Source organism: Coregonus clupeaformis, chromosome 14, assembly GCF_020615455.1.
Source record: "Coregonus clupeaformis isolate EN_2021a chromosome 14, ASM2061545v1, whole genome shotgun sequence".
NCBI classification, from domain to species: domain Eukaryota; kingdom Metazoa; phylum Chordata; class Actinopteri; order Salmoniformes; family Salmonidae; genus Coregonus; species Coregonus clupeaformis.
In genome coordinates this window covers 17,803,098-18,084,099 of record NC_059205.1, presented here as the reverse complement: position 1 = coordinate 18,084,099, position 281,002 = coordinate 17,803,098, and the positions used below count along the sequence as shown (strand labels likewise).

At 43.1% G+C, this 281,002-nt stretch overlaps 8 protein-coding genes and 1 pseudogene across 23 annotated transcripts; 5 read left to right on the top strand and 4 right to left on the bottom strand.

The window, feature by feature from the left end:
* Positions 1 to 3,827: 3,827 nt before the first annotated feature.
* LOC121581225 (G-protein-signaling modulator 2) lies at positions 3,828 to 28,203 on the bottom strand. 5 transcript variants are annotated; one of them, XM_041896700.2, is made up of 15 exons: positions 23,984 to 24,142; positions 23,036 to 23,074; positions 18,856 to 19,029; positions 18,667 to 18,766; positions 14,812 to 15,033; positions 13,021 to 13,156; positions 12,755 to 12,894; positions 9,224 to 9,347; positions 8,674 to 8,789; positions 8,088 to 8,352; positions 7,748 to 7,960; positions 7,376 to 7,555; positions 5,347 to 5,488; positions 5,066 to 5,274; positions 3,828 to 4,896 (listed from the first exon to the last, which is right to left on the bottom strand). In XM_041896700.2, exons 4-15 carry the CDS (start codon positions 18,729 to 18,731, stop codon positions 4,726 to 4,728), a joined length of 1,983 nt encoding a protein of 660 aa, XP_041752634.2. In that variant the 5' UTR covers positions 18,732 to 18,766; positions 18,856 to 19,029; positions 23,036 to 23,074; positions 23,984 to 24,142; the 3' UTR covers positions 3,828 to 4,725. The 5 variants fall into 5 exon arrangements, with proteins under 5 accessions (XP_041752634.2, XP_041752635.2, XP_041752632.2 ...); XM_041896701.2 differs by lacking the exon at positions 23,984 to 24,142 and adding an exon at positions 28,177 to 28,203 and having other exon boundaries at positions 18,667 to 19,029; XM_041896698.2 differs by having other exon boundaries at positions 18,667 to 19,029.
* Positions 24,283 to 38,817, top strand: LOC121581224 (microtubule organization protein AKNA). Of its 2 annotated transcripts, none has more exons than XM_041896697.2 (21): positions 24,283 to 24,806; positions 25,700 to 26,089; positions 26,466 to 27,844; positions 27,932 to 28,006; positions 28,154 to 28,271; positions 28,601 to 28,743; positions 28,835 to 28,894; positions 29,062 to 29,195; positions 29,536 to 29,719; positions 30,396 to 30,568; positions 31,062 to 31,247; positions 31,598 to 31,730; positions 33,546 to 33,640; positions 33,735 to 34,048; positions 34,162 to 34,288; positions 34,434 to 34,687; positions 35,284 to 35,427; positions 35,714 to 35,812; positions 35,954 to 36,071; positions 36,255 to 36,417; positions 38,369 to 38,817. In XM_041896697.2, the coding sequence occupies exons 2-21, from the start codon at positions 25,870 to 25,872 to the stop codon at positions 38,537 to 38,539; spliced, it is 4,290 nt and encodes a 1,429-aa protein (XP_041752631.2). In that variant the 5' UTR covers positions 24,283 to 24,806; positions 25,700 to 25,869; the 3' UTR covers positions 38,540 to 38,817. The 2 variants fall into 2 exon arrangements, with proteins under 2 accessions (XP_041752631.2, XP_041752630.2); XM_041896696.2 differs by having other exon boundaries at positions 24,283 to 24,965.
* A 47,240-nt stretch (positions 38,818 to 86,057) lies between these two features.
* LOC121581223 (pre-mRNA-splicing factor 38B) lies at positions 86,058 to 100,556 on the bottom strand. Of its 5 annotated transcripts, XM_041896688.2 has the most exons (6): positions 100,044 to 100,556; positions 99,275 to 99,343; positions 94,356 to 94,507; positions 90,225 to 90,285; positions 87,344 to 87,579; positions 86,058 to 87,228 (listed from the first exon to the last, which is right to left on the bottom strand). In XM_041896688.2, the coding sequence occupies exons 1-6, from the start codon at positions 100,266 to 100,268 to the stop codon at positions 86,475 to 86,477; spliced, it is 1,497 nt and encodes a 498-aa protein (XP_041752622.1). In that variant the 5' UTR covers positions 100,269 to 100,556; the 3' UTR covers positions 86,058 to 86,474. The 5 variants fall into 5 exon arrangements, with proteins under 5 accessions (XP_041752622.1, XP_041752624.1, XP_041752627.1 ...); XM_041896690.2 differs by lacking the exon at positions 100,044 to 100,556 and having other exon boundaries at positions 99,263 to 99,344; XM_041896693.2 differs by lacking the exons at positions 99,275 to 99,343; positions 100,044 to 100,556 and having other exon boundaries at positions 90,211 to 90,285; positions 94,356 to 94,393.
* A 7,633-nt stretch (positions 100,557 to 108,189) lies between these two features.
* On the bottom strand, positions 108,190 to 130,500 carry LOC121581222 (protein FAM102B). The gene is made up of 11 exons (XM_041896687.2): positions 130,224 to 130,500; positions 124,001 to 124,121; positions 123,735 to 123,764; positions 118,378 to 118,494; positions 117,543 to 117,589; positions 115,627 to 115,733; positions 115,354 to 115,449; positions 114,907 to 115,153; positions 114,585 to 114,721; positions 110,369 to 110,432; positions 108,190 to 110,151 (listed from the first exon to the last, which is right to left on the bottom strand). The coding sequence occupies exons 1-11, from the start codon at positions 130,367 to 130,369 to the stop codon at positions 110,109 to 110,111; spliced, it is 1,155 nt and encodes a 384-aa protein (XP_041752621.1). The 5' UTR covers positions 130,370 to 130,500; the 3' UTR covers positions 108,190 to 110,108.
* A 3,157-nt stretch (positions 130,501 to 133,657) lies between these two features.
* Positions 133,658 to 145,084, top strand: LOC121581221 (calcium-binding mitochondrial carrier protein SCaMC-1-like). The gene is made up of 10 exons (XM_041896686.1): positions 133,658 to 134,139; positions 135,634 to 135,760; positions 136,526 to 136,613; positions 136,838 to 136,949; positions 137,589 to 137,747; positions 137,940 to 138,092; positions 142,080 to 142,187; positions 143,242 to 143,409; positions 143,726 to 143,876; positions 144,181 to 145,084. The coding sequence occupies exons 1-10, from the start codon at positions 133,957 to 133,959 to the stop codon at positions 144,360 to 144,362; spliced, it is 1,431 nt and encodes a 476-aa protein (XP_041752620.1). The 5' UTR covers positions 133,658 to 133,956; the 3' UTR covers positions 144,363 to 145,084.
* A 1,350-nt stretch (positions 145,085 to 146,434) lies between these two features.
* Positions 146,435 to 149,394, top strand: LOC121581577. The gene is made up of 6 exons (XM_041897078.1): positions 146,435 to 147,128; positions 147,365 to 147,469; positions 147,698 to 147,760; positions 148,009 to 148,227; positions 148,588 to 148,914; positions 149,193 to 149,394. Exons 1-6 carry the CDS (start codon positions 147,126 to 147,128, stop codon positions 149,307 to 149,309), a joined length of 834 nt encoding a protein of 277 aa, XP_041753012.1. The 5' UTR covers positions 146,435 to 147,125; the 3' UTR covers positions 149,310 to 149,394.
* A 7,683-nt stretch (positions 149,395 to 157,077) lies between these two features.
* On the top strand, positions 157,078 to 168,071 carry LOC121581220 (5'-AMP-activated protein kinase subunit beta-2). 2 transcript variants are annotated; one of them, XM_041896684.2, is made up of 9 exons: positions 157,078 to 157,192; positions 158,228 to 158,342; positions 161,879 to 162,068; positions 162,365 to 162,516; positions 162,662 to 162,755; positions 164,923 to 165,037; positions 165,739 to 165,872; positions 166,028 to 166,096; positions 166,257 to 168,071. In XM_041896684.2, exons 3-9 carry the CDS (start codon positions 161,910 to 161,912, stop codon positions 166,332 to 166,334), a joined length of 801 nt encoding a protein of 266 aa, XP_041752618.1. In that variant the 5' UTR covers positions 157,078 to 157,192; positions 158,228 to 158,342; positions 161,879 to 161,909; the 3' UTR covers positions 166,335 to 168,071. The 2 variants fall into 2 exon arrangements, with proteins under 2 accessions (XP_041752618.1, XP_041752619.1); XM_041896685.2 differs by lacking the exons at positions 157,078 to 157,192; positions 158,228 to 158,342 and adding an exon at positions 161,732 to 161,798.
* A 1,867-nt stretch (positions 168,072 to 169,938) lies between these two features.
* LOC121581219 (myomegalin) lies at positions 169,939 to 258,871 on the bottom strand. 6 transcript variants are annotated; one of them, XM_041896683.2, is made up of 46 exons: positions 258,658 to 258,871; positions 248,517 to 248,575; positions 248,048 to 248,115; positions 244,761 to 244,871; positions 235,840 to 235,916; positions 231,815 to 231,938; positions 231,533 to 231,684; positions 229,675 to 229,831; positions 224,627 to 224,680; positions 210,609 to 210,746; positions 210,320 to 210,439; positions 210,105 to 210,197; positions 209,481 to 209,705; positions 209,190 to 209,348; positions 209,010 to 209,111; positions 208,766 to 208,903; positions 206,831 to 207,010; positions 206,285 to 206,479; positions 205,839 to 206,021; positions 205,507 to 205,749; positions 205,104 to 205,210; positions 204,780 to 204,922; positions 199,472 to 199,590; positions 198,899 to 199,080; positions 198,149 to 198,446; positions 196,907 to 197,111; positions 196,605 to 196,721; positions 196,064 to 196,329; positions 195,688 to 195,905; positions 195,416 to 195,533; positions 195,165 to 195,282; positions 194,963 to 195,017; positions 186,856 to 187,106; positions 186,650 to 186,742; positions 185,224 to 185,475; positions 179,533 to 179,781; positions 179,212 to 179,401; positions 178,988 to 179,109; positions 178,413 to 178,700; positions 177,978 to 178,082; positions 175,550 to 175,752; positions 175,218 to 175,364; positions 174,849 to 174,987; positions 174,721 to 174,767; positions 174,456 to 174,510; positions 169,939 to 172,091 (listed from the first exon to the last, which is right to left on the bottom strand). In XM_041896683.2, the coding sequence occupies exons 1-46, from the start codon at positions 258,702 to 258,704 to the stop codon at positions 171,952 to 171,954; spliced, it is 6,852 nt and encodes a 2,283-aa protein (XP_041752617.1). In that variant the 5' UTR covers positions 258,705 to 258,871; the 3' UTR covers positions 169,939 to 171,951. The 6 variants fall into 6 exon arrangements, with proteins under 6 accessions (XP_041752617.1, XP_041752611.2, XP_041752612.2 ...); XM_041896677.2 differs by lacking the exons at positions 224,627 to 224,680; positions 229,675 to 229,831; positions 231,533 to 231,684; ... (4 more) ...; positions 248,517 to 248,575; positions 258,658 to 258,871 and adding an exon at positions 215,561 to 218,059; XM_041896678.2 differs by lacking the exons at positions 224,627 to 224,680; positions 229,675 to 229,831; positions 231,533 to 231,684; ... (4 more) ...; positions 248,517 to 248,575; positions 258,658 to 258,871 and adding an exon at positions 215,561 to 218,059 and having other exon boundaries at positions 204,780 to 204,919.
* Positions 258,872 to 280,924: 22,053 nt separating this feature from the next.
* Positions 280,925 to 281,002, top strand: part of LOC121581354 — a 9,211-nt pseudogene continuing 9,133 nt past the window's right edge.

Sequence of the window (281,002 nt, the reverse complement as noted above, 5' to 3'; positions counted from 1 at the left end):
AACCCACAACCCTGGCGTTGCAAACGCCATGCTCAACCAACTGAGCTACATCCCTGCCGGCCATTCCCTCCCCTACCCTAGACGACGCTGGGCCAATTGTGCGCCGCCCCATGGGTCTCCCGGTCGCGGCCGGCTACGACAGAGCCTGGATTCGAACCAGGATCTCTAGTGGCACAGCTAGCACTGCGATGCAGTGCCTTAGACCACTGCGCCACTCGGGAGACGTATAATATATATATATATACACATACATACAGTGAGGGAAAAAAAGTATTTGATCCCCTGCTGATTTTGTACGTTTGCCCACTGACAAAGAAATGATCAGTCTATAATTTTAATGGTAGGTTTATTTGAACAGTGAGAGACAGAATAACAACAAAAAAATCCAGAAAAACGCATTTAAAAAATGTTATAAATTGATTTGCATTTTAATGAGGGAAATAAGTATTTGACCCCATCTCAATCAGAAAGATTTCTGGCTCCCAGGTGTCTTTTATACAGATAACGAGCTGAGATTAGGAGCACACTCTTAAAGGGAGTGCTCCTAATCTCAGTTTGTTACCTGTATAAAAGACACCTGTCCACAGAAGCAATCAATCAGATTCCAAACTCTCCACCATGGCCAAGAACAAAGAGCTCTCCAAGGATGTCTGGGTCAAGATTGTAGACCTACACAAGGCTGGAATGGGCTACAAGACCATTGCCAAGCAGCTTGGTGAGAAGGTGACAACAGTTGGTGCGATTATTCGCAAATGGAAGAAACACTAAATAACTGTCAATCTTCCTCGGCCTGGGGCTCCATGCAAGATCTCACCTTGTGGAGTTGCAATGATCATGAGAACGGTGAGGAATCAGCCCAGAACTACAGGGGAGGATCTTGTCAATGATCTCAAGGCAGCTGGGACCATAGTCACCCAGAAAACAATTGGTAACACACTACGCTGTGAAGGACTAAAATCCTGCAGCGCCCGCAAGGTCCCCCTGCTCAAGAAAGCACATATACAGGGCCGTCTGAAGTTTGCCAATGAACATCTGAATGATTCAGAGGAGAACTGGGTGAAAGTGTTGTGGTCAGATGAGACCAAAATCGAGCTCTTTGGCATCAACTCAACTCACCGTGTTTGGAGGAGGAGTAATGCTGCCTATGACCCCAAGAACACCATCCCCACCGTCAAACATGGAGGTGGAAACATTATGCTTTGGGGGTGTTTTTCTGCTAAGGGGACAGGACAACTTCACCGCATCAAAGGGACGATGGACGGGGCCATGTACCGTCAAATCTTGGGGGAGAACCTCCCAGTCTCCCAGTCCCTGCCGCTAAAAAACATCACCGCAGCATGATGCTGCCACCACCATGCTTCACCGTAGGGATGGTGCCAGGTTTCCTCCAGACGTGACGCTTGGCATTCAGGCCAAAGAGTTCAATCTTGGTTTCATCAGACCAGAGAATCTTGTTTCTCATGGTCTGAGAGCCCTTTAGGTACCTGTTGGCAAACTCCAACGGGCGGTCATGTGCCTTTTACTGAGGAGTGGCTTCCGTCTGGCCACTCTACCATAAAGGCATGATTGGTGGGTGCTGCAGAGATGGTTGTCCTTCTGGAAGGTTCTCCTATCTCCACAGAGGAACTCTAGAGCTCTGTCAGAATGACCATCTCCCCCGATTGCTCAGTTTGGCCGGGTGGCCAGCTCTAGGAAGAGTCTTGGTGGTTCCAAACTTCTTTCATTTTAGAATGATGTTCTTGGGGACCTTCAATGCTGCAGACATTTTGCGGTACCCTTCCCCAGATCTGTGCCTCGACACAATCCTGCCTCAGAGATCTATGGACAATTCCTACGACCTCATGGCTTGGTTTTTGCTCTGACATGCACTGTCAACTGTGGGACCTTATATAGACAGGTGTGTGCCTTTCCTAATCATGTCCAATCAATTGAATTTACCACAGGTGGGCTCCAATCAAGTTGTAGAAACATCTCAAGAATGATGAATGGAAACAGGATGCACCTGAGCTCAATTTCAAGTCTCATAGCAAAGGATTTGAATACTTATGTAAATGAGTAAATTTGCAAAAATTTCTAAAAACCTGTTTTCGCTTCGTCATTATGGGGTATTGTGTGTAGATTGCTGAGCATTAAAAACAAAAATAACATTTTAGAATAAGGCTGTAACGTAACAAAATGTGGAAAAAGTCAAGGGGTCTGAATACTTTCCGAAGGCACTGTAGGTTCAGAACCTTTGTGAAATAGCACAGTTAGAAATATATGGCAAATAGAAATCAAACTGGATGGTCTTCAGAGATAGCTGAGAGGGGTTGAGGGTAGCTGAAGGATTGGATTAAAAACAAACTAAAGATAACTATTGTAAAATACATTGTGTCTGTAAAATGTATATCGTATGTATAACATGGAAGTAGATTACTCCAATTAGGAGAGGGGTGGTAGGGTTCGGAAAAATAATAAAGGAAAATAATAAAATATATATATTATATATATATTTACAAAAAAATATGGGGGATCGGATATGATGTAGACAATTATATTGATGGAAGCTACAATCTATCTGCAATATTAAAGCTGATCTACCCCCTAAAATATGCAATGGCATAGGACTAGTGAAAGTGTGTACTAAGTTCTGAAGTTTGAAATGTATTATTCAAGAACTGACGCTTACATCTGTTTGTTATAGTTCAATAACACACCACTGTGCTTCTAGCATGTTACTGTACGTTAGGCGATTGTGTAAAACTGTACTTATTGCCCTCTGCTCCAGCCTTCAACCTAATGTGTGTTTGTGTATACGGTCAGGTCAATAATTATTGGCAGCCTTGATAAAGATGAGCAAAAAAGCCTGTATAAAATAAATACAAATACTGAGCTCTGTTGTATGCTAAAAAAATATATTATTTTATTCTCTTTCAGAGAAAGAGACGCTTACATCTGAAAGATTGGTCAAATTTATTGCCACCCGTTTTCAATACTCGAGCACCCTCCCCTTGTGAGGATAACAACACAGGGCCTTTTTATAAAATGTTTTATGAGTTGGAGAACACAGTGGGAGGGAGCTTGGGCCATTCCTCCATACAGAATCTTCCCAGATCCTTGATATCATTCGTTTGCTCTTATGGACTGCCCTCTTCAATTCAAACTACAGGTTTTCAATGGGGTTCATGTCCAGAGACTGAGATGGCCATTGCAAAATGTGGATTTTGTGGTCAATTAACAATTTCTTTGTGGATTTTGATTAGTGCTTGGGGTTATTGTCTTGCTGGAAGATCCACTTGCGGCCAAGTGTCAGCTTCCTGGCAGAGGCAACCAGGTTTTTGCCTAAAATGTCCTGGTACTTGGTAAAGTTCATGATGCCGTTGACCTATTTTGCTTCCAGGACCAGTGAAAGCAAAATACCCCCATAACATCAAAGATCCACCACCATATTTCACTGTAGATATGAGGTAATTTTCTGCATATGGTTGTTTTTCAAGACAAAACCCATCACTGTGTGCGTAGCCAGGAAGCTCTATTTTCATGTCATCTGACCATAGCAAAGCCTGGAGTTCGATAAACAGCATCTCATAAGGACTAATAAGGTATTTTGTATCATACTTAAGCCCATCACTCCATGAGGAGCATAGGCCATCAACAACACCTCACCATCGAACTCTACTTTGGGCAGTCATTCTTCATTTAATTCCAGTAGCCGATCCTTCTATGCTTTGATTTGGTGTGCCATCTCCATGTGTCAAGCTGTACTGAATATAAAGAAAGCACTCTTGCTTCATGCTGTTTTGCAGATGAGAACAGTGGAATAAGAAAACACACTACAAGAGTTTTTGAATAATGATTTATATACTAAATAAATGAGGCTTTATTCCTCTGATCTCATAAAAAATATAGGAAGTACAAAAGAGCATCAGGGACTGTACACACTTATTGGTGAATTCATTCTTTTATCAAAGATGGTTTAGGCTGAAAGAGCTTTTTTTTGTTTACCTAAATGAGGTATCCCCACCCACCCTCCATTCATAACCACAACTTCTAATATACACATATAGACAATTCAAAAACACATGAAATATAGTGCTGTACCCGTCTTTAAGTCTAGTCTACATCAGAAAAATCTGGTGTAAAATCAAACCAACCACATCAAGCCACAAGGGGAAGTGAAACGGCAGTATGCAAGAGCTAAATAAAACAAAATCATTCTGAAAAAAAAGGTACAATAAATACAAACAAAACTGCAGTCATGACGCATGTATCTAAAGATATATTCTATAGAGTACATAATTATACAAAAATTTACAATTATTAAAAACAGTAGTGCCCTGAACCTACTCGTCTGATATGTTAGTTCATGTTCGTTTGTGCAGTTTTACATGTCTAGTACAGTTCCAGAAAGAAGAGTACAAGGTAGAATCTTAGTCATTAGGAAAAATGGAGACAGCTGGTTCCATAGTCTAGAACCATCAGTGGGTTCCTTTAGAATTTTTGAATGTTGCATTGTTCCCTATAGGCTACTACATTCATGCTGGCAGTGCTTTCAACTGGGAAATTGGGCTTCTGAATCCCACCAACAACCATGTATAGTATATGTAAAATAGCCCCATCCACTGTTGAGTACAGTATCAATGTCTTCATCTCCACAAGCGGACGAAACTTCCACACTGTTTTCCTCCAGAAGCCCCGTCTCCTGGGTTTTCACCCCGCTGTTGGGGTCCTCTCCCTGGGCAAGGCTCAGTTGGAGCAGGGGCGTGCTGCAGAGCCTGCTGCGGAGGGCAGGGTGACCCGCTGCTCATCCATGCGTTTGGCCTGGGACCTCATGATGAGGCTGAAGAAGTCCTCGTCTGGGACGGTGGGGCCACGGGCCGGGGGAGGGGCGCAGCGCTGGTCATCCAGACGGGAACCCTGAGGGAGGAGGGAATAGGAGGTAAAAAGTGGAACAGTTACCAATATGAAAAGGAAGATTTTTACCCCCTTTCAATATAAAGCACTGAGATCTAGCACAACTTTTTGCTACGTTGTGCCCTACTGAACACCACCCTAGTGAAAAGTTGAGTCTATTTACTCCTCACACCTGGCATTTGACGAGCATGTCAAAGAAGTCGTCGTCAGGCTCAGTGTTGTCTGCGTTAGCCATCAGGTGGCTGAGGACAGCCTGGCTGCTGTGCTGGTTGAGCCGAAGGCCGGGCAAACTACCCCTAGCACCTCCACCTTCCTCCAACCGGCAACCCTGGGCACCAGACCCAGAGCCCAGGCCTGCTTCTGCGGCCGCCTCTGACATTGCTGGAGGAGAGGGAGAGAGGTCAGAGCGAGAGATCATGGAGGTCACAGAGAAATGTTGGTGTGTGTACTCACATTTCCTCATGGCTCTGGGTGGAGAGTCAGAGCTGGTACTGACTGACAGTATGGAACAGCGCTGGTCGTCCATCCGGTTACTCTGGAAACGACTCAGCAGGTCAAAGAAGCCCTCGTCCCCGAGCATGTCTGGACTGGCCCTCTGAGTGAGTGAGAGAGAGAGACATATTTGAATCAGTGGAGGCTCCTCAGAGGAGGAAGGGGAGGACCATCCTACTCAGTGAATTTCATAAAAATGTAAATAGGGAAACATGAAACAATTAATTTTTTTAGATAAACTATACTAAATATATTCACGCCACCAAATAACTGATTAAACACACTGTTTTGCAATGAAGGTCTACAGTAGCCTCAACAGCACCCTCTAGGATAACACCATGGTGTAGCCTGAGGACAGCTATTTTCCGTCCTCTGGCTACATTGACTTCAATACAAAACCTAGGAGGCTCATGGTTCTCACCCCCTTCCATACACTTACACAGTAATTATGACTGTGTAGGTTGTCCTCCAACCTATCAGAGCTCTTGCAGTATGAACTGACATGTTGTCCATTCAATCAAAGGATCAGAGAATTAATCTAGTACTGAAAGTATAAGCTACAGCTAGCTAGCACTGCAGTGCATTAAATGTGGTGAGTAGTTGAATTAAAGAGAGAAAGACAATAGCTGAACGGTTTTTAACAAATTAATTTCTTCAAAAATTAAGGAGAAGCAGCAGAGCTAGCTATATTTCATTGTATTATTTTTTTTCTTAGTTTACCTTTCACTTACTTAGCTAATGGAGCTAATTTAGCCACCTCAACAACCTGACTTAAACAGAGAGAAATGCTATTTATGTTAGCTAGCTGGCTAAGGCTATCCAACACAGCAACTCTTCCAAGTCAATGTAAGCTTTTGATTTGATTAATTTATTGCCACCAGGGCCCCAGTGTAACTACTAAACTGCTTGCTTTACACTGTACTGCGTGACTGTACACATGGATTGGATTGTGGGTTTACTAAAGTGTTAGTTCTAGTTTGTTGACTATAACATTAATATGGTGACAACGATGTAGGCTGTGTAGCGGTTAGCAGTTATGGTATGAAGGTTTGGCTTGGAGAGGTTATTGCACCTGGTCACAGACCTGTGGAGGCTGCTGAGGGGAGGATGGCTCATAATAATGGCTGGAACAGAGTAATAGATTTGGCATCAAACACATGCAAACCATGGGTCTGATGTATTTGATACCATTCCACTCCAGCCATTACCACGAGCCCGTCCTCCCCAATAAAGGTGAGACCAACCTCCTGTGTCACAGATTTTTTTTTTGTGCACTGAAGTCCACAATCGAAGGGAAAAGGTGAGAGGAGGAGAGCGCGTAGATGCGAGAAGGAATCATACAATAAGCAAAGTGATGATGCTGTATGTGGCTGCTATGAAAAATAACTGTGTGTGCAGGTGATCAGGGGTGTATTCATTCCGCAAATTCTGTTGCAAAATGTTTCCTAAACAGAAGAAAACGGAACGAAACAGGGAGAGACCTCAATTTTTCCAATAGAAACTTGTTTTTGGACTAATGATTACACCCGAGATCTGCTAGATGTAGGCAAGAGTGTGCAAGGCTATATTGAATGTGTCACTGTCTGTCACCTTGATTCCTCCAATTTGTCTCTTGACTTGTGCACCTACGTTATAAACTTTCATTTGTAGGCTAGGTTGTAGCAACGTCATGATGGGTATAGGGCCAATTAGAGTATCATGTAGTAGCCTAAACCCATTGCTGTTACACTGAGCTGGGTGAATGGAATACGAATGACAGTAGTCCAATATGATGTAATAGAAATAAGGCCCATAAAAAAAAACATTGTCCTCCCTGATCTTAAACGGCACCAACCACCACTGATTTGAATACTTTATTCCAATCCACAATGAAATAAGTACAAGAGGTCACGTCAATCTCACGCTCTCCCTCTCATGCATACACAGACACACAAAACACATACAAAAGCACACGCTAGGTGGATATCTGAAATGCAGGTTTCCCTCTAACCTTCTGTGGTCCCTGTGCATGGGTCTGGCGGGTGTTACTGGTGTCCTGCAGGACTTTACTGGAGCCCCCAGCCCTGTGCTTCTTCCCCCGCAGACGGCTGACGAAGAACAGCTTGGAGGAGCTCTTAGCCAGGGTGGGTTTAGACTGCTTGGTCAGGATGTTACTGATCCACTTCTGAGCCTGGAGACAAGAGGGAGAGGACACACACACGTCAAACCAATCTTTGGTTATGTTTTAAAGACAAAACAATACATTTTAAAGGTGCAATGTGTAATTAATCTCACTAATTTCAGGTCAATAGTGCACTTTGAATTGCCACTAGGCCTAGGGAAGAGAAAGTTCCAGATTGCACCGTTAAACCCAGTCATTTACATTGATCTTGTCTGGGGTGAGTTTCATGAGCTCCAGGTTTTCCATGCTGTGTCTCCGTCCCATCCTGGGCCTGGCTCCGTGCAGGTTGTAGTCTATGTCCTTGATGGGGTTCTCAGACAGGGTGGAGTTGTTGGTGCTGTAGCTCAGCCCCAGCACCATCTGCAGGTCTGACACGTTCATACGGGCCGTCAGCTCCCCGCTCCGGTCACCAGTCTGGAACATGCACACAAAACTGGGATTGACCATGCTGCATTTACAGATCAACTCCTCTTTATAATGGACAGGCTCTTGAAGGCTGTGTACTGAACTGTATATCTATAGGGGATAGGGGATGTGGTACCTCTTTGGAGATCTCCAGGTGTTTCTCAGCAAAGTGCATGGCCTGGTCATGGTTCCCCAGGGCGGTGTGAGCGTTCCCTAAACTCCAGCAAGCCCGGCCCTCACCAATCCTGTCGTTGAGGTCCTGTGCTATGATCAGGTGTTTGAGGTGGTAGTCTATGGCCCTCTCGTAGTCCTGGAGGAGTGTGTAGGTGTTGCCCAGACTGTAACAGGCCTGAGCCTCCACAGCCCGGTCCTTCAGCTGTCTGGCCAGCTGCAGAGTCCTCCTGACAACCACATTACAACCACATTAGATCACTGGCTCTCATTCATAGTGACACACAAAGGCTACTCTGGTCCTGAAATTAAGTTTAGTTTATGAATGCACACACACACACTAAATCAGTTTGCTAGCCCTCTTGACATTATAGTCCTTTGAGGCATAGCGCCTGCCATCTCTCTCCTGAAAATCCCTACAGCCTCTTAACTGTGTTAAACCCTCCAGAGTCCAGACAGAAAGAAGTGTTGTTTTCTCAGATGGACTCCAAGACAGAGGCAGTGAACTTCATTAAGAGAAGAAGAACGGCTGGGCTGGGGGTTTGGCTCACTTGTAATGCTCGGCTGCCACTTCAAATTCCCCCAGGAATATATACGCGTTCCCCAGGTTGCAGTAGGCCCTTCTCTCTGCTGAGCGGTCGCCAAACTCCTTGGCAATCTGGAGGCGCTGGGAAAGGAAAACAAATGGACGAACATACAAATTTCAACAGCTTGGTCTCGGTACAGCCAGCCAGTGACTCTAGTCTTCCATTATGTCGTGTTTATCTATAGTCTTTCTGTGGACTGTAATGAGCAGTACAGGACATTATAATTAACTACAGAGAACCATTGAAAAAGGAAATCTAGCTGACAAAAGACTAACTGGCTGGATTTAATCAAACTTGCCTCAGCAATGTTTATGCAGTTTCTTTGTGTACAAGCTAATATTAATCTTCCAGTGAAGTGAGTCTAACTGGTATTTCTACTATAGTACGAAAACCACTATGCTATTCCATTTGGTCATAGGATAAAAATGGTGCGTTTTACATGCTACAGCAGTGCAGTTTTTATTGAATCAAGCACTAAATGTCATGTTATAAACTTTGATAAGATTTTCATTACCTGTTCATGTGATGCCACTGCATTCCGGAAGTTTCCTAACAGGTAGTGTGTGTTGCCAAGGTTACCATATGTTCGGCCCTGGGCGGCCCGGTCTGCAAGCTCCTTCACTATGGATAAGTTTGCTCTGAATATAGACAAAACATTGAAAAAGTGTTTTTTGTTTAAAAAAAATTAAAATAAATAAATATATATATATATATATATATATACAGTACCAGTCAAAGGTTTGGACACACCTACTCATTCAAGGGTTTTTCTATATTTTTACAATTTTCTACATTGTAGAATATTAGTGAAGACATCAAAACTATGAAATAACATACAGTGGGGAGAACAAGTATTTGATACACTGCCGATTTTGCAGGTTTTCCTACTTACAAAGCATGTAGAGGTCTGTAATTTTTATCATAGGTACACTTCAACTGTGAGAGACGGAATATAAAACAAAAATCCAGAAAATCACATTGTATGATTTTTAAGTAATTAATTTGCATTTTATTGCATGACATAAGTATTTGATCACCTACCAACCAGTAAGAATTCCGGCTCTCACAGACCTGTTAGTTTTTCTTTAAGAAGCCCTCCTGTTCTCCACTCATTACCTGTATTAACTGCACCTGTTTGAACTCGTTACCTGTATAAAAGACACCTGTCCACACACTCAATCAAACAGACTCCAACCTCTCCACAATGGCCAAGACCAGAGAGCTGTGTAAGGACATCAGGGATAAAATTGTAGACCTGCACAAGGCTGGGATGGGCTACAGGACAATAGGCAAGCAGCTTGGTAAGAAGGAAACAACTGTTGGCGCAATTATTAGAAAATGGAAGAAGTTCAAGATGACGGTCAATCACCCTCGGTCTGGGGCTCCATGCAAGATCTCACCTCGTGGGGCATCAATGATCATGAGGAAGGTGAGGGATCAGCCCAGAACTACTCGGCAGGACCTGGTCAATGACCTGAAGAGAGCTGGGACCACAGTCTCAAAGAAAACCATTAGTAACACACTATGCCGTCATGGATTAAAATCCTGCAGCGCACGCAAGGTCCCCCTGCTCAAGCCAGCGCATGTCCAGGCCCATCTGAAGTTTGCCAATGACCATCTGGATGATCCAGAGGAGGAATGGGAGAAGGTAATGTGGTCTGATGAGACAAAAAAATAGCTTTTTGGTCTAAACTCCACTCGCCGTGTTTGGAGGAAGAAGAAGGATGAGTACAACCCCAAGAACACCATCCCAACCGTGAAGCATGGAGGTGGAAACATCATTCTTTGGGGATGCTTTTCTGCAAAGGGGACAGGACGACTGCACCATATTGAGGGGAGGATGGATGGGGCCATGTATCGCGAGATCTTGGCCAACAACCTCCTTCCCTCAGTAAGAGCATTGAAGATGGGTCATGGCTGGGTCTTCCAGCATGACAACGACCCGAAACACACAGCCAGGGCAACTAAGGAGTGGCTCCGTAAGAAGCATCTCAAGGTCCTGGAGTGGGCTAGCCAGTCTCCAGACCTGAACCCAATAGAAAATCTTTGGAGGGAGCTGAAAGTCTGTATTGCCCAGCGACAGCCCCGAAACCTGAAGGATCTGGAGAAGGTCTGTGTGGAGGAGTGGGCCAAAATCCCTGCTGCAGTGTGTGCAAACCTGGTCAAGACCTACAGGAAACGTATGATCTCTGTAATTGCAAACAAATGTTTCTGTACCAAATATTAAGTTCTGCTTTTCTGATGTATCAAATACTTATGTCATGCAATAAAATGCAAATTAATTACTTAAAAATCATACAATGTGATTTTCTGGATTTTTGTTTTAGATTCCGTCTCTCACAGTTGAAGTGTACCTATGATAAAAATGACAGACCTCTACATGCTTTGTAAGTAGGAAAACCTGCAAAATCGGCAGTGTATCAAATACTTGTTCTCCCCACTGTATATGGAATCATGTAGTAACCAAAAAAGTGTTAAACAAATCAAAATATATTTTATATTTGAGATTCTTCAAATAGCCACCATTTCCCATGATGACAGCTTTGCACACTCTTGGCATTCTCTCAACCAGCTTCATGATGTAGTCACCTGGAATGCATTTCAATTAACAGGTGTGCCTTCTTAAAAGTTAATTTGTGGAATTTCTTTCCTTCTTAATGCGTTTGAGCCAGTCAGTTGTGTTGTGACAAGGTAGGGGGGGTATACAGAAGATAGCCCTATTTGGTAAAAGACCAAGTCCATATTATGGCAAGAACAGCTCAGATAAGCAAAGAGAAATGACAGTCCATCATTACTTTAAGACATGAAGGTCAGTCAATACAGAACATTTTAAGAACTTTGAAAGTTTCTTAAAGTGCAGTCGCAAAAACCATCAAGCGCTATGATGAAACTGGCTCTCATGAGGACCGCGACAGGAATGGAAGACCCAGAGTTAACTCTGCTGCAGAGGATAAGTTCATTAGAGTTACCAGCCTCAGATATTGCAGCCCAAATAAATGCTTCACAGAGTTCAAGTAACAGACACATCTCAACATCAACTGTTCAGAGGGGACTGTGTGAATCAGGCCTTCATGGTCGAATTGCTGTAAAGAAACCAACTACAAACTACTAAAGGACACCAATAAGAAGAAGTGACCTGCTTGGGCCAAGAAACACGAGCAATGGACATTAGACTGGTGGAAATGTGTCCTTTGGTCTGGAGTCCAAATTGGAGATTTTTGGTTCCAACCGCCATCTCTTTGTGAGACGCGGTGTGGGTGAACGGATGATCTCCGCATGTGTATTTCCCACCGTAAAGCATGGAGGAGGAGGTGTTATGGTGTGGGGGTGATTTGCTGGTGACACGGTCTGTGATTTATTTAGAATTCAAGGCACACTTAACCAGCATGGCTACCACAGCATTCTACAGCGATACGCCATCCCATCTGGTTTGGGCTTATTGGGACTATCATTTGTTTTTCAACAGGACAATGACCCAACACATCTCCAGGCTGTATAAGGGCTATTTTACCAAGAAGGAGAGTGATGGAGTGCTGCATCAGATGACCTGGCCTCCACAATCCCCCGACCTCAACCCGATTGAGATGGTTTGGGATGAGTCGGACTGCAGAGTGAAGGAAAATCCGCCAACAACTGCTCAGCATATGTGAGAACTCCTTCAAGACTGTTGGAAAAGCATTCCAGATAAAGCTGGTTGAGAGAATGCCAAGAGTGTGCAAAGCTGTCATCAAGGCAAAGGGTGGCTATTTGAAGATTCTCAAATATAAAATATATTTTGATTTGTTGAAAAAAAAAAAATGTACTACATGATTCCATGTGTTATTTCATAGTTTTGATGTCTTCACTATTGTTTTACAATGTAAAAAGTAGTACAAATAAAGAAAAACTCTTGAATGAGTAGGTGTGCCCAAACTTTTGACTGGTAGTGTATATATAGTATTACAGTATGTACTTTTATGTCTACTCTATGGTATCTGACTTACAAGGTGCGACACGTACCAAACACACATGAACGAAATGCTTGCACACAAACACATTAACTTACTCATAGTATTCCGCTGCTTTCCTAAGTGCAGTCGTGACCTCCTCGGGGAACTCTCCTGGCTCCGCCCCGCTCCAGCAGATGCTCTTGCCTTTTGCATGATACACGTTCCCAATGTTATACAGTGCCCTCGCCTGCCCCACCTAACAGAGACAAAAAAACAGGGAAAATGTCAACTCCGAAACATTGAAAAAAGCATTTAAACACCAGAATAAACAGCAAATGAGTTGCAGGAGGCCCAATAACCATAATGAATTAATCAATCTCACCTTGTCGTGCAGGTCCATGGCAATGTCGATGTGCCTCTGACAGCAGACCACAGCCTCATCAAACCTACCCAACACCTTCAATGTGTTGCCTAGGTTACCGCTGGATTTAGCCTCTCCCAGCTGGTCCCCGATGGTCCTGAGAATGGGACCATAAAACATAATTAAATGGGATTGAATGTTCACCTAACTTAAAACTGCAAAATGCTTCCGTCCAGACAAAGTGTTTTCCCAAAGTACATAGAGTAGCCAGCCAGGCCTCCCCGGGTCGAGACGGTAATTTGCAGAACAAGCTCTATTTTGGTGGCCTCTGGTACGTTCTAGTGTCTTGATTCCATCCGAAACACTGAGTGAAATTATTGAATACTTTAAGTGGAGAACATTAAACCTTTTTTTAACATTAAACCTGCCTTCGAAATTAAAGTCTAATTTACAGTTTTACTGCAAGATATGAATTGGCACAATGATGTTTGTTCTTCAAATTATGTTTATTTTTTATTACAACAGAAAAATGAAGTAAATAGCCCACATGATCTTGAACAACAAATAAAAAGGTTAAATTGAAAAAATTAAAAGGGTTATATCAGTCTTAAGTATTATATATTTCTGATTTGACAGAAATGTATTTAAAATGATCATTATCATATTTGGACCAGAATGAGTCTCTCTCTCAACTACCTATTGTTCCTGCAGTGAGGATTCACCATCTTCATCGTATATTTTCATAATTTATCTGCAGATAATCGGCAAAAAGCCTACCAATATGCAAATTAGGGAGCCAAATGAACAGCTCTCACCAATGCGATTCGGTTGGCTACACCGACGAGTCACTCACTGAAACGTCACTGTCGGTTAAGTCCCGAAATGGGCTTCATATCCTAGGAAAATACAAACGAGATCTTTGGTTTACTTGTCCCGGTGCGATACCATGGACTTCTAACTACGGTGTACGGTTTATAAATGGCAAAGGGATATAGGAAATCGACTTTATTCAGTTCATTTGACACCTTCTATAACTAATCAACACATGCTGTTATATTGTCAATCAAAGCACAGTAAATAGCCTATGCGCCTTGGCTCTGTGGCTGGCTATAGGAAACACGCAAAAAGAAAATAAATGAATGTGCCAGAAAACAATAAAAAGGCTAAGTGGATTTTGACTCATCGTTACCACTTACATTACATGGGATGTGCAGATTCACTCATAGAGACGACTGAAGGAGCATCATGCGCTCTCCCTCCGTGTAAAGACATTTGACTGCAACCAACAACAGCGCACACAAATCCCACAGGTACGGCAGGTGGGACAGACAGCATACTGTCAAACCAGCAGTGTTTTTCTGTCATCGCTCGCTGTATGACTGACATGCGCCTGTCCTATCGATAGATCGCTAGAAGATTCATATCGTTCATTCTAGCGGAAGAGGGCTAGACTGACTTTTCTGACTATCAAATTGAAACTTTTAAGTTAAAAGTAGCCGTTCATTTTTCCAAGTGGTCAAAATATATTTTAGTGGGACAAATATAAAAAGAGAGGAAGTAGCAATCAAACATTGATACATAACCATAACAGCGGCTAGTTGACGTAAAAAAATATATACTAAGATGTTTATCTAAGCGTTTCGCAAAAATCGGGGGCGTATTTATAAATATATGAATGAAGGCCGGCGCATAGGGAAAACACTACAGACAGCTTAGTTGTGTGGTGAGGTCATGCTGATAAGAGGGGACAATGGTACTACTCGGAGAAACATTATGAATATGAGCCCTGGTCATAGGTGTGTTCCTTCCTACCTGGTCAAGGTGAGGTCGTGGTGGTGGAACTCCAACGCCTTGGCGTAGTCGTGCAGATGGAAGTATGTGTTGCCCAGCTGGCTGTAGATGGCACTCAACACCTGCAGGTCCTCTGTGCCAACCTGGATGGCTGCCTCGAAGAAGGACACCCCGGCGTGGTAGTCGCCCACCTTACAGAGCCGCTCCCCCTCCAGGGCCAGCTCCAGGCAGGACGCCTCCATCCTACAGGGGGCAGCAGAAGCGGTTTAGGTAGAAGATAGGTTAGAGAGGTCTCCTCTTGTTGATCCAAGATGCTCAGTAGGCACAGACAGGAAAAAAAATTCTGGTCCAAAACAACCTCTTGCCCCTTCCACTAACACTCAAATAACTACAAGTTTATTTAGTCTTAACATTCCAAAGTGGCCACAGTTTAAATAAACTAGAAACCAAAACCACACATTAACCTAAGTGTTCAAGTTATAGAAGCTGAAGAAAAACGGAACATCTTCTACTATGTTTTGCCCCGTCTGCAAACCCAGGACTAGCATCCCTCTCACTCCATCTGACTGTGAATGTGGAGTTTGTTTGGCTACTTCCTTCCACCTCCTGAGAAATATAGCCTTGGTTTATTAGGGTTTGTTTGTTATGGTAGGGCTGACTTCCTATCGCCGTGGTCTCTACAGTACAATACACAGATCTCTCTGACTGCTCTTCTGAGGACTAGGCTATTCAGTGGGCTTCAATGTTTACAGAACATTCAGACAGAAATGTATTGTCTTCAGACATAATTGTCTGCTGTGTAGAATTGGGATTGTGCAAGCTGTAGACGATTACATTTCTATCTGAAACGTTCTGGATGTTTCACCCTGAACATAGCCTACCCCTGGTCACTTTAACCCCAGATAGGGTCAAAGAGGAGTATCCACAGGGGAGTATTTACAGGGACGGGTGTGTTAACAGTCATATTCATGCAGCCTGGCTTTGATTGTTACGCCCTCTTTTACATCTTTTTGTGTCCTACAGCAAAAATGCACAGAAAGCTCTCAAATAATATTGGCATTAGACATAGCCTACTAAAATCATGTTATGCATTATGAAACTTTATATACACTGAACAAAAATATAAATGCAACATGTAAAGTGTTGGTCACATTTTTCATGAGCTAAAATAAAAGATCCCAGAAATGTTCCATACGCACAAAAAGCTTATTTCTCTCAAATGTTGTCTACAAATTTGTTTAATCTCTGTGAGAATTTCTTCTTTGCCAAGATAATCCATCCACCTGACAGGTGTGGCATATCAAGAAGCTGATTAAACAGCATGATCATTACACAGGTGCACCTTGTGCTGGGGACAATAAAAGGCCACTCTAAAACGTGCAGTTTTGTCACACAACACAATGCCACAGATGTCTCAAGTTGAGGGAGCGTGCAATTGGCATGCTGACTGCAGGGATGCCCAACAGAGCTGTTGCCAGAAAAGTGGATGTTCATTTCTCAACCATAAGCCACCTCCAACGTCGTTTTAGAGAATTTGGCAGTACATCCCAACCGGTCTCACAACCGCAGACCACGTGTAACCACGCCAGCCCAGGACCTCCACAGCCGGCTTCTTCACCTGCGGGATCGTCTGAGGAGGGGGAGGGGGGGTGCTGAGGAGTATTTCTGTCCTTAATAAAGCCCAGTGGATGGGCCTACGCACTCACAGTCCCACCCATGGCTGCGCCCCTGCCCAGTTATGTGAAATCCATATATTAGGGCCTAATTTATTTATTTCAATTGACTGATTTCCATCTATGAACTGTAACTCAGTAAAATCTTTGAAATTGTTGCATGTTACGTTTATATTTTTGTTCAGTATAGATAAAAAGGGTTAGAACATTGATATTCAGCAAAACAATCAACAGTTACATTACCAGTCAAAAGTTTGGACACACCTACTCATTCAAGGGTTTTTCTTTATTTTTGCTATTTTCTACATTGTAGAAAAGTAGTGAAGACATCAAAACTATGAAATAACACATATATGGAATCATGTAGTAACCAAAAAAGTGTTAAACAAATCAAAATATATTTTGGATTTTGGATTCTTCAAAGTAGGCTCCCTTTGCCTTGATGACAGCTTTGCACACTCTTGGCATTCTCTCAACCAGCTTCACCTGGAATGCTTTCCAACAGTCTTGAAGGAGTTCCCACATATATTGATCACTTGTTGGCTGCTTTTCCTTCACTCTGCGGTCCGACTCTTCCCAAACCATCTCAATTGGGTTGAGGGGGATTGTGGAGGCCAGGTCATCTGATGCAGCACTCCATCACTCTCCTTCTTGGTAAAATGGCCCTTACACTGCCTGGAGGTGTGTTGGGTCATTGTCCTGTTGAAAAACAAATGATAGCCCCACTAAGCCCAAACCAGATGGGATGGCGTATCGCTGTAGAATGCTGTGGTAGCCATGCTGGTTAAGTGTGCCTTGAATTCTAAATAAATCACAGACAGTGTCACCAGCAAAACACCCCCACACCATAACACCTCCTCCATGCTTTACGGTGGGAAATACACATGCGGAGATCATCCGTTCACCCACACCAAAAATCTCAAATTTGGACATAATGTCCATTGCTTGTGTTTCTTGGCCCAAGCAGGTCTCTTCTTATTATTGGTGTCCTTTAGTAGTGGTTTATTTGCAGCAATTCGACCATGAAGGCATGATTCACACAGGCCCCTCTGAACAGTTGATGTTGAGATGTGTCTGTGACTTGAACTCTGTGAAGCATTTATTTGGTATGCAATTTCTGAGGCTGGTAACTCTGATGAACATATCCTCTGCAGCAGAGTTAACTCTGGGTCTTCCATTCCTGTCGCAGTCCTCATGAGAGCCAGTTTCATCATAACACTTGATGGTTTTTGCGACTGCAGCTGAAGAAACTTTCAAAGTTCATGAAATGTTCTGTATTGACTGACCTTCATGTCTTAAAGTAATGATAGACTGTCGTTTCTCTTTGCTTATTTGAGCTGTTCTTGCCATAATATGGACTTGGTCTTTTACCAAATAGGGCTATCTTCTGTATACCCCCCCTACCTTGTCACAACACAACTGACTGGCTCAAACGCATTAAGAAGGAAAGAAATTCCACAAATTAACTTTTAAGAAGGCACACCTGTTAATTGAAATGCATTCCAAGTGACTACCTCATGAAGCTGGTTGAGAGAATGCCAAGAGTGTGCAAAGCTGTCATCAAGGCAAAGGGTGGCTATTTGTAGAATATAAAATATAAAATATATTTTGATTTGTTTAAAAAAATTTTTTTGGTTACTACATGATTCCATATGTATTATTTCATAGTTGTGATGTAATAATTTTGGGGATGGTTAAACATTTTGAGTGTAAACTTAAAAACGACTAAAGCCAGCTATAAAGTATTAGCTTTAAAATTGAAAATTCTCAGAGCCTCATGGGAAAATGTGTAGAATTGCAGGAAAAAAATATTCTGCGGCCAAGAGAGCCTCTAAAAACCGTTCCATTGGCCATACCCACTACCACCCATCCCATTTAACAACTTCTGTTAAATGGAAGTGGGAAATCTAGCTTACAAATTCACACCTGAAAGCTACATGGAAAAGCTGATCTCATCCCATGCGACAGACTTATGGAGACACCAGTATGAGATCTAGGCTACTTTGTCTACTGTGTACATGTGTAAAATCCTACACATCAGTTCTGTTAAATTCTTGTTCCATCTGTTGAAACACCTTTTTTCACTAGTATGAAGGAAAGTTTAAAGCACCCGTTCTAGGTTGTACATGAAACGAAATATGTTGACCAAAGATTGAGACAGTGACAGTATAGTGCATGGGGGTATGAGTAGGTTCATGCCTACCTGTAGCGGACATGATAGGACTGGTCCTCATCTCGAATGCTAACCAAAGAGCCAATGGAATCCATTGAAGATTTATAAGTGGGACGATCCCAGTTTAAATCTGAAAAATTGTGACGATGAAAAACAAAAAGTGAAAAACATCTGATGGTCCAGGAGAAATAGTCTTGAGAACAAAATCCTAAAATTCACCTTTACAGTAAAATTGTGCTCGCCTTTGACTGATTGACCTTCGACTGCTCTAAAGCCGACACATAGCCCCAGGAATGACAGAGAGAGATCCTCAGACAGTGTTGTCCGTCAGTCCGTGAGGCTACAGTTTGAGCTTGGCTTGGCAGCGCCAGCACGGCTCTCCTCAGCAGCCCTCTGGGAAGAGAACACAAGTTGCTGTGTGTAAAGCCTCATTCTGACCACACGATGCCATGGCAACACCCACTAAACAGCATGCACAAGCAGCGCAGGTAGGGGGTGTAAGAGAGGAGTGAATAGGCGATGGATGGATTGGTTCAGTGGCAGCCACACCACATGCAAGCTGTCAATCAATGACTCAACCATGAGTGCTCGGAGGTGTGCTAGGATCTACCGAAGGGTGCGTGTGAGGATACAGCTAGCCTAGGCAAGCAGAGAAGCAGGGAAGGATTTTCACCAATCACAACAGATACATTTAATACTGTATGCAAATCGTAAGAGAACATGTATCCACCACAGCAAAGATAATTAAACCTACTAGTAGATCGATTGAACTTGTTATTATTTAGTGAGAAGTAGGGAAAGTAGCCTGGCTGCAGACTTGAAACAAGTCCTGTACAGCGAAGACCTGTGTGGAAATTCCATTGGAAGTACAGTGATAAGCAAGTCTAGTAGGTAAGGTACAGCACCAGAGCAAGACCAACCGCCACCTCGTTCCCACATGCGGTCAAGTAGGCCCCCTCTTTACCTACGCACACGTTTTAGTAGTAAAGAGAGTAGTAAACAGGTTTTCCCAAACACCAATTTAAGCTACTACTAAGCATCAAGAGCATAATCATTACAAATGTAAAGGACAGACAGTAACCGGTATTCAAATGTATAATGCAGGTGCATATTAATTGATGAATTGTAAATCGGTCATTTATCGGTGGATAATAGAGAGGAATATTCTGATAGTAGATTAGCAAAAATAGTATCACAACAACTTGTAACCAAATGATATTCATAAAGATTATTGAAAGACTTGTGAGTCAATCATCACTTTCCTAATCCAGGAGTAATCTACTTTCAACCTGGTTGGGGATGGTCCACCATAAACCTCCTCTTTGTTGATCTGCTCGTTGGGTTGTGGATACAGCTTAATAAAACCAATGCATCATCTCACTTTGAAGCTAAATTGAAAGACTCAGTGGTTACATGAAGATCAGAGGTCACAGAGAGCAGCAGGGCATTGAATTCACTCCAGAAAACAGAAAACCACCATCCTCAATTTAACCCCTCACCACTAGAACCCCGGCGGGCAGCAGAGCAGACATGAGAAAGACTTTACTGTGATCAGTAAAAACCTCTAACACACATTAGGCTACTTCTTCTGGTGCACACAAATCTCATGTAATTAGATGGAATTATATAGCGCCAATCCTTCCCTTTCATTAGGGATTGAGGCTTGAACAGATGCCTCCTGGTGTATGCAGAATTTACGCAAGTTATGTCGGGATAGAAATGAGTTTGGCAGCTTGACTTTAGATCACTTTTGATTACAGTGAGTAACATAACTTGGGGTACTTCTGAGCCCTCTTTAACAGTGATAGATCCAATGGAACATTTGCAGTTAGGGCCTAGCCTACATGATGACCTGCGGAAAGTGTGTTTGTGAGCTCTCTTTGTTGACAACCTAAATTCAGGGACCGGCCGGAGGCCATCCATCCACACCACGGAGCAGAACTGTAACCAAACAGCGCTGGTTATCACATCAGGGTGAGGCCAGAATCTTACAGCCACGCCAAGATGGCGGTTATTTCAGCAGTTTTATATTTCACTCCACAATCCCATATTGTAGCCACAATGAGTATACAGAAAACCTAATTTTGGGAACATTGTAGACTGCTTATCTTTGGAGCAACTATTTGTAGCAAGCTTACAGTGGCTTGCGAAAGTATTCACCCCCCTTGGCATTTTTCCTATTTTGTTGCCTTACAACCTGGAATTCAAATGGATTTTGGGGGGGTTTGTATCATTTGAATTACACTACATGCCTACCACTTTGAAGATGCAAAATATTTTTTGGGGTGAAACAAACAAGATGTAAGACAAAAAAACAGGAAACTTGAGCGTCCATAACTATTCACCCCACCAAAGTCAATACTTTGTAGAGCCACCTTTTGCAGCAATTACAGCTGCAAGTCTCTTGGGGTATGTCTCTATAAGCTTGGCACATCTAGCCACTGGGATTTTTGCCCATTCTTCAAGGCAAAACTGCTCCAGCTCCTTCAAGTTGGATGGGTTCCGCTGGTATACAACAATTTCTAAGTCATACCACAGATTCTCAATTGGATTGAGGTCTGGGCTTTGACTAGGCCATTCCAAGACATTTAAATGTTTCCCCTTAAACCACTCGAGTGTTGCTTTAGCAGTATGCTTAGGGTCATTGTCCTGCTGGAAGGTGAACCTCCGTCCCAGTCTCAAATCTCTGGAAGACTGAAACTGATTTCCCTCCAGAATTTCCCTTTATTTAGCACCATCCATCATTCCTTCAATTCTGACCAGTTTCCCAGTCCCTGCTGATGAAAAACATCCCCACAGCATGATGCTGCCACCACCATGCTTCACTGTGGGGATGGTGTTTCCGGGGTGATGAGAGGTGTTGGGTTTACGCCAGACATAGTGTTTTCCTTGATTGCCAAAAAGCTCAATTTTAGTCTCATCGGACCAGAGTACCTTCTTCCATATGTTTGTGGAGTCTCCCACATGACTTTTGGCGAACACCAAACGTGTTTGCTTATTTTTTTCTGTAAGCAATGGCTTTTTTCTGGCCACTCTTCTGTAAAGCCCAGCTCTGTGGAGTGTACGGCTTAAAGTGGTCCTATGGACAGATACTCCAATCTCCGCTGTGGAGCTTTGCAGCTCCTTCAGGGTTATCTTTGGTCTCTTTGTTGCCTCTCTGATTAATGCCCTCCTTGCCTGGTCCGTGAGTTTTGGTGGGCAGCCCTCTCTTGGTAGGTTTGTTGTGGTGCCATATCCTTTCCAATTTTTAATAATGGATTTAATGGTGCTCCGTGGGATGTTCAAAGTTTCAGATATTGTTTTATAACCGAACCCTGATCTGTACTTCTCCACAACTTTGTCCCTGAGCTGTTTGGAGAGCTCCTTGGTCTTCATGGTGCCGCTTGCTTGGTGGTGCCCCTTGCTTAGTGGTGTTGCAGACTCTGGGGCCTTTCAGAACAGGTGTATATATACTGAGATCATGTAACAGATCATGTGACACTTAGATTGCACACAGGTGGACTTTATTTAACTAATTATTTGACTTTTGAAGGTAATTGGTTGCACCAGGTCCTATTTAGGGGCTTCATAGCAAAGGGGGTGAATACATATGCACGCACCACTTTTCCGTTATTTATTTTTTAGAATTCTTTGAAGCAAGTAATTTTTTTCATTTCACTTCACCAATTTGGACTATTTTGTGTATGTCCATTATATGAAATCCAAATAAAAATCCATTTAAATTACAGGTTGTAATGCAAAAAAATTGGAAAAACACCAAGGGGGCTTAATACTTTTGCAAGACACTGTATCATTGCATCTATTTGGGGGAGTTGCATAAATCATTGATCCCCAAATCTTGGAGAACAAAGCTATGAGAACTAGGTGAGCTCTGCTCTGCTGTTTAGCGGCCAGGTGAATGTGAACTATTTGAATCCAAAGTGGAACCTGCTTGTGCTTGGGGAGTCTGTGCCGTACTACGTACAGTACATGCCCGTACATATGCATATAATTAGCAATCAATGGCTGCCAGTGTGTGTGAGGCCTTTTCCAGTAGTGTGCGCCAAATGGGTGTGTATTGTATGTTTATTGTATGTGTGTGTGTCAGAGCTGGTGACAAAGCTGCACTCTGTATGAAGTAGTGCTTAAAAGGCCAAGTGATCTACTAATACAGCGCAGCTGTGGCAACAAAAGCAGTAATTTGAAAGGCCAGCTTCACAGGAGGCTCCCACATCACACACTGGACTGTCACCATGACCTCATCTTTAATGTACTCACAGGGTGATCTATTCTCTTTGTGTCCACATCCTCTTATTAGCCAAGCAAACATGGAAACACCAAAGAAGCATAATGCATGATAGCAGGGGGAAATCACCATCAAAACAAAAGGGACAGATCTAGAAAGAGAAACACTCCTCACCTGAAATTATTCAGTGCAGGGATTGGGACTCTGAGAAACCTGGTTAAAAAAAATTATATAGCTAGATTAATTTCAATAGTTGAATGTTCTTCTAGTTCTACTATGTCATTTTAGTCATATCTAGCTAGCCTAGTGTCCTCATTCGTTTCCAATATGAAATTAAGTCATACCATGATTTCCCAGAAATATATATTATTGTAGTTCGACAAAAAATAGAAATTTTACTTTTACAGTAACTAACTTAGTAAACTGTAGACATTTTGTACACGAGACATATGGGCAATTCCACGATAACAGAATGATGCTGAGAATGATTTAAAACGAATGTCAAACAAAAATCAATGATTGCAAAGTTAAACATACCATACTCTATGCACGAGGACTACTTTTAACAATTTCCACTGATAATTTTACAAAAACGAATTTCCTTGAACAGTGCAGATCGCTTTTTTATGCAAAGTTTGGTAACAGAATAACGGTTTGTGCTGTTTGTTCTGTCATTCTGTTAACAAACTTTGCCTAAAATACAAAAAATCACATTAAGTGAAAAATCTGAGCCTCAGCATCTCTCTCACTGTTACCGTGGATTTCCTCATATATAACGTTCTCATTCTCTTTGATTAACAAATAATGACATAGACAATATTTATTTTGACGAACATAAGGCGTTCCCCAAATGGTGAACTCAAGTTATTTTTAAAACTTCAGTCATCATCTGACAGATTTGATCAGCAAATCAAGTGAGAAAACTAACTAACGTTAACAGTTAGGTAGCTAACAAGCCAGTTCTAACAATCTTACAAGCTACAACCAAAACCATAGCTATATTTTGTATTTCTATTATAACTAAAGTGCTACGCTATGGGTACACAACCAGAGAACCTTTACAACCTGTTAGCAAGCTAGCTACTGTAATTAGCTAACTGGGTAGGCTTGCAGTCCACTTACGTTAGGCGGTCCAGTTCGAACAATGGTTTTACTCCCCTTTTCGATACATCGACGGTAAATAAAAGTCCAGTTTTATTCTACAACTTTATATTTATTAGCTATAAATTCGGCACTTTGCTAACCTAGCTAGCAATAAACTTTTGGCTAGCTAACTTCGATGAGTGCATTGTTAGTCCAATAGCCAATCAGCGGAGCAGATTCAAAGATAGCCACGCCCAAAATAACCGTCTCTGGACCGTAGTCATTGCGCTGGACCAATGACATTTGAAAAATGAATGTTTTAACTGTACGATGAGTCATTCATGTCATCTTCATGCAGCTGCGAAATGTCAAATGGATCTGCAAAAATGATGCTATCATCAGCAAACTAAAACAAAGATAAGTTGTGATAGTCGTTTTTTACTGTAACGGCATTTTCTAATGCAAACATCTCAGTTTTGAGGTTGGAAATTAGTAAGTAAGCTAACCAGCATCGACTGCCTGAAAAAATATTACTGAGCCTCTTTAGCTAACGTTAGTTGCACTATTGAAGAAAGTTAACCAGTAACGTTAGCTGGCTTATAATGTTGAGGCTAGCTGCTAGCAAACTAACAAGCTAAGTTAGTATTGTTTGCATAAATTGAGAGGTGGTCAAAACACACAAGTGTTTTCAAAAGCTCTGCGTTTGTCAGCAGCAGGGGGGAGAAGAGGAGTGAAGTGAGCTCGCTGCTCCGCCATGCTTTTTTATAGAAGGTTTCAGGAGTTACCGAAGCAACCAAACTCCTCCCCTCGCGCCAAGTCCAGACGTTCAGCAATACAATGTACATTATTGATGAAGCCACAGGTATTAGCCTAATTGAAATAATGTCACATACGAAATTGTAACTGGTGTGTTATGTCAGAACTTAAAGATCACATAAGAAGCAATTCTGTGTAGGATAGAACACATTCTAAACAGATGAGATTGTCAAAGCTGAAGTTGGACTGCTAAGGGCCAGGTCAGGTGAGTTTCAGTAGGTACAGGACAGGCATATGCTGATAACTTACATTTAGCAGCAGGGGTAGAGGTAGTACGCCAAATTCATGATATTAGCCTAGTAATAAACATTTACATTTGGATATTGTCTTTTTTATTCATTACATAAATAAAAAAAGGCTATATCCAAATGTGAACGTTTACTATTAACATCCTGAATTTGGCATACTATTTATAGGGTAGAGGTTGTTTTAAGAGGTTGCACCGACTATGAGACGTGAGAGAGAGATTAGTTATCCTAATAGAATTCTACTTATACCGACTGCATATGGCTTAGTCTGTGCTTTTGAACTTATGGCACTGCACCTTCACACACTTGTTATGTTGAAGAGCAAGTTTATATAGTCTCTCACATCACTCATACACGCACACACACACACACATAATGTAGGTTAGGCTACTCTCTCACTCATATGCACAGATACTCTCATACTCACACACAAACCTACCCTCAAACACACACACGCATAATGTAGGTTAGGCTACTCTCTCACTCATATGCACAGATACTCTCATACTCACACACAAACCTACCCTCAAACACACACACACATCACTCACGCCTACACAATGCATACAGATGCTTGAATAATTGAGATTAACACATCTTGATCCATTGTTGTCGGTTCACCTGTCTGCATTGCTAAGGAATGAACAGGGCCATTGTCCTCCTCTTCCCTATTCCCTCTCTCTATCTGCAGACCGAGGCAGACGGGACCCGGGCGACTAGAGTCAAGGCATCGGTGGAAAACTGGGTCAGAGAAGGGGCTCCTTTTAAGGAGGGGACAGTTTTGAGGGAGGAGGTAAACATTGGGGAAGTTTTGAAGCCGTGGGCTAGCACAGCACCAGGATAGATCTGAGTGAGGAGCACATGGAAGGGGATCCCCAAGATCAAGAGGAGGATTCTGAAGCCCAGAGGAGAGCCTCTTCCCCTCAGTCCTCTGTGCTGTGGGAGAAGTGTATCCGGCAGAGTATCTTTGTGGACCTGAGTGAGAATGAGAGTCTCCACTTCAGTGACCTGGAGGGCTCCTTCACGGTGCATCTCTCTCAGGCAGAGTCGGCTGGCTCAGGGAACAGCATCCATCTCAGTGGTAAGACTTACGCTGTTAACTTGCTCTCATACCTGTCTAGTAACCTGTATATAGCCTCGCTATTGTTATTTTTACTGCTGCTCTTTAATTATTTGTTACTTTTTTTTTGGTATTCTTTCTTAAAACTGCATTGTTGGTTAAGGGCTTGTAAGTAAGCAACACCTGTTGCATTCGGCGCATGTGACAAATAACATTTGATTTGATTTAACTCTGTAATTACTCTAGCAACACCATTGTTATACTTTAGCAATTGCATTGTAAAAAATATTATAACAGCCGTAGGCTATGTAACAACATCATGCCAATCCATAAAATGACTGTAGCAAATATTGTTCCTATGAATACTTCACAACTTCTTACTCTCTGTCATTCATAGAGAATGTAGAGCTGTCAGTGTCTGACTCTGGGGAGTCCTCCACCGAGAGCAGTAGCTGTGTCAGTGGCCAGAGTGAGAGAGTGGTGGAGGGTAAGACCAAGAGCAGTGTGAAGCGGGTGTCTGCCCAGAGACCCAACACTGAGCAGGAGCAGACCATCTGGGAGGATGAGAACCCAGGAGACACCTCCGATGAAGAACAGGAGGACCTTCCGTATGACGGGGACCTGGGAAGCCAGTACATTAACCCCACAACCAATGACAGTCACAAGTCTAAGGAGAATTGCAAAATAGCTGATGTTCTGTCAAAAGACCAAGCTGGAGCATTGCATTCAAGACACAATGTTAGAGATAATTTTGATTTGCCAGCAATGGTTGGGGAGGTCAATATCATACAAGGTCACATGCAAATAGAAGTCAACACTATGAACCATGTATCTATAACTCCACCTGAGGGAGAGGGTAAAGGAGCTTTTATTGACTCTACAAAACCAGGGGCTGTCCCCACATGCAGTAGTCCTGTCCGTGAAGCCCCACACCCAGACATCACCCAGCTGCTGCTCCGTCACTTCTCCCAGGACGAGCTGTTCTGCTCAGGCAGTCTGATCGAGGCAGAGACCCTGCCGGAGGTGTCCCTTCTGGAGAGCATGGACGAGACAGTGCTGAGCAGGGGCCCCTTACGCAGTAGCACAGGGAGACCCAATAATAATAATAGTGGAGCAGCCCCACGACGCAGCAGCGCAGGGGGAGCCAGCAGCGAGAGTGAGAGGAGTCAGAGCCTACAGGAAGAAGATGAAGGGAAGAGTGTTCAAATGAGTCCAAGAAAAAACCTAGAGGAGAAAAATGGAAAAAGGAGTGGTGATAGTCCAACTGCGTCAGAGGGAAAGAACACACAGAGTGCTGATGAGTCTTACAACAGTGACGTCAACTCTCCTCAAAATAGTGACATATCAAACAGTAAAAGTGAAGTCCCTGAACAGGACAGTAATGGTAGCAATGGTTCAGACCTAACCAAAGAGGAAGATGAGAATGATGAAGATGAGGAGGAAGACCAAATCTGTGGAGTTCCCCTGGTCAGAACCAGGTCTTTCAGCGAATTAAAGTATGGACAGGGCCAAGTCCACTACCCACTCCCTGACTTCTCCAAGGTGGCTCCTAAAGTGAAAATCCCGAAGAGTACCAGTGTTACGGTGAGACCTTTTAGCCAGTCTCCCACCTTCCTCAGAGCTCAGTCCTCACCAGGCATGCTGGGTAAGTCCTCTGCTTTGGAGGTGATCAACAGAGTGATGGAGGACTCTATTCAGCCCTCAGAGAGACCCTATGTGTTCAGAGACCAGGACAAACAGACAGAAACCTCCCCAGGATTGGTGCATCATCTTCAGGTGGGTCATCATGTTCAGTAGTATAGCTCGCACACCTCTATACAAATGCATCATACATCCTTCATGCATAAGGCATCTCTCTTTCAGGCTGAATATGATAAACTGCTCACTAAATATGCAGAGGCTGAGAACCTCATTGATCAGATGAGACTGGGAACAAAAGTAAGTCTTTAGAACGTTTTCTCTTTTTAAACACTTCTTTCTCTATGGTCTTTCTGTTATTTCATCTCATTAAATATAGCCTTTAGACAGCCTTTTTATTCTTGTCAATTTGGACTGAATTTATCTCAAAATGTGTCAACAAATTAGAATCAAGCGCCCTCTGACCTTACCCTGGAGTTTGACTGTGGTGACCAACAAGGCCTTCCGGGTCCTGGTGGAAGCCATTTTGGATCTACGCTCTTCCCCAACGCCCCATCTCCATCAGGCAAGATACTGTCTCTGACATCTGATATTATGACGGGTCTTCTCTCTGTTACAAATTACCTGGCCAAGAGCCACCGGTTTCCTTAGTGACAAATGGGGTCGGATGACATAAGATTCCGGTTACACTCAAAGTCACAACTAGCCTGTCATAAAAAAAAGATGACACAAATGTATTACACAACCAGTTTACATGAGATGATGCAACTCAATCAATGACATTAGTAAAAATCACACAATTACAAATAAGATACTTTCCATTTTCAATGCTGTAGAATTTAGGCCATAACATATGTTGGATCTGCATCGTCTCAGCTTTTGTTGTGTTTGCAGGACAATTTATTGAGGATCCAAACCAACAAAACCACTCTAAACAGCCTAGCACTTCTCCAACCCAGACTGACCAACAGAGTCAGAGTGAAGGGGAAAGGATGACCAGGGAGTTGAGGGATATTATCAGTCAGTTTTTGCAGAAGGTAACCTGGAAAACATACCAAAGCTCTATAGTGGTGCATTATCACCCATCATTTCAATGATACTGAATTATAAACACTTATTTTTTTACAGGTGGATGAATTCAAAACGTGTCTGACCACCATGTCAATTACTATTGAAGAGCAAGAAATGGTAAATGGATCTTCATTGCTTAAAAAGTATTTTTCTGTTCAGGACTGTGATGTGATTATAAAGCAGTTGTAACAATTGTAACTTATAATAACAGTTGATTCTCATTTCCTTTATTCTATAAGCAGAGTGTGTTGTTATGTAATTCATAACGTTGTGTTGTTTTCCAGGTGTTTAAGAGTATGATGGATTCCCAGGACCAGCTGGAGAGGAGGTACATCAGTAAGAAGGAGGAGCACAGAACTCTGGAGATGCAGAACTACTTGGGCCTGGCCAGGAACACAGGCCAGTTCGACCCCGAAAGGTTAGAGGTCAACTGATATATCTTACTGTGTGTGAGGAGTTTGAGTTATACAGTATATCTGCCTGACTCACACTATAGGGCCACCCAGAACTGTACTGTGCTGGCTCGGCTATTTTCTTTTCACATAGACCATTCCAGCACGGTTCCAGCAACAATGGTAGATGCGTAACTAGGTCAGCTCAGTAGCCTACAGCTTGGCTTGGCACAGTTTGGCCCTAAAGTGTGTGTGAACCACTTTAAAACCAGAAACAGACTGACACCCAGGCTAGGTTTGTGTAGAATTCAGCATGATGTGAGGGGTATTTAATGCACATTATTGGTTATTTTTGTGTGTGTGAAGGCAGGTGGAGGGGGAGATATTCAGGATAGGGATGCATCTAGAGGACATTAAAGAGCTGATTGACAGGAATGTGTGTGAGCAGCAGCTCTCCCCACCTCACTCATCCTCCACACTCCTGTCAATGTGTGGGGGTCCCAGTCTCCCTGGTCTGCTCACCCCCTCACTTCCACCACCCCTGCATGAGGTAACACACTCACTTACTCCTAGCATAGCTGTTCATTCGCTGCTTTGCTATTTATTTGCTTGCTCACTCTTTCACTCGCTCGCTCTCTCACTTACTCACTCACTCAAATACCTTAATGATTACTGCATAAATGTATGTACTTACAAGCCTTTTACCGAGTAGTTATATAGATTATTGCACTGTTAGTTACACTGGTATAAGCCTCTGTAATGTTAGGTGTGATCAACTAAGCCTTAAGAGACTAATTGCACCATCTACGTTTCCTTCATCTTACATGCATGCATGTGAGAGGTGTTTGTGTGAGCAACATGAGCTGTGGATGTTGACCGCAACACGTGTTCTGTGCAGCAGTAGTCCTGATGAACAGGGCTACATTTAATTCCCAAAAGTTGCGTCCTTGCCTCTGCCCCCGTTCATTCCCCCTCACAGATCTGAAAGGACTGAGTAGTTGAAAGTGATATGGTGTAGGAGGAACTATACATTATCGCCATAGATCTGGGGAGGGGACAACTTCTTAGAATGAAATGCAGCCCAGGTCCTTGTTTTGTAAGTGGAGGCGTGTCCAGCGCTCTCATTGAGTGACAATAATTTCCAACGTCGCTCATGTTTCACAGTGAGGACACATTAGCTACTCAAAATGTGTGTGTTCTCCTCTTGTCAACCTCTCTGTGGACAGGGTCTCACATTACAGGTTCCAGGCCCCTGTTTTTCCACTGGGGGTTATGAGACAGTGGAGAGGGAGGAAAAGGAGTATGAGGAAGAGGCCAGTGAGGTCCCTGGACATGATGGTTTAGACCAGAGCTGTGACTCCCTACTGAACAGCACAGGACACAGCAGTGTCAGTCTACGGTACACATCACACATCTCTGAGCTGCTCCATAGGCCTGTAAATTCATGGGTTTCTTCAATGTGTACCATCTACATTCCTGCAATACTAGACTGTGTACCATTTACATACAGTACTTGTGTTTTTATGCCTTATGACCCCAAGTAGAAATCCTATCTTGGGGAGTGATATTATCTGTATTTTCCATGACATTGACATCAATGGCAAGTTACTGTACCTGTGGTGCATGAATGCCTTTAGATTCAGATATTCAGATAATCATGTAGACTGTTGATGGATGCTGTAAGTGGATAGTATGTGCGTGCGTGCATGCTTGTATGCCCCTATCCATGCGCGTGTGTGTGTGTGCACATGTTCATGTGTGCTGATAGCAGTCACGCTTCCGGCCCTCCCATGGGGGATAATGTTACAGCCAGGCACAGAGGTGGTGTTGGATTCCATTAGGAGTAGGAACAGTTTGTTTTAGTCTCTGTGTTTTTGTCTGTTCCCCCGGAGGCTCTCACAGGACTCCCTGGAGACACTGGACATCACCAACACAGAGGAAGAGGAGGAGGAAGAAGAAGGTGAGGAGAGGAGCTCGACCTGCTCGGGCCTATTTGAGGGGATAGCTCATGATAGGGTTCTGGAGTATTTGGCTCTCCAGAACCCGGGATTGCGAGACAGACTGTGGACACCTGAAAGGTTAGTGTTTTGGCATTTGAGTGTACTGTACTAGCTAAGTAAACAAGCTAACCAATTCAATATTCACCTCAACACTTCCCTCTTTTCTCTATAATGTATCACATCTGCATAATGTATGGACCACACAACTAATCCCCACTCTATAGTGTAATTGATACAGTTGTGGTTATTTGATGTGGTGATTTCAGAAATAAAATAGATGACTAAAATGTAAATGTATGTAAATGTGTACTGTCTCATCATGCAAAACTGACATGCCAAACATTCATGAAAGGTATGTGGGACAAGTATTTACCAATGAAACTTCATCTTTTTATTTTGACCATGTATTGTTGTTGTTGTTACTGTAGCCTGCAGCAGAGTCCCCTGAGCCCAGACTGTGACCTGGGTGGGAGTGCGAGTCTGGCTGGAGAGGTTTCCTGCTCCTATGATCTGAAGACCCAGTCCCAGAGCATCACAGACCACACTCTCACCACTTCCCAGGTAACGTCATCTTCTATTGGCTGAAATAGTACTCACACACAACTACTTCATGTTTCTAAATGATTTCTCTATTCAGACGAAGGGTACTGCTATGGGATCCCCTATGGCTCCTAACTATGCTAATTTGTATGTGGGTTACATTGAGAAACAGTCAATTTTCAATCCTCTCAAAAATGTTTTCTTGCCTAACATTATTATTTGGAAACGGTACATTGATGATATTTTTGTTCTATGGAGGGGTGATTTAAATCAGCTCCAGGCATTCCATGCTTTTCTTAACTCTTGTTCTGAGCACCTGAGATTTACTATGCAATTTGACACACGTCAAATCAGTTTCCTTGATCTTCTGATTTTGTATTGAGGATAATGTTCTATACACTGATCTTTATAGGAAACCTATCGTAACAGTTTGTTGAGTGCTGATAGTTGTCACCTGCTTCCCTTGAAAAACAGTTTGCCCTACAGCCAATTCTGTCTAATCAAAATAATTTGTAAAAAACAATCAGATTTCAACCGAAATATGGCTGCAACGCAAAGAAAATTCAAGGAGAGTGGGTACAAAAATGGTCAAATTAATACTGCCATTGAGAAAATTCAAAACAAATCGAGACTTGACCTCTTTCAGGGACAGTCTCGCAAAAAGAAACATTATTGCGTTCTAACTACACGCTATTCAAAGTGTTCTGAACAAATTAAGGGAATCGTTCACAAACATTGGCACATTCTAAGGTCCGATGACAGTATTGGTAATGTGTTTTCGGACCCTCCCTTGGTTTTATTCTCGCGGGGCAGAAACCTCAGAGATCAATTGGTAAACTCTGATTTACGACCCCTAAATATCCCTGCACAACGTCTATTTGCGCCTCTACCGGATGGAAACTACAAGTGTAATGGCTGCGCTCAATGCAATGGCACTTACAAATGTAGATCCTTTAAACACCCCCAAACAGGGAAACAGATCCCAATTAAAGGTGTTATTACGTGCTCCACTAAGGCAGTTATTTATCTTATAACTTGTCCTTGTGGTAAACATTATGTGGGTAAAACAAAGCGTGAATTAAAAGTACGAATCTCGGAGCATCGTAGCACCATTAGGTGCAAAAACTCGACATACCCAGTCGCTGCCCACTCGATTTCGTCCCTACGTTATATCGGCATCGAACATGTCACCCTCCCTAGGAGAGGGGGTGACCTCGACAACTTATTGTTAAAACGAGAGGCTGCCTGGATCCTTAATTTAAAGACCCTTGCTCCCTTCGGTCTCAACGTTGACTTTGATTTGAAGCCATTCTTGTGATTATTGTGATTTTGCTATTCATTGTAAATGTTTGTGGGCCTATGTAGCCAAGTTGTATCTATGATCGTATGCTATCCATGTTTTTTGTATGTTCTGTATATCTGTGAATTAACCAATGCTATTAGGCCACACCCGGCCATGATTACAGACACCCGCGTGTGTCCTTTGACACTATATAAACTAGTGACCCGCAGTGTTTGTCATTATACCCTGATGAAGACAGCTTGTCTGTCGAAGCGTTGGTTATTAGGATATTAAATGATTGCATCTGAGCTCCTAGAGTGTGCGGCTCTCCTTTTCTTTTTCTAAGTGTTCTACTCCGTTAGCCAGCACCTCGCCTAAATCTGTGTGCGTTTCTTTCGCCTCTATATTAACGTTATCTTCTATGACTTATATTAGCTGTCCCATGTTTATTTCTTTATTTCTGTATTTACTCTAACTCCCTAGCCACTACCACAGATTATTGTAATATTGTACAGTAGAAGCGTAGCTACATGGATATATTTTTGTTGTTGCAGAGAATAGTGAGTCCAGAGACAGACAGTGGGTTTGGGAGCTCTGACTTGAGTCTCCCAGCCACAGGACTATCTCAACCAAAACTCCACACAGAAAGGTACAGGCACACACATCCATACAACTGCTTACAGGCTAACTGAAAAAGTCAATGTTTCATGTATGTTTATTACATTGTTACGACCCAACCTCAGGCCCCAGTTCCAGCCTGATGGGAACTCCAGTCCTATCAGTATGAGTGACAGTGAAGGCTCCAGCGCCAACCTGCAGACCACCATGCATCACCCTGTACAGTTGGGAGAGAGGAGACCCAACCCGCAGATAAATGTCCATTCGGCTGGGCTGACAGGAAAAAGGACACCTAGCCTGCAGTCTACTGTCCATCTGACTGGGGATATTGGAGAGAGGAGACCCAGCCTACAGACACCTGCTCAGCTGCAGCTTTGCAGCGCTGCAGTGGACCACTGGGTGACCAGCACTTCTCAGAGTGCACCTGCCGGACTGCATGGTGAGTGATGAGGAATCACAGTGCCTGCTGTGGTCGTAGTGAAAGTATAGACGTTATTCAGTAGACAGTACAGCAGGGCAAACACTGAACTAAATGCTCTTATGTACACACAGAGGGTGAATCCCACACTCCCAGTCAGCTCAGTCATCACGGCCCTGACCGCCAATTAAAAACCTCCCATAGCATCACCATGGATATGCCACAGAGAGACTGCCACTCCCACACCTGTTCCTGTCACAGGTTAGTCTAAAAGCACAGACTATTCAACTCAAGAGTAAACTTTATCATATGAAATTGGTAACCAGGTCAGGCTGCCAGGTAATACCTCATAGTGGCCAAAACCTATTGTTTTTGAGTTGGCCAACCCCTCTCTCTCTCTCTCCAGTGAGGCCATCCAGTCCCTGCAGTCGGAGGTGTGCCAGCTGAAGAGAGACCTGGAGGAGGGTCTGGTCAAGCTGCCACAACTCTCCCAGAGGATGGATTACCTGACCTCCAGATGCAGGCAGAACAGAGACAGAAGGCCCAAGACCCGGTCCAGGACACACCACAAACCAGCAGGGAGCAGACAGAGTCTGACCAACACCAACTCCAAGATAGAAGACTGGATCTCCTCAGATATGGACCCCAGCAAGAGCAAAGGTACATTACTACCCGGGGTAATATATTGGGAGTGTAATCAAAACCAAGTTGTTAACAACGACGTTATTTTGCTTCAGGGTTGATGCCTGCAATGTCTAATGCAGTAGTACAGGGTTCCCAAATAGGCAGCAGATTTGATTTGCCCCCTCCAAGTTTTCTGAACATGAACAAAAAATAGAGATACATATTTTTAAATAAGACTGTAAAATCACCGGGAAATCAGTTCCAAGTGATTTTAACTTAGGAAATCTGTTCCCAAGTATTCCCACACATAAATAGAGAGGCATATGTGATCGTATCCCAATGTAATCAAGGTTTGAAATTTGGAGTGTACTACTTATTTATAACTATTTTCAGGCCCCCCGACCATCGGCTCAAGGAAAAATCGGCCCATGGCTGAATGTAATTGGGGACCCCTGCAGTAGTAGATAGCAGTTAGTATTGTCAGTTGTAATATTGATGATAATAGTATGTATATATGTAAGTCATTGTATATGTATAATGTGCTTTCCATGTTATACATATAATGTGCTTTTAATGTCGTACACTACTTGTGTAAAACGTACAATCCCTCTGTATGTGGTCGTTTTCTCTAGGTACAGACAGTGTGGAGTCGGACCGGTCTGGGATCATGCTACCATTCCACAGGACACCACTAGGTGGCAGGAGAGGGAGCAGCAAGCCCTACTCCTGCTCAGATGGACCAGGGAAACCCCAGAGCAAACAACACTTGAATACAGGTTGGTGGTGCTGGTATTGACTTTCTGCTTATGGGTGTAAAATAAAAGGAACAATTGGAAAAACAAGAGTGATTTTTACATTATATTTAACAAAATATTAAATTAGTTGCTGAGTTAGAATTTGCCTTAAAGTTATCTTTGGTGGTCATAAAGGTAGTTGTGTGTGTTTCTACATGTAATTGTCTGTTGGTGTTATGTATTATGTAATGTTTTATGTGGACCCCAGGAAGAGTGCTGTAGCTAATGGGGATCCTAATAAAATACTAAATACTAAATTCCCTCTTAGCATCAGAGGAGAACCGTTCTCTGGAAACCTCCAATCTCACCCATCCCAGTCCTCCAGCACTCTGGCACTCATACAAGAACTCCAGCTACAGATCTCCACGTAAGGACCAGCAACCAGCCCACTCCTACCCCTGTGACACTGCCATGACTGTGTACCATTATGACTACTCTACCCATTTCATTATAACACTGAACAGATTCATTGGGGTTGTGATGTTGATTCTGTCTTTTTTCATTGTAGCACCACCAGGTGACATGGAGAATGTCTACTCTAAGGGCAGGTATCCTCTCCCCTCTCAGCCTCTACAGAAGCTTCTGTTGCAAGTCAACTATGGATCCTCCTGCAGTTTACCTGCTGGGTAAGATATAGTTTCATCATTTATTGCCATAATCTATTTGCCTTATTTGAATCCATATTTATCCTCCATATTGCTTGAACCTTAATCAGTGAAGGTGAAAGAGAAGACCTGAGATGCTTCCCAGGGTTGCCTACTCCTACACTACTGTACTCATGCTCTCTCTCTTCTCCGTGGTCTCAACAGTTTCAAAGTGCAAGAGCAGCAGTCTGTCTCCCACCACCGGAGGCGCTCTACCCAGTCAGACTCAGCTCTACTGCCCAGCAACGTGTACTTTCAGCGGACCTTTCAACCAGCTCTCAGCCCCCCAAGGACCGGGGGCAGAGCCAGCAGGCACAAAGCCAGCAAGGTGAGGCTGGCCACATGGAGAACATTCTTTGATATCAATGGGTGCCAGTCATTTTGTACTTGTATTTACTGAGAAATTGTGATGTAACAAGTGGTACTGTTAACTTGTAAGAATTTAACACAGCTGGTACTTGTGCTGTACTGATTTTTTTGTTAGATTTTCTTTTACAAAGAATTGTAATCCTAAAGGAACCAAGGAGCTTTTTGTAGGTTATTATATTTTCATGTCATAACCGTTTTCTATGCCTTTTGTAAGTAAATAAAAGGTAAGTAGCGGACTGTGAGATACAGTTGAAGTCAGAAGTTTACATACACTTAGGTTAGAGTCATTAAAACCCGTTTTTCAACCACTCCACAAATCTCTTGTTAACAAACTATAGTTTTGGCAAGTCGGTTAGGACATCTACTTTGTGAATGACACAAGTAATTTTTCTAACAATTGTTTACATACAGATTATTTCACTTATAATTCACTGTATCACAATTCCAGTGGGTCAGAAGTTTACATACACTAAGTTGACTATGCTTTTAAACAGCTTGGACAATTCCAAAAAATTATGTCATGGCTTTAGAAGCTTCTGATAGGCTAATTGACATAATTTGAGTCAATTGGAGGTGTAACTGTGGATGTATTTCAAGGCCTACCTTCAAACTCAGTGCCTCTTTGCTTGACATCATGGGAAAATCAAAATAAATCAGCCAAGACCTCAGAAAAACAATTGTAGACCTCCACAAGTCTGGTTCATCCTTGGGAGCAATTTCCAAACGCCTGAAGGTACCACGTTCATCTGTCAAACAATAGTACGCAAGTATAAACACCATGGGACCACGCAGCCGTTATAACGCTCAGGAAGGAGACGTATTCTGTCTCCTAGAGATGAACGTACTTTGGTGCAAAAAGTGCAAATCAATCCCAGAACAACAGCAAAGGACCTTGTGAAGATGCTGGAGGAAACAGGTACAAAAGTATCTATATCCACAGTAAAACGAGTCCTATATATCGACATAACCTGAAAGGCCGCTCAGCAAGGAAGAAGCCACTGCTCCAAAACCGCCATAAAAAAGCCAGACTACGGTTTGCAACTGCACATGGGGACAAAGATTGTACTTTTTTGCAAAATGTCCTCTGGTCTGATGAAACAAAAATAGAATTGTTTGGCCATAATGACCATCGTTATGTTTGGAGGAAAAAGGAGGTTGCTTGCAAGCCGAAGAACACCATCCCAACCGTGAAGCACGGGGGTGGCAGCATCATGCTGTGGGTATGCTTTGCTGCAGGAGGGACTGGTGCACTTCACAAAATAGATGGCATCATGAGGAAGGAAAATTATGTGGATATATTGAAGCAACATCTCAAGACATCAGTCAGGAAGTTAAAGCTTGGTCGCAAATGGGTCTTCCAAATGGACAATGACCCCAAGCATACTTCCAAAGTTGTGGCAAAATGGCTTAAGGACAACAAAGTCAAGGTATTGGAGTGGCCATCACAAAGTCCTGACCTCAATCCTATAGAAAATGTGTGGGCAGAACTGAAAAAGCGTGTGCGAGCAAGGAGGCCTACAAACCTGACTCAGTTACACCAGCTCTGTCAGGAGGAATGGGACAAAATTCACCCAACTTATTGTGGGAAGCTTGTGTAAGGCTACCCGAAACGTTGACCCAAGTTAAACAATTTAAAGGCAATGCTACCAAATACTAATTGAGTGTATGTAAACTTCTGACCCACTTGGAATGTGATGAAATAAATAAATAATTATCTCTACTATTATTCTGACATTTCACATTCTTAAAATAAAGTGGTGATCCTAACTGACCTAAGACAGGGAATTTTTACAAGGATTAAATGTCAGGAATTGTGAAAAACTGAGTTTAAATGTATTTGGCTAAGGTGTATGTAAACTTCTGACTTCAACTGTACAAGCGTAACCCTAAACTGTTGTTGTTTGTGTTAGGATGAGGACATCAACAGGACATTGGACAGGGCTATCGAGGCTGCCCGCAGTATGAAGAGGACCACTGATAGGATGGCCAAGAGCTTGTCAGCTGACCTTGCCAAGGTTGAACTGTACAGGAAGTTACACGGCCTTCACCCACTGACAGGGAGTAGCAATACTGGCTCATAACACCCTAATTGACATACTGGAGATACTGCTGCTACTATAGGGCTGGTCCAGGATTAGCTAACCAGTGAATTTAGCAGGGATTTTTCATATATTTCTTAATAATACTATAATACTAACTCATGGATAAGCGCTGAGGCAACTTCCAACCCAAAGCTAAACATCATTAAACCTTCAGTTTACAATTAGAAAAACCTTTGAATGTGTTTTTGGAAAATGGATGTATTTGAGAAATTTGACTGAATCTGATAATTTATTTTGAATTACATTATTTATAACCATTTGGTCCCATTAGTTATTTTGTCAATTTCATATGTTTGAAATGATAACATCGTTATGTTGCAAAATGTCCCCCCTTATTCGAGAGGCCTGTGTGTGTTAAGATGAACAGGCTTGTGCCTGTTTGAGCTTGCCAGGCTTAATAAACCAATAGAAAAGTCATACAACTGCAAACCCAGCCCATCTGGCATTACAGGCAGACTCAAGCAAACACTCAAAAGTATTTGAAATGATTTTTCAAGTATTTCAACCAAGGTCTGATCCAGCTCAGCCCCTAATTCATAAAACATAACCTTCACAGCTATCACACTGATACTGTCCATGTGTTCTCACAGAGGTATGAAACTGCCCTGTGGCCTTGAGGTGTCTTTTACCTCATTGGTTCCGTCAGTTGGAACTTCTTTAGCGGAGCCGGTGTGAGCCACCGTATCCACCCTATGTATTGGTAAGGTGACAGGACACCATTATGTTAACTGCTCCCTCCCTGCGTGGTGTGTGTACTGAAGCCTGATCTGGTTTCTGTTCTGGGGGAAACTATGGTCCAAGACATCCACTAGTGCAAGTGGAAGTCTTAAGTGCTGTACCCCCACAGTGTCAAACCTGATCTCTACACACATACAGTGAGGGAAAAAAGTATTTGATCCCCTGCTGATTTTGTACGTTTGCCCACTGATAAAGAAATGATCAGTCTATAATTTTAATGGTAGGTTTATTTGAACAGTGAGAGACAGAATAACAACAACAAAAATCCAGAAAAACGCATGTCAAAAATGTTATAAATTGATTTGCATTTTAATGAGGGAAGTAAGTATTTGACCACTCTGCAAAACATGACTTAGTACTTGGTGGCAAAACCCTTGTTGTCAATCACAGAGGTCAGACGTTTCTTGTAGTTGGCCACCAGGTTTGCACACATCTCAGGAGGGATTTTGTCCCACTCCTCTTTGCAGATCTTCTCCCAGTCATTAAAGGTTTCGAGGCTGATGTTTGGCAACTCGAACCTTCAGCTCCCTCCACAGATTTTCTATGGGATTAAGGTCTGGAGACTGGCTAGGCCACTCCAGGACCTTAATGTGCTTCTTCTTGAGCCACTCCTTTGTTGCCTTGGCCGTGTGTTTTGGGTCATTGTCATGCTGTAATACCCATTCACGACCCATTTTCAATGCCCTGGCTGAGGGAAGGAGGTTCTCACCCAAGATTTGACGGTACATGGCCCCGTCCATCGTCCCTTTGATGCGGTGAAGTTGTCCTGTCCCCTTAGCAGAAAAACACCCCCAAAGCATAATGTTTCCACTTCCATGTTTGACGGTGGGGATGGTGTTCTTGGGGTCATAGGCAGCATTCCTCCTCCTCTTTGATGCCAAAGAGCTCCATTTTGGTCTAATCTGACCACAACACTTTCACCAGTTCTCCTCTGAATCATTCAGATGTTCATTGGCAAACTTCAGACGGCCCTGTATATGTGCTTTCTTGAGCAGGGGGACCTTGCGGGCGCTGCAGGATTTCAGTCCTTCACGGCGTAGTGTGTTACCAATTGTTTTCTTGGTGACTATGGTCCCAGCTGCCTTGAGATCATTGACAAGATCCTCCCGTGTAGTTCTGGGCTGATTCCTCACCGTTCTCATGATCATTGCAACTCCACGAGGTGAGATCTTGCATGGAGCCCCAGGCCGAGGGAGATTGACAGTTATTTTGTTTTTCTTCCATTTGCAAATAATCGCCCCAACTGTTTTCATCTTCTAACCAAGCTGCTTGGCGATGGTCTTGTAGCCCATTCCAGCCTTGTGTAGGTCTACAATCTTGTCCCTGACATCCTTGGAGAGCTCTTTGGTCATGGCCATGGTGGAGAGTTTGGAATCTGATTGATTGCTTTTGTGGACAGGTGTCTTTTATACAGGTAACAAGCTGAGATTAGGAGCACTCCCTTTAAGAGTGTGCTCCTAATCTCAGCTCGTTACCTGTATAAAAGACACCTGGGAGCCAGAAATCTTTCTGATTGAGAGGGGGTCAAATACTTATTTCCCTCATTAAAATGCAAATCAATTTATAACATTTTTGACATGTGTTTTTCTGGATGTTTTTGTTGTTATTCTGTCTTTCACTGTTCAAATAAACCTACCATTAAAATTATAGACTGATCATTTCTTTGTCAGTGGGCAAACGTACAAAATCAGCAGGGGATCAAATACTTTTTTCCCTCACTGTACACACTTAAGGACATATTGTGCCTCCACACTCAAATCTGAACTAAGAGCATGGACCACCACCATTTTCAGTTGCCTGCGTCTAGCCAGTGCTTTGTATTGGAATAGCAATAGCACTTACACACTTGGATTGTTTGAAATAGCATTAGTATTTGCTCACAATAGCACACTGTACATGTTTTATTTCCAGAACTACACATGAAGTGGCTCACAATCACACCTGACAATAACCCTCCAGACTGCATGTGAATGAACTCTCATGGTTGAGTGCTCCAACTCCTTTCTGCCTCGAATTAGTCCTTTTGGACGTTTTTCTTGGTAAGCCCTTTTGTTGTACTCCAATGGGGCAAAAGGAGATCTCCACCTAAGATACCCAAACATTAACAATCCCTAATAGCGAGTAGCTGTGTGCACCAATCCAATGTTACTGATAGAATAATGTATCTGTCTGATATAATGGGAGGTTGAGGCACGCACATAAATCTAATCGCCCTTATCTTACCCTGGTGTTAATCTTTTATCTATCTATCTGAAAGAAAAGTAACTGAATAACATACATTTGTTTTCTTCTTTTGGTGGCCATTTTGAATGAGGTGGTCAGCAACATAGAATTACATGTACGATCTCTGTGGTCTCCAACATGTCCAATACACACAGGTTCACAGGTTTGTTCCTAGAACTTCACGGTCCAGGTCAACTTCAAGGTTGGTTCCTGGAACACACAGGTTCCTGACAATAGAAAAGCATCAGGAATCCGGAACTTCATGCTCTCGCTTTGTACACTCTTAGAAAAGAAGGTGCTATCTAGAACCTAAAAGGGTTCTGTCCCCATAGAAGAACCCTTTGAAGAACCCTAATTGGTTCCAGGTAGAACCCTTTTGGGTGGACAGGGTTCCAAAAGGGTTCTACCTGGAACCAAAAAGGGTTCTCCTATGGGGACAGCCAAATAACCCTTTTTCTAAGAGTGTATAGTGGAAAATAGTTTGGCTGAAACAATGGTTTTGGCAGGCCATGTTCTAGCCTGTAACAGGAAAAATGATCCCATATTAAGCCCCTATTTATCCTCCTGAGACCCAGCAAAAAAAATATTTTGGAACTTCACATAGGTGGACAAAAACATGTTACAAATAAATATTTGTATTTTATACATGTTTTATTGTATGTGCACTGTAGTGGGCATTAGGATTCGGTTGGTATTAAACATGCTAAATGTTACATTTAAGTAAATGTGTACAGTAGACGCATCCTGATGTCCACTACAGAGGACACTTATAAACAAGCTTTATTTAGCTCTTATTTAATGTAAAAATATTACACTGCTCTTAAAACTCACCAAACTATTCCTGAGATATTTATTTACTAGAAACAATTTGAATATCAAACTCACAAAAATTATAATTACACAATTACACACATTTCAATTAATACATTCATTTATAAAGCCCTTTTTACATCAGCAGAGTTGCAACATTCTTATACAGAAACCCAGACTAAAACCCCAAAGAGCAAGCAATGCAGATCTAGAAGCACGGTGGCTAGGAAAAAGGCAGGAACCTAGGAAGAAACCTAGAGAGGAACCAGGCTCTGAGGGGTGGCCCGTCCTCCTCTTCTGGCTGTCCCATGGAGATTATAAGAGTACATGGCCATTAAGGCTAGATTGTTCTTCAAGATGTTCATAGATGACCAACAGGTCAGGGGGACACTGTGGCCCTGTCCGACGAGACCCCCGGACAGGGTCAACCAGGCAGGATATAACCCCAATCAGCATTGAGCTCAACTGAGTGAGCTCAACTGTGAATGGTCCTGGCACATTCAAAAAAGAAATCAGTTTGGATTTGGCTTCACTCCTATCGCATCGCATCAAGAGAAATACGTCATTGACAGAAACAACTTGAATTGTTGCATGTCGTTGTGTTGTTGTCCTCCGGTGGCTAGCTAGCTAGCTAAAATTGGTCCTTTCCTAAATTAGCCATGGATGGAGATAGGGATTTGGACTTGTGGTTTTATTTAATTCTCCGTACTGGCCAATGATAATGGAGATTCTAATCCAACCATAAATTCATACATTGTGCCCCTGGACTGAGAGGATGGAAGTTCAATATGTAGCTAGATGTAGAAGGCTAATGTTAACTAGCTAACATTGCCCATGAAAGGAAGTTAGGCTAGCGAGCAAGCATTTTAGCCAGGTATCCTAGGACAACAAAAAATAAAAGCGTGTACTGTATGACAGAGCCATAGACCGTTTCATCAACATGAAAGAGAGGAGGATGACATTGGCGTTTCTCTACAAGTAGGGTGAGTCAACATGTTTTTCTACTTGCACAAACGCAAGTACACACACACACACACACACAAATCAGAACCATGAACAGTCACATCATATTTAGCTTAGTTTTTTTGGTGTCTTTTAGTTGTCACTGTATTAGACTAAGCATAGGTGATTTGATGATGTTGAAGTTGAAATGGTGCTGGAATAGTGGAGGCAGCTCCTGTTTACTTTGCGACTTGCGGTAACTCGCCGTGGTTATAAATCAATAGTTGTTAAGTAGTCCGAAAATGTCGGAAACATTAACTTGCTTGGAAACATTAACTTGCTTGACCATGCTATAGGTCATGTAACTGTTTGTTACAGGTGATATGCTTTGTGGACTTCAACGGACAGAGGTTGCTCTCCGGTTTTGTGATGAAACAAAGGTGTGGTTGAATTTATTCTGCCATTGTCTTCTTATTGTCTCAGCCTACAATAGATTTCACAGTCGCAAGGCATATGAAGTAACAGGTTATACAGGAACAACGCAATTATCACAACACATAGGTTGTAATATGTATTTTTTTTCTGGCTTGGCTTCCCCAGTGATTTTACCCACGCACTGCTACTGGTACGGCAGGACCAAATCGGAGAGATAGGTAGGAGCAAGTCCATGTATTGATTTGTAGGTTAGCAGTAAAACCTTGAAATCAGCTCTAGCCTTCACAGGAAGCCAGAGGCTAGCACTGGAGTAATATGATCACATTTTTGGGTTCTAGTCAAGATTCTAGCTGCCATATTTAGCACTAGCTGAAGTTTATTTAGTGCTTTATCCAGGTAGCCAGATAGTAGAGCATTGCAGTAGTCTAAACTTGAAGTGACAAAAGCATGGTTTAGTTTTTCTGCATACTTTTTCGACAAGAAGTTTCTGATTTTTGCAATGTTACGAAGGTGGAAAAAAGCTGCTCTTGAAATATTTGTTATATGTTTGTCAAAAGAGAGATCAGAGTCGAGAGTAATGCCGAGGTCCTTCACAGTTTTATTTGAGACGACTGTACAACCATTGAGATTAAATGTCAGATCAAACAGCAGATCTCTTTGTTTCTTGGGACCTAGAACTAGCATCTCTGTTTTATCCGAGTTTAAAAGTAAAACATTTGCCGCCATCCACTTCCTTATGTCTGAAACACAGGCTTCCAGAGTAGGCAATTTTGGGGCTTCTCCATATTTTATCGAAATGTACAGCTGTGTGTTGTCTGCATAGCAGTGAAAGTTGACATTGTGTTTCCAAATGACATCACCAAGAAGTACCATATATAGTGAAAACAATAGTGGTCCTAAAATGGAACCTTGAGGAACACCGAAACGTACCACTTATTTGTCAGAGGACAAACCATCCACAGAGACAAACTGATATCTGTCTGACAGATAAGATCTAAACCAGGCAAGAACTTGTCCACGTAGACCAATTTGGGTTTCCAATCTCTCCAAAAGAATGTGGTGATCGATTGGTGTCAAAAGCAGCACTAAGGTCTAGGAGCACAAGGACTGACGCATAGCCTTGGTCTGACACCATTAAAAGGTAATTTACCAACTTCACGAGTGCGGTCTCAATAAAATCAGACTGGAGCGTTTCATATACATCATTTTTGTCTTCAGGAGGGCAGTGAGTTGCTGAGCAACAGCTTTTTTTCAAACTGAGTTTTGGAGAAATACACATTCAAAGAGTAATTTTCTTTCTAATGATCATGATCTTTTCGTCGAAGAAGTTCATGAATTCATCACTGCTGAAGTGAAGGTCATCCTCACTTGGGGAACGCTGCTTTTTTAGTTAGCTTTGCAACAGTATAAAAAATAAATTTTGGATTGCTTTTATTCTCCTCAATCAGGTTGGAAAAGTAGGCTGATCGGGTAGCAGAGAGGGCTTTTTCGATATTGCACGGTACTGTCTGTAAGGTCTTAGTCAACCTTGTGTTATTGAATGTAGCCCTGTTTCTTTGTGTTCTTGAACGTAGCCCTGTCATTTTTGTTCATTGATTTCACCTGTGTTAGTTACTCACCTGGTCTCATTAGCTCCTTATTTAGTTCAGTTCATTCTGTTTGTGCCTTGTGAGGTATTGTTCGTTTTGACTCTACTAAGCCTTTTCCTAGCTTGTTTGTGAGAACCAGTTATAGCCTTCAGTCCTAGTTTTTGATTCTCCTGCCTGTTTGCCTACCTGTGTATGACCATTGCCTACCTTTGACCACGATTCCTGCCTTCTGCGAAGGCGAAATAAACACCTGCCGCACTCTGCGCGTGAATCTACACCTTTTTCTCCCTGAGTATTCATTACAGAATACCTCACCCAAAAAACGGAATGGATTCAGCGGAGCTACAGCGGCACCTAACCCAGCAAGAGGAGTGTATGGAGGAAATCTGCCATCTTCTCCGCCAGCCTATCCCTACTCCTCCAATGCCAGGTATCGTAACCCATATCCCTCCTTCATTCATATCCATGCCTGGAAAATATGACGGTTCACCTGGGAAATGTCAGGGATTTCTGATGCAATGCAGCAAATACATTGAGCACAACCCCACTAACTTCGCCACCGACAAGAGCAGGGTGGATTTTGTTGTGTCTCTACTCCCAGGCAAAGCCCTGGATTGGGCCACCGCCATATGGACTCCCAACAGCACAGAACTCGGATCCGAGACCCATTTCCACACCCTCTTCAAAGAGGTATTCGATCACTCTCCTTCCGGTCATCCTATAGGAGACCTCATCATAGACCTTCAACAAGGACGCAATTCAGCTGCTAAGTATGCCCTCGAGTTCCGCACCATGGCTGCAGGGAGTGGATGGAGTGAGACTGCTTTACTTACCGTCTACCGAAGAGGGCTCAACAGGGAATTGCAAGCGGAGCTGGCCTGTAGAGGTGACCTTCAGGATTTAAATCAATACATTCGTATGTCCATCTCCATCGACCACCTCATCGCCGACCATCGAAGAACTCTGCCACCCAGGAACCTGAAACCTTCTCTTTCCATGATTCCGTTATCCCGTCCGAGTCTTCCAGAGCCCATGCATTTGGGCCATGCTCCTCTCCCGTGTATCGAACGTCAAAGGCGATTCAAGAAGGGCTCTGCCTATACTGTGGAGGGAATGATCATCTACTCAGCCATTGCCCTGTTCGCCCCCCACGGAGAGATGAGAAGGGTCCCTCCGCTGCCATGCAGGTAGGCGTGTCCTTATTTCTAAATATCTCCCAGAAGCAATTCTCCATCCCAGTATTGATAACCGCGAAGGTGGTTACTAAGTACGTAGAGGGCTTGATAGATTCAGGAGCAGCAGGTAATTTTATCAATCACCAGCTAGTACAAGAGCTTGACATTGATCTAACACCTGTCACCCCTCCCTTAAAGATTAACGCCCTGGACAGGCAGCCATTGGGCACAGGCTTCATTACGCACCTGACACAGAGCGTCACCCTCCAAATTGGAGTCTTCCACACCGAAACCATTCAACTCATGGAACTCTCATCCCCCAAACAGCCACTCATCCTCGGACACCCCTGGCTTTGTCGTCACGACCCTGCCATCTTGTGGCGACAAGGTGAACTACTGTCCTGGTCTTCTACCTGCTTCACCAGTTGTCTCAGCCTACCCTGCAGAGCCACCACCATTGAGGACTCTGCCTCTGCAGTGCCACCCACCATACCATCTGAATACGCCCAGTACAGCAATGTTTTCAGCAAAATCAAGGCCTCCACTCTGCCACCACATCGCCCAGGGGACTGTGCTATTGACTTACTCCCTGGAGTGTCCTCACCGAAGGGCCGTGTTTACCCCCTATCTATCCCGGAAAATGAGGCAATGGAGAACTACATTGATGAAGCACTCAAACGGTTTCATTCGTCCTTCTTCTTCCCCGGCTGCGTCCAGCTTCTTCTTCGTTGGAAAAAAGGACATTGGTCTCTGTCCATGTATTGATTACCGTTCCCTGATGACATCACAGTCAAGAACCGTTTCCCTCTTCCTCTGATCCCAGCGACCCTTGAACAAGTGGGCCGTGCCAACATCTATACAAAACTCGACCTGCAAAGTGCATATAACCTTGTCCGCATACGTGAGGACGACGAATGGGAGACGGCCTTTATCATCGCACGAGGGCATTACGAATACCTGGTCATGCCCTACGGCATTACTAACGCCCCCGCCATCTTCCAATCCTTTATGAACAAGGTTTTCCAGGATATGATCAACCGCTTTCTCATCGTCTACATTGATGACGTCCTGATTTACTCCCACTCCCTGAAGGAACACATACAGCATGTACAAAAGGTTCTTCAACGGCTTCTTGACCATAACCTTTACGTGAAGACTGAAAAAAGCACCTTCCCTGTAACTTCGGTAAACTTCCTCGGTTTCTTACTGACTCCTGGAGGGGTCAGCATGGATGAGAACAAAGTCACCACCGTTAAGGAACTCCAACGTTCTATTGGGTTCTCCAACTTCTATCGCCGGTTCATTCGGAACTTCAGTTCTACTGCTGCTCCCCTCACTACCCTTAACAGCCAAAAGACCCAGACCCTTCAATGGACTGATACCGCCCCTGACTGCTTTCAACAACTTGAAACGCCTCTTCACCTCAGCTCCTGTCCTTAGCCAACCTGATCCGATCCTTCCTTTCACCCTGGAGGTGGATGCCTCCGAAGTAGGAGTAGGAGCCATACTCTCTCAGCGGGTGGGAACACCTCCAAAATCACATCTCTGTGCCTTCTTCTCCAGGAAGTTATCCGACGCTGAGAGGAATTACGATGTGGGAAATAGAGAACTTCTCGCCATCAAGCTGGCCTCGAGGAGTGGCGCCACTGGTTGGAGGGCGCACAACATCCCTTTCTCGTCCTAACAGATCATCGTAATCTGGAATATATCAGCGAGCCAAGAGGTTAAACTCCAGACAAGCCCGCTGGGCTCTCTTCTTCACACACTTCCATTTTCATGTTACTTACATCCCTGGAAAGAAAAACGTAAAAGCTGATGCTCTCTCCCACCAGTTTGACCTTCCGACCAGTAACTCAGACCCTACACCCATTCTTCCTTCCTCTTGCATTATTACTGTAAGGTTCTGTATTTATTTTCTTAGTCAACCTTGTGTTCTTGAACGTAGCCCTGTCTTTCATTTCTGTTCATTGATTTCACCTGCGAAGGCAAAATAAACACCTGCTGCGCTCAGCGCGTGAATCTACACCTTTTTCTCCCTGAGTATTCATTACTGTCACGCCCTGGCTCGGGGGACTCTCGTATGTTGAGCCAGGGTGTTAGTTTCTATGTTTTGTTGTGGTTTCTTGTTAATTTCGGTTTGTGTGAAACTGTAGACGTCACGTTATCGTTTATTGTTTTGATCGTGTGATCAGAAATAAAAAGATATGTTCACCTTCAACGCTGCGCCTTGGTCCACTCTGTTAGACGATCGTGACAGAAGAAACCACCAAGATGGGACCAAGCAGCGTGTCCAGGAGCCATTGCCAGGGAGATCCCTCACAGATCTCCTTCGCCTCCTGGACTGGGTCAAGCCGAGGGAGGAAGACAAGGGCTTGACATTATGGCAGAAGGGCGAGAGGCTGGCGAGGGATATGGAGACCTGGTCCACGGGTAGGAGAGACGCCCCGAAAATTTTTAGGGGGGGGCTCACGACGTCGGACCAGCAGGAGGCCGCGATAGAGCGGTCCAGTGGGTTGCCGGAGAAGGCCGCCGGGTTACGGGGGCCACTGGTAGAAGAGGGGATGGAAGGTATAGAGGCACGGCGAGAGGTACTGGCGTGTGTTGCCAGTCCGGTCCGGCCCGTTCCAGATCCCGTGTAGAGCCAGTGGTGTGTGTCCCCAGTACGGTCTGGTCTATTCCTGCTCCCCGCACCGAACCTGCGGTGCGCGTCGCCAGCCCAGTCCGGCCCATTCCTGCTCCCCGCATCAAGTCTGTGGTGCGTCTCGTCAGCCCGGCTCTGCCCGTTCCTGCTCCCCGCACCAGGTCTGTGGTGCGCGTCGCCAGCCCAGTCCGGCCCATTCCTGCTCCCCGCATCAAGTCTGTGGTGCGTCTCGTCAGCCCGGCTCTGCCCGTTCCTGCTCCCCCGCACCAGGTCTGTGGTGCGCGTCGCCAGCCCAGTCCGGCCCATTCCTGCTCCCCGCATCAAGTCTGTGGTGCGTCTCGTCAGCCCGGCTCTGCCCGTTCCTGCTCTCCGCACCAGGTCTGTGGTGCGCGTCGCCAGCCCGGTCCGGCCCATTCCTGCTCCCAGCACCAAGTCTGTGGGGCGTTTCGTCAGCCCTGTCCGGCCCGCTCCTGCTCCCCACACCAAGCCAGTGGTGTGCGTCGTCAGTGCAGCACGGCCCGTGCCTGTTCCCCACACCAAGCCAGTGGTGTGCGTCGTCGGTCCGGCACGGCACGTGCCTGTTCCACTGGAGCCGGATCCGCCGCCTAGGCGGAGTGCCCACCCGGTCCCTCCCCTGTTGTGTTTCGTTGGCGCGGTCGGAGTCCGCGCCTTTAGGGGGGGGTACTGTCACGCCCTGGCTCAGGGGACTCTCGTATGTTGAGCCAGGGTGTTAGTTTCTATGTTTTGTTGTGGTTTCTTGTTCATTTCGGTTTGTGTGAAACTGTAGACGTCACGTTATCGTTTATTGTTTTGATCGTGTGATCAGAAATAAAAAGATATGTTCACCTTCAACGCTGCGCCTTGGTCCACTCTGTTAGACGATCGTGACAATTACACTGTCTTTCCAAGCTAGTCGGAAGACTTCCAATTTGGTGGAGCACCATTTCCGTTCCAATTTTCTGGAATCTTGTTTCAGGGCTCTGGTATTTTCTGTATACCAGGGCGCTAGTTTCTTGTGTTTTTTCTGCATCTAGGGTATTACGCAAAGTTAAGATCCTCGATTAGGTGGTTAACTGATTTTTGTACTCCGACATCCTTGGGTAGGTGGAGGGAGTCTGGAAGGGCATCTAGGAATATTTTCTTGTCTGAGAATTCATAGCGCGGCTCTTGATAATCCTTGGTTGGGGTCTGAGCAAATAATTTGTTGCGATAGCAAACATAATAAAATGGTGGTCTGGTAGTCCAGGATTATGAGAAAAAACATTTAGATCCACAATATCTGTTAGGCTATGGTTCAACCCAGCACCCAGAGAAACAAACACGACTAAGGAAGTGGAGGAAACAAAAATTATTTTAATAAAAGTTCAATTTGTCTTAGTCCAAAAACAACTGAAGAAAAGGAACAGAAGGGCTAGTCGGCTCCGGAGGAAGGAGAGGCTGAGGCAGGCAGGCAGGCAGGCCGGCAGGCAGGAAGGCAGGCAGGCAGGTTGGGAGGTATGTCTGAACTGAAGACAAAACAAACGACAGGTTAAGGAGAGTAAAGAGCCAGGCTGAAGACAAAGACAATTTAACTCTACTGGTGAGCCAAGTTACCGCTCTAGTAAGAACAACGATCTGGCGCCGGTGGAGAGCCATGCCCAGGAATTAGTAGTGCAGGTTGATGAGAGAATAGGATGCAGCTGCGTAGGCAGGAATCACTGGAAACAACCCGCAGCTGCACAGGAGAGGCAGATCCTGAGCACGCCCCCCGATCCACTCCAGACACACCCACATAATGGGGACAAACACACATACAGATACAACAGACAAAGAGGGGACAAAACAAGGAGGAAGGGAAACAGAAAAGGGAGAGACAAGCTGCCCACATAACAATATCTATTCCACGGGACAAAACTAGATGACTGTGGCAATGCATAGGTCCCGAGACATGTTGGGCTAAACCCACCGAGTCGATGATGTCTCCGAAAGCCTTTTGGAGTGGGTCTGTGGACTTCTCCATTTGAATGTTGAGGTGACTACAAGGTCTGATAGGGATTCAGGGAACTCATTGAGGAGCACTGTATATGGTCCAGGAGGCCTGTAAACAGTAGCTATAAAAAGTGATTGAGTAGGCTGCATAGATTTCATGACTAGAACATCAAAAGACGAAAACACAGTCATTTTCTTTCTCATAAATTGACATTTGCTGTCATAAATGTACCTCTGCCTTTGCGGGATGTGCGGGGGGATATGGTCACTAGTGTATCCAGGAGGAGAGGCCTCATTTTAACGCAGTAAATTCATCAGGCTTGAGCCATGTTTCAGTCAGGCCATTCACATCAAGTTTATGATCAGTGATTAATTAATTGACTATGACTGCCTTGGAAGTGAGGGATCTAACATTAAGTAGTCCTATTTTGAGACGTGAGGTATTATCACAATCTCTTTCAATAATGACAGGAATGGAGGTCTTTATTCCAGTGAGATTTCTAAGGCGAACACCACCACGTTTGTTTTTTCCAGACCTAGATCGAGACACATACACGGTCTCAATGGGGAAAATTAAGCTACACTGACTGTGCTAGGGCCGACTCCACTAAGCTGGCAAGCTGGCTAACAGCCTGCTGCCTGGCCTGCACACTATCTCATTTTGAAGCTAGAGGAGTTAGACATGGCTCTATGTTGATAGATAAGATGGGAGAACCCCTCCAGCTAGGATGGAGTCCGTCACTCCTCAGCAGGCCAGGCTTGGTCCTGTTTGTGGGTGAGTCCCAGAAAGAGGGCCAGTTATTTACACATTCTATCTTTTGGGAGGGACAGAAAACAGTTTTCAACCAGCGATTGAGTTGTGCTAGTCTGCTGTAGGGCTCATCACTCCCTCTAACTGGGAGGGGGCCAGAGACAATTACTCGATGCCAACGCATCTTTCTAAAAAAATTACATGCTGAAGCTATGTTGCGCTTGGTGACCTCTGACTGTTTCATCCTAACATCGTTGGTGCCGACGTGGATAACAATATCCCTATACCATCTACACTCTACAGTTTCAGCCTCAGCCAGCACCATCTTCAGGTTAGCCTTTACGTCGGTAACCCTGCCCCCTGGTAAACAATGTATGATCGCTGGATGATTCTTTTTAAGTCTAATATTGCGGGTAATGACGTCGCCAACGACTAGGGTTTTTAATGGTGGAAGGCTTCGGCTGCTCAGACCCCCCATTAACGGGTGGAGGAGACACCTGGGTAGGCTCGGGCTCTGACTCCAACTCCTTGCTTAGTGGGGAAACCGGTTTAAAGTTTATATCGGCTAAATGAGCGACACCGGTTGAGCATGCCAACAGCATTTCTTTCCAGAAGCCATGAGAAAATTGTCCGGTTGCAGGGACTGTGCAGGGGGATTAACACTACTACCTGTATTTACTGGTGGCATAGACGCTGTTTCATCTTTTCCTACACTTAATTGCCCTTGCGTCTGAAGCCGGGCTTGCAACTCGGCTATCCTCACCTTAGATCTCCTATATATTATCAGTGGTGGAAAAAGTACCCAATTGTCATACTTGAGTTAAATTAAAGATACCGTAATACAAAAATGACTCAAGTAAAAATAAAAGTCACCCAGTAAAATACTACTTGAGTAAAAGTCTAAAAGTATTTGGTCCTTAATATACTTAAGTATCAAAAGTAAATGGCATTGCTAAAATGTACTTAAGTATCAAAAGGAAAAGTATAAATAATTTCAAATTCCTTATATTAAGCGAACCAGACGGCACAATTTTCTTGTTTTATTTTATTTTACGTATAGCCAGGGGCACACTCCAACACTCAGACATAATTTACAAACTAAGCATGTGTGTTTAGTGAGTCCACCAGATCAATGGCAGTAGGGATGACCAGCGATGTTCTCTTGATAAGTGCGTGAATTGGACCATTTTCCTGTCCTGCTAAGCATTCAAAATGTGACGAGTACATAATTTTTTCTTTAGGAATGTAGTGAAGTAAAAGTTGTCAAAAATATAAATAGTAGAGTACATATACCCCAAAAAACGACTTAAGTAGTACTTTAAAGTATTTGTACTTAAGTACTTTCCACCACTGTATATTATGAGTACAGCGTCTGCAAAGAGAAGGCATAATGTTATTTAGCTTTTTTCGGCTGGAAGAGGTCCTGCAGATCCATGCCAGATAAAGCGTCCAGGGTGAAAAAGTTTAATGAAAAAAGTTGAGTGAGGAAAAAACTAAGACGTTGGTAAACTTGTTAAATACAGAGTTTTATTAAATAGTTATTAAAAGTAAAAGCCGAGAATGTTTGGCAGGTAGCCAATTAGCAACAAACAGCACAGCAGCACAGAGACAATGCGGACGTGTGACAGGATTCAATCCGATCAGCGGTAGGCAATGTTCCCTTTAATTTTTTAATGTTGTGAAAATTCTGTGCAACTTCCAGCGCGTGTTTACTGTGAACACTGAGGCTGTACCTGCTTTAAGTTACAGTTTTAACAGTGGCCATGTAGGCTACTGTAGCTATTTGATCATAATGTAGGCCTACCAGAGTGGCCTACCATCAAAAACAATGGAGAAAATGCATCCCATAAAATGTTTACATGGAAATAGCTGTTCTATCATTCAGCCTATAGTAGCAGCCAATGTGTGGTGTTCAATGTAAGCCTACATTCCATGAGACTTTTGAAAAAAAACTTGCAGGGCTTGACATTAACCTGTTTATCCACTATTACTTCAGACAAGGAGGTGCCTGAAAATGTTATTATGTTGTTTGATGCAAGAAACCACTTTACAAAATAAAATGCATTATTATTCCCATACCATTACTACAGAGAATCACACAAATGATGCTACCCTCTGCCTATTGGCTACTTAGCTTATTCAAGCTTGTCTCAAAATACAACACTGCCCCTTTAAGAAAAAAAAAAGAAGCTCTTTACCTGACTGGCTTTTCAAAGATGTCTAGAAATGTATACGTTTTGTGCTCTTGTAGGAAGCAATCACTCACCTATTGCTGACTACAAATGATCTATAACTGGGCTAATAACTCACTAACTAGCAAAGGATATGAACAAAATGTGCACACGTGGCTACATGCAGCTCTCGCATTGATCTCAAAACAAGCGCATCTACTCACGACCGCTCATGCTGTAAACACAGTCCAGTTCAAAGTAAATGGCACAGATCCATATATGGCAATGGTCTATTTGCATATAGGCCTACTGCAGCTCTGATTGTTTATGCCGCACAGTACAGGCTGAGTAGTGCTGTCCATGCAATAGAATCCTACTCTAATGCGTTCTGCCTACAACAATACTTTTTTAAATTATATTTCAAAATCTGAGGTAGGCTATATGATCACACCGGTAATAGATACGTTGTTGTATTACTTGTGAAGCACAGCTGAGTGAGCATACATTTTAATCATTTCCTTTTTATTTTTATTTTACTGGGCTGATGGTGCCTGCATCTGATGGTCAGTCTCAGCGGAGGGAGAGAGCAGAAGACTGAGGGTCTGCCTCTCAACATCCCTCCGCTCTCCTTTTCCTCCACTGACACTGACCTAAAAGGGACACCGTCTTCCAGCTGATGGCGAAACTGGAGTCGCACCGCATTATTTCTGTCTCATGCACAAATTCATGAACAGAGAAAGTGAAATATTCCTCAATATTAAAAAAGACCCAAGCCACTAATAATAACAACTCAAGCCTATAGATATACTTTCCTACTCATTCATTAATGCTGCAGTGCTTGTTGTAGCGCTGAGTGGAAATAGGAAGAACGCGCATTTTATGGCTTATAAAAGTGTTGAATACAAAGTGTTGACAGTGCTGTGTAAGAACTTAAACATGAACTCACTCATAAAAACAGCAGCTCTTTGCTGTATTCGTTGACAGTCTCTCTCTAGTCATGGTTTTAAACGTTTTGAAATCTCACAGTATAAACTTTGCTGTAGCTTTCTTTTATGCCTGCTACCTTACTGCAGACATGGTCATCTGAGCCATCCGATTGGTCAGCGGTAGTACACTTGATTTGCTCTCTGGGCCTGCCGGGAAGGCAGAGTTTGTACCTTCAGACACATGAAATGGTTCAAAATGGCAACAGTTTGCCTACACGGCGCGCAGGGCAGCTGTATCAGGTGCACTTACCGCCAACAGCACGCGTGCATCTTGGTGGGAACATTGGTGGTAGGGTTCTTCTTCTTTCCATAAAATGTGCCAATTGAGATGGCAGCCATCTTTGAAAAACCAGGAAGATAAACTTATTACGATCTCACCCCACACATCATTGATGTCATTGAAAAGCCCAGAATATCCTCTCAAAGGTACAACAGGACTTAACACAGTGGCATGTATGGCTTTAGAGATATGGACCAAAAGCCAATGTCCATTAAAGAGGACAAAAATGAATCCGCCTCCGACCGCACAACATGAACATAACAGGGTAGGGGCCGGGTGGGCATTCCGCCTCGGAGGACAACCTCTCACTCTCCGCCTCCCTGTTGCGCCCCTGGTCTGGTCTGGACCTCGGCACGCTGCTTCTCCTCTCCTTCCTCCCACGATACGCCAGGCCCTGTCTGGACCCTGGTGTGGGAGACCCCGAACCTGGAGAGGGGCTGACATCATGGTCTGGACTGGAGCCGCTGACCAGAGCTGGACTGGGCACCGGTGGAGCGGACTGCTCTGGCTCCGGAGTGGAACAGCTGACCGGAACTGGATCAGGCACCGGTGGAGCGGACTGCTCTGGCTCCGGAGTGGAGCAGCTGACCGGTGCCAGACCAGCTGCCATCATGTCAGTGATTCTCTCGTTAACACAGGTGAGAGTGTTGACGAGGACAAGGCTGGTGATCACTCTGTCATGCTGATTGAGTTAGAATAACAGACTGGAAGCTTTAAAAGGAGGGTGGTGCTTGAAATCATTGTTCTTCCTCTGTTAACCATGGTTACCTGCAAGGAAACACGTTCCGTCATCATTGCTTTGCACAAAAAGGGCTTCACAGGCAAGGATATTGCTGCTAGTAAGATTGCACGTAACTCAACCATTTATCAGATCATCAAGAACTTCAAGGAGAGAGGTTCAATTGTTGTGAAGAAGGCTTCAGGGCGCCCAAGAAAGTCCAGCAAGTGCCTGGACCATCTCCTAAAGTTGATTCAGCTGTGGGATCAGGGCACCACCAGTGCAGAACTTGTTCAGGAATGGCAGCAGGCAGGTGTGAGTGCATCTGCACGCACAGTGAGGCGAAGACTTTTGGAGGATTGCCTGGTGTCAAGAAGGGCAGCGAGGAAGCCACTTCTCTCCAGGAAAAACATCAGGGACAGACTGATATTCTGCAAAAGGTACAGGGATTGGACTGCTGAGGACTGGGGTAAAGTCATTTTCTCTGATGAATCCCCTTTCCGATTGTTTGGGGCATCCGGAAAAAAGCTTGTCCGGAGAAGACAAGGTGAGCGCTACCATCAGTCCTGTGTCATGCCAACAGTAAAGCATCCTGAGACCATTCATGTGTGGGGTTGCTTCTCAGCCAAGGGAGTGGGCTCACTCACAATTTTGCCTAAGAACACAGCCATGAATAAAGAATGGTACCAACACATCCTCCGAGAACAACTTCTCCCAACCATCCAAGAACAGTTTGGTGACGAACAATGCCTTTTCTAGCATGATGGAGCACCTTGCCATAAGGCAAAAGTGATAACTAAGTGGCGCAGGGAACAAAACATTGACATTTTGGGTCCATGGCCAGGAAACTCCCCAGACCTTAATCCCATTGAGAACTTGTGGTCAATCCTCAAGAGGCGGGTGGACAAACAAAACCCCACAAATTCTGACAAACTCCAAGCATTGATTATGCAAGAATGGGCTGCCATCAGTCAGGATGTGGCCCAGAAGTTAATTGACAGCATTAATTTAATGTAATTGTCAATAAAAGCCTTTGACACTTATGGAATGCTTGTAATTATACTTCAGTATACCATAGTAACATCTGACAAAGATATCTAAAAACACTGAAGCAGCAAACTTTGTGAAGAACAATACTTGTGTCATTCTCAAAACTTTTGACCACGACTGTACACTAATAAACACTGTACGTCACACTCAACATAATACATACAATAGCAATTCACCATGTCCAGAATACTGTACATGTAGGGACCCCTACCTGTATTCAGCTCTTTTTGAGAGGATGTTTAGAAATAATAAATGGAACAACAACAATGTGTAGATCACATATGGGGGCTGTGGTGAGTAACGAAGATAGCCTACTGTGTCACAGTAGAATGGGTCACACTGAGGCCTGTGAGAAATGAAAGTGGCATATAGGCTTAATAACAAACTAAATATGTCTACCCAACACATTCCTAACCACATACATTAGCAACACATGTATTGTGATGACTGGTAGATATACATACATTTAGATTGGGTCCTACATTGACAGATTGAGGGAGAAAGTGACAAATTGACAGAAAGGTGGTTTGGTCTGTCAAATGAGCTATCAGTTCCATTTCATCCAAGATACATCAAATATCAATGCTTTAGGGAGAAAAACTGGCTAATGGCCACCCATCTATGAAAAGGTGCCTTCCAGAAAACTCTCAACACACACAACACAGAAATAGGTCATAAAACACTGTATCAGACAAAGTGAACAGAAAGTCACTTCTTATGGCTATGGTTTTGTCTTGCCACAACAACAACATATGATGTGACTTGTACAAAATAATGTCTGATATTCCCCCTTAGGATATGATTGTCTCTTTCAAGGGGTATGACGGCCTACATTTTAGATATAATTATAGGAATTCCGGACATTCCTGTCAAATGACTTGAAGAACTGTTTATCTTGAAGTGAGCATCTGAGTAGCAGGCCTCAATCCATCTGGTGAAACAAAGAAATCATAGCCCCTATAAATGACTCTGTATAGGATAACCTAAAGCATAGTGTCATGCTTTTACTGTAGAGTTATGTTGAGCTATTAGCTTGCTTGTAGGCTAGCCTGGGCTATACAGTAGCTAGCATCCCATTCTCATTAATACTCACAGGAGGTGTAGAGTAGCACACGACAACGTACTATAACTGGCACGAATCTCCGGTTTATTGTACACCCTTGGTTGTACACTCATAGAAATAAAGGTGTGATCTAGAACCTAAAAGGGTTCTTCAGCTGTCCTCATAGGAGAACCCTTTGAATCACCCTTTTGGGTTCCGTGTAGAACCCTTTCCACAGAGGGTTCTACATGGAACCCAAAAGGGTTCTACCTGGAACAAAAAGGGTTCTACCTGGAACCAAAAAGGGTTTTACTATGGGGACAGCCGAAGAACCCTTTCGGAACCCTTTTTTCTAAGAGTGTACAGGCAGGTACTCTAGCTCCAGCACAACAGGTCATTATCCACTGTTATACAGAGCCATGCAAGAATAATTTTAACATTATACAACCGGATATTCAACTCACCAACATACGGTAGGGGAGACCAGGGGCAATTGTAGCACCTTGAATTTCTCCAAACAGAAACTAGTGATGAAACTCACTCAGTAAATGCCCACTTAGGTTCTCTCTTAGCTTGAAACGATTAAGCCAAATATCTCACTATTTGCATTTTATGGGGCTGAGAGTCGTTTTTTCCACAGACTGTATATTTTTTATACTGTCCCGAGCATTAATGTCCAAGAATTCAAACTAGCATAATTGTCATCACTATATGTTGGTCCTCTGTAGCTCAGCTGGTAGAGCACGGCGCTTGTAACGCCAAGGTAGTGGGTTCGATCCCCAGGACCACCCATACACAAAATAAATGTATGCACGCATGACTGTAAGTCGCTTTGGATAAAAGCGTCTGCTAAATGGCATATTATTATTGGCTAAACATTGACATGTGTCACTATTGTTGTCTCTTGCTAAGCACATGAGGTTTTGTCATGGCTGCTAGGGTTGGGGGCAATTGTAACGCAGTGTTCGAATTACTCTGAGCCAAGCAGCCAAATGATGAAAACAAGTGATTTTAACTTTAAGATGGTATGAATGATACATTAATTATACAAATACTAACTTTAAATAGCTTTGGGGTCCTGTAGAGCACCAAAGAAGTTGTAAACAGATATGTTCTGGGTACCATCAGATCATTGAAGATGTTCTGAGAGGAACCGAATGGCTGTGCACAAACAGGAGTGTTACTGTAAATATTGGTTGCGTTCAAAAACATACTTATATTTCTTGCAAAATCATTACATATGTCTATGATAATATGATAACTTCAAAAACATTCAAGTTTATGAATTAAGTGAGTTTATTTGGTTTATATTTTCGGTGTTACTTTTCACCACAGCTAATGTTACAACTTCCCAATTGGAACACCTGAACTTTTCAAAAAATCTATATTGTGATCCAAATGTCTTATGTACAGACATATAAATAGTATGAATGATTAGGAGACCACTGTAAGTTTCTTATATAAAAAATTACTGGCTTAGTTCACATGGAGCAATAGAGTAAAATACAAAAAAATATATATAAATTGCCCCCGGTCTCCCCTACACAGACAGCCCACCTGAACACACCTGACCTATGACTGGAACACTATGCCATTATACATAGGCTACATTTACTTTACTACCATTGTTAAGTAATGATAATAACAGCCTTTTAATGGGTCACAGGGTACACAGTGTAACGGTGCACCTGTCTCCATCCAGTAGGCTACTACAGGTAAGTAGACTACCCTTCCTCCTCCTTCTCTGATAGGCCCGCTGGCACGCTACTGGGGGGAGGACTCAAGCAACTGGGCTCTTTGGTATTCGCTGAAACAATAAAAGACTTGTCTTTTCATACAGAAAAAACTAACAGAAAAATGTCAATGTTAAGCAGTAATAGTAATAGTCAGAAATAATATTACTATACATCTTTAGCCTCAAGGCAGCAGCTCTCCAAGACTACATTTGAAGAATGGGAGCAAAGCTTTTGCTTTTAATCAGTTTATCTGATGTAAGAACAGATCGTTTTTACATTAATTAGACCTACAAATAATGCGTTGCTTAAACAATATCATAATCTGAGTATTGATTATCGCAGTTGTCTATTGTGTTGTTATTCTGCTGTGTCATTGTAATCATCGGAAAACATGCACATTGTATGATTATAGAAATGCATAGACAGACAGAGAATGAGTTTCGGGAAATAAGAACACAGGCTATTTTGAGTAACACTGCTTTCAACAAATGCACACCCAACCTTGGCTCAGGACAAATTCATTCAGAGCAGAGAACGAATCCCTGCACTCACTGACCAGTCCTGAAATCTGTGTTGAGTGAAGAAAAAAATGTGCTGCCTCTCTTGCTGGGAGAATATGATGCAGGGGTATTTAAAATATTAAATACCACTTATACCCTTTAAATGATTTCCGTTAGGGGCGTTTCCCCCATAATTGCTTATTTTGATAATCCAATTTACTTTACATGTTTATGTTTGTTTTTCAGATATGTGCAGCTCAAAACGGTAATTAAAACAACCCTTTATTAAAAAGGTTTAATGAATTTTCCCACATAATCGTTTGTGTTATTAGCCTACACTGTTATTACACCATTATAAATGTAACCCTTTCACCAAAGGCTCAGATAAATCAACATGGAAAATATGGTGAAAAGGACATCTCAGTAAATGATAAACTTGATATGACTTAACTCGCTAGGGGAAACACAAAAAATATCATGAGGCCAGGGACATACTACAGATATAATACATTCTATGATACACATACAAATACATAAAATGCACAACAACACATACAATACAAATAGGCTGGCCTACCTAAACCCGGGTACTAACACTGTTCGTTTGCGCGTTTGTTGGAGATCAAAGGAACAAACAAAAACCCAGTTAGGCTACTCACTGTTGAGTTGATTGTAGATTCCACTCTCGCCCAGAACAGCGGACTATTAGTCCCAAACACAAAATCCCAGGCCTAGATGCCTTAATTATGAATCCACAGCAAAAATGCCCTGCATGCAACCAGCAACCAAGAAACGATGTCCAGCTTCACAGAAGTCCCCAGATCGCCTCTGACCAAGCCATCCACTCCAGTTCCTGATCCGACGAAACCTGGGCTAGCTCACAAAACGACTGGAGCCTCAAACCAGCACAGCGGCAGTTGAATCCAGTAAATTCAACAGACTACCCTTTTTAACAATACTTTTACTAAGAAAAAATATTTATGCTCAAAACAAATAATATTTTCAGATATAAAAATCAAGTTTAAACTCGACAACAACAACAGTGTTCGCCTAACTCCTCACTCTGCCCCCACAAACCCAACATTTTTACAAGCTTTATGATTGGCTAATCCAGCCAGGTCACCAAATTCGCAGTAGAGAAAAATTATTAAAAGGACAGTACTGTACAGTACAGAATTCAACCAACATGACTCAAATGATTTCCCTGTAGTATCTCTTTGAAATGTGGACATTAAATAAAAACACAAGTGTTTGCAATGAAAAATCAACATAGGCTCAACATCAAACTGAATTAAATCATAATGCTTCTAATACATGTGTTAACAGGATATTACACTCTACCTCTACCAAAATAGGCATGTACTCATGACAAGTAAACCAGGGTAAAAAAATATATATGTATGTATAAACAAATGTGTCAACCCTTGTGTAACTCAAAAGGAATAAGGGATACGTGTACATAGTATTACCCAATCCACTTGAATATAGAGGAGATATATCTCACTATAGGAACAGACACCACACAAGGAACTCCAGGTGTGTCATAGGTCAGTAGAGTAGGAGCTTTCTTGATATTTGAGATCTTCTTTTCTCTGTTTCTGCTTCCTCCCTTTCTTCTGGGTCGTCTTCAACTGGGTCAGATTCCTCAATCTCATTTGTTTTATCTTAATTTGCTCCATTAGCTTCCTCAGCTTTATTTGTTTCTGCTGCTTCTTTAGCTTCATTTGTTTAATCAATGGACTCTGTTTCATGTTCCTCTCCTGATCTTGCCTCAGGTTTTCCAGTCATTAAATTCCATGTAATATCCAAGTCCAAACTGTAAGGTTCTGACATTTCTTCATTTTCTGTCTTGACAGTTTGTGTCAGGTAGATCATAACACATCCCAATGTCTTCATCTTCTGAATTGACATCTTAAAAATCTTCAGGTTTCTCTGGACTCTTCACATCCTATTCAGGTCGTCTTCTCTCGAAGGGCAGCTTTCAGGCTTGTTCAGTTCCACTTTTCTTATTTTCTTTCTTCAATTTTCTTTGCAAGGTTCTCCGACTCGGTATTGGTTCAACGTCAACCACAGATTCTAGGCACACTTGCTGTCCTAGCGGTAACAGGTGATTCCGATGAAGGATTTTGATGGGTCCATCTCCCTTCTCAGGCTTCAACCGGAACCCAGGTAAGTTTGGCATTTGACTTTCAACAACATATGGCATAGAGACCCAGCGATCTGCCAACGTGTGCTTTCCTTTCAGCCCTAGGTTCCGTATCAGGACTCTATCTCCAGGCATAAGAAGGGAATAGCAAATCTTCTGAGCATATCTTTGTTTGTTTTCTTTGTTCTGTTTGTCAGCAGTGGTCTCTGCAAGTTTGTAGGCAGCTTGCAACTCTTTCCTCATATCAGACACATGCAGGTAACTGTGCTTCACGGCCAAACATGAGAAAGTACGGAGAATTTTCCGTTGCTTAGATCTGAGTGAAATTGTACGAATGTACAAGATGTCCGATAAGCTGACTCCACTTCCCCTTTCTTTGGATCGTGTTCCAAGCATGTTCAACAACGTTCTATTAAATCTCTCAGGTTGTGGATCTCCTTGAGGATGGTACAACGTTTTTCTTGACTTCGACTCCAAGCATGCTCAACATCTCATGTACAGTATAAGGCAACTTTCAAAATGTCTTCCCTGATCACTATTCATTCTTGGGGGCAGGCCATAATGGATGAAGTCCTTCTCCCACAACACTTTTGCGACCGTGGACGCTTTCTGATCCTTCGTAGGAAAGGCTTGAGCCTATCTGGTATAGTGATCTGTAATAACCAGGTCATTTGCTGTGTTACTGGAATCTGGTTCAATGGACAGGAAATCCATGCAGACAAGATCCAAAGGTCCTTCACTATGTATATGAGACAAAAGAGCAACTCTCTTGGGTAGAGTCTTTCTCTGGATACAGTGAGCACAGGACTTGCAGTAGTCTTCGACATCTGCTTTCATACTTGGCCAGTTGAAACGGTCTCTTACTAATCCATAAGTCTTGTCAAATCCTAGATGACCAGAGTCATCGTGTAGTGACTTCAACACCACTTCTCTGAATATCTCTGGCAGAAGTAGCTGAGTGCGACGAAGTCTGTTTGGAGGATTGGTAATCCTGTATAGCACTCCGTATTCAATCTTTAGTTTCTCCCATTCTCTCAGCAGTAGAGAGATGTCTGGATGTCCCATCTTCATGACTCTCGTGACATCACCTTTTGCTAGAGCTGACCACACCTTACGAATGCAGGGATCTTCTTGTTGAGACGCCGACAGTTCAGATGAACTTAACCGTTCGCGGATGATGAACACTCAACGTAGTCAGGTTGCAGTATGCTTGAGGAACGGCATGCATGGAACCAGTGAATTGGTCAATCACTCTGTCTTGAGATAATCAACAAGTCGGTCTGATCACTGTAGACATCTGGCATCCACTCCAGCTCTCATGCCTGATGCAGGAATATTTCTCCAATCGGGTTTCATTTCTGGTTTCTCATGCGGACGACGGGATAAAAAGTCGTAATCAATGTTCTATTTTCCTGGCCTGTACTTCAGACTAATGTCACAGGTAGACAACACAGCAAGCCAGCGATGGCCTGTAGCATCCAGTTTTGCTGAGGTATGTCAGCTGGTTGTTGTCTGTTCTCACCTCGAACTTTGCTCTGTACAGGTTATCGTGCATTTTGTCAACGACACCGCACTTCAAAGCTCGAAATTCCAATTTATGAGCAGGGTTGTGGCGCTCAGACGGGGATAAGCTTCGACTGACGAATGCGACTGGATGTAGGTGTTGATCCTGGTCTTCTTGGTACAGTATTCCACCTAATCCTTCACCGCTTGCATCAACATGTAGTGCATATGGCTGTTGAGGGTTTGCAAAAGACAGCATCGGAGATTTAGTGAGGCTTTCCATCAGTTTCTCAAAGGCCATTTCACACTTCACATCCCACCTTGACTGAAAGGGCTCTGAGGGCTTGAAGTACACTTTGTCTTTTTCTTCTTTTGGCTTTCTTTCTTTCTTTGCTGAGGGAAGGCAACCATGCAGGAGTTGATTCAATGGGTAACTCACTTTTGAGTAGACTTTCACGAACCGTCTGTGATATCCACAGAATCCGAGGAAAGAGCACAAAGCAGACACAGTACTGCTTAGAACTGTGATAGATCTGTAGCCACTCCATCCTGGGATACTATGTGTCCAATATACACTACATGAACAAAAGTATGTGGACACCTGCTCATCGAACATCTCATTCCAAAATCATGGCCATTAATATGGAGTTGGTCCCCTCTTTGCTGCTATAACAGCCTCCACTCTTCTGAGAAGGCTTTCCACTAGATGTTGGAACATTGCTGCTGGGACTTGCGTCCATTCAGCCACAAGAGCATTAGTGAGGTCGGGTACTGATGTTGGGTGATTAGGCCTGGCTCGCAGTCGGCGTTCTAATTCATCCCAAAGGTGTTCGATGGGGTTGAGGTCAGGGCTCTGTGCAGGCTAGTCAAGTTCTTCCACACCGATCTCGACAAACCATTTCTGTATGGACCTCGCTTTGTTACGGGGGCATTGTCATGCTGAAACAGGAAAGGGCCTTCCCCAAACTGTTGCCACAAAGTTGGAAGCACAGAATTGTCTGGAATGTCATCGTATGCTGTAGCGTTAAGATTTCCCTTCACTGGAACTAAGGGGCCTAGCCCGAACCATGAAAAACAGCCCCAGACCATTATTCATCCTACACCAAACTTTACAGTTGGCACTATATATTCAGGCAGGTATCGTTCTCCTGGCATCTGCCAAACCCAGATTCGTCCGTCGGACTGCCAGATGGTGATGCGTGATTTATCACTCCAGAGGACAAGTTTCCACTGCTCCAGAGTCCAATGGCGGCGAGCTTCACACCACTCCAGCCGACGCTTGGCATTGCGCATGGGGATCTTAGGCTTGTGTGTGGCTACTCAGCCATGGAAACCCATTTCATAAAGCTCCTGACGTTGCTTCCAGAGGCAGTTTGGAACTCGGTAGTGAGTGTTGCAACCGAGGACAGACGATTTTTACATGCTGCGCACTTTAGCACTTGGCGGTCCCATTCTGTGAGCTTGTGTGGCCTACCACTTCGCGGCTGAGACGTTGTTGCTCCTAGACATTTCCACTTCACCATAACAGCACTTACAGTTGACCGGGGCAGCTCTAGCAGGGCAGAAATTCGACGAACTGACTTGTTGGAAAGGTGGCATTGTATGATGGTGTCACCTTGAAAGTCACTGAGCTCTTCAGTAAGGCCATTCTACTGCCAATGTTTGTCTATGGAGATTGCATGGCTGAGTGCTCGATTTGATACACATGTCAGCAACAGGTGTGGCTGAAATAGCTGAATCCACTAATTTGAAGTGGTGTCCACATACTTTTGTATATATAATGTTGTTGACTAGCGTTCGGCAGAACTTCAGTCCTTCTTCTTTCAAGCAATCCAACACTCTGAGTAGCCTCTCTTCGTGTTCTTCCAGTGTCTTTCCGAAGACTATCAGGTCGTCTAAGTACACTAGAACTTTGAGCAGGTTCATGTCTCCAACGGTATGTTCCATAATACATTGAAAAGTTGCCAGTGCTCCAGACACACCCTGCAGCATCCTCTCAAACTGATAGAATCCCGCCGGATTCTTCTCTTTGTCAGCTTCACTCATCGGAATTTGATAATATCCACTTCTGAGATCCAACACACTGAACCATTTCCTTCCATTCAAACTGGTCAGGGCGTCTTCAATCCGTGGAACTTTGTATTGGTCAGGAACTGCACATCTGTTGAGTGTTCTGTAAGCCACATACATCAGTATGGTTCGGTTCTTCTTCCTCACCACCACAAACAGTGATGCATAGGGGCTTCAGCATAATTCAGGTTCTTCATATGTTTTCTCACATCTTCCACGTCAGCTGGGGCCAGCCGTCGAGACCTCTCCCTAAATGGTGTATCATCAGTGACTCTGATGGTATGGTGAGTACTCTTGGAACAACCAATATCAAACTCATGAGTTGAGAAAACGTATTTTCATTCCATCATCTTGTCAGTTGAAACCTCTTCTTCCAATTTTCAGTTACAGGTGAGGCACCAAAATTGAATGAAAGCATCAGCTTCTCAGGTAAGTTTTGCTTACCCCCTCAAGGGCAGCAGGAGCAGGGGCTGCATCTACAGGAAACAGGTAAGCAATGGGCATGCCACGTTTTAAGGTGATCTCCCGCGACGACACATTCCTGACTGTAACTATTATTCTTCTGGATGACACAGCCGTAGACGTCTGAATTTCAGGTCTCACAAGAAGTTCTTCTGGAAACCGGGAATCTTCTTGAAACTGGGATTCTTCAGGCCTATCCACCAGGATGGTCTGAGTACAAGGTGATCCAGGAAACATTCGGAATTCCGGTGACTCTTGCTAGTCTACCAGGGAGCAATGTTACAGGTTTTGTCTGTGAGAACCATACTGTTCCTATTTTCTGGTCATCAACATCAGTTGTCTCTTTCATCTTCTCGTAAGCCTCTTTGATGGCAGGATGAACTCGTAGTGCGTTCAGGAATTCTTCACCTCCTTTCTCTACAGAAGAAGAAAATCAGTTCATCAAAAACCGTCATGAGCCTTCTCACCACAGAAGTGTTTGTACCAACCAGGATAGACTTCACCTTTCATGGCCGGGACTGGACATACCAACACAAGTGCTTCAATGGTCTCCACTACACTCTACTGATCCTGAAAACTAAAACTTCAGCGACAAATAGCCATAATAGGAGTATTGCTCTAAGCTAAGGCCCCAAATCTTCAAGTGTTCAATTTGCTTTAATGGCAGATGCGTCAAGAACTTGTTGTAAAATGACCTGTAGAGTAGAGTAATCTGAGACCCACTATCTAATAAAGCTTTAGCATAGATGCCTTCAATCTGTACAGGAACAACAATGCTAGGGCACACTAAACCGGTAGGTAGTATGTCTTTTATTTCTTGACGTTTCTTGTTGCACTTGGTGGAACGTATCTTCACCGGGACATCAGTCTACTCCTTTACTGGGTCCCTCTGTAGTTTCCCATTGACCATTTCTGGCTGATGAGATGCTTGTTGACTTTCTTCAAATTTTCTTCGCCCTCACACTCTCGTTTGAAGTGTCCATCTGTAAGGGTTGGTGTGAGGTGTGACCCAGGTGCGGTGCAGGTTAGACAGTAGGCAGTAGGCAAAGATAGCAAAACAAGGATCTTTACTGATGGTCCCGAAGCCAGGATACAAAATAACGGACTTTACACGAAAAAGAAAGGCGGAGCAAATAAGACTTAAAAACACGAAATACTAACTGAACACTTCCCACGTACCTGTCCATACGTCCCGTGATCAGACACTGAGTAGTACTGCTAGGCATAGTGAAACTAGCAGAGAAAACAGAGCAAGGGAACTCAGGGAAGTGAGGGCATAAATACACAGGTGAACAGGTAGTCACAGGTGACACCAATAGGATCATGATTAGTCCAGACTGTGAGTGAGGAGGTGCCTAAGGTTGTCGGAGGATGACACCTAGTGGGTCGCTCCGGAACTGCCACCCCCTCCTGTAACATCCATCCTCTCCGCATTTATAGCAGAAGATACTAGGTCTGCCTTCATCCTTGGTAGGACCTTGAAATGGATCAGCATTCTTCTTTTTGACTTTGACAGTGAAATCTGACTTCTGAGTGGATGTGTCAGGCTTACCTGTGGTGACAGCAGTGGACCTAAGACGAGTCATCTCAGTTTTCAAGCCACTCATTCCTTTTCTCAGCAGCTCAATGTCACTGTTAGATTATGTGGTTGCAGCAGCAACTGGAGTGACAGCTGCTGACATCACAACACTTGGGAACAGTTCTGTCTTGAATCATATCTTCCTCCTCCCTTACCTCGCGAAGCAGCTCCTAGAAGGCAGGCGGCTCACACAGCTTGTAGGTCATCCGTATGCGAAGAGCAACCATGTCGTGTGACAGTGCACCTCTCGGATCCTGTTCAATGCATTTGCAATTAATCTCAGACAGTTGAATTCCTCCTTTTTGAAACACACTGTGCAGCAGTTTGTTTGATCTCAGCACATATTTCTGAACCTTCCCATCAGATCAGATGTACTCTCAGTGGTGCCGAATGCAGTTTCAAGAGCATTCATGTAATCAGTAGCAGTAGCTGTGGGATTCCCAATCTTCAAAAACCTCACAATGTCAGCAGCAGGACTCTTGGACTTTCAACTATTCTCTGCTTCTTCACATTATCAGTACATTGCAATTCATCCAGCAGATAAGTGGTCTGTTCAGCCCAAGCATCATACTCCTCTTCTCCACTGGGAGTAGGCTTCACACCAGAAAACATGTGTAGCTTGCGGTAACCTTGCATCTTAGTAGGTACACTGTGACATTTCTTCACCAACGAGCTAATGGCACTAACCAACTCAGTGTTTAGATCAACAGCAGGGGAGGGACTTATCAGGCCTTTAACATCAGCGACAGTCTTCCCTTCATTTCTCAGAAATGACAGCAGCCTAGACTGAAAATCTTCACCCTCAGCAGGAGATGCAACAATGATATGCACAGGCCAGAGACCAACCTCTCCAGGTATTCCTACAACATCTGGTTTTGGTTAACAAGTATACACAATACACCAGTATCATTCAAGGAAAACAATATAATAACATCCCGGACAGAGGCCCCAAAAATGTAACCCTCTCACCAAAGGCTTAGATAAATCAACATGGAAAATATGGTAAAAAGGAAATCGCAGTAAATTATAAACTTGGTATGACTTAACTCGCTAGGGGAAACACACAAAAAATACCAAGAGGCCAGGGACATACTACAGATATAATGTATTATATGATACACATACAAATACATAAAATGCACAACACATACAATACAAAATGCCCTGCATGCAACCAAGAAACGATGTCCAGCTTCACAGAAGTCCCCAGATCATCTCTGACCAAGCCATCCACTCCAGTTCCTGATCCGACGAAACCTAGGCTAGATCACAAAACGACTGGAGCCTCAAACCAGCACAGCGGCAGTTGAATCCATTAAATTCAACAGACTACCCTTTTTAACTATACTTTTTAGTAAGGTAAGAATAAGTATTTCTGCTCAAAACAAATCGTATTTTCAGATGTAAAATTACAGTTTAAACTCGATAACAACTATAGTGTTCCTCTCGACCGAAATCACCCGCACAGAGTCCTGTGCCCCCACAAACCCTACTCCCTGGATTGGCCCAAAATTTAACAAGCTCTATGATTGGCTAATCCAGCCAGCTCACCAAATTCTTATGCACAGGAGAGACAAATAATTAAGTGGACAGTACATTACAGAATTCAACCAACATGACTCAAATTATTTCCTTTAAGTAGATCTTTGAAATGTAGACATAAAATAAAAACACAAGTGAGATTTCTGTTCTTTCCCCACTTTGCAGACATAACATTCTCTGTGTTCCAAGTGACCACAAAAAGTATTACGTTGCGATGGAGTCGTTACTCCAACGCCAGCTCCTACAAAATCACCGCCACACCAAAGAACTCTCCTGAACAGTCCATCTTCGCCCAGTTCAGCGGGAACTCCGTAATGGGCTCTGTCAACGCTCTCTCCCCCAATACGGTGTACACCATGCGGGTCGAGGCCATGGACAACACGGGCAACGTCCTGAGCTGTGCAGAGTTGGAGAGGAGCTCATGTACGTAGGCCACTGTACGCGCGCCTAATGGACATGTGTGTGCGTAATAAAAAAAGAATGATGATTCTGAATCTGATGATGATGATGTGTGTATATGTGTGTGACCACTCTTCTCTAACCACCGAGGTACCAACCATCGAGCACGCCTACTCCAAGCAGAGCAACAGCATCACCATGGAGTTCACTGAGGTGTTTGGGGGCTAGCGGCTACATCCTGCGGGCCAAGTCTGAGGTGGGAGACTTCTTCTCAGAGACGGTGGTGACCAGCTCCCCAGGCACGGTGCTGCAGTTGAAAGCCATACACTGACTACACCCTCAGTGTAATGTCTGTCAACAGCGGGGGACGCAGCCAGCCCTCAGCACCCGTCCAGATAAGAACAGGTAGAAGGTTTAGATACACCTGTCCATACACCTGTTTGGATGCATACACCTGTTTACTAATACACCTGCCCATGTAAGTACAATTGTTCATATCAGGACAGGTAAATAGATCTCGTACATACACATGTTTAGGTACATATATAGACCCGTTCAGATATTCACCTGTCGGATACATGCACCTGTTCAGATACATATACCTGTCCTGGTTCATACAGTGGGGAAAAAAAGTATTTAGTCAGCCACCAATTGTGCAAGTTCTCCCACTTAAAAAGATGAGAGAGGCCTGTAATTTTCATCATAGGTACACGTCAACTATGACAGACAAAATGAGGGGAAAAAATCCAGAAAATCACATTTTAGGATTTTTAATGAATTTATTTGCAAATTATGGTGGAAAATAAGTATTTGGTCAATAACAAAAGTTTCTCAATACTTTGTTATATACCCTTTGTTGGCAATGACACAGGTCAAACATTTTCTGTAAGTCTTCACAAGGTTTTCACACACTGTTGCTGGTATTTTGGCCCATTCCTCCATGCAGATCTCCTCTAGAGCAGTGATGTTTTGGGGCTGTCGCTGGGCAACACGGACTTTCAACTCCCCTCCAAAGATTTTCTATCGGGTTGAGATCTGGAGACTGGCTAGGCCACTCCAGGACCTTGAAATGCTTCTTACGAAGCCACTCCTTCGTTGCCCGGGCGGTGTGTTTGGGATCATTGTCATGCTGAAAGACCCAGCCACGTTTCATCTTCAATGCCCTTGCTGATGGAAGGAGGTTTTCACTCAAAATCTCACGATACATGGCCCCATTCATTCTTTCCTTTACACGGATCAGTCATCCTGGTCCCTTTGCAGAAAAAACAGCCCCAAAGCATGATGTTTCCACCCCCCATGCTTCACAGTAGGTATGGTGTTCTTTGGATGCAACTCAGCATTCTTTGTCCTCCAAACACGACGAGTTGAGTTTTTACCAAAAAAGTTCTATTTTGGTTTCATCTGACCATATGACATTCTCCCAATCCTCTTCTGGATCATCCAAATGCACTCTAGCAAACTTCAGACGGGCCTGGACATGTACTGGTTTAAGCAGGAGGACACGTCTGGCACTGCAGGATTTGAGTCCCTGGCGGCGTAGTGTGTTACTGATGGTAGGCTTTGTTACTTTGGTCCCAGCTCTCTGCAGGTCATTCACTAGGTCCCCCGTGTGGTTCTGGGATTTTTGCTCACCGTTCTTGTGATCATTTTGACCCCACGGGGTGAGATCTTGCGTGGAGCCCCAGATCGAGGGAGATTATCAGTGGTCTTGTATGTCTTCCATTTCCTAATAATTGCTCCCACAGTTGATTTCTTCAAACCAAGCTGCTTACCTATTGCAGATTCAGTCTTCCCAGCCTGGTGCAGGTCTACAATTTTGTTTCTGGTGTCCTTTGACAGCTCTTTGGTCTTGGCCATAGTGGAGTTTGGAGTGTGACTGTTTGAGGTTGTGGACAGGTGTCTTTTATACTGATAACAAGTTCAAACAGGTGCCATTAATACAGGTAACAAGTGGAGGACAGAGGAGCCTCTTAAAGAAGAAGTTACAGGTCTGTGAGAGCCAGAAATCTTGCTTGTTTGTAGGTGACCAAATACTTATTTTCCACCATAATTTGCAAATAAATTCATTAAAAATCCTACAATGTGATTTTCTGGATTTTTTCTCTCTCAATTTGTCTGTCATAGTTGACGTGTACCTATGATGAAAATTACAGGCCTCTCTCATCTTTTTAAGTGGGAGAACTTGCACAATTGGTGGCTGACTAAATACTTTTTTCCCCCACTGTAGATAGCTAACACATAGACACCAACTCTTCTGTTATTGACCCGTTAGTCTGCTCTCTGTCTTGTATTGCAGATAATCCCCTGGATTGACAGGAAACATCATCCACTTCTATCAACGTCTGTCATTTCATTTTTTTTTTTTTGGGAGGAGAGTGACAAAATAGACTCTCAAACACTCACTTTTCATATCTTATGGGGAGATGCCTTGCGTGTTATTAAATTACATTTGAATGGATTCTTGCATTCTCTGGCATTGTGTTGCCCCTTTGTACATTGAAATGTTCCGTCTTTTTTGTCTTTTTTCCGTCTTCAAGTCTGTCAAGAAATCAGCTGAAATGTTATTATTTTTATTCAGTAGTACCTCTCCTTTAATTCTAACTTCATCTAATGTCTATGCTGTTTTGGACCAACGTGTCCTAATGACAAACCATCATTACAAGTCAAATGTAAAATAATAATAATAATAATAATAATAATAATAATAATAATTATTATTATTATTATTATTATTATTATTATAAGGTGCATTAACCTCCCGAGTGGCGCAGTGGTCTAAGGCACTGCATCGCAGTGCTAGCTGTGTCACTAGAGATCCTGGTTCGAATCCAGGCTCTGTTGTAGCCGGCCGCGACCGGGAGACCCATGGGGCGGCGCACAATTGGCCCAGCGTCGTCCAGGGTAGGGGAGGGAATGGCCGGCAGGGATGTAGCTCAGTTGGTAGAGCATGGCGTTTGCAACGTCAGGGTTGTGGGTTCGATTCCCACGGGGGGCCAGTATGAAAAAATAATGTATGCACTCACTAACTGTAAGCCGCTCTGGATAAGAGCGTCTGCTAAATGACTTAAATGTAAATTATCTTCAGTTTATACCTCAATAAGACTTGATACAGTTTGATATGATTGTAAAGAGACATACAGGCTTGTGAATTATACATTCTAATCTCTACAATCAAAATGACATTTTTTGATACATTATTTTATAAAACAATTTAACTATCAGACTGAAACTGTGATTTTGAATAACATTTACACTGCCTCTACTGTATAAAAAAAAGTGAAATCCTTACAATGTATGTCCTTTTCTGAATGAAATTGGACGTGAAATCCATGAAGTGTGAAGCAAGAGAAGCAAGAGAAACTGTGTGCCCCATATTTTTTTCTGTGAAATGTAGCCTACATGTTGTGTTTTTTAAAAATGTCAATTAAATAACATAAGTATCCCTAAGAAGGAAGCCTCCATAAGGTTGTTAAGTATGTCGTGTAACAGTGGTTGTATAGCTGTTTGTGAAAGTGGAGCAGAGCGAACAGAGATTACCACTGGAGTCATGCCTGGAGTCATACATGTCCTATGGATGATACATCAGATCAGATTTCTGGGGATAGAATGTTTCCACTGCATTCGATGCTGTCCCCTGCCTGACGGACTGTGTTCAAACAATAAAACACACCCTATTGCATTACCACAAAGTGTGGCGTTAATTAATTATCGTATAACCTTGGAGAAATTCAGAATTCTCTCTGAAAGATGAATACTAAAGCTACTGGGGGTAGCTTGTAAATGGAAAGTAGTGACCTTTTTATGCAGTTTTCTCTCTACGCCTGCTCTGACCTTGAATTTAAGCATGAGAATAGCATGCTATTCACCAGCTATTTGTTTGGTGTGGAGATCTAATAAATAAAGGTGTGAAGGAGGTGTATCTACAGAAACGCCATATTCTGACTTTGACTTAATTCCACCTTTGATGACAACATTTGCCCACAAGAAGGACCGCCGCGCCATATTCCTGTTCAAGTGAGCACAGCACAACAACGGTGAGTCCAAAAATGTCTTGTATGCTGCTGCATAAATTAGCTCATGTGCTTTTCTTCACAAGGAGGGGATACTATATAATGTTGTTGGGTCTGTAACCATGTTTGCCAGTGACAGTCTCATCCCATTCAAATATTTGTTTTTAACAAAAAGTTAAGTAATAGACCCCTGTAATTCCAGTTGATATTACGAGGGTTGTTTTGTTTGCGCAATGCACTGTCTGTGAGTTGGTATGTTGTCTATAAAAGTGGATCCTCGTGATTGTATTTTCCTTCCTTTTTAGACCACATAGGCCTGATAAAAAACTTCAAATGGTAGGCTAACCTCGTCTCTCTCTCTCTCTCTCTCTCTCTCTCTCTCTCTCTCTCTCTCTCTCTCTCTCTTCTCTCTCTCTCTCTCTCTCCCTCTCTCTCTCTCTCTCTCTGTGGTGACTTAAAGAAGAGTAAAGTTAAGGCCTCAACATCTTGCTGAATTTATCTGAAATAACATCTATCTGAATATTTGTCGGTGTCCATTTTGAAAGTGCTGAACGAATAGGCCTACCTCGTCGCAGCTCGTTTGCTTGGACTTGATTATACTTACACTTCGAACATTGCATCAATGCTGCATAACATTTTGCGCAGCTACGCAACTATACTGAATGTCAGGTATCTACACACGTGTTGCAGACGGTCGCATGCGGTTGGACACATGGAGGAGAGAATCCTTTTCGCAGTATCCTCAAAACCGTGTCTTTTTGACACAACTGCTGACAGCTACAGGGACATAAACACAAAAAATGCTTATTGGAGACAAGTGTCCACGATAGTAGGATTGCCAGGTCAGTTTAGTGAGCTTGTGCTAGATGGGGCTAGTTAGCTAGCCTAGCTAAACTAGCTAGCTAGCTAGCTTGCTAACCAAGCCAATGAGGTGTGTGTGTGTGTGAAAGAGAAATAGTAATATAAATTATGCTAGTTACTACCACTGATAACTTGGCCAAATAATCATGTTTGAAAGAGTGTGAGTGTGTATGTCAGATAAATAGTAATAGAAATGATGCTAGATACTACCCATGATAATTTGGTCAGATAACCGTGTGTGTGTGTGTCTACTGTAGCCAAGAGTACAACTGAATATGTACCCTTGTAGTTGTAGAATTACGAACCCGAGCACGGTGGAGCCTGGATTACTACATGTTTCCCGTCAATGGAGCCAAGACAGTTTGGGAGATTCCACCTCTCAAGGAACTCGGCAGCGATGGCCCTCCAGTCTTCCTCCTTGGGGACAGGCATGTATTCAATAACCAGACAGTCCCAAATGGCTTGTGCCACAGAGGGGACAATGCCTGCCACCGTGGACCGTCCAACTCGGAAGCTGAATCCGATGGTCCTGTAGGAGTCCCCTGTCGCCAAGAATCTGAAATGTAATTCAAAATAATTATCAATATTGTGTGTAACTTGAATTCCACCCACATATTCTATCTACTCATATAGCTACCTCATTACCAGGCTAAGAGCCCAGGGCAGCAGAGAACCTCAGACATTAAAGGCCCCTGGTCTAAGAAGCCTCCCTTCCCACCCATGGCCCCAAGGAGCCAGCCGGCCCTTAACCCCACCCAGGGGGTAAGAAAGAAGAAGAGGACAGCCTAGCAGTGTCCCCATCGCCAGAGAGGCGAGAACAGACTTCCCCAAGCACCGTTCTATTTCCTCCACCAATCCTGAGCCTGTTCCATGGTTCAAGTTCCCAGGCACCTCAATGTTCTTTCCACGTACCGTGCCCAAGTCGGTGGTCACAGTACAGCTCAAAGAGGAGAAGAGACAATGTTCAGGTGGATGCTGCTTCAATCACATCGCTAATAGGGAAAAGGGCAATAAGAATTGTTCCTCCCGAGCAAAGCCACTGCAGTTTTACTAGAGATATTTCCTGGTTCCAAAAAAGGTGGCAAGCACACGCCCGATCCTAGATCTACAGTGCCTTCAGAAAGTATAGCCTAAATTTTAAATTGATTACGTTTATGTTTTTCTCACGCATCTACACACAATACCCGATAATGTCAACATTCTAATTTACCAATTTTTGCTAATTTATTGAAAATAAAATACAGAAATATCTCATTTACATACAGCACCAGTCAAAAGTTTGGACACACCTACTCATTCAAGGGTTTTTCTTTATTTTTACTATTTTTTACATTGTAGAATAATAGTGAAGGCATCAAAACTATTAAATAACACTTATGGAATCTTGTAGTAACCAAAAAAGTGTTAAACAAATAAAAATATATTTTATATTTGAGCCACCCTTTGCCTTGATGCCTTGATGACAGCTTTGCCCACTCTTGGCATTTTCTCAACCTGCTTCACCTGGAATGCTTTTCCAACAGTCTTGAAGGAGTTCCCACATATGCTGAGCACTTGTTGGCTGCTTTTCCTTCACCCTGCCGTCTGATTCATCCCAAACCATCTCAATTGGGTTGAGGTCGGGGGATTGTGGAGGCCAGGTCATCTGATGCAGCACTCCATCACTCTCCTTCTTGGTGAAATAGCCCTTACACAGCCTGGAGGTGTGTTGGGTCATTGTCCTGTTGAAAAACAAATGATAGTCCCACTAAGCCCAAACCAGATGGGATGGCGTATCGCTGCAGAATGCTGTGGTAGCCATGCTGGTTAAGTGTGCCTTGAATTCTAAATAAATCACAGACAGTGTCACCAGCAAAGCACCCCCACACCATAACACCTCCTCCTCCATGCTTTACGGTGGGAACTACACATGCGGAGATCATCCATTCACCCACACCGCGTCTCACAAAGACACAGCGTTTGTAACCAAAAATCTCAAATTTGGACTCCAGACCAAAGGACACATTTCCACCGGTCTAATGTCCATTGCTCGTGTTTCTTGGCCCAAGCAGGTCTCTTCTTATAATTGGTGTCCTTTAGTAGTGGTTTCTTTGCAGCAATTCGACATGAAGGCCTGATTCACACAGACCCCTCTGAACAGTTGATGTTGAGATGTGTCTGTTACTGTTAAGCATTTATTTGGGCTGCAATTTCTGAGGCTGGTAACTCTAATGAACTTATCCTCTGCAGCAGAGGTAACTCTGGGTCTTCTATTCCTGTGGCGGTCCTCATGAGAGCCAGTTTCATCATAGCGCTTGATGGTTTTTGCGACTGCACTTGAAGAAACTTTCAAAGTTCTTGAAATGTTCCGGATTGACTGACCTTCATCTCTTCAAGTAATGATGGACTGTCGTTTCTCTTTGCTTATTTGAGCTGTTCTTGCCATAATATGGACTTGGTCTTTTACCAAATAGGGCTATCTTCTGTATACCCACTCTACCATGTCACAACACAACTGATTGGCTCAAACGCACTAAGAAGAAAATAAATTGCACAAATTAACTTTTAAGAAGGCACAACTGTTAATTGAAATGCATTCCAGGTGACTACCTCATGAAGCTGGTTGAGAGAATGCCAAGAGTGTGCAAAGCTGTCATCAAGGCAAAGGGTGGCTATTTGAAGAATCTCAAATATAAAATATATATTTTTGGTTACTACATGATTCCATATGTGTTATTTCATAGTTTTGATGTCTTCACTATTATTCTACAATGTAAAAACATTTAAAAAATAAAGAAAAACCCTTGAACCAGGTTTTCCTCTAGGATTTTGCCTGTGCTTAGCTCCATTCCGTTTATTTTTTATCCTGAAAAACTCTGCAGTCCTTAACGATTACAAGCATACTCATAACATGATGCACCCACCACCATGCTTGAAAATATGAAGAGTGGTACTCAGTAATGTGTTGTGTTGGATTTTCCCCAAACATAACGCTTTGTATTCAATACATAAAGTTAATTTCTTTGCCACATTTTTTGCAGTTTTATTTTATTGCAAACAGGATACATGTTTTTGGAATATTTTTTATTCTGTACAGGCTTCCTTTTCACTCTGTCATTTAGGTTAGTATTGTGGAGTAACTACAATATTGTTGATCTATCCACAGCCATTAAACTATGTAACTGTTTTAAAGTCACCATTGGCATCATGGTGAAATCCCTGAGTGGTTTCCTTCCTCTCCGGTAACTGAATTAGGAAGGACGCCTATATCTTTGTAGTGACTGGGTGTATTGATACACCCCCCAAAGTGTAACTAATAACTTCACCATGCTTTTTACATTTTTACCAATCTACCATCATAGGTGCCCATCTTTGCGAGGCATTGGAAAACCTCCCTGGTCTTTGTGGTTGAATCTGTGTTTAAAATTCACTGCTTGACTGAGGGACCTTACAGGTAATTGTATGTGTGGGGTACAGATATGAGGTAGTCATTCATGTTAAACACTATTATTGCACACAGAATGAGTCCATGCAACTTATTATGTGACTTGTTAGGCACATTTTTACTCATTAACTTATTTAGGGTTGCCATAACAAAGTGGTTGAATACTTATTGATTCAAGACATTTCAGCTTTTCATTTTTAATTAACTTGTAAACATTTCAAAAAAATATAATTCAACTTTGACATTATGGGGTATTGTGTGTAGACCATAGACACAACATCTCAATTTAATCATTTTTTTATTCAGGCTGTAACACAACAAAATGTAGAAGAAGTCAAGGGGTGTGAATACTTTCTGAAGGCACTGCACATGACACAAGGCCTGTCTGGATTCTTCCTGAGCATCTTTTATACTTTCCCTTACATACTCTGCCATCTTGAATAAATCATGGTTCCTTTCTTCTATCAAATCATCACTCCACCAAGCTGCTTGCAACTGTAAAGCCTGGACATGAGGGATGTGTATCCCGCCCAATTGCACCGGAATGTTTACTTCCAAACAGAATGGTTCCGCTGGGATTGGGCAGAGCCGACCTACGTAGATCATATTTGACGATATTCCTGTATGAATCACACACCACTGGGTCGCTCAGACTTGCCAAGCCCCTGTAGCCTCTACCAGAGGAACTACCTCCCACACTGCTGACCCATTAAGTGAGAAAGAACACATGGTGGCGCATTAGCAAAATACCCATTTTCCCTCCTCAACACAAGTCGGTAGTGGAAATCCAGGTCTCTTTGCCCCTTGCCCAGTAGCCCCCTCGGCCCAGCCTGATGACATGGTCACCTTGCTGCATTCCCATAGACTGGAATCGATTCGCTTCCATAAGATACATTTTCTCAAACTCAGGCCAGACTGCTGTTAAATGCCGTTCCCACTCAGGTATGCAGGATCTATGGCAATCCCGACCAAAGGTGCATGTTCAATGTCGGAAACATCTACCTGGACGGTGAGTAGGCTCGCCAACTGCTGTTTTACTCAATCCGGTACATTCCCCATCCGCAGGTCTTAAATATCCTCTATAATTTGGTCTTTAAGGTTTTGGGCCAGGAATAAACAACCTGCACGCCTTGCTTCAAAGTCATCCTCATCTAACAATGCCAGAGTTACTCCTAACAGAGCTTTATCCAAGTATTGGACAGCAGATATGGTGTGCCATGCATTTACCCCTACATCATTAATCCCTTTTCCTGCCATTTCTGCAACTCTTTTGGATAACCCCCCCTACCTGTCCCACCTGTTCCGAATTACTTACGGAGTTGATAGCCCCAAATTTTCCAACAATATCTCCCTACAGACTACATCTAGGGCACTTCCTTCAAGAATACATTTTCTTTGCGGTGTGCTACTAGTTCATCTAATCATTGCTTATCTTAGTGAAATTTGAACATATCGATTTATAGAGCCTAAGTTATACCATACACGTTGGCCAGTAATGATATACAGACATCCCGTCTCAAAAGGTCTCCAAATTGTTAGCATTTGTGTTTGGTTCATGCGGAAAATCCCAATTCCTACATCAGAAAAGTTTAAGCGTATGCCTGATGTTTCACAATATTCTATTATACAAACGTGTCTCATTAGTGGGCGTGTGACGTTTGTGTCGTCATTCATAGGCCAAATAAGACGCTTCTCATAACAAGGATATTTAAGTGATAATGCCAGAGAAGCCGGTGTTTGGAGGATATATTGGCATAGGTGTTGTTAGGCCCGAGATGAAGTCGATGGCCGGCAAACCGTACCAATATATCATCCAAACACCGGCTTCGAGGGCATTATCGCTTTTATACAATGGATTACCAACATATTCAAATAATGATTTACATATTTGTATTAAAAACTTTATTTGGATTAATTTATTCATACTATTTCATCCTTCCACAAGATATAGTCCCGACACAAATCTAGGGTTGCTACCCAAGCATGCTGGTCGTTCATTCTATCTGTTCAGTTGCCAGAGACGCGACCCAGTCGTTGTCTTTTTGTTCTGTATCTATGGACGCGACCCAGTCGTTCGTTCTAAATGTTCCATTGGCATACTGACTGGCAACGTTCTTATCCTTTGCCTGCTAGCTAGCCAACTACGGCTAACTTACAGTCACGTCAAACAGTGCAGCCACGATAACGGCAATGTAGCTGCCTTTGCATTTGTTTAAGCTGTTTTCTACATCCATAACAATGAGCAAATGATGCACGATTTCACCTGGCATAGAAAATGTGCTCTCTCATCAGGATACTATTTTTTCAGAGGAGCTAGCCAACAACACAACTAACACAATCACTTCAAACTGAAGCTGGAAAGACAGCAAACTAGCTGCACTTCGTTTAGTTTTACCTGTTTTCTATTGATAGTTTTATGTATATATCCATAAAAATTATGCCTATTCATGATTTCGACTGGTTGAGAAAAGCTGCCTGCCTGTCTGTCTCATCTCGACTCCCGACACGTTCATTACTATGGGACAACTCGAGATTGAATTTGAATATTGAAACAATGTGTAATGTATACGCTGGGAGTCAGGAACCAAGTGCAGAAGGTGATTTTAATGATAAGAATAAGCAATAAACAAAACAGGAGAAGCGTACTGAACGTGACCAAAACCAATACTGCCTGATGACTGAGGCTACTGAGCGCTAAATAAAGGGAGAGTAATCAAGGTGATGATGAGGTCCATGTGTGCGTAACGATGGGGAGCAGGTGTGCGTAATGATGGTTGCCAGGACCGGTGGTTAGTAGACCGGTGACGTGGAGCGCTGGAGCGGGAGTAGGCGTGACACAATGTTGCAAATGTCGGAGACAGACAGCAAGGTTTATACAAATCTCCGCTGTTGAAAACTAAATGTTAGTCTGAAAAGAAAAGGAAAGTCATTATTAGAGTTTCTATAAATCTCTTTCCCTATTACACACTGATTGCGACACAATTCAAGTTCAGGACAAATCTCGCCTTTGTCTTCACTTATATTTACATTACATGGTTTGATCTGGCGCCAGTGCCTCCGCCTTTCTCCACTAATACCCTTTCCTCCTACACATACACTTGTGTCCACGGTCCCACTTAGCTTTCAAGCTTTTACAAGGCATTCGTTTTATTATTACAAAGCTCCCTACTTTTGGAATATCAGGTTTTTCATCGAAGAAGGGGCTATTAGCTCATGTTTGCTGTACCTCTCTAAGTTGTTGGTTGTTGGCTCTTGACTTACAGTGCCCTCAGAAAGTATTCACACCCCTTGACCATTTCCACATTTTGCTGTGTTACAGCCTGAATTTAAATGGATTACATTGAGATTGTGTCACTGATCTACATACAATACCCTATAATGTCAAAGTTGACATATTAATAAAAAATGAAAAGCTGAAATGTCCTGAGTTAATAAGTATTTAACCCATTTGTTATAGCAAGCCTAAATAAGTTCAGGAGTAAACATGTGCTTAACAAGTCACATAATAAGTTGCATGGACTCACTGTGTGCAATAATAGTGTTTAACATGATTTTTGAATGACTACCTCATCTCTGTACCCCACACATACAATTATCTGTAAAGTCGAGCAGTGAATTTCAAACACAGATTCAACCACAAAGACCAGGGAGGTTTTCCAATGCCTCGCAAAGAAGGGCACCTATTGGTAGATAGGTACAAATTTAAAAAGCAGACATTGAATATCCCCTTGAGCATGGTGAAGTTATTAATTACTCTTTGGATGGTGTATCAATACTCCCAGTCACTATAAAGAAACACACATCCTTTCTAACTCAGTTGCCGGAGAAGATGGAAACTGCTCAGGGATTTCACCATGAGGCCAATGGTGACTTTAAAACAGTTACAGAGTTTAATGGTTGTGATAGAAAACTGAGGATGGATCAACAAAATTGTAGTTACTCCACAATACTAACATAAATGACAAAAAGTTCGTTTCTTTGCAGTATTACCTTAGTGTCTTATTGCAAACAGGATGCATGTTTTAAAATACTTTTATTCTGTACAGGCTTCCTTCTTTTCACTCTGTCATAGGGGCCCTACAGCACCGGTTACATGTCAGTCATCACTCAGCAAAATGCCTGTCACTCAGTCAGTCTGGATATTCGGACCTTCCAAAAGAGTTGCAAAAACAACAAGCAGGTTGAACAGGTTGAGGCAGCGGTGAATGAGTTGGAGAGGGCTGAACAGGCAGAAAGCAGCAGCAGAGTTAGCCACAGGTTTGCGCAGGGTTGCTGGTAGATAACTAGCTAGTCTCCCTCAGCATAATGGTTTGTTAATGCTAATAAGCTAGCGCTCAGCATCCTTAAGCTATTGGGTGTCAGTCAGAGTTATTTAACAGTATATTTAGTGAATGGGCAAGCTAAGGATGCTGATTTAAGTCATGATATTAGGTGTTTATTTAGTGTATATATTAGTGTTTATTTCTAGTGAATTTGATGGGTTTCGTATCTGTAGCTAGCTTGGCTGGCTATCCACTAGGGTAGCTACTGGCTAGCAAGCTGAGACCAAAGTGATGAGAGAATGTTTTTCTGACTGAAGCACACATCTTCTGACAGTCACAGAGTGCCACCCAGTGGACTGAAGCTGAACTTTACTCCCAACATTATATTTAACCCTGTTTAAAATTAGCAACGTTGATGTTGTAGAACTGACTCAATGAAATTAATCATGGAGGTCTTATAACCTATTCCATTATACAGAAAGACAGGGTAAAAGATGGCGAGCTTTGTGAGACTTGTTTGTGGTCATGACTGCATCACAAGGTAAATTAAGGTTGGGTTTGTTTCAATCCTGCCCACAGGTGGCAGCAATGAAGTAATCATCAATTCAGAGTTCAGCTGCATGCGACCCAATCGTAATGCCTGTGGTAAATGTGGGTTGACTTTGGATATCCCTATGGGGCTAGTTAGGTACCATCTGTAAATGTTAAAATTCCAATAGCTCCAAATGACTTAACCTCAAACGAACTATAAATTGTAGAAATACATGTACAAATATTGAAAGCATTTAATGAGCAAACTAAAATATGTGCAGCATTAAAATATTGTCTAATTTACATTGTGTACTTTATTGACGGTCGCTAACTAGCCCCAGAGATAGGCTATCCAAAGTCAAAGTCAGGTCGCACACCAGCGAACACACACACAAGAAACCCACATCAAGCCACACCCCAAAACCAACTCACGTTTGAATTCAGTCATGGCCACTAGCATTTCTTAATGAACCAAATCTAAAACAAGTCCAAATCAGGAAGTGAGTTTCCCTTCAAAACTAACCAATGACAAGTTGCACCTCTATCTTGCTACCTTTCAGATGAGCCAAGGAGGAGAACAGATGAGAACAGCAGGCCAGTGGAGCACTTAGAACAGCAGCAGCCAGGGGCAAATGGTAGGGAAGAGGATGTTATAGGAGACCCAGACACCTGGATTGCAAAACTAAACAGACACACCAGACAAAACACAGAGACAGCAACAGAAGAATAGGTGATGGAGAGAGACACACCAGACAAGAGACAGCAACAGAAGAGTATATGATGGAGGGAGACACCAGAAGAACAGAACAGGCCATAACAGAAGAGGATAGACAAAGGAGACAGTAACAAACAAGAACCTGAGACAGCAACAGACAAGACACAGAGAAAGTGACAGAAGACAGCAGATGGAGAGAACAGAGGTGGATTGAGCACACAGTAGACTGTCACTTCAAGCTGCTCTATAGATTCTAAATAGTTTGATTTATTTGCACAAATTACAAGGTGAAATACAGACAGTGAAAAGGTAAAACATGGTTTACAAGAATTGGCAGGTGAGGTGAAAAAGCCTGTGAAATTACTATTAAAACAATTGTCTACTTTTACACTTTTTACAACCAGGACAGGACGAGAGGGTATACAAGAGACAGCAACATTAGAGGGCAGACAAGAGAGACAGCAACAGATGACACAGAGAAGGCAATGGAGAGAAGCAGAGGGGTGAGCACAAAGTAGACTATCACTTGAAGCTGCTTTATGGATTCTAATTACTGCACTGTGTGTGTGGGAGGGTGTTTGGGTACTGTGGGATTATTTATTCAGTTTGGCTCATTGGACAGGTCAGAGTCTGCTTGAAGTTGAGTATTTTTTGGCAATACACTGTTGATATATGTGCTCCAGAGAAGAGAGTAGTGTTCCAGAGTAGAGATATCAACTCTAATTGAGTACTAGCAGTGTCTGCTGTGGCAGGTGGGAAGGGGCAAGTTATCTGAAAAATATAAAATCTCACAATGTTCATCTCAAAGTGCACTAAAGTCATGCATTTAACGGTTTAATTCCTTTTTCTTTGCTGGGGAAGAATGCCCCCAGACCCCCTACTGGTGTTGGGCTAAACCCCCATTGTCTTCAAATCCTGATTTTATTAGTGCCAGTGTTTTTTGGGGGGGGACATTAAACAAGCAACAAGATCATACTTAGAGTCTGATCTAGCTAATGATTAGCCCTTTGGGGTAAACAATGCAGAGGAGCAACCCCAGGCTTCAGCCATGTAGCCACCATGCTGCATCAGACAGGTGATGATGCTTATTGCTAAAATAGCACACCTGCCTGCTTTTCATCAATGTTATTGGGCTCATTTCTGGATGGAAATATTACATTGAAGGGGGATGGTTTTATTTGTTTTCCTATCAAATTTTATGGTTGGCTATAATTTAAAGTACTCACCCACGATTGAAATTCTGCGTGCGTAACTTGCTTTCCTGTGATTTTGACCCGCGCTAGTAATTTCCTCATTCGTTTTCACTTGGTACTGGGTCCGGTGTGCCACTGGCAAATTTACTTGAATGTCAAGCCCTGGACTGGTACCCAGGCTAACTGCCTTCCATTTTTTTAAGCCATTTATTTTCATTGTTAGGGCGGCCACATGAGTATCTGGTCAATATAATGGATAATCTGTGGTCACACACACACACAACTGAAACTTGTTAGTCACGGGATCTCAATTGGCCGAAGGGGGGCGCTGCATCATTCGTGGGGGATAAAACAATTAAATAAAATTGTGGGGGACAACATGTTTACTGTTGCCTTGTTTCAAACATTCTGTACAAATTAAAAATATACAAATTAAGGTACTCCAATAATCCCCTTTCATTGTAGATCTAGTACTTGAATGGTTTATTTCTGACCGGGACAATGCACAAAAATGGGTTATGATGCCCTTCATAACGTGGTAGCCAGGGTAATTACTCTGGATGTGCCCTTCATAACGTGGTAGCCAGGGTAATTACTCTGGATGTGCCCTTCATAACGTGGTAGCCAGGGTAATTACTCTGGATGTGCCCTTCATAACGTGGTAGCCAGGGTAATTACTCTGGATGTGCCCTTCATAACGTGGTAGCCAGGGTAATTACTCTGGATGTGCCCTTCACAACGTGGTAGCCAGGGTAATTACTCTGGATGTGCTCTTAAGAGTACTTGTGTAAATAAATAAAACTGAGTGAGATCGTGCCAGAAACTCACCCACAGATCAAAACATTGCCAATGGTGCCGATTAAATCGGAACCTTTTCTATGGCTCAATGGGTTTGTACGTCGTAAAGTTTGAGTCGTGGTACGAACAGGGTACAGTGGAGGAAGTGATGCTGTTAGCTGCACAGCGGAGCCTGTTAGATTTGTAGTGGTCTGCGTTAGGAATTACAGTATCAACATAAACACAATCAGAATTACCCCACACAGCGTTCTCCTTTCATAAGTCATTTTATTAGAAAACAAATTGCAACAGAGCAATTAACCAAACAGCACAATTTCAGCACGGCTCAGTGCGTAGTACAAATTCACCTTCGGAGGTTGCTCTGTAGGATTTAAAACATTCTCAGACCCATATGTACAAAGCAATTTGGAACTTTCCAGAGAGAAAAAAAAAGAACCATAAAGATTGAAAGGCTTTTTTTTTGAGAGAGAGAAGAGTAACGCTGGTCTAGAAAGGGATGAGAAAGGCAGAGAGAGAAAGATCTACATAAAGCAACGTCACATTGGCCAAAGACAAGTCAAGGTGGTTTTGTGCTAATGTTTTTTTTAAACAAGTGACAGACTACACAATCAAGTTAAAAAAAATTAAAGGAAGAGAAAGGATGGAGGGAGAGTTGTGACTGGCGCTAGGGGGGATCGGCACTAGTTCGCTCTGTGCTCTGGCTCGTCCTGCGCTCCACGTGTTTCCTGTGGTCTTTCCCATTGCTGGGCTCTCGTGGCCGATGGCCCAGCTCTTTGCTGCGGCTGTGTTTGTGCGAGCGCTGCACCTCCTCCCTCTCCTGGCTGCGCTCCCTCTTCCTGCTCTTCTCCTTCTCCTCCCTTACCTCGGCCCTGCCCCCGCTCTCTTCTTGGACTTCTCTCTTCTTGGACTTATCTTTGTGTCTCTTTTCCCTGCTTGCACTCCGACTGGAGCGCTTGGCCTTCTTGTGACCCCTCCTCTCATCCCTCTCTTCTTTTTTTCTCCTGTCCTCCGTCTCTCCCTTGCTCCTCTTGTCCTTGGACCTCTCCCTCTCGCTGCCCCCGTCTTTATGGTAGTCCCTGTCCTTCCTCCTGTCATTCTCCCCGCCCCCCTGCCCATCTTTCTCCCTGTCTTTCCGCTCTCCCTTGCGGTCCCGACTCACGCTGCAGCTCCTGCGACGTTCCCGGCGTTCCTGGGTACGGTCGGCACTCCGGGACCGACGCCTCTCCCTCTCGCCTCCTCTCTCCCGGTCTCCTCCTTTCCTGTCCCCGTCCTTAGTGTCCCGCTCTTTCCTCTGGCGGTCGCGTTCCCTCTCCAGCTCTCGGTCGAAACTGGGGCCATGGCGCTCTCGTTCGCGGTGGTGGCTCCTGCTCCTCGACCGTTTGGGAGACCTCCTGGGGCTCGGGGTCCGTCTGGGGCTCCTGACCAGAGACATGTAGAAACAAAACAAAATTTCAGCTGCATTATCACAATCCCTCTCATTGCCAGATGTGATCAACATAATATTATCTGTAATGGCTGCTCTCCATTTCCTACCTGGAGCGTCTACGGCCCTCTGTTGCCCGCCCCTCCTCTGTTGGTGGTTTCTCCGGCTCCTCTACCTTCTCGGGAACCTTCCGGGGCCTTGCCTTCATCTGCGTGTCGATCATCTTCTGCACGGGCACCGGGATGCGTGGAAAGAGTGTGGAGAACCACTCCAGCTTGGTGAGGAATGACCGGACCATCTCTCCGATGGTCATAACGCAGCCTCCTCCGGCCTTCACATCCAGCTCCTGAGAACATAGGGGGGGACGGGGGTGGAGGTATTCAAACCTTATTAACACACTCAGATGCAAACAGAAGTACAAAAGACATTGATTGTATTTATAATCCTATTTATTCATTTACATTTTTGGCATTTAGCAGACACTCCTATCCAGAGCGATTTACAGGATTATCTTCCTAGTCCCTGGTTTTTAACGCTTGCATCACAAAATTAGAAATAAAATATAAATTTGTGATGACCATGTACTGAACCTTCACCTCTGTTTTCATCTAGCTTAATATGCTCACATATCATTATGTGTTTGCATAAAAATTTAGCTTAGTGCCTGATACTATAGGAAATAATAGTAGGGAAATGGAAAAATAGTTTTTCATCTAATCTGTCTAGCTGTCCTCAAGAGTCTGTACTTAGACTGAGCTCTCTTACAAAGATACACTACATGACCAAAAGTATGTGGACACGTGCTTATCAAACATCTCATTCCAAAATCATGGGCATTAATATGGAGTTGGTCCCTTTGCTGCTATAACAGCCTCCACTCTTCTGGGAAGGCTTTCCACTAGATGTTGGAACATTGCTGCGGGGACTTGCTTCCATTCAGCCACAAGAGCATTAGTGAGGTCAGGCACTGATGTTGGGCGATTGGGCCTGGCTCGCAGTCTGCTTTCCAATTCATCCCAAAAGGTACAGGCCAGTGAAGTTCTTCCATACCGATCTCAACAAACCATTTCTGTATTGACCTCCCTTTGTGCAAGGGGGCATTGTCATGCTGAAACAGGAAAGGGCCTTCCCCAAACTGTTGCCACAAAGTTGGAAGCACAGAATAGTCTAGAATGTCAATGTATGCTGTAGCGTTAAGATTCACTTCACTGGAACTAAGGGGCCTAGCCCGAACCATGAAAAACAGCCCCACAAAACTTTACAGTTGGCACTATGCAGTCGGGCAAGTAGCATTCTCCTGGCATCCGCCAAACCCCGATTCGTCCGTCGGACTGCCAGATGGTGAAGCGTGATTCATCACGCCAGAGAACGCGTTTCCTCTGCACCAGAGTCCAATGGCAGTGAGCTTTACACCACTCCAACCGAAGCTTGGCATTGCACATGGTGATCTTAGGCTTGTGTGGCTGCTCAGCCATGGAAACCCATTTCATGAAGCTCCCGACTAACAGTTCTTGTGCTGACGTTGCTTTCTGAGGCAGTTTAGAACTTGGTAGTGAGTGTTGCAACCGAGGACAGACAATTCTTACGTGCTACAGTACTCCCGTTCTGTGAGCTTGTGGCCTACCAATTCGCGGCTGAACTGTTGTTGCTCCTAGACATTTCCACTTCACAATAACACTTACAGTTGACCAGGGCAGCTCTAGCAGGGCAGAAATTTGATGAAATGACTTGTTGGAAAGGTGGCATCCTATGACAGTGCCACGTTGAAAGTCACTGAGCTCTTCAGTACGGGCTATTCTACTGCCAATGTTTGACTATGGAGATTGCATGGCTGTGTGCTCGATTTCATATGTGCCAGCAACGGGTGTGGCTGAAATAGCCAAATCCACTAATTTGAAGGGGTGTCCACATACTTTAGTATATGTAGTATATGTTGTTAAAATAACAGAAAACACCCTGGGGTGCATCTCAATAGTCAAGTGGCTTCCTCTCCTGATCTATTTTCCACCATCTGCTCTAGCATTAAAATAAGTAGTAAAGGTAGGGGTGAAACAAGGAGAGAAAACGACTTCAAAACAATTGAGATGGATCCGTGGACAGTCAAGAAAGAAGGGTTTCAAGATAAGTTTTGTGCTTCCTCCTTCCTCGACAGTCCAGGGAGACTTCGGCCACAGTGAAAGTACAGAGTGGAGGAGGTAGATAAGTAGGTAGGTGCACACCAGCTACATAGAGACCAGGTCTGAATGGGTAGAGAACTGAACAGCTGTTTTGCACTCACACACGCAAACCAAGTGCTGAGAGATACATTATCCAATTCACCTGCTGCACAAGGGGCATCTAAAGAAGAGAACATGGGAATTAGCCAGTTAGGTAGGTTGTCAAAGGATGTAAGGTTAAAATATTGCATCAGAACAAGAAAGTAGGCCTGGTTGCACAGTCTGCCAAACACTATCCAGCCAATTGAAGGTGAACAGAAGATAAATCTATAACAAGATTCTCCCCAGGAAATTATGAAATTGTGCTAAGTAGGTGTGTGTGTCAGAGAGAAGCAAACAAAGCATTTATGTGTTAAAGTATTTTCTTCTAAAATGGTTACAATTTGAATTTTTCACAAAAAACAAAAACTATGATCTGTCAGGTGGTGGGGCCAGGGAGGAACCATGTTATACATTTCGGTGTAGTTGTCAAGTTTTGTAAATTAGTTTTGTGCAACAAGTCCTGATTACATCTGGGCATGCCTTTAGTTAACAGAATTTGACTATGGTCAAATATACTTACCCTGACAAAAACAGGCAGCAGAGTGAATTACCTAGTTACCCAACTTTGGGGAGGGTGACTGGGGGGAGGGCAATTAAGCCAAATGAAGGCAAAGGTGAAAAATCAGCTCTGAGCATCACAACAAGGAGAGAACTGAGAGACAACAGTTTGGATCATGCCAGACTAGTTACTGAAAGGTAGAGAAACATGAAAGTATTACCCGTGTGGACATACCTCCTCATCATCCATGAAACCATCATACCAGTCCACCAGGTCAGCAGGGGGCTGGGTGTATCTGGATAAAGAAACATACACAACACACTATGAGCATTTAATTATGAACATCCCATTGAATAACACATGTAGATGTCTTGGACTACCGCCTGCAACTTGGCACTGATGTTAACCATCTAAAAAACTAGTGTTGTATGTGAATCAGATTTTCTTCTGAGAAGACACGTAACATAACACCAAACTCAAAGTAACTCTCCATTCCAGGAAAGATCAGGTAAGGGGGATACCTAGTCAGTTGTACAACTCAATGCATTCAACTGAAATGTATCTTCCGCATTTAACACAACCCCTCTGAATCAGATAGGTGCGGAGGGCTGCCTTAAATCGGCATCGGCGCCCGGGGAACAGTGGGTTAACTGTCTTGCTCAGGGTGCAGAACGACAGAGTGGTGTAAGCCGGAAAAATGCCACCATAGAGGACTCGAGTGCCCAAAAGCCTGTTTAGCATGGGCGGCGCCATTGAGGACTTTCACCATTTTGAAGTAGTCAACTGAGTGGGACTTCCTATGGGTTAACCCTCTAGAGTCTAAGCCGGGGGAGGAGGGGGGTTCTAAGATAACATATGGAATTGTTGTAAGATGATCATACCAAGGATCACTTAGCTATTCAATTTTGAATGAAGACCCCTTAAGGTATAAAAAAATATCAAATTAATGGATAAAACATTGAATTTGGCATTACTGCTATTAGCCAATAGAAACGCATTGAATGACAGATTCACTACATGGAACAGACAGTCCCCCAAAAAATCTAAAGGGAGATTGTTCTGACGTATCTGTCATATCTGAGAGATAGTGTCTTGCGAAAGTATTCACCCCTCTTGGCATTTTTCCTATTTTGTTGCCTTACAACCTGGAATTTAAATAGATTTTTTGGGGGTTTGTATCATTTGATTTACACAACATGCCTAGCACTTTGAAGATACAAAATATTTGTCAAACAAGACAGACAAAAAAACTGAACTTGAGCGTGCATAACTATTTCACCCCCCCCCCCAGTCAATACTTTGTAGAGCCACCTTTTGCAGCAATTACAGCTGCAAGTCTCTTGGGGTATGTCTCTATAAGCTTGGCACATCTAGCCACTGGGATTTTTGCCCATTATTCAAGGCAAAACTGCTCCAGCTCCTTCAAGTTGGATGGGTTCCGCTGGTGTACAGCAATCTTGAAGTCATACCACATTCTCAATTGGATTGAGGTCTGGGCTTTGACTAGGTCATTCCAAGACATTTAAATGCTTCCCCTTAAACCACTCGAGTGTTGCTTTAGCAGTACGTTTAGGGTCATTGTCCTGCTGGAAGGTGAACCTCAGTCCCAGTCTCAAATCTCTGGAAGACTGAAACAGGTTTCCCTCCAGAATTTCCCTGTATTTAGCGCCATCCATCATTCCTTCAATTCTGACCAGTTTCCCAGTCCCTACCGATGGAGAAAAAAAAATGGTGTTGGTGTTTCCGGGGTGATGAAAGGTGTTGGGTTTGCAAGCTAAATTTTAGTCTCATCTGACCAGAGTACCCTTTTCCATATGTTTGGGGAGTCTTCCACATGCCTTTTGGCGAACACCAAACGTGTTTGCTTATAGTTTCCTTTAAGCAATGGCTTTTTTCTGGCCACTCTTCTGTAAAGCCCAGCTCTGTGGAGTGTACGGCTTAAAGTGGTCCTATGGACAGCTACTCCAATCTCTGCTGTGGAGCTTTGCAGCTCCTTCAGGGTTATATTTGGTCCCTTTGTTGCCTCTCTGATTAATGCCCTCCTTGCCTGGTCTGTGAGTTTTGGTGGGCGGCCCTGTCTTGGCAGGTTTGTTGTGGTGCCATATTCTTTCCAGTTTTTAATAATGGATTTAATGTTGCTCTGTGGGATGTTCAAAGTTAAAGATATTTTTTTTATAACCCAACCCTGATCTGTACTTCTCCACCTTGTCCCTGACCTGTTTGGAGAGCTCCTTGGACTTTATTTAACTAATTATGTGACTTCTGAAGGTAATTGGTTGCACCAGATCTTATTTAGGGGCTTCATAGCAAAGGGTTGAATACATATGCACGCACCACTTTCCCCCTTATTTTGTAGAATTTTTTTAAACAAGTTTTTTTTCCTTCCACTTCACCAATTTGGACTATTTTGTGTATGTCCATTACATGAAATCCAGATAATCCATTTAAATTACAGGTTGTAATGCAACAAAATAGGAAAAACGCCAAGGGGGATGAATACTTTTGCAAGGCACTGTAAGAAAGATCAGGATTCTCATATTTCCCCCCCCCCATTTTTAATTATCCTCGTATTTTATTTCACTCATTTAGCAGACGCTCTTATCCAGAGCGACTTAGTGAGTGCATACATTTTTCATACTGGCCCCCCGTGGGAATCGAACCCACAACCCTGGCGTTGCAAGCGCCATGCTCTACCAACTGAGCTACAGGAGGCCTAAACATTTTAGGCACTAAACTATCTCCATATATATTTTTTACTGGTACCGGGGACCTTCAGACGACTCGTGAGGCTTGTGGCGTGCTAAGGCCATCGTGTTCGCGAGAGTCTCAGCTGTCCACAGAGAGGTCATATTAGTGTGAATACCAAACCGTTCGGACGCTACAGACAGAATTGGCAGAAGAGGCTGTACCGACTTCAGATGAGTCTTGTGAGCATCCTAGAGCAAAACAGTCTTCTTTCAATAGAGTGGTCATAATACTTTGTAGGCCAAATCGTTTGGACACTACAGACGTTTTTGTGAGAAGACCGATTTTCGGGATGTCTCATGGTCTGACAAACACTGGTCTAGCACTGCCACCTTTAACCACAGATGCGGAAGTGCGATATCGGCGGATGTTGTGGATTGAGACGGGGCCATGCAAAAAAACAGATATCACTAGCTTAAACAGATTTGGATGGGGATTATTTTATTATGTTAATTAGATTTACGCGGGGGCGCGGAATATTGTATGCTAAGGGTTAAAGGTCATGAACAGTCAATCATGTTTTTCATGAAATTTGATGATATTTTGATCAATTTGATGACATTTGGATAAAACCAGATCAAAGTATGATGGCCAAAGTATGAAAAATGACTACTGCTTCTACATTAATTGATAAGTTGTCATAAAGGTACTGGTCCCGTCCCTCGTGTCAAACATGTGGATTCAGGAGGTGGGATTATTAAGGGGATATCACCCCAACTGTCATTTTAATACACCAATGGTAACTTTATATTCTCATGTTATTTAAATAAGTACCGCCTTGTAACCATCGTCAGAAAAGGAGTGTTTGCAGAAGGGCGTGGTTTATACAGCTACTCTACTGGTGCCAAAATGTTACTGCAGGGTGTCAGCAAATATAATAAAAGTTCAGTTTTCGCCTATGGCAAAGATACTTATGTTTCCCCTTTCATCTGTGTCTGGTGTTCGCTAGTTACTGGATAGCTAGGTCTTCAGCCAAAATGGAACAAGGAGGGGAAGCGTTGTTGTTCAAAACTCTGATAGTTGTCATGTCAACACATCCGTCAGTGCTGCTGTGAACCACATCACAAGAGACATACCAAACGGGAAATGCAGAAAACATTGACATCATTGATGCAATTTCAATATTGTTTGAGTTGCATTGTGTATACCAAATTTGCTAGAGATAATTTTAATTCCATCAAGGTCACCACAGGGGATCAGCCAATGATTTATACTTGAGGAAACATTCCATAACTGCAGGTGGCAGTAAATTACCAACCTTGGCTTTATACCTGTTCAAATAATACACTTTAGGTGGCAGTGGGCACCCTTTCAGTTAGTTTGTCAACTCATAGAAGTAGAAGAAAATTGTCTACTTCAAAATAGAGATGGCCTCAATGGTGCTGCCCTTGCTCTCACAGAAGCCATAATGGGACAGATACAATGATGCTATGTGTAAGTATATGCATGCAACTAAACACCGCAAAATGACTGCTGAGCATTTCAAAGAGATTGCAACACATTAAGGCATGGCGAGTGAAATATTTTTGCAGCCATATATATAAATCAAAAAAATTGGTCCAATCCTTCTGTGCAAACATTTGTCTTTTACATAAACCAAAATTAAACAAAGAGTTGTACCTTATGTACATAAAGCCAAGTGCTCTGATGTAGGGTGAGTCGTTGTGAGTGATCAGTCCCATCACCTGTTTACGGGTCATCTTGAGGGTAAACAGTTTATACAGCAGGCAGAAGGCTGTGGACACAATACCGCCAGTCCCGACCCCACGCACCTGAGGACAGAGGTTCATGTGTCAGACATTTTATTTTTGGGACCAGTGTTCCTAACATATCTGAAGTAGACCTCTAAGTTTTGGAGGGAACAATTATCGGTTTTCAACACAGCCATACTCCACAACAAAGTTCAGTGTGTTGCTCGCATTCAATTGTCATCCATCAACTACAGACTTGTTTTGGTTCCCCCCCCCCCTCCTCCATATACAAACATAGATATGAACTACATCTCATGTGCCCAGACCCACATGCTCACGCCCCCATCCCTAGTGCCTGCATTATTGTTTGCCACCTGGTCTTAAAATTGTATCCATTTGTTTTTCCCTCAGTCATCCATGCTATTTAAATAACGAATCACTTGATTTTTCCATTGTTTTTAGTATACGTTTTTTCAAGATGAGTGATAAGAGAATTGTCCGGCCCATTGGGTATCTCACTAAACCTCCATATGCCATGTCTTCAAATATGCAGATTAAAAGTATGTTTACATTGTAATACTTCTGACAGCCAACTTTCTAGCTCTGACTGATGCGTGCGTGTATGTAGTCAGGTTAAATTATTGACCCCCTTGATAAAGATGAGCAACAAAAAAAACTGTATAAAAGAAATACAAATATTGAGCTATATTGTATGCACCAAATAATTGGCACAGCCCAAGAAGGGGAGTGTGGCTACAATGCAAGTCCCTCTCCAGGAAGCGCTCTCCTGCCAATTTGTGCACATTCATTGTTTCATAACTTCATTCTGTGACCTGTTTGCGTTTGATTGTTAAGTCTATCAATTCCCCATTACACACATCACCAGTAGTACATATTTATTTATTTTTTTTGTCATTTAGCAGACGCTCTTATCCAGAGCGACTTACATGAGCAATTAGGGTTAAGTGCCTTGCTTAAGGGCACATCGACAGATTTTTCACCTAGTCGGCTCAGGGATTAGAACCAACAACCTTTCGGTTACTGGCACAACGCTCTTACCCACTAAGCTACCTGCCGCCCCATTTACCGTTAATTCCTATCATTTCTAATCTACAATATTTGTTTGGTTAAGGTAATCGCTGTTAATGCATTCAATATATTATTCCAGTATTTTACCATTCTCATTGTCAGAGTGGACACGTTGTTTGCAGTGCGCACAACCTATGCTACACTTGTGAGAAACAAGTTTGTTTATTTCATTCCATTTACAAGTTGTCAATTAAGTCATTGTCTTTTGTTTGGCACACTCCTGTCAATGTTGAGTAATCACCCGACTACGCATAGAAGTAGGACTACAGGCTACCTGGCCTGCGCACAAATGTAAGCTTGTAAATGTGCCCATTTGGGAATCTGGTAGTATTTCTGATTGGCTTAACGCACCACCACTACTGAGCTGTGGCGCTTCTCAAAGTAATGTTCTTCAACTCAAACATCCATTGAGAATGACAGTTCCTCAATGATTTTGAAAAATCTTTCCAGCTCGCTCTCCTTCGATAACCACTCAGCGTGAAAAGGGGAAAATGTAATGATCCGATCCAGTGGAAACGTCATAAAATAGGCCTACCGGATTACTTCTTATCCCTTGCGCAAATAGCCTACAGCTGTGTCTGTCCCGAGCTCAATGGCTTGTGTAGGCAATTGTTACATAGTTGGCAATGACAATAGAAGTTACTTTTTAGGTTTGTATCATATTAATTTAGATTTGGATAGAATTTTGATTAACCACATGAATGATTGAGATACGAACACAGTATTATAAATTAAATGAAACTGTTCCATAAAAATGTGCATATGAAAACCATAACTGTCACGCAGATCGGTAGAAATGGTAAGATAAATTGGCATTCCACATGAGAAAAGTTGCCGATTCCACGTGTAGCATATTACCGGCAACTTCAGGAGAGTAATGGCAGAATCTGCTAAAGCCAGCAGGAGGAGGATTGTTGGGATCAGGCTACGCCTTTTCTCTAGAGTGAAATCAAATATTTAACGAGAGACATGAAGTCAAGAACTATATGGGCAGGGTTGGAAATTAACACCCCCCAAATGCGGGTAGATTTTGTCTTTGCCGGGTAAGAATGTCTATTTCACCAGCCACGTTGGCGGGTGGTCACAGCACTTGGGAACAGTTCATTTTTTTATCCAAAGGTCACATGTAGATGTTGGTCGAATTGGCAAGGCCACTGAAGTTTGACTTTGTCCTTGTGTTTCTTAGCCAGTTATATCGTTTTGTTCACACGCTAGGATGTTTTTCAATGTAGTTTGAGTTTGCTGCAACTGTATGCTGCTATGAAGACATCGCAGTCAGACATTTTCATCATCACAGACAAGTGCGTGCACAAGTTACCACAGTAAAGGTCTGTCCCTTTAAGGCGCAGCTGAACATTTGTCTCACCTAATGATTGCACCTGATTGAGCATGGATCAGTCCTAAAAAAAAGTGTATTCATGAACTTCGTCATTTCTTATCGTTAAAACACTCATACTTCAATTGTTCTCCTAGATTTATTTGTGTGCTTCTACATTTCTACATAGGAGGACATCATGTACTCCTTGTAAAAAATGTCAGCGTAGAGCCCTGAACTATAATAATAAATAAGCCATATCACTCAGCCTTTTGTGCCAGGGCAGGTACTTTGTTGATTCTTGATGTTCAGTTGTAGAACTGTTTCTGTTTTTACTATTGTATCTAAAGGATTTAATTTAACATACATTGGTTAATAGTCTCAGGTCACAAATGTAAAGAAATTAAGCAATATACCCCATTATTTCTTACTAGTAATACATTTCTTGTTTTAGAAAAAAAAAGCAGGCTCAGTTTTTTTGTGTGGTGGAAATATGGCGGAAAATATTTTGGCCGGCAAAAAACAAATCAGAGTGGCTGGTGGATTTTGTAATCTACCTGCCACAGTGACTTGTGGACCAAAGTACAATTTCCCACCCTGTATATGGGACGCTGGGCTGAAGGGAGTTGTAGTTATCATTAAGCAAATATTCAACCTAGTTCAGCGTGGAAATGTAGTAATCAACTACAACGACCATAATCCATTGCGCCTGCTCTTGGATTTGGGGTTGGATACACTGCATTGGGCCAGTAACTGAAAGGTTGCCGGTTCAGGTGGAAAAATCTGCCATTCTTGACCAAAGCAGTTAACCCCCAACAACAACTGCTCCCCAGGCGCCGATGACGTGGACATCAATTAAGGCAGACCCCGCATCTCCCTGATTCAGAGGGGTTGGGTTAAATGGTGGTCCTCTGTAGCTCAGCTGGTAGAGCACGGCGCTTGTAACGCCAAGGTAGTGGGTTCGATCCCCGGGACCACCCATACACAAAAATGTATGCACGCATGACTGTAAGTCGCTTTGGATAAAAGCGTCTGCTAAATGGCATATTATTATTATATGCCGAAGACATTTCGGTTGAATGCATTCAGTTGTGCAACTGACTAGGTATCCCCTTTCACGCCTGTTAGGTTAGATACACAGACAGCATACGTCGCCGCATGAGAGAGGAATGTACACAACGATGTGAGAGAGGGATAAGGCATACTTTCAAAAACTAGTAAACATTTTGTCAGTCAGCTCTGCAGCATACTTGGGCTGTCTTGCCTAGCTAAATAGGATGACTAAAGACAGTGTTGTGGGTTCGATTCCCACGGGGGGCCAGTATGAAAAAATAATAAATGTATGCACTCACTAACTCTGGATAAGAGCGTCTGCTAAATGACTAAAATGTATGGTTGTCTGGCTGCTACTGCCTGAGCAGATATGATGACTAAGGAATTAAAGAGTCACATAAAACTAAGTAATATACACAACTGAAATATTTTATAGTTACATAGCAATTTCCAATTTTTCTATGTGGACCTGACACAGACAATGGAATATTTTTAATGTTTTGGCAATTGACTATTTTTGGCTTTGGAATTTCCATTAAAAAGCCTGAATCGTTTTAAAATGTCAAATAATCGAAACCCCATAATTATTTTTAATAATAGAACCGAAACAGACCTCAACGCAGCACTTGTTTCCACTCATCTTGGGGCCCGTGTTAAGGTCAACAGCATCATTAACTTCCCCCAGTACCAGTATATTTTAGCCAACAACCTGGTTGCCTCTGCTAGGAGGCTGAAACGTGGCCGCAAGTGGATCGTCCAGCAATACAATAACCCCAAGCACGCATCCACAAAGAAATTGTTAATTGACCACAAAATCAACAAGTTGCAATGGCCATCTCAGTCTCCAGACTTGAACCCCATTGAAAACCTGTGGTTTGAATTGAAGGAGGAAGTCCATAAGCACAGACAAAGGATATCAAGGATCTGGAAAGATTCTGCATTTAGGAATTGTCCGAGATCCCTGCCAATGTGTTCTCCAATCTCAGAAAATATTTTATTATTGAACGGTTTTGAAAACAGGGGTGCCAATCATTTTTACCCCTACCTTTTTTTGAAAAGGGATTACTTGTTAAACAAAATCTCTTTCTCTGAGCAATTGTATTAGTATAAAACCATATAATTTCATTTTTTATTTTGCATACAATATAGCTAGCTCAGTATTTGTATTATTTATTTTATGGTATTTTTTTGCTCATAATTGTCAAGGGTGCCAATAATTTGACCCGACTGTATGTGATGCACTTATGAACATGATTTGGCAGAGACTAGCTTCTCTGGTCAGGATGTAACTTGCATGGATTTTACTCCCAGTTGCAGCCTTTGAAATATGCCAGGGAGCATCTGGGAGATAGAAACAGGGGAAGGCAAAAGGCACGTACTTTCTAACTTACCCCTCCGCACATTCCAGTCTGTCCCGCAGTCTTCCTGCTGCCTTTCTCCCAGGGCTCAACATGAGTCACCTAGGGAGAAAATAACATGGTGACCCAATGATGCAAAAATCACATTGTGGCGTTGGTTACGTCATTTGTTGGCTGCCTCAAAAACATAAAGTTAAACCATAAGTGACAAATCTCATGACATGCAAATATGTTATGACGATGTTGCATTGTATGGTGTAATCGTGCATTTATTACCGCTCACTAGTCAACATAACTTGAAGATAACTAGCTAGTGTTATGTAAGCTAACGTTAGCGAGACTGGCTAGCCAAATATCTAACGTAAACTAGGTTGGCTACAAAGTTTACTTAACTAACGTTACTTCCAACACAATATTCTCAATTATCAGTAGTCCATTTAACTATAGGAAAACACAACAAGTGGGGTTTGTTAGCTAGGTATATAACTAACGTTAGCAAACCGCTCAAATGTGTCAACAGAAATGTGTCCGTTTAGCCGTGGAATGAACATTGAGATTATAATTACATACTACCACAATAAAATAGGAAAAGTAGCGTTAGGCAAACGTTAGTTAACGTTACCTGCCAATGAATAATTTAGCTACCTAACGTTAGTTCCCCAATCATTGATTCAAACAGCTAGCTATGAAGCTAGCCAAAGTTAACTAGCTAACGTTAGCTACTCCTACTACTAGCTACAATATCAAAGCAAGCTAGCTAACGTTAGCGAGACTTGTAGCACATGGGTCTCGACGGCGTTACCTTGAAATATATTTCATCCACCACCTCATGGTAGGTTTTCAATTCATACAGTTGAACCTTGAAATATGGAGATGAGAGCACGTTGGTGAGAACCATAGGGTTCAAGTTCATAGTCTTTTCGTTGCCCCAGAGAGGCAAGTTGTTGCCATGTTTTCCAGCGTTAGGGCCAATCTTGCTCACGGCCTGTGGTTGTTGCTGGTTCCCGGCGACATTGTTGTTGGCCATAATGCGAGGATCCCACGCTGTCGATATACAAATGCGGGAAATTAGCCGCTAACTGCTAACGTTAGCTATCTTACACAATAGATGCTTCTGACTATAACGCCATTAAAACGCGATATGAAACCTTCAATAGTCACGGTAAATAAACTATTTTCTACAATAACCTAGCACCAGATTTTGGACCTCAAAACCCTACTTTCTCTAGCTATTTGTCTGGCTAGCTGAGATTCTTCGACAAGATGGCACGCACCTAACAGCCGCTGCCTGGAAAAGAACGTAAAATGCAATGACGAACAAACACGGTTCTTCTTCTTTAAGCTTTTATTGTCGGATCGCAACCAACTGACAGTTGCTTACACCGCCACCTACTGTACTGGAGTGTGAGGCCGGTCAGGTTGGTGGCACCTTAATTGGGGAGGACGGGCTCGTGGTAATGGCTGGAGCGGAATCAGTGGAATGGTACACATGGTTTGATGCAATGGAGTACATTGGCAACAGAGGGGATGGCTGCCGTTTTACGGGCTCCTAACCAACTGTGCTATTTTGTTAGTTTTTTCGCATTGTTTGTAACTCATTTTGTAAATAATGTTGCTGCTACCGTCGCTTATAACCGAAAAGAGCTTCTGGACATCAGAACAGCAATTACTCACCTCGAACTGGACAAAGATTTTTTCTTTAATGAGTCCGACGTGAAGGATAGACGGCCCAAATCCCCGTAATCAGCGTGAAGACAGAGAAAAAGGGGGAGGAGGGCGGGGTGCCTTGTAAGAATTTGCGGACGAGTAGGTAAACCACCACTACCCTCCATATTATTGGCCAACTTGCAGTCATTGGAAAACAAACTGGACGATCTACGATTAAGACTATCCTACCAACGGGACATTAAAAACTATAATATCTTAAGTTTCACTGAGACGTGGCTGAACGATGACACGGATAATATAGAGCTGGCTGGCTTCTCCATGCATCGGCAGGACAGAGCAGCTACGTCTCGTAAGACCAGGGGCGGGGGTGTGTGTCTATTTGTCAATAACTGCTGGTGCCCGATGTCTAATATTAAAGAAGTCTCGAGGTATTGCTCGCCTGAGGTAGAATACCTCATGATAAGCTGTAGACCACACTATTTACCAAGAGAGTTCTCATCTATATTATTCGTAGCCATCTATTTACCACCACAAACCGATGCTGACACTAAGACCGCACTCAACGAGCTGTATAAGGCCAAAGCAAATGAGAAAATGCTCATCCAGAAACGGCGCTCCTAGTGGCCGGGGACTTTAATGTAAGCAAAATCAGTTTTACCTAATTTCTACCAGCATGTCACATGTGCAACCAGAGGAAGAAAAACTCTAGACCACCTTTACTCCACACACAGAGACACAGACAAAGCTCTCCCTCGCCCTCCATTTGGCAAATCTGACCATAATTCTATCATCCTGATTCCTGCTTACAAGCAAAAACTAAAGGAGGAAGCACCAGTGACTCGCTCAATATGGAAGTGGTCAGATGACGCGGATGCTACGCTACAGGACTGTTTTGCTAGCACAGACTGGAATATGTTCCAGGATTCATCCAATGGCATTGAGGACTATACCACCTCAGTCACCGGCTTCATCAATAAGTGCATCGACGACGTCGTCTCCACAGTGACCGTACATACAGCAATCTAACCAATTTTTCTGAATCAATGTTATAATTTCCCCTCTACCCAACTGCACCTGTATATCCACAATATTATTTTTCACTGCTCTTTTTGCTATTATATCTACTATATCATTTCCATTAACTCCTGTATGAGCCGGAATCCATCAGAACTGAATTTCAATACCATTTCTTTGTAAGCCCAACAACAGCATCATTATTTCTAACCATAAATCCTCACGTTCTGACTTTCCAGATCTTAAACTACACAAAACTGATGCAGAGTCCGAACATATTACTACTCTTTTTGGTTGCACCTCTATCCATTGCAATCCAATAATGTTCGCAACCATTTCTGTTGAATATACAGATACATCATTTGTTAGTCTCTTGCATAGATTAACATCGAACTCAGGAATAAATACACCTGCCCTGTCTTCCAGTTCATGGGATCCTCTGAACTATCTGTATACATTGCAAGGCAAGAATAAAACTGATTACTAACATATTGATCCACTATTGTTTCCTACATTATCTTTTTCACACCACTGTTTCTTTTCTTTGATCAGGTTAAGATCAACAAGTGGTCTTGTTTAAAACCACGGTGGCACATTTCCTATTGCCACAGATGGCCCTATAACAAGGTCCCTGAGTCCATAGTCATCAACCCTTTTCCCAATATCTGAGCCAAAAAACTTGGACTAGCTTAACTCGTCTAAGGGATAGTGGCATTTCCCCAGTATGTACTTGTAAAGCCTTAACCGGTGTGCCCTCGGTTGCATCCTATCAAGGCGCAACAGCGATGTAAAAGCCTCAGAACCACATACAAAGCACCCATAATCTATGGACGATCTCATCAAAGTATGATAAATATTCAGTAAAGATTGCCTATTTGCCTCCCAATCATGCCCAACTATTGTCCTCATAAGATTTTATACTTTCTTACATTTAGTCTCAATACATGTAATATGACGTCTCCATTTAATCTTTTAATCAAACCAAAGCCCCAAATACTTCAATTATGTTACCCTTTCCATTCGTTCTCCATATAATCGAACACTGACATCTTCCTTTATCTTTTTGTTAGCGAACAACATGTGGCAAGAGCACCTTGCATTTTCGCTATTATATAAATAATATTCCTTCCCCTTTTCCAAATGGCACCATCATCTGCATATAAGGCCGCCCCTATACCCTGTCCGATATCCCCAGAGATATCATCGATCATAAACGTGAATAAAATAGGACTAATAGCACTACCCTGTGGAGTTCCATTTTCCACCTCATATTCTCTTGATAACTCTGATCCCACCCTGACCTGGAAGGTTCGGTCAAACAAGAAATCCATAATCCAGTTGTACATTCTCCCACTAATACCCATTCCATTCAATTTAATCAGTAGACCTTCCCTCCACATTGTATCATATACTTTTTCAATGTCAAAATATACTATTGACATCACTTCCTTCATTGCCAAAGCTTTGGTCAGCTCAGTACTAACTGTAACCAATGCATCAAGGGTAGTCCTTCCTTTTCTGAATCCACTCTGGTATGGACTTAATAGACCCCTATGTTCCAGATAATACATACATCTACCTACAATCAACTTTTCCATTGATGTACAGATATTTGATGTAAGTGCAATAGGTCTATAACTAGCAGGACTGGATGGATCTTTACCAGGCTTCACAAAAGGCAACACCACAGTGCAACGGAGCAGTGCAACCACACCCCTCCAAAGCCCTCGTTATATCAAACATGGTGAATTCAGCATCTAGTGATTCCGTCTTACGGTATACATCTTCATGCATTCTTAGTCTTTTACATTCATCACTTAGATTGTCAACTTTATGAACTGCTGCAAAAACTATTCCTAGAGCGTCTGCTTTTTCTTTGTTTGAAACAGCCATAACATTTCCTCAGATAACACAGGTATATGTACTGTCTTTCCTTTCCCCATCATCCTCTTTAACATTTTCCACACATCCCCCAATTGTGTTTCCCTTCCTATAGAAGAACAGAATTCCCGCCATGCACCTTTCTTTGAATTCTTAAAGACTTTCCTAGCCAATGCTATCTTCCTCTGAAAGACTGTCATGCTATCAAATGTCTAATTATTCTTGAAAGTGTTAAAAGCATTATCACGATCAGTGATGGCCTTATTACATACTTCAGTCCACCAAGGAACTATCTTTCGTCGACGATGTACCTCTAGTCACATTTACCCATGTCCCCCGACCATCCTTTATACAAACTAGTCCCCTCCACTCCAGAAAATCTTCAACCATTAAACCATTGACATCCATAGCAGTGCTACCCCACATTGGATACATTGATTGTAATTTTGTACCTCTGCGCTTCCATGGCTTTCTGTTGTACTTCACATCCTCCATATGCTGCACTATGTTCTCCGTCACAGTTACAACATTTAACTTTAGTATCAGGCCCACATTTTCCATACTCATGATCCCCACCACACCTTGCACATCTCATTTTACCTTTGCACAGTGCACAAACTAGCAACATGCCCAATCCATTGGCACTTAAAGCACCGAAGTGGAGGCCACTGTTCGTCCAATTGGGACACACTGTTTCATGGTACTTCGATACTAAGTGATTTTCATAGCAGATTAGGCGACCATTTTCCCTAACCCTTACCTTTTTCCTAACCTTTTCCTGAGTCTCTTAACCTGCTACGAAAAAGTAACTTCCGTATTGAAGTGGCGTGAAAATAATGTTTCTTTCATCCAATGAGTGAGTCTCCTAAATGGGTACCAGTAGGCCCTACATGTACAGTAACTGCTGCAGGGAGGAATTCAAAATCTTTGACTCAATGCATACACCGATGAGATGCACAATCATGTTGTTTGAAAAATCAGAACAATACTACATATGATAATACATTTTCTCCCATCCATTATTAAGTGTGTTAGGCTAGCCTATTGTGTCTTTAAGCATTTGCATATGATCAGTCCTAGGTGTGTGTACACAAGTAACCTGTCAAGCTTTGATTTATTTACAGTGGTGTGAAAAAGTGTTTGCCCCCTTCCTGATTTGTTATTTGTTTGCATGTTTGTCATACTTAAATGTTTCTGATCATCAAACACATAAAAAATCCAAACCTACATGGCCCTGTGTGAAAAAGTGTTTGCCCCTCCTGTTATAACACAACTCAACTGTGGTTTATCACACCTGAGTTCAATTCCTCTAGCCACACCCAGGCCTGATTACTGCCACACCTGTTCTCAATCAAGGAATCACTTAAATAGGATCTGCCTGACAAAGTGAAGTAGACCAAAAGATCCTCAAAACCTAGACATCATGCCGAGATCCAAAGAAATTCAGGAACAAATGAGAAAGAAAGTAATTGAGATCCATCAGTCTGGAAAAGGTTATAAAGCCATTTCTAAAGCTTTGGGACTCCAGCGAACCACAGTGAGAGCCATTATCCACAAATGGCGAAAACATGGAACAGTGGTGAACCTTCCCAGGAGTGGCCGACTGACCAAAATTACCCCAAGAGCGCAGCGACGACTCATCCAAGAGGTCACAAAAGACCCCACAACAACATCCAAAGAGCTGCCGGCCTCACTTGCCTCAGTTAAGGTCAGTGTTCATGACTCCACCATAAGAAAGAGACTGGGCAAAAATGGCCTGCATGGCAGAGTTCCAAGACGAAAACCACTGCTGAGCAAAAATAACATTAAGGCTCGTCTCATTTTTACCAGAAAACATCTTGATGATCCCCAAGACCTTTGGGAAAATACTCTGTGGACTGACGAGACAAAAGTTGAACTTTTTGGAAGGTGTGTGTCACATTACATCTGGCGTAAAAGTAACACCGCATTTCAGAAAAAGAACATCATACCAACAGTAAAATATGGTGGTGGTAGTGTGATGGTCTGGGCCTGTTTTGCTGCTTCAGGACCTGGAAGACTTGCTGTGATAAATGGAACCATGAATTCTGCTGTCTACCAAAAATCTGTTCGTGACCTCAAGCTGAAGCGAACTTGGGTTCTGCAGCAGGACAATGATCCAAAACACACCAGCAAGTCCACCTCTGAATGGCTGAAGAAAAACAAAATGAAGACTTTGGAGTGGCCTAGTCAAAGTCCTGACCTGAATCCTACTGAGATGCTGTGGTATGACCTTAAAAAGGCATGTTCATGCTCGAAAACCCTCCAATGTGGCTGAATTACAACAATTCTGCTTAGATGAGTGGGCCAAAATTCCTCCACAGCGCTGTAAAAGACTCATTGCAGGTTATCACAAACGCTTGATTGCAGTTGTTGCTGCTAAGGGTGGCCCAACCAGTTATTAGGTAGTAGGGGGCAATCACTTTTTCACACAGGGCCATGTGGGTTTGGATTTTGTTTTCCCTTAATAATAACAACCTTCATTTCAAAACTGCATTTTGTGTTTACTTGTGTTATCTTTGATTAATATTTACATTTGTTTGATCTGAAACATTTAAGTGTGACAAACATGCAAACAAATAAGAAATCAGGAAGGGGGCAAACACTTTTTCACACCACTGTATGCCTACTACTCTTCCCCATTTTTGTCATGTGATTCTGCCATTATTTACATTTTTGTCATTTAGCAGACGCTCTTATCCAGAGTGACTTACAGTTAGTGCACACTGTATATTGTTGCCATGAGGTCTGCGCCCTTATGACACAGGAGGTAGTGTTGGTGGTTCAAGCCCTGCTCCAACTATTCCCCCTCAATCACTGCAGTATACTCTGACAATCAAGAATATGCAAATGCCTTCGCTCATACATTCAAAAGCTGGAGTCAAAGACAGTTCTTCACTACATGTGTCCATTCCTCCCCTCCTTGCTATAATATATGGGCCTTTTTATGCTGCACAAATTGGGCTCAGCATCCCAATCCCAATCTATTGCAGCAGCTCTGTAAATTAAATAGGATTATTCCAGGAATGTTCCCTCCTTGCCTGTAATAGTATAAAGATCCATGGCAGCCAGCCATTGCCCTCCCGTACTTTGTAAGGCCCCGTGTAGATCAGTTGGTAGAGCATGGCGCTTGCAATGCCAGGGTTGTGGGTTCGATTCCCACGGGGGCCAGTATGAAAAAAAATAATGTATGCATTTTTTTTAAGCATCTCACCCTGCGATGCAGAGGCAGGACTGGCGGTGACAAGCAGCCCTGAGGGCTATCTCAACCCCCACACGACCCTGCGTTGAGTACTAATGACAGGAGTAATATAACCGCTTTTTGAGCCAGCATGGATCCACTGTTTCAAAATCAGTATCCATTTTAGGCAACAACACCTCCGCCACACTGATCCTCAACATGGGGGCCCCACAGGAGTGTGTGCTCAGCTCACTCCTGTACTCCCTGTTCACCCACGACTGCGTGGCTACGCACAACTCCAACTCAATCATCAACTTTGCTGATGTCACGACAGTGGTATGCCTGATTACCAACAAGGACGACACAGCCTACAGGGAGGAGGTTAGAGCCCTGGCAGAGTGGTGCCAGGCTCTAACCTCTTCCTCAATGTAAAAAACAGAGGAGCTGGTCGTGGACTACAGGAGACAGAAGAGGGAGCACGCCCCCATCCACATCGACGGGGCCACAGTGGGGAGGGACAAAAGCTTTACGTTTCTTGGCATGCACATCACTGAGGACCTGAAATGGTCCCACCACACCGACACCGTGGTGAAGGTGCAACAGCGCCTCTTCAACCTCAGGTGGCTGAAGAAATTCAGCATGGCCCCTAAGACCCTCACAAACTTCTACAGATGCACCATTGAGAGCATTCTGTCGGGCTGCATCACCGCCTGGTACGGCAACTGCACCACCCTCAACAGAATGGCTCTGCGGTCAGCCCAACGCATCACAGGGGGCACGGTGCCTGCCCTCCAGGACTGTTGACTCTGTGCATGTATATACTGTATTCTCAACATAGCTCATCCTAATATACCTACTACCGTGCATACCTTTTTATTTTCCATATTATATAATGTCTATACACACACACCACATATTTATATTCAGGATTCTCACACATTGTTATTTCTTGATTTCTTGTTAAATGTTTTTTTGATTATTTGTGTATTTGTATCAGTATTGTATTCGCGAGACATTCTACTGCACTGTTGGATCTAGTAACATAAGCATTTCACTGCACCTGCTAAAACATCTGCAAATCTATGTATGCAATCAAACTTTAATTCGATTTTTGTAGCTGGAAAAGTAGGCTACAGTTTAGCAGAGAAAAGGGAAAAAGAACAAAAGCTATCGAGCGAGAGCACAATTGTTTCTTAAATAAATGGAATTGTTTTATTAAGATGTTTTATTGTCACATACACCGGATAGGTGCAGTGACATTATTATTATTTTTTTACAGGGTACTTTACAGAACAACACAGCATGTGTTTGTGAATTGGGATACAGTATTGAAATAACCATCTTCCAACATTTAGAAAATTAAACAATGTGGGACCAGCACTTGCAACATCAATCTACAGAAATAACCGTAAAAACAACAAAGTAGAATACCAACATCATAAAGACACATGCTGTAAAATGTATCATTTGTGGTAAAGTGGACAAATAAGAAAGTCATTAAAAATGTAACATTATGAACATCTGAAGAACATTCTTTCTCTAATCTGTATTCATACCGATAAAAACCGACAAATGCAGACGGTATCAACATACACAAACACAAGAACTGGTCTGCTAATTGAATGTGAGGTTGAATGAGGCAACACTTTCATCATACTGCATCATGGACATAAACTCCACAAACAGTATTTCAACAACGCACTAAACAATATTAACAAAACAAAGGTCACATTTGGCCTTGCAGATGCTTGATGCTTGTCAGAACTCTAACATCTTAGTTTGATCACTGTACTTGACTGACTCCATCTTTCCTTGAGTGAACCTGCCCTTGCCCCACTTTCCACTCTCAAAATGTCAACAATGTTCTCTGTCCCTAAATCAGTTTTCCCTACTACTTACTACTACAGTATCAAAATAAGGTTTCTGAGAAAATAAACGTCTGATTTGTTGTCTGCGCAAGGAGGCCTCTCCAAATACTTACAAATACAATTTTGGGATCATAGACCATAGTGAAGCTACTATATAACCGTTTTGCTGAGGATTAAAAAACTAAACACCAACCTACAGGTCTTGCTTGAAACTAATCCACAGTTCCAAGGACATCGTCACCTCCATCTGATGTTGACACTCCTCCTCCTCCCTCGCTTTCTCCTCCCTCCTTCATCACAGGCAAGCAGCAACACCAGCTGGCAACATATATCATTTCTCTGTTTATAGAATCTTAATGATGTTCCCTGCTTGAGTCTTCACGTATAGCGAAACATACTGTCAGTTCCTCTTTGTTCATATGACAGAATAGGGCACCTGTAGGTTGATGACATCACACAACCTGTGTGTGTATAGTTCTTTAGTCAGTTTTAAGGTCATTGTGGGAAATGAAATCAGCTCATGGCCACATCTTGTCAGTTAAAACACCTGTGTGTGTGTGCGCGCATGTGAAACACTACACATTTGCAGTGATGTAGTGGTAAAAAAAAAAAGAAAGATAGATAGATAAACTCTGATCGCCAGTTGCGGTGAGAAAAAGTAACGCTCCCTATACTTTCAATGCATTTTCCGTAAAAGGTAGGTAAACTACCGTTTGTCCTCCACTACACCCCCGCACATTTTACACAGTGAACATGTCAAGCAGCAACATACTGAACAATAAAACTGTAAATTACAACATACCTCCCACAGTAATAACCTAGAACCATTTGGAAGGATTTGACTTCCATAAAAAAATTTACAAGCCCTTTTTGTTGTAAGACCACAGTATTCTTCTACTTATCTAAAAATGTGTCTTCATTGAACATAAGGCCTGCAGAATTGAAAGACTACCCCCTCTGGGTAGAGAGAACATTATACTGCTCCACACAGTTTAAGTGCGACAGCACTCAAGTCCATATATCCTCCTCTTTCTTCTCAAAAACAAGTTGTCATGAAACTCAGGTCACCTTCCTTTAACACTAGGGGGAGCAGTCTTACACAGTTTCTGCTCATCAGACTAGGACTTCTGTTGGAACAAATGTTTGTCCTGCAGAGAGGTGGAAAAACTGCTGCCCCCCTGTCAGACCCCGTGGTGTTGTGGAACCTTCTCTGACACATGTCTGCTCCCCCCGGAGGCTAGGGTTTGATCACCACCTGCTCGTAGGGCCCAGCCCCAACCCTGAAAGAGAACACCAGACAAACACGTGTTATCTCATCAGCCAAAACTCACACAAACAAGTGAAAGGGCGTTACTGAAAAACTCTTTAACTATCGATTGACCCTTGTGCCGTTAAAAATGTGAAATATCAGTGACTCAGTGACAATGCCTGCTGTTGTGTCATTCTATTTCTATGGAGTCACCCACTTCTGATGCATTAGGTAATGATGTCACCAACCTGGTGTGTTGGCTTCCCAGCGCCGTGCTTCCACCAGGACCAACAAACAGCTTGAGCCCCTCCTCTGTAACACGCACAAACAAGTAAGTTACTGTCAATCAACACAAGTGTGAAAATTACTTAGGAAGCAACCATTAGCCATCTAAAAATATGTGGTTATTGACAAGAGTATTATTCACAATGAGAAAGAGACAACGCTTCAGCAGCAAAGAATTAGAAATGTGTGATTTTAAATGGCAAATCTAGTAATCTGTTAACCCATTACAGTCTAAGCCCTGTCTAAACTGGGGGAGGGGGGTTCTACTAAGCTATATGGAATTGTTTTAAGAAGGTCATACCAAGGACCATTTTGCTATTTCATTTTGAATTTTAAGACCCCTTGATGTATCAATTAAAAAATATATATTTTATGAAAAATTTGATTTGGCCTTACTGCTATTAGCCTATACAAACGCATTGAATAACAGATTCACTACATGGAACAAAAAATCTAAAAGGAAGTTTGTTCTGAAGTGTCTGTATATGTCAGAGATATAAGAAAGATCAGGATATTTGTATTTATATATATAAATATATATATATATATAATAATAATAATATATATATATATTTTTAACATGCATTTAACCCCTTATTTTTGCCACTAAACAGTCTCCATATACACTTAGTATACAACACATTAAGAACACCTGCTCTTTTCATGACATAAGCTGTGTTCAAATACTAACCCCACTAATTGTACTATTTGTGATGTAAATTGAGTATGTAGTATGCTTATTGGTCAGTATGGATATAGTTAGTATGCCAAAAGTTCCCGGATATCGTACTAAATTCGTCAAAATACGAAGTATACAAGCAGTGGACACTATTTCCGTACTTTTATGGCCCATAATGCAATTCTTCAGAAAATAGGCGTGGCTTCACAACGTTTTCAGATTTGAAGAAAATGGTGGAAAATATGTAGCCGAAGTCAGACGAGAGAGGATACAAATTCATTGCTTTAACTAATTATGACAAATGTTAAGAAAATGTTGAGCAATGTAATAAAGTAATGACTTTTCAAATAAGCTACATTACACGTTATGTTGGCTAACAATTTGTTAGCTATGCTATCCTTACAAACCGCATAGCATTACAGTATGTACCAGTATGTTAGCTAGTTACCGTCCTAACATTAGTTGGCTACTAACACATCGAACTTGCCAAGCAGTATTTTAAGTATATGCTATTTAACTACCCAACGTTTATTGATTTGATTTTTCACATATTTCTCAGCTAAGTGGTATAGTCGTTGTGAGTTCTCAATGGACATTGTTAATTCTGGCTATTTCAGAGCACTCTCGTCTGAGTGTGCCAGAGCGCAGAATAACTGATGGATTTACGAACGCTCAACACCCGTTGAATATGGGCGGTGTAAGTAAACGTTGGCAAAAACAAGCGTAATTGCCAGCAGCACAGTTACAGTCACCAACGTTCTGGATAACATGAAAACAGCCTAACCAGCTCTGCTAGGGCAAGTAAAATGGTCAGAGTGAAGTGTTCTCTCATTTGTGTCTGTAAGTAGCTAGCAAGCTAGCCAACGGTCAGAACGCTCAGATCAACCCTACTCCTCGGCCAGAGCGTCCAGTGTACGCTCTGAGAGCGAAACTCTCTGAATTTACGAACTGACAATCTGACAATGCTCTGGATTTACGCACTCTGGCACTCCAGATTGAATTTACGAACACACCCGAAATCGTTAAATGTCTAGCTAGTCATTTTTTATGCCAACAAGCTAGCAAGAGGTTGCACAGCAACAGCATCAACTTCCGGTAGACAGGCGAAGCGCTAGTATACTCAACTGAAAGGATACCGTTCGTTTACAGTATACTGAAATGAACTAATAGTATATGGTATGAAGTACACTGCTCAAAAAAATTAAGGGAACACTTAAACAACACAATGTAACTCCAAGTCAATCACACTTCTGTGAAATCAAACTGTCCACTTAGGAAGCAACACTGATTGACAATACATTTCACATGCTGTTGTGCAAATGGAATAGACAACAGGTGGAAATAATAGGCAATTAGCAAGACACCCCCAATAAAGGACTGGTTTTGCAGGTGGTGACCACAGACCACTTCTCAGTTCCTATGCTTCCTGGCTGATGTTTTGGTCACTTTTGAATGCTGGCGGTGCTTTCACTCTAGTGGTAGCATGAGACGGAATCTACAACCCACACAAGTGGCTCAGGTAGTGCAGCTCATCCAGGATGGCACATCAATGCGAGCTGTGGCAAGAAGGTTTGCTGTGTCTGTCAGCGTAGTGTCCAGAGCATGGAGGTGCTACCAGGAGACAGGCCAGTACATCAGGAGACGTGGAGGAGGCCGTAGGAGGGCAACAACCCAGCAGCAGTACCGCTACCTCCGCCTTTGTGCAAGGAGGAGCAGGAGGAGCACTGCCAGAACAAATGTGCATGTGTCTGCTCAAACGGTCAGAAACAGACTCCATGAGGGTGGTATGAGGGCCCGACGTCCACAGGTGGGGGTTGTGCTTACAGCCCAACGCCGTGCAGGACGTTTGGCATTTGCCAGAGAACACCAAGATTGGCAAATTCGCCACTGGCGCCCTGTGCTCTTCACAGTTGAAAGCAGGTTCACACTGAGCACATGTGACAGACGTGACAGAGTCTGGAGACACCGTGGAGAATGTTCTGCTGCCTGTAACATCCTCCAGCATGACCGGTTTGGCGGTGGGTCAGTCATGGTGTGGTGTGGCAATTCTTTGGGGGGCCGCACAGCCCTCCATGTGCTCGCCAGAGGTAGCCTGACTGCCATTAGGTACCGAGATGAGATCCTCAGACCCCTTGTGAGACCATATGCTGGTGCGGTTGGCCCTGGGTTCCTCCTAATGCAAGACAATGCTAGACCTCATGTGGCTGGAGTGTGTCAGTAGTTCCTGCAAGAGGAAGGCATTGATGCTATGGACCGCCCGTTCCCCAGACCTGAATCCAATTGAGCACATCTGGGACATCATGTCTCGCTCCATCCACCAACGCCACGTTGCACCACAGACTGTCTAGGAGTTGGCAGATGCTTTAGTCCAGGTCTGGGAGGAGATCCCTCAGGAGACCATCCGCCACCTCATCAGGAGCATGCCCAGGCGTTGTAGGGAGGTCATACAGGCACGTGGAGGCCACACACACTACTGAGCCTCATTTTGACTTGTTTTAAGGACATTACATCAAAGTTGGATCAGCCTGTAGTGTGGTTTTCCACTTTAATTTTGAGGGTGACTCCAAATCCAGACCTCCATGGGTTGATACATTTGATTTCCATTGATAATTTTTGTGTGATTTTGTTGTCAGCACATTCAACTATGTAAAGAAAAAAGTATTTAATAAGATTATTTCATTCATTCAGATCTAGGATGTGTTATTTTAGTGTTCCCTTTATTTTTTTGAGCAGTGTATATACTCATTAAGTATGTAGTATACAGTATGTTAGTATGGGTATTCGAACACAGCTATACACTGACCAGGTGAATCCGGGTGAAAGCTATGATCCTTTATTGATGTCACTTGTTAAATTCACTTCAAATCAGTGTAGGTGAAGGGGAGGAGACAGGTTAAAGAAGGATTTTTAAGCCTTGAGACAATTGAGACATGGATTGTATATGTGTGCCATTCAGAGGGTGAATGGGCAAGACAAAAGAGCTCAACAGTTTCCCGTGTGTATCAAGAATGGTCCAACACCCAAAGGACATCCAGCCAACTTGACACATCCCTGTGGAACGCTTTCGACACCTTGTAGAGTCTCGCCCTGACAAATTGAGGCTGTTCTGAGGGCACCAAAGGCACCGAAACACTATAAATAAGATAAAGGGGAAGAGAGTGACCATGGCTTGTTGAATAGTACCACTTTAACCACCGTAGCTACGCTGTATCTACCCGCCGTGCAGTCTGACATGGCTGGCGTATGCAGAGGCCGAGACTCATCTGGGAGGTATGTGAGGTTCTGAACCTCTTACATACTGAACTCTCTCTCTCCCTTACGCCCTCTCTTCCTAATAGTATCCATAAAGACAGTATTCTCTGCACTGGACTATAAGGCAGAAGCTGAAGTCTCTACATAAAGCCTTTTCCCTATTCCTTACAGTGTGGTATCCCTTGATAACCCACTGAGCTAAGCCTGGCCCTATCCATCTGAACTAAAGCCAGGGATTGTGAATGTACCCTCAGCGCTGGAGTCCAGTAGGCTGTGGCTGAAGTCCTGGCTCTGGAGGATCTTCTCCACGATGTCGTCAGCATCCACCCGGGTAGCATCCACTCTCTTCAGCTGAGCCTCCACCGAGTTCTGATTCATCCGATGCCTAAGGCGCGCACACACACACACACACACACACACACACACACACACGTGAGAAAAAAAGCAGGGGTGGATGAGATGGAGCAGAAGGACTCCTGTTGATTACATTGTGATACTTTGTTGAAAGGTCAGAGATGAGTATTTAGGTGTGTGTGTGTGTGTGTGTGTGTGTGTGTGTGTGAATATTACCTGCTCAGTCTCTCTGAGGAGGCAGAGCTCTTTGCGGGGGTGGGGGGATGTTCAGGCATGGGGGAGTAGGCACAGGTGACAGAGACAGGGGGTGCAGAGCGGACCTCCTTCTCCCCCCTCTCAGTCCCCCGGTCCTCGCTGGGTTCAGGAATGCTTGCAATGCCCGTCGAGGCAGAGCCCGCTGAGGGGTTCCTCTTGTGCGTGAGCTCTGATAGGCTGGAAGAGCGCGAGTGACCTGTGCTGTAGCCTATTGGGAACGAGTTGGCAATGTTACCCTCCACACAACAGACAGCCACAGATTTCACAACCAGAACGATAACTCTGACAGCAAGCTATAGCTTTTCAGACATTCATACCTACTACTCATATCTTCTTTAGTTCATGATACAAGTCATAGCCTTTTCTCATCGATATTTGGTTCAGACGAGGTGTGTAGCTACTAGCTACCTGAGACTTTGGACTGTTGGCTGGCGTAGCTGGACGTTCTAGAATGGCCACATGCTCCCAGTTCATCAGGAACAGACGAACACTTCCCTGGGGGCTCTGAGCAGGAGGGAACAGCAGCACAACATTAGGACAATGTCAACACAACATCAGCACAACATTAGCACTAATGATTACTGATTACAAGGATGGCAGGATTAAACCCTGTTAAATTAAAGTGTTATATGTCCAGAGCCGGCGGGGTGTATGTGTGTGTTTGGGTGTGTGTGTGTGTACCTGGGATGGGGAGGCAGGGTGTGGGTGTGTCCCCTCCCTTCCTGTCTTTGTGGAGACACTCTGCCTCAGCCTGCTGGAGGCCCAGTTTCATGGCCATGGACGGTGGCCTGCAGGGGACACAGGGACATTGTCAGTCACATCAACTGCTTTCAATGAGCTGCAGATCAGCTGCTTTACAAACACAACACCACCTCTTCCAAACCTACTACTTCCTACCATGCATGGTTGTTGGTTGGTTTGAGTCTTTCATTCGTTTGTCCAAATGGTTATTTGAAAGTCAGTGGCTTAATTGAATACATACATCATGCATGTAACATCTAAAGCCATACTGTGACCCATCCTTTCAGAAAAAAAGTATAATTGTGAATGCAAAGTTCTTCTGTGGAACTGGAACACAATCATATCCTATCAGAAGTGCTGATCTGTCAGCAAGAGGTTTTTATGAGATGTATATCCGGTTAGCTGAGCTTGCGTTCATCTTTAATAACCCCACTTTCACAACACAGGAAACCACCACGTCTCATTTCTTTTATTTTTGTTAGATGAACCGGTCTAACTCAAGATTGGAGAGGGGGTGGACTCAAATTATATAGAAGAGACAAAGTGAGAGAGAGAGAGAGAGAGAGAGAGAGAGAGAGAGACAGTGGTAGAGAGACAAAATACTTTACAATTTGCCAATAACAGCTAGTTTTAAGTTTTCCCCTCACTTCCACAGAGCTCTTACAATAAGCCCAACGCACACACTGTGTGTGAGTCACATTCTGTAGGAGGAAAGCTCAGTAAAAGACACACACACATACACACACACTCTGTGGGGGACACCGAGGAGCACTCGGAGACACTCCAGCTTTCTCCCAGAATCTCTCCACTGTGTCATTAGAGGCCTTAGCCAAGGCAACCCTCCCACACTCAACAGTCACTGCATAAGTCCAGCAGTATATTTTTAATACATTTTCACCCCCTCCTCCATAGTAAAATTATACTTCAATACTGCTGAGTACAGAATGTCCGGAGTCTTCCTGTTTGCCATTCTGGCTTGTCGTCCTCTGTGACTCAGTTACCCCACTCTCAGACACATTAGGCGTTTATTGTCTACTCAATAAACACTCAATAAAGGCTCTATAAGGCTATATAAAGGCTCTGTAAACGTTATATTCCATTCTGTTTCCTCCACTGTGGGATTCAGACAATAGAGAGACGTGTTCAGAGAGAGAGTAGAGGGGTGGTGCAGTAGAGAGCGTGATTCCGTGTGCGCGTTTTTTTTTTACGTGTGTGTCCATAGTAAAAGGCGTAGCCGTCCATGTACACGTTCTCAGCGCTGCCAGGAGTGTGTGGGCACGTCATGCTAAAATCAGTTGTTTCTAACAACAGAAGCCAGACAGAATCTGTGGGGAAGTTCTCTTATCCTCACCTTTGCATATCTAAACAATAGAACTGTTGCTATTCATGTTCAATGGCAGAAGTCGGCTTGATTGAGTCCACAAGTATGATTGACTTCAAATCGTTCATGTGGTGCTGAGGAAACTGTGCCAACGCTTGAACTTTCCCAAAATAACCATTTTACAAACATGGGATGGCAATTATCCCCCTGTGTTTCTGTGACTCGGTTTCATAAAGCCACAGAACTAGCAGCAGTGTCTGGGTGTACTCAGACAGGATGCTGAATGCATAGGTAGGTAGGTGGTTTGCTCTGTGTGTCTGTGGTCTGGCCAGATGCAGACTTGTCTGTCTGTCTGTCGGTCACATCAATGTTTCCTACTTACCTTTACTGAATAATTGGCCAAAACTGCATTCATTTCCACTATGCTAATCCTACAGTTGTAGCGCTGATCCAAAATCAGTGAAGACCTAAAAACGTTTTGTGATGTAACCCACCAAATGGATTGAATGAAAAGGGTAATGAAAGGTGCACTTACGTTTTAAAGCAGGGGTCCCCAGACATGAGCTGTGTGCTAATGACAACCTGTGACAAAGACATGTCAGCAAAAAATGTCAGCACGGATCATACACATCTACAGGCCCTATGAAATAGGATGAAGTGATCCTAGACCTGTGTCTAAGTACAAATTCTAGCCGAAGCATGTACAAGATACATTCATAGCACAGGTACTTCTCCAATATCATGTCAGAGCAGTTGCATCACTAGGGAGGTAGCTCAGATGATAGAGCATGGCGTTTGCAATGCCAGGGTTGTGGGTTCGCTTCCCATGGGGGGCCAGTATGAAAATAAAAAAGAATAATGTATGCACTAACTGTAAGTCGCTCTGGATAAGAGCGTCTGCTAAATGACGTAAATGTAAATGTAGAATACCTCATCCTGAACTGTACTGAGTGGTATTACATACCTGGTTACGAACTGTTTACCCATACACATTAGTAAACATATGGTGACTAGGGGGCGGAGGAGGGTGATAGCTAACCATGTGCTTTCTCCCAATGTGTGCCAATACTTGGCTATGTTGGCTATGACCCAATACTCTCACATGGTTCCCTTCCTGGTCTCCTCTCCCTCATGAACACTCATTAGTAACAGGCTGGATAGCTGAAGTTGTGTAGGCTAATCAGTGTATTTCTTTCATCTATCCAGTCCTTTAAGATCAGTGGTTCCGGTGTAGACAAGTAGGGCACCACATTCTAGAGTTATAGGACAGAGCCAAGTAGGCTAGGGCAGAGTAGGACAGACTCCAGTGTCATAAACACGTCCCATACTGTAGATGTTCTGGAGGCCTGTCTAACTGTACTGAACTGTACCTTGAGTATAGAGTTGTCCTGTCTGCAGTTCTTGGTGTCGTAACCCTCTAGTAGGCATCGCCGCGTGGTGCTGCCAGAGCCAGCAAACTCGGACAGGTTCAGGTCAGCAAAACCCAGCTACAGTAAAGAGAGAGAACAGATATATTCAGGTTTATGGAAACAGCTTGGCAACAGAGCCTCAGTTCCATAGAGTTATAATACAGAGCACTCTGCTTCTAACAATCACATATGTAAGAAACTATTGTAGTGGTCTTTAATATTCCCATACTTTCAATTAGGGCTGTGGCGGTCACGAAATTTCGTCAGCCGGTGATTGTCAAGCAAATAACTCTCACGGTAATTGACCGTTAATTAACATAAACACATTTAGCACCTCCTGGCTTCCAAGCATAGCCTACAAGCCACTGATGCAGACCTTTGGAACATCTACATTTGAAAAAAGTATAATAAATCCATGTAATATAGCCTATACCTTCACAATAAATCCATTATTTATTTTAGACAGGTCTAAAGAAGCATGATATGAAGAAAATGTAGTCTATTTCAGAAGAACAGAATAGCATACTCTAAGTTGTCCTGATGTTAGGCCCTGATCTGGCTATGCCAAATGGCTGTGGGCTACACTAGTTCATTTAACATGCAGCTATTCTGTGTTGAGCAGTTAACAAATAAATAGCTATTCCTATATGCTTAATTTAGAGTTATTAATGTAACTTTAGTTGTTCTACAAACATTGGGTTATATGTTTTGATTTTTAATACATTGTAAGGAAGGCTGCATGATGTGACTCTAATGATGATTTGAAAAAAGTTGCTTGAAAGGCATGAGCTCTGCTTAGTTTTTTGCGCAGGCTGTACACACTTCATTAGCCTCTCACTCACAATTTGACAAGCACTTGATAATGCCTCGAATTTCACGGTGCATCCCCTTTGTGGCCGTAATGCACCCCAAAAAAATCCATGCCTTTTTTCGGCCAGTGGCCGCTGTGCCCTTGGCCCGGAGTGCTGCGTTGTGCCCTTCTCCCCGAGTGCTGCGCGCTCCGAAGCACCTCACTCACATGGCTCTCCATCATGTGATCGGGTCTTTCTCACAGGCTACAAGTGAAGACAGACACATCGGGGAAGCAACTGCGCGCGTCCTTATCCAATTCCGAGGTGCGTATTGAAGATATTGGAAGAACTGTCCACATTTACTTTTCGTCAGCCAACAAGATGAGTAGGCCTAATGGCAAAAGTAATAGCCTATGTCAATCTACTATCCCCCATAGTACAAAAGTCAACCTATTCTATTCTGTGCGAGAAATAAATATTCCAAACATAGTCTGGGACAGTTGTGGGATGCGATAGATCCCAAATTAATACAACCACTAGCATTAAAAAAAAAATTGTTTAGGCAATGTGGCTGACGCAACAGATCAGAACGTTTAGCTTAAAATGTTGATAAACTATTAGGGTATTTCTTCACATTATAAGCGCAGCAATGCGCACATGGGAGTACGCTATAAGCACAAATGTTCCATTAGCGGGAAAACACCATTATCAAAGTGACAGCAAATGCGATTATGCATGTAATGCTTTTATTATTTTTATTATTATAAGGTTAATTTTTATGTTGAAAATGATCTTCCCCAAACTTAGAAACTCACGCGCTGCTTATGTATGCCAGTTAGGCTCTAAACCCCTTATAAAGCAGATTAATGTGCTTAATTTTAAGAAGTTATTTGGCCACTTTAGTTGTGATACAAACCTTATGAAAACATATAGGCCTATGGGCTAGGCTACTATGATTTGAAAAAGTAGCAAAAACAAGACTGTTTCTTATGCTGGGCATCATTCACAAGTGATAATATATAATTCACAAGTGATAGGCTAATATTGTCACCAATCAGACTATTCTTGATTTAATCTTGTCTTTACATATACTTAATAATATGTGTGAAATTAGTTTTGATTTAGAATGGACCATTATCATGCACCTGTCTCGAAACAGGGGCAGCGGGAAAAAATACATGTAATCTATGCACTTAAATAGCGAATGGAGGACGCTTTCCACATGGTTAATTTTCATGCCAGCCAGGTAGGCTATACTCCTGTTGTAAAGAGAAGCAATGTGCTTAATATTAGGAAAGTTGAGAAATAGATATAGTAGGCTAGCCTATAGAAAGCTGATGGGATCCTTTTTAGTAGAGGCCATCACTCTGTTTTCTCGCGCAATTGCATAGCCTATGGAAATGTTGCGCACATGAGCTCATGGGCTCTCATGAAGTGTTTGATTAGATTTTTGATTACATTTGCATTGATGTCAGAGTGATTAGAGGGACAATAGAGTGCTGAGTACCAGGCAGTTAGCAAGTTTGGTAGGCTACTAATGACCATCAGCAGCATCAGAGCTTGGAGAAGCCTAATTACTGTGACTAAACGGACACGTGGAATTTGACCGCCTTCATGACTAGTAATATGACGGTAATACGGTCACCGCAACAGCCCTACTTTCAATGTACTTCCCTTTTAAGAATGAGTCATGCGGTACTGACGTCATTCTTTAGTTATGACTGCTAAAAGACAGCTAAGTGTTAAACAACAATCAGTACCCAAAGTTGGCAATAACAGGCTAACTATCCTCTTTAACCTCACCTTTACAGACAATGGACTGATTACTTTCAGGCGGTGAATGACTAACTGTAATTTGCATTATGATAAGTGTCACACTCTGGCTCCGGGACTTTGTATTTGAGCCAGGGTGTATTCGTTTTGTTGGGTTTGGTTATGTTGGGTATTTGGGTGTGCTTGGTTTTGGTTGTTCTTGTTAGTCATATGACTCCCAATCGGAGGTAACGAGTGTCAGCTGTCGGCTCGTTATCTCTGATTGGGAGCCATATTTAAACTGTGTGTTTTCACCTTGTGTTTGTGGGTTTTTGTTCCATGTTCAGTCATTGTCACTGTTGGACTTCACTATCGTCATTTTGTTTTGTTGTTTCGTGGTTGCTTTAATATAATAAAGTCAACATGTTCGCTCAACACGCTGCGCCTTGGTCCGCTTCCTTAGACGATCGTGACAGAAAAACCCCACCAATCTAGGACCAAGCGGCGTGTCAAGCGGCAACAGGACCCACATACACAGGATTCATGGACGCCTATAAAGGATTCATGGACATGGGAGGAGATACTGGATGGAAAGGGTCCTTGGGCACAACCGGGAGAATATCGCCGTCCTCGTGAAGAGCTGGAGGCAGCTAAAGCCGAGAGGAGGCGATATGAGGAGGCAGCACGGAGGCAAGACTGGAAGCCTGAGAGTACTACCCAAAAATTTCTTGGGGGGGGGCTTAAAGGGAGTGTGGCGAAGTCAGGTAGGAGACCTGCGCCTACTCCCTGGACTTACCGTGGAGAGCGAGAGTACGGGCAGACACCGTGTTACGCAGTAGAGCGCATGGTGTCTCCTGTACGCAGGCATAGCCCGGTTCGGTACATTCCAGCTCCACGTATCGGCCGGGTTAGAGTGAGCGTTGAGCCAGATGTCATGAAGCCGGCCCAACGCATCCGGCTACCAGTGCGCCTCCTCGGGCCGGCGTACATGGCACCAGCCTTACGCATGGTGTTCCCGGTTCGCCCACATAGGCCGGGTGCGGGTTATTCCACCTCCCGTACTGGTCGGGCGACGGGAGCATCAACCCGGGTAAGGTTGGGCAGGCTCAGTGCTCAAGGGAGCCAGTAAGCCTGCACGGTCCGGTATTTCCGGCGCCACCTCCCCGCTCCAGCCCAGTACCACCAGTGCCTACACCACGCACCAAGCCTCCTGTGTGTCCCCAGAGTCCTGTGCGTCCTGTTCCTGCTCCCCGCACTAGCCCTGAGATGCGTGTCCTCAGCCCGGTACCTCCAGTTCCGGCACCACGCATCCGGCCACCAGTGCGTCTCAGCCGGCCAGAGTCTGCCGTCTGCCCAACGGCGCCTGAACTGCCCGTCTGCCCAACGGCGCCTGAACTGCCCGTCTGCCCAACGGCGCCTGAACTGCCCGTCTGCCAAGCGCTGCATAAGCCGCCCGTCTGTACTGAGCCTGCAAAGCCGCCCGTCTGCCATGAGCCTTCAGAGCCGTCCGCTAGACCGGAGCCGCTAGAGCCTTCCGCCAGACAGGAGCAGCCGAAGCCTTCCGCCAGACAGGAGCAGCCAGAGCCTTCCGCCAGACAGGATCAGCCAGAGCCTTCCGCCAGACAGGATCAGCCAGAGCCTTCCGCCAGACAGGATCAGCCAGAGCCTTCCGCCAGACAGGATCAGCCAGAGCCTTCCGCCAGACAGGATCAGCCAGAGCCTTCCGCCAGCCATGAGCAGCCAGAGCCTTCAGCCAGCCATGAGCAGCCAGATCCGTCAGCCAGCCATGAGCAGCCAGATCCGTCAGCCAGCCATGAGCAGCCAGATCCGTCAGCCAGCCATGAGCAGCCAGATCCGTCAGCCAGCCATGAGCAGCCAGATCCGTCAGCCAGCCATGAGCAGCCAGATCCGTCAGCCAGCCATGAGCAGCCAGATCCGTCAGCCAGCCATGAGCCGTCCAGCCAGGATCCGCCAGAGCCGTCCAGCCAGGATCCGCCAGCCAGCCAGGATCCGCCAGAGCCAGCCAGCCAGGATCCGCCCCTTAGTCCGGTGCTGCCCCTTATCCTGGTGCTGCCCCTTATCCTGGTGCTGCCCCTTAGTCCGGTGCTGCCCCTTAGTCCGGTGCTGCCTCTTAGTCCGGTGCTGCCCCTTAATCCAGTGGGGTTAAATTGGAGGGTGGTCAGTGGGAGGAGGCTACGTAAGCGGGTAGTGACTATGGTGGGGTGGGGACCACGACCTGTGCCAGAGCCGCCACCGTGGACAGACGCCCTCCCAGACCCTCCCTAGACTTTATGCTGGTGCGCCCGGAGTTCGCACCTTAAGGGGGTTATGTCACACTCTGGCTCCGGGGACTTTGTATTTGAGCCAGGGTGTATTCGTTTTGTTGGGTTTGGTTTGGTTATGTTGGGTATTTGGGTGTGCTTGGTTTTGGTTGTTCTTGTTAGTCATATGACTCCCAATCGGAGGTAACGAGTGTCAGCTGTCGGCTCGTTATCTCTGATTGGGAGCCATATTTAAACTGTGTGTTTTCACCTTGTGTTTGTGGGTTTTTGTTCCATGTTCAGTCATTGTCACTGTTGGACTTCACTATCGTCATTTTGTTTTGTTGTTTCGTGGTTGCTTTAATATAATAAAGTCAACATATTCGCTCAACACGCTGCGCCTTGGTCCGCTTCCTTAGACGATCGTGACAATAAGAATGTTCTGTTACGCATTTCCTTTTAAAATGTCAGCATGTCAAGTTGTCATTGACTGAATTCAAAAGCTAAATATTACCTTTGCAAAGGTCTTTCCACCCTTCATTTCCTAAAAGGATGAGGAAATAAATAGTTATCCATCAAACAAACAATCCTTGTGTGTAACAAGTACATCTCCACTTTTGATCTCAAAACACAGATTTTGTAGCAATAGTCTTAACAGTGATTGACATCTTGACAGCCTGTAGTTGACCAAGTGGTAGACATATTCTAGTAGTAGACCTATTCTTGTAATCAGTTGAACTTGACATAACTTTGACAACATCGTTGTAGTGAGTTCTGTACCTTGCGCACAGACACCCGGCACACACAGGGGTCCAGTACTCCTGTCCCAGCGTTGGCACTCATCTTACACAGGAAGGAGAACCTCTTCCTCCAGCGCACACAGTTAGCCTGGACCTGCTCACTGGAGAAGACACAAAGTTAGTAGCAGTACAACAAAAACGAAAAAAACACACACAGTCCCCTATGTGACAGTTGATTGGAATGTTTAGCTACCCTACACATGCATCCCTAGATCTGATTAATGGCTAAGATAAATATGGGCTATGTCAACTAAGAGCACAGTTAATGAGAAGATCCTGTGTGCCGTTCTCTGGAATGGATGTGACAGATCAGACATGGAACATAAATGCCTTCAAGGTAAAATAACACAAACTTTCCCATGCTCTTTCCCTTCCTATGGATTAGTCTCACAAAAATAGATGTAGGCTAGGCTAAGTGAGTTATAGATTTTGAAATGTGATGGCAGTGTTCTGAACTTTTGGCCCCTCATAGTGACAGATGTAGGCTTCAGGAATGAATAACACTATGCATTGGCTCTTTAGAGCAAGGGATATGTAAGGTGTTTCAGCATTAATGCAGGTGAAACACTTTGTCGTATGCACGCATGACTAAGTCGCTTTGGATAAAAGCGTCTCCTAAATGGCATAATATAATATACACTACCGTTCAAAAGTTTGGGGTCACTAAGAAATGTCCTTGTTTTCCATGAAAACATACATGAAATTAGTTTGAATAGGAAATACAGCAATATGAATAGGAAATGTAGTCATTGACAAGGTTAGAAATAATGATTTTTAATTGAAATAATAATTGTGTCCTTCAGACTTTGCTTTCGTCAAAGAATCGTCCATTTGCAGCAATTAGAGCCTTGCAGACCTTTGGCATTCTAGTTGTCAATTTGTTGAGGTAATCTGAAGAGATTTCACCCCATTTCACCCCATGCACCCCTCAGCACTAACTCCAAAAAGTTTTGGGACACTGTAAAGTCCATGGAGAATAAGAGCACTTCCTCCCAGCTGCCCACTGCACTGAGGCTAGGAAACACTATCACCACCGATAAATCTACAATAATCGAGAATTTCAACAAGCATTTTGCTACAGCTGGCCATGCTTTCCATCTGGCTACCACTAACCCGGCCACCAACTCTGCACCCTCTGCTGCAACTTGCCCATGCCCCCGCTTCTCCTTCACAAAATTCAGACAGCTGATGTTTTGAAAGCGCTGCAAAATCTGGACCCCTACAAATCAGCTGGGCTAGACAATCTGGACCCTTTCTTTCTAAAACTAGCCGCCGAAATTGTCGCAACCCCCTATTACTAGTCTGTTCAACCTCTCTTTCATAACGTCTGAGATCCCCAGAGATTGAAAGCTGCCGCGGTCATCCCCCTCTTCAAAGGGGGTGACACTCTAGATCCAAACTGCTACAGACCTATATCCATCCTGCCCTGCCTTTCGAAAGTATTCGAAAGCCAAGTTAACAAACAGATCATCGACCATTTCGAATACCACCGTACCTTCTCCGCTATGCAATCCGGTTTCCGAGCTGGTCACGGGTGCACTTCAGCCACGCTCAAGGTCCTAAACGATATTATAACCGCGATTGATAATAGACAGTACTGTGCAGCCGTCTTCATCGACCTGGCCAAGGCTTTCGACTCTGTCAACCACCGCATTCTTATTGGCAGACTAAATAGCCTTGGTTTCTCAAATGACTGCCTCGCCTGGTTCACCAACTACTTCTCAGATAGAGTTCAGTGTGTCAAATCGGAGGGCCTGTTGTCTGGACCTATGGCAGTCTCTATGGGGGTGCCACAGGGTTCAATTCTTGGGCCGACACTTTTCTCTGTGTATATCAATGATGTCGCTCTTGCTGCTGGTGACTCTCAGATCCACCTCACGCAGACGACACCATTTTGTATACATCTGGCCCTTCATTGGACACTGTGTTAACAAACCTCCAAACGAGCTTCAATGCCATACAACAATCCTTCAGTAGCCTCCAACTGCTCTTAAACACTAGTAAAACTAAATGCATGCTTTTCAATCGAACGCTGCTGGCACCCGCCCACCCGACTAGAATCACCACTCTCGAGGGTCTGTCCTAGGTATGTGGACAACTACAAATACCTAGGTGTCTGGTTAGACTGTAAACTCAACTTCCAGACTCACATAAAGAATCTCCAATCCAAAGTTAAATCTAGAATCGGCTTCCTATTTCGCAACAAAGCCTCCTTCACTCATGCTGCCAAACATGCCCTCGTAAAACTGACTATCCTACCGATCCTTGACTTCGGCGATGTCATTTACAAAATAGCCTCCAACACTCTACTCAGCAAATTGGATGTAGTCTATCACAGTGCCATCCGTTTTGTCTCCAAAGCCCCATACACTACCCACCACTGTGACCTGTACGCTCTTGTTGGCTGGTCCTCACTACATGTTCGTCGTCAAACCCACTGGCTCCAGGCCATCTATAAATCACTGCTAGGCAAATCCCCGCCTTATCTTAGCTCATTGGTCACCATAGCAGCACCCACCCGTAGTCTGCGCTCCAGCAGGTATATCTCACTGGTCATTCCCAAAGCCAACACCTCCTTTGGCCGCCATTCCTTCCAGTTCTCTGCTGCCAATGACTGGAACGAATTGCAAAAATCTCTGAAGCTGGAGACTCTTATCTCCCTCAATAACTTTAAGCATCAGTTGTCAGAGCACCTTACGATCACTGCACCTGTACACAGCCCATCTGAAAATTAGCCCACCCAACTACCTCATCCCTATATTGTTATTTATTTTGCTCTTTTGCACCCCAGTATCTCTATTTGCACATAATCTCTCTTGCACATCTAGCATTCCAGTGTTAATACTATTGTAATTATTCTGCACTATAGCCTATTTATTGCCTTACCTCCATAACTTGCTACATTTGCACACACTGTATATATATTTTCTGTTGTATTTCTGACTTTATGTTTTTTACCCCATATGTAACTGTGTTGTTTTTATTGCACTACTTTGCTTTATCTTGGCCAGGTCGCAGTTGTAAATGAGAACCTGTTCTCAACTGGCTTACCTGGTTAAATAAAGGTGAAAAAAAAAATAAAAAAAATGCTTCCTGAAGCACCTCCCACAAGTTGGATTGGGCACTTCTTACGTACCATACGGTCAAGCTGCTCCCACAACAGCTCTATAGGGTTGAGATCCGGTGACTGTGCTGGCCACTCCATTATAGACAGAATACCAGCTGACTGCTTCTTCCCTAAATAGTTATTGCATAGTTTGGAGCTGTGCTTTGGGTCATTGTTCTGTTGTAGGAGGAAATTGGCTCCAATCAAACGCCGTCCACAGGGTATGGCATGGCATGGCAAAATGGAGTGATAGCCTTCCTTCTTCAAGATCCCTTTTACCCTGTACAAATCTCCCACTTTACCACCACCAAAGCACCCCCAGACCATCACATTGCCTCCACCATGCTTGACAGATGATATCAAGCACTCCTCCAGCATCTTTTAATTTGGTCTGCGTCTCACAAATGTTCTTCTTTGTGATCCAAACACCTCAAACTTCGATTCGTCGGTCCATAACACTTGTTTCCTATCTTCCTCTGTCCAGTGTCTGTGTTCTTTTGCCCAACTTAATATTTTCTTTTTATTGGCCAGTCTGAGATATGGCTTTTTCTTTGCAACTCTGCCTAGAAGGTCAGCATCCCTGAGTCGCCTCTTCACTGTTGACGTTGAGACTGGTGTTTTGCAGGTACTATTTAATGAAGCTGCCAGTTGAGGACCTGTCAGGCGTCTGTTTCTCAAACAAGACACTAATGTATTTGTCCTCTTGCTCAGTTGTGCACCGGGCCTCCCACTCCTCTTTCTATTCTGGTTAGAGCCAGTTTGCGCTGTTCTGTGAAGGGAGTAGTCGGCAGTGTTGTACGAGATCTTCAGTTTCTTGGCAATTTCTCGCATGGAATAGCCTTCATTTCTCAGAACAATAATAGACTGACGAGTTTCAGAAGAAAGTTATTTGTTTCTGGCCATTTTGAGCCTGTAAACGAACCCACAATTGCTGATGCTCCAGATACTCAACTAGTCTCAAGAAGGCCAGTTTGATTGCTTCTTTAATCAGCACAACAGTTTTCAGCTGTGCTAACATAATTGCAAAATGGTTTTCTGATGATCAATTAGCCTTTTAAAATGATAAACTTGGATTAGCAAACACAACGTGCCATTGGAACACAGGACTGATGGTTGCTGATAATGGGCCTCTGTACGCCTATGTAGATGTTCCATAAAAAATCTGCCGTTTCCAGCTACAATAGCCATTTAAAACATTAACAATGTCTACACTGTATTTCTGATCAATTTGATGTTATTTTAATGGACAAAAAAATAGCTTTTCTTTCGAAACAAGGAAATGTCTAAGTGACTCCAAACTTTTGAACGGTAGTGTGTATATATATACACACAATTCTCAACTGGGTAACGGTTAGACTTTAGAGAGAGTTCAAGGAGGTAAAACAGACCTCGGCTGTCGACCAAAGCAGACAGGTATTCTAGAAAAAAGGCTTTTAAATAGTTACATCACTCATAGTGCTGCCTTTTCCATTATTTCAGCTCAATCACACATTCAGTGACTCTGAGGAGGCTAATGGCCTTTGTTTGTGTGTGTGTGTGTGTGTTCGAATGAGCCTAAGAAGATGGATAATATTAATAGAGCAGCAAAAACATTTTTCTAAATAACAAGATACTCATTCAAAACCTATTCACAGGTTAAAAATTGCGAAAAGACAATGGCTTGAGTAATGGCTAGGTACAGTTTGGTATGTTTACATAATTGGACAAATGCAGGCAGTTGCCTTGGCAAAGTAACTCTGAGAATGCCAACCGAGTCGACCATTAAGAGCTAGCACATGCTCCAGTTGTGTGTCCACTACTTTCCAGAGTGACTCATTTAAGTGCAGTCCTACTCGTGCGGTTGAGTGGGTTGACATGATGTGAATCTCTTAAAATACCACAAGGAACCGTTAGAGCTGTTAGATTGGCTCTCTCTAGGGAAAACAACAGTCTGTCTGTGTTCAAATGCCACGGACAAAGTCCTATCCTGAATTCAGAGGAGGGGATGTTCCGGGGTCTAAACAGGAAGGAATGGTGAATGGATAACATGAGAGAAATGGATAACATGAAAGAAATGGATAACATGAGAGAAATGGATAACATGAGAGAAATGGATAACATGAGAGAAATGGATAACATGAGAGAAATGAGTTAGATGCTGTTAACGTGACTTGACTGATCCAATCTTTAACTGATTTGAAACTAGTTTTTAGTCAATCTGTCTAGCCATCTCTCAATGGCTCTGGATCCTTGGAGAGCAAGTATTTCTTGTTGCATCAACTGATGTTTTGAGTGGGATAATGAGGTTTTAGGAAATGTATCAGACACCCTTTAAAGTCTCATATGAAGGGTCTCTTGAAACATGTTACTTGTAAGCTAAATATACATTTTTCCAGCAAAGTGTTGAACGTGTGTTTGTTATAGAGCTCACTCTGCGTAAATCTCCAAATGTACAATCTCCAAATTTACCTTGAAAACAGTGTTGGATTGGGGATGAATGATTTCCAAGTTTTTGCAACTAGTCTGATCAATAAAACCCTAGCCAGTCTGAAGTAGGAGATATAGAAATATTGGTTTTAACAAAATGATAAGCAAATACATTACTTTTCCTTGGCATGTCAGAGTGGAAAATGGAATCTCGCTTACGTTAATATTGACCTTCATTTGCCAGACGTTTTGTTCAAAGTTTTAAGGTAAGTTGCATAAAATGTCAGATATCACAGCTCAAGCAAGCCTCACATTTCTACTAGCCATGTTTGACAGTGGGCCTCGTGACTGGTGGTGTTTTGCTGTGTCAGTCACTCAGTCAGAACAAGATGTCAGACGAATTACCATGGAAACTATATCAAAATAAGAAATAGAGGTAAAAACAACATACAATTTGGAATACTAGGCTCCATATTGTATAACGTTAATAAATGAAAATTGACATTGTTAGCTATTAACTTACACATACCACATTATTCACATGCACCACTGTCTTCATGACTAAACTAACTAGCTAAAGGGGGAAGCTAGCTAGCTAACTATATAGCTGTATCTGGCTAACAATGCCACTACTGCCAGTAATCGCTCTCACCTCTGTGTGTTGCTTAAAATAGGAAAGGCAGTTTCTTACCGAGAGGACTCTTCTGTAAAGCCACCGTCTACGAGCCGTACTTTGCAGAACAAGACCCCGTTAACAAAGGGAACAGACGATAGTTCGTCCAACTCGAAATCTACCTTAAATTTGAATTTCTTTTTCTTCATCATAATGAACGACATTATGCTACTGCTAAAGTAACTTGCTAAAACTGTGGTAAATCTATATCGGTCGCTAGTCAGACAGAGCCTAATTATAGTATATATACCTAGCCAAAGCTCGAGCTTCTTGACTGTCACTTCTCCCTGGCACTTGCCACTGACTGTCTGAGTTCTTTTAGCATTTGTCGTTGAGTTCAAATACTTCACGCCCCCGTACCTATAGGTACCTACCCCTAGTTGCGACAGGGAAGAAATCCACCATGGCTACTCCCGCCTCCAGTAGTTGATCTTGAAGTGTTGGAGAGACTATAAAATGATAGGGAGGGCATTGATCCATCTGATTTGTTTAATAGACGTATGGATACTGTATATCAGGATTTTGTGGCCATGTACAAAATATCAAAGGACCGGACGTACTGGGTCAGCATTTGTAGTGCATTAATGTCTGGTGGAAGTCAGGAAACGTATTACAGATCGTCTGGCTGTATATACGGCGGAGCTGATGGCCATACTGTTGGCCTTGCAGTGGGTGGAGGAAGCCAGACAGATTAGTTATTTGCTCTGATGTATGTGCAGTGTTGATGAGTCTGCAGTCCTTTATCTCAGATATCAGACAATACCTGCTTTGAGGTACTACAAACCCACGACAGGATTAGACAGATGGGGATACAGAAAATATTTACTTGGGCCCCAGCCCATGTGGGGGTGGAGGGGAACGAGGCAGTTGATGTACTGGCTAAACAAGCACTTAGTAGTGGGGGTGTTGATGTTGTAGTTTCAATGAGCAAGGCAGAGGCAAAAAGCCTGATATGGACAGTGATGGTTCAGAGATGGCAGGAGCAGTGGAATATAGATACTAAGGGCAGGGATTTATTTCAAGTACAGAGGAAAGTCGGGTAGGGGAGGACGGCAGGAAGGGACAGAAGAGAGGAGGCTATTTTTTAAAACAAGATTAAGGGTGGGACACAGCCGGTTGAATAAGACTTTAAATGTGATAGGAAAGCATCCAACAGGAAAGTGTGATTATTGCCAGGAAACAGAGACCATGGAGCATGTATTTCTACAGTGTGGGCAGTATTAGAGGGAAAGAGAGAGGCTGAGCTCTAGTATGAGGGAGAAGGGGATGCAGGAAATTAGTTTAAAGAGTATATTGAGAAGAACGTCATTAGATATAGTATCAAATATTTTGTTATCTTTTTTAAAGAGCAACGGGGCTGGCAGGTAGGATTTAGTTTCTCCCGGTCTCTGGCCCACACTCCAGTACAGTAGGTAAAAAAAAGGAGTATCATTGTTGATGTAAACATCTTCAGTATGCATGTCATCCACATAAATCATGTGTTGTGGATGTGGTAACAACACTCAACGAATGGTGTTTCATATCTTGTAGCGGTAACCTATAATTCATAAACATCTGAAAAAGCCACAGTCTCTATTTTTCAGTTCTTTCAAATAATTAAATATATGTCCTTTGATTTGAAAGAATAAGACCTTATTGAGTTTAGTACAACTGTCTTACCTTATCATTACCAAAACACAAAGGACCTATGATGCATTTGCTCAATTGTTAAATTTTTTATTGGTGGCCCACTCTATTTGAGGGTTATGTGGATTGTGGGTCTAAATCACAGAAAATAGTGTGCAATTAATCCGGAAGACCATTGTAAAGTCATTGTAAATAATGACATAAAATGACTCAAAATGTCTACTTCATTAGCCTATCCATTTCAAAGTATAGAATGTCTACTACATTGAATCCCTGTTCAGTCATTAGAGGTTCCATCTTCCATCAATCCAAGGATATATCGCCACCTAGTGAGCAAGGTCTATAAAGGGTGAAAGGCAGCTAGAAATTTGACACCTTCATGTTTCAAAATAACATGTCTCTGCTCTTTCCAGACCACCAAGCCAACGCCCCTAACAAATAACCTCATCCTGCACAGTGCAAGCTATTGTAAAGGCCACCTTAGTTATCAAACACGTTATTTACGTTGACAGGTTATTAGCCTACTTGTTACACTGTAAAGCCAGGGGCTCTCCCTGCATAGAGCAGTGTGGCAACCCCCTCCCTTTGCATGCCTTCTTCATTACCGTTCTCGTAGCAGCAGGATGTTGTTCTGGCAGCACGATCGCGGATTATTTTCTTCCATAATAAGAGTCTCCCTGCAAAGACATGCTAAACTGGGAATTTAGAACTAGTGCAGTACAACGTTTTTTTCACAGCATTGCTACCTCCTTTGGAAAAAACGAATGGATAATTTGACGTAGTTTACTGGTATGTTGAAAGCCATTGTGTAGGCTATATTTAAAGAAATACACTTTTAATGAAATAGAAATATATGTAATACTCAATAGAATAAAGAAAAACCCTGGAATTAGTAGGTGTGTCCAAACTTTTGATTGGTACTGTAGCTGGGAGGGCTTATTTGCAGCAAAAGTAAAGGAATGAAATCCCTATTGTACAATTATTTTTAGGAATTACCGCTTTTCCGTAAGTAAAAAAATGCAGTGAAAACAGGACAGACTACACAACCATTGTTTCAACAGAGGCTTCAAAACAGCTATATTTACACTTACATTTTAGTCATTTAGTAGACGCTCTTATCCAGAGCGACTTACAGTTAGTGAGTGCATACATTTTCATACTGTGAACACATCTATATGTGTGACATTATAGAATATTTTGTGAAGGAAATGCTAACTGCAAATTTCTTAGCCAATGATCTCCTCCACATCCACATTTTATGCTCTCAAAATTGCAGTCAGTGCAAGAAAGCCTTGTATAGCCAGGGTAAAACACGAATAGTTGAACCAAGTCATATTTCAGACAGGTAGAAAAGTTATCTCTACAAGGCAATATGTATCCAATGAACTTTTGACTGGTACTGTAAATAAAAACAAATTAAATCACAAAACTATAATAACCTTGGTAGAGACCCTGCTGAGTCTCCCTCAAAAACTAACCATATTTGGTTAGTAGAGACCCTACAGAGTAGTTTCCACGCCATTTTAGCTGAGCCAGGTAGAAAACTTCTCTCTACCGCCCAATATTATCAACATTCCAGTGTCTTAAAAAATTACTGGTCTTAAAAAATGCTTTTAAAACCATAAAATAAAAAATAAAAATCATAAATTACTTATTGCCTTTTCTTGTTGGCACAATACAAGTGGCCATTGATAAAAATTATATATCTTTTGAATCAGTTATCCACATTGCAATGGTTTGAAAATCAGGCTTTTATTTTGAAGGTTTCAATATTACCATACACGCGTGGCGTCATCATTTGTGCTGCTGGCAGAATACTAGTGCCTCCTTCCTTATGCCGCCCGCCCTCAATTTGACTGCAGTAATCCCGACAAGTGAATTTCAGGTTATTTACTGATATGCAGCAGTATTTGTAGAAGATATGGAGCTGTGTCAGATTGTCGTCTCAAATGTCGTGTACCGGTATTTTCCTTGTCGACAACAGAGATAATTGCGAATTTGGGACGACCGACCGACCCTTTTTCCAAGCCGCGGTTCCGTATTGACTGAGCACTAACGTTATGCATTCAACTTTCTGAAAAATTTAGGGCCTTGGCTATCTGTTGCCTCTTTGCCAACAGCAACAATGTATCATGTTATAAAAGGACTTATTCTAACAGAATCCCGATGCTGTGATCCCGATAGTAAAAGGTCATACCAGGACCTATTCGATAAACTGGATACCAACAAGGATGGGAAGGTGGATGTTTTCGAATTGAAAGCGGGTCTAACCGCAATGGGCATATCATCCCGCAAAGGTGCAGCGCAGGTAAATGTAAATGCAGAGCCATGCCGTTTCCCAACGTTAAGAACTTGGGAGTGGGACATACAGTAGGCTATGTGTAGCAAATACATGCAACACATACCTAGACATATGCCATTCTCATTCACTTAGCCTATTCATCCATTCACCAATTTGTGGGGTATTTCCCTGTAAATATAACATATAACCTACACTTTATATAAACTAAATAGTCAACTTTAGCCGACTAACTAGTTTCTCCCTTGTCACACGAGTCCCACCCTGGAGCGATAAAGCAGTAGTAACAGTGTTACAGTGTCTGGTGTTATCAGAGCAGGGCTGGTTTAAAGGGTCAATCTGCAATTCAAACAACAACAAAGCAGACACCCCACCACTGTTTTGGTAAACAGCTGAGGGATGAGGCTGGAGAAATCTCTCAAATTCATAGACAGAGCTATGGATTTGATATAAAAAATAATTGTTGTCCGGTCCCCCACCGATGAAATCGGGAGGGGGACTGGATCTGTCTCCATCCATATGTTAGTATGTACGCCCGGTTTGGACGAATCTTGGGTGGATGATGCACCATGCCATATAGATCCTTGCCATATAGATCCAGCATTTACTAAATTAGATTGATTGGCCCGGTTTTGACGAAACTTGGGTGAATGATGCACCATGCCATATAGATCCTTGCCATAGAGATCCAGCATTTACTAAATTAGATTGATTGGCCCGGTTTTGACGAAACTTGGGTGAATGATGTGTCTTGCCATAGAGATCTTGCATTTACAAAATAGCCAAGGGTGGCGCTGCATCATTCTAGGAGGATGACATGTTTACTGTTGCCTTGTTTGAACCATGTTTTGAGGCTACACAGTACAGTGTTTGTTTACAATTACATAACTAAAGTAAAACAAGCTTATGTTTTGGGTTCTGATGGGGTTAGACAGTTGAACTAATTTCATGAGGCATTTATAAGTCATATTCTTCAAGAATCAATGAGTATGTATCATGAATTGAAGTTCAAAAATGTATGTAGCAATGTTAGTAGCAATCACAGATTGTCCGGCAGGACACAGGTTTCATCATCAATATGACATCTACAGGAAAATGACTCACCCCTCATCCCCAGTATCAGGGAATGAAAACAGATATTGGTTTGTGTTGTTACCAGCACCACTATAGGGGAAGATACCCGCCCCATTGACTTGGCCATCTCCAGACATTATGCAATATTCATTACCATTCAATATTCATTCATGTGCACAACATGTTCTTGTAGTTACACAGTAACTATATAACAATAGCCTACCATTTAATGATAGCATTGAAAAACACTACACTGTTCCTGTGTTAGTGAGCCAAGTGCGTCTGCTTGACTTAGTGAGGCAGCCTATCTGATGCCTATGAGTCGTAGTCGCGTGTGAGTAACCTTGCCAATGTACACAGTTCTGCTTCAATGATTCAACTTCCAACAGTGAGGCAAATAAACGAATCCTCTCATTCGTGTCTGTGTAGAAAATTGTATCGTCTGGTGACAAAAACAAAGATGGAGGGCTTGACTTCAATGAGTTCAACAAATATCTGAAAGAACACGAGAAGAAACTGCGCCTGACGTTCAAGAGCTTGGACAAAAACAACGATGGTAGGTAACCATACCATATCCTTCTCCACAAAGCACTGGAGATTTTTTGGGGAATCACTGGTGACACAAAGTTTAGGGAAGTACAGTACTTGATGAGCACCGAGATCACTACAGATAGACTTAAGTATTTGACATTTGTCCAGGACCCTAGGTTGTCGGGGATGCCTTCAGTACCGTCCACTAGGGGCAGCGTGAGCAAGTATTACCGTCTGGCTCCCGGCTTGCTAGGGCGTTGTGGAGGGTGCTAGGCACTTATTTTTTTTAAAATTCTGTTTTAACCTTATCCCAAATGTTAACCCTTACCTTAACCAGTCGGAATTAATGCATAAACTTAATCGTCAAGTTGTTTATGATTAACCATCAATTTGTTCTGTTTTAACAACCTTCACCTTTTACCTACTTTCACTTTACCCATAGATGTTTATCCCCCGCTGGACAATTGTTGTGATGAGACCTGTCTCTGTCAGAATGACTAGTAATAGTAATATGCCACTTAGCAGACGCTTTTATCCAAAGCGACTTACAGTCATGCGTGCATACATTTCTTTTGTGTATGGGTGGTCCCGGGGATCGAACCCACTACCCTGGCGTTACAAGCGCCGTGCTCTACCAGCTGAGCTACAGAGGACCACACATGATTCTCATAACAATGTAATATAACTGTTACAACAACAATGCATGATAGAACATGCATTATACTTATGAACATTCAACTAGAGAATGTACTTAGAAACATTTCAAGGTTTTGTTTATCATTTCCTCCAGGGCACATCGATGCCTCTGAGATCAAGCAGTCCCTTGAAGAGCTGGGCATGGACATAACCGAGGAAGAGGTCCAGACGATCCTACAAAGGTTTGTCCTCATAAGCTAAGTGTCCCTTCATTAGCCATGTCATTTCTTACAAACTATAAGCATTTTAGTTGATTCAACGTATCAACTAATCATCAAACCCTTGATTAGTTAAATTAGTGCTGGGCTGGAACAAAAAGGGTCAAGTTGGCTAAAGCAGAAGTAGAATGGTAAACAGGCTAGTACTGTTACTACCTGCTCTGTGACCTCATATCCTGTCTGTGCAGCATGGACAACGATGGCAACATGATGGTAGACTGGAATGAGTGGAGGGATCACTTCCTGTTCAATCCTGCCCATAACCTGAACGAAATCGTACGGTACTGGAAACACTCCTCGGTGAGTGGGTCACCCAGTCCGGACTCCGGACTCACACCTGCACCCACACACCCACACACCCCTTGAAGAAACTAGATATGTACAAGCAATATTGTGGGGAAGCGCCTATCCTATTGACTTTCTTTCGACAAAATGTTAATCTCCAGTGGATTGTTTATCTCCAGTGGATCATCTTACAAATTCAGTTTCTAGGAAATAGCGAGTCCCTTTTTTAACTTTTCGCTGAGACACTACATGCTAGGCTGGTGTTGCTGCAACTTCTCAAGCCACAACTGGTGAGATAGCAGGTCTGGATAAGAAGTTCCTCTTTCTCAGCAGTGTGTGAGAATAGGCCTGCTGGTAGGGTAGGTGGTAGTGTATGTTTGTCTATAGAAAGTCTTATCTCCGTGTTCACCACATGTTACTTACAATAGCTTGCAGTTTATCTTACAGGCCTGACTGATAAAGTTGCAACAGTATAAAAGGCTGCAGTGCATGGGGGCTATTGATGTGGGCTATTGATCACCACCACACAAAAGTGTTCAAATATTTTTCTGATGTATTCTCGAGTGCAAAGTGCTATGAAAAACTAATCAAAACTCTTGGTGGCGGTTGACGGGTGTAAGGACAATAAAACATAATTTGTCTTTCACTCGCTAGGTGCTGGACATAGGTGAGAGCATTGCCATCCCTGATGAGTTCACAGAGGAGGAGAAGACCTCAGGTGGCTGGTGGAAACAGCTGGCTGCCGGGGCGATGGCGGGGGCGGTCTCTCGCACAGGCACCGCCCCCCTGGACAGGATGAAAGTCTTCATGCAGGTTGAGTACTGGAAGGGTCGTTACTAAAGAGGATGGAAATATAATGCTTTATAACTACAAATATGATTTAACCACTAACCATAACCACAACCCGTATTCCTAACTTTATACCTAGCGAAAAAAACTACAGTATATAAATGCACACTATCCATCAAAATGGTGTATTCTCCAACCCCTGTGATTGTGTTTCAGGTCCACTCCTCCAAGTCCAACCGGATCACCCTGTTGGGAGGATTCAAGCAGATGATTAAGGAAGGGGGTGGGGCCTCATTATGGCGAGGGAACGGGGTCAACGTGTTAAAGATAGCCCCTGAGACTGCTATCAAATTCATGGCCTACGAACAGGTAGGACACCATTTATTCTGTCTAGTTATCACATGTGATGGAGGGAGGGGGACAAGCAAGGAGAGAGAGAGACCTATAGAGGAAGAGATAGTGAGATATGTAAAGGAGGAGGTAAATGATAAAATGATAGCGAGAATAGGAAATGTGACAGAGAGAGAGAGGGGAAGACAGACAGAGAAAAGGAACACCTACAGTATGTAAGAATGCTGTTCATTGACTACAGCGCAGCATTCAACAGCATAGGGCCTTCCAAACTCATCACTAAACTATGGACCCTCAGGGTTCGCACAAGGTGCTTGAGGTACTTGAAGTACTTGAATTTGGCACTCTGAAATTCAAGTACTGGAATACCTTGGAAATCAGACATTTTCTCAAGTTGGTACTTGAAAAGTACTTTAATTAAAATGAGGGGAGAACAGATAATGATCAAATATGTTTATGAAGAATGTTAGGAAAATGTTTTTGTTTTGCAAATTAATTTCCAGGCAGACTACCAAGTTTCATTTCCTCACGTGTTTCGCACTGTGGTTGCCAGGCAAGCTCGCTCATTCCACCCACAATGCCACTCAGCCAGGCAGGTACAGAACTGACTGATTAGGCGCCGCCAAACATCACATCGATAGGTAAAATTCCCAAGGCGCCCGCGATATTCCGCTTTATCAAGCGGCAGCCGTGCTGCTGCCGTTCTGGTGGCTGTTCACGTGCCGTTTTCCGCATAGCCCACCCGCCCTTCTCCCGACCTGCGACACTAAAGCTGCCAGTCGGAAGCAAGACGCTTTTTCGTAGCTATTAAGTAGTAGATCCCCAAATGCCCAATAAAAACAGTCATTAAGCTGGAATTGTGTAGTAATGCTAATAGTAAATGTATGTTCACCAGTAGGCATGTCCCAAAACTCTGCTCATCACTAACTCTGCTCAAATTACAAAAGAATCAGTACTGACTTACAACTCATGTAGTGAAACAGCGTATTATTGAGGAAAACTTGTATGGTAGTGATGAATACAACGTTTTTTTCATGAGGTTATGGTGATATACTACCATCTGTTGGTGACTAAAAACAATTGCATAATTTGAACTACCGTATTACAAATTGATGGTCCTTGAAAATAAATATTAGTGCTTGAAAAAGTACTTGAAAGTCCTTGAATTTGACTTGCCACTGTCTGTACGAACTCTGGACCATGGGATGAAACACCTCCCTCTGCAACTGGGTCCTGGACTTCCTGACGGGCCGGCCCCGGTGGTGAGGGTTGGCAACAACACATCCACCGCGCTGACCCTCAACACGTGGCCCCTCAGGGGTGTGTGCTTAATCCCCTCCTGTACTCCCTGTTCACCCACGACTGCATGGCCGCGCACGACTCCAACACCATAATTAAGTCTGCAGACGACACAACGGTGGTAGGCCTGATCACAGACAACGATGAGACAGCCTACAAGAGACCTGGCAGTGTGGTGCCAGGAGAACAACCACTCTCTCAGCGTCAGCAAGACAAAAGAGATGATCGGGGACTACAGGAAACGGAGGGCCGAGCACACCCCCATCCACATCGACGGGGCTGTAGTGGAGCAGGTCAGGAGCTTCAAGTTCCTGTCCACATCACTAAGGAATTATCATGGTCCACACACACACACCAATATAGTCATGAAAAGGGCACAACAACGCCTCTTCCCCCTCAGGAGGCTGAAAATATTCGGCATTGGCCCTCAGATCCTCAAAGTTCTACAGCTGCACCATTGAGAGCTGTTACTGTTTGTCTTTCCTGTTGCCTAGTAACTTTATCCCTACCTATATGTACAGTGCATTCGGACAGTATTCAGACCCCTTGAATTTTCCACATTTTGTTATCTTACAGACGTATTCTAAAATTTATTAAATTGTTTGTTTTTCCTCATCAATCTATACCCCATAATGACAAAGCAAAAACAGGTTTTTAGAAATGTTTGCAAAATTTATAAAAAAAAAAAACCCTGAAAGATCACATTTACATAATTATTCAGACCCTTTACTCAGTCCTTTGTTGAAGCACCTTTGGCAGCAATTACAGTCGAGTCTTCTTGGGTATGACGCTTTAAGCTTGGCACACCTGCATTTGGGGAGTTTCTCCCATTCTCTGCAGATCCTCTCAAGCTCTGTCAGGTTGGATGGGGAGCTTCGCTGCACAGGTATTTTCAGGTCTCTCAAGAGATGGTAGATCGGGTTCAAGTCCGGGCTCTGGCTGGGCCACTCAAGGACATTCAGAGACTTGTCCCGAAGCCACTCCTGCATTGTCTTGGCTGTGTGCTTAGGGTCGTTGTCCTGTTGGAAGATGAACCTTCACCCCTGTCTGAGGTCCTGAGCGCTCTGGAGCAGGTTTTCATCCAGGATCTCTCTGTACTTTGCTTCGTTCATCTTTCCCTCGATCTTGACTAGTCTCCCAGTCCCTACCGCTGAAAAACATCCCCACAGCATGTTGCTGCCACCACCATGCTTCACCGTAGGGATGGTGCCAGGTTTCCTCCTGACGTGACACTTGGCATTCAGGCCAAAGAGTTCAATCTTGGTTTCATCAGACCAGAGAATCTAGTTTCTTATGGTCTGAGAGTCCTTTAGTTGCCTTTTGGCAAACTCCAAGCGGGATTTCCAGTGGTGTAAAGTACTTAAATAAAAATACTTTAAAGTACTACTTAAGTAGTTTTTGGGGGTATCTGTACTTTACTTTACTATTTACTATATTTTTGACAACTTCAACTTTTACTCCACTACATCCCTAAAGGAAATCATGTACTTTTTACTCCATACATTTTACCTGACACCCAAAAGTACTTGATACATTTTGAATGCTGTCCAATTCACGCACTTAAAGAGAAAATCCCTGGTCATCCCTACTGCATCTGATCTGGCGGACTCACTAAACACAAATGCTTTGTTTGTAAAATATGTTACGAGTGTGCCCCTGGCTATCCGTAAATTTAAAAAACAAGAAAATCGTGCCGTCTGATTTGCTTAATATAAGGAATTTGAAATGATTTATTATTTTACTTTTACTTTTGACACTTAAGTATATTTAAAGCCAAATACTTTTAGACTTTTACTCAAGTAGTATTTTACTGGGTGACTTTCACTTTTACTTTAGTCATTTTCTATTAAGGTATCTTTACTTTTACTCAAGTATGACAATTTGGTACTTTTTCCACCACTGGGCATTTAATGTGCCTTTTACTGTGGAGTGGCTTCCGTCTGGCCACTCTACCATAAAGGCCAGATTGGTGGAGTGCTGCAGAGATGGTTGTCCTTCTGGAAGGTTCTCCCATCTCCACAGAGGAACTCTAGAGCTCTGTCGAGTGACCATTGGGTTCTTGGTCACCTCCCTGACCAAGGCCCTTCTCCCCCGATTGCTCAGTTTGGACGGGCGGCCAGCTCTAGAAAGAGTCTTGGTGGTTCCAAACTTCTTCCATTTAAGAATGACGAAGGCCACTGTGTTCTTGGGGACCTTCAATGCTGCAGAAATGTTTTGGTACCCTTCCCCAGATATGTGCCTCGACACAATCCTGTCTCTGAGCTCTACGGACAATTCCTTCGACCTCATGGCTTGGTTTTTGCTCTGACATACACTGTCAACTGTGGGACCTTATATAGACAGGTGTGTGTCTTTCCAAATCATGTCCAATCAATTGAATTTACCACTGGTGGTCTCCAATGAAGTTGTAGAAACATCTAAAAGATGATCAATGGAAACAGGATGCACCAGAGGTCAATTTCGGGGGGAATACTTATGTAAATCAGGTTTTTCTGTTTTTTTATTTGTATAAATTAGCAAATTCTATAAATCACTGTTAGTCTACAGCTGTTGTTTACAAAGCATGTGACAAATAACATTTGATTTGATTTTATAGGGCGAGAGAGAGTGAGAGGGAGAGAGCGAAGAAAGATGGAAGAAAGGGAAATGTTCTAATAGTATCTCTGCGTTATCCTAACGGTGTATCTCAACTTTCTCCCCCGTCAGTATAAGAAGCTGCTGACACCAGAGGGAGGGAAGGTGCAGACCCACCAGAGGTTCATGGCTGGCTCTCTGGCAGGAGCCACCGCCCAGTCATCCATCTACCCCATGGAGGTGAGAGGACAACCCACTGTTACCCAGGGTCTCCGTCACTGTCAGATCCCTGGAATTAATTTGATCAAGGAGCATTCAGATAATACTGCATCATAAATCAGTCATATGCATTCACGTTATCAGGTGGTATTCAGTTAAATGTAACATAATAAACATTTTATCTCAGGAAGAGGTATGTCCCTGAAAATATATTTCTCAGGTACATTTTGAACCTAAAGGTTAGTGTAACCGAACATACACAGAACATGGTTGCCATGTTCTCAAAATATAAGATATTAATGTTTTAGACACGTTTCATGGGAGCATTGCAAGAACATTCGTGTGTCCAGTTTTCTGAGGGTTAGGAGAATATTCCATCAATGTCCCACCAAACTTCTCAGAATATAATATATTAATGTTCTAGACATGTTTCATGGGAACGTTGCAGGAACATTTCTGTGTATCAGTTGTCAGGATGTCACCTGATGGTCCCAAAGAATTGTCCCCCCAAAAAGAAAATGTTTCATTACACATCACACCTTGTTACTGTTGCTGAGCCCATCAATGCCCTGATTGGTGAACCACTGATCCATTCACAACTCTTTGATGTTGGCAAGGTTAAGGCACGCACGCACAGTGCTTTTAACATAGTGTTTTCAACTTACATACTGTATTTGACACACTTTGACATACATGATTACATTGTGCATTTTCATTTATACAGTAATTATTATTCAGCATGTCCTCACCTGGGATACCCTAGAGATATCCCTTATTGGGACAGTGGATAGGGTGTTCGTCATTAGTGTTGGTGGCCTGGGTTCGAGACTCACTAGGGGAGTCACACTACTGACTATTCTCAAATGTCTAGCAATATATGTTCATGTAATTATTTGGCAATAGTTACTAACACCCCTAACTGATCTAATTAAAATCAGTTTCTCATTGAAAGATGGGAATCTGTAGGATCAGCACAAATTATGACAACATTTCCACTACCTTTCATAAACTATCAGTACTTATTAATTATATATAGATGAGCATCATCTCTCCATTGTCTTCTTTCTCCTTTTAGGTAATGAAGACCAGACTGACTCTGGGGAAAACTGGCCAGTATAATGGAATGTTTGACTGTGCCAAGAAGATTCTGAGGAAAGAAGGCATCAAAGCCTTCTGTAAAGGCTACACTCCCAACATGATAGGGATCATTCCCTATGCTGGCATCGACCTTGCTGTTTACGAGGTATGTAGGCTGAGGATTTCTATCACAGAGTCAATACTGTTTCACATTCCACATTGTAGTACTGCAATGATTTACAGCTCACTAACATGTATTACTGAAACAGAGAATTCCATAATCTTGGAAGTTTTTCAGGACTCAAGAATGCAATCCAGTGAATCCACGAAAATTGCGTTCATCGAACGTTGTGTTATTCTAAATGAGAGAAGGCTGACGACATTAATGTGACCACTGTGAACACTTCTTTGGCGCCAGTCCCTAAATGATGATACTTCCCTTCCCCTTGTCCCTTACCCCACCCTCTCTTTGTGTACCCTAGAGCCTGAAGAATGTGTGGTTGTCCCGCTATGCCAAAGACACAGCCAACCCTGGCATCTTGGTGCTGTTGGGCTGTGGCACCATCTCCAGCACCTGTGGCCAGCTGGCCAGCTACCCCCTCGCCCTGCTTCGCACACGCATGCAGGCACAAGGTAATACATGCATCTGGAACTAGATGAGATGTTCTTTATTTATTGAAGCCGAAAAACATTTAAAATCAGCTCTCCAGCAGCACAGAAAGACATCTTTGACTAATGAAACCAGCTGCTACTTTAAGAATGTACATTAAAACAACTCTGTGATAAAAGGGACAGATCATCTGATCTCCATGAGAGAGAAACTGCAAGTGCAAAACCCATGAGGTAATGCGTGAATATAAACACACACACACACACACACACACACTAACCTTTTCCTTTCCTTCTGCATCCTTTTTTTCATTTATCTGTTTCTCAGCAACTCTGGAAGCATCGGACAAGTCCACCATGACTGGACTGGTGAAGGGGATCATGGCTAACGAGGGTTTCTTTGGACTCTACCGGGGTATCCTGCCTAACTTCATGAAAGTGATTCCTGCTGTGAGCATCAGCTATGTGGTCTACGAGTACATGAAAACTGGCCTGGGGATCTCCAAATGATGCAGGGACAGTCAGACAGGATGTTAAGTCTTTAGGTCTTTTGGACAGTTTGGTTCGAACTTAGTGATGCGCACAGACTTTTATGATCTTGCATAGACAACCAAACGTTGCCATCTTGTGATCACTCTGTGTGCTGAGCCTCACGAGGAGAACCATGAAATCAAGGTTGGTCTGAACTAGGCCATATCCAGTAGACTCCAAAAATGATGCTCTCCCCTTTAACTCAAAGAGAAATTCCAATATGGTGCAATATACCTGTTAAGAACTGCATTATGAATCTTAAAACATAGAGGGTGAGAGTACAAGGTATTGATGTATTCAGGTGAACACTGTGGGCGAAGTTCCAGAGCTTTGTCAAAAATATGTTTGTTCCACTGTAATATTAGACGCACCATGCGCACATTTTAGAGAATCCCACACTACTACAGTTTACTATAGAATTCTGTGGTAAACTGTAGTCTGGGTACCAGTCATTTTAGCTAACATTCCACTACTTGTACTCTGTGTCATATGCCAAAGATATATTTAAAGATTGAAGAAAAACCAGTCTCTTTGGCATACGACACGGAGGAGGCTACAAGGAGTGGAATGTTAGCTAAAAAGACTGGTACCCATCATCAGCGATCACTCAGGGTCGAGTATGATTATCCTCCCGGTGGGTCCTGCTTGTGGGTCTTCAGATGGCTGAAGAGGCTGATCTGGGATATTTTGATGTAGTATGGTGGTGGGTGGTGGTGGGTGGTGGGTGATGGTGGTGGTGGTGGTGGTGGTGGGTGGTGGTGGTGGTGGGTGGTGGTGGTGGTGGTGGTGGTGGGTGGTGGTTGGGCCTTCTTGATGGGAAGTCTCTCCTTTCGAAGTTGCAGCTTGTCCTCTGCGGCACGGCAGAGAGATTCTTTGTACCATGCCACTTCCTCATGGACAGCTTTCCTCCATGTCGACCTGTTGAGGAGTGGAAAGTTAGCCAAAAAGGCTGGTACCCAGGCTAAGTAAACTGTAGGATACTGTAGAATACTATACTACACACGGTAGTATCCTTCGATCATGTGTAGTACTTACTGTAGAATTCTGTAGTAAACTGTGGAATATTATACTACACACTGTATTATCCCTCGATCATGTGTAGCACTTACTATATACAGTACCAGTCAAAAGTTTGGACACACCTACTCATTCCAGGTTTTTTCTTTATTTTTACTATTTTCTACATTGTAGAATAATAGTGAAGACATCAAAACTAGGAAATAACACATATGGAATCATGTAGTAACCAAAAAAGTGTTAAACAAATCAAAATATTTTATATTTGAGATTCTTAAAAGTAGCCACCCTTTGCCTTGATGACAGCTTTGCACACTCTGGGCATTCTCTCAAATCAGGTAGTCAATATAGTAAACTAGTATTTTTTTTTAATGTGGGAAGATATGGTTAGTTAAGTGTGCCTTACCCTCAGTTAAATATCATATTTTTATATTTTATTTGGTTGGTTCTATTTATTTTTACAGTTTAGTGTCATTTACAACTGCTGTTTCAATGCTATGTTTTCATGTGTTTTAACGGTTTTAGTAGATGATTTACAAATATGTATTTTTTTGCTTTATGCTTTTCTTGAAAGACAATGCCTACCTTGTTGTTGTTGACTGTTAAGCTGTATTCCAAGCAAAATATGAATAGTTACAAAAGCTTGCATGCAAATATTGTCTGTGAATCATGACTGGAGTTAAGGGGGAAAGTCTTTAAAAATGCTGCCTCCTTTTTGCTAAGCTTGACTGATATTCAAGTAGGTTGTGTACACTCTGTATATAGTAAGTACTACACATGATCGAGGGATACTACAGTGTGTAGTATAATATTCCACAGTTTACTACAGAATTCTACAGTAAGTACTACACATGATCGAGGGATACTAGTGTGTAGCATAGTATTCTACAGTATACTACAGTTTACATAGCCTGGGTACCAGCCTTTTTGGCTACCATTCCACTCCTCAACAGGTCGACATGGAGGAAAGCTGTCCATGAGGAAGTGGCATGGTACAAAGAATATCTCTGCCGTGCCGCAGAGGACAAGCGGCAAATTCGAAAGGAGAGACTTCCCATCAAGAAGGCCCAACCACCACCACTCACACACACTCTCACTCTCCATATGCATGCAATGCACACACTAAACATTTTTACTACTTGAGGCCAATGGTTGTTATGTTGCCTCAATGTCTTATGTCTTAATTATGTTTGAATATGTAATAGGCCTACAATACCTGAATCAATTGACATTGTGAGAGATGCGTGAGTGTTCTCACAAAGCTTAGACTGAAAGAAAAGCAATGCATGTGTTATGGGTCAAAACAAATGTTTACAGACGGTTGTCCACATATAAATAAATATTCACAATGGAATATTTTCAACTTAATTGAAATGAATAGTGCACACCCAGTGCAAAGCCAAATCCTATTTTTCAATGCTGTGTGCATGTCGCCATCTAGAGGTATTGCAGTGCAAGTTTGTGGATGCTGTTTCCGCGAATGATTAAATTGAACTGTGTCTATCAACTATTAATTGTCGTCATCCATTTGCGGACATCCAAAAACCTGTCCAATAATTGTACAGTGTGCCGATTGAACCAAAGTTCTGTTGACGTCGTAATCTTTCGAACGCGATGCACTAACTAACCTGTTTGAAATTAAACAAAATATAGATTTGAAAACAGTGCCCCAAAAGGTTTCTTTATAGCTAACTTTTCGCTATAGACTTCAGCTTACTACTAAATATGGTAAGTTGTTGTTTATCATGTTTACTTTCTAGGGAGTTTTTCCTAGCCACCGTGCTTCTACACCTGCATTACTAGCTGTTTGGGGTTTTAGGCTGGGTTTCTGTACAGCACTTCGAGATATTAGCTGATGTAAGAAGGGCTATATAAAATAAAATTGATTGATTGATTGATTGATTGATTTACTGAGCTTTCAAGAATATACTATATTGGTAATTTGTCTCTGGCTATTTGTATAGGAGAAACCCTGGGTGAAAGAATTGAAATGGGTACTAGAGGATTTGGAGGATGACCCAAGGAAAGATGTCTGTCGACCAAGCAGCAGGACCAATGTTAAGGAAATTGTGAGGCCTTTCAATATGCGCCATCAACCATAATATAGGGAAAATGAACTGTACATTCAACACAAGGATGGAAAGTAGCGAATGAGATCAATTTATGTCGGCATTATTGATGATTCTGGAGAAAGCAATGTATTAGGCACATGTTATTCTCCCAGAATCCTTATACTTTATACCCTTTCTCTAACTAAAGACATTTCTTCTTACAGTACATAACATTTCTTCTTACAGTACATAACTGCTGATAATCAAGAGTCTCCTAAGGTTAAGAAGAGGACCAAACAAAAGTCAGAGGTATCCAGCTATATATTTTACATGCTGATGATGCCATCCACAGTTAATTATTTTATACAACACTTCCATACACTCAATAAATTAACAATGCCTTGTGCCATTTTGTGAATGAAATATATGCGTCTCAGTTAATGTATTAGGCATCAATTTCTAAGATCAAAACACAACTTTGATAGAATAATCAAAAGAAAGTTCTAACATATAACTGGTAAACCCAATGCCTTGTCTACATTTTCTCTGCCCATCAGTCCTTTCCCCACTCGTCCAGAAGCAGGGCAGTGATGACCCCAGTTGTCCCTATAGCTCTGGGGGAGCTGGAGTCCCCTGGGACCAGTGATGATGAGGAGGCCACAGCCTGGAAGGAGAGGGTCTCCAGTGCCAGGGAACGCCATGAGCAAGCCAGAGCCATGGCGGACACATTCACTGAAAAGTTCCACTCTATCTTAGAGGATCTCGAAGAGATGAAGGTATGGGTCAGAGAAGGGACCAGTGGTCTCCAACCCTAGACCTTGAGACTGACAGAGTATGCAGCAACCTTTGTTCCAACCCAGCACTAACTGATTCTACTAATCATCAAGACCTTCATTAGCTGAACCAGGTTGGTTAGTGCTGGGCTTTAACGAAACCCTGCACACCCTGTGGTTCTCCAGGACCAGGGTTGGTGACCATTTAGAACTCTCCACTAGAGGGCTGTTGATAGCTAGTTTGGCAGCATAGATATTTGTGTGAATACCCTGCGCCTCTGAGGATATAATATGTTTTATATCAGAATCCTACATGAGCTGCAGAACTGTGATGTGCTACTTTCCCCCCTTGACTGCACCTAGATTCCCAGGAAAAGCTCCACCCGACTACGGTCATCATGCTCCCAGTCTGCCAATGAGGATGGATCCCCCCTGGCCTCTACCCAATCAGATAAGGCCCTGAGACGAGACTGGTTGCAACATATGATTACAGCCGGAGAGGCCGGTGGTGACATCATCCGGACATCTTCATCAGCGTCATTATCATTGCCAACCATCTATGAGGTTGTCAAGGGCAGCAGCGAGTCCAAACCTGATGTATCCGGAGATGATGTCAAAAAGAGCAAGAAGTCCAAATGTAAAGTCAGGCAAGGCTTTCACAATTTCACCAAGGCTCTGACTGGACTGTTGGTTAGTAAGCTTTGGTTGTTGTTTTTTATGTACTGCTTTTTTTTCTGTGTCTGGTATAAGACCTTGACTGTGTGTAATTGGTAATGTTAGAAGAAATAACCGCACAAGTTTTCCATCGGTGCTATGCTTCTGCTGGTCCACTGTGCAGTATTCTCCAAAACACGTTACAATACCGTGGTCTATTGATTGAGTCATTGTAAGTTCCTTATTTATTTATTTATTTATTTGAAATAATGAATGACTTCATGTCTCTTTTACTTTTCATGAAACTCCCAAAGCTTACAAAGGATGACCATACTGGAGATGGACCAATTGCACGAAGTGTGACACCATCCAATGACACACTCAACATGGTCATGGTTCCTCCACATCCACTCAGTAACTGGCGTTTGTGAGCTACATTAAGAAAAAAGGCAACCCCAGTTGTATGGATGATATTTAGCAGAGTATATGTTTTTCTTAAATAAAGGATACAAATGAATAATACAACTGTTCTGTTGGCAGTAGCGGTGCGTGGGTAAAATCACTGGGGAAGCCTGAAAAAAAGCCATATTACAACCTATGTGTTGTGATAATTGCGCTGTTTGCTCTATAAATCCTGTTAGTTCATAAGCCTTGCGACCGTGATATATAGGCCTAAAGGCCGAGACAATAAGAAGACACAGTGGCAGAATAAATTCAACCACACCTTTGTTTCATCACAAAACTGATTGTACGGAGATTGTGACAGCCGGTTAAATGGCGTCCCTTGACAAGGCAAGAACAAGCTGTATGTCAGGAGAAGTGCAGTATTATCATGAGGAGACTTATACTTGGAATACGGAGGGGGAATGGAGGGAAAAAGAGAGGCAGAGGAGGTCTAAGAGAGAGAGGGAGGAAGAGGGTGATTTTGAGTCAGTTAAAAATGGCGGGAAAAGGGGAGATGGTTTGTTAAAGAAGAATGGTAGAAACTGTAAGCAGAGTGAGTTGAAGACAGGAGGAGAAATGGAAGTGAATGAGGGTATCGGAGGTGGAAGGTGTGGTGAAGTTCTTGGAGCCCGAGGCTTGCACCGAGGGTCAGGATAAAGATGAGTCTGTGACAGCAGGAGTAAAGTTTTTGGAAAAAGCGGACCCTTGCCTTTTGGCTGATCCATTTGTGGTTTCGGGGTGGGTGAAAACAGAGTTGGGTGCTGTGGAATCGGTGAGGGTAACCAGAAGTGGTCTTGTGATAATTGTTTGTGATTCTGCTGGGGGAGCAGGCGCTCCGTGTTAAACGAATGAGGGTAAGAGATGTGAATTGTTTTGCTCTCAAGAAAAGGGCGCCATTGAAAGGAGTGATTACTGGGGTAGCGGTAAATGTGAAAGCTGGCCAACTGAAGGGGAAGATTCCAGGAGTTTGTCATGCTCGTCGTTTGGTGCGATGCAGACAGGGTGGCATGACTGGTGAAACAGAAGAGTCATTGTCTGTTCTTTTGAGTTTTGATGTTGATTCTTTCCCTGACAAAGTGATGTTAGGATAGATAAGTTATCCTGTATGAGCTTTTGTGCCGAATACATTACGTTGTTACAGGTGTCAAGCTTATAGGCATGTGGGAGCAAATCAAATCAAATTGTCTTTGTCAGATGCGCCGAATACAACAGGTGTAGACCTTACAGTGAAATGCTTACTTACAAGCCCTTAACCAACAATGCAGTTTTAAGAAAGAATACCAAAAAAGATCACAAAAAAATACAATATAAAATAATACGAAATAAAAGTTACAAATAATTAAAGAGCAGCAGTAAAAATAACAATAGCGAGGCTATATACAGGGGGTACCGGTACCGAGTCAATGTGTGGGGGCACCGGTTAGTCGAGGAGTGCGTTAGTGAGATCTTGGAGGTTTCTTCTTCAATCTTGGAGAATGCCTACTACTGAAAACTAACGTTTCTCCATCTCATCATTTTACCATATTAATTCAGGTATGTAGTGTACAAAAGTGCAATATGACTCTCAAAATATTGAGGTAACATGGTTAACTACATAGTCCATGAGTTTGGTGATGTTTGAAGGGAGTTTTAACTGAGTGAAAAACTGGTTGGTATTTTCCCTATTGTAAGTAATGGATGTTGGCTAGGTTGCTAATGGTTTACATGAGAAAGGATTAAGATGGTGTCCAAACTTTTTGTACTTTTTTTCAACAACGTTTTAGATCCTATTTGTTTTATTTTCTATGAACAAAGGCACAGTTTAGTTTAGGTAATATATGTAAAAATGTGATGTCACGATAAAATATGTTAGTATTTGTACGAAAATAGCGTTTAACAGTTCGCTAGCTTGATGCTAACCAAATTTAGCTTGGCTAAGCGCTAACGTTAGTTAGCTCTAGGCTAGTTGGTTTCAGTCAATGTTAGCTTACATGTTAGTGGTTAATAATGTAATGGTTGTAGCATTGTTTCGCATAGGCCTCCAGTAATGTATAGTTTTTTCGAAATTGACACTGATGGTACAGTGAGTTTTATATATATAAATATATATATATATATATATAATGTGTAGATGTATGATGACTCCAGTTTTGCATGAACGGACCAACCAGACCCTCAAGACTGCCATGGGCAAGTCCCTTGACCGGTACCAGGAATGGTGGGAGGACAACCTGAAGGTAATAGGCCCTTTTCACGATGACGTCATCTAACTTCCGCCTTTCCGCGTAGCAGGTTAACTTCACTTCCGTTCGCCCGTAACCTGAGACTTCTCTTCTGAGGTACGTTTAAGTTAAATTAGTAAAGTTAAGAGTAATAATGTTTACGTATATGCAATGGTTTGTAACTTGCTAACGTTATTGTTAATTCATAATTGTTCACTGCCTTAGTTACTTAAAAGTGGGCTAACGTTAGCTAACAACAACTTAGTACCAGATACCGATAACGTTAAAAGGTAGCGTTACATTGCTGCCTGGCTGTAATGTAACAAGTTTACTTAGCTAGCTATCTAACCCTTTGTTAGGCAGTTAGTTTATTCATGAATGTATAGTAACTCACCTATTCAAATACTGTTGTGCATGATAGCTAGATAAATATTGATTCCTGGTCAAAGCTGAATGTTAATTTAGCTGTTTCTTTTCTCCCGGTGTCTGTATCGCAACAGTATCCCATCCAACACCGAAGCATGGCACAATCTTCGAGAAGATGCTATTGCAGTGTACCATTTTGTTCAAACAACAAACAGAAATTCCCGTATCTTCCCGTAAAAATCTCCTCAGCTCAGCAGGGAGGACACTCTTAAGACCCAGGCCATCGCCCGGCTGAGGATTTTAGTCGAGAGGGCCATACGGAGGGTGAAGGAGTACCATATCTGGGATGGGCTTGTTCCTCTTTCCACAGTGGGTTCAGTGAATCAGCTGTGGGCCATCTGCTGCCTCATGTCGAACTATCAGGGACCTCTTGACATTAAAGGAGACAAACCAGTCTGATGTTTTTGTCAACTGGAAGTTGTATATTTCCTGAGTAAGCTAGATGGGCTGTAAATAGAAGTACTTTTATATTACTGTATTGTATGTACAAAAAAATGTAAATATGAATTAACTTTGTTGGTGATTTAATTGATCTAATGTTATACTGTATGTTTTTGTTAAGGGTAATAACTTTTTCATAGCTATTAATGAACCTAATGTGATATATTGTAAAAATATCCAACTATTAACCATGTTATGTGCTTATGTGTCATGGCACTGATGGAACTATTAAATATATGTTTGCAAGCAACTGCTTCCAATCCTTTTTGATTTTGGTAAGAGCATTTACAACATCGCAATCCTTTTCAAAATTTGTATTTCAATACATAGATATACAGTATATAACACAATTAAGTTCATTTGCAGTTAAAGAAAAACATGTCGACATTTACATCACAATCCTTTTCAAAATGTGTGTTTCAGTACATAGGAGATATACAGTATATGACAAGTTAATTTGCAGTTAAAGAAAAAAATGTCAAAGGTTCACCTTCCACATTTACCTTAACACTATTTACACATAAAATTCTGCCTTATGTTTTATAACTTAAGAAGACATCCATGTAGATGTTATAATAGAAATGATCAAGCTTCTGTCGCATTGAGTGGATAATCTCCTCATCCCTAAAGATTCTCTCAACTGTGAAGTCAGTGCGGGTATCTGTAATGAAGTCACACCACTGAAGTCCGCTTAAGGCGAGTTGGCCTTGAACCTGATAGTAGTATTTGTGGCTCTTCTTAAGGCAGGCCTGGCCTTTAACTGTGATCAGGTGTTTAACTTGGGTAACATTTTCAACATCGCAACTCTTAACCTCAGCAAGACCAAATGGTGGTGCTTCTGTTGGGCAGAAGACTTTAGCATCCGGGCTGGCTGCAAGGTGAGGTGAATCAGGGTGGATGATGACCCCGCATTGTTTCAGAGAGACATCACAAAAATCAGAATATTGCCTCAGTATCTCAGGTTCCAGATCCAACCCTCTTCTCATAGCAGCTGTCTGAGGAGTTCCTCTCAGAATGCGGGTTGCCAAAGCCTTGGCAGACAACTCCCCACGAACATGGCATATTTCACGGAATCTGCTGGCTGTCAGTCGGGGTTTGCGTACCTGGCTCCACAGCTGGCATTCTGACTGCATTCTTGTTTCTGCTTCAATAGCAGCAGACATCTCCTCTGACACAATCAGGCTGTCCAAATGACATTGTTGTATGTAGTTGGGCTCAAAATCAATGGGAAATTTAAAGTTGTAACCTTCAATAGGCAACTGAGGAAACTCACTGGCACCAGGGTGTTTAATAATATCTCTACTTAATTCTAGAGGGCACTGGTAAGAAAGCACAGACCCAAATGGCACAGGGCCAAATTTAGAGTCCACCAAATTAAGGCCCTCAAGCCCGTGCAGCAATTTGCAAATCCCTGGTTGTGGACGGATGTCTTTCAGTTTCTCAGCACTGGCCATGACGTGAGGATCCGGAATAGGCCCTGGCATGAAAGTGAGATATGTCAAGTTTAGATTTCATTAAATGCCACCTTATCTTTTTCACTAAAAAAGACAACCACACTCATCCAGTCTCGTACATGCTTCTAATACAAATAAAAAAATATCCACTGAAAGTCTATATAAAAAGTAACAAATAATAATCACTTTTATGTTTGTATTATTTTAGAAATGCACTAAAGTCTTTGTGCTCTAGTACAGGCGGGGGCTCATTCAGACTCACCATCATAGGCTCGGTACAGTGTGCACTTCACACCAGCTCTGACACTTGTTTTTTTCTTAGCCGCTGGTTTACACACCGCCATATCATTGGTGGCCTCTGGTACAATTCCCTGTGATATAATAATGATGAACAATACATTGTCAAAAGTCAATACAAACTGCAAAGTTCTGCATCAGTGTAACAAATAATGTCTGACCTGTGTCCTAGGCCGGTGCCAGGTCTGCAGTGCGCTGGTGCATGACAGAGGCAATGGCACTGTCTTAAAGCCCATGGTAACATAGTGAGCACTTTGAAAAAGAAGTGCTACTATGTGATTACATAGTGCTTTCCCAGCAGAGCAGGAACATGACATGTGATTGAGTACCACAGGAACCTCTGCAGAGTCTAGTGTAACCTGTTCATAGAGACATAACAATTAGTGCTGTACTTACAAAACATTTTTTCTGCGTTTCATTATAAACTACTGTACACAATTTTCAAAACCCAATTTCTTTTTTTAATTAAGAAAAATTGGCTGTTCTGAAACCTTTGACAAGTAGTGCCAACACTTATCGAAAATTTGAACATTTTGAGTTATCACAGAATCTTTCCCAGTCTTTATTGCCGTCAACAACCCACATCGGTTTGTTAGAATTTCGTTGTGTATTAAGTTTAATGATACAAAATCAGAGCTCAGACTGAGAAACAAACTGATCCACAGTGGAACATTGTGGAATCATTCTTATTAAATCTGCAACCGCAGCAAAACACAACAAAAAGAAAACTTATCTATCTTAACCTATCTTATCATAATGTTAGAGAACTGTTTATCTGAGAAACCTGAAGCCGATGAGCCTCCTCATTTTTCTTCATGGACCTGTAACATCGCCCTCTCACTGTCACCTCACCGTTAACTACACTTGAGACTGTTTCAATACAGTGATTGGGAGAAAGGGCGCAGCATTAGCCATTAATACATTACTGACTCTTATCTTACGGTCGATACAAACAGCAGTAATATTAAAAAGAGGCTGCAAAACAGAAACTCGTCAGCTCATAACCTTCGCTAGCATAGGGCTAATTTAAGCTAAATAAAGATAAACACGTACCTTCATAATCAAACAGGTAACCTTCAACGAAGAACTTGTAGCCTTTATCAAGCTTCGATCTTGAAGTAAGGGACCACTTGTCAGCAAGTCGTTCTACGTCGTTAAGTCGTATTGGTGGCAGATGTGAAAGGGACTGGGTGAACTCCATAATGATGTGCTACTAGCTAAGCGTTCCTAAGCGACACCGGATGTAAACATAACCTGCATCGCGGCAGAACGGAAGTTGTCTGACGTCACGTGAAAAGGGCCTATTATATTTGCACACAACAGCAGCGTCCAGGCCTCCAGAGTACTCACCCTATCGCCTGCTGTATGGATGGGAGCCGCAGCTGTTTACTGAGGTAAACAATGCAATTGTATATACAATTATTGCATATACTGTAGTATAAAAAATGTGTGATTGACTTAGTGTTGTTTGTCTATTGCTATTTTTGTATAATGTACTTTGAGATCACTGAAACGCCACCTGATGTGGTGGAAGTTGTCGAACCAGTTCAGAATGCCTTCGAGGACCACCTTCAGGCATGGGCTGAGAAGGATGTGAAGGTTTTTGACCAGGTAAAAATTATTGACTGCTGTTAATTTATTTTCTGGCCCTCCAAGAGATATGTAAGATTTGTAATAATATGAAATATAATTGCATTTATTTATATTGTCAATCAAGGTGAGACTGAACATGGTCAAGGTGCAGGAGAAACAGAAGGAGAGCCACCGGAGGAGAATCAAGGGGACCAAGTGCTTCGACATCCGGGCGAATGACTTGGCTCGGAAGAAGGACAAAAGGAAGGCGAGACCTGGGAAACCTTTCTGCTCTTTCGCTCCTAGCTGGGGTCACCATCTGTTAAGTTGAATATAAACATCTTATAACTATTTGCATTTGCCTCATCGTGGTGGGCGGCATCACCATACTGTCAGCAGTACCAACACTGGCCCAGGGGTTTCTCCAAATAGTCAATCTCAAGGCTAACCACTGGGTCACGTTAAGTAACCTCCGCTTCCACGTAGGTAGTACTGTTAAGGTGTATGACTCCAGTGGTCATGACACCACCCTGGAGTTTCTCTCACAACTCATCTCTCATCTTTTCCAGGGACCATCCCTTACCTCCCTCATCAACCCCACTGACATAATAAATTACAGACAGGTATCCTTTCTTTTCTGTCTGCCATTAACATTATTGCATGTCTAATCAAACATTTAAATTCAATAACTGTATTTTTATATGCCTGATCAACCTGTAACCTGTGTGTGTTTGCTTGTTTACGTCTGTCTCCTACCCTGTTCCCTTTACTCTGCTCCTGTCCTCCATTACCAACCACCCTCCAACTTTTCATTACATCGTCTACAGCTACTGTTATTGTCATGTTGTCATTATCTGCTAAGAACGTTTTCTTGCTCTATTATACTGGGCACATAATGTGAGATACACAGATTAGCTAAAAACACTAGCACTGCAAACACTCAGAACAAAGAGAGCAGCAGTGCCTGGACTCCCTCTTCCGAGACTGGCTGCCTGTTGAGAATAAGCTACAGGCAGGAGCTCCCATCCACACAGCACCCACCTCCTCTCTATTCCACACACCAGAATTCAGTATTTCAGTCTATGATTGCCATGGGAGTGTACAAAAAATATGTGAAAGTAAATTGACACACATGTACCAAAAATATATATATTTAAATCTTAAATATTGGCAGATTGGTTTTCACCAGGTGTTCATTCAAATTGTAACGTATCCCTTGATGGTATTTCTTAGTTCAACATTATTCATTGTTGTATCCTAGGATCTACAATAGGTATATATTCAACCACAAGGGTGTACTATTGAGCTATGATATTTTTTTGTAAACATAATAGAGGACTACTGAAATAATATTATTTCAGTGTAGATAAGGGAAGGCAAGTTTAAAATGAAAACACGCTAGCCAGACAAGCCAGTGTATGAATCAACTGTATTTGCATATGAACGGAGTGGAAATTAGCTGACTTTGTGATCTGTAAGGTAAGTAACATTATTGTGTGTGTGGGGGGGCATCAAATCTGTAGGCGATTGTGGGCTAAATCAATGACAAACAGCTAAAATGTTCAGGGTTTGTGATCAAAACCGGCTGGGGTGTTTTCGCTTCCGTTTAGGCTAAGGTTATGCATAAGAACGCAACAGCACAGAAATGAATAGCCTGATTCAATGCGATTCTCCTGAATAAAAAAGTATACATCTGTTAAACTCTTTGGTCTATGAATAGACCGATACCGATTGTATCTTTTTCGTATTTTGCAGAAGGCATAGCCTACCACAAATATTCTAAATTGCGGAGCATTTAATAAAACACAATTTTACAATGATGAGGCTGAGCAAGATCTTCGATAGGCTAGTAGACTAGGCGGAAATAATCGTGGAGTTAATCATTGTTATAGCCTAGATCACTATATAATCTGGACTGTTTTTTCTAAGGCTCAGCAAACAAGGGGTAGCATATGCTTTTTGCCTGTCTCTATAACAAAGGTTAGGCCTATATCCACACATACCCCCTCAATTCAAGCCCTGCTTTTAACCATAAGACATCTCCACAGAAATTAATAGCCTACGAATTGCATGGTGATAGTGATTGTGTCTGTTAAACCGGTAAACTGCGAACTCCGGGGGGGGTTGAATCAGTGATTTTCAGGTCAGAGAAAGATGCCTGAGTTTCTGAATTGGAATTCCGAGTTGGATGACCATTCAAAACTATTTTTCCCAGTCTGAGCTCGTTTTTTTCCGAGTTCGCAGTTGTCTTGAACGTACTGAAGTTGTAAATCAGAGATTGCCGAGTTCGGAGTTGTTTTGAATGCGCCACTAGAGACCAATGCTACCTGTTATTTTTTAACAGGGCTACCTCCAACAAAGAAGCACTCGTGTCCGTAATGATTTCAGATATAGGCATATCTAAACAGTAATGGTGGCTGGCTACAAATCAACTAGCCTAATACTTTTTGTATTGAGGTGATATGCCTACTTTAGCTAAAACGGGTTTCTCTATTTGTCCCAATGTCTGTATAGTTTTTCCTGGTGGGGTATCCGTAGTTGGTGATACGCATTGTGAAGAAGAATGTTGATGTTGTCAAAGTTGAAGAAGAGGACCCAGTGGTAATCAAACTTCAAATCGTGTCATTTGGTGAGTAACTGCCACATACAGAATCGATTGATTAAAATGTGGTGTCGTGATGTTATCATAATGTCACTTGTTAGCATTTCACACCCTAAGTATAATCTAGCTCACGATAGGTGTTGAGCCAGCTAAGAATATTCCCTGCTGCGATCAGGGAGCATTTTAATCAGATCTCTAGACTATAATCATGACAGATTGCTTGGTCGTTCAAGTTTGTTTCTTCGTGATTGTGGAGCAGCAAATCCAAGACCGACTTGTTGATTGTCAGAAGTGGCTAGCCAGCTGGTGGGCCGAGCAGAGCGCTTCAATTTATGTAGCAACTAACGTTAGCTAGCTAAATCGGCTGTACAGTAAGCTAGCTAAGGACAGTCAAAATTCAGCTATGTTACCAATATGACATATTTTACACATTGATTGATCGCAGATTTTCTGGCTATTCTGTATAGCTAGCTAGCTAGTTATGCAAATGACAGCCAGGGCAGCCCAAATGACAAGGCACATTTTTTTTTATCTCGATATCAAATAATTTCTGTGTCACAATTAAAGCTGTAATATGTCACTTTTTGGGCGACCCGACCAAATTCACATTAAAATGTGAGTTAGATCATTGTCATTCAATTGAAAGCAAGTCTAAGAAGTGGTAGATCTGTTCTAAGTGTGCTATTTCTATGCTTCCATTCTTTAATTTAGTTTTTGTGTATTTTATTTTCGTTTTTTTACACCAGCATCAAAAAGCTGAAAATACAATATTTTGGGTAATTGAAAATCTATTTCACAGCAGTTTAGATGGTACAATGATTCTCTATCATTGTACCATCTAAACTGAAATTATGCGAACTATTAGCATTTTAGCAACCAGGAAATAGTGGAGCGATTTCTGCGTATTGCACCTTTTAAGTACCTTAGGGAGTGAACGCTATTTATAAGTGACCTTCCCCTATACCCACAATAATAATTAAAACATAAAGTGGATAGCTGAGAACATGTTCACCCTCACTTCTTGGACAGATATTAGATTAGATATGCAGTTTTAGAAACTGTTCTTCGTTCTGTAAGCATTAAATGGCAAGGAAGGGATTTTGATAGGGCTGTGGGCCAGAAGGTTGTGGGTTCGCAGACCACCGTGGACAAGCGTAGGGGTGGAAAGATCTCCTTTATAGTAAAAGCATTGCATGAATCTATCATCGTATTTGCATGTCCGAGAAATACGTAATTTTACATATTAGCGGAATCTTTTTTTAATACCACACAAATTACCGAAATTACAGGATAAGAATGGACAGAGAGATAGGCCTATGTGTTCATATTATCATATTTATCCAAGGACAAATCAGTGTGTCTTGTTTGGAACGAAACTGTCCCTGTTTGCAAATAATTAAATCTGAGAATCTGAGCATGGTACTTTCAAAAGTTAGGCCTACCTTTCCACCCCAGACAGAGTAGGCCTACTGATGCAGAAAAATGTAAGCTTTAACTACTGGCTAGTGGCTACTCTTCTTCCGTGGCTTAACCCAACGAGAGAAGGTCACAAGTGTTTACCTAAAAGCTGTCTGGGTTTAAACATCTTCTATTGTACAGAAAGTGAATAGCTTAATCAATAAAATATAACTTTGCTCTGTGCTTCTCCGAGCATGCACTTCGTAGCCTATAGGCTATGGATCATTTGATTGAGACCACACTAAATAGCCTACACTAATAGCCACTTGATATTGCGCGCCCAGCGGAGAATCACATCTGAAGAGTGGCATCAGGCACACATCGATATATAGCCTAATAAGCAACTAATTCTAAAACACTGAGAAATATGGAAATTTAATCAATTACAAATTACATTTTCCTTCAGGTAACCATTCTGTACATTTTGATCCATCCTTTACTGAGATTGTTTATTTTTTACCATTTTAATTTAAAACAAAAATAGCTTCTTCGCAAAGAGCTATTTCTCAAGCAAGAATTTAGCATAGACTGTCTGGGAGTGGTCTGAGTGGGGAGGGTAAAACTGAAAAATAGCCGTTATTGGCAGAGAGGTTTGGAAGTGGAACTCTCTTTCTTATTGGTCTGTTAATTACCAGGTAGGCCAAAACCAGGCAGGCCAAAACTCCATCCCAACAAAACAGGGATGGAGTTTCAGGCTGTCTTTTCAAACAGCACTTACACTAAAATGGCATTATCATAATTTTCGCAATTTCACAGTGTTATTCCAACCTCATAGTGTGGGAATATATATGAAGCACAGGAAAATCATATTTTTGCCTGCACTGGCACTTTAAACATTCAGTCCCCTTATTTGGTCTCTCAGCCTCTTCCACTTCAGTTCAAGAGGTCTAGGCCTACATCAAGCATCCTATGTTTTCTTTTGTATTTCTTTTGTTGTTGACCTTATCTAACGGGTTGTTCCACCTCAAAAAGCACAAGAAAGTGGATTTCGACACCCACCATCTCAGATTGTTGTGAAATCGTTTCTGTTGTTAGAAAAACATATAAGCTTAGCATTCCTGCAACATAATTTTGTTGAAATATAATTTGATCTCTGAGAAATTAAGCTAATTGATTGCACCCAAATTGGCCATTTTTTAATTCTAGGATTCATGTAATATTCAATAAACATAGTACTAAATATCAGATTTGGACCAAACTTTTATGAGTTAGACATGAGGAATCCAAAGAAATTGTCAAAAGCCACCCACGGAACCGCCACACCCCACGGCAATCCTACCCCAACAATGAGTATACAGTATCAGTTCTCTATGTCTGACAAGTAGTATGGAGCTGCTGCTCAGAGTATTGTTTCTTCATCCTATATAATGTATTCTCAGTGAATTTTGTGATGTTTTTTTCACTTGTTCTGAGAATTTAGTCATTAAAGTTGTTGGGTTTATGTCCCATCCTACATCCTGATATTACCAGGTTCTGACCACTAGATGGTGATGTTCTTGCTATTAGGTGATTTTATTTTTGTTAAAAGGATAGTTCACCCTGTAAGCAGTCTATGGACCAGGTATGACCGCAATCCATGCTTTGGTTTTGTTTCTGGCCACTCTTTCAAATGCTAACCTTTTAACATTGTGTCACAAATCCAATGCAATTCCATGGTACCTATATTAGCATTTTCACACTTCATGTCCAAATCATCCTAAAGTATCTAAACATTGATTGTGTAACTCAATGATGTTACATATAGATTATTTGTATATGAAAATGGTCCAAATCGGATGTTGGGTACTATAATTATTGAATATTATATGAAACCTATCAATTTAAATGGACAATTTGGGTGCAATCTTTTAGCTTAATTTCTCAGAGATCAAATTATATTTAAACAAAATAATGTTTCCGGAATGCTTATCTTATCTGTTTCTAACTACAGAAATAATTTCAGAACAATCTGCGATGGTGGGTGTCATATCGTGCTGAAATGACACGGAACGACCCTACTATGAAATATGAAAGAAATACACAGAGGTTGGTGTGGGTGGCAAGCTATGTCTTGTTTATAAGATGGTGGTGATGATGATGACATGACTGTGTATGTTTTCTTTCAGCTTGTCCTGGCTGGAGACTGAGTGAAGGATCATGGGTAACACAGGTGACCGGATGTCCGGCGACCGCCATGGCGCCAAGGCCCATCGATCAGACAGCAGAGGCAGCGACAAAGACCATGAGCCCAGCAAGATGGTGGACAGCACCGACGATCCTAACATCTTCAACACACATGGACTGGGGTCCTCCAAGGTACCTCAGCACTGCACTGGAACATAGGATTTATTTTCTGGAGGGCTGTGAAGACCCTCACAGTAGCCTCCAACCTTTACACTAACCCATCAAAAAGTTGTAATGAAACCAGTTGGATGTAATTTGTTTTAGGAGTGTGGAAACAGATGTAGGTGGGGGGAAATGTCCAGCCCAGGTGAAGGAGATGAGGCCACCTTAGCTCTGGTCCAGGCTGCTTGTCAACGCCATGGACCAGAGCTAAGAACACCTAGACCCTGTCATTCCCACATTGTGATTTCAGCTGATTCTCCCCTCAGGCGTCAGACAAGGAGGAGCCTGATCTGGATGACTTGGTGAAGACGGGGCCTCAGTCCAGACCTACAGTCATCCGCTGGGCCGGAGGAGGGAAGGAGGTCTACATCGCTGGCTCCTTCAACAACTGGGGCAACAAGATCCCCCTCAATAAAAGGTAGAAGAGGGGTGGGGAGGAGAGGCACTGGCCCTGGCTTACCAAAAAGGCCTGCACACTGTGTATTGCTCATATATTACCTTTTATTAGTGACAACATTTTGACACAGTTAATAGTACATTAACAAGATTCCTCCCCCCCCAAGCCACAATGACTTTGTAGCGATCCTGGACTTGCCAGAGGGAGAGCACCAGTACAAGTTCTTTGTGGATGGACAGTGGGTCCATGACCCCTCAGAGGTAAACCCTACATAGGGCTCTGGCCTAAAGTAGACTACTAGATTGATTGATTGGTTGATTTTATTTTCTAGTAAAGAAATTGATATACAGTGCATTCGGAAAGTATTCAGACCCCTAGACATTTTCCACATTTTTTACTTTACAGCCTTGAGCTCAGATGCATCCTGTTTCCATTGATCATCCTTGAGATGTTTCTACAACTTGATTGGAGTCCACCTGTGGTAAATTCAATTGATTGGACATGATTTGGAAAGGCACACACCTGTCTATATAGGGTCCCACAGTTGATGTCAGAGCATTAACCAAGCTATGAGGTCAAAGGAATTGTCCGTAGAGCTCAGAGACAGGATTGTGTCGAGGCACAGATCTGGGGAAGGGTACCAAAAAATGTCTGCAGCATTGAAGGTCCCCAAGAACAAAGTGTTCTCCATCATTCTTAAATGGAAGAAGTTTGGAACCACCAAGTCTCTTCCTAGAGCTGGCTGCCCGGCCAAACTGAGCAATCGGGGGAGAAGGGCCTTGATCAGGGAGGTGACCAAGAACCCGATGGTCACTCTGACAGAGCTCCAGAATTCCTCTGTGGAGATGGGAGAACCTTCCAGAAAGACAACCATCTCTGCAGCACGTCACCAATCAGGCCTTTATTGTAGAGTGGCCAGACGGAAGCCACTCCTCAGTAAAAGGCACATGACAGCCCACTTGGAGTTTGCCAAAAGGCACCTAAAGGATTCCCAGACCATAAGAAACAAGATTCTTTGGCCTGAATGCCAAGCCTCACGTCTGGAGGAAACCTGACACCATCCCTACGGTGAAGCATGGTGGTGGCAGCATCATGCTGTGGGGATGTTTTTCAGCGGCAGGGACTTGGAGACTAGTCTGGATCGAGGGAAAGATAAACAGAGAAAAGTACAGAGAGATCCTTGATGAAAACCTGCTCCAGAGCGCTTAGGACCTCAGATTGGGGTGAAGGTTCACCTTCCAACAGGACAACGACCCTAAGCACACAGCCCAGACAACGCAGGAGTGGCTTCAGAACAAGTCTCTGAATGTCCTTGAGTGGCCCAGCCAGAGCCTGGACATGAGTCTCCTGAGTGGCGCAGTGGTCTAAGGCACTGCATCGCAGTGCTAGCTGTGCCACTAGAGATCTTGGTTCGAATCCAGGCTCTGTCGTAGCCGGCCGCGACCGGGAGACCCATGGGGCGGCGCGCAATTGGCCCAGTGTCGTCCAGGGTAGGAGAGGGAATGGCCGGCAGGGATGTAGCTCAGTTGATAGAGCATGGTGTTTGCAACGCCAGGGTTGTGGGTTCGATTCCCACAAGGGGTATGAAAACAAATTGACTAAAATGTAAATGTAAATGTTGAACCCGATCGAACATCTCTGGAGAGACCTGAAAATAGCTGTGCAGCGACGCTCCCCATCCAACTTGACAGAGCTTGAGAGGATCTGCAGGGAAGAATGGGAGAAACTCCCCAGATACAGGTGTGCCAATCTTGTAGCGTTATACCCAAGAAGACTAAAGGCTGTAATCACTGCCAAAGGTGCTTCAACAAAGTACTGAGTAAAGGGTCTGAATACTTATGTAAATGTGATATTTCAGTTTTTTTTTTTATACATTTGCAAAAATTTCTAAAAAACAGTTTTTGCTTTGTCATTATGGGGTATTGTGTGTAGATTGATGAGGGATAATAAAAAAATATATATATATTTTTTTAGAATAAGCTTGTAACGTAACAAAATGTGAAAATATTCAAGGTGTCTGAATACTTCCCGAATGCACTGTACTTGTATGCCATTTAGCCATTTTATCCAAAGTGACTTAGTCAAGTGCATACGTTTTACGTATGGGTGGTCCCGGGAATTGAACCCACTACCATGGTGTTACAAGTGCCATGCTCTACCAACTGAATTACATATACACACAGTACAAAAACCTGACAGGGATAGCAGAATAAAGTCAGTGACTTGACTTACTTCCATGTCATTTTTGAGACGCAACCCAGACATTTTTTAGGCCCAACCTGAATGTATAAATATTTAATAACATATCTGTATAACATATTTGTTTTGCCATTTGCAGTCATGTGTTTTGGCGATCCAGCCATACTGTCTTTGTCATTAACTCTTTAGAACCCCTGGTTAACCCTGCTATAACACTCCCTCCTGCAGCCAGTGGTGACCAGCCAGTTGGGCACCATCAACAACCTGATCGAGGTGAAGCAGTCAGACTTTGAGGTGTTTGATGCGCTGCAGGTGGACTCTCTGGAGTCCACTGACACCTCAGGTCAGTAGGCTCTCTAATCCTCCGTTGTCCCTTTTGGATTAAGCATAGCATCCGACTGCCCAAGATGTGCCAAGGCTAACACAATCATGTCAAACCGTGCAGCTAGAATAACAGCAAAATAGCTGCATTTCATTTCGTTTGACATGTTTATCTATTGACATTTCTTTGCATATATCCATAACAATTATGCTGATTCCTGATTTCGACTGGCTGAGAAAATATGTCAGTCTCGTCCTGACACGTTAATTCTCAATAGGACAGTGGAGATCGTATTTTAAGATTGAAACTATGTTGCAAATGTCAAGAGACAGACAGAAATGTTTCTACAACCCCCCCGTTGTTGCAAACCAAATGTTAGGCTAGAAGCAAGGGGAAATAATGTCTAGATGCCTTTTTACAGTGGAGATCAAATTCATGAATTGGCTGGCAGGGCTGATGGGACAGTGGATGAGCAGGGATTTCTCAGATTGAACAGAAACAAGATTCTCATTTTTGTGTAATAGGCTTACCCGTGCTAAACAGGTTTTTTAGTATGGCTTAGAACACGTCTCAACCAATCACAATGCTTGTTTTGATCAACCCTTTGTAGAATAATCATGAGCAGGTGTTTAGGATAAGTTATGTAAGTTGGTCAAAACACAAGAAATCAGTGTCACCCTTTGAGAGTATATGAAATGCATGCTGTTATTGTCTGTCCTTAGATCTGTCCAGCTCCCCTCCAGGGCCATATGGACAGGAGCAGTACATGTTCAGGCCTGAGGAACGCTTCAAAGCCCCGCCCATCCTCCCCCCACACCTCCTCCAAGTCATCCTCAACAAGGACACCAACATCTCTGTAAATGTCTTTCTTCCTCAGTCTCCATCTCTTCCTATCTCTCTCGCCGTCCCTCTCGCTGTTCTTCTCTTTCTCTCTCCCATCGCCGTGATGTAAATAAACATTTGGAAACTTCTTGATTGCTGATTCGTCTTCTGTCTCTCCCTCTCCTACAGTGCGACCCAGCCTTGCTGCCTGAACCCAACCACGTGATGCTCAACCACCTTTATGCTCTCTCAATAAAGGTACTGTAGGAGGGCATCAACAGCCCCCATCCCACTTCTTACTGCAATACTTATGGATTGAGTAACAGTCCCTTCCATAACATAGCATTAGTAATGTATTACTTTACATTATCTATCTGTCTGTCTGTCTCACACACTTACTCCCTTTCCCCTCCCTCAGGATGGAGTGATGGTGCTCAGTGCGACTCACAGATATAAGAAGAAGTACGTCACATCTCTGCTATACAAGCCCATCTAACCTGTCTGTGTAGGTGCACAGTGCTATAGAGGGCAGCATGTTAAAACTGTACTGGGTTTAACCATCATGTGTAGCTGAGATTGCACTAAACTAACAGTTTACTGATGAGCTGGGGGCCTGTGGCTGAGACTGGGGGCAAATCTCAAAGGACACCCTTTTCCTTGTACAGTGACCTACAGGGCTCCACAAAGGGCTCAAAGTAATGCATTCTATGGGGAGTAGGGTGTCATTTGAGTCTCAGCCTGTGACCCTCACAAATGAAAATACTTTGCATCCACAGTTTGACGGCGATAAGAAAAGGGACTGAGAAGGAAACCACTGTGTGTTTGTGTGTAGCACTTAGATTCTTTGCATGCGGGTGTGTAGAAAGGACATTTGGTTCCATTACAAACATGAAGGTTTGAAGAAAAGTCTGCTGATGGGACTTGGAAATGCATATAATCAAGATTGTTTTATTAAATGAGCTTTTAAAGGATATGAACACGGAAAGAGGGCCGTTGAAGGTTGCTGACTTGGATTATCCTGCACTCCCATTCTTTGTCTATTATTGCTGTAGTTGGACAGTGACTGGAGGAATTGGAGGTTCATGCAGGGTATTCCTTGTTTGATCCCAATGGGACGATGACCACTAATCTAATCATGATATGCAATTGGATAGGCTGTACATTGAACTGAGTTGTAATTCAGTTAAAGTGTAACAAACAATGGACATTATATAGTATATCCCATTTAAGCCCACCCACTGGGCACATACTGGTTGAATCAACGTTGTTTCCACATCATTTCAATGAAATTACGTCTGTGCCCAGTGGGATATGATTGACAATTTTAAAATGTGAAAATCCATTTAAACTACTGTAAAGAGTCCTCGTTAACTAGAAAATATTAACTCTGGGTTCTAGTTGTGGAATGTTGGGTCGTGGCTGTAAACCTGTGCTTAGTTCTGCTATTGCCTTTATGACACAATGCTGCAAGCACTTTAGTTACCCACCCATGTGTCTCCAACAAATGCTTTGAGCAGGACTGTTGACATAAGCTTTTAACTATGCAGATATATACGGACAAATATTGTACAGTAGCTTTATATTGGACCTCAGTGTCCAAGCTGCATTTTATAGGCCTAGATACAGCAATGGCTATGCTACGTGTATCTCTCTAGCCTATTTTCTATTTATCCAATAGGAATCTATTTCTGTGTGCCATATTTATAGCTTAAACTCCCAAATAATGGTTTGTCTTGAATGTTGTGCATGAATTGAATGTCTAGTATGAACCGTTTATTATGGAATATGTGGTGGATCTCACAAGTGTGGTCTTATTATGGATTTCAATCAAGATTCGAAAATGTTATTCAGTAAAGTGAAAAATGGCCAATGTTGATTTCTTAACAATGTGAAAAAGGGTAATTTACTTTCATGAAGATTGTTACATTTGAGAATTCTGTGAATCTAACTTCACATTTTTGACCATAAGCCATTTCATATTTGTACTTTGTAAGAGTAATGTACCTGTTGCTTGTGATACCAATAGTCAATGTGGGCTGATATGTAGGTAATATACTCCAAAGAGAATACAGATAATATATAATGATATATGAGAGATTTTATTTGAAGAAACTGAGTTAAGAAACTTTGACTGAAAGCCATATCTCACTCTGAGACTATACACAGTGTACAAAACATTAGGAACACCTTCCTAATATTGAGTTGCACCCCCTTTTGCCCTCACCCTCAATTCGTCAGGGCATGAACTCTACAAGGTGTCAAGCGTTCCACAGGGATGCTGGCCCATGTTGAGTCCAATGCATCCCACAGTTGTGTCAAGTTGGCTGGATGTCCGTTGGGTGGTGGACCATTCTTGATACACACGGGAAACTGTTGTGAGTGAAAAACCCAGCAGCTTTGCAGTTCTTGACACACTAAAACCGGTGCGCCTGGCACCTACTACCATACCCCGTTCAAAGCTACTTAAATATTTTGTATGGCCCATTCACCCTCTGAATGGCACACATGCAATCCATGTCTCAATTGTCTCAAGGCTTAAAAATCCTTCTTTAACCTGTCTCCTCCCCATCACCTACACTGATTGAAGGGGATTTAACAGGTGACATCAATAAGGGATCATAGATTTCACCTGGTCAGTCTGTCAGGGAAAGAGCAGGTGTTCCTAATGTTTTGTACACTCAGTATACAATATATGATATTCTATAACTTTATTAGGCAAAAAACAAAACTTGAATTTTAAAACTGTTAGCTTACATGTTAGTTTTTCTGAATGCTTTGCAGCATCATTGTGTAAGCCAAGTACTGTAGAAGGTTGTTTCAGCTGTTTGCAAATAAAAAGGGAAGACATGTTGACCCTAAAGTATCAGTCGTGCCTAAGAAGTGTCTTTACCTAATGTTTGACGTGAGTGACTGACTATATTCTATCTGGCCTAGGCTATAGAAAATCTTAAATAGAAAAAGCATCAAGATAATCAGTAAACGGGGAGATTTTTGTACATTCCCCTTGCTCTATACAGACACACCTATAACATCAAAAGTTGTGACAAAGTTTTTTTTTGGTACTGTTTTATTATTTTTTGAACCCCAAAAGCCCTCTGTGATATAACACTGTGGCAACACAACACCCACACAGTGACCATCTTCAGAGACAGAGCCCATAGTCAAGCTCTGTGTCGGCATCCTAGTTAGCTTCATCATCACACACAGAACCTTACAAACCAAGCTGCTCTTTGATTTCAATCACATAGCGTTATTTACATAATTAAGTACTACTAGACACAGCTAAATACTGCTGTTTGATTCCTTTCTACACAACGCACAGTAAAATGGCATTGTTCACGCTTTCTGGCAATGTACTGTTCTACTCTGATCCAATCTGACTCAATCCTATACATCTATGGTTTGTGTTTCTGCTTTGGTATAAAATATTCATTTATCTTAATCGTTCTCATAATCTTCTCATCAAATCCTTATTTTCCAAATGAACCACACAGCATGGGGTTTTATCTTAGAATGTTTGGCAATTTACCTCTAGGGATTTTCAATTGAGTGGAGTGCAAACAAGACCTTGTTGGCAGATCTATTGTGATATATATCTATATAGGATAGACACCAAGTGCTAGTAACTCCAAGTAAGTGTTGCGAGTAAATTTTAAAGGCAAGCAAAGCAACATTATCTATCCAAAGCTTAATATTAGGTGGGTGTGTAAGCAATACTACTGCTTGGTTTCCGTTAAATCCTAAGAAAAGGCATATATTTAAGATTTCATAACATATGTGACTATCTTATTACAATCTGGCATAATCAAAAAAATCTAATTTACAATAAAAAGCAGAAAAGAAAACACTCAAGGAAGCAAAACTATTCTTAATACAATGATGTTTAACATCAAAATAAAGCTGACATAGTGTATAGCTATTGCACAGCTACCCAGCAATTCAACATTTGCATATAGAGCAAAAGTCTGACATGATTATCCACACACAAAAAGGTCAACAGAATACAGTGAAAAACGAGTCATTTACAGCGTGGAAAGGGCTAAATGTACAGCTAGAACACACAAAACAATCAAAAGCAGCGTAGGAAGAAACACCTTTGGGTGTGACATCTTCACCTATTGTGAAATCTAGAACATCGGTCCCACCAGTAGCCTGCCAAAGTTTGGAACAGCTAGGAGAATAAGGAATATGTTGCCAATAACACCATGGGAATGCAATGATGATCTAAACTGAGACAAAAAAGAAGTCCAATGGAAATTTAACAATCCAGAATAATATTCTCTGGTTTCGTGGTACATCTCTCACAGGAGCACAATTTAGATTTTTGTAATTCACATAGCAGTAGTAGCCTAGTGTGAAAGATTCTCTTTTTGAAAGGTTTGGCCCATTAATGACGATATGCTCGTTAATAAAGCACATGTCCAACTAAAGTGAACTTATCATCTGACGGTTACCGTCTCTCTGCTTCAAATGGCTCTCAAAGAGCAGCCACTAAAATGATATCTCCATCATATTGTCATAGGTGGTCTCATATACTAGGCTGATGTCTTCCTATAGAGTCACATCATGCTTACAATAGGCTATGTCATTCGCATAGGTATGGCAAACAAGTACACGAAGAGTTCAAAGTTCAAACTTTGGCAAGTATTGGTGATACTCTGTTCCACGAACAAAGGTTTAGATTGTTCCTTTTCAAACCTCTGATGCATCAACACTGCATAAAAACTACATTTTATTTCAGTCAGTAGTATTCAGGATAGTAAGTAATATAATATTGTACTGACAATCTTTTTCACCTTATCAAGAGTGGCTAAATGCTTAAGTTTCAGTGTCAGGCAAAAAGCAAAATAGCTGGTGCGCCATGATCATTCAATAAACAACGTCATTATTGCACTTGCTCGTCTGAGGACTCCTAAAGAGGAGCTTGAATACGCGTGTTCGGCCTCGGCCCATTTCAGCTCCTACTTTCGCCCTTACCTCTTCAGTGTTAGATCATCGGAGGGCTAGGTGGAGCCATAACCATATTGCTTTCACCTATCTGGTCCATTCAGATCTGTGAACACTGATGAGGTAGGTGCTAAGGGAAGGGGTTAGTGATTGAAATGGAACGGGGCCTTTGTTCTGCTATCCAGAACACTTGGCTAATGGCAGAGACCATTCACAGGCATCATCCTCCACAGATAAATATGGCACACAATTACCTAGAAGTGTTACACCTATACATTCCTCCACTGTGATTCCAGCAGATTGACATATGCTAGATTGTGGATGTCATTGTATTTTTTGCATTGTATTTGCAAAGAAAGTCCTCGTTGATGAAATGCCACAAGAAGAAAGCTTGCATTTCAGTGGCAATCGAAGTTGAAGATTTGTTTGAAAATAAATTGATTGATCATGTATGTCTGTGAATGTATGTGTGTGTACTGTACTTTGTGTGTATACGTTTGTATACATTTCCTTTCTCAAGCCTTGAGTTCACATGCATTGACACTTATCCCGTCCAAAAGCTACCAGGCAGAGGAGCACGCTCTTTCTATGCTCCGGGTAGAAGCTTCCCTTAGCCACAGATCTAGGATCAGCTTACTTCCCCATATTCCATTAACTTAACCAATAAGGAAAAGGCAAATCTGACCTTAGATCAGTCTCTAGAGGCAGCTTCATCCTACTCCTTCTACTGCAGTCAAGGACACACATTACTGTTACCATCAGAGGCACATTTCAAACCACCTTCTTCACACTCAAAAGACAAACATCAGACTGAACCAACAGTCTCTGGAGCTAAAAGACACCAACAGAAGAACAGGGATGGGTGGAGGTGGGCGAAAAGAAAGGGATGGATGAAGAACAGTCAAACGAGGGTAGAGGAATGCACACTAAAGGAGGAAGAGTTCAGGTAAGGCTTGAGGTGCAGGAGGCAGGAGTCTTGGGCAAGAATTGCCGGCAGGAGAGAAATGGTGGAGAAAGAAAGAAAGATGGATGGAGTGCTCTGAGGATTGACGTTCGATGCTATAGACTAGGCGGAGAGGTGGATGGGGTGAAAGGTGAGGCAGAGGAGGTGTTGTGGCTGTTCTGGCGGTGAGGTCAGAGGTCGTGGTGTTGGGCTGGCTGGTTCTTTAACAGGTCAGCACCTGAAACAGGCACTGGCTGCTGCGCTTCCTGGTTCCCGGACGCTGATTGGACTTTGCTGGGGCGTCACCAGGCTTCAAGAAACTCCAATCAGTAGGCCGTTCATTGGCGGGACTTCGGACTTCAGCTAAGAGGGAGTAGAGGGAAAAAATAGATGATTCACTGGTACACTCCTGTTACATACCCAGATGAGGATGCCACAACCAAAAAGTTTATGAAAAATTGTTACAACTTCACACTGCAATGAAGAGTAGAGTGTGCAAAGGTTAGGTTATTCCGCAAGTACTCCAAAGATTTGTTGCGGTTAAAGGTTAATGGAATATTTGAAATATGTTTTTGCTTTGTTAGCATGAAACCACAACAATAGTTTAAGCGCTTGCAGATGAAGAGAAGCTGAAAATGCCATTGAGTGAGTGATAGTTGCAGCATGTATATTGTTATCTAAAAACCTTCCCTCAGTAAGTAACATGTATTAAGTGTAACTGCCGGTAAAAGTCTTAAAAAGCTTCAGCCTGCCCTGGCTTTCAGCCAATCACACCCCCTGCTGTCAATTGATGCCATGACTCTTTTGATGAAGGACAGCAGTTAGTCTTTTTAAAGGCTATCAGGCTATACTTGTGTGTGTGTGTCCTTGGGAGAGAACTACTTTCTAGTATTTTAATGATTGCCTTCAGAGAATGGAAACTATGTATATATTTACATCTGCAATAGTACAGAAATATCATCATAGTGGGTGGTCCCAATAGTGGATCACTTAGGCTGTGTTTACACAGACAGCCCAATTCTGATCTTTTTTGCACTAATTGTTTTTTTGACCAATCACATCAGATCTTTTCACATCAGATCTTTTTCAGAGCTGATGTAATTGGTCAAAAGACAAATGAGTGAAAAAAACTTTAGAATTGGGCTGCCTGTGTAAACACAGCCTTAGTACACTGAACAAAAATATAAACACATAAAAGATCCCAGAAATGTTCCATACCCACAAAAAGCTTATTTCTCTCAAATGTTGTGCACAACTTTGTTTACATCCCTGTTAGTGAGCATTTCTCCTTTGCCAATATAATCCTTCCACCTGACAGGTGTGGCATATCAAGAAGCTGATTAAACAGCATGATCATTACACAGATGCACCTTGTGCTGGGGACAATAAAAGGCCATTCTAAAATGTGCAGTTTTGTCACAAAACACAATGCCACAGATGTCTCATGTTTTGACGGAGCGTGCAATTGGCAGGATGACTTTAGGAATGTCCACCAGAGCTGTTGCCAGATAATTTAACGTTAATTTCTCTACCATAAGCCGCCTCCAACGTCGTTTTAGAGAATTTGTCAGTACGTCCAACCGGCCTCACAACCGCAGACCATGTGTAACCATGCAAGCCCAGGACCTCCACACTTCACCTGCTGGATCGTCTGAGACCAACCACTTGGACAGCTGATGAAACTGTGGGTTTGCACAACCGAAGAATTTCTGCACAAACTCTCAGAAACCGTCTCAGGGAAGCTCATCTGTGTGCTCGTCGTCCTCACCAGGTTCTTGACCTAACTGCAGTTCGGCACCTTAATTGGGGAGGACGGGCTCGTGATAATGGCTGGAGCGGAATAGGTGGAATGGTATCAAATACAACAAACACATGGTTTCCATTTGTTCGATGCCATTCCATTTGCTCCATTCCAGCCATTATTATGAGCCGTCCTCCTCTCAGCAGCCTCCACTAATGCACAGAGATACCCTTTACGAGATCCTGTGGCCCATTTTCGTTCCATTCATCCGCCGCCATCACGCATGTTTCAGCATGATAATGCACGGCCCCAAAGTCGCAAGGATCTGTACACAATTCCTGGAAGCTGAAAATGTCCCAGTTCTTCCATGGCCTTCATACTCACCAGACATGTCACCCATTGAGCATGTTTGGGATGCTCTGGATCAACGTGTACGACAGTGTGTTCCAGTTACCGCTGATATCCAGCAACTTCGCACAATCTTTGAAGAGGAGTGGGACAACATTCTACAGGCCACAATCAACAGACTGATCAACTCTATGCGAAGGAGATGTGTCGCGCTGCATGAGGCAAATGCTGGTCACACCAGATACTGACTGGTTTTCTGATCCACACCCCTACCTTTTGTATCTTTGACCAACAGATGCATATCTGTATTCCCAGTCATGTGAAATCCCAGTCATGTGAAATCCATAGATTAGGGTCTGTAACTCAGTAAAATATTTGAAATTGTTGCATATTGCGTTTATATTTTTGTTCAGCGTATAAACAGCTATTAAATATAATTATAGAGATGATAAAAATACCATTGAGGTGTTGATTTAGGACAAGGCATTGGTTTCTATGACTTATATTCATCCATTTGTACGACCTATATGCTAGTCCTTAAAAATTATTTTTCTGTTGTTTGATTGGATGGTAAAACAGTGATGTCACACAGCATGACAGGCACAACAGGCCAAGCCACAGCGTGCCAAACCCTTTACCAGCATAAGGAGAGGAAGAGGAGGAGCTTAGAGAGGACATCCTCCGATCGTTCTTCTGGAAGTACTCAGGGGAAAGGAGGAGGAGGAGAGGAAGGAGGGAAGAGACAAACACAGGATGAAGGAACAGGTGAAACAGACAGGGAGGGTGCAAACAGAGACAACACTAGAGATACAGTACTGACACTGGGACTGGGTAACCAGATACTGAACACAACACATTAACAACATGGTATACAAGATGGGCAGGAAAATGATCATATCTTACCTCCAAGTTAGTCCTTGCTTTTTTCAGCACATCGCGAGTCCTTGATACTGTATTGAAAAGGCGAAATGCACAATAAGAAGAAACATCTAACTAGGACCTTTTGCTGTAACACACACCCACACACTCACGCTGGTTGATGATGAAGTGCTCCATGCTTTCCTTGGTGCGGCTGGTGCTCCTCAGTCTCTGGATGGTTCCTTGAAGCACCTCCTCCTGCTCCGAGATACGCCCCCTCAGAGACAGAATCTCCTCCTGCATACACTGCTCCTGCAGCGGTCACAGCAATCAATCAATCAATAAATACACTGACCAATCAACTCAATAATTCTATCAAACAATAAACTAAACAACAGTTCATATGTCTGCCTAGCAACCTGCATAGCCAATAGAGAGCCTCACAGCCACCACATGGTTGACACATGATGTCATGTGTCACACACCATCAATTACAACAAATCGATACATAATATACTGGTAGTAAATCATGTATATTGCACCTTCTTAAGGCTATGGGTGGAACGGTCTGTGTTGGGCAGGGCAGCCCTCCAGAACATCTTCAGCAGGGACACAACCTCCTCTAGGATCTGTCTCAGGGTCTTGGTGTTAGACAGCAGACTCCTCACACACCCATAGTCCAGGAGGACCTATACAGAGACACAGACACAGTTAGCTAGACTCATTCAATTTCTTGAAAGTAGCTGTAGTGACAGACTGTTTACATTGAGTAGGTGGCCAGCGTGCACGATTTGGTTCTGGGTTTCGAGATAAGGTAGTCGATAATTTCGTTGTTTGCACAAATAGTGCTACTTTCCCTTCAACCTCCTCTTACCTGGTCCTGGCTGCCCTCCAGCATTGATTGGCTGAGGCAGGCCTGCAGAGCTGTTTCCATTCGCTGGACCAAACTCCTCCCCTCCAGGACCTGCTGCTGCAGAGCGCTGTAGTCGTCCACGTGCCCAATGGCATGGCGCCCGTTCCGGTTAGAGAACGAACCGTCCGGGGCGTCACCCTCCAGCTCTGAGTGGGGGTCCAGATCTGTAGGAGGGGAGGAAGACGGAGAGGCAAGGGCTTAGTGTCAGACTAACTGGTAAATGAGAGAATTGGAGATGATATTAGTTTACTTTTTATTTTTTTAGGTAATGAGAGTGATTCAACATCCGGGATAACATCCTTCCTGGACTATTTTAACCTTATAACCAAACTTGTGTAAACTCCTACAGATACAGTTGAAGTCGGAAGTTTACATACACTTAGGTTGGAGTCATTAAAACTTGTTTTTCAACACCTCCACAAATTTACTTTGTGCATGACACAAGTAATTTTTCAAACAATTGTTTACAGACAGATTATTTCACTTATAATTCACTGTATCACAATTCCAGTGGGTCAGAAGTTTACATACACTAAGTTGACTGTGCCTTTAAACAGCTTGGACAATTCCAGCAAATTATGTCTTGGCTTTAGAAGCTGCTGATAGGCTAATTGACATCATTTGAGTCAATTGGAGGTGTACCTGTGGATTTATTTCAAGGCCTACCTTCAAACTCAGTCCCTCTTTGCTTGAAATCATAGGAAAACCAAAAGAAATCAACCAAGACCTCAGAAAAAAAATTGCAGACCTCCACAAGTCTGGTTCATCCTTGGGAGCAATTTCCAAATGCCTGAATGTACCACGTTTATCTGTACAAACAATAGTACGCAAGTATAAACACGCAGCCATCATACCGCTCAGGAAGGAGACGCGTTCTGTCTCCTAGAGATGAACGTACTTTGGCGTGAAAAGTGCAAATCAATCCCAGTGCAAGAGCAAAGGACCTTGTGAAGATGCTGGAGGAAACAGGTACAAAAGTATCTATATCCACAGTAAAACAAGTCCTATATCGACATAACCTGAAAGGCTGCTCTGCAAGGAAGAAGCCACTGCTCCAAAACCGCCATAAAAAAGCCAGACTACGGTTTGCAACTGCACATGGGGACAAAGATCGAACTTTTTGGAGAACTGTCCTCTGGTCTGATGAAACAAAAATAGAACTGTTTGGCTATAATGACCATCGTTATGTTTGGAGGAAAAGGGGGTTGCTTGCAAGCCGAAGAACACCATCCCAACCGTGAAGAACGGGGGTGGCAGCATCATGCTGTGGGGGTGCTTTGCTGCAGGAGGGACTGGTGCACTTCACAAAATAGATGGCATCATGAGGAAGGAAAATTATGTGGTAATATTGAAGCAACATCTCAAGACATCAGTCAGGAAGTTAAAGCTTGGTCACAAATGAGTCTTCCAAATGGACAATGACCCCAAGCATACTTCCAAAGTTGTGGCAAAATGGCTTAAGGACAACAAAGTCAATGTATTGGAGTGGCCATCACAAAGCCCTGACCTCAATCCTATAGAAGATTTGTGGGCAGAACTGAAAAAGCATGTGCGAGCAAGGAGGCCTACAAACCTGACTCAGTTACATCAGCTCTGTCAGGAGGAATGGGCCAAAATTCACCCAACTTATTTAGGGAAGCTTGTGGAAGGCTACCCGAAACGTTTGACCCAAGTTAAACAATTTAAAGGCAATGCTCCCAAATACTAATTGAGTGTATGTAAACTTCTGACCCACAGGGAATGTGATGAATGAAATAAAAGCTGAAATAAATCATTCTCTCTACTATTATTCTGACATTTCACATTCTTAAAATAAAGTGGTGATCCTAACTGACTGTCATGGATCCTCCTCCTTGCTCGGGCAGGCTTCGGCGTTCGTCGTCACCGGAATACTAGCTGCTGCCGATCTATGTTCTATGTTTCTATGTTCTACCTGTTGTTGTCTGATTGTCTCACACCTGTTTCCCATCGGGCAATTACTCCTTCCCTATTTAACCCGGTGGCTCCCATTGTGTTTTGTGCGTGTTTGTTATTTCGTTTCGTGTGTCGTTTGGTGAGAGGGTTTACTCCTCCCTGTGTGGAGGTATTTTGTATTTGTTTCTTTACTTGTTAGTAAAGTACGTTTTCATTGAGTTCTGTGTCCTGCGCCTGACTTCGATCCACCGCATTACACTGACACTCGTGACACTGACCTAAGACAGGGAATTTTTACTAGGATAAAATGTCAGGAATTGTGAAAAACTGAGTTTAAATGTATTTGGCTAAGGTGTATGTAAACTTCCGACTTCAACTGTATATAAATCTGATATGTACAACTCTCATTTCCCAATTTGTCACACATCACACCGCGATTAAACAGGATGCAGTGCAGTTAGAATTAGAGTCACACCATTGGCAGTGAGCGGGGTCTCCTCCAAGTCCGTGTAGGGGACGTGGTATGGAGATCCACAGTTAAACAGCCCAATGTCTCTGACCGGGGGAGACGGAGCTGGGTCTGCAGAAGAACACACACAGAGACAGACAGGGATGCTCGGTCACCACACACACACACAACCCTGAATATTAAACTACATTTACTAAATGATCATGCTTAAAATAAAAAAATGCATTAGTCTGTTGTTATTAGTTCATTAAACACAGCAATCAGTCAGTTCAATGGGATTTACATGAGACAAACTGGTTGGTCCCATTGATAGTGTTGAAGAGTAGGCCAATATTAAGCTTAGGCTGGCATTGAGTATTGGTGCCTATCAAGCTGATATCAAAATGTATTTCCATACTGTACACACAAACCACACCATTACACCACACAACACCCCCTTACCATGCAGTAGCTGCCGTCTGTAGAGGCTGTCCCTCTGTGGGCTGGCAGTAAGGGCACTGAGAGACGGGGTACGAGGGGGCTCCATCCCCCCAATGCCCCCCACCCCTCTGTGGACCCCAGCTCCCAGCTTCTGCTCCAGGTGTTTGTGGAGCTCCAGCTGTTTCAGGACGCTGTTCTCCTGGACACTGGACTGGAGCTGGGCTCTGAGGCTCCTCACCTCCCCTAGCAGCTCCCCCAGCTCCACGGGCAGGGCAGGGACCCCACCGTACTGTCCCTCACACCGGTACCCTGAAAATCACAATAGTGTCAGTCAATATAACAGTGAATGTCATAGGCCCACAGCAAGTATAGGTCCTCTAAACGACCTAAATCAAAATAGGAACTTCTGAGCGTAATTTGGAATTCTATGCAAGCAATGTCTGAAACATACAAAAGTCCCAGTTATGTGCACATATCTGAAGTTAGGATATTATTTTAACAAATGTTTCCATTGGTAAGGATTGATATCAAGGCAAATTCCTGAATTACAGTGCTCTATGAATCCACTAGCCTGTGGATAAAGTGAGTAAGCTTACCTGGGTTGCCCTTGGTGTTGGCACACACTCTGTCGTACACCTGCAGCTCACTCTGTAGAGAGTGGAGCAGCTCCCTGCTTTCACACAACTGCTGCTGCAGCAGGGACACCTCATGCTGGAGACTGGAGAGAAGAGAGAGATACAGGGTGAATACACACACACACACACACACACACACACACACACACACACACACACACACACACACACACACACACACACACCTATTGTTCTTCTCATGGCTGTTCTGCCTTTCCTGTCTGAGTGTGTGTATCTGCTGCCCCTGCTCCTGGCTGTGTGTCTGCAGCCGTCGGAGCTCCTCCTTCCACTGCTCCGCCTCTAGCTCCGCCTGCTTCAGGCGGGCACGCCCCGTCACCACCACCTTACGCAGCTGCTCTGCCTCCTCACATGTATCTGAGGGGAACCACATATGATGGAGGGGCAAAGTTAGACACTACATCCGATCTAATGATTCAGCCATATAGACAAAATATGCAGAATGTGGTGCCATGTTGACCACAGCGTGGGTTGGTGCGATGCAGTACCTGAGCTGGCCTGTAGGTGTGCCTGGAGAGCCAGGTTCTCCTCTTTCAGGACTCGGATCTCATTGGACAGCTGGCTGACAGAGTCCAGCCCCTGGATATAGATGTTAGTGGGGGCTCCTCCGTCGTGGCCGGTGGTGGCCAGGCGTTCCTCTAGCTGCTGTCTGAGCCTCTCGTTGGTCCTGATGGTCTCCTCCAGCCGCTGACGCAGACACCGCACCTCTCTAAGGTGCTCTTCGATCACGTCCACACCTGGGGAACACAGGGCAGAGAAGGGGGTAGATCAGCTTTAATATTGCAGATAGATTGTAACTTCCATCAATGTAATTGTCTGCATCACTTTCAATCCCCCATATGTTTTTTTTCTCTCGCAAATATATATGTGTATATATATATATATATATATATATATATATATATATATATATTGTGTATATATATATATATATATATATATACACATATACATACATATATACATACACATACATACACATAAAGGTAAGTGAGGGAAGCCCCGCTCTCTCGCTTCCCCAGATGTTTAGTTAATTTTATTCCGATCTCTTTTGCATTATTGTAGCCTTTTCTGTAGCCTGTCAACTATGTGTCTGTCTATCCCTGTTCTCTCCTCTCTGCACAGGCCATACAAACGCTTCACACCGCGTGGCTGCTGCCACTCTAATCTGGTGGTCCCTGCGCGCACGACCACGTGGAGTTCCAGGTCTCCGGCAGCCTCTGGAACTGCCGTTCTACGGCCAACAAGGCAGAGTTCATCTCAGCCTATGCTACCCTCCAGTCCCTCGACTTCTTGGCGCTGACGGAAACATGGATTACCACAGAAAACACTGCTACTCCTACTGCTCTTTCCTCGTCTGATCATGTGTTCTCGCATACCCCGAGAGCATCTGGTCAGCGCGGCGGTGGCACAGGAATCCTCATCTCTCCCAAGTGGACATTCTCTCTTTTCCCCCTGACCCATCTGTCTATCTCCTCATTTGAATTCCATGCTATCACAGTCACTAGCCCATTCAAGCTTAACATCCTTATCATTTATCGCCCTCCAGGTTCTCTTGGAGAGTTCATCAATGAGCTTGACGCCTTGATAAGTTCCTTTCCTGAGGATGGCTCACCCCTCACAGTTCTGGGTGACTTTAACCTCCCTACGTCTGCCTTTGACTCATTTCTCTCTGCCTCCTTCTTTCTACTCCTTTCCTCTTTTGACCTTACCCACTCACCATTCCCCCCTACTCACAAGGCAGGCAATATGCTTGACCTCATCTTTACTAGATGCTGTTCTTCTACTAATCTCACTGTAACTCCCCTCCAAGTCTCCGACCACTACTTTGTATCCTTTTCTCTCTCGCTCTCCTCCAACACTACTCACTCTGCCCCTACTCAGATGGTAATGTGCCGTCACAACCTTCGCTCTCTCTCTCCCGCTACTCTCTCCTCTTCCATCCTATCATCTCTACCCTCTGCTAAATCCTTCTCCCTCCGATCTCCTGATTCTGCCTCCTCAACCCTCCTCTCCTCCCTTTCTACATCTTTTGACTCTCTATGTCCCCTATCCTCCCGGCCGGCTCAGTCCTCCCCTCCTGCTCCATGGCTTGACGACTCATTGCGAGCTCACAGAACAGGGCTCCGGGCAGCCGAGCGGAAATGGAGGAAAACTAGACTCCCTGCGGACCTGTCATATTTTCACTCCCTCCTCTCTACATTTTCCTCCTCTGTTTCTGCTGCTAAAGCCACTTTCTACCACTCTAAATGTCAAGCCTCTGCCTCTAACCCTAGGAAGCACTTTGCCACCTTCTCCTCCCTGCTGAATCCTCCTCCTCCTCCCCCTCCCTCCTCCCTCTCTGTGAATGACTTCGTCAACCATTTTGAAAAGAAGGTTGACGACATCCGATCCTCATTTATTAAGTCAAATGACACTGCTGGTCATGCTCACACTGCCCTACAATATGCTTTGACTTCTTTCTCCCCTCTCTCTCCAGATGAAATCTTGCAACTTGTGACGGACGGCCGTCCAACAACCTGCCCGCTTGACCCTATCCCCTCCTCTCTTCTCCAGACCATTTCTGGAGACCTTCTCCCTTACCTCACCTCGCTCATCAATTCATCCTTGACCGCTGGCTATGTCCCTTCCGTCTTCAAGAGAGCGAGAGTAGCACCCCTCCTCAAAAAACCTACACTCGATCCCTCCATTGTCAACAACTACAGACCAGTATCCCTTCTTTCTTTTCTCTCCAAAACTCTTGAGCGTGCCGTCTCTAGCCAACTCTCCTGCTATCTCTCTCAGAATGACCTTCTTGATCCAAACTAGTCAGGTTTCAAGACTGGTCATTCAACTGAGACTGCTCTTCTCTGTGTCACGGAGGCTCTCCGCACTGCTAAAGCTAACTCTCTCTCCTCTGCTCTTATCCTTCTAGACCTATCTGCTGCCTTTGATACTGCAAACCATCAGATCCTCCTCTCCACCCTCTACGAGTTGGGCATCTCCTTACCTGGGGAACGGCACCTCCTGAGGGGAACGGCACCTCCTTACCTTCAGGCTCTGATCAGACCATACACCCAAACGAGGGCACTACGTTCATCCACCTCTGGCCTGCTAGCCTCCCTACCTCTACAGAAGCACAGTTCCCGCTCAGCCCAGTCAAAGCTATTCACTGCTCTGGCACCCCAATGGTGGAACAAGCTCTCCCACGACGCCAGGACAGCGGAGTCACTGACCACTTCCGGAGACACTTGAAACCCTACCTCTTTAAGGAATACCTGGAATAGTATAACAGTAATCCTTCTACCCCTCCCCATCCCCCATAAGAAAAGGGGGGAAAAAGAGTGGTTGTCCCACTGGCTATCCTAAGTTGAATGCACCAATTTGTAAGTCGCTCTAGATAAGAGCGTCTGCTAAATGACTTAAATGTAAATATACATATCCTTTCAAAAAATATATTTCCCTTTATTACTTTCCAAGCCCACCACCCCTTCCCTAATTGGAGAAACTAGTGAACAACAATGCTTAGGCCTCTACTTCCAGCTTATACATACTATATACATTTTATGGACACAGTCAATTTTACAATAATTCTATTTTGTTTGTTTTTACTCGTGAACTTCCTCTACCCTCAACCTCTCCGATCATTTTCATGATGTCCATCCGGTTTGCTTCTATATGCCATATCTTTCTAACTGTGCTCTTTCACAAAAGCTCTCAACCTATAACCTATATACTTATTATGGACACAGTATGCTTTACATTATTAGTTATCTTGTTGTTATTAGTTGTTGTTAGTTGTTATTAGTCCCATCCTTCAACTCCATTCAACACCACCCATCTATCTCTTAACACCATCCATATTGGATTTCTATTTCCCATATATTTTTCAACTTTACTGTGATGTTTTACAAAAGTTCTGAACCTTTCTATTCTCATTGTTTCTACAGATTGTAAATTGAAAATAAACATTTTTGCTAAAAGTATTATTATATTATTGATCGATTGACTATGACTTTTCAGATCACCCAGTAATGCTATCTGCAGGGTTAGCTCCAGGTAAATATTGCAATCCTTTAGCCATTCCTGGACCTGTGCCCAAAAACAAGCTACAAATAGACAGTACCAAAACAAATGATCTAATGATTCTGTCTCTTCGCAGCAAAATCTACAGAGCTGGGAAGATTGTATCCCCCATATAAATAACATTCTATTGGTAGCAAGAATTTTATACAAGAATTTAAATTGAAAAATTCTAAGTTTTGAATCCTGCATCATTTTACGTATCAGTTCATAAACACTATGACATGGAATCGGTAAGTCAAAAATCTCTTCCCAACTATTTTGCAATCTATATGGGATGGCTGTCAATCCTTTGGTCCTTAAATGAAACTGGTATACTTTTTTATTTATCACAGTTTAATAACATAATTAAAGCCGACAGACAAGTTCCTTACTTTTTCCCCCTTCCACTTTCCTCTTCCATTTTTGCGGTAATGCTGCAATTATTTGGTTGTAATTTTGGGTAGAGCAGACATTTCTATATGTTTTTGTTAGCTGCATGTCCTACTGATGATATCATTTACGAAGATTATACCTTTTTTAAACATTTTGTCAAAACATAATGTTTTTTTTATCAATTAGTATATTAGAGTTTAACCACAATATTTGTTGCATTATTTGTTCTGTCGTTTCTGGAGGATTAAATTGAAATTGCAACCAACTTTCTATGGCTTGTTTTAGAAAGTGATATTTTGGAGATTATTTCCTTTTCAAATAACTGAAAGTGAGAGGTTGTAATCTGAATAAAGGGAAAAAGGCCATTCTTGAACATTAGGTGAGACAATCTTACTAATTTGCTAGAGAACCAGTTCGGATTTAAGTATAACTTTTGTATGACTGAAGCTTTTAGTGATAAGTATAATGCTTTAATATTTAATAATTTCAGTCCTCCGAATTCATATTCATTATATAAATAGGCCCATTTAATTTTGTCTGGCTTGCCGTTCCAAATAAAATGGAATATTTTTTTCTCATATAATTAAAAAAACTGTTCGCTAGGCGTAGGCAAGACCATAAGCAAATAGGTAAACTGGGATAATACTAGACTTAATCAGGGTGATTTTTCCACAAATTTACAGGTATTTACCTTTCCATGGTAGCAAGATCTTATCTATTTTTGCTAACTTTCTATTAAAATGTATTGGAGTGAGATAATTTATTTCATTTGGGATATGTATTCCGAGTATATCCACATCACCATCAGACCATTTTATTGGAAAACTACATGGTAATGTAAAAATTGTATTTTTCAGTGATCCAATACGTAATATAGTACATTTATCATAATTTGGTTGTAATCCAGAGAGGTTAGAAAATGTATCTAGATCCTCTATGAGGCTGTGGAGGGATTCAAGTTGTGGATTTAAAAGAAAACATTAATCATCAGTTTACAATGACACCTTTGTTTTTAAGCTCTGGATTTCTAATCCCTTGATATTATTGTTGGATCTGATTTTAATAGCTAACATCTCGATGGCCATAATAAATAGATATGCCGATAGTGGACAACCTTGTTTCAATCCTCTTGACAGTTTAAAACTTTCTGAGAAATAGCCATTATTTACTATTTTACACCTAGGGTTACTATACATGATTTTAACCCAATTTAAAAGAGATTCTCCAAAATTGAAATGCTCCAGGCATTTATATATAAACCTCAGTCGTACTTTATCAAATGCCTTTTCAAAGTCTGCTATGAATAGTAGGCCTGGTTTCCCAGATTTTTCATAGTGTTCTATTGTTTCCAGTACTTGCCTTATATTATCTCCAATGTATCATCCATGTAGAAAACCTGTCTGATTAGAATGAATAATGTCCGACAATACCTTTTGAATTTTATGCGCTATACATTTTGCTAGAATTTTTTCATCACAACACTGAAGTGTAAGGGGCCTCCAATTTTTAAAGTTCAGATTCTTGTTTACATCAGCATCTTTGTGCATACTGTATATTGTGCATGCTTTGGTTATAGATGAAACGAGATGCTGTAAAATAGTGTACAGCCAATATGTAAAGTTCATCAAAAGTTGAAGTTCATGGATTAGTATACAACGATAAGTTCAAAGATAAATCATTCAAGTGTCCTATGAATAATCTATATGGAAAATAATTTGATCAATGGAAAGGGGTCTTCATACCAGTGAAGCTGTTTCTTGAATTGTTTCCTGATGACCCAACCCTGGCTGGCTCAACCATGTTCTCCATATCCCACAATGCACCATTCTCCACCAGGCCTGTGTCGGCCTTCAGGGCGTGGCCTGCGGGTCGGCCACCTAGCTGGTGTGGGTAAAAGGCATGATGGGTAATCTGCCCGAAAGGGGAGTGGTCTGGCTGGTGGTGGGCGGCCGGTGGGAGGTTAGACAAAGCCTTGGCGTGCGGAACCACAAAGCCTGTAACCATGGATATGGGAGAGATGTCAGAAACACAGTCATACAGAACAGAGAAGTAGTCTGTATTTATGAGCCACACTTAGGTGCTGTTAAAGGAGTAGTTTACTATATTACAACTTGATGTTAGATGGTTCCAACTGTAATCCATGGTTCAGTTTTCTTTAAACAGCCACTACAAACTTCAGCTAACCTTAGCACCACACACTAACAATCAATGGAAGTGATGGGTGCATGTGAGCATGTTTAAAAAAATTATGTCCAATTCACCTGAAATCAATTCAAATCAACTCAATTTTTGGTTTGATGTTACTTAAAGGTGATTTGGCCATTTGGCCCCAACTTGTGTTTGATGATACAGCGCCTGCTTCTGGTCCAGATATGCTGTAATACCCTCTAAAGGGAAAGCGTTCTTGTTAGAGGGTATTACAGTATATCTGGACCAGAAGCAGGTGCTGTATCATCAATCACAAGTTCGGGAACACCATACTGAGTAATCTTCCTCGTTGGATTCTCTAGTCTAGGATCTCTCAACCCCAACATTGACACATCCACACCAAGTTTTTACTCTGTATATTCGCTGTCTCATCCTGATCCACTCTAGGCATGCTATGCTAGCCCTAACATCATCCAATCAATCAAATGTATTTTATAAAGCCACTACTCCAGGCAATGCTGTCCCTATCGGTATTACACGAATACATGCTACAGATTCTACTCCATTCTGTTACTCCCCCAATCCACAGCACCAAGCCTGTCCCTCAGTTAGTATACTCAAAAAACACATGCTAACGCTAACTTTGCTCACTCTCATTCATAGTCATCTCTCTCTTTATGTAGTGTTGTGTTGTCTCTATTGTTGTGATGTGTGTTTGGTCCTATATTTATATATATTTTTTTGAAATCACAGCCCCCGTCCCCGCAGGAGGCCTTTTGCCTTTTGGTAGGCCATCATTGTAAATACAAATTTGTTCTTAACTGAATTGCCTAGTTAAATAAAGGTTAAATAAAAAATAAAATAAAAATCTGTCTAAGCAGGGTATCCAACTCCTGTTGCGTCGCTTCCACAGAGAAGGTCCTGATCTGAGGGTTAAAGGTCATATGCTGACCCCAGGGGTCATGGTTAGGGTACAGGCGGGGAGGGACTGGGAGGAGGGTAGGGAGCAGAACACAGGACCTGTCTGACTGGCCATCTCAGGGGTGGAGTACAGCATGTTAGGACAACTGCTGGAGAACTTAAGACAGGGTGGAGGGAGGGAGTGGTGGAGGTCTGGAAAAAGAGTGGTGAAAGGGATGAGAGGAGGTTGGAAAGAGGATGGAGGGAGATGTAGCGTATGTGTCTATGAATAGCACATGTTACTTAAGTTTAAGTGACTACTATACCTGTGTTTCCTGGGCCATGTCTCGCCCCCTGTCCCTGCTCTTCCTGAGCGTATTCGCTGGCTGCGTCCACATCTGAGCACAGCTCCAGGTCCTCATTGGTCCGGCACTCGTCTGACACAAAGGAGGTCCTGTCTGATTGGTCAGTGGTCTCTGAGTGGGCGTGGCTGCTGCAGGGGGTGTCGGAACGCTGCTGTAGCTTGGTGTGGAGGGACTCGATGATCTTATCCTTCTGCTGGAGCTCCTTACTTAGCCTAGGGAGAGAAAGAGAAAGAGAGGTTGATTATCTCATCCTTTGCTACAGCTCTTTACTCAGTTCCTACAAGACATACACGTACAGACAGACAGACATAACCACACACACAGACATAGGCCACCAAAAAACAGGCCACAAACCAGCAGCATATACCTGGAAAGATCCACCACAGAGCTCAAATACCGCAATCAAGTTCTAATAGAAGTTGTATAACCCTTTTCTTGCCCATTGAACCCACCTTACATTTCCAGTTTCACCTGTAGGAACTCCCGCTCTATCTCCATCTGTTTTCGTAGGATGTCAGGCTCTCTCCCAGCGCGATCCCCCACACACAAAGACCACAGAGAGTCCCTGTACATGGGGCTGCTCTTATCGAGCATGGACTTCCATAGTGGAGCCATAGATCTGGCAGACAAATATTCTTATTTGTTATAGAAATAGTCCTAAAAAAAATGTCCTTCCCAAGTCAGGTCAAATATAATATAACATCCAAAGTGAGTCTTCTCAGTTAAACGTCTTCCTTAGTCCTATCTCTTCCCTGTCTTCTCTTTACACTCTCAGAGAGAATAGTTTAGCGAGCCCCATCCAGAATAGAGCGGTGGGAGGATTGAGGCAGTGTGTGTGTGAGTGTGTGTGTGTCACGCAGTCTCACTGAGCCTCTTAAGGAGGGCCCACGGGACACCTGTGGTTCACCCAGGTACATTCGACAGCCTGGCCTAGGGATTAAATTAGCAGTCACCCTTCTGTGTGTGGATTAACATTCTGTCTCCTCTCTCCGCTCCAGCATATGCTGCTCCTTGATAGAGCTGTGGCGGTCATGACATTTTGTCAGCCGGTGATTGTCAAGCAAATAACTGCCGGTCTCACGGTAACTGACCGCTAATTAACATAAATACATTTACATAAACACATTTAAGAAAGCACATTTGAGGAAAATGCTACCAAAGTTCTATCAATACATTGACTGTAGTACTTGCGCTGCTAAAACGCTCGACCACTGTTACTCCCCCTTCCGGGATGCCTACAAGGTCAGACCACGACTCCATTTTGCTCCTCCCTTCCTATAGGCAGAAACTCAAACAGGAAGTACCCGTGCTAAGGTCTATTCAACGCTGGTCTGACCAATCGGAATCCATGCTTCAAGATTGTTTTGATCACGCGGACTGGGATATGTTCCGGGTAGCCTCTGAGAATAACATTGACGTATACACCAGTGGAGGCTCCTCAGAGGAGGAAGGGGAGGACCATCCTCCTCAGCGAATTACATTTAAAAAAAAGTAAAACATTGAAAAGGTTATCCTTTTTAGATAAAACTATACTAAATACATTAATGTCACCAAATAATTGATTAAAACACACTGTTTTGCAATGAAGGTCTACAGTAGCCTCAACAGCACTCTGTAGGGTAGCACCATGGTGTAGCCGGAGGACAGCTAGCCTCCGCCCTCCTCTTGGTACATTGACTTCAATACAAAACCTAGGAGGCTCATGGCTCTCACTCCCTTCCATAGACTTACACAGTAATTATGACAACATCCGGAGGACGTCCTCCAACCTATCAGAGCTCTTGCAGCATGAACTGACATGTTGTCCACCCAATCAAAGGATCAGAGAATGAATCTAGAACTGAAAGCATAAGCTACAGCTAGCTAGCACTGCAGTGCATAAAATGTGGTGAGTAGCTGACTCAAAGAGAGAGAAAGACAACAGTTTTCAACAAATTAATTTCTTCAAAAATGAGGAGAAGCAAGAGAGAGCGAGAGAGAGAGAGAGATGTCATCATTTTATTTCACTTTCAGTTTCACGTACTTAGCTAGCAAATGCAGATGGCTAGTTTAGTTACTCAAACGCTATGTTAGCTAGCTGGCTTTGACTATCCAACATATACTGGAACTCTTCCAAGTCAAGGTAAGCTTTTGGTTTTATTAATTTATTGCCACCGCGGCCCACCGGTCTAACTGCTTACTGACTACACTGTAATGTTACTGCATGATTGTATCGGGTTTACTAACGCATTAGTTATATTAGCTATGTTGACTAGGACGTTATTTTAGCTAATATGGGGCAATGATGTAGGCTGTGTGTAGCAGTTATGACATGTTTTGGCTTGGAAAGGTTTCTTCGCCTGGTCACATACAGCTGATGTGTTGTTCATTGAAGTCCACAAACAAAGGGAAAAAGTGAGAGGAGGAGAGTGCATAGAGGCTAGAATGAATACAACGTGGCTGCTATGAAAGTGAACTCTGTTTATGCGTGATCAGGGGTGTATTAATTCCACCGATTCTGTTGAAAAACGTTTCTTAAATGGAAGCAAACGAAACGGGGATAAAAATATCTGATTTTGTCCAATAGAAACTCTTGTTTGCAACTGTTGGACTAATGATTACACCCTAGATAAGCTAGATGCAGGCAAGAGTGTACAAGGCGGTATTGAATGTGTCACTGTCTGTCCATGTGTCACTGTCTGTCATCTCAAATGTTTCTCTCGACCTGTGTGTACCTACGTTGTAAACTTTCATTCATGGCAACCTCATGATGGGTATAGGGAAAATTAGAGTATCATGTAGTAGCCTAAACCTTTCGATGTTACATTGAACTGGGTGAATGGAATATGAATGACAGTCATCCAACATGCTGGAATAGAAATAAGGCCTTGCACATGAAAAAAAAATGGTCCTCCCTCATCATAAACGGCACTGACCGCCACTGGTATACATGGACACTGTGACTGAGTTCATCAGGAAGTGTATAGGGGATGTTGTTCCCACTGTGACTATCCGTGGATAGATGGCAGCATTCGAGCAAAACTGAAAGCGCGAACCACCGCATTTAACCATGGCAAGGTGACTGGGAATATGGTTGAATACAAACAGTGCAGTTATTCCTTCTGTAAGGCAATCAAACAGGCAAAACATCAGTACAGAGACAAGTTGAGTTGCAATTCAACGGCTCAGACACGATACGTATGTGGCAGGATCTACAGACAATCACAGATTACAAAGGGAAAACCAGCCACATCGCGGACACCGATGTCTTGCTCCCGGACAAGCTAAACAACTTCTCCGCCCGCTTTGAGGATAACACAGTGCCACTGACGCGGCCCACTCCCAAGGACCATGGGCTCTCGTTCTCTTTGGCCGACGTGAGTAAGACATTTAAGCGTGTTAACCCTTGCAAGGCTGCCGGACAAGATGGCATCCCTAGCCGCATCCTCAGAGCATGCACATACCAGCTGGCTGGAGTGTTTACAGACATATTCACGCTCTCCCTATCCCAGTCTGCTGTCCCCACTTGCTTCAAGATGTCCACCATTGCTCTTGTACCCAAGAAAGCAAAGGTAACTGAACTAAATGACTTTCGCCCCGTGGCACTCACTTCTGTCATCATAAAGTGCTTTGAGAGGCTAGTTAAGGATCACATCACCTGTACCTTACCTGACACCCTAGACCCACTGCAATTTGCATACCGCCCCAATAGATCCACAGACGATGCAATTACCATCACACTGTACACTGCCCTATCCCATCTGGACAAGAGGAATACCTATGTAAGAATGCTGTTCATTGACTATAGCTCAGCCTTCAACACCATAGTACCCTCCAAGCTCATCATTAAGCTCGGGGGCCCTGGGTCTGAACCCCACCCTGTGCAACTGGGTCCTGGACTTCCTCACGGGCTGCCCCCAGGTGGTGAAGGTAGGAAACAACACCTCCACTTTGCTGATCCTCAACACATGGGTCCCACATGGGTGCATGCTCAGCCCCCTCCTGTACTCCCTGTTGACCCATGACTGCGTGGCCACGCACGCCTCCAACTCAATCATTAAGTTTGCAGACGACATAACAGTAGTAGGCCTGATTACCAACAATGACGAGACAGCCTACAGGGAGGAGGTGAGGGCCCTGGCGGAGTGGTGCTAGGAAAATAACCTCTCCCTCAACGTCAAGAAAACAAAGGAGCTGATCGTGGACTTCAGGAAACAGCAGAGGGAGCATGCCCCTAGCCACATCGACAGGACTGCAGTGGAGAAGGTGAAAAGCTTCAAGTTCCTCGGCGTACACATCACTGATAATCTGAAATAGTCCACCCACACAGACAGTGTGGTGAAGAAGGCGCAATAGCGCCTTGTCAACCTCAGTAGGATGAAGAAATTTGGCTTGGCCCCCAAGACTCTCACAAACATTTACGGTTTTACCGCCTGGTACGGCAACTGCATCGCCCGCAACCGCAGGGCTCTCCAGAGGGTGGTGCGGTCTGCCCAACGCATCACCAGGGGCACTCTGCCTGTTCTCCAGGACACCTACAGCACCCAATGTCACAGGAAGGCCAAAAAGATAATCAAGGACATCAACCACCCGAGCCACGGCCTGTTCACCCCTCTACCATCCAGAAGGCGAGGTCAGTACAGGTGCATCAAAGCTGGGACCGAGAGACTGAAAGACAGCTTCTATCTCAAGACAATCAGACTGTTAAATAGCCATCACTAGCCGGCTACCACCCGGTTACTCAACCCTGCACCTTAGAGGCTGCTGCCCTATATACATAGACATGGAATCACTGGTCACTTTAATAATTGAACACTAGTCACTTTAATAATGTTTACATACTGCTTTACTCATTTCATATGTATATACTGTATTCTATTCTACTGTATTTTAGTCAATACCACTCCGACATTGCTTGTCCTACTATTTATATATTTCTTAATTCCATTATTTTACTTTTAGATTTGTGTGTATTGTTGTGAATTGTTAGATACTACTGCACTGTTGGAGCTAGGAACACAAGCATTTCGCTACACCCGCAATAACATCTGCTAAATATGTGTATGTGACCAATATAATTTTATTTTATTTGATATGATTTAGCATTTCCTGGCTTCCAAGCATAGCCTACAAGCCACTGATGCAGACCTTTGGAACATCTACATTTGAAAAAAGTATAATAAATCCATGTAATATAGCCTAAACCATCACAATAAATCCATTATTTATTTTAGACAGGGCTAAAGAAGCATGATATGAACAACTCTAAGTTGTCCTGATGTTAGGCCCTGATCTGGCTATGCCATATGGCTGTGGGCTACACTAGTTAATTTAGCAGACAAGATTTGCTTAAAATTCCATTGCATTATTTTATAGTATGAAGAATACAATTGAACATAGCTGAATAAAATAGAACGATTTGAGGGAGTGCGCACATGCGGCTATTCTGTGTTGAGCGGTTAACAAAGAAACAGGTACTCCTATATGCTTAATTTAGAGTTATTTATGTAACTTTAGTTGTGATACAAATGTTGGGCTATATGTTTTGATTTTTAATACATTCTAAAGCTGCATGATGCGACTCTAATGCATGAAAGGCATGAGCTCTGCTTTGTTTTTTTTTGCAGGCTGTACACATACTTCATCAGTCTCTCATTCACAATTTGACAAGCACACAAGTGGCTCAGGTAGTGCAGCTCATCCAGAATGGCACATCAATGTGAGCTGTGGCAAGAAGGTTTGCTGTGTCTGTCAGCGATGTGAGCATGGAGGCGCTACCAGGAGACAGGCCAGTACATCAGGAGAAGTGGAGGAGGCCGTAGGAGGGCAACAACCCAGCAGCAGGACTGCTACCTCTGCCTTTGTGCAAGGAGGAGCAGGAGGAGCACTGCCAGAACCCTGCAAAATGACCTCCAGCAGGCCACAAATGTGCATGTGTCTGCTCAAACGGTCAGAAACAGACTCCATGAGGGTGGTATGAGGGCCCGACGTCCACAGGTGGAGGTTGTGCTTACAGCACTGGCGCCCTGTGCTCTTCACAGATGAAAGCAGGTTCACACTGAGCACGTGACAGACGTGACAGAGTCTGGGGACGCCGTGGAGAACGTTCTGCTGCCTGCAACATCCTCCAGCATGACCGGTTTGGCGGTGGGTCAGTCATGGTGTGGGGTGGCATTTCTTTGGGGGGCCGCACAGCCCTCCATGTGCTCGCCAGAGGTAGCCTGACTGCCATTAGGTACCGAGATGAGATCCTCAGACCCCTTGTGAGACCATATGCTGGTGCGGTTGGCCCTGGGTTCCTCCTAATGCAAGACAATGCTAGACCTCATGTGGCTGGAGTGTGTCAGCAGTTCCTGCAAGAGGAAGACATTGATGCCATGGACTGGCCCGCCCGTTCCCCAGACCTGAATCCAATTGAGCACATCTGGGACATCATGTCTCGCTCCATCCACCAACGCCACGTTGCACCACAGACTGTCCAGGAGTTGGCGGATGCTTTAGTCCAGGTCTGGGAGGAGATCCCTCAGGAGACCATCCGCCACCTTATCAGGAGCATGCCCAGGCATTGTAGGGAGGTCATACAGGCACGTGGAGGCCACACACACTACTGAGCCTCATTTTGACTTGTTTTAAGGACATTACATCAAAGTTGGATCAGCCTGTAGGGTGGTTTTCCACTTTAATTTTGAGGGTGACTCCAAATCCAGACCTCCATGGGTTGATAAATTAGATTTCCATTGATAATTTTTGTGTGATTTTGTTATCAGCACATTCAACTATGTAAAGAAAAAGTATTTAATAAGATTATTTCATTCATTCAGATCTAGGATGTGTTATTTTAGTGTTCCCTTAATTTTTTTGAGCAGTGTATAATTCACAAGTGATAGGCTAATATTGTCACCCATCACACTATTCTTGATTTAATCTTGTCTTTACATATACTAAATAATATATGTGTGAAATTTGTTTTAATTTAGAATGGACCATTATCATGCAGGGGCAGTGGAAAAAAATACATGTCATCTGTGCACTTAAATAGCGAATGGAAGGGGCAGCGGAAAAAAATACATGTCATCTATGCACTTAAAGGAGGATGCCAGGTAGGCTATACTCCTGTTTTAAAGAGAAGCAATGTGCTTAATATTAGGAAAGTTGATAAATAAATATAGTAAACCTAAAGACAGCTGATGGGATCCTCCTCTTTTTAATAGAGGCCATCACTCTGTTTTCTCATGCAATTGTATAGCCTATAGAAATGTTGCAACATCAGCAAGTGTTTGATTCGATTTTCGATTACATTTGCATTGATGTCAGAGTGATTAGAGGGACAATAGAGTGCGGGGTACCAGGCAGTTAGCAAGTTTGGTAGGCTACTAATGACCATCAGCAGCATCAGCGCTTGGAGAAGCCTAATTACCGTGACTAAACGGTCACATGGAATTTGACTGCCATCATGACTCGTGACCGCCGGTCTGGCGTTAATACGGTCACCGTAACAGCCCTAATCCTTGACAGCTTCATCATCTACATGCTAATTAGTAAACACCACAACAAAGCTAGTTGGGAGCTAACTTTGCCTGACAGGCTTTTAGACACACAGCCAGATTGAGAATCCTTCTGGGTGAAGTCTACTGGGGGTCTTGGTCTTTGATATTTCAACAATGTGACTTCTGGGATCAACAATACCATATCATTGCCAAGCCATTGTATAAAGGAGAAGCAGACTGGCACACACCCATCCTAGTTATAAGCATTATTTTCTCAAACAGAATCTCTATGCACATTGTAGGTACATTGAAGATCCATATCTATAGTACTAAATAAACTTCTTGCAAACACACAACCCAAGGAAGTGAACCATGGGAAAACCCCAAGGAAACCTCCATGTTCCTATGACGTAGGCAAGATTATTCATGTGAGCATGTGACTTCTAATGACTAAGCATGTACAGGTGAAACACACCCGTGTCTGGCAGAGGCTCGGACTGTTGATCTCTACCCCTGCCAGCTGCATAACGGGAGAGAGTCCACTGTAGGTGAATGGAATACCCCTTTCAAATGGAGACACATCATTAGGACATAAAACCCACCGTAAAGCAAGCAGCTCATGGCCCATCTTATCATCATGGAGCTCAGCACGGTCACCTGAGGAGAGAGAAGGAGTAGTGGAGAGGGAAGGGAGGACAGAAGGACAGGGGATCAGGGAATGTGTGTGTTTGTCTGTGTCTGTGTGTGTGCCCGTGTGTATGTGTGTGTCTGCATATGTTTGTGTGTGTGTGTGTCCACACTCACGCCCACTGATCTTGGTGCCCACTCGTTGTGCCAGGGCAGTGCTCTGTGCCAACTGCTCTCTGAAGCTCTGGCCCATGTAGTAGTCAATGTCGTTGGCACGCAGCAGCTCCTCAAACGTCTATCGAATCAATTACATTCAGTTAATAGTTCAATAAAACCATTTTTTATTTCAATTACATTTATTTGATTCAATCACTGTCGAAGTGGTACATAATGTCCTAATCTGTGGAGAGATCGTAAGAGTGTCATACCTTGGTGGTGTCTCCCAGGTGCTGTGTGAGGATGTGACACACTCCGCGGCCCTCCCTCATCTTCTGACGCAGGTGGGACAACTCCCTGGCCTGTGCCTGGATCAGAGTGTTGTACTTCCTGTGCAGAGAGGGAGGAAAGGGAGGGGTCAAGACATAAAAGACCCAGAGCCCCATCGTCATCATCACCATTTTCATTGTTATCATAGTCATCATCATAGTCAATATCATCATTATTTCCTTCCTTAATTTCCTCTCTCTATTTTTCCACTCACCCGGGCCAGGTAGCACACTTCCCCTCCTCCACCACCCCTCCTTTCCCCTCCAGCCTGGAGCTCTTGAGTTGGGCCTCCAGTGAGGCCACTCGGGACACCAGCTCTCGCAGCTCCCGGCTGGGCTTGGGTTCCATGCGAGGCCCCAGGCTGTCGGACATCCAGCCCTCATCCTCTTCCACACCGCTGGGGGCTGGGGAGGCCTCGAATGCCCAGTTCACCTGATGGAGAGGAGAGAGGAGAGAGGAGAGAAAATACTGAATAGTCATGGAAAATTTCATATCAGCCCATAAACCAAGAAGCGAACAAGACACAGACGCAATCAATCAACTGATCAATCAATAATCAATCAATCAGATCTTGTATGTATATGACGTACCTTGCGCGGGGTGCGTTCCAGACTGGATGTGTAGTCGCTGGTGGTGGATAGTGAACGCACACGTAGCTGCAACTCACGAATCACCTTGTGACAGCGGGTCAGCTGAGAACGCAGGTCCTGGACCAATTGCTGTAGAGAGCCTGTCCTCGACTCCGCCCCTTCTTCAAAAGCTCCACCCACACCCACATCACCATGGAACCAAACCCCAGCATGCTCATAGTCCTGCTGGTGGCTCAGTAACGTACACATCTCCAGATCATCAAACTCTGAGGGAGGAGCGATACAGAAAGAGGCTAACAAGTTGTATAGATCATCACACCCGACACAGGTAAGGTAGTGACAGGTGAGGTGTGTGTGAGAAGTAAAGTAGGTACTATATGGTGAGTTTGAGATGTCTCAAGTGACAAAGTGAGATAAAAGCAGTGAGAGGTGACATTGTAAGTGAGGTGAAAGGTGAGAGAAGCACAAGATAAGACAGGGGTGAGAGAAAAGACAGGTGAGACTGGACTGGACAAATAAAGGAAAGACACAGCTAAGTTACCTGGGCTGCTGACGTCCTCTCTCTCTGCCTCGTTCTCACTACGGCCACACGTCTCGTAGCCCAGGTCCTGTAGGTCCACCTGGACCTGCTTACTGTCCTGCTCAACTGATGTCTCCGCTGAGAGAGAGTGCGTGAGAACCATTACTCAAACCATTGAGTAAATTACATAGAGTGATTCAATTAAGTTAATCAGCTACACTGTATTTAAATGTGTTCTTTCCAGCTATTATTATGAGCCGTCTTCTCCATAGCAGCCTCCTGTGGTATGCGTGTATGTTTTCGGCATATATATGATGACTCACTCAGTAGTTCCCTGTAGTCCTTGAGTTGTTCAGCCTGTGCGTGGACTGTGGCCTCAGACACCATGAGTCTCTCCTGCAGCTCTCGGCTCTCCTGTCTGTTCAGCGCTAAATCAGAACGCAGACGTACCACCTGCTCACGGAGACCCACCTCCACATGCTGCCAGAACCCGCCCACATCACCAGTGACATCGTCAGACTCCGCCTCCTATAGGAATCAAGACAAGGCCAAATCCACTTGAATGCCCCTCCAACTGGTGGGAAACTCGTCTATAATCCCTGAGCTCCGACTTCTCCCACACGCTGACCTCTGACGTCACCTACTAAAGAAATATCTTGATAACAGGCAGTTAAATGTAACAACCAAACATTATTTATAAAAAGCAATATATTAATCTGATTTTTGAACATTTAATTACAAGCATGATAGCTGTACTTTTAGTTTATGGTTGACACGGCTTGTTGTCCATTAGCCAATCAGCGTTTCTAAACAAGTTCAAAGCATTTTAATGCATCCAACTGGTATTTACGACTTCACAACTGGTAATTTACACCTTCCCACTTAGTTATGAACTCAGCATGAGATACAAAAAAAGAACAATGCCTGCTGATTCACTTTTACAAGAGTAACCTAACTAGCGTAAACCATAATGGTTGAGCTTAAACCATAATGGTTGAAATGTTGTTATATCAGTAGCTAAAATAAAGATAATGGAAGCAGCAAACAGAGGTCAGAAACCTTTTTATTATGTATAGCAGATATAAGAAGTTTTAATATGTCCTTGTGTCGTATTTCCGGAAGCACATGCAGAAACACAGAACACTCCTTTCCTCTTGCCTGAAACCCAGGAGCAGCGGCTGCCTGCCCAGAGTCAGTCGTGCTGCTTATATAAACTATCCCAAGGTTAAGAAAACATCCCTACATAGACTGCTATAGCTACACCAACACAGAGATATGAGGAGAGAGGGGGAGGGAAGTAGACACAGAGAGAGAGGGAGAGAAAGGGAGGATAGATAAGGTGCAGGGGACAGAGATAGGGAAAGATCGATAGAGGGAGGGAGAGAGAGAGAGAGAGAGAGAGAGAGAGAGAGAGAGAGAGAGAGAGAGAATGTAAGGGAAGAGAGGGAGAGAGAACGAGATAGAGAGAGACAGAGAGTAAGATGAAAATGTAGAACGATAAAGAGAGTGAGATGTTAACACTATTCCGGCAAACACTGGTTTAGGGTAGAGGAGTGTATCTTTACCTTCTCTGTGTGGTCTGGCTGACGGTGGGACAGAAGAGTTCCCAGGTCTAAGGAGTGAGGTCTGGTACACTGTCTCTTTCCCCTTCCCTCTCTCAGCCTTAATGCTGGGGGGCCTCGCTTGCCCTGGGTGGGTACCACTGCTGGTAGTACCTCTTCCTCTTCCTCCATCTCCTCCTCCTCTTCCTGTTGCCATCCTTGGCACATGTCTGTTGGATCTTCCAGCTCTCCTAGACCCTCTACTCCCCCTTGGTTCTCTTTCAGGGCCTCATTCTCTTGTTGCAGCCGCAGCAGTGTACTCCTGCAAGAGATGGAAAGTAAACCATTGGATTCAGTATTAATAACAACAACTACACTGCTTAAGGGTTATTGTAATTGCTTGGATAACCTTATCCACTATTATGTATTGATATTTTTCATTCTTTATATGCGGTGAGCACTGTACAGAACACCAGACGAATTATCACTGTGAATCATTGTAATGTTGTATCATGTAATGTTTGTTTGTGTGTCAATTAATCCCGTAAGGGATGTGCCAACCAACTGGGATGGGATGGGCCGCCAAAAATAATTCATGAATTAATTCACTACAACAACTACTGCAATGACATTCAGACTGTGAGCCTTTGACAGTGCTTCTAGTAGGTAGATGTTGTACATGATCTGGGCTAGGGCTACAGTATAGACCATTTAATGTGTGCTACTAGTAGATACTGAGGTAAGTAGGTGAGTGGGTACTGTGTAGGTACATACCTCATCTGGGCTAGGGAGGAGCAGCCGGTGGTCTCCAGCTGTGTTCTCATCTCCTCCAGTTCTTCTTCTAGTGCCCTCTTCTGTTCAGCCAGCTGCTTCACCTGCCCCTCGGCCCCCTGGGACAGTGCTCCACTCACAGGTCCTCCAGACAGCACCCCCTGCTCACAGGCCATTCCAGCATTCTGGTTAAGAAAGAGAGAAAAGAGAGTTAAAGAGAGGGTTAACAGAATTACAGTTTCATAACATGAAAAAGGACTTGTTAGTCTGGGTACTGGTCTGCGTCTGCTTAAGCTAACTGCTTTGTTATTGTCTTATTTGGCAAGGGAACAATGCAGCGTTGTTGAATACAGAAACAGTCTGGCACCCAGGTTGGAAGATTGTCAACATTAAGCTCTAAAGTACAAGGGGATGAGAGAAGTGTTGGAAATACCATACCTAAGGCAACAACACTGGAACATTGGTACTGGAACATTGGTACCTTGTGGGAGGCAACCAGTCTGTCTAGAGAGACTACGATGAGAGGCACAAGGCTAGTGTACAATTTAAGATTTAAAGGTAAAAAGTCACATGTACCTTAGTGGAGGCCAGGCTTTTGGCAGTCAGTTTCTCCTCATCGTCTTCGATACTGTCTGAGAACTCATCAGTGCTGCCCTCTTCATCATCTCCCTCCACCTCTTCCTCCGTGCTGAGCTCTGAAAACACAACAGCCAACCGATCAGATCAGACACTTCCTTGTCCTTCTTTTCTCCCTCCGCCTCACTTTGTCTCTCAACCTCTCCCCTACCAACACTCTACCACTCTCTCCCTCAAACTATTTTTCTTCCTCCCTCTTTCTCTACCTCTCTCTCTCCCCTTCTCTCTTTCCCTGGTCTGAATCAAATGTTATGTCAGGAGTAGACAGCCAAACACACACACACACACACATTGAGCCTGGCCCAGCCGCGGACAGGACAGCCCCTCTGTCTTCTGCCCAACCCTGTAGTGTGTGTGTGTGTGTGTTCACTCTGTGCTGGGGATATGGACTCACACACACACACACACACACACACACAAAACGCACATACACACACTCTCCCTCTCTGTGGCGCTATGAGGCATGAAGTAATAACAACCACAAATATATATTTTTAACATTCTGTCATAAAGAGTGCATGTTCAACTTCATATATATATTTTTTCCATCTCAAGAGGTTAAATAAAAAAAATACTATAGTAAGTGCCTATTAAGTGCCAAATAAAGTAACAGGGTTGACTGTAACAGGGTTGATGATTTCTTCTTAAATCAGTCATACATCCCATTGTGACAGAGGGAATGGAAGCTTGTTGTGTGTTGCAAGCTCGCTCAGTTTTGCACCGAAAAACACCAGAAAATGGCCAAAAAGAGTAGAACTACTTTTACGCTATGATTTGACAATTAGATGTTCAATGCTTCTTTTTTTTCAGTATTTAAAAAAGAATAGTTTAACCATATTAAAATGACAATTCAATTATATGACTTTAAATGAGGGACAGACGTACAGTGCCTTGCAAAAGTATTCATCCCCCTTGGCGTTTTTCCTATTTTGTTGCATTACAACCTGTAATTTAAATGGATTTTTATTTGGATTTCATGTAATGGACATACAAAAAATAGTCCAAATTGGTGAAGTAAAAAAAAAGTAAAAACTTGTTTCAAAAAATTCTAAAAGATAAATAACGGAAAAGTGGTGCGTGCATAAGTATTCAACCCCTTTGCTATGAAGTCCCTAAATAAGATCTGGTGCAACCAACTACCTTCAGAAGTCACATAATTAGTTAAATAAAGTCCATCTGTGTGCAATCTAAGTGTCTCATGATTTCATTATTTATACACCTGTTCTGAAAGGCCCCAGAGTCTGCAACACCACTAAGCAAGGGGCACCACCAAGCAAGCGGTACCTTGAAGACCAAGGAGCTCTCCAAACAGGTCAGGGACAAAGTTGTGGAGAAGTACAGATCAGGTTTGGGTTATAAAAAAAATATCCGAAACCTTGAACATCCCACAGAGCACCATTAAATCCATTATTAAAAAATGGAAAGAATATGGCACCACAACAAACCTGCCAAGAGAGGGCCGCCCACCAAAACTCATGGACCAGGCAAGGAGGGCATTAATCAGAGAGGCAACAAAGACACCAAAGATAACCCTGAAGGAGCTGCAAAGCTCCACAGCAGAGATTGGAGTATCTGTCCATAGGACCACTTTAAGCCGTACACTCCACAGAGCTGGGCTTTACGGAAGAGTGGCCAGAAAAAAGCCATTGCTTAAAGAAAAAAATAAGCAAACACATTTGGTGTTCGCCAAAAGGCATGTGGGAGACTCCCCAAACATATGGAAGAAGGTACTCTGGTCAGATGAGACTAAAATTTTGCTTTTTGGCCATCAAGGAAAACGCTATGTCTGGCGCAAACCCAACACCTCTCATCAACCCGAGAACACCATCCCCACAGTGCAGCATGGTGGTGGCAGCATCATGCTGTGGGGATGTTTTTCATCGGCAGGGACTGGGAAACTGGTCAGAATTTAAGGAATGATGGATGGCACTAAATACAGGGAAATTCTTGAGGGGAAACCTGTTTCAGTCTTCCAGAGATTTGAGACTGGGACGGAGGTTCACCTTCCAGCAGGACAATGAATAGTTATGGACGCTCAAGTTTTCCGTTTTTTTGTCTTATTTCTTGTTTGTTTCACAATAAAACATATTTTGCATCTTCAAAGTGGTAGGCATGTTGTGTAAATCAAATGATACAAATTCACCCCCCCAAAAATCAATTTTAATTCCAGGTTGTAAGGCAACAAAATAGGAAAAATTACAAGGGGGGTGAATACTTTCGCAAGCCACTGTAAATGAATCACTAATCACATGAAATAAATAATATTCCAGAAATGACTTAACTAGGGGTTTACAATGATGGTGAAACTTTGAGAATTTGGGGGTTAAGTGGGTTAAAATCTTCCTAGAGGTGACACAGGGTTGACGGAGAGACATGTCAAAATGCTGCATTCTGGCACTCATTTCGTGGAACGACCCAACTGTGTGCATTCTTTGCATAGAAACGCACATCTGCCACCGATTAGAAGGAGGATAATGAAATCTTCTGTTCATGATCTATGGAAGAGTCTTATGGGAGAGAATATTCTTGGTTAGATTTTTTAGAACTGCCTATAACTCACTTATAACCCTTGGCATTGTGTATTAGGATGGGGTGGGTCAAAAGCTATGAGGGGGACAGGGGGACAGGGGGACAGTTGGCTGAGGGACAAGGAAGACCAGATCAAGTATAAGACAAACTCCCTCACTGCAAGGCTCTGTTTATTCAGCCTACAGAACAGCAGACCGTGGCCATTTTAGACAGAGCTGGTGTGTCCTACACTATGACAGAGCAATTTGTCTGAAGGGAGTTCATACAGGTAACTGCCAAAATAATGAAAACACCAACATAGTGTCTAATTAGGGTGTTGGGCCACCACGAGCCACCAGAACAGCTTTAATGCGCCTTGGCATAGATTCTACAAGTGTCTGGAACTCTATTGGAAGGATGCAACACCCTTCTTCCTCGAGAGATTCCATCATTTGGTGCTTTGTTCATGCTGGTGGAAAACGCTATCTCAGGTGCCGCGCCAAAATCTCCCATACGCGTTCAATTGGGTTGAGATCTGGTAACTGAGACACACACCCACACCCACCTTTAAACTCCCTATGCTCATTTGAGACCCCTCTTTCAAAGTCACTGAGATCTCTTCTAGCTATGGTAGCCAAAATAATGGGCAACTGGGCATTTTTATAAACAACCCTAAACATGGGATGTTAATTGCTTAATTAACTCAGGAACCACACCTGTGTGGAAGCACCTGCTTTCAATATACTTCGTATCCCTCATTTACTCGTGTTTCCTTTATTTTGGCAGTTACCTGTATGTACAATAGAAGCATCTATCTAAGCGCATTATGGAATTGTATATTCATGTAATTATAGTTGAATGCTATATAATTACATGATATTACAGTTAAATAATAACTAAATAACTAAAAAATAACTAGTTATTTTCATTGGCGGACATCTCCCTGTGTCCTTACCAGAGCCTCTGTTGGTGATGGTGAGACACACAGGAAGCACACAGATCCAGGCCGTGCAGACGTCATGTGATGTGCAAAATTCACTATTTGTATATGCCTTATATAATCTATCCTGTTAGATATAATGATTGGAAATCATAACTAGTGTGAGGCACATAACATAATCAGTATAGTATAATATATTCTTATACTCAATAGTAAGTGACTTATCTGTGTCAAAGTTGTCAATACACATCACAGCAAACTAGCCATGCAAACAACATGCTGGGATGCCATGCATGTGGCAGAGAAGTCATAGGTTAATGACAGAGAAATGGTAGTGTAACTCCCTCAAACATGAGAGATCTCTTTCTTCTGTGACAGAAAATGTGTCTTATAAGGATATTCTTAGAATATGTGTGAGCGGGTGAGAGTATGCGTGTGTGTGTATGCAAGTGTTTGTGGGCGGTAATGGTTAAGAGTGTGTGTTTTGAACACTGAGAGACTATGGCGACAGAGTGTAGAGACAGAGGTGACTCTTCAGACAGCGATGAGAAAAGTACATGATTACCACTTACTCTTTCTTTCACCTCAGGGATAGACAGAACACCCATTATCTGTTCTCTACTAGTTGGGGGAGAGGGGAGGGTTTGTTGTATTTCATAAGGGGGCAAAAAGGGAGAGGGAATCCAGTCCCCAATTAAAAAGAAAAAATCCTTTCAACAAAAAACAGGAAATCTTTTATTTACTTTCCATTTCAAAGTACAATTTCTTTTTGGTTTCATCACCAAATCTTAATGGAAAATTCCTTCACTAATCCCAAAATCCTTAAAACCTAATCAATCTGGACCAATCGAATCTTGAATGATACTAGGTATCATCTTATTATCATATTTTTATCACATTGTATGTGATCGTTACAAAGTCTATCAATAAATGTAACAAATAGGCCTGCTATCTAAGATACTTGGGTTGTGGGTTATCGAAGAGGGATAACCGCAAGGTTTTAGTTTAGCAAAAACAAATAACTTCAATAAGGATTCTTACTTTGTTAAGCAAACACTATTGACTACTCATCTAGTGGTCCATGCATCGTCTTTGAGACTAAGAATAACTATGAGCAAATTATAGGATCTTTAAACCCCATGGAATGGAGATCTGCGGAGGAATTCTAACTACTTGGCCATCCTTTTAATTTCAGCTAATATATCTTGGGCCTGCATACGGTGTGTACACAAAGATGGTATTAAATAATAAGATGGATGACTTGAAGACATTTACTGTAAGGCATGAGCTGGACTGTCTACATAACACATCACATCACCGTATGGCTGGAAACATTGACACCGAGAGACACAGTACAATACAAATGGCATTACAGAACAGTCACACTGCAAAGCAATACGCAGGCAGTTGGCAAAAACAATATAAACACAACAATTCAAAACACACTCATAGAATATATTAATAATAATAAATAATAAAACATCTGAGTTGCACATTGAGACTTCATACAGTAACTAAAACCACCCCAGGCATTAGTTATTGTGTGGTGTGTCTGTGTCATCCAAAGAGGAACAAAGTTGCCCATAGTCACTGATCTTAGGTCAGTATTGAGTGTTTCCCCCTAATGGTTAAGGTTAGGATTTAGGTTAATGTAAACTGATCCTAGATCTGCACCTAAGGGCAACTTCTACCTGCAGTGCATTTGTCTGACTCATTGGTGCAGTGGCTAGACAGAATATCCTACAGAATTAGTAACAGAGCCCCCGGTAGCCCTGGAGGCCGGTCCCGGCCCGTCCCCACCTCCAAAGTCAGACTGCCTCTTAGCTGCCCTCTCCAGTGCCAGGGCGGTTTTCCGGGTCCTGGCTAGGACCTCCTCCAGCTGCCCTCGGAGTGCCTGAACAGAGTCTAGTTCTGTGTGCAGGGCCTGGGTCTTCTCTGAGCTGCTGAGAGAGGGGCAATGACACCACACACAAACACAAACATCCTCAAACACTGATTATGTGGTTTTAACAGTTGTTACTAGCCTACTACTGTAGCTTACACTGTCCACAAATGTGTGTATTTGTAGGTACCCAGATGTGTGTATTCTTGGCCTCAGTGAAGGCCTCTGTGGCCATCTCCTACCTGTTTCCTCTGGCCTGGATGTGGCTCAGACTCTGGTACAGCCTCTTCTCTGCCCTCAGAGCATCGTTCAGCCTGTGGTACTCACTGACCAACTGCTCCAACACACTCTGACAGAGAGGTTGGGAAAAGGAAAGGGGGAGGAAGAGACAGAGAGAGACAGAGGGAGGGAGAGAGAGAGAGAGAGAGAGAGAGAGAGAGAGAGAGAGAGAGAGAGAGAGAGAGAGAGAGAGAGAGAGAGAGAGAGAGAGAGAGAGAGAGAGAGAGAGAGAGAGAGAGAGAGAGAGAGAGAGAGAGAGAGAGAGAGAGAGAGAGAGAGAGAGAGAGAGAGAGAGAAACATTATAAACACACACTCCACTCAGTAGGATGTTGTAGACAATAAAACATTTTGGCGGAGAGGGATACCTGGTGGTCAGTGTTGGAGGGCTCCCTTGCTACTACTCCTGGGGCCAGGATCTTAAATCTATCCCCCTGCTTCTGGGCCTGCTCCTGGGCCTGAGCTAGAGCTGAACGCAGGGCTGAAAGCTCCAGCTGAGCCTCCTTCTCCTTCTTACTGACCAGCTGCAGCTCCTCCTGAATGACCTGTACCTCTGCTGCCCCCTCTGGTGTGGAGGGCTCCATGCTCTCCTCCTGGCCCTGCATCAGACTCTGGGTGGGGAGGAGTAGGAGTGTTAGAGTGTGTGTGTGTGTGTGTGTGTGTGTGTGTTTGTGTAGTCATCCAGTGTCCCAGAATTCACCTGGATAAAAGCCTCTTTCTCCTTCAGCAGGTTCTGCAGTCGCTCTGCCTCTTCCACTCTCTCCTTCTCTCTATCCCTCCGCAGCTCGCCCATCTCCCGTTCCTGTGACGACAGCTGCCTGCGCAGCTCCTGAAGCTGGCCTGTCCGCTCGCCAATAACTTGAGAGAGCCTATCAGTGCAGTCCTGAAAGAGGAGGTGGGAGGGAGAGAGGGGGAGAGGGAGGTAGACGGAGGGGGAGAGAGAGAGAGGCAGAGAAGAGAGAATCTGAAATCGACTGTCACTTTATATGCTTATGTCCATTCTATTGTATATATTTCCATTTCTATAATAGACTATTGGATTTTTCTTAGTGATGTTGGGCTGAGTACACTGTACAGCTGACATAAACTCATCATTCATATTCTCAGAGACAGGTCCTAGATCAGCGGTGTGTGTGTGTGTGGTACCTGTATGTACTGGTCCTTAGTGCTGATGGTGCTGAGCAGATCCTGGACCTGTGCTTGGTGTTCGTGGCTCTGGCGGCTGCGGTCTGACAGCAGTTCCTGAAACAGTTTCTCCTTCAGCGTGAGGCGAGCCTTCAGCTCCTCCACCACCCCACTAGGGCCTGCCTGGACCTTAGCCAGGAGGGCTGCCGTGAGGACCTACACACACATAGGAGAAAAACAAACACACACGTCAGTATATCTGTCGTTTTTGTAAGGGTCAGAAATAAGAGCAGGTTTTTCCTCATTGGACTAGTTTGAGGTTGTTAAAGCATTGCAAGTCATTAATTTCAGCCAACAATGAAAAACTTCAACAATGGAGAGAAACTAGAGGAGAAACTTGTGTCCTTTGGTTACAAGACCAAACAGAATGCAAACTGATGGTATAGCCAGTCCTTCCTAGTGTGACCTATCTGAGCTGTTGATTTAGTTTAGCAAGCGCGTGTTTGCGTATGTGTTCGCATTTGTGTGTGTTTTTGCGCGTGTGTGTGTGTTTGTGTGTGTGTTTACCTGTGTCTCCTGGCTGCGTGTCTGCAGGGCAGTCTGTAGCTGGCTGATGAGCGTGTCTCTCTCTCTCAGAGTGCTCTTCTCTCTCTCCTCGCTCTGCTGCTGAAGCCACTGCAGGTTCCTGTGAGCTTCTGCTGCCTGCTCCACATCCAGCTCCTTACTCCGCACCAACGCATCCAGATTCTATCACACACAAATAGAATAATAATAATATGCCATTTAGCAGACGCTTTTATCCAAAGCGACTTACAGTCATGCGTGCATACATTTTTTGTGTATGGGTGGTCCCGGGGATCGAACCCACTACCTTGGCGTTACAAGCGCCGTGCTCTACCAGCTGAGCTACAGAGGACCACCAAATAGTAAAAACATATCAATGTACAGTGCTTTCGGAAAGTATTCAGACCCCTTGACTTTTTCCACATTTTGTTACGTTACAGCCTTATTCAAAAATTGATTAAATAGCTTTTTTTAATGACAAAGCAAAAACATTTTTTTTGCTAAGTTATCAAATTAAAAAAATTGAAATATTACATTTACATAAGTATTCAGACCCTTTACTCAGTACTTTATTGAAGCACCTTTGGCAGTGATTACAGCCTCGAGTCTTCTTGGGTATGACGCTACAAGCTTGGCACACCTGTATTTGGGGAGTTTCTCTTGGATGGGGAGCGTCGCTGCACAGCTATTTTCAGGTCTCTCCATAGATGTTCGATCGGGTTGAAGTCCGGGCTCTGGCTGGGCCACTCAAGGACATTCAGAGACTTGTCCCGAAGCCACTCCTGCGTTGTCTGGGCTGTGTGCTTAGGGTTGTCCTGTTGGATGGTGAACCTTCGCCCCAGTCTGAGGTCCTGAGCGCAGGTTTTCATCAAGGATCTCTATGTACTTTGCTCCGTTCATTATTCCCTCGATCCTGACTAGTCTCCCAGCCCCTGCCACTGAAAAACATCCCCACAGCATGATGCTGCCACCACCATGCTTCACCGTAGGGATGGTGCCAGGTTTCCTCCAGACGTGTCGCTTGGCATTCAGGCCAAAGAGTTCAATCTTGGTTTAATCAGACTAGAGAAGCTTGTTTCTCATGGTCTGAGAGTCTTTAGGTGCCTTTTGGAAAACTCCAAGCAGGCTGTCATGTGCCTTTTTACTGAGGAGTGGCTTCCATCTGGCCACTCTACCATAAAGGCCTCATTGGTGGAGTGCTGCAGAGATGGTTGTCCTTCTGGAAGGTTCTCCCATCTCCACAGAGTGACCATCGGGTTCTTGGTCACCTCCCTGACAAAGGCCCTTCTCCCCCGATTGCTCAGTTTGGCCGGACGGCCAGCTCTAGGAAGAGTCTTGGTGGTTCCAAACTTTTTCCATTTAAGAATGATGGAGGCCACTGTGTTCTTGGGGACCTTCAATACTGCAGAAATGTTTTGGTACCCTACCCCAGATCTTTGCTTCAACACAATCCTGTCTCGGAGCTCTACGGACAAATTCCTTCGACCTCATGGCTTGGTTTTTGCACTGACATGCACTGTCAACTGTGGGATCTTATATAGACAGGTGGACTCCAATTAAGTTGTAGAAACATCTCAAGGATGATCAATGGAAACAGCATGCACCTGAGCTCAATTTCGAGTCTCATATCAAAGGGTCTGAATACTTACGTAAATAAGGTATTTCAGTTTTTTATATTTAATACATTTGCTAAAATTTCTAAAAAACTGTTTTCGCCTTGTCGTTATGGGGTATTGTGTGTAGATTGATGAGGAAATGTTATTTATTTAATCCATTTTTGAATAAGGCTGTAACGTAACAAAATGTGGAAAAAGTCAAGCTGTCTGAATACTTTCCGAATGCACTGTATATAGATGTACTGTGTGTGAGAGAGTGTGTATCCTCCTGGTTGCTCAAGGTATCTTCCTTTAGTGTGTGTGTTTGTGTTTGTGTGTGTACCGTGATAGTCTCCTCGTTGTTGGACAGTATACAGCGCAGTCTCTCCAGGTCTCGTTCCTTCTCTCTAAGGGCCAGCTGTAGTTTCCTCACCTGCTCCTCCCTCTCCTCCAGACCACTGAACTTCTCATCTATAGACCGCTGGACAGAGAAAGAGAACATCAATCATTATTAGTATGCACCCACTCGCCCACCCACCCACCCACCCACCCACCCATCCATCCATCCAGTAAGTGTGTGTTCTTACCTCCAATGCTCTGTCCCTGTCCCTGATGCGTTCTCTCAGTCTGTCCAGCAGAGCATCTCTGGGTTTGGAGCTGTCTGCTGACTCCAGGAGTTCAGAGTACTCCTACAAAGGGTGAGGGATAGGGTTAGTGTGTGTGTGTGTTCATGTGTGCTCGTGTGTGTGTGTGTTTATGTGTCTTACCTGTAGCTGCCTCTCCTTGTCCTGAAGGGAGTGTTTGAGCTGGGTGATGTGCCTGTCTCTCTCCTGAACCTCCGTGTGTTTCTCTGCCTTGCTTTCCTTAAGCTGAGCCTCTTTAGCCTGCAGCTCAAAGCGAGACTGAGCCAGGACACTGCTCAAGTCCTACAGTGGGACAGAGGACAGGTTACACGCACCACCTACATCATTGCTACAGGAGTCCAGATTGTTCACGCACACACACACACACCCACCCACACCAACACATCCACACACACGCAGCACACACACACACACCTGGTTGTGTTTGTCGGTGACCTCCCTGTGCTGCAGTGCCTCCTTTAGGTCAGACTGGAGTCTGTCTTTAGCTCTGCTCAGGTCCTCAGCCTGTCTCTGGCTCTGTCTCTGGGCTCTCTGACTGGCCTCCAGCTCCAGACCCAGGGTGAACAGAGAGCTCTGTAACCCCACCAACTCACCCTGAAGCTGGGCTAAAGCCGCACCCTCACTGCCCCCCTCTGCAGCCTGGTAGAGCGGACCAAACAATGAAGAACCACTGGGGTTAGACTGGTCATGGAGATAGAGAAAGAGGCAAGAAAGGGAGTATCTGTCTATCTATCTATCTATCTATCTGTCTGTCTGTCTGTCTGTCTGTCTGTCTGTCTGTCTGTCTGTCTGTCTGTCTGTCTGTCTGTCTGTCTGTCTGTCTGTCTGTCTGTCTGTCTGTCTGTCTGTCTGTCTGTCTGTCTGTCTGTCTGTCTGTCTGTCTGTCTGTCTGTCTGTCTGTCTGTCTGTCTGTCTGTCTGTCTGTCTGTCTGTCTGTCTGTCTATCTATCTATCAACAGTTGGGTTATTATGGCTCTTTATTAACTAGTATGCTGCTGGGTGCTTGTCTGGACCTGTCTGGGGTGTGTGAGGTCTCACCTGAGTGTGCGTGATCTGGTTGCGGTGGGCCATCTCTCTCAGCTTACACAGTGTGGCGTTCTGCCCCTCAATTAGCTGGTACAGCTCCTCGGCCTGAGGAGGACATAGAGAATATTCTGCAAATCACTACTGAGTGTGTACTCAAATGTAGTCACCTGGCTGCGTCCCAAATGGTTCTGGGGCAGCAATGTAACCTCAGTGTAGACCACACACACCTCGTTGTCCTTGGTACTGACAGAATCAGTCAGGCATTGGATGGTGCGCTCCTGGTTCTGAGCTCCCTGGCGGATGGAACGCAGTTCACACTCCATCTCACTGAGCTTCTCCTGCAACTTCTGGAGAGGGAGGGAGGGAAAGAGAGAGAGAGAGAGGATGAGTAAGTAGAGAGAGAGACTAAGGGACATGAAAGAGGCTGTGTGCGTGTGCATCTGTGCACATGCTTGTGTGTGTGTGCATGTGTGTGTGTTTGATGTATAGATGGGTAATGTCTCTCTGTAGCCGTACCGCGTTGTTGGCTTCGCTCTCGTGGATCTTGGTCTGCAGGGACTGGACCTGGAGCTGGGCCTTCTGCAGCTCACTGACACACTGACCTGCTGCACACTCATACTGGTTCAACTGGCTCTGCTGCTCCTCGATCAGAGTCTGGAATACACACAGAAAGACAGATGTTAACACACACACACACACATTACAGTCCACGTTTACCGAATCTAGCTTCTCTCACAAATTCATACTATGGGAAAGAATCAGTATTCCTATCCAACTGCTCTAGCCAGACCTGAGAGACACAGGGACAGATCTGTATAAGGAAAAGTAACAATGCACTGAGCTGGGTTGTTGGTGACTGTACTTTTGAAACCAAATGTTCTGTTCACCCATCTTTGTATGTTGTTAAAAGCAGATCCATCCTGAGGATATTCTCTTGAGAGCTCCCTATGTTCCTGTGTGTATGTTAAGTGCTCTGTGGTGCCCCTAACGTAACTTACATAACCAGTGTGTCAGCATCTCCCTTAAAGCATTTACATGTGAGCACTCACATCCTATATTTATAGGTTTACACTATACTACGGGAGTAAATCCTACAACACATGTAAGTAATATGAATAAGTGAAATCCCTGTTAGCATGGGAACATAGGTTAGATGTATGTGGTGGTATGTGGATTGTTATTATGAGCTGACAAAATATCCTTATACTGTATATATGCAGTAGAGGTCCAAAGAGCTACAGTACATACTATAGATACTTACAGGTCCAAGCCAAAAACATACTGTATAGCTATAGTCTAGGCCATTTGAGTAGCACGGTGAGAGATACTGCACATGCCATAGAAATAGAATTACTTTGAATTAGAAAGTTATATGATTTCTAGTAGTTATATGCCTATGGTACATGCTAAAATATAATGACATCCACTAGCCAACCAGCATTGAGACAGATGCTTGGTCTGACATTGTGCGGTAGTATCAGGGCTTGCTGCCTCCAAGGCTTATTGCTGCTGTGAAAATAGGCCAATAGTGGTGCCACTCCATTCCACGTCTCCCCATGCGCTAACCTAGTTTAGTGAACAGGGCTGGGGCTGGCTGAGCCCTGAAATCACATTCAGATTAAGGAATACTCCTAAATCAGACACACACAGACACAGCCTGAATCTCTGTCACCGACTATAGTCTATACTGAGGCTCACAGAGGAGCTAGAGTCGAGATGATTGTGATTTCAGAGCGCATAGGGCTACTGTACCAAAGCACCCAATGAACCTTCATTTTATTCCAGAGGATACTACATATCTTCTGTATACCCTGTTTGGTCTTCATTTCATGGACCTTGGTTAGACTGCAAGGTAACATGACATTTTTTGCAGTAATACATTGAGTTTAAGTACAGGGCTACAGCTTTAAGAGTCCGGGATTAAACTTGATAATGGAAAGAGATTATCAACACAGTTCTCACCAGTCAGCAGATTTCTGTAGCAGCCCCAAGGCAAATACCTGCTATATGCAAGTAATAATTTGAGGATATACACTGAGTATACAAAACATTAAGACATACACTGACCAGGTGAAAGCTATGATCCCTTATTGATGTCACTTATTAAATCCACTTCAATCAGTGTAGATGAAGGGGAGGAGACAGGTTAAATAATAATTTTAAGCCTTGAGACAATTGAGACAATGATTGTGTGTGTGTGCCTTTCAGAGGGTGAATGGGCAAGACAAAAAATGTGTCTTTGAACGGGGTATGGTAGTAGGTGCCAGGCGCACCGGTTAGTGTCAAGAACTGCAACGCTGCTGGGTTTTTCATGCTCAATAGTTTCCTGTGTGTATCAAGAATGGTCCACCAACCAAAGCACATCCAGCCAACTGTGGCAAACATTGGAGTCAACATGGGCCAGCATCCCTGTGGAATGCTTTCGACACCCTGTAGAGTCCATGCCCTGTTGAATTGAGGCTGTTCTGAAGGCAAAAAGTGTATGAAGGTGTTCCTAATGTTTGGTATACTCAGTGTAGATAGATCATACACAGCACCTCAGGTTCTACAGATGTATGATCTTAATTTGATCACCCTGTTGCGAGACATTTAAAACATGTACAGTGGGGGAAAAAAGTATTTAGTCAGCCACCAATTGTGCAAGTTCTGTAATTTTCATCATAGGTACATGTCAACTATGACAGACAAAATGAGAAAAAAATATCCAGAAAATCACATTGTAGGATTTTTTATGAATTTATTTGCAAATGATGGTGGAAAATAAGTATTTGGTCAATAACAAAAGTTTCTCAATACTTTGTTATATACCCTTTGTTGGCAATGACACAGGTCAAACGTTTTCTGTAAGTCTTCACAAGGTTTTCACACACTGTTGCTGGTATTTTGGCCCATTCCTCCATGCAGATCTCCTCTAGAGCAGTGATGTTTTGGGGCTGTCGCTGAGCAACACAGACTTTCAACTCCCTCCAAAGACTTTCTATGGGGTTGAGATCTGGAGACTGGCTAGGCCACTCCAGGACCTTGAAATGCTTCTTACGAAGCCACTCCTTCGCTGCCCGGGCGGTGTGTTTGGGATCATTGTCATGCTGAAAGACCCAGCCACGTTTCATCTTCAATGCCCTTGCTGATGGAAGGAGGTTTTCACTCAAAATCTCACGATACATGGCCCCATTCATTCTTTCCTTTACACGGATCAGTCGTCCTGGTCCCTTTGCAGAAAAACAGCCCCAAAGCATGATATTTCCACCCCCCATGCTTCACAGTAGGTATGGTGTTCTTTGGATGCAACTCAGCATTCTTTGTCCTCCAAACACGACGAGTTGAGTTTTTTACCAAAAAGTTATATTTTGGTTTCATCTGACATTCTCCCAATCCTCTTCTGGATCATCCAAATGCACTCTAGCAAACTTCAGACGGGCCTGGACATGTACTGGCTTAAGCAGGGGGACATGTCTGGCACTGCAGGATTTGAGTCCCTGGCGGCGTAGTGTTTACTGATGGTAGGCTTTGTTACTTTGGTCCCAGCTCTCTGCAGGTCATTCACTAGGGTCCCCCCGTGTGGTTCTGGGATTTTTGCTCACCGTTCTTGTGATCATTTTGACCCCACGGGGTGAGATCTTGCGTGGAGCCCCAGATCGAGGGAGATTATCAGTGGTCTTGTATGTCTTCCATTTCCTAATAATTGCTCCCACAGTTGATTTCTTCAAACCAAGCTGCTTACCTATTGCAGATTCAGTCTTCCCAGCCTGGTGTAGGTCTACAATTTTGTTTCTGGTGTCCTTTGACAGCTCTTTGGTCTTGGCCATAGTGGAGTTTGGAGTGTGACTGTTTGAGGTTGTGGACAGGTGTCTTTTATACTGATAACAAGTTCAAACAGGTGCCATTAATACAGGTAACGAGTGGGGGACAGAGGAGCCTCTTAAAGAAGAAGTTACAGGTCTGTGAGAGCCAGAAATCTTGCTTGTTTGTAGGTGACCAAATACTTATTTTCCACCATAATTTGCAAATAAATTAATTAAAAATCCTACAATGTGATTTTCTGGAGAAAAAAAATCTCAATTTGTCTGTCATAGTTGACGTGTACCTATGATGAAAATTACAGGCCTCTCTCATCTTTTTAAGTGGGAGAACTTGCACAATTGGTGGCTGACTAAATACTTTTTCCCCCCATTGTAGTGTATTTGAGGTACAAAAATGTCCATAAATTATAATACATATAATAATTCACATTTCCTGTTGCTGCAGGATTATTTTCCTGCTTTAGCAAACTGGCTCAAATTATGGTCCTACATATGTACCTACATATGTGATATCTGATATGGTTTCCAAGTTCTAGTTTCTTTCTCAGCTTTGAACTACCAAATAAACACTGATTATTATCTACTATTTTGGCATACTATTTGACAGAATTTTGGCTTACTTCATGAGAGCTCATTGAAAAGCACTTGCAGGCCAAAATGGCTGAAGCTACAGATGTAGGATCTTAATTTGATCACTATTTTGTTACTGAGAAATGTCATGCACAGCAGGAAATGCAAACTTGTTGTGTATTCGAGATTTAAAAACCCGTGTAATTTCCGCTTTAAAATGTCAGACTATTTTCCCTAATTAAAAATGTATCAACCCCTACAAAATGTACACTTAATAATTCAAATTTCCTGCTGCTGCAGGATTCTTTTCCTGCTGTAGCAAACTGGCTCAAATTAAGTACATCTGTACTGTGAAGATGACAATATCATACTATGTTTGCTAATGTGCCTCTGTGGTAGGCCAACCATGACAGCTCCACTCTCTGAGCACACACATTCATTAGTATGGCTGACTGGCCTGAGGGCTCTACATGAGAATCCCTCACTGCTTTTAACACACAGACAGATATCTGAAGGATTGTATGATGTGCATCTAGGCACATAGACACCCAAGTCATACAATGATCTCAAGACACACATGCACGCGCGTGCGCGCACACACACACACACACACACACACACACACACACACACACACACACACACACACACACACACACACACACACACACACACACACACACACACACACACACACACATTGATTCATGTGCTTGGAGCGCACATCCTCTGTGCATCCTCTCTGGAGAGGGAGAGGGGGAAGGAGAGGTTAAAGTGATGTAGATAGACAGCTGGATTATCCAGCTAATTAGCCAGGAGCATGGTGAGATCAAGGAATGTTCTCACGGTTGGGAGCACTGCACTGTGTGCTGAATTCACAGATAACTAACTAACCTTCTGGAATAGTCTCCATATTCTGAGATTTGTATATCTGTAGATGATTAAATATGCTACAAAAGGTTTGTAGTAAAATAAAGCATCCTATCGAAAGAAAAAACTCATTTGATTTCAGCTACTGCTCCAGTAGCTGAAAAGTGGAAACTACAGACCAGTGGTGAACCAATGCCCAGAGCTGACTTGAGAGCTGCAGTGTTATACCTGGTGGGGGCGTGGGGGAGGACACTCATGATACAGATCCTCCCACAGCTCTTCCATCTCAGCCAGGTCCAGACCCCCATCCATCCCTCCATTCTGCCTGATCAGAGGGGCCTCCAGGTCGGGCACATGGCCATGGATCTCCCCCTCTCCATTCGGACCTCCATTCGGAAAACCCAAGGCCGGCTCATGGAAGCTCAGTTTGGAGCCTTCGCTTCTGGGGCTATGTCTGTTGAGTACAGGCAGTCTGCTTCCCTTGGGGCTCTGGACTGGCCGGTACACACAGTTCTGGACCAGGCAGAGGGCCAGTGAGAGGCGGGAGGCCGACCTCAGCGGAGTCACCAGGTGGTGCTCCTCGGAGAGGGAGTCGGAGAACCGATCATCCAGGGGGTCCTGGGGATACTCTAGCCCCTCGTCCCCGTCTTGGATTGCAGACAGCTGGCTAGATTCTCCTGCTATGTCCAGGGAGTCTATAGAGGGGCTGGAGCTGGCTCGGGCCGCCAGGGTACGGTCGCTGTCCGAAGCCCGGGACGGAGGGTTGGACCCAGGGATCAGCGTGAGCGAGGAGGGGGTCCCCTCTGGATCTTTCTCCCCTCCTCTTCCTCTTTCTCCTCCACTCACACGTCCTCCTCCAATCACGCTAGCCGAATACCTCGTCGATGGGTCACAGGAAATACTCCGTGCCAACTTCCTGGGTACTTTACACACAGCCTCGTAGTCTGAGTCCGCCACTCGCCACGCCGTGCACCCTCTGCATTTCCTGGGTGAACGCGTGACAATCCCACAGCGCTGTGACCCCACAGCCGTCACCTCTGACGCAGGCCCTGCGCATTGTGGGGCATGCCCATGATGATGATGATGGTGACCCCCGAACTCTAACCCCTCCTCAGCCCAGGACTCATACAGAGAGTACACCAAGTCCTCCTGGAGCAGGGCACAGTACTTAGCATGGGTCAGACTGGACATATCCACCATACCATCCCCCTGTACCCTTCCTCCCCCTCCTCCCGTATCCCCAGGCCCAGTAATGGCCCCTCCATCACTGCCTCCCTCCTCCCTGTTGGTCTTCCGGTAGAGGCCACCAATGAGGCCCCGTAGCCGGTGTTTCTCCTGGAGCAACCTCTGCAGCCGTTCAATGGACAGAGCCTCCACCCGGGCAATCACCGTATCAAACCTATACATGCGGTCCAGCATGAAGGCACACTTGGAGCAGGCGAACTCGCCGCGGCCGTCGCGGATCAGCTCTCGCCCCAGGGCGTGGGACAGGAGCACCTGCAGGTTGAGTTTGGAGGCGGGGTGGAAGATCCATCGCCGTTGGTTACCGCAGAGCTCCCTTGCGCAGATACGACACGCCTCCTTCATTCTGATGTCCAGCATTCCACACACACACACTCAAGACGGAGGTCATTCACCTGAGCTTGGTTTTTCGTGTTAAGACTTTAGTCTAATGCTGAAACACCTTTGTTTTTAATGATAAACAAGCACCTTTGTATTAAACTTCAATTTTCCTCAAGAAGAATGAATGGCATTCCCATATCCCCAGAGTTCTTCCACTGTGTCTCCTCTGATGCTCCTTGGGGGGGATGAGGTCCCGGTTGCTGTTAAGTGTATAAATAATACATAACATTTGATTGGAGGAGGTGAATGAGATAAATGAGATGCTGTTATTAGCTCCAGTTTGACTGCTCATCCATCAACATCTGTGTATTAAATCATTTAAGATGTGAATATAGACATATTGCAGGTAACAGTCCTCTTCTCTTTTTCTCTCTCTCTTCAGAAGAGATGCAAAACAAATAGCAGCCACGTGGTTTCAGACAAATAAATACCACCAAAATTCAATATTAACAACAGATAGACAGTCATTGGAGAAACTAAAATATTGTTACTGGTAGCCTGCTGAGGGAAAGCAGACCGCAGCAAGCAAGAGATGCTCACAAAATCCGATCCTCTAGATTTAATGGCTTTTTTTTTTTTTTTCATATTCTGCCCAGAGTTGCTGTTTCCATAGGAGTATAAAGACGTTGGATGAATTCTAATAGCATATTGCTTCTTTGAGCAGCAGATGGCAGCCAGCAAATCGTCCAGTATCCTTGGTCACCGATTCTGTTGCATTCCGTAATGGAAATTCTGATGCAATGACTTAAGTCCGAAAGGGAAATATAAAGTCATTCTGGTGTCATATTCCCTTAATACACATGAGCCTTTGCTCCTTTCGCTCCCGGTTGTTTCATCTCGCGTTTCCCAAAGCAAGAAAAACACGCGCCTTTCGCTGCATCACTTGGTTTGGCTGTCATGGGAGGCTCGCACTGTCAGGTTGATCATCACCGGTAGGCTACCACGGTATCCCTTTAACCAAACACCGTCACGGCAGAGAATTGACACACCAAAACAATTATTTCGGTAGCGGCAATCAGGTCCTACGCAATCCTTTGAGATTCATTCATTATTTATTATATCAACTGTGAAGATAGCGCGCGTCAGCCCGGGGGTATTGTAGATCCTTTTGGCAGATAATGATGTGGCAACGTTGTAGCACTGGCAAGAACGGCTGCAGCGGCGGAGCGCACCATTTCATGCATTAGGGGTGCAAGATATCGAATCGTCTATATCAAGAGATTAAAAAGTAGCCCTATATGACATGATAATACCGCTTTTACTGTCATATAATAAGAAGTTAATTTAAAGCTAAGTTTCGATCAAATTTGTTAAAGATGTTGAATAAAATACTTTGATAATCTACTAAATGTCCCCCGGGGTGCCATGAGTTATTTCGGTCCAGTATACACTAAACAATGTATTCGCTTCATTGAACAGGTGAAATGCCTATTACCATTTAGTAGGATATAGTGACATTAGTGACGCGCTGAAATTAAATGTCTTTATATTCACAGTGTTTGCATGAACTCTTACACGATGTAAAGTAGTAGATATATTTTAAATATATATATATATAAAAAAAGAATAACAATTTTCTCTGATTTGGTCATTAACCACCAGATGATATTTGGCCTTTTATGGGGGCAATATAATTTAAAAAATAATATTATGATTACATTTTTACCCCCTTTTTTCTCCCAATTTCGTGATTATGATCTTGTCTCATCGCTGCAACTCCCCAACAGGCTCGGGAGAGGCTAAGGTCAAGTCATGTGTCCTCCGAAATAAACCGCGCTTCTTAACACCCGCTCGCTTAACCCGGAAGCACCAATGTGTCAGAGGAAACACAATTCAACTGACGACCAAAGTCAGCCTGCAGGCGCCCAGCCTGCCACAAGGAGTCACTAGAGCGCGATGAGCCAAGTGCCTTAGACAGCTGCGCCACTTGGGAGGCCGGCAATATCCATTTCTAAAACCGAACTACATTTTAATTTCATAAATACATAATTTGATATCACATTCAATGTGGAATTTATTTAATATTTAACAAAGCAAAGAAACATTTGCCTCATATAGCATGTTTAGATAATGGCTCACATGGCCTCCCGAGTGGCGCAGCAGTCTAAGGCACTGCATCGCAGTGCTTGAGGCGTCACTACAGAACCGGGTTCGATCCCAGGCTGTGACCGGGAGTCCCATAGGGTGGTGCACAACTGGCCCAGCGTCGTCTGGGCTAGGGGAGGGTTTGGCCAGGGGGGGCTTTACTTGGCTCATTGCGCTCTAGCGACTCCTTGTGGTGGGCCGGGAGCCTGCAGGCTGACTTCAGTTCAATGGTGTTTCCTCCGACACATTGGTGCAACTGGCTTCCGGGTTAAGCGGGCGGGTGTTAAGGAGCACGGTTTGGCGGGTCATGTTTTGGAGGACGCATGACTCGACCTTCGCCTCTCACGAGCCCGTTGGGGAGTTGCAGCAATGAGACAAGATTGAAAAAGGGCGTAAAATACACACACACACACACACACAAAAAGATAATGGCACACACACAGCCAGCCAGTCAGAGGGTTCACTTGGACTACAGTATAATTTCCAGTGAACAGGCAGAGCAGGCTCCATAACTTTTCCTTTCTAGCCTCTTCTATATGCAAATAAGATCTCATAAATAGACTTACAAGTAAAGGCCATTAATGCATTTCAAAGCAGAGGGGATACATTTTACATAGAGTTTCCTATTGTCAAAACATATCAGGAAAATGCTTCCATAATACTGAAGGTGGATGGTTCCGATGTTTACTCTATCTCACTCATTATTCATAATTAATGGAAGAAAACCATAAAGCTTCCCATTTATATAGTCCAGATCCGCCATGTATGACATAATTGTATGAGTGGGATATACCAGTAGTGGGTGGATAACAGTGTTAGCTACAAAACTGAACAGATCTGAACAGATGGCCTGGCCACGGCTCTCATTCCTCCGAGTGCTGCTAAGTGCTGCAATAAAGTGCTTCTATTCAACTCTACACTTAGGGCCAGGAGTATTTCCTGACGTTACCACATACCCTGACCAGGAAAAACTCTGGACCCTAGTTATAGCATATGGCAATCAAGTCATGTGGTCAAGAAAAAATCCTGGACGTATTATTGTATTGTATTGTATTATATTATAGAACTGTATATCACAGGAGGCCCAGGCTCCAATGGCTTCAACCAGGCACCTGTATGCAATGTATAGATTACTACACAAGGCTATCCATCACAACTAGCCATAAGGAACCATGTTGTAAAGCAGAGAGGGGAATACCATGACACTATAGGACAAGGGGGCCATAAAACTGGTTACTACGACTACAAATGCTACAAGGACAGAACAAAGAGAGCGACATTAGTGGTGCAGTGTGCACAGGCACTGGTGGACGGGTGACCGCTATTGTAGCCTGTGCTGTGAATGAAGGGATGTAGAGTGATATGTTGAAATGAAGGTAAACCGGTTTTGATGTTTTGATTTAAATTTATGATTGCATTTTTGGCCACATGAGGGATGCTGCCTCATATCAATCATATAAACTCACTTACTGACAAGGGTAAACCAATGACATCAAAACATCACATTGGCTACACCGTGAGTGCACAACATTTCAAATACGGTTTGGCTGTGTGAATAAATGAGCTGTACAAAACTACATTACCCAAAATGCTTTAGGCTCAATGGAATCCACAGTGAGCAGTGACTGTGTATCCCTGAGGGTGTACAGACAGACAGTCATGCACTCACACTGTGACTTCACATATCAGCTTTGGTCCTCAAAATAACATGTTGCTTCAAAACAGAATTTTACATGGCTAGAGATTACTACTAGGCCCAGGTCTCCCTTGGAAAATTGATTTTGTTATCCCCAAAGGGACAACTTTGTTATATAAAGCCAAGAGTAAGATATGAATCACAACAAAAACCTGTGTTTGTGTGATTGTGCTCATACTTACTATGCTTCATTTTCAAACCCATGTAGGCTTGATTGCCTTACTATATGATAGTGTATGAAGAGGCAGCCATTTTCCCTAAGGGCAGAGCTGACCTTATGTCCTAGCTCAGCTCCTCATAGTGCCTGATTATGAGTGGCTTAAAATGATAGTTTGAGAGTGGTTGGGGGTCCTTGATTAAGCTTGTTGAGGATTTGGGATTTAAAATGAGGACTGTTTAAGTACGAAAAATCCTCTTCAGTAGAGTCCACTGCTAAATCAGAGTTGCTTCAAACTCCTCTTTAAGCATAGACTGCAATCAAGTAAGAGAGAGCTAGAAATAACAAATCATGACAAAAAAACAGCACTTTTCTCTCCTCTTCTTGGGAACAACATCAAATGAGATAAATTTATTTCCTTTCCATTTTGTGTTCTAGCCTAAATCTAGCATAAATAGCATCAGCTGCCACTGTCCTTTCTCTACAGCCCACCACAGTACATTTCTTTCATCACATTTCTCTCTCCTGGACGGCCTGACTGTCACGATCGTCTAATGAGGAGGACCAATGCGCAGCGTTGAAGGTGAACATATTATATTTATTAAATGATCACACGATCAAAACAATAAACAACGATGCGTGACGTCTATGGTTACAACACAAACCAACACGAACAAAATCCCACAAACCCGAATGAAAAACAGACAGTTTAAATATGGCTCCCAATCAGAGACAACCAACGAACAGCTGACACTCGTTGCCTCTGATTGGGAGTCACTAAGGCAAACATAGAAAACAACAAACCAGAACCCCCAACATAGAAACACACCACATAGAACAAACACACCCTGGCTCAACAACTAGAGTCCCATTGCCAGGGTGTGACACTGACATTTTGATTGACTTCATTAGCCGTGGTGTCTGGGGAACCAATTAGAAGCTAGGTGTTAGTGTCTGTCTTAGACAACACAACTTGATATCTGTGTGTGATGTTTAGGTAATTTGCTGTCATTTATTGGGCAAATAAATACTAAGTTCAATACATGCCATTGCCTATTCCTGTTCCTCTCATTCATTCATTTTCCACTTGCAAAGACCCCTCCTACTCAGTCTTTAAAGAAACTGACATCGATTGGCCTTTAAGTGTAATAATGATCCATTCAGCCTGAGTGACAGCCAGCTAGCAGTGGGACAGCATCACTGTGTGAAATCTGAGCTGATATTGGTCCTGACAGGGACATTTGCATCCCAGAGCCAAGCTGATTTACAAGGTAAAATGCCTTTAGAGGCACATTGTGGCTTTGACTGCATCTACTGAGAAACTCCCACTACAACAAATATGTGTAGGATTCAAAGCTGCCGCCAGATGACAAGAGCCAAGAGCCTTGGGAGTCAAAGTGAGAGAAATACACAGGATCATATCATACTAATGAATGGTTATGACTAGCAATAGATAATGACTAAAAATTGATAATGGCTCAGAAGAGATACAGTTGAAGTCGGAAGTTTACATACACCTTAGCCAAATACATTTAAACTCAGTTTTTCACAATTCCTGACATTTAATCCTATAAAAAATGCCCTGTCTTAGGTCAGTTAGGATCACCACCTTATTTTAAGAATGTGAAAATGTCCGAATAATAGTAGAGAGAATGATTTATTTCAGCTTTTATTTCTTTCATCACATTCCCAGTGGGTCAGAAGTTTACATACACTCAATTACTATTTGGTAGCATTGCCATTAAATTGTTTAACTTGGGTCAAACGTTTTGGGTAGCCTTCCACAAGCTTCCCACAATAAATTGGGTGAATTTTGGCCCATTCCTCCTGACAGAGCTGGTGTAACTGAGTCAGGTTTGTAGGCCTCCTTGCTCGCACACGCCTGTTCAGTTCTGGCCAACTTTTCTATAGGATTGAGGTCAGGGCTTTGTGATGGCCACTCCAATACATTGACTTTGTTGTCCTTAAGCCATTTTGCCACAACTTTGGAAGTATGCTTGGGGTCATTGTCCATTTGGAAGACCCATTTGCGACCAAGCTTTAACTTCCTGACTGATGTCTTGAGATGTTGCTTCAATATATCCACATAATTTTCCTTCCTCATGATGCCATCTATTTTGTGAAGTGCACCAGGCCCTCCTGCAGCAAAGCACCCCCACAGCATGATGCTGCCACCCCCGTGCTTCACGGTTTGGATGGTGTTCTTCGGCTTGCAAGCTGCACCCTTTTTCCTACAAACATAACGATGGTCATTATGGCCAAACAGTTCTATTTTTGTTTCATCAGACCAGAGGACATTTCTCCAAAAAGTACGATCTTTGTCCTCATGTGCAGTTGCAAACCGTTGTCTGGCTTTTTTATGGCGGTTTTGGAGCAGTGGCTTCTTCCTTGCTGAGCGGCCTTTCAGGTTATGTCGATATAGGACTCGTTTTACTGTGGATATAGATACTTTTGTACCTGTTTCCTCCAGCATCTTCACAAGGTCCTTTGCTGTTGTTCTGGGATTGATTTGCATTTTTCGCACCAAAGTACGTTCATCTCTAGGAGACAGAAGGTAAGTCCTTCCTGAGCGGTATGACGGCTGCGTGGTCCCATGGTGTTTATACTTGCGTACTATTGTTTGTACAGATGAACGTGGTACCTTCAGGCATTTGGAAATTGCACCCAAGGATGAACCAGACTTTTTCTGAGGCCTTGGCTGATTTCTTTTCATTTTCCCATGATGTCAAGCAAAGAGGCACTGAGTTTGAAGGTAGGCCTTGAAATACATCCACAGGTACACCTCCAATTGACTCAAATGATGTCAATTAGTGGTTGAAAAACGAGTTTTAATGACTCCAACCTAAGTGTATGTAAACTTCCGACTTCAACTGTAACTGTTGATTACCAAAATAACAAGTGACAATGATAAACCAAACACTCTTGATCAAACCGACAGGTATACAGTATGGATACACTACACTGTACTGCAGCTTTATTTCAATTGTAGGCTTGTGAGGTGTAGAGTGACACTTTTTTACACTTTAAATAAAGTTGGATTTCATTTCACTTGACACACTGTACCTATTCTATTTCTATGATCTAGCTCCACTCCAGTCAACACACACTCATAAGCCTGTTATGCTGTTATTTGTGTAATGTGAGAACCCCTCCTCTCAGAATATGACTGATGAGAATGTGTGCGGTCTGTTCATAAATACATCTTCACATCATTTGTTTACCACAGACTAAAATAACCCAGGTCCCCTCCCTTCAGGCCGACAGCTCCCAACACAATACACAGGGATTAACAGCCATAGAGACATCAACACAGACTGATCTAGGAACGCTTTATTACTCAGTTCTAGCAGCTGTTATTAACTGAGAACGTATGTGGTTATCTTCTAACAATGGGTACTTTACTTTCAATGAATTCAATGAACAGCAAAGAAACCAAAATACTTTAGTGGGTTATTTGATTTTCATGTACTTTTCTTTAGATGGTGACTACATATTCTGTAGTGCATGATGTTAACTTACTCTGTGTGACTGTCTGTCTGCTATGTGTTTGTTATCAAATAGAGGACATGCTCTTACCAACAGAGTGGGATCTGGCTAAAGTGGGTAGTGACACTCAACAGTAGTACCTAACACCTCAAAGTGCAGACTCTTTTTTTAACTTAATAAAGAACTCAAAGCTGCAATATTAAGCAATATTAAGTACGTTTCTGTGTTCACTTCAGGATGCACTCACCTGCATCTCCTGCTCAATGCGCAGTCTCTCCCTGCCAAGCTCCTCCTGGTAGAACTGTAGGAGAAACAGCTGGGTTAGAAAATTAGGTTTGTGTGTGTGTTGTGTTTGAGTGATGGTGATATCTGTCCGACAGAGGGTAATATCTCCTTCTCAGTAAAGAAGTACAACAGCTGTAGTGATGATCAGATCCTTCAGAGAGTAGCGGATTACACAGTGTTCTGTTGACATTCTTCCAGCAACATGCAACACTACCCCTCCCTGCCTCCTACCACAACAACACAACTTAACACATCACACAACACAACAGACAGATTGAACAGAACCAGCTGCATGGGTTACAGTAGACAAAGTGGCTTGCGAAAGTATTCACCCCCCTTGGCATTTTTCCTAGTTTGCTGCCTTACAACCTGGAATTAAAATTGATTTTTTGGAGATTTGTATCATTTGATTTACACAACATGCCTACCACTTTGAAAATGCAAAATATTTTTTGGTGTGAAACAAACAAGAAATAAGATTTAAAAAACAGAAAACTTGAGCGTGCATAACTATTCACCATAACTATTCAACTATCCCCCCCCAAAGTCAATACATTGTAGAGCCACCTTTTGAAGCAATTACAGCTGCAAGTCTCTTGGGGTATGTCTCTATACTCGGGGCTCCCGAGTGGCGCAGTGGTCTAAGGCACTGCATCTCAGTGCTTGAGGCATCACTACAGACCCCCTGGTTCGATTACAGGCTGTATCACAACCGGCCGTGATTGGGAGTCCCATAGGGCGGCGCACAATTGGCCCAGCGTCGTCCGGGTTTGGCCGGTGTAGGCCGTCATTGTAAATAAGAATTTGTTCTTAACTGACTTGCCTAGTTAAATAAAGGTTAAAAAAAAGCTTGGCACATCTAGCCACTGGGATTTTTGCCCATTCTTCAAGGCAAAACTGCTCCAGGTCCTTCAAGTTGGATGGGTTCCGCTGGTGTACAGCAATCTTTAAGTCATACCACAGATTCTGAATTGGATTGAGGTCTGGGCTTTGACTAGGCCATTCCAAGACATTTAAATGTTTCCCCTTAAACCACTCAAGTGTTGCTTTAGCAGTATGCTTAGGATCATTGTCCTGCTGGAAGGTGAACATCCGTCCCAGTCTCAAATCTCTGGAAGACTGAAACAGGTTTCCCTCAAGAATTTCCCTGTATTTAGCGCCATCCATCATTCCTTCAATTCTGACCAGTTTCCCAGTCCCTGCCGATGAAAAACATCCCCACAGCATGATGCTGCCACCACCATGCTGCACTGTGGGGATGATGTTCTCGGGGTGATGAGAGGTGTTGGGTTTGTGCCAGACATAGCGTTTTCCTTGATGGCCAAAAAGCTCAATTTTAGTCTCATCTGACCAGAGTACCTTCTTCCATTTGTTTGGGGAGTCTCCCACATGCCTTTTGGCGAACACCAAATGTGTTTGCTTATTTTATTCTTTAAGCAATGGCTTTTTTTCTTGCCACTCTTCCGTAAAGCCCAGCTCTGTGGAGTGTACGGCTTAAAGTGGTCCTATGGACAGATACTCCAATCTCCGCTGTGGAGCTTTGCAGCTCCTTCAGGGTTATCTTTGGTGTCTTTGTTGCCTCTCTGATTAATACCCTCCTTGCCTGGTCCGTGAGTTTTTGTGGGCAGCCCTCTCTTGGCAGGTTTGTTGTGGTGCCATATTCTTTCCATTTTTTAATAATGGATTCAATGGTGCTCCGTGGGATGTTCAAAGTTTCTGATATTTTTTTATAACCCAACCCTGATCTGTACTTCTCCACAACTTTGTCCCTGACCTGTTTGGAGAGCTCCTTGGTCTTCATGGTGCCGCTTGCTTGTTTGTGCCCCTTGCTTAGTGGTGTTGCAGACTCTGGAGCCTTTCAGAACAGGTGTATAGATACTGAGATCATGTGACAGATCATGTAACACTTTGATTGCACACAGGTGGACTTTATTTAACTACAGTGGGGAAGGGTGGGGAAAAAAAGTATTTAGTCAGCCACCAATTGTTCAAGTTCTCCCACTTTTTATCATAGGTACACGTCAACTATGACAGACAAAATGAGATTTTTTTCCTCCAGAAAATCACATTGTAGGATTTTTAATGAATTTATTTGCAAATTATGGTGGAAAATAAGTATTTGGTCAATAACAAAAGTTTCTCAATACTTTGTTATATACCCTTTGTTGGCAATGACACAGGTCAAACGTTTTCTGTAAGTCTTCACAAGGTTTTCACACACTGTTGCTGGTATTTTGGCCCATTCCTCCATGCAGATCTCCTCTAGAGCAGTGATGTTTTGGGGCTGTCGCTGGGCAACACAGACTTTCAACTCCCTCCAAAGATTTTCTATGGGGTTGAGATTTGGAGACTGGCTAGGCCACTCCAGGACCTTGAAATGCTTCTTACGAAGCCACTCCTTCGTTGCCCGGGCGGTGTGTTTGGGATCATTGTCATGCTGAAAGACCCAGCCACGTTTCATCTTCAATGCCCTTGCTGATGGAAGGAGGTTTTCACTCAAAATCTCACGATACATGGCTCCATTCATTCTTTCCTTTACACGGATCAGTCGTCCTGGTCCCTTTGCAGAAAAACAGCCCCAAAGCATGATGTTTCCACCCCCATGCTTCACAGTAGGTATGGTGTTCTTTGGATGCAACTCAGCATTCTTTGTCCTCCAAACACGACGGGTTGAGTTTTTACCAAAAAGTTCTATTTTGGTTTCATCTGACCATATGACATTCTCCCAATCCTCTTCTGGATCATCCAAATGCACTCTAGCAAACTTCAGACGGGCCTGGACATGTACTGGCTTAAGCAGGGGGACATGTCTGGCACTGCAGGATTTGAGTCCCTGGCGGCGTAGTGTGTTACTGATGGTAGGCTTTGTTACTTTGGTCCCAGCTCTCTGCAGGTCATTCACTAGGTCCCCCCGTGTGGTTCTGGGATTTTTGCTCACCGTTCTTGTGATCATTTTGACCCCACGGGGTGAGATCTTGCGTGGAGCCCCAGATCGAGGGAGATTATCAGTGGTCTTGTATGTCTTCCATTTCCTAATAATTGCTCCCACAGTTGATTTCTTCAAACCAAGCTGCTTACCTATTGCAGATTCAGTCTTCCCAGCCTGGCACAGGTCTACAATTTTGTTTCTGGTGTCCTTTGACAGCTCTTTGGTCTTGGCCATAGTGGAGTTTGGAGTGTGACTGTTTGAGGTTGTGGACAGGTGTCTTTTATACTGATAACAAGTTAAAACAGATGCCATTAATACAGGTAACGAGTGGAGGACAGAGGAGCCTCTTAAAGAAGAAGTTACAGGTCTGTGAGAGCCAGAAATCTTGCTTGTTTGTAGGTGACCAAATACTTATTTTCCACCATAATTTGCAAATAAATTCATTAAAAATCCTACAATGTGATTTTCTGGATTTTTTTTTCCTCAATTTGTCTGTCATAGTTGACGTGTACCTATGATGAAAATTACAGGCCTCTCTCATCTTTTTAAGTGGGAGAACTTGCACAATTGGTGGCTGACTAAATACTTTTTTCCCCCACTGTAATTATGTGACTTCTGAAAGTAATTGGTTGCACCAGATCTTATTTATGGGCTTCATCGCAAAGGGGGTGAATACATATGCACGCACCACCTTTCCGTTATTTTTTTTTGAGAATTTTTTTTTATAAGTTATTTTTTTCATTTCACTTCACAAATGTAGACTATTTTGTGTATGTCCATTACATGAAATCCAAATACAAATCAATTTAAATTACAGGTTGTAATGCAACAAAATAGGAAAAACGCCAAGGGGGATGAATACGTTTGCAAGGCACTGTAAAAATGAAATTAATTGATTCTGAAGTAGATTAAAGCATTACATTTTACTTCGCCATCTTATGACAACTTAATTGACAACGGAATATGGATGTCCGACTCCTAAATCAAGACAATGTTCGATTTTGGCAACTGATAGGATATTGAAAAATATTTTTATTGGGTAAATACCTTCAGTAACCTTTAGTGGACTGACATGGGCTTGAACACACAAATAGGCGTGTCTATGTGCTTTTTGACAGGGGTGTTTATTAGTGTGTTGCACTGTGTTGCACTGTGTTAGCTATAACACAGCAAAACAGGTGTGTTTCCACATAATAGACAGATGTGTTTGAGTGTGTGGGGACGGGGGAGATATGACAAAGAGGAGGTGAGGTATGGGAGAAGAATGGGTATGGGTAATTTTTGTTGTTGTTTTTTTTACTTCAATTTATTCAGGGGATCCCAACTGAGAACAGGGTCTCATTCACAATGGTGCCCTGAGTACAAACATTTTCATAATCAAGAAAAAGGAACATTCCAAATAAAACAAGATGACAAAAAAAAACAATAATACAATTTCAACAAATAAACCATTACAATCAATCGAAACAACTGCAATCCTCAATTAATTAATTAAACACCAGAGTTATAAACTGCCCTAGTGGCACCAGGGAATCAAGATGAAAGGTTATTCCAACAATTGGGGGCAATAAAATTAAAGGAGGTCAGTGGCAACCCGTCATTCTGCCCCACGTGTTTTGAGCCCCACCTGTTTAGCTAAAAAAATGAATAAAATAACAATAATAATATTGGCCTGTTTTTCATGTTATTACGGCATTCATTTGTGTCATTTTGCAAACAATCAACAACAGATTTATGTAGGCCCTAACAGTTTATGGGCAACGTTTGTCACCAGTATAGTGCAATTAATGTATTGTTTAGTGTTTTGTAGTGGCTTTGCTGGCATGCATCTAAAAAAATTGGTTGAGTTTGCCCAACCAGGATTAACATGCTGAAATCGCCACTGGTGAGGTATCCCAGAAACCATGTGTATGAAGCTATGAAGCTATGCACCTGTTATTATAGGTCTGTACACACTACAGGAACTCAATCAGTCAAATACAGACAATACATAAAATAACACAATCAATCATTGAACCACAATCAATCAATCATTGCAGACCCGACACAGGCAATTTTCACATAATGGGGATGGTACGTACCTCTGCATCGCTCTCTTTCTGCAGCAGGGATGAGGAGAGGTCCTCTACCTGTCCCTCCAGCTCTCCCACCCTCAGTGTCAGGACACTCTTCTGTTGACTCAGCTCAGTGATCATAGCCTCCTTACAGCGCAGAGCACTGGTCAGCTCCCCGATCACCCTACAGAAGGGGGAGGAGAGAGGGGTCAGTGCCATAGACACAGTGGGCTAAGTTTGACTTCCTCAATTAGTGTGAAGGTGTGTATTGAAACTTTTAGGTCACTGGTTCAAATCTGGCTCGAATGATGATGTACAGTTGAAGTCGGAAGTTTATATACACCTTAGCCAAATACATTTAAACTCAGTTTTTCACAATTCCTGACATTTAATTCCCTGTCTTAGGTCAGTTAGGATCACCACTTTATTTTAAGAATGTGAAATGTCAGAATAATAGTAGAGAGAATTATTTATTTCAGCTTTTATTTATTTCATCACATTCCCAGTGGGTCGGAAGTTTACATACACTCAATTAGTATTTGGTAGCATTGCCTTTAAATTGTTTAACTTGGGTCAAACGTTTTGGGTAGCTTTCCACAAGCTAAGTTGGTTGAATTTTGGCCCATTCCTCCTGACAGAGCTGATGTAACTGAGTCAGGTTTGTAGGCCTCCTTGCTCGCACACGCTTTTTCAGTTCTGCCAACACATTTTCTATAGGATTGAGGTCAGGGCTTTGTGATGGCCACTCCAATACCTTGACTTTGTTGTCCTTAAGCCATTTTGCCACAACTTTGGAAGTATGGTTGGGGTCATTGTCCATTTGGAAGACCCATTTGCGACCAAGCTTTAACTTCCTGACTGATGTCTTGAGATGTTGCTTCAATATATCCACATAATTTTCCTTCCTCATGATGCCATCTATTTTGTGAAGTGCACCAGTCCCTCCTGCAGCAAAGCACCCCCGCAGAATGATGCTGCCACCCCCGTGCTTCACGGTTGGGATGGTGTTCTTCGGCTCGCAAGCATACCCCTTTTTCCTCCAAACATAACGGGTCATTATGGCCAAACAGTTCTATTTTTGTTTCATCAGACCAGAGGACAGTTTGCAGTTGCAAACCGTAGTCTGGCTTTTTTATGGCGGTTTTGGAGCAGTGGCGTCTTCCTTGCTGAGCGGCCTTTCAGGTTATGTCGATATAGGGCTCGTTTTACTGTGGATATAGATACTTTTGTACCCGTTTCCTTCAGCATCTTCATGCTCCGGGATTGATTTGCAGTACGTTCATCTCTAGGAGACAGAACGCGTCTCCTTCCTGAGCGGTATGACGGCTGCGTTGTCCCATGGTGTTTATACTTGCATACTATTGTTTGTACAGATGAACGTGGTACTTTCAGGCGTTTGGAAATTGCTCCCAAGGATGAACCAGACTTGTGGAGGTCTGCAATTTTCTTTCTGAGGTCTTGGTTGATTTCTTTTGATTTTCCTATGATGTCAAGCAAAGAGGGACTGAGTTTGAAGGTAGGCCTTGAAATACATCCACAGGTACACCTCCAATTGACTCAAATGATGTCAATTAGCCTATCAGAAGCTTCTAAAGCCATGACATAATTTCTGGAATTTTCCAAGCTGTTTAAAGGCACAGTCAACTTAGTGTATGTAAACTTCTGACCCACTGGAATTGTGATACAGTGAATTATAAGTGAAATAATCTGTCTGTAAATAATTGTTGGAAAAATTACTTGTGTCATGCACAAAGTAGATGTCCTAACCGACTTGCCAAAATTATAGTTTGTTAAAAATAAATTTGTGGAGTGGTTGAAAAAATAGTTTTAATGACTCCAACCTAAGTGTATGTTAACTTCCGACTTCAACTGTATGTGTGTTTACCTGTCTCTATAGGTGTGTGATGCGGGGTGGTGAGACTGGGTCTGGAGATTCTCCTCCTCTTGGCTGTCCTCCATATCCTCCAAGAGGGGCTGGGAGCTCGACCCAGCCAGGGAGGCCATCCTCTCAGCCTCACTTTGCGCTAGCTGGGCCTCCTGGAGGAAACACATGAAAAGGTCTGGGTGTCCGTCTGTCTATTTAAAGCTGATCTAATAATCAAACAACAAATTTCATCTCAACAAAGAACACAACCATTGTTCGAACAGTTTAATTATGTGTGTGTACCTCCTGCAGGAGTTGTATCTTGGTCTCCAGCAACTCCTGCATGTGGTCGATCTCCTGCTGTCTCTCCTCACATCGTCTCTGCAGCTCTGCCTCATTGTGACTGGACAGGCTCTCTGCTGTCGTCCTATTAGAAGAGAGGAAAAAAGAGGGGGCATTGTGATTGGTCAGGCTGTCTTCGGTTGTCCTATCACTGAAATGAAACAAGAGGCAACATCTATCAATAACTACCAACAGTCATCCACTGTGCACGTGCACATACACTGGTGTTGCTTGTTATTGCGCCATCGGTGCTGGGCAGACCAGTGGCGTCAGACCTTTAGGTTTGTAGTACAGTCAGGTCAGGACTAAGACAGGATATGAAGTCATATGAATTATCCCTGCTATAGCTCATGGGATACCCTACACCTCCAAGCTACGCATAGAGACCAGTCACACACCCAAGGTGTAAACTTTTATTGAGTTAACTTTTAGTTCTGTGAGAGCGCCACAAAAACTTCACGCAGACCAAGGCTGGAATTTGGTCGAACTTGCCATAGCTATCATTATCAACTATTATCATCTCTCACAGTCTCACGTCAGAATTGGACGTTCATCCATGTTTCTCAAACGTCAAATTTCAAAGTTCTTCCAAACGTCAAATTTCAAAGTTTTTAAGGTTAAGTTTAGGCATAAACTCTAAATTGTTAAGGTTAGGGTTAGGTTTAGGGATTAACTCTGAAATCTTAAGGGTAGGCATTAACTCAGAATGGTTCAGGTAAGGGTTAAGATTTGGGATAGGCTTAAAACAAAAATCTCTAAAACAACTTTCTATCACTGGATTTCAACATGCATCCTTTAGCACCAGTGGCAGATGCCTACACCCATCTGCCATCCCCTTCCACAATGCCCTAGCAAAACCAAAACCTACTTGAAGGCAACAGCGCTCACTGTTGCCCCTAGTTGCCGGTTTCCATGTCATCTTCCGACGTCCTCAGATATGGATGGACGTCGAATACTGACTTATATCATGGGTGACCTGGATGATCATTATGCAGAGTCTTTGTTTACAAATTACTGCCCCCACACACACACACACACAAATTTGGGTCATACTTGCGAACATAAGCAATGGTAAATGGGTTCTTCCAGCTCAAAATGCGTATCAGACAATTAAAATGGTTGATTTACTTGCATGTGACAGAACGCTAAATTGTAGCTTGTCCCATCAGATAACATGGCACACGTTAGCTCTATGCTAACTTCAATAGGTGGCACTGATCATATCCTGGCACAAGTGCATCAGCAAATTAAAATCGTTGAAGTAGTTGGACATGTTCATGGATGGAAGCGTCCTTAACATACTGTACCTAAGTCCAACAGCACATTCTGATCAACAAAGCAACTATCACTTGTATTTGACTGACTGATAAAATTGCTCTCTGTATAAAGTGCCTAGTCCATGTAATCGTCACAGATTGTGGCAAGGGTTCGAATCCCACCTTGAAATGTTGATTTACATGTATTGTGTAATAGAGTGTTGAAAAAGGACGCCAACAGCTTGAAAACTAAGATTATTCATGAATTTAACGAGCTACCCCTATCTTCAGCCTTGCACACAAACACTGCTATTACCTAATAATCATATTGCATAGGCACCAGCTACAATTCTGTCACATGCAAGTAAATCAACTTTTTTCATTGGCTGATATACATTTTGAGCTGGAGAACCCATTTAACTTTAAATGGTTGCTTCTGTTCGCAAGCATGGCCCCACTGTATTCTGAACACTGGAAGCATCTACTGTGCCTTCGGAAAGTATTCAGACCCCTTGACTTTTTCCACATTTTGTTACGTTACAGCCTTATTCTAAAATTGATTAAATAAAACATTTTCCTCAGCAATCTACACACAATACCCCATAACGACAAAGCGAACACAGGTTTTTAGAAATGTTTGCAAATATAATACAAAGAAAAAACAGAAATACCTTATTTATATAAGTATTCAGACCCTTTGCTACGAGACTCGAAATTGAGCTCAGATGCATCCTGTTTCCATTGAATAAGATAACGTAACAAAATGTGGAAAAAGTCAAAAGGTCTGAATACTTTCCGAATGCACTGTACCTCTGAGTCTACCTGGTGGTAGTAGTAGTGTCTGTGTGTGTATGTGTATGTCTTTCAGTATCTGTTTCACTGAGTCACTCAACGACGCCATCCCAGAATTCATGCTGTGGATCCCAAAATGGCACACGCCATCCCGTCTGCTCTGTACGTATGTTCTATTCCTCCTGTCCTCTCGTCCTCTGCACTCCTCTGTTTTTAACTCGGACCATCTGACTATCGCAGACGGCAGCTCAGATAACTAGGATTATTTTGAACCAGACTGTGTAATTGTACTGTCTGTCAGCATCGAGTGGCTGATACTGCTGGGCAGTCTAACTGGTGGCCATTAGGATAAGCTTTGGCCTTGGAACTAAACTAGATATTTATATTATGACAATGAACTAAACACACACTCCCCCACACACAGGAATACACTCACAGCACACACACACACACACACACACACACACACACACACACACACACACACACACACACACACACACACACACACACACACACACACACACACACACAAACATAAGTGCTTTTACGTTGCCAAAAGGTCCTTGCATGAAGGCCCTCGCATACACTACACTTGACATACAGTCCAGTCCGTCATTGCATGTGTCCTCGGCCTCTTACCCAGACTGAAACTAACATCAAAACATCAACCTCAGAACAATAGTGCTCTGCCCAGCTCTTGATGACGCCATGTGGGGTAATAATGACTCAGCTGATCTGATTTCCATATTAATACAGTAATGTAATGTTGATTAGCTGCCATGTGAGCAGTAAGGCAGGGGGAACACAATGTACCCATCACACCAGCTGTGGAACTGGCAGTGATTAGGAGCTAGCATGCTGAAGGGTCCCCTCCATCAGAAACATATTTACTGCTGAGACCAACACACGCCACCTCTGATCATCAATCTTTCTCAGGCTATGGACTCTAGGCTGGAGGCTAGGGGTGGGGGAGTTGAGGGCACAAGCCAGCAAAGTGGACCTTTAATCTCATAGCAATCTGATGAATACACAGAATATGTCCATCAAATTGATTCCCCTTTTTAAATTCTAAGCCTGGCGGCAACAGCAGGGGTAGGGGCTGGAGGGGGTTAGGGTTGACATGCCAGGTATTGCCTTTCATATCCCTGTCTGCACGCCAATATATCAGTGTTGCCCTTTTGGAGCTGGAAAGTGTGCGATCCAATTGGTTTGGACACCAGGAGTGAATGTGTGTGCGTGAGTATGTGTGCACCGTGTGCGAGTGTGCGTACAGTATGTGCAATGTGCGTATGAACATGTGTGTGTACACGCTCCTGTGCGTGTGTGTCCTGTCCTCTCTCACCCCACCAGCTGTGGAAACATGATCTGAGGTGTTATCTCTAAACATTAGATTGTACCCTGTGAGGACTCCCTACTGATCACTGGTTTATGCCTCCAGTTTTAGTCTGCTATAGGCTTGTTAGCCAGCTATAACACCATCTTAGTGAGAAACAGCCTTGTTAAGGCCCATCAAACAAAGACAAACACTCACCAGGGTGTTTAACCCTTCCGTAATCACTTTGGCAAATTGTATTTCTGCATACAAGCGAAGCATGTCGTATGTAGTCATAAGTCTGTCGGTCTTTGGAAAACATTAAAATAATTGCATTAGATTGGTTTTGTACTATGTTAGAGAGGCGGGTCTTGAAGGGCATTTCAGGAAGGGTAAAAAGGACAGTATTATGTGGGTGGATACAGTATGTGGCATTGGTGATGTCATTGTTAGGCCATTAAGGCCATTCACAGTGCATGGATACAATCTGTTGGTTGGCTGTCAGTCTACATTGCAATTTAATTTGATGTCAGTCTAAGAAGTGTCAGATATTCAGATTAATGACTAAAGTCGGTCAATACATTCATTCAATAGTCAGTCTGGATGTGTTGTACTGTACTTACAGAGCCTTGTCAAGAAGGTCTTGTTTCTCCTGTAACTCCTGCTTCAAGCTCTCCACTTCTACTTTCAACTCGATGTTCTGAAACAGAGGTGGGATGGAACATGAAATTATTACTTATTGTACAAAAGATTGGAATTATGTATGATAGCACACATGACATTGTATTATCATCACCCTAACCCACATCAAAAATGATTAATCTCAAAAGATAAGAAATATCAAATAGAAATTTTAAAACAAGTGAATGGAGTCATATAAACTCAAAGAAGTACAGACACCACTAGTACAGTAAAACACAGGAAGAGAGTTGCAGTCTCACACCAGCTATACATAGTGACTGATACAGAACCATAATCACAATATAGTGGCTATATACAGGAAAGCCAAAGTTCCAAAAGCTGGGCCTAAAATAGTGTATAAGAGATCATACAAAAGATTTTGTGTGACTCTTACGTGGATGATGCTAAAAATATTTGTTGGTCTGATGTGATTAATAAGGATCATCCAGATGCTGCATTTGATTAATTTATGAAATTGCTTCTTCCAATTATTGATAAACATGCACCTGTTAAGAAACGGACTGTTAGAACTGTTAAGGCTCCATGGATTGATGAGGAATTGAAAAACTGTATGGTTGAAAGAGATGGGGCAAAAGGAGTGGCTAATAAGTCTGGCTGCACATCTGACTGGCTGACTTACTGCAAATTGAGAAATTATGTGACTAAACTCAACAAAAAGAAGAAGAAACTGTATTATGAAGCCAAGATCAATTATATAAAGAATGATGGGAAAAAAAACTTTGGAGTACTTTAAATGAAATTATGGGCAGAAACACAAACACTCCATCTTTCATTGAATCAGATGGCTTATTCATCACAAAACCATTTGATGTTGCCAATTATTTTTATGATTACTTCATTGGAAAAGTGGGCAAACTTAGGCAGGAAATGCCAACAAAGAACAGTGAGCCATTGTACTCATGCATAAAAAAAACAAATAATGAAAGAAAATCATTGTAAGTTAGAATTTTGTAAAGTTAGTGTGGGAGAGGTGGAAAAATTATTGTTATCGATCAATAAGGACAAACCTCCTGGCATTGACAGCTTAGATGGAAAGCTACGGAGGATGGTAGCTGACTCTATAGCCACTCCTATCTGTCATATCTTTAATCTGAAAGTCTTTGTCCTCAGGCCTGGAGGAAAGCCAAAGTCTTTCCGCTACCCAAGAGTGGTAAAGCGGACTTTACTGGTTCTAACAGCAGACCTATCAGCTCGCTGCCAGCTCTTAGCAAACTGTTGGAAAAAATTATGTTTGACCAAATACAATGCAATTTCTCTGTAAACAAATTAACAGCAGACTTTCAGCAAGCTTAAAGTGAATGTCACTCAACATGTACTGCACTGACACAAATGACTGATGATTAATTGAACTAAATTGATAAGAAGAAGATTTATGGGAGCTGTACTGTTAGATTTCAGTGCAGCCTTTGATATTATTGACCATAACCTGTTGTTGAGAAAACGTATGTGTTATGGTTTTTCAACCTCAACCATATCGTGGATCCAGAGCTATCTATCTAATAGAACTCAGAGAGTGTTCTTTAATGGAAGCTTCTCTAATGTCAAACATGTAAAGTGTGGTGTACCACAGGGCAGCTCTTTAGGCCCTCTACTTTTTTCTGAACTGCCACTGGCATTAAACAAAGCATGTGTATCGATGTATGCTGATGAGTCAACCATATACGCATCAGCAACCACAGCTACTGAAGTCACTGAAACCCTTAACAAATAGTTGCAGTCTGTTTTGGAATGGGTGGCCAGTAATAAACTGGTCCTTAACATCTCTAAAATTAAGAGCATTGTATTTGGTTCAAATCATGTCCTAAGTTCTAGACTTCAGTTGAATCTGGTAATGAATGGTGTGGCTGTTGAACAAGTTGAGGAAGCTAAATTACTTGGTGTTACCTTAGATTGTAAACGGTCATGGTCAAAACATATAGATTCAATGGTTGTAAAGATGGGGAGAGGTCTATCCGTAATAAAGAGATGCTCTGCTTTTTTGACACCACACTCCACAAAGCAAGTCCTGCAGGTCTAGTTTTATCCAATCCTGATTATTATCCAGTCATGTGGTCAAGTTCTGCAAAGAAAGACCTAGTTAAACTGCAGCTGGCCCAGAACAGAGTCACACGTCTTGTTCTTCATTGTAATCAGAGGGCTAATATTAATACTATGCGTGCCAGTCTCTCTTGGCTAAGAGTTGAGGAGAGACTCTTAGCCAAATAGCAACACCTCAAGGCACAACGCCTCTCCCCAATGTGACCTACTTGTTGTGTGTATATACTGACATGTACGCTACCGGTCAAAAGTTTTAGAACACCTACTCATTCAAGGGTTTTTCTTTATTTTTTACTATTTTCTACATTCTAGAATAATAGTGAAGACATCAAAACTATGAAATAACAAATATGGAATCATGTAGTAACCAAAAAAGTGTTAAACGAATCAAAATATATTTTATGAAATAGCCACCTTTGACAGCTTTGCACACTCTTGGCATTCCCTCAACCAGCTTCATGAGGTAGTCACCTGGAATGCATGCGATTGAGCCAAAGGTAGGGGTTATACAGAAGATATCCCTATTTGGTAAAAGACCAAGTCCATATTATGGCAAGAACAGCTCAAATAAGCAAAGTGAAACAACAGTCCATCATTACTTTAAGACATGAAGGTCAGTCAATACGGAACATTTCAAGACCTTTGAACGTTTCTTCAAGTGCAGTTGCAAAAACCATCAAGCGCTATGATGAAACTGGCTCTCATGAGGACCGCCACAGGAATGGAAGACCCAGAGTTACCTCTGCTGCAGAGGATAGGTTCATTAGAGTTATCAGCCTCAGAAATTGCAGCCCAAATAAATGCTTCACAGAGTTCAAGTAACAGACACATCTCAACATCAACTGTTCAGAGGATACTGTGTGAATCAGTCCTTCATGGTCGAATTGCTGCAAAGAAACCACTACTAAAAGACACCAATAAGAAGAAGAGACTTGCTTGGGCCAAGAAACACGAACAATTAACATTAGTGGAAATTTGTCCTTTGGTCTGGAGTCCAAATTTGAGATTTTTGGTTCCAACCGCTGTGTCTTTGGTGTGGGTGAACGGATGATCTCCGCATGTGTATTTCCCACCGTAAAGCATGGAGGAGGAGGTGTTATGATGTGGGGGTGCTTTGCTGGTGACACTGTCCGTGATTTATTTAGAATTCAAGGCACACTTAACCAGCATGGCTACCACAGCATTCTGCAGCGATACGCCATCCCATCTGGTTTGGGCTTAGTGGGACTATAATTTGTTTTTCAACAGGACAATGACCCAACACACCTCCAGGCTGTGTAAAGGCTAATTTACCAAGAAGGAGAGTGATGGAGTGCTGCATCAGATGACCTGGCCTCCACAATCCCCCGACCTCAACCCAATTGAGATGGTTTGGGATGAGTCGGACCGCAGAGTGAAGGAAAAGTAGCCAACAAGTGATCAGCATATGTGGGAACTCCTTCAAGACTGTTGGAAAAGCATTCCAGGTGAAGCTGGTTGAGAGAATGCCAAGAGTGTGCAAAGGGTGGCTATTTGAAGAATGTTAAGAAATATAATTTTTTGGTTACTACATGATTCCATATGTGTTATTTCATAGTTTTGATGTCTTCACTATTATTCTACAACGTAGAAAATAGTAAAAATAAAGAAAAACCCTTGAATGAGTAGGTATTCTGAAACTTTTGACCGGTAGTGTATGTGTAACTGATAGATGCACACACACACACTACATGTTAATGTTTTTAAATGTATGTAAATTGTAAAGCCTTTTGTCTGTAATGTCTTTTTCGTTATGTGTCGGACCCCAGTAAGACTAGCTGTTGCCATTGGCGTTGGCTAATGGGGATCCTAATAAATCAAATCAAATAGACATACATCATGTTCTAGAACTAGGGACTGACAGAGAGCTGCTAGTCGTAGTATGAACTTGAGAAGTCTGGGCATATGAGTTGATTGGCCTCCTTAAGAACACTTGATGTGGATTGGCTCTCACAATGCCTGCATAATAACATTATATGTGTTCCTGTCACTAAGCCATGAATACACTATGATAAGTAGGACAGTGTTATGGACTGTAGTGTAGATGGACTGCGTTATGGACTGTAGCTGGACTGCTGTATGGACTGTAGATGGACTGCGGTATGGCCTGTAGCTGGACTGTAGATGGACTGCCGTATGGACTGTAGCTGGACTGTAGATGGACTGCCGTATGGACTGTAGCTGGACTGTAGATGGACTGTGGTATGGACTGTAGATGGAGTGTAGCTGGACTGTAGATGGACTGCGGTATGGACTGTAGATGGACTGTAGATGGACTGTGGTATGGACTGTAGCTGGACTGTAGCTGGACTGTAGATGGACTGCGGTATGGACTGCGGTATGGACCGTAGATGGATTGTGGTATGGACTGTGGTATGGACTGTGTGCACTGTAGCTGGACTGTGGTATGGACTGTAGATAGACTGTAGATGGACTGCGGTATGGACTATAGTGGACTCTGTGTTGATGCCTCAGTGCAGGTGTTGCCCCAGTACTGAGAGATGAGAGGTGTTTGAGAGCTACAGTGTTGCTGTACAAAGCACCTGTACTGCTGTGCAAAGACCCCTGACCAGCAGAGGACACAGTATACCCTCCTTGAAACTCCTACCTTCCAAATGCACCTACTGTTTTGTCTTGTACAGTATCCATTGTCTCCTATCCCCCTCAAACACCTTCCCACTGCTAGCCAGCAACAGCAACCCTACACTCACAACCTGTCCTCTCTCCTTCTCACTCCCAACCCCCAAATAACATAAACATCTAATAGTGTGTTTTAATCAATTATTTGGTGTCATGTGATTATATTTAGTATAGTTTTATCTAAAAAGGATAACTTTTTTTTTTTGAAATTCACTGAGGAGGATGGTCCTCCCCCTTCCTCCTCTGAGGAGCCTCCACTGGTGTAATGTAACATCAGTGGGAACATGGCATTCCGCTGTCACAGAGGTTATATTTAGACCAGGGGGAATGCAGAGCAGCTTTGGGGCTTAGACCAGGAGTCAGAGGTTAAGAGACACATTTTGTTTACCTGCTCTAACGGACACAGCAAGCCAGGACAGGACAGGGCTCTGAGGCTAGGGATTTGGACTGTAGATAGACTGTAGATGGACTGCGGTATGGACTATTTGAAAAATGGCTTGGGAATGTGATTGTCCAATTTTGACCCTGGAAAAGAAGAGGACAGTCCCTCTCCATCTCTTTCTCTTAATCTCTCTCCCCCACACTCTCTCTCGTCAAAGTTAGCTCAGAAAGAGTCAAACGTTTTCTCTCCAAAATTCAAATTCAATCTCTCTCCCTCCCCGTCTCTCCATCCCTCTCTCGCTCTCTGCCAGTCCTGTGGTATTACAGTACTTCCTCCAGTGTAAGTCTATTGAATTGTAGAAGTAGCTTTGTCTTCTAGCCAAAGGTGTTCCAGTGTATCACAGTGTATCACACTGCCACAGCACAACTATCTGTCTGTCCTTAACACTCACACTGACCCTGCTGGCTACACATGCCTATACTGCCTACACGCCCATACACACACACACACACACACACACACGCACTTTAACACAAACACTTAGGAACACACATACACTCACTGCACGTGCCTCCATAGCTCACCCACTCTGAAACTGGCAGCACATCAAAATACTCCACATCAGCATACTCAGGGTCGTGAGTCGACCAGCTCTTGGTAATGGCACATGGGTAATGACTATGCCATCTCCTTACAGTGTGAAATATTGATCTCTAACATAATACATTTTGGGGAATAATGTGTGAAATATTGATCTCTAACATAATACATTTGGGGGAATAATTCAGCAAAACATTGACCCAAGAGCAATGTTCATATGACAACAGTCATTTAGCAGACATTGTTATCCAGAGCGACTTTCAACAATTTCATGACAACTCATCACAATGTATGCTCTTACACATAGCTACAATTGGTATGTACAGTAGACCAATTTTCAAATCAAATCCAGTCAAATCTAGATAAGAGGAATACCTATGTGAGAATTATGTTCATTGACTACAGCTCAGCGTTCAACACCATTGTCCCCTCCAAGATCGTCACCAAGCTTAGGACCCTGGGACTGAACACCTCCCTCTGCAACTGGATCCTGGACTTCCTGACGGGCTGCCCCCAGATGGTGAGGGTAGGCAACATCACCTCCGCCACGCTGACCCTCAACACGGGGGCACCACAGGGGTGTGTGCTTAGTCCCCTCCTGTACTCCCTGTTCACCCACAACTGCGTGGCCACGCATGACTCCAACACCATCATCATCATGATAGGCCTGATCCCCGGCGACGATGAGACAGCCTACAGGGAGGAGGTCAGTGACCTGGCAGTGTGGTGCCGGGTCAACAACCACTCCCTCAACTTCAGTAAGACCAAGGAGCTGATCGTGGACTAAAAGGAACGGGGGGGCGAGCACACCCCCATCCATTTCAACGGGGCTGCAGTGGAGCAGGTCGAGAGCTTCAGGTTCCTCTGTGTCGAAATCACTAAGGACTTAAAATGGTCCACTCACACGCGCACAGTCGTGAAGAAGGCATGACAGCGCCTCTTTCCCCTCAGGAAGTTGAAAAGGTTTGGTATGGGTCCTCAAGACCACACCACTCTGATTACACACTCACACACACACATAACATGCGCACACGTTTATGCTGACTCTACACACACGCACACACACTCCAAAACAATCAACATTTACGATGCTGCGACTCTGTTTATCATATATCCTGATGCCTAGTCACCTTAACCCTATGCATATCTACATCTATCACTCCAGTATCCCTGCACATTGTAAATATGGTATTGGAACTGACCAGCTTCTTACTTTCTCATTTGAATTTCTGGTGTGTTGTTACTCTACCTTAAGCCATTGTTAGTGCTACATTGATTTTCAGGGGCGCAACCTTCACTGGGGATGGGGGGACGGGGGGACGGGGGGGGCATGTCCCCCCCACATTCTGAAATTGCATTTTTGTCCCCCCCAGTTTTATCATTGGAATGTGATACAAAACAAGGCAACGGTGTGCTTTAGGACCATGCGGACGCCTCTGAGCGGTCGGGTAGTCTGTTTGGAGTGTTTATCTGACTGGATAAAAAATATATATATGTCCCCCCCACTTCTAAAACCAAAGTTGCGCCCCTGTTGATATTGATTACTGCATTGTTGGATTTGGCGCTTGCAAGAAATACATTTCACTGTACTTTATAAAGCATTACTTTTCACATCATGAGTCACTGCTTGACAGGCAGACAGATACTGGGATGTTTTCCTGTTATCCACAAAGCTCTAAATATAGCAGTCTATCGTGCACATGCTATTGCTGCCCCTCCTACCCCCTCAGCCCACAGCAACAGTTCCCGTTATAACTAGACATGCACTGGAGTGGTACGAGGCGGCCGTGATTGGCCTAGACCTGGGATTAAGAGTAGTGCTAGGCCTATTCGCTTACATACTCACAGTTCTGAAGACATGTACCCTAGTCGCTCTGGATAAGAGCGTCTGCTAAATGACTGTAAATGTAAAAATGTAAATGTAATGTACCCACATACAGTATATGCCACAGATAGATCCCTATACCGACATGCATGCAAATAGATTGGGATGAAAAAGCACAGTCAAACCCATTGCAGAAGAACAAATGTGTAAAAAAAATTATTGCACTCAAGCTTGGACTATATATAGAAATCCTCTCATTCCTACTATTGGCCTGGACAGTGAATGTAAACCAAGACAACAGAAACTGTGCCAGGGAATTAACTGGATCATGCGGATCTACAAAGAAACAATCCAACGGCAATCTTTATCTGAGACAATGAAGACAATGAAGTGACCGCATCATCATATTGTCTTGCATGGTCTTGAAGTGAGACTCCCCTTATATGTCCATTTGATGATGTGATATTGAGTCTCCAATAAAAGGTTATTAAACCGATTAAGCTTTAACTGTACAGTATGAGATATTGAGCACCACAGGGCTTAATACCCAATTATAACATGATAAAACATGAAAGTGACAGTTTGGTCGAACCTCTCTCCACTCAGTTAGCTGTGGCATGCAGAGATAGAGGAGGATAAGTCAGAGCACATTCAGGTCTTGTTTGTTTGGATCAGGTCAGCCATCTTGGAAAAATACAAACACACACGCACGCACACGAAAGCAAGCATGAAAGCAAACACACACGCATAGACACACACACACACACACTAATCTATCTACCTATCTGGAGTGGTGGTCTATAGGAATTCTGGAGAATTGACCAATTTCCATATGCACACAGACAACAGCTGAGTCACCGTAAACACACACACACACCTAAAACACACACCCCGTATATGATCTCACACACCCTTCCATCAACACCTTTCTAACATGCATCTCAGGGGTCAGGCAGCAGGCACCCTGTGCCCCAGACTGCTGCCCTTTCCCTGGGATTAGGAGCTGTCTGTGTGCCAACCTTGTCTGGGGGTAAGACCATAGGAACTATGATAGCTATACAAATACCTATCGCATGGCTCCCTGTAGTAGGACAATGACATCACAGGGGAAGGACGTGCTCCATTCTCCACAGAGGGACACACACGGTAGCCTGGTCCCAAATCTGTTTGTGTTGTCTTTCCAACTCCTCTGGTCATTTTGCGCCAAACAATACTCATCATGAAGAAAAGGCCATATATATTTATTTAAATGTTCTTCTCTCCAGCTAGAGTTTGGCACAATTCTATTTCAAACAGGATCAATGACAGATAGTGTGTATTAACGTGTGCCAGTTACTCACCGTGCGGTAGACATGATCACTGCTGTCCTCGTACTTCTGCTGGATCCTTTCCTCCAGGAAGTAGATGCGGAGCTTGAGGCTGAAGTTCTCCTTCTTCAGGTCATTGAGGTGCTGCGAAAGAGTACGGTAACCGTTAGACATGTCCCTTAAAAACAACGGCAACCCGCAGACATGTCCCTTATACGTCAGAGAATACGGTACCCATTTGACATGGCCGTATTATAGGAAAATACGGTAACCGTTAAAAAATATGGTAACCATTTGACATGTCCGTGATATCGATCAGAAAGTCCGGTAATCGTTAGATATGCTATGGCTTCTTCCCGGTGGGCATAATATATCAGTCATCGCTTTTGCAGTGTCAAGTGAAAAAACAATGGGAAAAAAGATAGATATATACAAATACTACAAAAGCGGCTTCCTGAACTCTAGGAAGCCACGGCGAATCCAAACACACACACTAACGCTAAAACACACACACATGGGAGTGTTGTTGGGCCGTTTAGCGACGCAGAGGGCTACTCCGCGGCCCGGGCGGTCAGAGCTGTGGCCATGATGGCTCCATGGTGTGTTCTGGAGAAGAGGGGGCCGAACACAGGAGTTTATTTTACTGACACAGACATGCCTGGAATCTCAGACAGCCAGGAGAGAGAGAGAGAGAGAGAGAGAGAGAGAGAGAGAGAGAGAGAAGAGCGAGTGTGGCGGGGGCAGTTATATGGGATGACATGCACATGTGACATGTAAGGCGATCACCCCAGAGAGAGGGAGAGAGAGAGAAAGCGGTAAATAGAAAGAGGTGCTAGGTGGTCGGAATGATCGTACATATCCTCTCTCTGTCCCCTCTCCTTACTCTGTGTAAACTTTAAAGCACATGTGAATGACCAGCTGAAACTCGGTACCCTGACAACATCATTCTTATGTAACATGTTAATAAACGTAAATATTATACTGTACCTTCCTATCCCACACTCGGTCCATTCGTCAGTCTATCTGTGCACAGGTACATTGTATCTTAGGGCTGAGTCATCAAATGAAATCTATAGAAATCTGCCTTTTCACTCAGATCTACAATTGACATCAATGTATGATACGCAGTGGTTTGAGTTACACACAGATTTCATGTTCGGACACATAGACGGACTGTTGGGATGGACAGATACAGTAGAGCAGGGGTGTCAAACTCATTTTGCCCCACAGGCCGCATTCGGTCTTCACCGAGGTCCGGAGTGCCGCACTGATTTTTAAATAATATTTCTGCCTGTACCCCTCTGAAGACACCAGATAGGTGTTAGTAATATGGTGATGGCCTCTCAAACAATACCAATCATATGCATGTAAGCACATTATGTACAAGCGTACATACTTTAAACAATGACTTTTTCAAGGGTATTTTGTTGGCTATGCACTGACTGATTGACTGGGCACCTATGACATCATCATTAGTCAACCTTGTCCCTCTGCAGATTCAGTGACTGTGTCCATTAATGTCTAGAGTTACAAACAGTTTCTTAAATAATTCACCAGAGACACGGGCCAGGCACCAAGCTTATTTAATCACCACGTAACACGAGGATGACATCACTGCTGTGTGTTTAAAAACAACAACACACACGTGGCGAGTTGCCGGGCCGTTGTAGAAAAACGAAGAAATTATAATAACACACTGGACATTTATTTGTCGACGGGAGGTACAACAGCCACGAAGGCATGCCATCGCCCTCACACACAGTCACTTCCCCTCACACTTCCTCTGATCAAAGAACCTGTGCATCACGGTTGACAACTCCACGGTGTCCCCCTCCAAGAGTGCAAAGAACCTTGGCGTGACCCTGGACAACACCCTGTCGTTCTCCGCAAACATCAAAGCAGTGTCTCCCTCCTGCAGGTACATGCTCTACAACAGGGATGGGCATCATGAGAGGCCGCAGTGGCTCGCCGGTCTACATACCCACATCCATACCCACACATGCAGTCAGAGTTGGCCCTAGCTTTTTTTGAGGGCCCCCCACCTTGCAAGCAAAACATTTTAGCTGCATCCCTCTTGACAGAGGAGAGAAAGAAATACGTTTTAGAGTTAATTTCCTGCAATTCTACACATTTTGCCATGGGGCGGAGAGAAGATTTAGCAATTTTATTACTAATTTCATGCAATTCTACTAATTTTGCCATGGGGCGGAGAAAATAATTTGCTGTTTTATAGCTAATTTCCTGCAATTCCACACATTTTTCGTGTACACTGCATGCCTGTGTGTGTATTTATAACTTCCTAAAGAGGCTAGTGTCAGCGCCCATGAAAGAGATGGTCGCTTTGGGTCGTGCCCCTCTTTCAGAGTGGAACCTCTGCTTTCGTGAGAAGCTAGCTGCATATCCCATTTTACCAGAGAGCAGCAAAGCCTCCAGAATAGCATTAAAGGAGGAGCATCTACATGCTATAAACCTAATGGTTTGTGCACGACTCCCACTAGTAAGCTATTTTTATTTGGAATGTGTTTGAACCATGGACTGTTCATAAAGTGATTTTGAGATTGATGAGAGAAAAGAGTTGGGGAGGGGGAGAGGTCAGCAAGTAGAGGAAGCGTGATGTGTGGAATAAAGTGGGTGACAGAATGGGGGGGGGTTGGAATGGGAGGTAAAATAGATGAGATGGAGAATGGTGGGAAAGAAATAACGGTGTGCGTGATAGACAAACCGGTGTTCATATCACCTGGTGTGGAGTCAAATGAAAAGGTTTTTTGAAAATTTGTTTGGCATGAATTCAGGGTCCAGAAATAGTCTACTTTGTGACTTTGAGACAGATTATAAGCTCTATAACTGTAGCCCGAGGCATGCACTGGATAAGAAGCTGTGTTGGGTATGTTCCATCCCTCAGACAGTTTCCCCAGAACAGGTGCTTTAGCAAGGAATCTGAACAACAACAAAGACTTTCCAACATTACATGTACACGATCGGAATGGCTGACCTGACCAGGAAAAACCTATCGCTAGGGTTCAGAGTTTTCCCTGGTGAGGTCACGTGGTCAAGAAGAGCACAGGGTCTTCTTAGTTATCGGTTTTTACAAATGTTTGTTGTGTAGACTGTTGTTTTAGTAGACTGAATAATTTACTGTAACATCCAGGCTCTTGCAACAGCAGCTGGCCTGCTTGTTCCACTCCTCACAGATTGGTTTTCAGTCTTCTTCATTACAGTACATTATGGGCCCACAAGATGTAAACAACAAGTTAACACAATGAGGATACAAAGGTTTTGAGCATTGAATTATGCCCCAAAAGAGAAAGAGGAGAGCTCACCTGTTCAAACTCTCTCAGAGTGTGAGGTTGGAGAGGAGGAGAGTTGTCTGTTTCATCACTACATACATCTGAATCGAGAGAACATCAGAACCATTTTAAACTTTTTTATTACATGGTAATTACGGTTATTACATAGGCAGGTAAAATTGTTATTGCAGTTTAGTCACATTCTTACTACTTTACCCTGCAACTGTTTCAAGTTTTAGTTTCCCATTTAGTGTCACATGCACACAAGTACAGTGAAATGTCTTTCTTGCAAACTCAGAATCGAACAATGCAATAATCAATAACAATGCAATACTAGAGAAAACGCTGTTCAGGAGCCTGTTGGTGTCAGATTTGATGCACCGGTACCGCTTGCCATGCGGAAGCAGAGAGAATTGTCTATGGCTTGGGTGGTTGGAGTCTTTAACGATTTTACTGGGTCAAAGCTTTGGGACAATCAGGAAGTCAAAATAAAAGGGGTTACCTGTCATGTGACCTGTGCTCCTGGATGGGGACTCCTCAGAGTGAGACACGGTGAGTAGCCTACACACACAAACACACACACACACACACACACAGATATTTAACCAGAGTGTCTCTGTGGTCAATATTGCCTTACAGAAATAGTTGGATCATTTTTAGCATCACATACTACATACAGTACATACACTACCAGTCAAAAGTTTGCACACACCTACTCATTCAAGGGTTTTTCTTTATTATGACTATTTTTTACATTGTAGAATAATAGTGAAGACATCAAAACTATGAAATAACACATATAATAATAATAATAATTTGCCATTTAGCAGACGCTTTTATCCAAAGCGACTTACAGTCATGTGCGCATACATTTTTACGTATGGGTGGTCCCGGTGATCGAACCCACTACCCTGGCGTTACAAGCGCCATGCTCTACCAATTGAGCTACAGAGGACCACATACAGTGGGGAAAAAAAGTATTTAGTCAGCCACCAATTGTGCATGTTCTCCCACTTAAAAAGATGAGAGAGGCCTGTAATTTTCATCATAGGTACACGTCAACTATGACAGACAAATTGAGAAAAAAAATCCAGAAAATCACATTGTAGGATTTTTAATTAATTTATTTACAAATTATGGTGGAAAATAAGTATTTGGTCACCTACAAACAAGCAAGATTTCTGGCTCTCACAGACCTGTAACTTCGTCTTTAAGAGGCTCCTCTGTCCTCCACTCGTTACCTGTATTAATGGCACCTGTTTGAACTTGTTATCAGTATAAAAGACACCTGTCCACAACCTCAAACAGTCACACTCCAAACTCCACTATGGCAAAGACCAAAGAGCTGTCAAAGGACACCAGAAACAAAATTGTAGACCTGCTCCAGGCTGGGAAGACTGAATCTGCAATAGGTAAGCAGCTTGGTTTGAAGAAATCAACTGTGGGAGCAATTATTAGGAAATGGAAGACATACAAGACCACTGATAATCTCCCTCGATCTGGGGCTCCACGCAAGATCTCACCCCGTGGGGTCAAAATGATCACAAGAACGGTGAGCAAAAATCCCAGAACGACACGGGGGGACCTAGTGAATGACCTGCAGAGAGCTGGGACCAAAGTAACAAAGCCTACCATCAGTAACACACTACGCCACCAGGGACTCAAATCCTGCAGTGCAAGACGTGTCCCCCTGCTTAAGCCAGTACATGTCCAGGCCCGTCTGAAGTTTGCTAGAGTGCATTTGGATGATCCAGAAGAGGATTGGGAGAATGTCATATGGTCAGATGAAACCAAATTAGAACTTTTTGGTAAAAACTCAACTTGTCGTGTTTGGAGGACAAAGAATGCTGAGTTGCATCCAAAGAACACCATACCTACTGTGAAGCATGGGGGTGGAAACATCATGCTTTGGGGTTGTTTTTCTGCAAAGGGACAAGGACGACTGATCCGTGTAAAGGAAAGAATGAATGGGGCCATGTATCGTGAGATTTTGAGTGAAAACCTCCTTCCATCAGCAAGGGCATTGAAGATGAAACGTGGCTGGGTCTTTCAGCATGACAATGATCCCAAACACACCGCCCGGGCAATGAAGGAGTGGCTTCGTAAGAAGCATTTCAAGGTCCTGGAGTGGCCTAGCCAGTCTCCAGATCTCAACCCCATAGAAAATCTTTGGAGGGAGTTGAAAGTCCGTGTTGCCCAGCGACAGCCCCAAAACATCACTGCTCTAGAGGAGATCTGCATGGAGGAATGGGCCAAAATACCAGCAACAGTGTGTGAAAACCTTGTGAAGACTTACAGATAACGTTTTACCTGTGTCGTTGCCAACAAAGGGTATATAACAAAGTATTGAGAAACTTTTGTTATTGACCAAATACTTATTTTCCACCATCATTTGCAAATAAATTCATTAAAAATCCTACAATGTGATTTTCTGGAATTCTTTTTCTCATTTTGTCTGTCATAGTTGACTTGTACCTGTGATGAAAATTACAGGCCTCTCTCATCTTTTTAAGTGGGAGAACTTGCACAATTGGTGGCTGACTAAATACTTTTTTTCCCCACTGTATGGAATCATGTAGTAACCAAGAAAGTGTTAAACAAATATTTTATATTTGAGATCCTTCAAATAGCCAACCTTTGCCTTCATTACAGCTTTGCACACTCTTGGCATTCTCTCAACCAGCTTCATGAGGTTGTCACCTGGAATGCATTTCAATTAACAGGTGTGCCTTTTAAAAGTTAATGTGTGGAATTTCTTTCCTTAATGCGTTTGAGCCAATCAGTTGTGTTGTGACAAGGTAGGGGGGGGTATACAGAAGATAGTCCTATTTAGTAAAATACCAATACCATCATGGCAAGAACAGCTCAAAATAAGCAAAGTGAAACAACAGTCCATCATTACTTTAAGACATGAAGGTCAGTCAATACGGAACATTTCAAGAACTTTGAACGTTTCCTCGAGTGTAGTCGCAAAAATCATCAAGCGCTATGATGAAACTGGCTCTCATGAGGACCGCCACTGGAATGGAAGACCCAGAGTTTCCTCTGCTGCAGAGGATAAGTTCATTAGAGTTACCAGCCTCAGAAATTGCAGCCCAAATAAATGCTTCACAGAGTTCAAGTCACAGACACATCTCAACATCAACTGTTCAGAGGGGACTGTGTGAGTCAGGCCTTCATGGTCGAATTGCTGAAAAGAAACCACTACTAAAGGACACCAATAAGAAGAAGACACCTGCTTGGTGTTTGAGATTTTTGGTTCCAACCGCCGTGTCTTTGTGAGACGCGGTGTGGGTAAATGGATGATCTCTGCATGTGTATTTCCCACCGTAAAGCAAGGAGGAGGAAGTGTTATGGTGTGGGGGTGCTTTGCTGGTGACACTGTCTGTGATTTATATAGAATTCAAGACACACTTAACCAGTATGGCTACCACAGCATTCTGCAGCGATACGCCATCCCATCTGATTTGGGCTTAGTGGAAGTATCATTTGTTTTTCAACAGGACAATGTCCCAACACACCTCCAGGCTGTGAAAGGGCTATTTGACCAAGAAGGAGAGTGATGGAGTGCTGCATCAGATGACCTGGCCTCCACAATCCCCCGACCTCAACCCAATTGAGATGGTTTGGGATGAGTCGGACGGCAGAGTGAAGGAAAAGCAGCCAACAAGTGCTCAGCATACAAGCAGCCAACAAGTGCACATGGGGTCAGAGTTTAATCCTATCAGGAGGTCTTACAGTCACAATACTGCTTCATCCAGCTACTCCCCAAAAACGAACACCACACAGCTGCTGCTTTCAGTGTGTCATACACGCAGCCCCCCCCCCCCCATAAAGATAAAGGGGTGACCTAATTAAAGACAAAGGTCAAAGCCCCACTGGGTTGAGGGATATCCTGTCCTTATTAGCCAAAGCCAAGAGGGACTGAAACAAACAGACACAGAGTAAAGGAAAACCATACATTGCGTATCACCTCTTCAGTTCTATATTTGACTAAGTCTATCTCTAAAATCGTAAATTTTTTATGCAGTACCTAACCTTTTCTGCAATTAATACCATAGCATTGTTGCCTGGCCTAACAAGCAATACAATAAAAGTTACAACAAGTTTGCTAAAGTAGAATTAACTGCCACACATGCCACAGTTCTATGATTCTATGCCATAGACTGTTCCTTAACCAGTTGTTGGGCCAGAAAATAACTATGTGGTTTTTGGACAGCTGAGCAGCTGATGCCCGATTAGTGAGATGGTTAGTGCTATCCGGGATCCTTGGGACGTACCTACCCTAAACCCTAACCCCTATCCTTACCTTAAAGCCAGACTCAAGTCCCAAATAAAATGTCACTTTATAAATACACTACATGACCAAAAGTATGTGAACACTTGCTCGTCAAACATCTCTTTCTAAAATCATGGGCATTAATATAGAATTGGTCCCCCCTTTGCTGCTATAACAGCCTCCACTCTTCTGGGAAGGCTTTCCACTAAATGTTGGGACATTGCTGCAGGGACTTACTTCCATTCAGCCACAAGAGCATTAGCGAGGTTGGGCACTGATGTTGGGCGTTCCAATTCATCCTAAAGGTGTTTGATGGGGTTGAGGTCAGGGTTGAGGTCAGACCAGTTAAGTTCTTCCACACCGATCTCGACAAACCATTTCTGTATGGACCTCGCTTTCTGCAGGGGGGAATTGTCATACTGAAACAGGAAAGGGCCTTCCCCAAACTTAGAAGTTGGAAGCACAGAATAGTCTAGAATGTGATTGTATGCTGTAGCGTTAACATTTCCCTTCAGTGGAACTAAGGGGCCTAGTCTGAACCATGAAAAACAGCCCCAGACCATTATTCCTCCTCCACCAAACTTTACAGTTGGCTCTATGCATTTGGGCAGGTAGCGTTCTCCTGGCATCCGCCAAACCCAGATATGTCCGTCGGACTGCCAGATGGTGAAGCGTGATTCATCACTCCAGAGAATGCGTTTCCACTGCTCCAGAGTCCAATGGCGGCGAGCTTTGGCATTGCGCATGCTGATGCTTGGCATTGCGCATGGTGATCTTAGGCTTGTGTGTGGCTGCTCGGCCATAGAAACCCATTTCATGAAGCTCCCGACGAACAGTTCTTGTGCTGACGTTGCTTCCAGAAGCAGTTTGGAACTCGGTAGTGGGTGTTGCAACCGAGGACAGGTGATTTTTACGCACTACTCGCTTCAGCACTCGCCGGTCCCGTTCTGTGAGCTTGTGTGGCCTACCACTTGGCGGCTGAGCCGTTGTTGCTCCTAGATGTTTCCACTTCACAATAACAGCACTTACAGTTGACCGGGGCAGCTCTAGCAGGGCAGAAATATCTATCTATCTATCTATCTATCTATCTATCTAAATGTATAGCTGAAAGATTCATTTGACATTTGGGTCATTTCAAAGTGATACAAATGAAGGTTTTACGAATTGTCAGTACAGCAGCTTAGTTTACAGGTCAGATTTATCCAGGTAATTATGATGCATAGTCAGATTGATCATTTCTCTCCCACAAGTTCTATCTGTTCCTCTGATCCATCCACAACTTCAGCAACACATCAACAATACATATATCTAGCTATATCCTCCTCATTACAAACGAGACTCATTATAAATGAAAGTTGAGTGATACAGAATAAAAGTGTAATTTAGCTGACAAATACATGTCGTAACTGTAAAAAATATTGGAGCCTGGCTGTCAGTCCATCTGTGCGTCTGTCTGTGTGACAGCTGATGATGCGGTGGAGCGCAGATTTTTTAAACACTGGCAGGTCTGTTGTTACAAAGTTGCTTTGATGTTGCTAGTTTGAGTTTCTGAATGAAAACGGGAATTGTGGGCGATTTTCATTCAGCAAGGGATTAAGAATATTTTCTTGCTAGTTGCACCATCATTTAGACTCCTCAGCACGACCAGTGCATGCTGAACACTATGGATAATAATCACGAAAGCCAGCTCTGTCTACTGGTAAGTGAAGCAACGCATTGCTAGAAAATGTACATAGCCTACCGGTGGGTGATTAGCCTATAGCCACGGGAAGTAGGGATGCTGAGGGTGCAGCAGCACCCCCTGAACAATCAGAATTAAAAATTAAATAATAATTAAAAATAATAATAATTTATTCACAAAAGTAGTGCACTGGGCCTTTACTAGTCCTGTACAACTTGCAGACTCTGGAGTTGTTAGCTGGATAATTGTTTTCCTCTTGGATGTTGAGTTTACTATTGCAACCTTTTGATGGCAAATTTATAGTTGCTGAGGGGCGACTTTTCCAGGCAAGTGTTTGCACTCCAAGAGATCAAGCAGATACAGTGAGGGAAAAAAGTGTTTCTTCCATTTACATTTACATTTACATTTTAGTCATTTAGCAGACGCTCTTATCCAGAGCGACTTACAGTTTGTGAATACATATATATATATATATATATATATATATATATTTTTTTTATTTTATTTTATTTTATTATTTTTTTTTATACTGGCCCCCCGTGGGAATCGAACCCACAACCCTGGCGTTGCAAACGCCATGCTCTATCAACTGAGCTACATCCCTGCCGGCCATTCCCTCCCCTACCCTGGACGACGCTGGGCCAATTGTGCGCCGCCCATGAGTCTCCCGGTCGCGGCCGGCTGCGACAGAGCCTGGATTCGAACCAGGATCTCTAGTGGCACAGTTAGCACTGCGATGCAGCGCCTTAGACCACTGCGCCACTCAGGAGACTTGGCGATGGTCTTGTAGCCCATTCCAGCCTTGTGTAGGTCTACAATCTTGTCCCTGACATCCTTGGAGAGCTCTTTGGTCTTGGCCATGGTGGAGAGTTTGGAATCTGATTGATTGATTGCTTCTGTGGACAGGTGTCTTTTATACAGGTAACAAGCTGAGATTAGGAGCACTCCCTGTAAGAGTGTGCTCCTAATCTCAGCTCGTTACCTGTATAAAAGACACCTGGGAGCCAGAAATCTTTCTGATTGAGAGGGGGTCAAATACTTACTTCCCTCATTAAAATGCAAATCTATTTATAACATTTTTGACATGTGTTTTTCTGGATTTTTTTGTTGTTATTCTGTCTCTCACTGTTCAAATAAACCTACCATTAAAATTATAGACTGATCATGTCTTTGTCAGTGGGCAAACGTACAAAATCAGCAGGGGATCAAATACTTTTTTTCCCCTCACTGTAACTGCACTACCGTTGGACCCCAGTAGGCTGCCTTTATTGTTGAAATTGTCTATGCAAATTAGAAATACCTTTTACTGCTGTTTATAGCTCACTCAACTTGTAAATGTAAATGTTACAATACATTAGAGTAGCCTACATGCTTGTAGGCTACAAGCAAACTAGAAGACCATCTTCTGATACTGACTGATCAAAGGGTGGCTGGCCTAGCGGCCGCTTGAGAACTCTGATAGATCACATTATTACGTCTTGCCTGGGTTTGTTTACATTATGTCTTGCCTGGGTTTGTTTTGTCGCCCAACAGTTTGATATTGCATAAATACAAATTACATAAATGAGACATACTGAGTCTGGCTTTAACCATAACCATAACCCTTACCTTAACTATTTTTAAATGTCAACTTCAATGGGGTAGGGACGTCCCAAGGATCCCGAATGGAAAGAACCTTAAGAGATGGTGGCCCACTGGCCCTGCTGCTGATGGGTAAACAAAAGGCAATGGCTGCAGACCAGACTTTTGGGAGAAGGGTTCAACTGCAGCCCGCAATTTGGGACATTCCTGCATATGGGCATTCCTGCATCTGCAGGAACCCTTCTTTATCCTTCTATCGGTTTTTAAGCTATGACTCCAGTACATAGGTGGAAGGCAGGGGGTGCTCTAGTACAGTAGAGGGCGGTAATGCACCATAATGTTGGATGCCAACCGCTGATAAATGCCACAGAAGAAGAAGAGGCAGGGGCGACAACAGTAGCTAGCTATAGCTAGTACACACCGGTAGAGTGTCCATTGCCCCCGCCTGTCGGGCACTGTTTTCCTGCAGTTCTATTAACGACGGTGAGGGCAGGTATTCAGCAGGTGGGAGCAAAGGATAATACTCAGATAATACTTTTATTTCCCTTTTGACTCACATACGGAAGTGGCACACAAGCATTAAGATGTCGTGCTCAAGGGGGGGGCCGTTCATGCAGGAACCAATGGGGTGCTCGAGGCAGGGCAGGGGGGACGGGGACGGGGACGGGGACGGAATGCCCACATGCAGGAACACCCCGAATTGCAGGGCTGCAGTTGCACACTATTGACTTTTGGGGGGAAGAGCCGAAGCTTCTGCAATCTGCCCATGTGCTGATGTCGTTCTGTGCATGTGTACATTCTCTACTTTACGCGTAGAGAATAGGCTACTCAGGCGAGTAAAAACTGGGGTTACACCTCTTAAATTCATCTTAAATCATAAAACAGCGTACTTAGATTCTCCTATGACTCGCCGAAAGTGGAACAACTGTGATGTATCTCGCCATCACGGTTGACAACTCCATTGTGTCCTCCTCCCAGAGTGCAAAGAACCTTGGTGTGACCCTGCACAACTGTCGTTCTCCGCTAACATCAAAGCGGTGACCCGATCCTGCAGGTTCATGCTCTACAACATTCGCAGAGTACGACCCTACCTTACACAGAAAGCGGCACAGGTCCTAATCCAGGCACTTGTCATCTCCCGTCTGGATTACTGCAACTCGCTGTTGGCTGGGCTCCCTGCCTGTGCCATTAAACCCCTACAACTCATCCAGAACGCTGCAGCCCGTCTGGTGTTTAACCTTCCCAAGTTCTCTCATGTCACCCCGCTCCTCCGCACACTCCACTGGCTTCCAGTTGAGGCTCACATCTACTACAAGACCATGGTGCTTGCCTACGGAGCTGTGAGGGGAACGTCACCTCCTTACCTTCAGGCTCTGATCAGACCCTACACCCAAATGAGGGCACTACGTTCATCCACCTCTGGCCTGCTAGCTCCCCTACCTCTACGGAAGCACAGTTCCCGCTCAGCCCAGTCAAAGCTATTCGCTGCTCCGGCACCCCAATGGTGGAACAAGCTCCCCTACGACGCCAGGACAGCGGAGTCACTGACCACCTTCCGGAGACACTTGAAACCCTACCTCTTTAAGGAATACTTGGAATAGTATAAAGTAATCCTTCTTCCCCCACCCCCCATAAAAAAAAAGTGGTTGTCCCACTGGCTTTCATAAGTTGAATGCACCAATTTGTAAGTCGCTCTGGATAAGAGCGTCTGCTAAATTATGTAAATGTAAATGTTCAGTCACTGTATGCATGTGCCCTAAATGATGTTCAGTCACTTTAACTCTACCCACATGTACATATTACCTCAATTACTCAGACTAACCGGTGCCCCCGCACATTGACTCTGTACCGGTACCCCCTGTATATAACCTCCCTACTGTTATTTTATTTTACTGCTGCTCTTTAATTATTTGCTATTTTTTTATTAAACTGCATTGTTGGTTAAGGGCTTGTAAGTAAGCATTTCACTGTAATGTCTACACCTGTTGTATTCGGCGCATGTGGCAAATACAATTTGATTTGATTTGATTTGAACTGGACAATTACATATCTGGAACCATGCCACTGTTTCTCCAACAATCTTGTTACTTCCACACCTCCTTAAAGATAAGAGATAATTGTGCCATCAGTTGCTATTGATTGTGTCTCTCTCATCTTGTGCATTTATTGGCTGCCTGTTATCAAGAACCCCAGTTCCAAATGAGCAGAAACTATAAAAGTATGCCATAGTATCCAAATGTTGACACTATTACGTACTTCGAGGTGTCACGTGACTGGCAGGCCGCTCTATTTGAAATCGGTCGTCTTACCCTGCTCAGACGTTGCGTGCATCAACCAATGGTTGCGTGCCACGTCATCAACCGTGTCATCGACTGACAGATTGCTATAACATAATGAATTTGTTAGCTGATATGTAAAATACCTATCCAGACGTTGTAAGATCTGGCAGGCGTCAGCAACTCCTGGGCAGAGGAACTCGCCCATAGCCATCTGTACAACATCAAACGATGTATCGATAAGTAAATGTATCGAAAACCGTCCCAATCCTCTTTAACTACTTGTTTTTGTAAATTACTTGTCTTTTGTGTGCTATGAAGAGCGTTGAGATTCTTTTGAAAAGCGCTATATAAGTTGAATAAATTATTATTATTACTATTATTATTATTATTATTAAATAAACTATACATGGCCTAATTAATGGTCTAAATTACATAGGCTATAGCTTGGACGCACGAGTTTATGACAGGGTGTTCTTATTTCTACAAAATATTATCTCCACATAATGATCCCAATATTAAATGTAAATGTAAATATACACGCCAGAAAATGTTGTTCGGTTTGTAAATGTTTAGGAGATCTTGCAAATCTGCTGTCAACACCATAATAATAATAAAGGCCTTGATAAATTATCGCAGGCTGATTATTGTGGAGAAGACAATTCCAGTAGATATTTTCGATTTCACCCTCAAAGACCATTGTAATTGTGAAACCACCACCTCGGAAATTAAACCTTTATTCCGATAACAATAATTTAGACCGCAGGCTATTCAATCATGCCACCATGCACATTCTCAAGCCCGAATCCTAGAACGAGAATTGTACCTTTCAGACTCACTCCAGGTCTGTTCTGGCGATGAGGTCCAATCCATATATTCCGTCAGTTAAAGGGTAACCTTTCGGGGAAACCCGAGCATATCATCCTGCCATTAAAGGTTTCGATAAAAATACGAAATGTTTGTGATGGGTTCCCCAACCATTACTGCATTTGGAAGAGGCTGCGTCTCGAGACGATGCGTGCCTTGAAATGGGCCACGGATGCGGCGGTGGGGGTGAGGGGGTGACGGGGTGGGGGGGGTCCTCCACACCCCTCCTCCAGCTCAAGGTAAAAGTCGCAGGGTTGCCTCAAATGTAAAAGTCGCAGGGTTGCCTCAAATGTTTCTAAGGTGTCTATGGGGTTTGGGAGAATATTATGTTTAAGATAGAATGTAAGGTTTAGACCAAATGTCATACTTCAAAATTGAGACCAGGGGCAACTCTGTTACAATCCAATAGGTTTATTATGAGTTTTGAAAAATGTGTATTTGACTGTTTTACTGTTTTGTTATTGGAATAAAGTGAAGTATGTACATGTGTGATACAGAACAGCCTACACGTGTTACTGTGTGCATGAAATGATGTTGAGGTACATAATGTGTATGATCACCTAGAATGTCGTGTGTGTGTGTGTGTGTGTGTAGATGAGTTGTAATGTCCCTAAGAGGCACTAGATGTCCCCATAAGCTTTACAATTACTGTTTAACCAGCAACCTAGTATGGGCTACTGTATTGTGTTTGAACAATACAATAATAACTCTAACATATCAACCGTTAGAAGTGAAAGAGTCCAACATTAAAAACATATATCATATGAAAAATATCTGATACAATCTTGACACAAGCTGCAGCTCTGTACAATATGTGTCCTTTCAAGTGTCTGTGGTTTGTGGTAATCACAAAGGGGGTTCAGTTCAGGCTAGAAATATTGTTTCGTTTATCAGCTGTGTCACATCAGTTTAAAGTCTTCTGAGAAAAGTCACATGGTTTCTCTGGTTCCTCTCTATTATTTTAATTTCTAGGTCCACTCCTAACTGGCTTCCACGTATGTCTCGATTCATGCGTCTTCCCAAAAACGATGCAGGTCTGGTACGGGGCGGGCGTGGCTCATTCAGGTTACCATCGGAGATGACCCAGATGGCAGGGGTGTGTTGGTTCCACTCCATGACCTGCACCTTGATGTTCTCTACTGTGCAAATCTCCTCCAGCTCTGGTTTGGTGTCTGGAAGCCAGTCAGCCATGAACCTAGCGTATCATTGTCCTCACAAAGGTTCACCGTCACCTCTGGCTGCTCCCCGAACAGGACATCTGAGGGAGAGAGATGGGTAGTGGGGGAGGGAGGTGAGGCAGAACTATGGGGTCAGGTGTTAATAAATTGACAGGTGTTGCAGGTAAGCACTGTGAGGTGGATCGGAGGCAGGTTCCTGCCTTTCTAGGGAGTTTTTCCTAGCCATATATCTGCATAGCTTGCTGTTTGGGGTTTTAGGCTGGGTTTCTGTATAGCACTAAAGAGGTACCAGCAGGTAACCAGTTAAGAGGTACCAGCAGGTGTCTTCATAATAGCAAAAGGCAGCTAGTCAGTGGTTCCTGCTCCACATGCAATTGCTTTGAGTTTGGAGTTGTTAGTTAAACTATGACACCATCTGGATGGCATTTTCTAAGCAACACATATATTGTAAACTACCTTCATTAGATACACTTCGATTTCAAAACTATAAGTCCTACAAACACATGCTTAGTACTGTTAGACAGGTAAGAACCGTGGGATTATGATACAGCGTGACTATTACAGAGCCAGAGCAACAGCAGGCAAAGAAAAGAAAAACAAATATATATAGTCTACTGTATATATTGTTTGTCAAATTTTCCCCATGTTGGGGAATAAGAGATTTGAAAGTCTAGGTTTGAAATAAAATATGTCACCAATTACCATTACAAAATGTTACTTAAAAAAAGTAATATCTTTTACCTAATTGTGGCGCTCTAAACATGCACAAATTCCCATAGGAACACAGCCATTTTAAAACGCCCTAGAGTCTATTAACGCACTGGTGCATCAATTTAAGTAACATAATTAAGAAATGCCATCAAAATCTGTCAGTTTAAACTAGAGATATCTGTTTTTTTGCATGGGCTGTGTCTCAATCCGCCGCATCCGCTTATGTCGCCCTTCCGCATCTGTGGTGGAAAGTGTCAGAGCTACAGGCTCAGACCTGAACACAAACCCTGAAAATTGGTCTTCTCACAAAAACGTCTGTAGCATCTGAACGGGTTGGCCTATAAAACTAATCTGACCCCAGTAGAAAGGTGACTCTCACGAACATGATGGTGTTCTCCGTTTTGCTCTATGCCTCCCACAAGTGTCACAAGACTCGTCTAAAGGTAACCCATACAAATTAATGGAAGTATGGAGGTAGTTTTGTGACAACAAAAATAAGGGGTTAAATATGTGTCAAAAAATATATATACAGTACCAGTCAAAAGTTTGGACACACCTACTCATTCAAGGGTTTTTCTTTATTTTTACTATTTTCTACATTGTAGAATAATAGTGAAGACATCAAAAATATGAAATAACACATATGGAATCATGTAGTAACCAAAAACATGTTAAAGAAATCAAAATATGTTTTATATTTGAGATTCATCAAAGTAGCCACCCTTTGCCTTGATGACAGCTTTGCACACTCTCGGCATTCTCTCAACCAGCTTCATGAGGTAATTACCTGGAATGCATTTCAATTAACAGGTGTGCCTTCTTAAAAGTTAATTTGTGGAATTTATTTCCTTCTTAATGCGTTTGAGCCAATCAGTTGTATTGTGACAAGGTAGGGGTGGTATACAGAAGATTGCCCTATTTGGTAAAAGACCAAGTCCATATTATGACAAGAACAGCTCAAATAAGCTAAGCAAAAGGACAGTCCATCATTACTTTAAGACATGAAGGTCAGTCAGTCTGGAACATTTCAAGAAATTTGAAAGTTTCTTCAAGTGCAGTCGCAAAAATCATCAAGCGCTATGATGAAACTGGCTCTCATGAGGACCGCCACAGGAATGGTTACCAGCCTCAGAAATCGACAATTATCTGCACCACAGATTGCATCCCAAATAAATGCTTCTCAGAGTTCAAGTAACAGACACATCTCAACATCAACTGTTTAGAGGAGACTGCGTGAATCAGGCCTTCATGGTCGAATTGCTGCAAATAAACTACTACTAAAAGTCGCCAATAATAAGAAGAGACTTGCTTGGGCCAAGAAACACAAACAATGGACATTAGACTGGTGGAAATCTGTCCTTTGGTCTGATGAGTCCAAATTGGAGATTATTGGTTCCAACCGCTGTCTCTTTGTGAGACGCAGAGTAGGTGAACGGATGATCTCCGCATGTGTGGTTCCCACTGTGAAGCATGGAGGAGGAGGTGTGATGGTGTGGGGGTGCTTTGCTGGTGACACTGTCAGTGATTTATTTAGAATTCAAAGCACACTTACCCAGCATGGCTACCACAGCATTCTGCAGCGATACGCCATCCCATCTGGTTTGCGCTTAGAGGGACTATCATTTGTTTTTCAACAGGACAATGACCCAAAACACACCTCCAGGCTGTGTAAGGGCTATTTGACCAAGAAGGAGAGTGATGGAGTGCTGCATCAGATGACCTGGCCTCCACAATCACCCTACCTCAAACCAATTGAGATGGTTTGGGATGAGTTGGACCGCAGAGTGAAGGAAAAGCAGCCAACAAGTGCTCAGCATATGTGGGAACTCCTTAAAGACTGTTGGAAAAGCATTCCTCATGAGGCTGGTTTAGAGAATGCCAAGAGTGTGCAAGCTGTCATCACATCATCACATACACGTGTTTAGCAGATGTTATAGCGGGTGTAGCGAAATGCTTGTGCTTCTAGCTCCGACAGTGCAGTAATATCTAACAATTTCACAACATATACCCAATACACACAAAAAAGTAAGGAATGGGATTTAAGAATATATACATATATGGACAAGCAATGACAGAGCGGCATGGACTAAGATACAGAATAATATTATAGAATAGAATGCAGTATATACAGTTGAAGTCTGAAGTTTACATACACTTAGGTTGGAGTCATTAAAACTTGTTTTTCAACCACTCCACAAATTTCTTGTTAACAAACTATAGTTTTGGCAAGTCGGTTAGGACATCTACTTTGTGCATGACACAAGTAATTTTTCCAACAATTGTTTACAGACAGATTATTTAATTTATAATTCACTGTATCACAATTCCAGTGGGTCAGAAGATTACATACACTAAGTTGACGGTGCCTTTAAACAGCTTGGCAAATTCCAGAAAATGATGTCATGGCTTTAGAAGCTTCTGATAGGCTAATTGACATCATTTGAGTCAATTGGAGGTGTACCTGTGGATGTATTTCAAGGCCTACCTTCAAACTCAGTGCCTCCTTGCTTGACATAATGGGAAAATCAAAAGAAATCAGCCAAGACCTCAAAAATAAATTGTTCATCCTTGGGAGCAATTTCCAAACGCCTGAAGGTACCACGTTCATATGTACAAACAATAGTACGCAAGTATAAACACCATGGGACCACGCAGCCGTCATACCGCTCAGGAAGGAGACGCGTTCTGTCTCGTAGAGATGAACGTACTTTGGTGCGAAAAGTGCAAATCAATCCCAGAACAACAGCAAAGGACCTTGTGAAGATGCTGAATGAAACAGGTACAAAAGTATCTATATCCACAGTAAAACGAGTCCTATATCGACATAACCTGAAAGGCCGCTCAGCAAGGAAGAAGCCACTGCTCCAAAACTGCCATAAAAAAGCCAATCTACGGTTTGCAACTGCACATGGGGACAAAGATCATACTTTTTGGAGAAATGTCCTTTGGTCTGATGAAACAAAAATAGAACTGTTTGGCCATAATGACCATCGTTATGTTTGGAGGAAAAAGGGAGTTTGCAAGCCAAAGAACACCATCCCAACCGTGAAGCACGGGGGTGGCAGCATCGAGCTGTGGGGGTGCTTTGCTGCAGGAGGCAAAACAGATGGCATCATGAGGAAGGAAAATGATTTGGATATATTGAAGCAACATCTCAAGACATCAGTCAGAAAGTTAAAGCTTGTTCACAAATGGGTCTTCCAAATGGACAATGACCCCAAGCATACTTCCAAAGTTGTGGCAAAATGGCTTAAGGACAACAAAGTCAAGGTATTGGAGTGGCCATCACAAAGCCCTGACCTCAATCCTATAGAAAATCTGTGGGCAGAACTGAAAAAGTGTGTGCGAGCAAGGAGGCCTACAAACCTAAGTCAGTTACACCAGCTCTGTCAGGAGGAATGGGCCAAAATTCACCCAACTTATTGTGGGAAGCTTGTGGAAGGCTACCCAAAACTTTTGACCCAAGTTAAACAATTGAAAGACAATGCTACCAAATACTAATTGAGTGTATGTAAACTTCTGACCCACTGGGCATGTGATGAAAGAAACAAAAGCTGAAATAAATAATTCTCTCTACTATTATTCTGACATTTCACATTCTTAAAATAAAGTGGTGATCCTAACTGACTTAAGACAGGGAATTTTTACTAGGATTAAATGTCAGGAATTGTGAAAAACTGAGTTTAAATGTATTTGGCTAAGGTGTATGTAAACTTCCGACTTCAACTGTACATATGAGATGAGTAGTGCAAGATATGTAAACATTATTAAAGTGACTAGTGTTCCATTTCTTAAAGTGGCCAGTGATTTCAATAGGCAGCAGCAGCCTCTAATAATGGCTATTTAACAGTCTGATGGCCTTGAGATAGAAGCTGTTTTTTATTTTCTCGGTCCCAGCTTTGATGCACCTGTACTGACCTCACCTTCTGGATGATAATGGGGTGAACAGGCAGTGGCTCGGGTGGTTGATGTCCTTGATGATCTTTTTGGCCTTCCTGTGACATCGAGTGCTGTATGTGTCTTGGAGGGCGGGTAGTTTGCCCTCAGTAATGCGTTCGGGAGACCGCACCACCCTCTGGAGAGCCCTGCGGTTGTGGGCGGTGCGGTTGCCGTACCAGGCGGTGATACAGCCCGACAGGATGCTCTCAATTGTGCATCTGTAAAAGTTTGTGAGGGTTTTAGGTGATAAGCCATATTTCTTCAGCCTCCTCGAGGTGGAGGAGAGAGAGATGAAATGATGGTAGAGAGGGGTGTTGGAAGAGAGGGATGAAGTTTAAAAGGATGAGAAAAGGAAGAAAGGATTAAATAGAAACCTCATATTCGTTTTTTCGTCAACCTTGACAATTACAGGCAGCATCCAAGTCAACTCACTATAAGATTGTGATGAGGAAGTGGAGAGGAGGGCCACGTCAAATCAAATCAAATCAAATTTTATTGGTCACATGCGCCGAATACAACAGGTGCAGACATTACAGTGAAATGCTTACTTACAGCCCTTAACCAACAGTGCATTTATTTTTAACAAAAAAGTAAAAATAAAACAACAACAAAAAAAGTGTTGAGAAAAAAAGAGCAGAAGTCAAATAAAATAACAGTAGGGAGGCTATATATACAGGGGGGTACCGTTGCAGAGTCAATGTGCGGGGGCACCGGCTAGTTGAGGTAGTTGAGGTAATATGTACATGTGGGTAGAGTTAAAGTGACTATGCATAAATAATTAACAGAGTAGCAGCAGCGTAAAAAGGATGGGGTGGGGGGGCAGTGCAAATAGTCCGGGTAGCCATGATTAGCTGTTCAGGAGTCTTATGGCTTGGGGGTAAAAGCTGTTGAGAAGTCTTTTGGACCTAGACTTGGCACTCCGGTACCGCTTGCCGTGCGGTAGCAGAGAGAACAGTCTATGACTAGGGTGGCTGGAGTCTTTGACAATATTGAGGGCCTTCCTCTGACACCGCCTGGTATAGAGGTCCTGGATGGCAGGAAGCTTGGCCCCAGTGATGTACTGGGCCGTACGCACTACCCTCTGTAGTGCCTTGCAGTCGGAGGCCAAGCAGTTGCCATACCAGGCGGTGATGCAACCAGTCAGGATGCTCTCGATGGTGCAGCTGTAGAATTTTTTGAGGATCTGAGGACCCATGCCAAATCTTTTCAGTCTCCTGAGGGGGAATAGGCTTTGTCGTGCCCTCTTCACGACTGTCTTGGTGTGTTTGGACCATGATAGTTAATTGGTGATGTGGACACCAAGGAACTTGAAGCTCTCAACCTATTCCACTACAGCCCCGTCGATGAGAATGGGGGCGTGCTCAGTCCTCTTTTTTTTCCTGTAGTCCACAATCATCTCCTTTGTCTTGGTCACGTTGAGGGAGAGGTTGTTGTCCTGGCACCACACGGCCAGGTCTCTGACCTCCTCCCTATAGGCTGTCTCATCGTTGTCGGTGATCAGGCCTACCACTGTTGTGTCGTCGGCAAACTTAATGATGGTGTTGGAGTCGTGCCTGGCCATGCAGTCATGGGTGAACAGAGAGTACAGGAGGGGGACTGAGCACGCACCCCTGAGGGGCCCCCCGTGTTGAGGATCAGTGTGGCAGATGTGTTGTTACCTACCCTTACCACCTGGGGGCGGCCCGTCAGGAAGTCCAGAATCCAGTTGCAGAGGGAGGTGTTTAGTCCCAGGATCCTTAGCTTAGTGATGAGCTTAGAGGGCACTATGGTGTTGAATGCTGAGCTGTAGTCAATGAATAGCATTCTCACGTAGGTGTTCCTCTTGTCCAGGTGGGAAAGGGTAGTGTGGAGTGCAATAGAGATTGCATCATCTGTGGATCTGTTGGGGCGGTATGCAAATTGGAGTGGGTCTAGGGTTTCTGGGATAATGCTGTTGATGTGAGCCATGACCAGCCTTTCATGACAAGCCATAAAGGGATGATGGCAGTTGGTGACAGAGAGAGAGGTGGAACTCCAAGGAGAAAGAAGAATGAAGGAGAGATATGGAAGAAAGAAGAATGAACTGGGCACATACTGGTTGAATCAACGTTGTTTCAACGTCATTTGTCAATGTATTGTGACGTGGAATCAACGTGGAAAATACACTGGATTTGAAAAAAAGTCATCAACCAGTACTGTTTTCATCTCATTTCAACAGGCATTGTAAAAATTGGAAATAGGGTAAAACTTCAACTTAAATACACTATATGACCAAAAGTATGTGGACACCTGCTCGTCGAACATCTCATTCCAAAATCATTGGCATTAATATGGAGTTGGTCCCCCCTTTGCTGCTATAACAGCCTCCACTCTTCTGGGAAGGCTTTTTACTAGATGTTTGAACATTGTCTTCCTTCCATTCAGCCAAAAGAGCATTAGTGAGGTCTGGCACTGATGTTGGGCGATTAGGCTTGGCTCGCAGTTGGCGTTCCAATTCATCCCAAAGGTGTTCGATTGGGTTGAGGTCAGGGCTCTGTGCAGGCCAGTCTTCTGTAGGGCGGCAGGTAGCTTAGTGGTTAAGAGCGTTGGGCCAGTAACCGAAAGGTCGCTGGTTCTAATCCCCGAGCCGACTAGGTGAAAAATCTGTCGATGTGCCCTTGAGCAAGGCACTTAACCCTAATTGCTCTTGTAAGTCGCTCTGGATAAGAGCGTCTGCTAAATGACCAATTATTTATTTATTCCACACCGATCTCGACAAACCAATTCTGTACAGACCTCGCTTTGTGCACGGGGGCATTGTCATGCTGAAACAGGAAAGGGCCTTCCCCAAACGGTTGCCACAAAGTTGGAAGCACAGAATCATCTAGAATGTCATCGTATGCTGTAGCGTTAAGATTTCCCTTCACTGGAACTAAGGGGCCTAACCTGAACCATGAAAAACAGCCCAGACCATTCTTCCTCCTCCACCAAACTTTACAGATGGAACTAATCATTTGGGCAGGTAGCGTTCTCCTGGTATCCGCCAAACCCAGATTTGTCCGTCGGACTGTCAGATGGTGAAGCGTGATTCATCAATCCAGAGAATGCGTTTCCACTGCTCCAGAGTCCAATGGCGCCGAGCTTTACACCACTCCAGCCGACGCTTGACATTACCCATGGTGATCTTAGGCTTGTGTGCGGCTGCTCGGCCATGGAAACCCATTTCATGAAGCTCCCGACGAACAGTTCTTGTGCTGACGTTGCTTCCAGAGGCAGTTTGGAACTCGGTAGTGAGTTGCAAACGAGGACAGACAATTTTTACGCGCTACGCACTTCAGCACTCGGCGGTCCTGTTCTGTGAGCTTGTGTTGCCTACCACTTTGCGGCTTTCCACTTCTCAATAACAGCACTTACATTTGACCGGGGCAGGTCTAGCAGGGCAGAATTTTGACGAACTGACTTGTTGGAAAGGTGGCATCCTATGACGGTGCCACGTTGAAAGTCACTGAGATCTTCAGTAAGGCCATTCTACTGCCAATATTTGTCTATAGAGATTGCATGGCTGTGTGCTCGATTTTATACGGGTGTGGCTGAAATAGCAAATTCCAATCATTTGAACGGGTGTCCACATATTTTTTGTATTTATAGGGTACATTGACTTAACCTGACTAACAGGTTGTTACATCAATCTAATTTCAACATAATCATCAGAACTATGTATATGTTGATACTGCGTTGAAAATTCCACTTAGAAGCATACAAAAACATTTTCATCCTATCCTCAATATACATGTATATCAAGTCTACCATCCAGATGCCTACCTCTATGCAGAAGCGTGTATTCATGGATGCCAAGGGAAGCCAGGCTTCCCCAAATAATTGACATTAATATACAGTGGGGAAAACAAGTATTTAGTCAGCCACCAATTGTGCAAGTTCTCCCACTTTAAAAGATGAGAGAGGCTTGTAATTTTCATCATAGGTACACGTCAACTATGACAGACAAATTGAGAAAAGAAATTCCTGAAAATCACATTGTAGGATTTTTTATGAATTTATTTGCAAATTATGGTGGAAAATAAGTATTTGGTCACCTACAAACAAGCAAGATTTCTGGCTCTCACAGACCTGTAACTTCTTCTTTAAGAGGCTCCTCTGTCCTCCACTCGTTACCTGTATTAATGGCACCTGTTTGAACTTGTTATCAGTATAAAAGACACCTGTCCACAACCTCAAACAGTCACTCTCCAAACTCCACTATGGCCAAGACCAAAGAGCTGTCAAAGGACAGCAGAAACAAAATTGTAGACCTGCACCAGGCTGGGAAGACTGAATCTGCAATAGGTAAGCAGCTTGGTTTGAAGAAATCAACTGTGGGAGCAATTATTAGGAAATGGAAGACATACAAGACCACTGATAATCTCCCTCAATCTGGGGCTCCATGCAAGATCTCACCCCGTGGGGTCAAAATCAGTCTCCCGAGTGGCGCAGTGGTCTAAGGCACTGCATCGCAGTGCTAGCTGTGCCACTAGAGATCCTGGTTCGAATCCAGGCTCTGTCGTAGCCGGCCGCGACCGGGAGACCCATGGGGCGGCGCACAATTGGCCCAGCGTCGTCCAGGGTAGGGGAGGGAATGGCCGGCAGGGGATGTAGCTCAGTTGGTAGAGCATGGCGTTTGCAACGCCAGGGTTGTGGGTTCGATAAAATAATGTATGTGCTAACTGTAAGTCGCTCTGGATAAGAGCGTCTGCTAAATGACTAAAAAAAAAAAAAAAAAAAAAAAAAAAAAAAAAGAATGATCACAAGAACGGTGACCAAAAATCCCAGAACCACACGGAGGGACCTAGTGAATGACCTGCAGAGAGCTGGGACCAAAGTAACAAAGCCTACCATCAGTAACACACAACGCCGCCAGGGACACAAATCCTGCAGTGCCAGACGTGTCCCCCTGCTTAAGCCAGTACATGTCCAGGCCCATCTGAAGTTTGCTAGAGTGCATTTGGATGATCCAGAAGAGGATTGGGAGAATGTCATATGGTCAGATGAAACCAAAATAATTTGGTAAAAACTCAACTCGTCGTGTTTGGAGGACAAAGAATGCTGAGTTGCATCCAAAGAACACCATACCTACTGTGAAGCATGGGGGTGGAAACATCATGCTTTGGGGCTGTTTTTCTGCAAAGGGACCAGGACGACTGATCCGTGTAAAGGAAAGAATGAATGGGGCCATGTATCGTGAGATTTTGAGTGAAAACCTCCTTCCATCAGCAAGGGCATTGAAGATGAAATGTGGCTGGGTCTTTCAGCATGACAATGATCCCAAACACACCGCCCCAAACACACTTCGTAAGAAGCATTTCAAGGTCCTGGAGTGGCCTAGCCAGTCTCCAGATCTCAACCCCATAGAAAATCTTTGGAGGGAGTTGAAAGTCCGTGTTGCCCAGCGACAGCCCCAAAACATCACTGCTCTAGAGGAGATCTGCATGGAGGAATGGGCCAAAATACCAGCAACAGTGTGTGAAAACCTTGTGAAGACTTACAGAAAACGTTTGACCTGTGTCATTGCCAACAAAGGGTATATAACAAAGTATTGAGAAACTTTTGTTATTCACCAAATACTTATTTTCCACCATAATTTGCAAATAAATTCATTAAAAATCCTACAATGTGATTTTCTGGATTTTTTTCCCTCATTTTGTCTGTCATAGTTGACGTGTACCTATGATGAAAATGACAGGCCTCTCTCATCTTTTTAAGTGGTAGAACTTGCACAATTGGTGGCTGACTAAATACTTTTTTTCCCCACTGTATATAGAACAAACATTTGATACACTGCCGATTTTGCAGGTTTTCCTACTTACAAAGCATGTAGAGGTCTGTAATTTGTATCATATGTACACTTCAACTGTGAGAGACGGAATCTAAAACAAAAATCCAGAAAATCACATTGTATGATTTTTAAGTAATGAATTTGCATTTTATTGCATGACATAAGTATTTGATCACCTACCAACCAGTAAGAATTCCGGCTCTCACAGACCTGTACGTTTTTCTTTAAGAAGCCCTCCTGTTCTCCACTTATTACCTGTATTAACTGCACCTGTTTTAACTCGTTATCTGTATAAAAGACACCTGTCCACACACTCAATCAAACAGACTCCAACCTCTCCACAATGGCCAAGACCAGAGAGCTGTGTAAGGACATCAGGGATAAAATTGTAGACCTGCACAAGGCTGGGATGGGCTACAGGACAATAGGCAAGCAGCTTGGTGAGAAGGCAACAACTGTTGGCGCAATTATTAGAAAATGGAAGAAGTTCAAGATGGTAGGTCAATCACCCTCAGTCTGGGGCTCCATGCAAGATCTCACCTCGTGGGGCATCAATGATCATGAGGAAGGTGAGGGATCAGCCCAGAACTACACGGCAGGACCTGGTCAATGACCTGAAGAGAGCTGGGACCACAGTCTCAAAGAAAACCATTAGTAACACACTACGCCGTCATGGATTAAAATCCTGCAGCGCACGCAAGGTCCCCCTGCTCAAGCCAGCGCATGTCCAGGCCCGTCTGAAGTTTGCCAATGACCATCTGGATGATCCAGAGGAGGAATGGGAGAAGGTCATGTGGTCTGATCAGACAAAAATAGAGCTTTTTGGTCTAAACTCCACTCGCCGTGTTTGGAGGAAGAAGAAGGATGAGTACAACCCCAAGAACACCATCCCAACCGTGAAGCATGGAGGTGGAAACATCATTCTTTGGGGATGCTTTTCTGCAAAGGGGACAGGACGACTGCACCGTATTGAGGTGAGGATGGATGGGGCCATGTATCGCGAGATCTTGGCCAACAACCTCCTTCCCTCAGTAAGAGCATTGAAGATGGGTCGTGGCTGGGTCTTCCAGCATGACAACGACCCAAAACACACAGCCAGGGCAACTAAGGAGTGGCTCCGTAAGAAGCATCTCAAGGTCCTGGAGTGGCCTAGCCAGTCTCCAGACCTGAACCCAATAGAAAATCTTTGGAGGGAGCTGAAGGTCCGTATTGCCCAGTGACAGCCCCGAAACCTGAAGGATCTGGAGAAGGTCTGTGTGGAGGAGTGGGCCAAAATCCCTGCTGCAGTGTGTGCAAACCTGGTCAAGACCTACAGGAAACGTATGATCTCTGTAATTGCAAATAAAGGTTTCTGTACCAAATGTTAAGTTCTGCTTTTCTGATGTATCAAATACTTATGTCATGCAATAAAATGCAAATTAATTACTTAAAAATCATACAATGTGATTTTCTGGATTTTTGTTTTAGATTCCGTCTCTCTAGTTGAAGTGTACCTATGATAAGAATTACAGACCTCTACATGCTTTGTAAGTAGGAAAACCGGCAAAATCGGTAGTGTATCAAATACTTGTTCTCCCCACTGTATATATATAATTTTTCTTTCGTCTCTCTGAGTTTCATAATTTTCCTTCAGTTCACAAGAGGCTGAATGTATCTCACAGGAGAAAGCATCCGAGCGAGCGAAACAGTGCCCCTCTGTCTCTCTACGTGTAGGCCATCTATCTGATGCTGTCTGGTCCAAATGAGTATGACATTGTTGCCGCCCGTAGCATTGAAGGCAAGGGAAGCCAGCAAGCATTTGGCCTTCCTTGATTAAAACAAGTATGAAAACTTAGCCAATCAGCATTGAGCTAAACTGAGCGAAGTCAACTGTGAATGGACCTGGCGCAGGACCTCAGACTGGGGCGAAGGTTCACCTTCCAACAGGACAACGACCCTAAGCACAGAATGGGAGAAACTCCCCAAATACAGGTGTGCCAAGCTTGTAGCGTCATACCCAAGAAGACTCGAGGCTGTATTAGCTACCAAAGGTGCTTCAACAAAGTACTGAGTAAAGGGTCTGAATACTTATGTAAATGTGATATTTCAGTTTTTTATTTTTAATACATTTGCAAACATTTCTAAAAACCTGTTTTTGCTTTGTCATTATGGGGTACTGTGTGTAGATTGATGAGGGGGAAAAAACTATATAATCCATTTTAGAATAAGGCTGTAACGTAACAAAATGTGGAAAAAGTCAAGGGGACTGAAAACTTTCCGAATGCACTGCATACTCTGCCCCACTTGCCCTGAATGACGGGTTGCCACTGACTGTTACCATCACCACCTTTTATTTTGTGAATAAAACCAAAATGTTTGTACCTTTGCCACATACCACAAGGTGGCAATAAGAACATTCTTAGTAGGCATAGGTTGCAGTAATCCATTCTCCCTGCCTCACTCCACTTTGTCGATAGTTGGAATAGTTGATGCTCATCAATTTAACAACTATTTCAAACAAGAATGAAATGAATTGACTCTGAGTACCGTAGTATGAATGTATTTTACCATAACACACTCTACACATATTCTATTTACTCATTGCGTAAAACTGTATGTAAATGGCATATATTATAGGCTATATCCTAGGTAAGCACGAAACGTGGTGATGCCTTCAAATTATGTAGGCAACGCCAAGCACATTTATCTTAAAAAATTACAAACAGTCCCTTTATAAGTCAGAATGTTGAGTTTGAGACAAAATATCCACAGGAAAGTGTTATTAACCCGACTTCAAAATGCGGGTTTCTGTGTGTGGGAATCAAGATTAGTTTACTCGTGACCAAAGGCACATGGACATGTAAGTACATGCACACAGCACATGGATGTAACCAAAGATTGTCTATTTTATTGACAAGATAGTCAAGTGACCGCTCTAACAATGGAAATGGAAATACAAATACAAAAATGGAGGAGGAGGCGCGATCAGGTGGGACCATTCTAGCCAATGAGAGGGCAGATAAGAATGTGAACAACCGGCCATAGAGCTAGATAGAGGACTCATCTTTGTATCTGTGGCTTTATAGCATCAGTAACAGCATGGGCAGCCCCATTGAGGCTATCTCCATTTTAATGTAGTCAATTTTCTTCTTCTTCATTGGTTGATTGCTCCCAACTCATAGGAATCACCTCCCTTGACTACTTTAAAATGATGGAAGTCCATGCTCAATGGCAATGTCCATGCTAAAACAGGTTATATCCATGATGAGTCGTCTATCTATCTCTATGACAACAGGCACAACAACAATTTAAAGTAATTTTTTCAAAGTAACCGAAGTCTGCAGGTATTTACATGGTTTTGCGTGTGCCAGGTGATATACATTTCAATTGCAGTACTGGCACTCTAAAAAGTTGGGTAAACAATACTTTCCTGTGGATATTTTGTCTAAACTCTAAAAAAAATAGAGTAAGTTCAAATGTAATTTCATTCAACATGATGGCTTGTAAGGAAAACTTCGACGATTTTGGATTGCTATCTTTCAGACTGTATATCAAGTATTCCTATTATAAGTCTGCTTTATTAGGCAATGTCCTAGGCTGCTCTGAGAATATTTCAATCGTTAAGTTTGAGAACTTTGAAACAAAGCAGTGAACAGCTGACGTCGAGGTTCATTAAAAGCTGTGTGTGTAACTCATAGAGATAGGGCACTCATCTTTGTATCTCTGCCATTATAGTGTCTGTGACAGCATGGACAGCACCATTGAGGCTATCTCCATTTTAAAGTAATTCATTTTCTTCTTCAAGATTGGCTGATCCCTCCTGATTACACGGTTTGACATGACTCCAACAAGGTCACTAGGAGGGATCAGCCAATGAAGTTGAAGTCCCACCCAGTTGACTACATTACAATGGTGGAAGCCCTCAATGGTGCTGCCCATGCTAATACAGCCTTTTAGCCACTATAGAGGCCTCTATCATTCTCTATGGTGTAGGCTAACTCCACTGATAGTAGTGATCACATTACCATTAATGGAGAGAAGGAGCAGACAGTGCAATCCTCCGCTGTAACTCGGTATATATCCTTTTCAGTGTACAGTTCTGATTTTTCATTTTGGATGAGGTGTTGCATGAATACGGATATTTAAAATTGTATTTAATCAATGCAATGGTAGAAAGAATTAGCTGCCGGTGGGAATATGCATTTTCCTACTGTCTCTTGTGGCTCCTGGGATTCTCTACACTATGAACAAGGTCGGAAAATAGTAAATTGGCTTCATATGGGTCGTTCCACCAATTCGGTGCCTTTTGAGAAGCATAACTTGGTCGAAAAAACCTTTAAATTTCACAAAATGACATAATGAGCACATGTTCAACTTCAAAAAACACGTTTCTCAAGAGGTTAAATAAAAAAATTACTATAATAAGTACTTATTACGTGCAAAATAAAGTAACAGGGTTGACTGTAACAGGGGGAATGGGAGTTGTTGTGTGCAACAGGAAGTGGCAATTGAATGCTTCAAAATGTTGTATTTATTTGTATCTATGGTAACAGGGTTGATGCGTTATGCTCGACCCCGCTTAGTTTTCACCAGAAAATTGCCAAAAAGCAGCTCACCTGCTTTTACACTATGATTTTTAGATGTTCAATGTTTCTTTTGAATTAAAAAAAGGAATAGTTTCACCATATTAAAACGAGAGTTCAGTTCAGTTCACGTAACAGGGCTGAGCTTGAAATGAGGGACAGAAATAAATGAATGACCAATCACATGAAATAAATAATCATCTTCAGAAATGACTAGGGTTTACAATGATAGTGAAAACTTGGAGACATTTTGTGGGTTAAAATATTCCTAGAAGTCATAGAGGATGCACTGAGGGACATGTCAAAATACAGAATTTTGGTACTTTAGCAAGTCTTTATTCATATAAAAAATCTGATTGATTGAATTCTCCATGTGGTCTATATTAAGGGCACTTCATTTAATATAACAGGCTTTGAAAATTCAATATTGGTGCACAATCTTGACTTAAAATATCAAAGGGACTCAAACGGCACTCATTTGGTGGAACGACCCATCTCACTATTTTATGTTGCGTAATCATGACACGGTTTAACCTGTTAACCTGGTCTACACATTCTTAGAGGGCATCATTCTTCAGTGGCTTATTCATTCATTCATTCATTCATTCATTCATTCATTTAGATCAGTGATAAATGGAGAGGAAGTGCCTCCTGCTACTTTTCAACTGTAACACCAGTGTTACACTTAAGTGATAATTCCCGAGAAGCCAGTGTTTGGAGGATATATTGGCACGGGTGTTGATGGCAAACCGTGCCAATATATCCTCCAAACACAGGCTTCAAGGGTATTATCACTTTTATACAACAAGTTACCAACATATTCAAATAGTGATTTACATATTTTAATTAAAAACTTTATTTTTATTAATTTATTCATACTGAACAAAACTATAAACACAACATGTAAAGTGTTGGTCCCATGTTTCACGAGCTGAAATGAAAGATTCCAGAAATGTTCCATATGGACAAAAAGGGTATTTCTCTCAAATGTTGTGCACATATTTGTTTACATCCCTGTTAATGAGCATTTCTCCTTTGCCAAGATAATCCATCCCCCTGACATGTGTGGCATATCAAGAAGATGATTAAACAACATGATCATTACACAGGTGGACCTTGTGCTGGGGACAATAGAAGGCCACTCTAAAATGTGCAGTTTTGTCACACAACCCAATGCCACAGATGTCTTAAGTTTTGAGGGAGCTCGCAATTGGCATGCTGACTGCAGGAATGTCCACCAGAGCTGTTGCCAGAGAATTAAAGGTTCATTTCTCTACCATAAGCTACCTCCAATGTCGTTTTAGAGAATTTGGCGGTACGTCCAACTGGCCTCACAACGTGTAACCACGCCAGCCCAGGACCTCTACATCCGGCTTCTTCATCTGCGGGATCGTCTGAGACCAGTAACCCGGATAGCTGATGAAACAGAGGAATATTTATATCTGTAATAAAGCCCTTTTGTGGGCCCACCCATGACTGCGCCCTGCCCAGTCATGTGAAATTCATAGATTAGGGCCTAATTAATTTATTTCACTTGACTGATTTCCTTATATGAACTGTAACTCAGTAAAATCGTTGAAAGTGTTGCATGTTGCATTTTAACATCATAGACTTAGCCGGTGGTAACTTGTGGAATAGACACTGGCTGGAATGCGGTTTTAACCAATCAGCATTCAGGATTAGACCCACCCTTTGCATTATAGTTTATACACCCTGGTGTTATATTAGGGCATTTTTCCTATTTTGTTGCCTTACAACCTGGAATTAAAATTGATTTTTTGGGGGTTTGTATCATTTGATTTACACAACATGCCTACCACTTTGAAAATGCAAAATATTTTTTATTGTGAAACAAACATGAGCGTGCATAACTATTCACCCCCCCAAAGTCAATACTTTGTAGAGCCACCTTTTGCAGCAATTACAGCTGCAAGTCTCTTGGGGTATGTTTCTATAAGCTTGGCACATCTAGCCACTGGGATTTTTGCCCATTCTTCAAGGCAAATCTGCTCCAGCTCCTTCAAGTTGGATGGGTTCCGCTGGTGTACAGCAATCTTTAAGTCATACCAAAGATTCTCAATTGGATTGAGGTCTGGGCTTTGACTAGGCCATTCCAAGACATTTAAATGTTTCCCCTTAAACTACTCTAGTGTTTCTTTAGCAGTATGCTTAGGGTCATTGTCCTGCTGGAAGGTGAACCTCCGTCCCAGTCTCAAATCTCTGGAAGATTGAAACAGGTTTCCCTCAAGAATTTCCCTGTATTTAGCGCCATCCATCATTCTTTCAATTCTGACCAGTTTCCCAGTCCATGCCAATGAAAAACATCACCACAGCATGATGCTGCCACCGACATGCTTCACTGTGGGGATGGTTTTCTCTGGGTGATGAGAGGTGTTGGGTTTGCGCCAGACATAGCGTTTTCCTTGAGTACCTTCTTCCATATGTTTGGGGCGTCTCCCACATGACTTTTGGCGAACACCAAATGTGTTTGCTTATTTTTTTCTTTAAGCAATGGCTTTCTTCTGGCCACTCTTCCGTAAAGCCCAACTCTGTGGAGTGTACAGATTAAAGTGGTCCTAGTTTCCCTCAAGAATTTCCCTGTATTTAGCGCCATCCATCATTCTTTCAATTCTGACCAGTTTCCCAGTCCATGCCAATGAAAAACATCACCACAGCATGATGCTGCCACCGACATGCTTCACTGTGGGGATGGTTTTCTCTGGGTGATGAGAGGTGTTGGGTTTGCGCCAGACATAGCGTTTTCCTTGAGTACCTTCTTCCATATGTTTGGGGCGTCTCCCACATGCCTTTTGGCGAACACCAAACATGTTTGCTTATTTTTTTCTTTAAGCAATGGCTTTCTTCTGGCCACTCTTCCGTAAAGCCCAACTCTGTGGAGTGTACAGATTAAAGTGGTCCTATGGACAGATACTCCAATCTCTGCTGTGGAGCTTTGCAGCTCCTTCAGGTTTATCTTTGGTCTCTTTGTTGCCTCTGATTAATGCCCTCCTTGCCTGGTTTGTGAGTTTTGGTGGGCGGCCCTCTCATGGCAGGTTTGTTGTGGTGCCATATTCTTTCAATTTTTTAATAATGGATTTAATGGTGCTCCGTGGGATGTTCAAAGTTTCAGATATTTTTTTATAACCCAACCCTGATCTGTACTTCTCCACAACTTTGTCCCTGACCTGTTTGGAGAGCTCCTTGGTCTTCATGGTGCCGCTTGCTTGGTGGTGCCCCTTGCTTAGTGGTGTTGCAGACTCTGGGGCCTTTCAGAACAGGTGTATATATACTGAGATATTGTGCCAGATCATGTGACAGATTGCACACAGGTGGACTTTATTTAACTAATGATGTGACTTCTGAAGGTAATTGGTTGCACCAGATCTTATTTAGGACTATTTTGTGTATGTCCATTACATGAAATCCAAATAAAAATCAATTTAAATTACAGGTTGTAATGCAACAAAATAGGAAAGACGCCAAGGGGGATGAATACTTTTGCAAGGCACTGTAAATGAAGCCCGAAAACTCCCATCAACCTTGCCTTGGCCCCAAGTCAGAGCAGATCCAATGAGGCCATGGTCCAGTGAGTCCCAGGAGCCTTGTATAATAATATAATATATAATATAATGTCCTCGATATTCTCGCACTGCAGCCCTGGGAAAACATTGACCCACTGTTTTATGGTATGTAGTAGTCAGAGACCGTAAAGGTAGTAGTACGAGAATTGAAGAGAATGAGTAAGTGAAACTGAATTAGAGCCATCTCTCTCTATCGCTCTCTCTCTCTCCCTCTCTCTCAGTGTTTGTTGTGTTTTCTTTCACCTGTCTGGTGGGCCCAACGCTCTGGAATAGGATGGTTACATCTCTGGATACACCTGAAGAAGTTTAGTTTGACTAGTCTAGTCCTTTTCTAGTCCTTTCTAATTAACTAGTGCTTTGGATTAGACTATAAAACAAGGCATTGACTCTCAGTGATCTGTCTGTGTTATTGCGTAATTGCTGATTGATTGACATGTTATTGGCGAGAACACATATACTGATAAGCAATACAGTGCTTTCGGAAAGTACTCAGACCCCTTGACTTTTCCCACTTTTTTTTGTTACGTAACAGCCTTATTCTAAAATTGATGAAATTGTTTTTTCCCCGTCATAAATCTACACAGAATACCCAATAATGACAAAGCAAAAACAGGTTTTTAGAAAAGTTTGCAAATTTATAAAACATGAATTACTGAAAAATTACATTTACATACACTACCGGTCAAAAGTTTTAGAACAACTACTCATTCAAGGATTTTCTTTATTTTTTATATTTTCTACATTGTAGAATAATAGTGAAGACATCAAAACTAGGAAATAACACATATGGAATAATGTAGTAACCAAAACAGTGTTAAACAGATAACACAATATATTTTATATTTGAGATTCCTCAAATAGCCACCCTTTGCCTTGATGACAGCTTTGCACACTCTTGGCACTCTTGGTGTTCTAAAATTTTTGACCGGTAGTGTAGGTATTGAGACCCTTTACTCAGTACTTTGTTGATGCACCTTTGGCAGCGATTACAGCCTTGAGTCTTCTTGGGTATGATGCTACAAGCTTGGCACACATGTATTTGGGGAGTTTCTCCCATTCTTCTCTGCAGATCCTCTCAAGCTCTGTCAGGTTGGATGGGAGCGTCGCTGCACAACTATTTTCAGGTCTCTCCAGAGATGTTTGATCAGGTTCGAGTCCGGGCTCTGGCTAGGCCACTCAAGGACATTCAGAGACTTGTCCGGAAGCCAGTCCTGCGTTGTCTTGGCTGTGTGCTTAGGGTCGTTGACCTGTTGGAAGGTGAACCTTTGCCCCAGTCTGAGGTCCTGAGCGCTCTGGAGCAAGTTTTCATCAAGGATCTCTCTGTACTTTGCTCCTTTCATCTTTCCCTCAATCCTGACTAGTCTCCCAGTCCCTGCCGCTGAAAAACATCCCCACAGCATGATGCTGCCACCCCCATGCTTCACCGTAGGGATGGTGCCAGGTTTCCTCCAGACGTGACGCTTGGTATTCAGGCCAAAGAGTTCAATTTTGGTTTGATCAGACCAGAGATTCTTGTTTCTCATGGTCTTAGAGTCTTTAGGTGCCTTTTGGCAAACTCCAAGCGGGCTGTCATGTGCCTTTCACTGTAGAGTGGCTTCAGTCTGGCCACTCTACCATAAAGGCCTGATTGTTGGAGTGATGCAGAGATGGTTGTCCTTCTGGAAGGTTCTCCCATCTCCACAGAGGAACTCTGGAGCTCTGTCAGAGTGACCAACGGGTTGGCCACTGTGTTCTTGGGGACCTTCAATGCTGCAGACATTTTTTGGTACCCTTCCCTAGATCAGTGCCTCGACACAATCTTGTCTCGGAGCTCTACGGACAATTCCTTCGACCTCATGGCTTGGTTTTTGCTCTGACATGCACTGTCAACTGTGGGATCTTAAATAGCCTGGTGCACCTTTTCAAATCATGTCCAATCAATTGAATTTACCACAGGTGGACTCCAATCAAGTTGTAGAAACTTCTAAAGGATGATCAATGGAAACAGGATGCACCTGAGCTCAATTTCGAGTCTCATAGCAAAGGGTCTGAATACTTATGTAAATAAGGTACATTTCTTTCAAATAAAATAAAATTAGCAAACATTTCTAAAAACCTGTTTTCGCTTGGTCATTATGGGGTATTGTGTGTAGATTCAAATAATTTAATCAATTTTAGAATAAGGCTGAAACGTAACAAAATGTGGAAAAGGTCAAGGGGTCTGAATACTTTCTGAATGCACTGTATATCAGCTATTAAACAGTATATGATCTGATGATCTATCAGGGGGAGCCCCACCTGAGTGCAGCTTACGCTGTAATGATGAATTACTGGGCGTACTTCACTCCCTCCTCCTCTTCATCATCATTGCATGTTCAGAGGGTAAGTGGTACTTACAGTGTTTCTACAGTATACCGATAGTGGCAATGAGATTGTTGGCAAGATGGTTAAATCTATTTCCTGCCCATACAGGAAGTCCTATCAAAGCATGGCTCTGTTCTGTGCTGGGTCTTCCATTGCCCATCAGATCGTCTTCATCCCAGGAGTGGTGATTGGTGAGTGTGTT

Excerpts from the sequence above, each read along its gene's own strand:
- LOC121581224 (XM_041896697.2), top strand. The coding sequence starts at position 25,870 with ATGGAAGGGGATCCCCAAGATCAAGAGGAGGATTCTGAAGCCCAGAGG. Across the intron at positions 29,196-29,535 it reads GGCCAGTTCGACCCCGAAAG|GCAGGTGGAGGGGGAGATAT; the intron begins GTTAGAGGTCAA and ends GTGTGTGTGAAG. Across the intron at positions 29,720-30,395 it reads TTCCACCACCCCTGCATGAG|GGTCTCACATTACAGGTTCC; the intron begins GTAACACACTCA and ends CTCTGTGGACAG.
- LOC121581220 (XM_041896684.2), top strand. The coding sequence starts at position 161,910 with ATGGGTAACACAGGTGACCGGATGTCCGGCGACCGCCATGGCGCCAAG. Across the intron at positions 165,038-165,738 it reads GGAGTCCACTGACACCTCAG|ATCTGTCCAGCTCCCCTCCA; the intron begins GTCAGTAGGCTC and ends GTCTGTCCTTAG. Across the intron at positions 165,873-166,027 it reads ACAAGGACACCAACATCTCT|TGCGACCCAGCCTTGCTGCC; the intron begins GTAAATGTCTTT and ends CCTCTCCTACAG.
- LOC121581219 (XM_041896677.2), bottom strand. The coding sequence starts at position 216,934 with ATGCTGGACATCAGAATGAAGGAGGCGTGTCGTATCTGCGCAAGGGAG. Across the intron at positions 196,722-196,906 it reads GGACTACAGGGAACTACTGA|CGGAGACATCAGTTGAGCAG; the intron begins GTGAGTCATCAT and ends ACTCTCTCTCAG. Across the intron at positions 175,753-177,977 it reads GACCCCGCTCACTGCCAATG|ATCTGGACCCCCACTCAGAG; the intron begins GTGTGACTCTAA and ends CCCCTCCTACAG.
- LOC121581223 (XM_041896688.2), bottom strand. The coding sequence starts at position 100,268 with ATGGCCAACAACAATGTCGCCGGGAACCAGCAACAACCACAGGCCGTG. Across the intron at positions 87,580-90,224 it reads GTTTCATGGATGATGAGGAG|GAGCTGGATGTGAAGGCCGG; the intron begins GTATGTCCACAC and ends CTATGTTCTCAG. Across the intron at positions 87,229-87,343 it reads GAGGGCCGTAGACGCTCCAG|GAGCCCCAGACGGACCCCGA; the intron begins GTAGGAAATGGA and ends GTCTCTGGTCAG.
- LOC121581577 (XM_041897078.1), top strand. Across the intron at positions 147,470-147,697 it reads GGACCAATGTTAAGGAAATT|TACATAACTGCTGATAATCA; the intron begins GTGAGGCCTTTC and ends TTCTTCTTACAG. Across the intron at positions 148,228-148,587 it reads AGGATCTCGAAGAGATGAAG|ATTCCCAGGAAAAGCTCCAC; the intron begins GTATGGGTCAGA and ends GACTGCACCTAG.
- LOC121581221 (XM_041896686.1), top strand. The coding sequence starts at position 133,957 with ATGTATCATGTTATAAAAGGACTTATTCTAACAGAATCCCGATGCTGT. Across the intron at positions 135,761-136,525 it reads CTTGGACAAAAACAACGATG|GGCACATCGATGCCTCTGAG; the intron begins GTAGGTAACCAT and ends CATTTCCTCCAG. Across the intron at positions 137,748-137,939 it reads GGATGAAAGTCTTCATGCAG|GTCCACTCCTCCAAGTCCAA; the intron begins GTTGAGTACTGG and ends ATTGTGTTTCAG.
- LOC121581222 (XM_041896687.2), bottom strand. The coding sequence starts at position 130,369 with ATGTCGTTCATTATGATGAAGAAAAAGAAATTCAAATTTAAGGTAGAT. Across the intron at positions 118,495-123,734 it reads GTGGAAAGACCTTTGCAAAG|CTGGGTTTTGCTGACCTGAA; the intron begins GTAATATTTAGC and ends TCTTTACTGTAG. Across the intron at positions 110,433-114,584 it reads ACTGGACTCCAGCGCTGAGG|AGGAGGGGCTCAAGCTGTTT; the intron begins GTACATTCACAA and ends TGCGTGTTACAG.
- LOC121581225 (XM_041896701.2), bottom strand. The coding sequence starts at position 18,731 with ATGGATTCCATTGGCTCTTTGGTTAGCATTCGAGATGAGGACCAGTCC. Across the intron at positions 8,790-9,223 it reads CAGTGGCATCACATGAACAG|CGCCTCCAGATTGCCAAGGA; the intron begins GTAATGAAAATC and ends TTCCTTTCCCAG. Across the intron at positions 7,556-7,747 it reads TCACCCCAGACAAGATCAAT|GCTCAGAAGTGGATCAGTAA; the intron begins GTAAATGACTGG and ends TCTTGTCTCCAG.